Source organism: Carassius gibelio, chromosome A4, assembly GCF_023724105.1.
Source record: "Carassius gibelio isolate Cgi1373 ecotype wild population from Czech Republic chromosome A4, carGib1.2-hapl.c, whole genome shotgun sequence".
NCBI classification, from domain to species: domain Eukaryota; kingdom Metazoa; phylum Chordata; class Actinopteri; order Cypriniformes; family Cyprinidae; genus Carassius; species Carassius gibelio.
This window is the reverse complement of record NC_068374.1, coordinates 12,512,192-12,800,549: the sequence shown is the minus strand read 5'-3', so window position 1 is coordinate 12,800,549 and position 288,358 is coordinate 12,512,192. Positions and strand designations below refer to the sequence as shown.

At 38.4% G+C, this 288,358-nt stretch overlaps 4 protein-coding genes and 4 long non-coding RNA genes across 22 annotated transcripts; 3 read left to right on the top strand and 5 right to left on the bottom strand.

The window, feature by feature from the left end:
* Positions 1–5,050: 5,050 nt before the first annotated feature.
* On the bottom strand, positions 5,051–12,009 carry LOC127969237 (uncharacterized). 3 transcript variants are annotated; one of them, XM_052571080.1, is made up of 5 exons: positions 11,910–12,009; positions 11,216–11,387; positions 6,499–6,740; positions 5,927–6,420; positions 5,051–5,853 (listed from the first exon to the last, which is right to left on the bottom strand). In XM_052571080.1, the coding sequence occupies exons 2-5, from the start codon at positions 11,385–11,387 to the stop codon at positions 5,211–5,213; spliced, it is 1,551 nt and encodes a 516-aa protein (XP_052427040.1). In that variant the 5' UTR covers positions 11,910–12,009; the 3' UTR covers positions 5,051–5,210. The 3 variants fall into 3 exon arrangements, with proteins under 3 accessions (XP_052427040.1, XP_052427031.1, XP_052427049.1); XM_052571071.1 differs by lacking the exon at positions 11,910–12,009 and adding an exon at positions 9,239–9,465 and having other exon boundaries at positions 11,216–11,364; XM_052571089.1 differs by lacking the exons at positions 11,216–11,387; positions 11,910–12,009 and adding an exon at positions 9,118–9,382.
* A 34,409-nt stretch (positions 12,010–46,418) lies between these two features.
* On the top strand, positions 46,419–47,153 carry LOC127970159 (uncharacterized). Its single transcript, XR_008156540.1, has 3 exons — positions 46,419–46,518; positions 46,725–46,784; positions 46,920–47,153. It is a non-coding gene; the product is annotated as an uncharacterized LOC127970159 (long non-coding RNA).
* A 24,223-nt stretch (positions 47,154–71,376) lies between these two features.
* Positions 71,377–166,621, top strand: LOC127969021 (NACHT, LRR and PYD domains-containing protein 3). Of its 11 annotated transcripts, none has more exons than XM_052570595.1 (12): positions 71,377–71,523; positions 105,427–105,572; positions 106,848–106,964; positions 124,826–124,933; positions 132,591–132,698; positions 138,793–138,909; positions 142,132–144,003; positions 150,273–150,446; positions 161,577–161,750; positions 161,986–162,159; positions 165,620–165,666; positions 165,743–166,621. In XM_052570595.1, the coding sequence occupies exons 2-12, from the start codon at positions 105,448–105,450 to the stop codon at positions 166,261–166,263; spliced, it is 3,537 nt and encodes a 1,178-aa protein (XP_052426555.1). In that variant the 5' UTR covers positions 71,377–71,523; positions 105,427–105,447; the 3' UTR covers positions 166,264–166,621. The 11 variants fall into 11 exon arrangements, with proteins under 11 accessions (XP_052426555.1, XP_052426546.1, XP_052426538.1 ...); XM_052570586.1 differs by having other exon boundaries at positions 124,817–124,933; positions 142,135–144,003; XM_052570578.1 differs by having other exon boundaries at positions 124,817–124,933.
* On the bottom strand, positions 93,304–95,934 carry LOC127970141 (uncharacterized). Its single transcript, XR_008156535.1, has 2 exons — positions 95,105–95,934; positions 93,304–94,424 (listed from the first exon to the last, which is right to left on the bottom strand). It is a non-coding gene; the product is annotated as an uncharacterized LOC127970141 (long non-coding RNA).
* On the bottom strand, positions 104,384–116,235 carry LOC127970071 (uncharacterized). Its single transcript, XR_008156509.1, has 2 exons — positions 115,983–116,235; positions 104,384–104,582 (listed from the first exon to the last, which is right to left on the bottom strand). It is a non-coding gene; the product is annotated as an uncharacterized LOC127970071 (long non-coding RNA).
* Positions 166,622–187,582: 20,961 nt separating the features above from the next.
* Positions 187,583–237,894, bottom strand: LOC127969107 (NACHT, LRR and PYD domains-containing protein 3-like). 2 transcript variants are annotated; one of them, XM_052570817.1, is made up of 8 exons: positions 237,694–237,894; positions 233,398–233,543; positions 221,663–223,534; positions 213,416–213,589; positions 213,063–213,236; positions 207,772–207,945; positions 190,073–190,119; positions 187,583–189,987 (listed from the first exon to the last, which is right to left on the bottom strand). In XM_052570817.1, exons 2-8 carry the CDS (start codon positions 233,520–233,522, stop codon positions 189,464–189,466), a joined length of 3,090 nt encoding a protein of 1,029 aa, XP_052426777.1. In that variant the 5' UTR covers positions 233,523–233,543; positions 237,694–237,894; the 3' UTR covers positions 187,583–189,463. The 2 variants fall into 2 exon arrangements, with proteins under 2 accessions (XP_052426777.1, XP_052426767.1); XM_052570807.1 differs by lacking the exon at positions 237,694–237,894 and having other exon boundaries at positions 233,398–233,546.
* On the top strand, positions 196,751–205,691 carry LOC127969143 (uncharacterized). Of its 2 annotated transcripts, XM_052570887.1 has the most exons (7): positions 196,751–196,977; positions 197,116–197,179; positions 200,419–201,094; positions 201,444–202,444; positions 202,669–202,738; positions 204,030–204,204; positions 205,111–205,691. In XM_052570887.1, the coding sequence occupies exons 3-7, from the start codon at positions 200,890–200,892 to the stop codon at positions 205,271–205,273; spliced, it is 1,614 nt and encodes a 537-aa protein (XP_052426847.1). In that variant the 5' UTR covers positions 196,751–196,977; positions 197,116–197,179; positions 200,419–200,889; the 3' UTR covers positions 205,274–205,691. The 2 variants fall into 2 exon arrangements, 1 of the variants encoding a protein (XP_052426847.1); XR_008156224.1 differs by lacking the exons at positions 196,751–196,977; positions 197,116–197,179 and having other exon boundaries at positions 198,335–201,094.
* Positions 237,895–265,107: 27,213 nt separating the features above from the next.
* On the bottom strand, positions 265,108–265,907 carry LOC127970063 (uncharacterized). Its single transcript, XR_008156498.1, has 3 exons — positions 265,853–265,907; positions 265,490–265,564; positions 265,108–265,357 (listed from the first exon to the last, which is right to left on the bottom strand). It is a non-coding gene; the product is annotated as an uncharacterized LOC127970063 (long non-coding RNA).
* Between the last annotated feature and the right edge of the window lie 22,451 nt (positions 265,908–288,358).

Below are 288,358 nucleotides of genomic sequence, written 5' to 3'. Positions count from 1 at the left end.
GTGGTGAAGACTGCTGAGAAGATCATCAGGACCCCACTGCTCTCTCTGCAAGCCATTTACCATCGCAGAGTCCTCATAAGAGCTGCCTCCATTAAAGACCCCACCCCGAACACAGACTGTTCACACAGGAGGTATAGGAGTGTAAATTGCTGGACTTCAAGATTAAGGAACTCCTCAACTACTAGATTCTTAAACGGGTAGCTAGCTAGTGGACTTATCTATCTCAGAGAACAATCGGTTCAAATTGTTTCATCTCATTGAACATTTGTAATGTTATTGCTGTTATTACTACCATTGTATATTTGTTAATATTACTCATGTAGCCTCATCTCAAGTTGCACGTTATTGCACTATTGTTTTTGCACATAATTTAATACTATGCATTCGCATATATAGATATCATTTACATAGTCTATATTCCTATTACTTACTATTTTTTTATCACTGTTTCTTACATTGTATGTATGTATGTGTAGTTTTTAGTATAGTGTATAGTCTTTACATTTACATTTATCCGACGCTTTTATCCAAAGCGACTTACAATTTCTATATATGTCAGAGGTCACACGCCTTTGGAGCAACTAGGGACACATTGGTGTCTCACAGTGGATTTGAACCCGGGTCTCTCACACCAAAGGCATGCATCTTATCCACTGCGGCAACACCACCCCCTTTATTGTCCACAATGAATGCTCCTAGTCTTGGCATTAATAATATCAAAGACTGAATGGCTAGTCGGTAACACTTTATAATAACATTCTGTTATAAGTAATTTATAAATTATTAGTTAATGATGAACTAATCATTTACAAAACATGACTATATATTTATAAATGATTAATAAGTAATAAGTTAACATTTTAGTAATGTTTGATTAATTCAGTTATAAGTCACTTATAAGTTATTGGTTAATGATGAACAAATCTTTTACAAAACATGACTATATGTTCATAAATGGTTAATGAGTGGTATGCTAGCGATTTACAAATGTGTTGTAAGTTATCTTAAAAAAAGTTGAAATCATGAAATAAATCAATTTATTAGTTGATAACATTATCACTTATATGTCAAAATCATTTTGTATAAGTATCTCAATAAACAATTGTTAATCACGAATAAATGATGAACAAACCATTAGTAAATGATCATTATATGATTTATCAAAAGTACAAACATGCAGGTATGCTAAAGCACTATTTTTAGGAAGAGTTAACTCATTTGTTTTGAAGTGGATAATATTTATAAATGCCTTAGTCAGGTGATTCCAGTGGCTTGTGTTAAATCCTTTCTCTCATCAGCACAGATTTGTGCTCTGTGTGGAGTGTGTGGATCTATGATGAAGTGAACCTCTCAACCGCTTTTACCTACACTGAAGCCAACATCAGGTGCACGGAAGTTAAAGACTCCATGTGTGTCAGAGAAGACAGCTGTATATACCCTCACCAGTCAGTACTTAGTACACACTACAAAGTGTTCAACACCTGTTATAAATGATGTGTAAATGCATGAATAAATAATTTACAAAGCTTTTGCATCCCACTGCTCCATCTTTCAAGAATAATCTTTGCGGGAATCCGGCATTTAACTGATTGAGATTCAGGAAGTTGTCCTCAGCAAGCTGTCCTCAGCAAAATGTGCTGCACAAAGTTTTACATGTGGATTATAATTTTCAGGAACCGAGTTAAACATAAATTGTAACCATTAATCTCCAAGTACAGCTTCCCTGGGAAGGCCAAACAAAGATGATTGGACTCCGAGATGAAAATAACAGCATTTCAATGACATGGCAAACACAAACGCAGCTCTTCCTTCTTCTCCGTCGGAGCGCAACAAGACCACGCCCCCCCGTTTGTGAATTCATGGAGGTTAGTCAAAAAAAAGTGTTTTAGTGACGTCATTACTGCAGGAACTAGAGGGCTGTAGTCCAAACGGGACATTTTTTGTAGGCGAATTCTGTTTAATAAAATATCTCGCTTGGCATTGAACTTTGAGCTTTAGAATTGTACAGATATTATTTATACTCTAACAACAACATTACACACTAACTAAAGTTTAAAACATGGTAACACGAAGAAGGGGACCTTTAACTTATTACTTATAAATAATTTATGAAAGTATAGTCATGTTTTGTAAATGATTCGTTCATCATTAACTAATAATTTTTAAATAACTTACAACAGAACGTTATTATAAAGAGTTACCGACTAGTCTTTTTTATTAAATTCGGATAAATCAAATATATTTAAAGGTGCTGGTCATATATAATTAGAATATCATCAAGTTGGTTTATTTCACTAATTACATTCAAAAAGTGAAACTTGTATATTATATTCATTAATTACACACAGAGTGATATATTTCAAATGTTTTTTTATTTCTTTTAATTTTGATGATTATAACTGACAACTAAGGTAAATCCCAAATTCATTATCTCAGAAAATTACAATATAACTTAAGACCAATACAAATAAAGGATTTTTAGAAATCTTGGCCAACTAAAAAGTATGAACATGAAAAGTATGAGCATGTACAGCACTCAATACTTAGTTGGGGCTCCTTTTGGCTGAATTACTGCAGCAATGCACCGCAAACCATCATTGACTGTGGAAACTTTACACTGGACCTCAAGCATCATGGATTGTGTGCCTCTCCTTTTTGAAGCGAGACGCTTCTGACGCTGTCTGTTGTCCAGGAGTGGCTTGACACAAGGAATGCGACAGCTGAAACCCATGTCTTGCATTCGTCTGTTTGTAGTGGTTCTTGAAGCACTGACTCCAGCTGCAGTCCACTCTTTGTGAATCTCCCCCACAATTTTTAAATGGGTTTTGTTTCACAATCCTCTCCAGGGTGCGGTTATCCCTATTGCTTGTACACTTTTTTCTACCACATCTTTTCCTTCCCTTCGCCTCTCTATTAATGTGTTTGGACACAGAGCATTGTGAACAGCTGGCCTCTTTTGCAATGACCTTTTGTGTCTTGGCCTCCTTGTGCTAGGTGTGAATGGTCATCTTTTGGACAACTGTCAATGTGCATGTGTTTTGAGTTAATTATCTGATTAGAGTGTGGCACCAGGTGTCTTCAGTATTGAACCTTTTCACAATATTAAAATTTTCTGAGATACTGAATTTGGAATTTCCCTTAGTTGTCAGTTATAATCATCAAAATTAAAAGAAATAAACATTTGAAATATATCAGTCTGTGTGTAATGAATAAATATTATATGCAAGTTCCACTTTTTGAATGGAATTAGTGAAATAAATAAACTTTTTGATGATATTCTAATTATATGATCAGCACCTGTATTATTGGATCAAAAACCTCTACAAATTCTAGTTCTCAATGGATTTGTGTGTTGTATTGACACCTTTTGATTACCACTTTCGTGTTTACTTTCATAGAACAGTCTTTATTCAAATTAAGTCATTTCACCTTTGTTAAAATAGCACTTTATACAATACAGATTGTGTCATAATGCATGAAGACTACAGTAAACACTCAATCAATTCTTTACTTACCATAGAATAGTTGAAGGGTCTAGACAGATTGCTATTTTAGTTTTTTATGTTGATCCCCTCTTGAAATTAATTGCGTCCTTTTAAGTATACATATTGTTCCTTAAATCCCTACTGTTGTGGTCTTGTGATGTGCTGAGGTGGAGAGAGAAGGCTAATCTCTTAGACTAAGTGTCACTTCCACTTCATGTTGCCCCTGCCCAACCCTAGACTCAGAAAGAAAAAACATTATGACACTTTGAATGGCCTATAGCTCCTCACTACTAAAGCAACTTTTGATAATTTTTTGAATACTAAAATCCACAAACAATTAAAGATCATTTTTATGTCTCTCTTAAATAGTCTTCCTTGCACTTGTAAGGTACTCTGAGTCCATCTTCTAATTTTCAGTTGGGTTGTTGAAAGTAGCATGAATCATAATCACAAGTAATTTCTCCTATTGGCCTACTTATTAACCATTAGCTGCGCAAGAATGTCAACATTAAGGGAAGACTGCACAATGTCAAATGTGCACTGTGGGGTTGTTTTATAACTATGTAACATGATATATAGCATGATATACTAAGTTTCTAATACTTGAAAGAGAAACACACAATGCATGAAATGGTGAACATGTTCATTCAATGTAAACTATTTTAATATAGGGAACAGAAAACTATAATAACTGATAATAAAAGAAATGACAAATTATTTACATGTACAAACTCCCCTAAAACCAAAAAAAAAAAAAAAAACTGTGAATTATAAGTACTTATGTACATTATTTGAACTGACAGTGGATAGTTTTTTTTTTTCAGTAATCTTTTAGAGTGTGGTACTGTTCGAAACATGGAGTAACACACAACGGAGCGTTGCATGGCACACACATGTACTTTGTGAGACGCCTCTCCTTTGTCTTCCGAGAGCTGGACAGGCAGACCCTGCAGTGGCGCCTTGTCCTACTGCCCTGGGCGGTTGTCTGTGGAACTTTAGCAGGGAAATGCCTCGCTGTTAACCGCAGAGAATTGTCCAAAGCAGGACGGCCCCCTTTTGGTAGACACTGAGTTGTACCATACTGCCCTCTCATCAGGTTTCTTCTGAACTCCAGGGAAGTGATGACCTGTCCTGTTGATGGTAAATTACATTGGTGGGGAGTTACAAAGAACATAGAGTCTAAGGGTATTTTCAGACCTGGTTAAGAACATTATGTGAGAACAATCATTGGAAACAAAACTTAACAATACTCAGAGCTGAATTCTTAAATCACACCAAAAATGTATGTAAAAAAACTAATGTTACAGGCTGACTAACTAATCCAACTTGCATCATCAATGTAAGCATTGTCTAGCACGTGAAGACCATTTAGTTATCTATTAAATATTATATTGATTGGTATTTATTACTTTGTGTATATTATTTTTCAAAAAGCATATTATATGTTTGTTTATGGTTAAATAAAATGAAAAAAAAAAAAATGTTTCTTCAAAGATGAGTTTTTTGTGTGTGTGGGATATGATTTGATTGATATGATTTATCAGATTTAATTTACCTGATCAAAAGACACTTCAAATGTAAAATGTTTTATTAAAATGAATACCACATATTGATATTAGTACACACACACACGTTCATTGCATATATGTGTAGAGAGAGAGAGAGGACAATAGGAAAGAGTGGGTCCATGTTATATATACATAATGCATACAAGAAAGATATCATTTATTGAGGAGGTGGAGGTTGGCATTTATTTTGCCTGCGCTGTTCTGCCAACCAGTCATCTAAAGATTTGCCATTTGAGGCATGCAAGCAAAATGTGGCATTACCATATCGACTGTGGCCAAACTCTTTCGTTTTGGGCTGCCCACATTTGCTGCACATGTTAAAAGTAACCCCCCGCACATACTTCCTCTTATAGACTCCACTTTCCTTCTCCAGGGCCCGCCGACGCCTGTTCCTCTGTGTGTAACGGGACACAGGAGCAGCAGACACTGGAGCAGGCGGAACTGGGCCTGCATTGAATCTTGAAGCACCAAAAGATGGAATAACTATTGATACAGTCATGTCTGGGTTAAGGACTAGTGTGCCTAACAATGACCCAGGTGCTGAAATGGGCTGCACAACTCCTGATGCTGTGAGGGCAGGTGCTATAGCAGGGGGCTGTCGACCTGGTCGCAGAAGAGGAGCCCGCCATTCTTGATTTGTCGGAAGGATAAATTGATGTTTTGGGCCTGATGTCGATGACGTTTCATCCATTTTTTTCCTTGACGGAGGAACCTGCATATCAGCTACATCAATTCGGTCAGGTAGATTAAGTACCTGGGTGAGGACACTCATTTCCTTATTCTTCTGCCGCTGCTGAAACCTGAAAATAAATTACTTGTATATAAATTTGGAATTATTCAGTTAATTTGAAGCAAATAATTTGCCTATCTTACCACTGAATGAGTGTCCTCTGATTTAGCTCAAACAGTTGGATCGTTGTTTCATCCATCAACCTGTGACTGTTAAGCACCAGCTCTCGGATGTGGAGGTAATCCGAGAGGATTTTAGACCACCTGGGGGTGCAAACTCCAGCCTTCTTGGTCGGCGACTTGTGTAAAGCACACAGCTTCATACAAATGGCCTCAACCAAGCAGATGGTGCTTTGCAACAGTGCTGGACTCCCAGGATGTCCAATCAGACACCGTTTCACACTCTCCACACCCGGTGTGACTTTGGACGGCTTCGGTGCCTTTAAGTTCCCATGTGTCAGCTGAGGCTGATAGTTTACCTGCTGTTTATCAATATGAGGGAGAGCTGTCCACAGCTGGATGGCTTCTGTCACCTGCAGGTCATTGAGGTAGGGAGCCTCACGAAGACCCACCAGGTAACCAGCCAGTTCCTGGACCTTGTCCCACCAAGTGATGTTATCGGGTCCAATGACTGCTCCCTAGTAAATGCAGATTAATGTTAATACATGTGGAATAAAACAAGATTTAAATATAAATAAGTCCTTTAAGTGTCTTACCTGAGCCTCATCGGAGAGACTGCTTCCAGTGTCAAATGGCTGTGACAGCACTGAAGGGGCAGGTGCAAGATGCTGTCTTTGTTCACCACCTTGTCCTTGACTCCCTTCCTTAAACCCCTCATCTTGCAGGTTCTTGTCATCAACTTCCTCCACCAGCCTGTCTTCCTCCTCTGGTTTCTGAGGTACTGGAGTCAGATTTTTGCCAATCTGGCTGTAAAGGTACTCCATTCCCAGCAATTCACCTACAAGAATAAAGTGGAGAAAGAAAGTAGATTTTTTAAATATTTTGTCTAATACATTAAAGGCTAAATAGATAACTCTGAGTCAACATTAACAAAAACAATATAACGATGGCTGTTGCATTTTACATGAATTTTAAGTATTAATAAGTACTATGATTAAATTTGGGGAGGGCGGATGAGGGTTTCTCGGATGACATCACTATTATCATTACCAAATATTAAAGTATTATTTTTAATAATTATGTTTAGACATAGGACCCAGAAACCATGACTAATCACACAATACACACATCATTGTTGACAGCAATATAGCTTAATTAGCGGATAACCAATGATTTTAACTAATCTGATCAGTAGTGACATGTTTTTTCTGCATTTACCATGGGAAAAGTTACAGGTTCACAGGTACTTAAGAAAACGTGTTATACAGGTGCTGGTCATAGAATTAGAATATCATCAAAAAGTTGATTTCACTAATTTAGTTAAAGGCCAAAATCTCAGAATATTAGAGTATTACTTAAGACCAATACAAAGAAAGGATTTTTATACATCTTGGCCAACTGAAAAGTATAAAAATGGAAAGTATGAACATGAAAACTATGAGCATGTACAGCACTCAATACTTAGTTGGGGCTCCTTTTAAAGTGAAGTGAAGTGACATTCAGCCAAGTATGGTAACCCATACTCAGAATTTGTGCTCTGCATTTAACCCATCCGAAATGCACACACACAGAGCAGTGAACACACACACACACACTGTGAGCACACACCCGGAGCAGTGGGCAGCCATTTATGCTGCAGCGCCCGGGGAGCAGTTGGGGGTTCGATGCCTTGCTCAAGGGCACCTAAGTCGTGGTATTGAAGGTGGAGAGAGAGCTGTTCATGCACTCCCCCCACCCACAATTCCGTCCGGCCCGAGACTAGAACTCACAACCCTTCGATTGGGAGTCCAACCCTCTAACCATTAGGCCACGACTTCCCCTTTTGCCTGAATTACTGCAGCAATGCGGCGTGGCATGGAGTCGATCAGTCTGTGGCACTGCTCAGGTGTTCTGAGAGCCCAGGATGCTCAGATAGTGGCCTTCAGCTCTTCTGCATTGTTGGGTCTGGCATATCACATCTCCCTTTACATAACCCCATAGATTTTCTATGGGGTTAAGTTCAGGCGAGTTTGCTGGCCAATTAAGAACAGGGATACCATGGTCCTTAAACCAGGTACTGGAAGCTTTGACACTGTGTGCAGGTGCCAAGTCCTGTTGGAGAATGAAATCTGTATCTCCATAAAGTTGGTCAGCAGCAGGAAGCATGAAGTGCTCTAAAACTTCCTGGTATACGGCTGCGTTGACCTTGGACCTCCAAAAACACAGTGGACCAACACCAGCAGATGACATGGCACGCCAAACCATCACTGACTGTGGAAACTTTACACTGGACCTCAAGCAACGTGGATTGTGTGCCTCTCCTCTCTTCCTCCAGACTCTGGGACCCTGATTTCCAAAGGAAATGCTAAATTTACTTTCATCAGAAATCATAACTGTGGACTACTCTGCAGCAGTCCAGTCCTTTTTGTCTTTAGCCCAGGCGAGACGCTTCTGACACTGTCGGTTGTTCAAGAGTGGATTGACACAAGGAATGCGAAGCTGAAACCCATGTCTTGCATTCGTCTGTTTGTAGTGGTTCTTGAAGCTCTGACTCCAGCTGCAGTCCCCTCTTTGTGAATCTCCCCCACATTTTTGAATGGCTTTTGTTTCACAATCCTCTCCAGGGCGTGTTTATCCCTATTGCTTGTAAACTTTTTTTCTACCACATCTTTTCCTTCCCTTCTCCTCTCTATTAATGTGTTTGGCCACAGAGCTCTGTGAACAGCCAGTCTCTTTTGCAATGACCTTTTTTATCTTGCCCTCCTTGTACAAGGTGTCAATGGTCGTCTTTTGGACAACGGTCAAGTCAGCAGTCTTCCCCATGATTGTGTAGCCTACAGAACTAGACTGAGAGACCATTTAAAGGCCTTTGCAGATGTTTTGAGTTAATTAGCTGATTAGAGTGTGTCACCAGGTGTCTTCAATATTGAACCTTTTCACAATATTATAATTTTCAGAGATAGTGAATTTGGGATTTTCCTTAGTGGCAGTTATAATCATCAAAATTAAAAGAAATAAACATTTGAAATATATCAGTCTGTGTGTAATGAAAGAATATAATATACAAGTTTCTTTTTTTTGAATGGAATTCGTTAAACTTTTTGATGATATTCTAATTGTATGACCAGCACCTGTAAAAGCTAAGCTATTTTGGCTTGTTTTATATTCCAAAAATACACAATGTATATGAACAAACAATAACCTATATTCCATAATGAAGTAAACCATAGCCTTACCTATTGTAAAGATGACCATAATAGCAGCCGGTGATTGATCAAAAGTAAGCCACAGAAGAAAAATGTGATTGGTCAAAAGTAAGCCACAGGAGAGAAATGTGATTGGCTCATGTGGGCTTACTTTGGCTCAGTCGGTGGGAAGCAGTAGAAGCAGTTGCCCTTCTACATGCCTGTCCAGCTCTCCTCGTATAATGGCCGGTTTCCCGGTATCTCCTCCAGGCTCTTGAAACTATGCTGGAGACACACCTAACTTCCTTTTGATGATATGTATGGATGTGCAATCCGGCTGGACCTTGACTGCCTCGGTACTGCATTATGCTACAGACATTGACAATGACCCTAACAAAACTAAAGACAAATCAGACAGGAAAAATAAGGAGAGGAAAATGATCTGTGGCCACCACCCACAAAATCATTCCCTTTTGGGAGGTTATCTTGCTGTTGCCCCTTCAGTGCACCTTTTGTCGCTTTCATTTGCACCACAGCAGGCGAAACTGATTCTTATGCTTCCTAACTGGACAGATTGATATCTCTTAAGTTTAACTTACTTGGTGTTATACTGTGATTAGGGATATCGATATTCAATCATTTCCATGATCGATCTTTGTTTAAATGAACAATCGATTAACAGTTAACCTTAATGCTGCTAAATACGTACATTGCAGCAGCACACTGGTATGACAGGATGTGCAAAACCCACTCAAAAAAAAAAGTACTTAGTTTGATCTTGCTGGATCGTGTTACAAGAAAATATATGATTTTAGATTTTTACGTCACAGGTAGGCCTATTTGTTTTAAAAAAATCTGGCATATGGTGCATTATATCCTGACGATACGGAGCCAGTGTGGGTATGGATGGATTTATTTGGAGGTTACTACTCGAATCTCACAAATCAAAATGTTTCCATATTTGCAATGTATATGAATGTTAAACTTATTAATAATGTAAACTACTAGGCTTGTACTTTACAATCTTTCGCATACAGATGGAAAATATCATCCTCTTCACATGATCAAAAACATCCGTGGCATAACAGGTGAGTGGATCGGTATACTAAGGTCTATTTAAACCGACCAGTGTAACCTTTTATAAATCCATGGAGAAAATAGATCATAGCAATACAAAGATCAAACTACTTTCCATTAATTACTTAAAATCACTTACAGCAAGTGAAAAGTGTCTCTCTGTATATATGCATCTATCTAAATGTACTATATAGCCTTTCATTGGTTAACTTAATTTTGTATTTCAATATTGTTTCTTAATCACCACATTTAAGCAGCACCATTAAGAGCAGAAAACACATCAAAACTCTACAAAGCACAAGAGTATTGATTAGATGCATATATGTTTTCTCTTTAAAAAAATCTACCGTATTTTCTGGACTATAAGTCGCACTTTTTTCATAGTTTGGCTGGTCCTGCGACTTATAGTCAGGTGCGACTTATTTATCAAAATTAATTTGACATGAACCGAGAGAAACAAATGACGTGTCCTTGAGCAAGGCACCGAACCCCAAACTGCTCCCTGGGCGCCGCAGCATAAATGGCTGCCCTCTGCTCCGGGTGTGTGTTCACGGTGTGTGTGTGTGTTCACTGCTCTGTGTGTGTGCACTTTGGATGGGTAAAATGCAGAGCATACATGTTTTTAGTCAGTCTGGAATCTAAAGTTGTGCTTACAAGATCAGTTTGGTACAAAGCATATCTGAAAAAAGGAAAAAAAACTTGTAGATGAGAATGTAAAGATACGTTACATATAATGATGCTTTTTGTTATTTTATATATTTATTTTCAGGATATATATATATATATATATATATATTTATATATATTGTGGAACATTAAACCCATAATCTGCTTCTGAACTGAAAATGCTTAAATTCATTTGTTTAACTTAATTGTGGAACAGTGTATATATATATATATATATATGTTTAATCTACTTTTGTATTCTTTTTTTCTAATTTTGTGTGTGTCTTAAGAGTCGGATCTTCTCATGTGATCTCAACCAGCTCCATGTCAAATAAAACATCTTTAATCACAGACACTCTCATATGGCATTCTTCAAAAACATTAAGCTTTGAGAATGAAAACTAACCTGTTTGTTCCTCAGTATCTTCATGTTTGACTCTGAATGTTTCTTCAACCTTAATTTCTTCAATCTCTTCTTTAATAAACACCATCTCTACTTGTTCCTCCGTATCTTCTTGTTTCACTTTGAAAGTGTCCTCGATCCGCATGTCTTCGCTCTCCTCTTTAATGAACGCCATCTTTAAAATAGTAAATTTAAGATGAAAATAATTAACAGAAAGCAAAATAAAACCAAACTAAATCCCTAGTTCAGTCAAGTGGACTTAAATCACCTGATTAAACGAAAACAATAAACACCAGTAGTACCAATTAATAAAAGAACACAAGTTATACATAAACGCCATTTACATGTTTGAATTATTAATGTTGGTAAATTTAATGATTTGTAGATTACACAGTTTTGATCGTCGTGTGACGTCAGAGCGCGGTGAATCGAGCGCTTCGAATCACTGAATCATTTGACTCAATACGGATTTTCGAGTCTAAAATCAGTTTCTCTCGCCACTGCTCTACAGTGGCCGAATTCATGTTTATGATACACTGAAGCACGATACAGGGAGCGAAATGTGATGCACCTTTTAAAATTATTATTTGATACATTTTTACAATGTTAAAAATAATTTTACACTGTCTGTAAAAACTACAAAATTATCCGAAAGGGTTGCACTGAACGAAACATTTTAGTATCTTAAAACACAAACCTTTTCTTCAGCCGAATCTCAGACGCTGGAACGCGGCGCAGCCTTGTGACGTCACATCATGAAATCAAAATAAAAGTCCCCTTCACACGCTGCTGTCTGAAATGAGAAAAGTGCAATAATAAATAAGAATTAGTACTGGAAGAGTATTACACACACACACACACACACAAAAAAGCAAAATGGTAATGTTTGGGTGCAGAGAGCATTTAATATCAGATATAGATTAAAATGGAATTACCAACAAACAAAGAGTGCATAAAAAGCAGGTGTAAGTTGTTGTGTTTATATTAAGTGAATATAACAAATTCATACAACAAATACCTGTATAAGGGTATATCCATAAAATAAGTAAATTAACCAATTTTGTTCACATAAAGGATTGTAGAAATTAGTAGACCCTTGATTTAATTAAACAAATGTATTTTCTAGTACTTTGCATGTCCTCCAAAATTTTAAGTAAACTGCCCGAGTCTTTTTGGCACAAAGTGTACAAATTCATGAGAAATTGTGACATCTGCTGAACTCCTGGAGGATGACAACTTACATGATCTTTAATAGGGAGTGTTGCTCAACTTGTCTCTACAGTGTCCCTCACAGGTGCTCAAGTTTGAGTGAAATGCAAGTCCACTGAAGGATTTTTACATTATTGGGAGAAAGAAATATGATATTATTGTCACATTGAAAAAATGCCCAACAATGCAGGAAAGGACAAGAGGTTAGTTTTTATTTCACATCACACAGTGCTGTGTGAATTCATCCAAACACAAATTTACTGGATACATTAGTACAAAGCAGACTACAGAAAACAGTAAAGATTAAGTATTTTGAGTTCAGAAAAGGGATCCACAATCACTTCACCTAACAGATTTTCAGAGCTTCTGACCCCACTTTCACACAATTGTATTTATTTAATTTACCAAATGCAAAAAACTATATGTGGGACAAACTAAGAACAGTATGAATCAGAATTTACCAACAAAAACATAACAGAGAAACAGAAAAATGTGGTTCAACATTTTATTTCTCATGGATTGCATGTCCACAGCAAGGTAGCGTCGTCCTGAGGGCATTAGACAAAATTCCTGCCTAAGAACAGGGTCAGGATAACTCATGACCTGTCTAGCCTTCTGGAGCCCTTTTTTTTTCCAGTGAGAGCTCAGGTCTGTCGGCTGAACACCAGTGATCTTGGATAAGATTTTAACAATACTGCTGAGGCTATTCCACAGACAATCCATTAAACCAGCAGATGAAAGAAAATGTTAAAAGGCTTTCAATGAAAAAGTTACATAAGATCCTTTGAGATACATTGAAAGAATTTAGCTTCCACATCAAGTGAATTCTTTGTTGTCCCCGCTTAATGATAGACTCTGTGTTTTTATCAAACATGGTTCCTAAGTACTTAAACGTCTCTACAATTTCAACATTTGCGCTATGTATAATGCTGGTTTCTGGGTTAAAACAGTTCTTTCTAAAATCAATAATTAACTCCTTATTTTTTGTCACATATAAGTCCAGTAGGGATTCATCACACCAATTCACGAATTGTGATAAGGCACTTCCATGGTCCAATCGGTCCCCCTGAAGAAGTGACAATAGGGCAGTGTCATCAGAAAATTTCATAAGGTAGCTACCCAATTGGGAAGTCATGGAGCTATCAGTGTACATTATAAAAAGCAAGGGAGAAAGGCCACAGCCCTGCGGAGACCCTGTGTTTGAAGTGAGGATAGTGGACATGTGGCCATTCACAAATACCTTCTGTAGTCTGTCTGTTAACAAATTTAAGAGCATTAATAAAATCTGATCAGTTAAAATTAAAATAAGAGGCCAGTCGCTCAATTAGAATATGAGGCTGCATCTTATTAACAGCTGAAGAAAAATTAGATGCACTCCGATTACTTAAAGGGTTAGTTCGCCCCAAAAATGAAAATTATGTCATTAACAACTCACCCTTATGCTGTTCCAAACATGTAAGACCTCTTTTTATCTTCAGAACACAGTTTAAGATATTTTAGATTTAGTCTGAGAGCTCTCAGTCCTTCCATTGAAGCTGTGTGTACGGTATACTGTACATGTCCAGAAAGGTAAGAAAAACATCATCAAAGTAGTCCATGTGACATCAGAGGGTCCATTGGAATTTTTTGAAGCATCGAAAATACATTTTGGTCCAAAAATAGCAAAAACGACGACTTTATTCAGCATTGTCTTCTCTTCCAGGTCTGTTGTGAGAGAGAGTTCAAATCAAAGCAGTCTGGATATCTGGTTCGCGAACGAATCATTCAGTTCACCAAATCAAACTGAATCTTTTTAAACGGTTCACATCTCTAATATGCATTAATCCACAAATGACTTAAGATGTTAACTTTTTTTTAATGTGGCTGACACTCCCTCTGAGTTCAAACAAACCAATATCCCGGAGTAATGCATGCACTCAAACAGTACACTACACTGACTGAACTCTGACTGAAGATGAACACTGAGCCGAGCCAGATAACGAACAAAAGACTGACTCGTTTACGAGTGAAGAACCGGTTGCATCGGTGTTCGGATCACCAGTACTTCTTTCGGACAGTTCGATTCAATAAACCGGTTGAAGAAAACGGTTCACCGGTTCTTTTGCGCTCGATGTAATGGCGTAATTTGTGATGATTGCCCTTGAATCAAGCCTTCGGTTTACCCGCACTCATAACATTAGCACAGAATCAGTTCAGAATCAGTCACCAAAAGAATCAGTTCGGTTCAGGCGCTCTGTGTGTCGGTTTGCATCACGCTGAATCACACATGCGCAGTATCATCAGCTCCTCGGTTTACGAATCGGACGCGTCTGACAGAAACGGTTCTTGACTCGTGAACGAGTCAATGTTTTGTTCGTTATCTGGCTCGGCTCGGTGTTCATCTTCAGTTCTCTCTTCACAGCAGTTCATTCAGTGTACTGTTTGGGTACATTAATTACTCCGGGATATTGGTTTGTTTTAACTCAGAGGGAGTGTCAGCCACATTAAAAAAGTTAACATCTTAAGTCATTTGTGGATTAATGCATATTAGAGATGTGAACCGTTTAAAAAGATTCAGTTTGATTTGGTGAACTGAATGATTCGTTCGCGAACCAGATATCCAGACTGCTTTGATTTGAACTCTCTCTCACAACAGACCTGGAAGAGAAGACAATGCTGAATAAAGTCGTCGTTTTTGCTATTTTTGGACCAAAATGTATTTTCGATGCTTCAAAAAATTCTAACTGACCCTCTGATGTCACATGGACTACTTTGATGATGTTTTTCTTACCTTTCTGCACATGGACAGTATACCATACACACAGCTTCAATGGAGGGACTGAGAGCTCTCGGACTAAATCAAAAATATCTTAAACTGTGTTCAGAAGATAAAAGGAGGTCTTACATAACAGCATAAGGATGAGTTATTAATGACATAATTTTCATTTTTGGGTGAACTAACCCTTTAAGAGTTTCGAGAGTTTGATGTATTGATATGTTTTCAAAGCCTATGAAATGTTTCCTTGTAAAATCTCTAATTTGTAAATACCCGAAAAAAATCTGTAGATAAAAGTTCAAATTTTAATTTAATTTGAGTAAATAAACCAAATTTATTATCAATGTATAAGTCCAATAAGGTTTATCCCTTTTGCTTCCATTGGGAAAAAAACTTGTCATGTTAGCCAGGAGTGAAGGCACGGTTTTTACAAATTGGGCTGTCCAAATAAATATGTGGAAGATCCAAAAATTATTTAATCCGTTTCCATATTTTAAGGGGAATTATTTACTATTATATTCTCATTTTATTTTTTTTGGAATATTTAAGAAAGCTTCTAAAGATGTCTTACTACACGAGGTTCTTTCTAACCAGACCCATTCCGGTATCTTCCCTTTATTCTCTGGAGTTTGTTTCCACCAGGAAAGGGACTGTAAATTAACAGCCCAAAAGTAACATCTGAAATGGGGAAGACTAAATCCTGCTTTTGCTTTTGGCTTAAACAGATGTTTTTTTTTTTTTTTTTGATATTCTGACAGTTTTATTATTCCATATAAATTAAATAATAATAATAGACTCTAATTTTGCAAATAGCTTGATGGTATCAGAACTGGAATGGAAGAAAATAAATATAAAAATCGAGGGGGAGTCACAATTTTAATTGCGTTGACCTTTCCTGCCATAGACATAGGCAAAGTTCTCCAAAATTTAATATTATCTTTTAGCTGATTAATTTTAATATGCCAATTCGCTTTGAGTAATGCAGCTGCTCTTCTTGTGACTGTGATTCCCAAATGTTTTAATGTAATGATTTTAAATGGTATAGAATTTAAAAAGGTTGTGTCGATATTCGAAGTTAAAAGCATTAACTCACTTTTATCCCAATTTATTGTGATACCTGAACTTGTTAAATGATTCTAAAAGGTTCAAAAGAGGTGGAATGGACAATTCTGGCTTTGATATAAACAAAAGAACATCATCTGCAATATCATCTGCATATAAAGATATATATTGGAGTCTATCATTCATTAGAATAGGGCCAATTTCAATATTCCGCCTGACACTTTCTGCCAAGGGTTCCATCGCTAGAGCAAATAATGTAGATATGGGGAAAAAGGGACAGCCTTGACGTGCTCCTCTGTATAGTAAGAATGAGGCTGACAGTGTCAAGTTTGTAAGGACCGAAGCTCCTGGTTTAGCATATAAAATACCAATCCACTGAATGAATCTGGCCCCAAATCCAAATCTATTAAAGTAGTTAACATATAAGGCCATTCAATTTGGTCAAATGCTTGTTGTGCATCAAATGAGATCACACATGCTTTTGTCACCTGTTTTCTATATATTATATTATAAAGGCGTCTCAGATTTGACTGTATGTGCTGATTTGCATAAATCCAGTCTGGTCTTGATTTATGATTGAACATATACATTGTTTCAATCTATTAGCCAATATTTTACTTATAATTTTTGACTCTATTGGAATAAGAGAAACTGAGCGATATGAGGACATCTTCAATTATCTAGTCAGGGTTTCGGTATTAAAATTATATTCGCTTTGTACAGTGTGGGGGGGGGGGTCTCAACTGGGAGAATGAGTGATTGATCATACGGAGAAAACACAGGGGCAAGAATCTTCCAAAATCTTTCCATAATATTCTACACTAAAACCGTCTGGGCCTGCACATTTATTAATTAGGAAGATTATTAACCACTTCACTGATTTTGTTTTAAGTAATCTCCTCCTCTAACATTTCAACAGCTTCTTCACTGAATCGGGGAAGATTAATAGTATTAGATAAGAATTGATTAATTTCATTAATATCTATATTTTCTTTGGATGTGTATACCTATTTAAAAAAGTCTGCAAAGCATTCATTTATCCGCTTGGGATCAGTTAATATTTCTCCTCTCTCTGTCTTTTTTTTATGAATGGCTCTTGATGCTTGGGACTGTTTAAGCTGTTGAGCTAATTGTTTGCACCTCTCTTGAAATAACTGTGCTTACTTTCAAAGCGCATTGTCCATAATCTTATCAGTGGGCCAAATTTCAGAATCAGTGCTAGTTAATGGCGTAGAAAATGGTGTTTTGTTCTCAGGTTTAGGGCTGTGCAAAAAATCGAATGCGATTTTCATGCACATCTCATCAGTAAAGACGCTCCTGTAATTAGAAGTATTATCGCCAGCACGTGCGTTCAGATCATGGTTGCCAGGTTTTCACAACAAATCCTGCTCAGTTGCTTCTCAAAACTAGTCCAAAACTAGCGTTTCGCGTTTCCAGGAGGTTTCCCGATTAACAAAATTGCTTTCCGGGGTTAAAATGTAAGTTTTATGGCATGGTTGCCTTGGTAAAGTTCACATTTTAGGGGCTAAATATCACATTATTTCTATTGGTGTCGCTTCCACCTGCGGACATGAAAAACAACCACAGACTTGGCAACATTGGTTGGCATTTACTACACCGAGCCGTAATTCACTGACAATCTACACAAAATCGATTTTAAAATCGGTGGCGATTCTTTGTCAATTTTGAAAGCGATTTTGTGTTAGTTGTCGGTAGACTACGGCTCTGTGTAGTAACTGCCGCTCCACCTGAACCAGTGTTGCCAAGTCTGCGGTTGTTTTTCATGTCCGCGGTTTGAAGCAACCCCAATACCAATAACGTGATATTTAGCCCCTAAAATGCGAATTTTACTAAGACAACCATGCCAAAAAACAAAACGTATATTTTAACCCCGGGAAGCATTTTTTTTTTTTATCTGGGAACCTCCTGGAATCGTGATTAGTTTTGGACTAGTTTTGAGAAGCAACAGGGCAGGATTTGTTGTGAAAACCTGGCAACCCTGATCTGAACACACGTGCAAGAGATAATACTTCCAATTAAAGGAGTGTTTTTACTGATGAGATGTGCATGAAAATCGCATTGATTTTTTGCACAGCCCTACTCAGGTTGCATTCTGGGAACAGAGCTTTTCTTGACTCCAAATATTCTTGAATAAGAATATCAAGTTATGCTACCTGGGCCACTGAAATTTTCTGAGCACACACCATGTCTACAATATCTTTCAGCTGCAGAGTTAAGTTCCACACATCATCTGTGGGGTCTGTCACTATGTCACCAACTATGAGAGGCAGCAATCGGAGGAAGTTCCAGTTCTGTACAGCCTGTCCTGAGAGTTTAGCTGCTTGAGGGCTGACCTCAGATGGCTTTGTAGAAGCATCAGAGGCATGGTAACTAAACTGTTTGATGCGTCGGTTCAGAGGGGAGTAAGTGAACCATGCTTTTTTCTTTATGAAGTACTGCAGATACAGTGCCACATCCTATGCCAAAACTCCCTCAAAGATATCGTGACCTAGACATGGTGGCAAGCCTGGCATACAAACGTTGAAGTATTTGAGTGAATTGACCACTGACCTGAACTTCACTCCTTTGACGTCTGGTGTATTGTCAATCTGGAGGCAATCAACAGCAGAGTTGTAGTTCTCTTTGGTACGTTCTGGTCCACAGAGATTTGGGTCAGCACCCTGAAATTCAGATTTCGTTATCAGGCAGTACCTGCAGAAGTACTTTGAAGAACTAAAATTTTCAGTGAAGCCACCAATACAGTGAGAACCCAGATTATCAACAGCAATGCAAAACAAAGTTCCTTTGACTCTAGTTTCATCTGATGCAACAATCCCACTGCCCTCCAATTATTTCAAGTCTGCTAGTAATTCAGAGAACGCATAAGCATGACCAAACTCTTTAAAATCTTTCTCCCTGCACAGTAAGACAAGATACATGTGGTCTGTGTCTGAGCGTACATGAAGTGGCAAGTTTGCCACTGATGCATGTACAGCTAATACCTTGTGTTTTGTCCTTGCAGAGCCTAAAGGGTTAACGACTTCAAAGGCATCCTGGTAGAGTACTAGCTTGACGCATGATGGGTTTTGACCAAAAAAATCATTTGATTTAAACCGCTTACTATCACTTATGTCACACAGAACATCAGCAGGAGGCTCAGTAGAGGGCTCTTCTGATTTCTGCCACAGATCAGACTCTAGCAGACATCTCAAAGTCTGTCTTAACACTAGCACTACCGGAATTCTAGAACTGCCAATAGCGGTCATTTTGACTGTTCATACCAGACAGCAGTGAATGTCATTTTTGTCATGTTATATTTACTTCAAAGCTTCTATGGTCATGTTTTATGAAAAATGTGGGGTAATTTAAGCATACATAATATAATATGTTCGTGATATTATTGTGTAAGAGCTACTAGACCTCCCACAAAAGTGCATGCCGCAATTGGCTTTCCGCAATTTGCATCCGGCAAGCTGGAGATCTAAGTTTTTCACCGCAGTTAAAATGTTGTTTTTGAAAGTCAAAATGTCAACAAATATAAAATGAAGCAGAATATTTCGTTAGATAAAAACATATTGTGAATTTTGGAAATGATTACTTCTGTCTTTATTCAATACATTTGGCTTTTGGAGTTTACAATGCTTTAGCATTATCGGAAATGTTTGGACCACACGAATCGGAAACAATTTTATGCAGCCTCTAATGAAATCTAGAATGAATAAATAGTTCTGTTATATTAGGACAGATAATAAACTCTGAATCACTCTCAGAATCAGTGTCAGACGAACTGTCAAGAGACCAAGAGACATCGCTCTCTGCTCCTCCATCAGACTCTGCATCATCAATGTTCTCAAGCAAGGATAAAACCTCAGTGACAGTCATTTTCTTTCTTGTTGCCATTTTGACAGTAAAGCTAAGTTTTAGCTTAGCAAAAGCATACAAAACTGCCAGAGAAAGGTTACTAGGCAACAGCTACGCACATCTTTAACGGTGGGAAAAAGCGCTGAGAAGATACAACGCCTGTAAATATGTGCGGTCAAATTGACCGCTATGGCCATTCAAGGTAGAAATACTCAGAACTCTTTTGTGTTTTGTAATTTTAATAAAATAACAATGTTAAAATAAAATTTACATTAAGAAAAGTCATGGAACTATAGTTATATGGGTTTTATTTCAACAAAGTTATTACATTGCCAATCTTTAAAACGGTCAAAATGACTGCCTTGGTAGTTCTAGTGTTAAAGGCACATAACAGGCAAACCTATCTTTTCTGTTTTCATCTCTCCCTTTTTAAAGGTCTGAGATCTGGAGTACGCTGTCCTCAATGGCCCTGTATGACATGCAGAAAACAGATCATAGAGAAATTTCCGTGTTATCTTCATCTGTAATAGACTGTGCAGCAGGCTCAGAAATCAAGGTTACAAAGTCATCTGATGTGGTGGGAACAGATGATGATTGACATTCAGACTCTCTATATAAATCATCAATGCTGCTGTCTGAAAACTCTGTTTACGTTACATGTGGGCAGTGAAAATTGGCCCGAAGCCCGGGCACTAGGGGCGTAAATAAGTAGGGGCGCGTCTGGCTCGGGTTGAAATGCAGGGCTTTAGCCAACAAGTCTCCTGCAAGAAAAAAAAAAAAGCACTCTGCACACAGCTGAGCAGCATCATTTTCAGGTGACGTCATCCTGTAATGTAATGTCGCCCTTTGTTTCTTTAGGAGGTTTGATCAGAAGTCACGTCTGCAGACCGCTGCAGCCACATCTTGACTTACTTCCCCTTTTTTTGGTGAAATGATTCGCACATACTGCACAATGTTGCTACCAGAAAACACTTTTTCTCTGCAATTCGAACATAAAACGTCTGTACACAGTTTACCAGCAACCAATCAACTGTGATCACACAAACTCAAAATTTAATGCAGACCCACTTAAGGTGGCCTTGATAATATGGCGTAAAACATAACATAAAGTTGTTTTAAAATAATAATTAAAAAAAACAATGAAATCAATTTTATTCATAACCATGAACTTCTTTTGCTGTTGATTTTTTTTATCAGAAAGTTAACAATGATATACTGCAGGCCTAACTTTTAATCTGTATATCAGTATCTGAATTTGAAAATACAAAATACTATCAATTTATCAATTATCTATTACTGCTGATATTTGCTTTTTTCTAATGGTATTTACTGGTTGTATTATTACGGTGGACCCTATTTTTTAACATCATGCTTCTGTAAAAATGAATGTTTTTGTTTGCTTAAAAATCTATAGATTTATACTGTGAATTCCAATGTGTCAGGGATCTGCAAGAAATGGGACCCAAATGCAGAATGAGCAGACAAGGGTATTTTATTAACAAGACGAAGACTGGAACAGCTGGGGAATTTGCAGTGAAACTGTTCAAACAGATGGGCTGGACTAGTCGCCAGGTAGAGACTCACAAGACCAGAGACTTGACACGTGAGAGGTGAGCTGCTTCCAGGCAGTGGGGTACAGTGGTCAGGAAATCTGAGTGGGGCCAAGACAGGACAATACACAAAAACAAGACTCAAAACGACACAGACAATTGAAGACAAAATTAGAACAAAGCAAAAGAAAACCAAAACTATAATCCAAGAGTAAGAACAATACTCAATCCAAAACTGGAATCACTGAAGCAAGAATAAATGAAAGTTTAAATCGAATGAGAAACAAAACTAGATTAGAATACACAAAAAGACTTCCTTTTCTTTTAAACTAGACAAAGCTAAAGACCAAAAAGGATATAAACAACTAGATAAGAGATCAAAATAATTATCAAGCTCAAAGGGATAAATTCTAGGCCAAGAGACGGGTAAACACCAAAAACGAACCAGCAGAGACGCAAGGAAAGAAACCCCAATATATAGGAAAGTACACATGAGGATCAGGTGAAAACAATCAAGCAGACAAGGGCTAAACAAGGGGGCATGACCAGGGGTAACAAGGAGGTGGGACAAGGGGAGCACGTGGCAGACACAAACAAAGACAGAACCGTGTGCACAATGTGCACAACCCCAAAAGATGTAGTTTTACTCAAATAATATCGTAAAATCTAAGGTTTTAAGAACGTTTTCAACATTACAATATTTTATTGTAAAATGTATGCATATTTATTTGTTTTCACAGAAAATATTTATAATTTCAACATTTTATTACAGTAAAAAACAAAGTTTTTTAAATTAAAATACTTAATATTACTTGATACAATTATATTTCAGATGATTGCAAACACCAATGACGGGGTATAACACATTAAAAATGGGGCCAGATAAAAATAAGTTATTACGTCAATGACTGATTTGTTCAATCAGATTGGGCTCAGAGGTTGGAGCCGACATGGGCTCAGGGGGTGCCATCTCAACAACAAGCTCTGGGAACATGACATGACTTTTGACATGACATACGATTGCCCCTCTTGGGCATGACAGGATTAACCGGTGGTTCAGGTGAAGTTACATAGACAGTCACAGATTCCTTCTCTAGGGAAGAGACAACTGGTGAAGTGGGCAGCTTAGGGTGTGGTTCCACCAGGTTACATACGTCGGGGACCACTGGATATTGGACCACCTGACTAGGGTCCGCCTGGATAACAGGACTAGGGACATTCTGAATCTGGTCTTCCAAGACCACTGGAGGTAGGGCATCCGGACTTGAGAAATCCTGGACCTCTGGACCTGGGGTCTCATGGCTTAGGCCCTCCTGGACCAGAGGACTAGCAACCTCCTGGGAGGGAATGTCAAACTGCACAACACCGGCTCTCATTTGATTTGGCTTCTGGGAGCACAGCAGTGGGTTATCAGCTGCCTCTGAATTGACTGCATTTAATGTAACCGCCTTTATTATGGTTGCTGACTTGGCCACCTTTGGGATGAAAGGCTCAGTCTCTACTAGCTTTGAAACAGCAGGATCTGACTTGATTGGCTCTGGAATGCCTGTGGCAGGCTGGATTAGCTCTGGAATAACTGGAGCAGACTTGACTGACTCTGAGACAGATGCAGAATGCTGGGCTGCGCTCTTCCTTCTTGCCCTATGCTTCTTTGGAGTCAGAAGATGATCTAGGACTTGACTCGGCAAGGGTAAGAGAGCGGGTTGGTCCTTGCAATCTGGCTCTGGAATGACTGGAGAAGACTGGACAGACTTGTGGATTGATTCCAGACTGTATACCTCTGGACCCACTGAATACAGGACCAACTGAGTCTGTTCCTCCTGGACCAACGTGTTAGAGCTCTCCTGACACTGGTCCTCCTCAACCACTGGAGGAACCATCAAAATCAGGTCCTTTGGAACCACTGGACTCTGGGGCACCTGACTAGGGCCCTCCCAGGTCAATGGACTGGCAAACTCTGGACTCAGGCCCTCTTGGCGCAGTGTGCTTGGGATCTCTGAAAGAAGAGCATTTGGCTGCACAATGGGTGCCCTCCTCTTTTTACGTCTTTGAGGGCTCAAATGTGCACAACTGGCAGCTTCTGGGGTGACTTCAACACTTCGAATCAACTCTGGACTGACTGGCGTGGGCACGACCGGCTCTGGCGTGGGCACGACCGGCTCTGGCGTGGGCACGACCGGCTCTGGCGCTGCAAGGGCAGATTTAACCGGCTCTGCAACGGATGTGGCGTTCTGGGCAGCTCTCCTCCTCCTCCTCATTCTACGCTTCAACGTAGGAGATGGGATAGGGTCTTGAATTTGACTCGGCGTGGGAGGGAAGGTGGCATGGTCCCTGCAGACTGACTCTGGGGGTGTAAGAATCTGCCAGTCCTTGCGATGGTGCAAATATTTAGAAAAGGTCCAATAATCTATGCCTCTTAGTTGCTCCATCTCCCATTGTGGTAGGGGATCATCCAAGCAGAGATTAAAAGCCTCCTTTAGAGTAGAGTCCGGATACTCCAAGCCCCTTGCCATGGTCCAGAAAAACTGGGCAAATGAAACAACCTCCTGGCCCTGCTGGCGGAGCGATGCCACTGCCTGTTGGAGTGCCAGCCTCCCCTTAGCGGTACTGGGAGGAACAATACGGATGCTCATTGCTGGGTCCCGAGTGTGGCTGGTTCGTTCTGTCAGGGATCTGCAAGAAATGGGACCCAAATGCAGAATGAGCAGACAAGGGTATTTTATTAACAAGACGAAGGCTGGAACAGCTGGGGAATTTGCAGTGAAACTGTTCAAACAGATGGGCTGGGCAGACAACAATACGGGCAGGAGGGATGACCACTGAGACAGTCCAAGATGACCACAGGCCCAAGCACAGAGTAGGCAGCTCCAGAGGAAGGACCAGGTAGACACAGGAAACTCGTAGCTTCAAGTGAAACTGCAACGTCACCAGACTAGTCGCCAGGTAGAGACTCACAAGACCAGAGACTTGACACGTGAGAGGTGAGCTGCTTCCAGGCAGTGGGGTACAGTGGTCAGGAAATCTGAGTGGGGCCAAGACAGGACAATACACAAAAACAAGACTCAAAACGACACAGACAATTGAAGACAAAATTAGAACAAAGCAAAAGAAAACCAAAACTATAATCCAAGAGTAAGAACAATACTCAATCCAAAACTGGAATCACTGAAGCAAGAATAAATGAAAGTTTAAATCGAATGAGAAACAAAACTAGATTAGAATACACAAAAAGACTTCCTTTTCTTTTAAACTAGACAAAGCTAAAGACCAAAAAGGATATAAACAACTAGATAAGAGATCAAAATAATTATCAAGCTCAAAGGGATAAATTCTAGGCCAAGAGACGGGTAAACACCAAAAACGAACCAGCAGAGACGCAAGGAAAGAAACCCCAATATATAGGAAAGTACACATGAGGATCAGGTGAAAACAATCAAGCAGACAAGGGCTAAACAAGGGGGCATGACCAGGGGTAACAAGGAGGTGGGACAAGGGGAGCACGTGGCAGACACAAACAAAGACAGAACCGTGTGCACAATGTGCACAACCCCAAAAGATGTAGTTTTACTCAAATAATATCGTAAAATCTAAGGTTTTAAGAACGTTTTCAACATTACAATATTTTATTGTAAAATGTATGCATATTTATTTGTTTTCACAGAAAATATTTATAATTTCAACATTTTATTACAGTAAAAAACAAAGTTTTTTAAATTAAAATACTTAATATTACTTGATACAATTATATTTCAGATGATTGCAAACACCAATGACGGGGTATAACACATTAAAAATGGGGCCAGATAAAAATAAGTTATTACGTCAATGACTGATTTGTTCAATCAGATTCATTCAGTTAGGAAACACCTCCTTCAGTGTGTTTCTCAAAGACGCAAATGTACAGTGCTGTTACTGCTGTAGCTTAGTCTTCAGCTTTTTTCGTTGGTGAAATAGAGCTAAAAGAGGCAATATGGTGCCTAAAATGCACTTAATATTAACTTCTTGTTAATTAAACTTTTAAAATAATCAAAATCACATTTGTTATTCTAATTTCCGGAGAACAACTGCACTATTCGTATGATGTTATACTGTATTAGATTAACTATATTAAATTAAATAAACCCATGGCGGCTCGTGGGTTTTAAAATAGAGGGGGCACACTAACGTTAATTGTATTGGTCTGGGGATCTCCGCCGATTGTTGTTATTATTATTATTTGCTTAACTACGTTAAAATTGCTTTTTGGTGGCTTTTAGTCAGAAAACGTTTAGAAAATATATTCAGTATTGCTACTCATTATAAATACATAATAATTATCAGCCCAGCCGCTAATTTACGTCTCTATGATGTTCCTTTTCTCAACACTCCTCAGCGCTGAAAGTAAACACTCGATGCTGATTGGTTCCCCTGGCCTCCCCCTCCCCTTCTCTTTCACTTAGCGGTTGTAATTACATCAGCAGATTCAGCACATTTGTGATAGAAAAGCGGAGCTTTAATGTAATGGTAACTGTGAAATTACAAACAAACAAAAGTATATACGTTCTGAGACATGAACTGAAAAGAATAGTGAATTTTATTTTTAATTTAATTTTATGAAATGTTTGTGAATTTTTATTAACATTAAATCGTCCTCATTTTCACCTCAAAATTTTGGGGAAGCGGTGCCTCCCCTGCGATGAACAGCCACTGAAACCAACTAATGCTGCATTCAAGGTCCCCTGGGAAGTTTGTACTTATGAGTTGACAAGTCGTAATTACGACGTCGGGTGCGTTTGTTTGTTTTATTTGGATCCCCATTAGCTTCAGCATAAGCTAAAATCTATTTTTCCTGAGGTCCTATAATTTACCATGTGACAATACAATTTATGACACCATACGTACAAGACATTACACTACATTGAAAATACATATTGTACAGTTAATACCATCGATCACAAAATAACAATTAATAAAAATTGCGCCGCTCCGAAGAGATCTATATAAAAAAGAATGCAACTAAGAACCCTATAAAAGTATCTCCTTAAATTAAATTAATATTAACTGTATATGTTTCTTTGAATGTAATATTTCTTAAGTGATTTTTTGAAACCATACAAAGTGTTTTGTTGTTTAAAACCCTCTCAAGGCAGGCATTGCTGATTTGCAACAGTTAAAAACTAAAAACCTTATTACTCCAGATACATATTTCATGTATCTGGAGTACTAAAAACTTTACTAAAGGTTACTAAAGTTACTAAGTTACTAAAACTTAATATGAGCCTGAGAGGGTTAATAGTATTTGGAAGAGAGTTCCATTCACACATAGCTCTATACCTTACTGAACGTTGAATTGATTTGGTTTTTAATAAAGGTAAAATAAAACTACCTCCTATTGCATGCCTCGTTGGATAATAATGTGTATCTGTACTAAAGGATAGTTTTGCATATAAAGTAAAAGGTGTTTTGTTTGTTATAACATTACATACAAATACCATTAGTGAATACACCAATCTATTTTTACTTTAAACCATAAGAGGCTTTCATGCATTTTGTCAACATTTGATCTAAACCCACATGAGAGCCAGACGTGCAGTTTTATTCTGGATAACTTGTAGATTTTTTATATTAGTTGATGAAGTATTGGAGCAAACCAAAGAGCAGTAATCAAGGTGTGAAAAAAACAATGCATAAAGTACTTGTTTAACAATCTGTGGTGTAAAATATTTTACTTTTAATAACAGCAAAAGTGTTGCCCCTTTTAGTTAACAGTTTCTGAACATGTATGTCCCCACACAACCTACTATCAATCATCACTCCCAATAGTTTAGCCACTTCTTTTTGTTCAACTGAATTTTGCTCTGTGCTAAGTTCAAGCTTCGGTTTCTTCCAACCACAAAACAGGTAGTTTTAGATACATTGAGAATCAATTTGTTATTCCTTCCTGTTATTCCAGTTCTCCACTAACTGTAGTTCTCTCTGTAGTTTTGTATTTAAATCACCAATATCAGTTCCTGCTAAATATACAGTGGAATAATCAGCAAACATTGAAATGCTTGCTTTATCTAAAACAGTTGGAAGATCATTGGTAATGATTGTGTACAGGAGCGGCCCAAGACAACTTCCCTGAGGCACGCCATGTTCCACGACCCTTACATTTGAAAAGGTTTCATTAAAGTAAACTAATTCTAAAAATATGGATGGAAAATCTAAATGTACAAGACTTAAATATGCGTACACTATGGTTGTGTGTAGAACGTTATTAAACAAGCTAGGTAAATGCATAAATTGTATAAAACAAGGGTAAACGTTATAATCGCTAACATAGCAGACTACATCGTTGACAAAAGTACATTGGTACACGATTATATTTTTTGGACACGATTTATTAATGACTCAGCATCATCTATATTAAAGAGAAAATAATTACTTCATCCGATGTTTAATGTGATTGAAATAAGCTTGACTAGTTCCACAACTACTGAAACACGTTGTTTTCTCGCACTGGACTGTGTGTGTCAGTGTGCTCCGTTTGCATTTGTATTGTTTTACTACTTACACAATTAGTTTAATTATATATCATTATATTATTTACAAAACACATATTTTAATTATTTTTTGAGGGGACAAACCTCAAATGGGGGCGGGGGGGGGGTCCTGACCCTCCCAACCCCCCACGATTTCCACCAATGCTCTCAGCGCATCTTCTTGAGGTGAATTCTGTCTTATTCCTCTTAGTGCAAAGCAAACAGTAAATTCTAAAATATTTGAAGAACAGTCTCACTGCATTGTTAACTGTGTGGGTGTTTACACTCTGCATGCTTCACGTGGACTGTTGTAATATAAATAGCGTGTTTAGTGCCAGGGAGTGGTAACATTAGATATCAATTAAATTAAATGAATGCATTTAGCAGATGCTTTTATCCAAATCGACTTACAGTACATTAAGGCTATTAATTTTTATTTATCATTAAATAACTTAGCATTAGATATAATGAAGAGAGATGTGAAAGACGGGACATCCCATTGTTTTCATATGGATGATTTCAATAAGACTTGCTCAGTGTTGGGAAGTAACTAGTTATTACAGGTGTAAAGGTACGTGTATTCGTACTGGACCGTTTTGGTACAGGGCTTTTGGTAAGGTGCACGTGTGTACCGAATGACCGAATGCAATATTTTGTATGCGGAACAATAGGTACATTTTCGTGTTTCCAAACGAACATATTAAGTGGCGGAAGTCTCCACGTTCAGCGCAAATCCCGCCCTGCAGCTGATTCTAAGGCCGGTGACACACTGGCTGCGTGGCGTGACGTTTCTGCTGCGTGTCAGTTGCTTCGTGTTTTCTGTGTCTTTACACACCAGAATCGTGCCTGACGCGGCACTGGCGCGATGCTGCTACTGTAGGTGACATAGAGGGAGACCGCCTACAGACCAGGATCTTGTCTTCATGACAACAATATCTATACTTCATGTTGAGCATAAATATAAAGCCTACTGATAAAGGACACCGTCAACAGTATTGACATGTGCAATATGCCAGTGTGTCACCAGCCTAAGGTTTTCAAAAGGCATCACGTAAGTGTGAACATCACTACAACTAGGAAAAAAACGATTGTAATTAAAACGCAGCTCCAGTCGGCATTTAAACAGACCTTTGCTCTTAATTTCGATCGGTCCAACGCAATAATGAAATCTGAGCAGGTCTAAAAACTGTTGGTGCTGCACTTTACACTTTGGAAAAGTTATATTTTTTAAATATGAGCAGGCCTACAAGCTGGGATTGGTAATGCTGCACTGTAATCATAGTTATTTATTTATATTTTTCATTATATTTATTATATGGTATTGGTTTGAGACTGAGAGTATTTTATTTAGTGGAGAACTTTGTTGCAGTATTTTATTTATTATTCTTTATTTTATTTTATATATATTTTATTAAAAAAGTATTTTAAAAAAGTGTAAACAAATTGTTAAAAAAGTTTATAATAATAAACAACCTGCAGTTTAATGTTTGCATTTCTTTCCCTTACTGTACCGAAAATGAACCTAACCGTGAGTTTAAAACCGAGGTAAGTACCAAACCGTGATTTTTGCGTACCGTTACACCCCTTCTAGTTACATGTAACAGCGTTACGTAATTCAATTACAAAATAAATGTATCTGTAATCAGTTAGACTAAGAAAAAGTTATAGTAATTAAATAAGTTACTTATTAAAATAGTTATGATTACAAAGGGGATTACATTTGAATATTTACACACATCCACATACAGATTTAGTTGATTTCTTAACCAAATTGCACTGACTACTCAGACATATGGCCCTATAATTTCTGCAATGCGGAAAACAGTCTGGTTCGTAAAACCAGGTCACAAAAGCAGAATTCCGCTTGCCAAATCAAATAAATCAAAAGAAGGTCAGTACACTTGAATCAAAACATAATATGGACTAGTGTCTGTGAATATTAAGCGCAAAAACACAATATATAAATCCTGCATGTTCTGTGTGTCTGTGGAAATCAGGCGCGGACCAGACATCGCGAGAATCGGAACAATTCCAAGTGGCCTGGAAGATATAGCCTGCTATTTTAATATTATTATTGTATAATTGCTTGTCGAATTTTATTAAAAAATAAATACAAATAGTATTCAGGAAAAATAGTCACTGTACTTTTACTTTAATAAAAGCATGGCTACTTTTTGAAAGAGAAAAACATGACTCATGTTCAGTATTAGGATTTTTCTATGAAGACATTGTAGTCATGTACTAATTTTGACATGTAGACAATTTAGAAAGTATAGTTTTGTTAAATTTTAGTATTAAAGTCATGAGAGAGATATACAGTAAAGAGATATAAAGAGACTGAAAAGAAAAATGGAAGTGAAGGTGCAGTTCAGCAGATATTTTTTTATTATTTTGCAGGTCCCCAACCTAAAGATGAAGGTCCATACAAAAAATAGAGTTGTCCATGTTTCAGAATGTGTTCTGGGTGTATGAGTTTGAGATTTCCCGGCCTAAACTTTTTTTCTCTAAGGGTTTTCAGCCTCTGCCGCCTCAATATATGAGTACATGAACACATAAACAAAATCTGTAGAACTGGGGCCTGTACCATGAAGCTGGATTAGGTGGCTAGCCAGCTATGTTTCAGCTTAGTTTCCGCCAACCCTGGGTTTTAGGTACTATGAAAGTAGCTCGGCTTTAATCTGTGTTCGTTGCCATGGTATCTTATGCTGCACAGCTAACCTGCTCCGGGGCAGGTTATGTTCTGGATTCAAGATCTCAGACTGAAGGTGAACCAATCAGATGTGAGAGAAGTGACACATGTTTGACACAAAGTCACTCCAGTTTATCTTGCTCCAAATTTAATGATAATAACATCATTTTATGATTTATATAATTATTGTGATTCAAATTATTATTTATCTCTTACACACAAGCAATTTTAGTTTAAAATTTATGTATACAGATCATGTAATATAAATAAGCTGTAGTATCAAAAGACTGAACTATTTTAAAAATTACAAATCTGAACTTACATGTTCAAGTCTCTATCACTATATATTTTCAAATGTATAAACTAAGTTAACAAGTTCCACTTGTGACTACACTGATGGAGCAAGATCATTTATTTTATTAGTCCTCCTTTATTTTTCATATGACATTTAAATTTGTCATATTCTTCAATCTCTTAACCTTTAGCAAAACCTTTAACCTTTAGTTTTGATTCTCGCTGGGTCTCTCGTGAGAAGTAATTAATCAAACTTGCTTTCTGTTGCAAGGCTCGTGATTGGCTGTTCGCCAGTGATGTCACACATTCATGTGCATGCGCTCCACAAACTCAGGATCAAAGCCTGAATTGACAAAGAAAGTTGATGAACAGCATCATGGTACCAACAAAGCCGGATTGGAGAGGTTTGGTTTTGTCAACTCAAAACTAATCCTGTAACTCTGAATTTGTTCAGCTACCATCATGGTACAGGCCCCTGATCTGAGTCACATGAGCTTTTTACATGTTTTCAAAAATACTATGGTCATATCATATACAAAGAGACACCAATGTTTCAAAACTACACCAATGTTTCAGAGTTTAGTACACAGAATAGGACACATGCTTATTAGAGTTGATGTATATGCTTTTTTTTATTATTATTATTATTATTTTTACTATTTATTTTTCCAAACTTTAGGTGCAGTGTTTCCAGTAGTTATGCAGAGATTTGGTTTAAAAAACAGTATCAGTAAACCATTTTGTATGATTTTAAATATGCACTGAATTTCAGATTAATTGTAGCATTTGGACCAATCAGACACACGACTATTTGTTACATTTAACAAATAATATCTAACGCTTCCTCATCTAACCAAAGGGTCTATGGACCCTTCCCCCAAAAGGCACCTATCTCCTCAAAATGGACAGAACAGGCCTCTGGTTACCTAGCAACCATAGGCACACTATCTGATAACACTAGGTTTAAGACGCCCCAGGAATGTGGCTACATTTACATGTTTACATTTACATTTACTGTGTTCCTGTAGCTCAATTGGTAGAGCATTGCGCTATCAAGAGCAAGGTTGGGGGTTCGATTCCCCGCGAACACATGATAGATAAAAATTGATAGCATGAATGCACTATAAGTTGCTTTGGATAAAATAATCTGCTAAATGCATAAATTTAACTTAATTTGAATTTAATTTATATGTAATCATTTAGCAGACACTTTTATCCAAAGCGATTTACAAATGAGAACAATAGAAGCAGTCAGGTCAACAAGAGAAGAATAACAGTATACAAGTGCCATGACAAGTCTCAGTTAGTGTAGTACAGAACGCATAGCCAGGTTTTTTTTTCATTATGAAAAACAAGAATAGAAGGAAAAGTGCTAGTATTAGTTGGTGGAAAAGATGAGTCTTTCTCAGCTGTTCGAATTGAGATTGGGAGGTCATTCCATCAGCTGGGCACAATGCAGGAAAAGGTCCATGAGAGGGATTTCGAACTTCTTTGGGATGGCACCACAAGGCGACGTTCACTTGCATAGCGCAAACTTCTGGAGGGCACATAAGATTGAACTAGTGAGTTTAGGTATGTTGGTGCTGTGCCAGTGGTCGACTTGTAGGCAAGCATCAGTACCTTGAATTTGATGTGAGCGGCTACTGGTAGCCAGTATAACCTGATGAGGAGAGCAGAAACGTGAGCTTTTTTGGCTCATTGAAGACAACCCTCGCTGCTACATTCTGGATCAGTTGTAGAGGCTTGACAGAACATGCAGGAAGGCCCGCCAGGAGAGCATCACAATAGTCCAGTCTGGAGAGAACAAGAGCTTGGACAAGAATTTGGGTGGCTTGATCTGACAGGAAGGGTCTAATCTTCCTAATGTTGTATAAGGCAAATCTGCAGGACCGGGTCATTGTAGCAATGTGGTCTGTGAAGCTTAACTGATGATCCATCACAACTCCTAGGTTTTTGGCTGTCCTGGAAGGAGTTTTGGTTGACGAACCCAGCTGTATAGAGAAGTTGTGATGAAACGATGGGTTAGCTGGAACCACCAGGAGTTCTGTCTTGGTAAGGTTGAGCTGAAGGTGATGGTCCTTCATCCAGCTAGAAATGTCACTAAGACAGGCTGAAATGCGAGCATCTACCGTCAGGTCATCTGGTTGGAATGAGAAGTAGAGTTGGGTGTCATCAGTGTAGCAGTGATAAGAAAAGCCATGCTTCTGAATGACAGATTGGCTGTTTACTAGTACTTATAAAGCACATATTAATGCCTTATTCTGCATGGTCATATTCTACATCCCTACCCCATACCTAAACTTAACAACTACATTACTAACTATTAATAAGCAGTAAATTAGGAGTTAAAAGTCATAGTTAATAGTGACTATGTGTTTGCCATACTGAAATGTTACCCAGCGAATATGCATTGCCAGCTCAGGGTTGACCATGGTAGGGAATTTTACATGTCCCTATACATGCAAGAGAAACCGTCAAGACACAGACACAACCTCAGCAGACAACCATACCTCCAAACAGCTTCAACAATGGTGAGGTTTTTGCAATGCTGATAACAGTTATAAGACTACTACAACCAATATAAAAATATGTAATTAATAATACATATGTGCATTTCAAACTGGCAATTTATTTTCCTTATTAGTTCATATGTTCTTCATTGTGTTTCATATAATATGAAACATTATTTTTCAAAATCTTAGAGCTGAAAGGATTTGGCCTGAAGTGAACAACCTTGGTGCCCATGCTGTTGGTGGTTTAGTTGAAAGTTTTAATGCAGATTATATCTGTCGATTCTGCCTTGGCCACCATGCTGAATTCCAGGAAAAGGAAGTGAGATCAGGTGCTTTTCCTCCAAGAACTAGAGAAGATTATACAAGCCATGTTCAGACTGTGAAGGAACATCCTACACTGACCCATTGCTATGGTGTCAAAAAGGTTTGTCCGTTGACCAACAAACTGAAGCATTTTCACTTTACTACTGGCAATCCCCCAGACATAGCCAATGATTTATTTGAAGGTGTCATTCCTGTGGAGCTAGCACTGTGCCTCTCTGTTCTTGTAAAGAAGAAATATTTCACTTTAAGTGAACTCAATGAGGCAATTGCTTTCTTTCCCTACAAATGGACGGACAAAACAAATAGCCCTCACGCAATACCTGAAAATTTTGCCAAACGTCGAAGTGTAGGGGGCAATATGCATGAGAACTGGGCTCTTATCCGACTTCTGCCATTCTTGATTGGGTCCAAGATACCTTTAGGTGAACCTGCTTGGCAAATTCTCATGACTTTAAAAGACATTGTTGAACTGGTCGTGTCACCTGTCCACACTGCAGAAACTATCGGTTATCTGGACTCAAAAATATCAGAACATCGGCATCAATTTCTTGAACTTTTCCCACATGAAAGACTGCTCCCAAAACACCACTTCTTGGAGGATTATCCTCAGTTGATTGAGTGTTTTGGTCCAGTAGTTGGACTTTGGACCATACGTTTTGATTCTAAGCATAGCTTTTTCAAGCGTGTAGTGAGACATACGTCAAATTTCAAAAATGTATTGCTGTCCCTTGCTACAAGGCATCAACTAATGATTGGTTACCACTTGCATGCCAGTCCTGAGAAGACCTCATTGTATGTGAATAAAGTTTCCAATATGCAATTGGAGCTTCTGCATGTGGATATACAGCAGGCCATAAGAAACATTTCAAATCAAGCAAGTGTCCCTTTAACCACTTCATTGACTTACTGCGGAACAGTATACAAAGTGGGGATGATTCTGCCTTATGGCTGCACTGGAGGTTTACCTGATTTTGCTGGAATTATGCAGATTGTCATTTTGGACAAAAGTATTAGTTTCATTGTCAAGACTTTCAGTGCTTTGTATGATGAACATCTGAGATCTTACTATCTTCAGTCAAGTGGGGATGGGCGTCTTGTTGAGTTTAAGGCACTTTGTGATTGGTATCCTCTGGCCGCTTATTGTTTAGGTCAAAACTGCTTGGTCACACTGAAACATCATATCTGCTGTTCCTATTAAATGGTCAGGCTGAGCAAACATTAAATGCCTGACTGCCTCTTGTACAAATAATGTTAAGCCTAAGATCCATGAATACAAGAATGGCAATGATGGAAAATTACGACTTGGTTTACAATTGAATTGTTTCATGGAATTGTTTAACAAAATGATCTTTCTCATGGAAAATGTTGGCATTTTTTTTATTTTATTTTCATATCTTAAAACTGCTGACTTACATTTTATACAGATTTGTTTTATTTGTGCAAAAAAAAAAGAAAGATTAAGAGCATGTTTGATAACAAAAAGTGCATTATGTTTTCATTATTATCTTAACCTGAAAAAAGCAGTAAATGTTATAATTAAGTACATTTCATTCATACAAATGAGTAAATTCTGCTTGATTTATTTGTGAGACAACTTAAATTAATAAAGCACATTCCACTAATAATATTAAATTCATCATGTGCCATTGACTAAATAATTTAGGAATTTTTACTTAATTTATTTGGGTAAATTTCACTAAAAAACAACAACCTTAAAATCTACTCAAATATAATACGTGTAATATTGTTACCATAATTTTTTTAAGCAGACAGCATGTAATATTTTTTACAGTGCATGCTTAATTGTTTTAGGCCGTGGAATACCCAATGAACTTGCAGCAAGTGGATGTCCATCAAAAATTTCAGATGAGCTGCTGCCCAATGCCTCTGTTGTGGCAAATATGTACGAGCAGGAGTTAGGATAGTCGCTGACTTGGATGTCTACCTTTGGAACGGACCCCTTTTCCTCTGAGGAGGACCGATGTCATGCAGAGCAGGACTTTGTAGAAAATTATCCAGACATCTCTCTACTATTCAATCAAGCAGTGAACAGTGAATATAGCCTTTTCAGGATCAGAATGAGAATGAGCTTTATTGCCAGGTATGTTTACACATACGAGGAATTTGTTTTCGTGACAGAAGCATCCGCAGTACAACAGAATGACAGCGACAGAACATAAAACACATAATAAAAGAATAAAAAATACAAATAAGTAGATAGTGAATGACAATATACAAATTGACAATTGTAGGCAGGTATATTACAAAATGCAGTTATGTATGTACATGTATATTATGTGCAAAATTTAAGTGTATACTAAGTATGTGTGTTAGATAAATAAAGTGTATGTGTATATAAATATAAAGTGTAGTGTGTTCGCAGTTATTATCAGCATGCAGGATGCATTGCTTTACCTCATAAATGTAACCCAAAGATATGTACGAAAAGTTACATCAATTCTCTATTTATAATTCTCTATTATTATTATTTTTTTAAGCAGTGAAGTCTTAATTATGCAGTATTAATTAGGCATGTAGTAGACTTCTTCTGTGAAGTCTATAAAATCAGCCTGGGTATACAAATAATGCTTGCCATTCCTCAATGCAAATTCTGCAGCCAATAAGGCTTTGGCAGCATGATAAAACCATGGGCTCGTTCATTGGACCTGGAAATTTGATTCAGAAAACAGTTTTAAATACTACAGTTGCAGTATTTGAGAACTATTTGATACATTTGTGGAACACTGTTGTCTTTGTGGAAACTGGTAAATCAGTTGTATTCATAAAGTTTAGATTAGCACAAACAAATTATATATTTTTTCTTATTACATAAAATTGTAGGTTCAGTCACTGCTTGATGATTTTACACAATTTAATAATATTTTAAAATATTATTTTGAAGAATAAAATATAAAATTATACAAACCTTTGCAGATTATACACGCAAAAGCATCTCTGACAGCTGTGGTTTCTGCATCTGTAAGGGATACCGTCATCCTCCGATTGGAATTGGCAAATTCTATTAGCTCTTTCATCGTTGTGGACACTGCTTGCAGTCCCAGGGCTGCTGCCACAACCTCTTCAATAGTGTCCACAATCTCTTGGAGGCCAGTATTTTCTCTTCGACTGGAAAACATTTAAATCATACAAGGCAAAAATTTTTACTTTTGTTTTCAACAGATAGTGTATTCACAGTGAAAGTAAGCAGATACAATCATTTTAACTTTACTTTGATGATTATAAACCTATTAAAGTCTCAAGGGCTTCATGCAGTCTAACTGTAATCCTATGTATTAACCTGTGACTTTAAATAACGTGATGCTGTGCATCTGCACTAGGACCTGAATTCTCAACAACCTGTCCTCCAACCAATACGCTTGTATAGGTCGTTTGTCCAAATCCCTGAAATACGACCCATCAGAGCATATCGTTTTCATATTAATGTTTTGTACTCTTTTATTTGCCCTCTGGTTTGCGTTTCGTGTAGCTCAGTTAGTAGATTATTGCGTTATACCTTGATATGTAATCATGCTATCATGGGTTCGATCCCAGGGAACAGACATGCACGAAAATGTATATGCTCAATAAATCATAATTTAGCATGATTTCTGTGAGGGTTAGGTTTAGGGGTGGGGTTAGGTGTGGTCATTCGATCGAATAAGCCACCTACAGTAGTAAAATATGTATGAAATACTGTGAGATTGGTGTAAAATGCCCACACATTGCATTTAAATAAACGTGCGTTTTGATTGGTAATGACGTTATACGTCAATTCATGACGACAGATGCAACACGATACTGTCATTATTTTTACGCCCACTAGAGGGCGCTTAACTTTAAAACGTAAATATAGGTCGTAATAAATGCTTGCACAAACGACCTATATGGTCGTTTTTTGTTGGAGGACAGGATCATTCTCAAATATACTTTTAAGAAAATACTGAATATCTAGCAAATTTAGTTGACAATCCATACAAATGGGATTGAAATTGTAATTAATTTAATTAATAATGAAATGCAGCAGTTTCTGTACCTCAGTCTCCTCCTTTTACTTTCTCGTAGCTACAGGAATTCTTCCTGCGGCACAGCAAATACTTTCCGTGCATTCTGCTTCCAGTATGCTGATCCTGTATAGTAAATAATTTATAAACAAAAGATTTGGAATAATTTCTAACATGATTATGAAGCATTTAAAACAAAGTATGCTGTATGTATATGTTGTTTTCTTGAGGCAGTGAAAATGCTGCTATAATAAGAAATACAAAATGTTAAATCCAGGATTTCCTTTCTTTGGCCATCAGTCAGGATCAGTGAGTCTTCTTTAACTTTACTCAGAATACCCGAAACAGAAGACTCAAACTCAGAAAAAATGCACCGTTAACGTTTTGCTGGTCTCCAACTTGCCATCATGAAGTTCAGCAATGAAAATATTCCTAAATAATTATAAAAAAAACAAAATCATTTTTGCACATTTGACATTAGAATCCTCTTCCTGTACATTATGGCCTGGTTTCACAGACAGGGCTTATATTAAGCCAGGATTAGGCCTTAGTTCAATTAGGGCATTTAAGTAGCTTTTATAAATGTTCCGTATAAAAAAAAAAAAAAAAAAAACATTACGGCTGAGCATCTTGAGACAAAACAATGGCACTGAAACATTTTAAGATATCTTAGTGCAAGTTGCTTTCAAAACATCTAAAACAAACATTTTAGTCTGGGACTAGACTTAAACCTTGTCTATGAAACCAGGGGTATATGTTCACATGCATGCAGCATTTTTATGTTTTTGGCAATTAACTTGTGTGACTGGATGACATAGTAACTAATGCACTGAAAGCATGTAAAGTCTTCAATTGTTTTATATACTATTATACTGTGATGCTTAAATTATGTACTAGGTGTAACATATTCAGTTGTTTCAAGTTTTTACAAAGAGGAATTGTTTAATTTGGTTACCTCTGGAAAGTTTTTGGCATAGTTGCTCTTGGAACTGCAGAAGAACCAGTTGGAGAACCTGCTGCTGCACTGACTGGCCGGTGGAAGGAAAGGCTCATTATGACCCCTTACTGTGAGGTCAACAAGACTAGAGAGGTATATTAGCCTGATGTCACTTTAAGACCTAGCACATGGATTCAATTCAATTATATACATTCGATTTTCTCACGAACATTTTGCCACATAAAGGCAAATTCACCATACACCGACAGACACCGACCACGGTCTACAATCACTAAATTACCTAAACCAATGCCAACAGAGCCAACACACTGATCCGACGAAACCAGACAAAGTGTCTTGGTCGGTGCAGTGTGAATTGGCATTTGTAGTTGAATCTACAGTAACTTTACCTGAAAGATCCTATAGATCTTGTCAAGATGTAAGGTAATTTTCTTTTAAAGTGATTCGCTTGTTCCCTCTAAAGAACACAAAACTTTTCATTGTGATCGACTGTCAGACAGTGATGGTCGCGCACGCTCTTTCATCAGTGTTGCCAGGTATATGGTTTCCCGCTTGAATGTTCCTCCTTCCCTCCCTGGAAGTGGAACGGAATATTTACCACCCAAAAACGCTAATTTTACTCCCCGGAAAGTTATTAAATGTTTTTATTTATTTTTTTTAGGAGGGGAACACCTCAGGAATTCAGTTGGGATAACGATGGCCGTTTTGTGACTAGATTGATCAGCAATTGGGAGGGTGTTGTTATGCAGACTCGGCAACACTGTTTCACAGCTACATCTGGGTCAGGCCAAATTGGATAACTAAATATCAGATTCAGTCTAAACACAGCATTAAATATTCAGTACAATAACATGTTAGCATGTGTCGATGTGAGGTGGTTCATAAGATTTGAGTTGCTTGAGGCAGACGTGGATAAAATATTTTATCCTGGGCATAGCGTGCATGTTACAGAAACATTCTTGCCTTTAATTTCCGGTACTTCCAGTTCGAGAAAGCCATTATTATTGCTGATGCCGTCTTGTGTTTAGTGGTTGTCAGAGCGTGCAGTGAGACCGCGTGAGCAGGGCACCGCCCACCCAGCCAATCATGATTGGATTTACATTGCCCACATTGCCCGTAAATACTTTGGGAGTCCTGCCACAACTGTCCCATGCGAGAGACTTTTTTGTTTAGCAGGCCATATTGTGCAGAAGAGGAGATCTAGTTTGTCACCAGAAAATGTGAACAAGCTGGTCTACCTGAGTTAATGGCGGGAGAAATAGAAATAGAGCTTTGACTGATTGACACAAAGCTACTGACTGTGAACAGTTCATCTCGACCTCTTTTGTAGGCCTACAGTTAAAAATTTATGTTTAACTGAAAAAACAGTTTGTTAACACAAGTACATCTTATTGAACATAATTTATTTTCATCATCAATTATAATAGTAGGACAGCTTTCTCAAGCAGTTTGTGATGCATTTTGGAAACAGGAGATGAGCCCCTGGTCTAATGCGCCACCTGGCTTGAGAAACCCGTTCTAAAAGACTTACTTTTAGTCATTATTTGGGAAGCACACACATTCTGAATGCCTTCGGCAGAATTCAAATGAGCCATTTTAATCTAGATTAATTCCAACATTACAGTGAGATTAATCTAGATGTAAAAAATTTTTAGCTATGCCCACCACTAATATAAATATATTCCAGTTTTTCCAAATTCATTCCTTGATTCAAATTTCATCATAAGCTTAATTGATTTGGTCTAAAGAGATAAGAATGAATGATTATTTAAATTTGAAAACTACAAATAAAATAGCTGCCAAAGTAAATTTTGGTAACTACAGTTTGGCTAAAACTATTGACTAAAAGTAGTTACTAAAAGTTGACAAAAATGCAATGAATTTTCGTTGACTAAAACTAGACTGAAACTATGAAAGTCTCAAATGACTAAAATGCCTGCCAAAATTAACACTGGTTTCTGAGACCCTTGGAAGTGTAGTCCTTTGGAAACACTGCATACCCCATTTTTCCAGGGTTGTGTTTCAGTGTAGATGGACCAAAATGGAGATTTCTGAAAATCTGTCCAGATTTGCTTCCTGATTGGGTCTTCTGGTTCAGCAGCATCCATCAGGGCTTTTAATGCAAATGTGCACACATTTGGAGAAATATTGATATCTGGAGTATTGCTAGAGCCGATACAGGATGGCTGCCTCCGTGACATGCTCTGCAGTTGTTTTTATAAGTTTGCCCTGTCTTTAGTTATGTTCCTGAAATTAGTCTCACCAGGGACGAATTGCTGGACATTCTGCACCCCACATCAGAATAGCAGCTGTGCTGATCACGCACTGCAGGATGCGAAGACGGGGAAAAAGAGCTGGTGCGCTCGTGAAACTCAGAAAATGCGGATAATGTATGTTGTTGCCTAGCGTCCATCTGGCATATCTCCACTTCTCTTCCCAACACAAACGAACAAACTCCTTCTGCTCTCCCAGACAAATAACGATTTCTTACACTCTACTGCTCTGTGTTTCACGGAAACTTGGCTAAATGAGGCCACTCCAGACAGCGTGCTCCATCTCCCGGGCTTTCAGCTTTTTAGAGTGGATCGCGATGCAGAGTCAACGGGGAAATTGCGTGCCAGCGGGACATGCTTCTACATCAACGAAAGGTGAAGTACAGATGTAACAGTGTTAAAGAAAATGTGCTGTTCAGATCTAGAAACAATCTTCATTAACTGCAAGCCATTCTCTTCGCCACTGGAGTTTCACGTGTTCATTCTGATGAGTGTTTACATTCCTCCGCGAGCACACATGAGTTCAGCTTTATAGAAACTCACTGATCAGATCACAGAGACAGAACAACAACACCTAATCATTCTCTGGGACTAAATAAAGCAAATCTCTCCCATTAACTGCCAAAATAAAGACAGCACATATTATGTCCCACCAGAGACAGTAATGTATTGGATCAGTTACACCACAATAAAGGATGCATATCACTCTGTTCCACGAGCAGCTTTGGGGCGCTCTGATCACTCTTTGGTTCATCTTATACCGACCTACAGGCAGAAACTAAAATCAACTAAACCTGTATTAAGGACTGTAAAAAGATGGACTAATGAAGCAGAGCAGGATTTACAATCTTGTTTTGACCTCACTGATTGGAGTGTTTTTGAAGCTGCTGCCACCGATCTGGACGAGCTCACCCAGACTGTAACATCTTATATCAGTTTCTGTGAGGATATGTGTATTCCTACCAGGACTCAACTAACTTACAACAATGACAAATCATGGTTCACTGCAAACACCAGACACCTCCATCTGGCCAAAGGAGATGCTTACAGGAAGGGGGACGATGTTTTGTATAAACAGGCTAAATACTCACTGGGAAATGAGATCAGAGTGGCAAAGATCAATTATTCTGGAAAAATAAGGACTTAACTTCCAGCGACTCATCAGTGTGGAAAGTCTGAAGGAGATTACGAATTACAAGACACCATCCCCCAGCACTGTGGCGAATCATCAACTAGCAGATGGCTAGAGAGTCTAGAGAGTCAGACTCCCAATCGAAAGGTGCTCCGGGTGTGTGTTCACAGTGTGTGTGTGTTCACTGCTCTGTGTGTGTGCACTTCGTATGGGTTAAATACAGGACTAAATGACTACAGGCCAGTGGCTTTACCGTCTGTGGTCATGAAGTCATTTGAAAAACTGGTGCTGGCCCACCTGAAGGTCATTACTTGACCCTTACTGGATCCTCTTGAGTTTGCCTACAGAGCAAAGAGGTCTGTGGACGATGCAGTAAACATTGGACTGCATTATCTTCTGCAACATCTAGACAGACCGGGGACTTATGTCAGGATCCTGTCTGTGGACTTCAGCTTGGCCTTTAACACTATCATTCCAAACCTCCTCCTGCCCAAACTAACTCATCTCTCCATGCCCACCTCCGTCTGTCAGTGGATCAATAGCTTCCTGTCAGACAGGCAACAGCTAGTGAGGCTGGGAAAATACACATCCAGCACCTGTATAACCAGCACTGAAGCTCCTCAGCGTTGTGTTCTATCCCCACTGGTCTTCTCCCTGTACACCATCGACTGGACATCTAAAGACCCCTCTGTCAGGCTCCTGAAGTTTGCAGATGACACCACATCGGCCTCATTCACTTAGTCTACTTAGTCTAAATTTTGCACATACTCGGTGACACCGCCACAAAACAGAGGGATAGTGTTAATTTCAGATATTTAAATAATTTCACACATTTCTAATAATGCAGTGATAATTGTATTTGTTTTGATATGGTTATTTACATCTGTTTACCTGTTATTTGGGTGGGGGAAGGGGATATATTGAGTTGGAATACAAGGGACTCATATTGTGGAAGGCCCTGGTTAAGGAAGGAAGAGGACAGCCATTTTAGGGGGTTTAGGTGATGGCACATGGAGGAATGGGCATGCTTTGAGAGGCTGGCAAACAAAGGTGCTGGGAAACGTCTCGCTCTCACTAGTGCCAGAGCCATGGATTTAAGATATATCTGGCCAGTGACTAGAGGAGTACCTGAATTGAGTGGTTGAGGCCTTAGTCTCAGTGAACAAGGACATTTTCTTGGTAGGGTATCGTTTGTGAATTATTTTTCCTCTTTTCCTGAAGCCTTGCAGGTGGGGTCTAGAAATCCTTGAGAAGAGAATATGGGTGAGACTGAACCAGATTTTTTTGTCCTCTTTTACTCCTTCCTTTTTGTGGGGATTATAATATATTTATATATATTGTACTATTTCTTTGTTGTGGACTGATGGTATTGGGATATCTGTACCTTGATAGGACTCATGGACTGATATCAACACTTGCCTTTTGGATTCAGATTACTTATTTACCCCTCAGTGTGCTGTTCATTGTGCTGTGGGGTTGAACAATGTTTTCTTGAAGTATATATGTTAAGTAATGCATGCATTGATCACTGAGAGTCTAATGTTTTGCACATGCTTTTTTTGAATTGATTGTTGGTAAGCTGTTTAAATCAAGTTTACCCAAAAATAACTCTTTGGTAACAATAAGACTTAAAGTAAGTCGGGTTTAATTTGTTACCAATATACCTGTACATACAAAACTGCCTATAGTAATATACATGGACATACATTGTTAATTTGTATATTGTAACTAGCTTACCTTTAATTATTTTATTATGTGTTTTTTGTTCTGTCGCTGTCATTCTGTTGCACTGCAGAGCTTCTGTTATGAAAAAACATACCTGGCAATTAAGCTCATTCTTATTCTGATCTTTACACATTTACTTTATATTTCTTTATTTGTTTTCAGTATAAGTTTTTTTCAGCAATGTCTGATTGTGTTTAGATCACTATTTTGACTCTGAGAAAGCTCATTCACTGCTCATGTCACTCATATTATGCAATTACCCATAAGTTGTAGGTGTAGTTATGACAGAGTAATCTTAGTCGGGTTTCCATCCAATGTTGTGAATTTAACTTATGCGCAAAATTGGAATATTGCATAAAACATTTATGAAAAAGCACAGTTTCCATCCAATCATGTCAAAGAGAACAAAATCGTCACTTCCTGATAAACTGGCACAAAACATCACTAAGCAGGAGAAGCAACTGAATATAATAATTTGCATATAAAATAAATTACTTGCGCCTCGGAGCAAGCAGACAAAACACAATAAATGCGGTCATTGCTTTCATATGTGGATGCCTCCTGTTTGGGGGAACGCAGTCGTGTACAGGGCTGGGAAGGTTACTTTTAAAATGTATTTCAATACAGATTTCAAAATACAAGCTTTAAAAAGTAATCAGTAATGTAATTTGTTAGATTACTCAGTGTGGGTTCCACATTGGTTTCATTAAACAAAAGAAATTATTCATAATCTAAAATGCTTTTCAGGTGTAACTGTAATCTGATTACCCCTTATTTAAAATGTAATTATAACGAAATACAGTTACTCGTATTTTGTATTTTAAGCAGGTTAAAGCTGTTACATGTATTTCGTTACTCCCCAGCCCTGGTCGTGTAAGACAATTTTGGGAGACTTTTATACAGAAATACTTTGACAACAGGCTTTGCCAAGGCATTTCAGAATGACCATGAAAACATTTCTGATCCTGTGCAATGAGATCTGTCCGCTGGTTAATCAGATTATGCAGTCCCATTGCGCAAAGTAAATTTTTTAATGTGCATAGAGGAATTAATTTGCAAAATGCATTTCCATCTGCCATTATTTGCGTGAAGCCTTTTTCGCAACCACATCAAGCTCAAAATGTTGCATTTCTATCACTTTTCTGATGCAATGCTTCAAAATGCGCATAAAAACAGGGTGATGGAAACATAGCTATTGTCTTAAGGGAAGATAAACTGTTGCTTCTCTGAAAACAATAAGGTGAAGACTGAATTAGGGCTTTAAGAAAGTTGCTATTATCACAACTTGATGGAGTAGCGCACAAAAGGAGATATCAAGAGGTGCATATAGAGAACAGTCTTTCTTATAAAGTGACTAGAACAATGATGGTGTGCATTTTGTATATTTTATGTAATGACGTGCACATTTTTTGTTTAACCAATCACACACACCCATCTCCAGCTATGATAATATAAAATGAAGCAGAAACTCTTATGATAAAACCTAAAATAGTTGTAAAAAGTATTTGATTAGCACAGTATTTATAATAATTATAGAAATAGAATATAATTCTGTAAATAATCCCTTAAAGGAGAAACACATGTAAATCAGAGAAATACATAAGAAAATGAATAGTGATAATACTTATCGCATATCACAAGAAATGTATAAATATAGGAAGAATAAACTGATAATAATAAGTGTCTGCAGTCATAATATATTTATGAGAATTGTTAAGTATACCACACTAGCAGGGCACACCTGCCAAAAAAAAAAATTTACCCCCCCGGAACACAATTTTTAACTTGAAACGTGATTGGGTTAGTTTTAAGTAGCAATTGGGTGGGTTTTCTTAAAAAAACCTGGCAACCCTGCTAGTGCGCCTCTTGAGATCGTGGTTGTGTCCAAATTCAGGGTCTACATCCTTCGGAGGACTCATTTGAAGGATGTTACGTCACAGCGCCGCGACGAAGGCTGTCCAAATTCGTAGGATCCTTCAAATGCGGCCCACAAATGCGTCCTCCTTTTCCCCGAATTCGAAGGATGGGTGTGGTGGATCCTTTCCCGTCCTACCTATCCCATAATTCTTTTTGGCAGAGCGTAATGGCAGACGAAGCGAGCAGTAGCGGAGTGGAAGAGGAGTATGCTTTTCGATGTAAGTTTTTTAAAAACTGGCTTTTCAAAAAAATATATTTTTTCAGTGGTTGTCTAGTTAGGCATTTTGTTTTAGCGTTAAGCTTTTTTTTTTTTTTTTTACATTTGTACGTTTATATGTAAAAAAAAACATTACTTACGAAACTAGCTTCTTCTTTATTGCCTGTGTGAAAATCCCCTTACACACAGCTAAATTGTTAGTGATTGAAGCTGTTTTTAACGCTTCTAGGGACGAAAGAGCAGACAGAGGTTTTTATAAAGCTCCGGGGAGAGAACGATGAGCTCTTCACCGGAGCAAAGAACTCTGCAACTGTGGGATGGAGGTACAGGAATAAATCTATTTAGAAATCCCATTGTAATATCAAGGCAGTTTTGTTTCTTTTTTGATTTGTGCAGTACAAATAACATTTTCTGCAGTCATTAAACAGCTGAAACGTTTTGTCCATTTGTACAGTAAATTTCCACCATTGTCGTTTTGATATCTGTGATTAACACAATTCCAATATTTTCTCTTTTTCTCCTACATTAGGATAGTTTTGGAGAAGATGGGCCTGTCTGGTAAAGTGACACCAGCCCAAGCAAAGAAAAAGTGGGACAATTTAAAAAAGAAATATAAAGTATGTCCCTATATAGAAAATAATATTTTTGTTAGTAACAGCTAAAAAAAATCCTAGGTTTAAGCTTACATGTTTTGTGAACAGTTTAGATTTTTACTTGTCTTTAGGAATGCAAGTATCCAGGGTCAGGAGAGGGAGTAAGTGGGAAGCCCACTGCTGCTACTTGGCCCTGGTTTCTCCAAATGGATGAGGTTTTAGGACAAAGGCCTTCAAGTTGCCCCCTGTCCTTATTGCCTCCATCCCTATGGACACTTCAGGGCCAAGTGCAGCAGTGAGTGACCAAGAGGAGAGAGAGGAAGAAGAGAGGGAAGGAGGTAGGCAGCCAGCAGCGAAGAAGAGGAGAAGGGACCGTGACCAGGAGCTGTTAGACCTCATCAGGGAGGACATGAGGCAGCAGAGAGAGGCTGAAGAGAGGAGGGCACAGGAGAGCAGGGAGAGGATGGACATGCTCTTCTCCATTCTGGAGTGTTGGGTCCCCCAATTTTTTTTTTTTTTCTTGGGGTGGGAGGGATTACATTTTTTCCATTGTTAGCTTCAGTTGTTTGAAATAAATAGTTTGAAATAAATACTTCTCATTCATTGTATTTCTTTTTTTTATTTTCCATACTCTTCAAAGTAAAAGGAACATTTGTAAAGAACATTAAGTGTATAATTATTTAATAACAGTCAGAAAACAAAATTGAGGTAACAAAATTCAAGAACATACAGAAACTATTTACAGAACTATTTACAGGACAACAGATTTTACCAAATCACTGCAGAATTAATCTGAGTGACCAGGTATTGGACCATTTTTATGTTTAATTACAACGGGAGTCCCTGGCAGTGTTGCTTGAGCCGCTGAAAGGATGAGAGACATGGATGGAGTGCAGCAGGGATCCGTGGCTGATCCTCTGGTTGGCGAGTGAAACATCACAGGGTGGTCTGCAGAGAGCTTCAGGATGTCTCCTCCCATTGTCCACTACATCGTCCACCAGCAGGGTTTGCAGAGCGACTCAATCAACGGCTGTCACATCTGTAACATGCATTAATAAATATGTAAACAGGAGAAATTGAATCCAATCCTTTCATGACAAAGTATTTTTTAAATAAGATATTAAAGTTATTGTTTACTTGCTTGTTAAAGGTAGTCATGACCTGGTGGTACAACCTCCAGGGCAGACACCTCAGTACAGAGTTGGTCCCGCCACTGAGCACCACTGACCACCACTCCACATCGTCCTCAAGCTCATCCTCAGGTGCCAACACGTCTCCGGCACTGAGGCAGATGTTGTGGAGGATGGTGCATGCTGTCACAACCTGCAATTAAGGGAAGTTGTGGCCTAATGGTTAGAGAGTCGGACTCCCAATCGAAAGGTTGTGAGTTCGAGTCCCGGGCCGGCAGGAATTGTGGGTGGGGGTAGTGCATGAACATTTCTCTCTCCACCTTCAATACCATGACTTAGGTGTCCTTGAGCAAGGCATCAAACCCCCAACTGCTCCCCGGGTGCCGCAGCATAAATGGCTGCCCACTGCTCCGGGTGTGTGCTCACAGTGTGTGTGTGTGTTCACTGCTCTGTGTGTGTGCACTTTGGAGGGGTTAAATGCAGAGCACAAACTCTGAGTATGGGTCACCATACTTGGCTGAATGTCACGTCACTTTCACAATAGCATATATAAATGTAGTATGTTGTGATATTTAAAAAAAATAATTTAATATAACACTGGCTGGTAACTTACATTAGGAACAAAGGTATAGTGCACCTCCAGCGCTTGCAGGAAGATGGAACGGAACCTTGTCTTCATCATTCCAAAAGCACGCTCTATAATGGAGGGTGCCATGGAATGATGGCTGTTAAAGCGCTGGGCTCCCACACCTTGCCTTCTTCAAGAGGAAGATGACCTTGTGGCGAATGGCCACCACCTCCTCAGTCACTCAGTGGACAATGTAGGGGACGGTGGACCGGGGCATCCCAAACATTCTTGAGACCACCCTGTAGGATGCTCCACAGGCCAACCAGAAGAGAAAAACCAGGGTCTCTAATGTAACACCCCACCCACGTTTTCTCTCCTGGTTCAGGAGGTTCTGCAACACTGCCAGAGACTCCCTGCTCAGCCGAAAGTCTGGTCTGGGATCTTCCTGGCTGAAGAAACGGTCCAAAACTGGGACACCCAGGTTAATGCTGCAGTAACGGAGTCTGGTCTGGTTAAGGAAAAGTAGAGAACAAATACATAATATAATTAGTACATTAGAATAAGTGTTTAACAGATAAAAGCATTATTCTACCTTAAGACAAATTTAAATATCAAAACTCCAATTATTTTTTAATACAATGCACATTATACATATTACAGGAATCATTATATACATATTATATATATATATATATATATATATATATATATATATATATATATATATATATATATAATTTAGATTAGTGAGATTTATCTGCACAGCACCTACCATTTGGCCTCCATTAAATAAGCATCTGTACTTCTCCAAAATAGATTTACATAAACATTACATATACATCTTAAAATATAAACAGAAGCGATAATCAATTCCTGCTACACATGTCCAAACCTTGAGAATTAGTACACCACCAAGGCATACTCTTTTATTAATGCCGAGGATTCTGACATGAAATTGGTTTGCATACTGTTTTGTGCATACTATATCATAGGGAAGCATGTGGTTTTGGACGTACCCTCTGTGTGTGTGTGTTTGTATAGAATATAATTTGCATATGAAGATGCATTTCCAAAGCTATTAAAATTTTTAATCTAGAAAAGAGACTTTTTTTTAATTAACGTACATTTTTTACAAGTTTTCTTAACTTACCATTACATTACAACTAGTTTAGCTGCTGCATGTAATACAAAGGCTGAGGGAGTAACAGTAAATTTGACATTTTTCACTCTTTTAAATATCGTATAATATTAGATAATCTCTTGTTATAAATCATTTTTTTTCTTTTTTTGGAAAGTCATTAAAAACTACCACTATAATATTATTTTCTTTTGCTGCTGGGGCAAATGAGAACACAAAAAATATATTTGTTGCAGTTTCCATTCACCACTATATAATTTCACCCAACAATAACGGCTTCTACTTCTGAGAACGCTGGAAATGTGAAAAGGATCTACACAAAAACAAGAAAACAATCATGTCTCTGGGTTATTCAGTGACTAAATTTGTAGATTATATTGATTGATTAAAGCCTCTCCTTTTCAGTTTCTTTAATTGGCAAAAAAATATAACTTCCAAAACCATCAACCACAAACTGAACTGCTGACTGGACTCTTGATGAAACAGTAACAACCTAAACATTTCCAGAAAGTTTCCAACCTGTTCAAATGAATGTGTGCATTTAAACCTAATTTAAATAAACACAATACACATTGCAGCAAGTTGAAGTTCCTTTTTACATAAATACCTGAAGTATTTCCACAAAAACAGTTCTTCTCTGCATATATACCAGCCACACAAACACAGATGCGGAACACAACACAGTCCACTACAGAGAGAAACCAGGGTAAGAGGTAAAGTCCGTAAAATAGATCAGATTCAAATCATCTGAATTTTCAGGTAACAGAGATTAATCATGAATATATTTCATTATATATCAATATTTTTTTTTTTTTTTACCACATTAAAATTGTGTTTCATAGGGAAATGAGTGTAACCATTTCAACTGCACCATAAATGTCTGGAATTGTGAATGATAGCATGGATAAAGGTTCAATAATGGACACTATCTACGTCAGTGCAGAGGCTGTAAGAGACATGAAACATAAGAAAGAGACAGAAGACTTCAACACAGAAGAACCCCGAACACCTCAACACAAAGGTAACTGAGATTAGAGGAACAGTTCAGCCAAAAAATTACTTTTTCTGATTATTTACTCAATTTTAGGTCATCCAGTATGATGTAGTCTGCGCATGTTCCACTTGTAAATATAATGAAAATGACCTTTTCTCTAGAGAAGACCATTATGTGTGTACTGTCATGTGGATTCATGTAAAGCTGCCTAAATATGTTTTTTTTTGACCATTCGAAATTATCTGTATTGAACCCCGTTCACTTGCATTAGATGGAGAAAAATCCTGGAATGTTTTCCTCCCGAAGTTTAATTTCTCTTCGGCTGAAGAAAATCATAAACTGTGAATCTCGGATGAGTAAATAATCAGGAAACCATTTTTGGCTGAACTGTTCCTCTGCATGTACTCTAAAAACACAAGAACAAAAACTACACTAATAAACATGAAAAGGTTTAAAGTCAGTCCACTGTTGGCATGTTTTCAGATGATGTGAGTCGTATGATATGAGGAAGTGAAGAGACTAACATCATATCTATCCTCTTCAGGAAGTGATGGTGTGATGATCAGAAGCTCCAGAGCAGCTGGTGTGTGTTTGGGGCTGCTGTGTGTTCTTCTGATGACTGCAGTCATAGTGTTGTGTGTCACCTTCATTCAAGAGAGACAACAGCTGCAGACTAAGATCACCAACATCACTCAAGAGAGAGACCAGCTACAAACCAACAATCTGAACCTAACAGAAGAGAGACAACAGCTGCAGACTAAGATCACCAACCTCACAGAAGAGAGAGACCAGCTGAAATCAGAAAGAAATGATCTTCAGAAGAAGTTTGCGGGTTAGTTTCTTCATTCTGACTGGTAACTTGATCTAAAGCAGTAGCTAATGCTTGTAATTGACCTTTGTTTAGCTCTTTATGTTTATAATGATTAATGATAATTTAGGGATGTCAGCTGAGTATAAATAATAATTTAAGACATATCAATGAAGCAGATGAGTAATTATAAAGGAAAAAGTGGCTTTATAAGTCAGAATTAATTTAATTGAGCATAAGCATTTCATTACAGTTTTGATTTATTGCTAACACAATTCATGAAACAAAATTCACCATTTTCTCACAACTATACACACAATCTCAAAACTACACACCAACTTGTACAAACTTCAAACTTCCAGGTTAAAATCAAATATTTAAGTCAAAAACATTATCTTTTGTGATAATCAATCTTTGGCCTCAGATGAGACACAAACCTGTCAAATACACAGAGTACTTCAGTGTCTAGAGAGCACTAATGAGATCAGTTTAAAACACTGTTACAGAAACCTTCCTTTGAGAAACAGGTTTCCTTCTGAAAGTAATTGTCTGTTACAGTATACAACATAAACAGAGCGTACAGATACAGTGAAATTAAGCAATTAACTGTAAAGAGCTCTTGCGGTAGATTAAAAGCACACAAAAAGAAAATAACTGAGAATTTAAATATGAATACACAATACAGTATACTGTCAGTTATTGTACAGTAACTCATAAATAATACTATGAACAACTATAAAAAAAAAAATACAATACTAGTACAACTAATATAAATTACTTTTTAATTAGTTTTATATTTATATTGTTCAAGCCCTAGTAAAAAATGAATTTATTAAAAGTATATTTATTTCATATTAAGAATAGTTAATATGTTAATAGTTAATAAACAACTTTATTTGTAGTGCTAGTTGTGCACGATGCACATCTCTCAATATTAAGCCGAAAGTGTGTTTAAATGTCACTGCTGAAGATTGTATGATCTTTGAATAATATCAGTTTTTGAATGCAAGATATTTCAAGTGTACCTGAAGTATAATTGCTATTGTTCCACTTTAACACAATCAAATAAACTTCAGACTTCTGCACTAAAAGTACAAATGCAGTGTATTTGTATTTAGTACATAAATATGTAAATGTATTTCTAGTATACTTAACATCTAATAATGCATTTTAGTGTATTATATTTCACTAGGGATGTCTTATCTGTGTTTATAGATGGATGGAAGTGCCATCAATCCAGTCTTTACTTCTTTTCCTCTGAGAAGAAGAGCTGGACTGAGAGCAGAAGATACTGTAGAGACAGAGCAGCAGATCTGATCATCATCAACAACACAGAGGAACAAGTGAGAGAGAGAGAGAGAGAGAGAGAGAGTGTGTGTGTGTGTGTGTGTGAGAGAGAGAGAGAGAGAGAGAGAGTGTGTGTGTGTGTGTGTGTGAGAGAGAGAGAGAGAGAGAGAGAGTGTGTGTGTGTGTGAAAGAGAGAGTGCGTGTGTTTGTGTGTGTGTGTGTGTGTGTGTGAGATCGCAAAGAGAATGTGCTGAAATCAGTCTGTGCTCATTTTATAAATCATGTTATTGTTTGACTTCTCAGGATTTTGTGAAGAATATTTCTGGTAGTTCTGATCATTTCTGGATTGGTTTGACTGATATTGAAGTGGAGGGCAGATGGAAATGGGTTGATGGCAGCAACAGCAACATCAACATCACCTCTGGGTGAGAAATCACTGAACTGATTATTATCTAATTAATTATTGTCCCAGTCAGTATCATATCACACAGAAAGCAGCTCTGAAGATCTAATGCTGATCTGTTGATACAGGTTCTGGGCATACACAGAGCCAAACGGAAATGAAAACGAAAACTGTGCTCTAAATTATTCACCAGGATGGGCTGATTATCCATGTGGTGATACGTTTAAATGGATCTGTGAGAATAATATTTTTAAATGACTCTTTATAATAAAAATGTATGTATGTGCATTATAAACTGAATATGTCTGTTAAACATCTTGTGTTCAGTAATTTTACCAGTTTTTATTTGAATGGCACTTTAATTAGGTTATTCTGAAAATAAATTAAAATAAAAAACAATTGTAATATTACAATTTTCATATGAAACTTTAAATCACTTTGTTTTGAATCCTAAGATATGAACTAAAATTTGAATGTGAAAAACAAAAGCAATGTTTCTAAAGGACTCTTCTTTTTTAGTAATAACAGAATGAGAGTAAACCTACTTGACGATGATTTACTTTTTTTTTTTTTTAACTGGTATATTTCCTGAACCACCTGAAGATGAATATAAATGGAAAGTTGCACCAACAGCTTGTGGTGGAAAAATTCATTTAACATTACTTCTGTATGCCTATATATGCATGTGTTTTCTTAGAATTGCTGTGTGGGTTCAGAGGGACGACACCTGGGGGGGAAACAGATGTCTGAGAATGACCTGAGAGGGTCATGGGGCCATATAGCGGGGGGACAATGCCTGAGGATGACCTGAAGGGTGTCACCTAAGTCCTAAATGTGTGAGAAACCGCCCATAGAGAGTGTTCCTTGTTATGTGTGGAAAGTTACAGATGTTCAGACTGTGTAACCTTGAAGCAGCAGAGGTATATAAGGTGGAGGACTGCCCTCTTCCTGGGTGGGTTTCACTCTGCAGGAACTCAGTGTTGCTGTATGACTGTCTGACCTTCTTTGCAAAGAATAAAAGCTTTCTTTTTAATTATACCTGAGAATGAGTCTGTCTCTTATACTGACGAGAGTTGATTTAAATTTTGCCACGACAAGCTTCTAACGTTTGACTGAGAATATGAACAACAGTCTGACTGTTGAAATCAGGATATGATCTAACACAAATATCACCAAATATAAGTAGAGTCATTTGTTATCACTATATGAAACAATTACATGTTATTTATTTTAAACATTTTTAAACTTGTGCTGTGTGTGTGTGCACTTTGGATGGGTTAAATGCAGAGCTGCTTCCGCAGGAGCCTTTTCTGTACCTCCCCCCATATTAAAAAAGTTGCAATTTTTCAGATTTTCATTACATTAAGCCATTTCACTGAAATAAGATGTTTAGTTTTCCCAAATAGGCGAAGTAAATTTCAACAAGGGTTGGTGATCAGCTTCGATGCCCCACATTCTCAGTTGCATTAGCCATTGGATAATTCCGGGGTCAGAACTCCTAATCAATCTTTCAGCTCTGCAAGACAAAAGACTTCTTAGAGGGGTTTCAAGGACAAGATATCTCAGGAGGCTGACAGGTAGGAACACATGTTGAACAATCACAATGAACCGACGCAAGACAGAGCACACTAGGAGATCTAAATAGGGGAACTAATCAAAACACGACAGGTGGCACAGATAGGACAATCACGACAAGACTAGGATAACAAGGGGGGCGGGGCAAGGGAATGAGACAACACAAGCACATGGCCCAAAGACAAAGACAAGTGTTTGTTAGTAGTTAGTGTTCAGAGTCTTTGTTTACCTTGTTTATTGTGTTTTGTAGAATAATTTAGTGTCTACCCTAGCCCTTGTTTTCCCCCTCGTGGGTTTTGTTTTTCCCCTTTTTGCATATAATAAATCCTCTGTGTACCCAATTCCTGCCTGCACTTGAGTTCCTCCCTTACCAAACCCTGAGGGAGGAACTCAAGTGCAGGCAGGAATTGGGTACACAGAGGATTTAAACCCACGAGGGGGAAAACAAGGGCTAGGGTAGACACCAAATTATTCTACAAAACACAATAAACAAGGTAAACAAAGACTCTGAACACTAACTACTAACAAACACTCACTGCAAGACAAAAGACTTCTTAGAGGGGTTTCAAGGACAAGATATCTCAGGAGGCTGACAGGTAGGAACACATAAGTTGAACAATCACAAGAACCGACGCAAGACAGAGCACACTAGGAGATCTAAATAGGGGAACTAATCAAGACACGACAGGTGGCACAGATAGGACAATCACGACAAGACTAGGATAACAAGGGGGGCGGGACAAGGGAATGAGACAACACAAGCACATGGCCCAAAGACAAGGCCATGTGCTTGAACACAAAACACGGGTCTGCCATGATCCTGCCTCAAGACTAGGAAAAATCAAGGACACGAGGGCAGGATCATGACACATTCCACCAGGAGGAACATTTAATTTAAAAGTCCGTAAAAGTGACTGTGCTTCTTTGGGATGGCACAATCAAGCAACGTTCACTTGCAGAATGCAAGCTTCTAGAGGGCACATAAGTCTGAAGTAACAAATTTAGGTAAATGGGTGCAGAGCCAGTGGTAGTTTTGTAGGCAAACATCAATGCCTTGAATTTTATGCGAGCAGCTATTGGAAGCCAGTGCAAATTGATAAACAGAGGTGTGACGTGTATTCTTTTTGGTTCATTTAAAATGAATCTTGCTGCCGCGTTCTGAATTAATTGTAAAGGTTTGATAGAATTGGCTGGAAGACCTGACAAGAGGGCACTGCAATAGTCCAGCCTGGACAGAACAAGAGCTTGAAACAAGGAGTTGTGCAGCATGTTCCGAAAGAAAGGGAATATATATATATCTCATAAAATATAATAAATATATTATATTATATTATTGGTGATGGGAAGTTCGGTTCTTTTCCACGGACCCATTCTTTTCAAGTTAGATTCAATAAACCGGTTGACATAATGACGTCAAGTCTATCAAACATTCAAATATATAAAGTCAGTGATAACTTATTTAGTCAGTTAAAAACCTCATAAATCATGAAAAGTTTACAATTAAGTTTTGCAACAATGCACCCAAATACAGTAACAGCAAAAATGTGCATACGAGGATTTAGGTCTTGAAGATATAAAGTAAATAAATTAGGTGTCATCAGCGCAGAAACCATGATCCAATTACTATACATAATCCATTGCGATTTATTTGTTATTAAAGGGGGGGTGAAATGCTATTTCATGCATACTGAGTTTTTTACACTGTTAAAGAGTTGGATTCCCATGCTAAACATGGACAAAGTTTCAAAAATTAAGTTGTACGTTTGAAGGAGTATTTCTGTTCCAAAAATACTCCTTCCGGTTTGTCACAAGTTTCGGAAAGTTTTTTTCGAGTATGGCTCTGTGTGACGTTAGATGGAGCGGAATTTCCTTATATGGGTCCTAAGGCACTTCTGCTGGAAGAGCGCGCGCTCCTGTATAGCAGAGCACTGAGAGCACAACATACTTCACTGATCAGAGGCTCAGAGCGAGAGCGTCGCGAAATGTCACAAAAGAAGTGTGTTTTTGGTTGCCAGGGCAAGACAAGCCTGCACAGATTACCAAAAGAGAAACAGCATTAAGGGACCAGTGGATGGAGTTTATTTTTACAGAGCATCAACGGAGTTGTGCAAGTGTTTGTGTTTGTTCCCTGCATTTCGAAGATGCTTGTTTTACAAACAAGGCCCAGTTTGACGACGGATTTGCACATCGTTTATTTCTTAAGGATAATGCAGTCCCAACGAAAAAGGGTCACAATCGTGTGTTGGAACCGCATGCGGTGAGTGAAACGGCTTCAAATATCTCTGTGTTGTTAACTTAGCTATCGGCGCGTAAGCACATCAAGTAAACAACATGCGATGTTGTCATCAAACTGCACTTTCCACATGTACAGCTTAAAAAAAAAAAAAAAAAAAAAAAAATGACAAAGTGGAACTTAATCATTTTCCAAAACCGCTAAGCAAATATATATACAGTTTCAGTACATACCACATAGAGCCGCTGTTGTTGCTGCTGCTCTTGTTAAATTTCAGCCTCTGGATCATAAATATACGCTGAATCTGACTGTTAGCAATGGTTTGTTTTGGTTTGTTTTGTCCTCAGGTAATGTCACAGCTTCCAAACACTCTCAACACAAAAGCCTACTGGCTCTCGTGATTCTTTAGCTCCGCCCACATGTCACGCCTACAGACGCTCGTGTTTTTCCGGAAAAAATCGGTACAGACTATCTTTCTCTTATGAATATAATAAAACTAAAGACTTTTTGGAGTTATGAAGGATGCAGTACTAATCTATAGGTACTCAAGATTAACAGGATATTGAGTGAAAACGAGCATTTCACCCCCCCTTTAAATAAACTTATGTTTTGCCAGATTGCCTTTCATCCAAGCCCTCGGTTTACCCGCACTCATAACATTAGCACAGAATCAGTTCAGAATCAATCACCAAATGAATCAGTTCGGTTCAGACTGAGCGGCAACCTCCCGCTCTCTCTCGTGAGGCCAATAAGGAAGTGACTAAAACTGCATTTCATCGACCAGCCGCTTGAGGCTGGCTGCAGAAGAGAGTCAGTCCCATAGACTCCCTATGTTAAAATGTCCAACTTTACAGCAGAAACAACATTTTTACAGCCTGGTTAAAAAATTTTTTTTGGTCTATATAGCTAATTTTGCCTTTCATGACAACTGTGAGGGTGGTTAATTTTTTATAACTCATCCGTTTATGTTATATTAAGCCTTAAAGTTCTGCATGGTTAAGGGCGTGGCCACTTGAGTGACAGGTGGCTTGCTGCTATAGACACTGCATTCGAGCTAGGTGGGTGTGGCTAGGAATTTTGGGTTTTCGTGAGCTGTATTAATCATCAGTATTAAAACAATAAAAGACTTTAAATATTTCAGTTGGTGTGCAATGAATCTAAAATATATGAAAGTGTAATTTTTATCATTACATTATGGAAAATAATGAACTTTATCACAAAATGTCAATTTTTTGAGAAGGACCTGTATATCCTACAAGTTTCTCATAAACAAAGAAACACACAAGACTATTGGACTTTGAATTGTTACATGCCAGAAGAGCCATTGCTATGAACTGGAAGAGCATGGAAGCACCTTCTATAAAACAATGGATAAAAGAACTTCCAGAGTGCATTGGACTTCAAAGGCTGACTTATATCTCCAAGGGTAAAATAAAGGACTTTGTACAATTATCGGAGCCATACATAATTATTATATCATATGTAAAGTAGGGCCATGCCATTATTCTTTTATTGATTTATTTCTTTTTTTACATTTCTTTTTATCTTTTGTTATCATTTTGAATTAAATTTTCTTGTAACTTAAAACTTGACACGGAAATGTTGTTTTACTTTATCTCTCATAGGGGCAGGTCTCTGTTTATGTGAATGTGTTTGTGAGTGATACATGTTTCATTTTTTTGTTTCAGGCATAATCTTCAGCCTTCCAGCATCACAGGCCTCCATCACAGCAGAAACACGTCTTGACGGCATCATCAAAATCTTGTGGAGAAATAATAAAATGGATACATAAGACAGCTGTTTGAGATTTGAATATACTTGGTTTGTTTCTCATATTTCATTTCATTATAGTAGAAAGTATAGCCCTATATTATACATGTAATTTATATGCATCTTACATTTGATTTTCACACCTGAGTTTTGATGAGGTGAAGTCCTCGATGATGTCTTCAAAATCCAGGGCAGTTGTGAATCCATTTTCAATTGCCAACAGGGCAAAGGCATTCAGTTTTTTTTCTGTTACTGTTGCTCTCCGATATGTTTTTACTTGTTTCAACAAAGAAAATGATCTTTCTTCTGAACAGCAATCGGTAATGTCAGATACATGCGAAGGCAAATGTCCACATTAGGGAAAGCATCCCTCAAGCCTAGCTCTAGGAACTTCTTGTACATGGCCATGACTGATTCTTCATCTTTTACCATTGAGATGAACTGGCAAAGCTCTGCTGTAAAGTCCTCCTCAAGATCCTGGGGGTGTATTTTCTTCAGCTTTTCTGTGGCTGCACGGATTTGTTCATTGATTTCGTTTTAGTAAGGAAACCAAATTTCTCCTCCAAGTTGTTTCAATTCTTGTGACAAGCAGTCACAGATGGCATAATGTGTGTCAATCAAGAATGCTTCACGGCCTGAGCGCCGCACCTCTAGACCTGCAGACTCACCAACATAACTTTCTTCACTCGTCTTCTTTGGCTATCTGCTTTGTATCTCTCTGTCACTGTGAGAGTCTTGGCCTCTGCTTCATAGACATCGAAATCATTTCTGCCCTGTCCTATGTATTCTATGAGTGAACTGTACAGAATAGGAACAGTACATACATCAATTTGTACCTGTTGCAATGCTTTGCTGGTTAAATTGATTCTTCTCAGCAGTTCATCCCACAGTACTTTCATAACTGCAGTTTCAAGGGTTTCCATCACTGTTATTAATTGAGCTCTGGGGGTTCTATGGTTCAACTTTGATTTCGTTCAACGCATCCTGTCTAGCTTTGTAGCCAAATCTCAGAGCTTTTGTTGCATCAGCTCTTGCAGACCACCTTGTGCCGGAAAGGCTCTTCAGTATCAGACCTCGCTCACATTTTGTGAGATGGGCTGTTAAAATCTCCCACCGTCGAGTTGAAGCTGATAAGAAGTTGTAGAGATTTTGAATGAAGCCAAAAAATGAATGACCAACTAAATTAAGAGAATGTGCAGAACATGGTATGAAGTCAGCATTAGGATTTTTATTTTTTATTCTTGCTTGGAGTCCAGAATATTTCCCTGCCATGTTACTTGCATTGTCGTAGCTCTGCCCACGACAGTCCATCAAATCAATGTCCAGTTCTTTTAACTCAGATTTGAGTGTTTCCTCCATGTGTTCTGCAGTATGACCATGTAGTGGTATGAACTCCAAAAATCTCTCGACAGGCTCAACACTTTTCTTCAGGACATAGCGGATTATCAAAGCAAGCTGATCAACATGTGTGACTTCAGGTGTTGAGTCCACAATGATGGAGAAATACTTGCCATCTTTAACTTCTTTTACAATGGCAAGCATGAACTTTCTCAGCCATCAGCTGAATAAACTCATCATAAACTGTAGAGGACAGGTAACTGGTATGTCCTCTGCCCTTTCCATATCTGGCTAGATGCTCTGACAGAAGTGGATCTGTGGCGATGTGTGTTAGGGAAAACACAAGGAGAGTGTAGATTCAATTGCAAGTATGATTTATTGCACAAAAAGGGTAATACAAAATAAACAGTCTTGGGAGACCAACAAAACAAAACAAAAGAGGAAACCGGACGGAACGGACGGAAACTCAGAGGAACGAGAAGGTAAGGGGAAGTCTCGGGAGACGAGAACATAGGTACATGAAGGGTTATGACTCCATACAAACAACAGATAAGGACAGCCATTTATAAGGAGACTAACGACAAAGGATTGTCTGCACCTGTGTGATTAATTGGAGTGCAATTACTGTGAAGACAGGACCAGACTAGAGGAATTAAAGTGCCTATGGTGAAGTGCCTAAGGAGAAATGAGCTCACTAGGGAACACCCAGGGAGACTGACAGCGTGACATTACCCCCTCCCCTACGGAGCAGCTGCCAGATGCTCCACCTGAAACACAGGAAAACCCAACAGATAAAGAGGTAGGAGGGAGGCGGAGCAGCGGCAGACTAGGGGGAGGGACGGAGGGTCAGAAAACAGAGACAGGAGAACCAGATAGAATGGGAAGACAAAGACAGGACAACCAGGTAAAATGGAAAGACAAGGACAGAACAAACAGGTAAAATGGAAAGACAAAAGACAGGAGAAGTGTAACACAAAACAAGGAGTCCAGGAGGGTGGTGGACCGGCGGAGGATCAGGGGGAGGGATGGAGGGACGGAGGGCCAGGTCCAAAGAAGGAGAAAATTAGAAAAGCAACAGAAAACAAAAACACAAAAACATTGGTCCATAAAGGACATCAAGTGATGCCCCCCTGTGCGGAGCAGTGGACCATCACCACCATGTGGTCACGGCAAAACCCCCCCCCAGGGCGGAGCGGAAGACCACCACTTCGGCCTCCGGAACAGCATCGGGCACTGCCTCCGCCTCCAGAACAGCAAAGGACACTGCCTTGGCATCAAGCACCACCTCGGCCTCCGGAACAGCATCAGGCACCGCCTCGGGAACGGCCTCGGGCACCGCCTCGGGAATTTCCTCCTCGGGAATTTCCTCCTCGGGAATTTCCTCCTCGGGAATGCTGCTGTTATTCCATCAGTTTGTCATTCTGTGACTGCGCTGATGTTGACGGCACGTGCGCCATAGCATCTTCCGCCGCATTTCCCGCTGCATCTTCGGGCCATGTCTCCGGGCCTGGCTCGGCCTCTGGCACTGCTGACTCGAGCAGGTTCACAGCTGTTGGACGCCTGCCCGACAGAAACTTCTGTAAAGCCCTCCGCTGTCTCTTCTTTTGTTCCTCTTCATTTTTTTTCTTTTTACGTTTTGCCGCACCCGAAAGCATTTTGAATGTTAGCCTACTCAAAACATACCTGCCTGTTAGCTTTGTTGTCCTGCTCTGACCTTTGACCGCCGCTGACGGCTCCTCTGACTTAACTGGGTGGTGCCTCTATATAAATACAATATAGTCATGGGCTGGCGTTAATGTGACGTAATGTAAAAGTCTTTGGTTAATATAAACATGGTCACTTTTTTTAGTTAATTAATAAATATTGAAATAAATTGTAGATAGGACATTTTATTTTATTTTTATTATTATTATTTATTTATTAATGTCCCTCTCTCTGGGCCCCATCCCGTCAATAGGGCCGTAGGCACGTGCCTAGTTTGCCTTTGCATTAATCCGGCTCTGCACATGGACTACTTTGATGACCTTCTACAAAAAAAAAAAAGAAATTAAGATTTTTTTTGTGTCTGTGTCTGCTCCAATTTACGATCACATAATCTTTTTTTTTAGGCTGGCCCGCCATGGCATTACTGCGGTTTCTGAAAGGATGGTCTGATTCAAGTTATTTTTATTAATAAGTGTCTCATTCTTTGTCTTTTTAAGCATTGGTCTCACAAAAACTGTCACTGTATCATGGATGGAGCCTGTTTTAACTTATAGGGGAAAACTGGAATATTGCATAAAGCATTTGCAAATAAAGCACTGTTTCCAGCCGATGGGTTTAAGAGAACAAAAAAAGTCACTTCCTGGGTATCAATAATAAAAAAGTAAGTGCAACTGGGGAATCTACTGTTGTTTTTTTCTCTTAGATAACAAATGACTTGCAACCTTGTGTTTATTTTTTACATGTCCGTTGTTTGGCACATTTTCATACTTGATGTTTTGTTCATTTCTTTCATGGAAACAAATATTGCTTGATGTCTTCTGAAAGACCTTTTCAATTATATATGACACAAGACTGTATTATGTATGATTACAAGACCTCTTTTTGTGGCTGTTTAAGTAAGGGGGCCGCTGTAGACATCCTGTCGGACAACATCCTGTCAGACAAAATCCTTTCAGAGTGACATTGGCTTCCTGTGTTTGTGCTTAGATAAAGATAACAATTATGACCTCCTCATACACGTTGGAAGCTGTGTATGTGTGCAAAGACTATACAATTCCTTCTACATGGCATTACTGTGGTTTCTGAAAGGATGGTCTGATTCGAGTTATTTTTATTAATAGGCTATTAAAAGCCTATTCATGTTCAGTTTGGGTGTAGCAACTCTTTTAACAAGTTTTATGAGACCTGTTATTGTTTCTTATTTGTGGTGTCATCTAACAGGCTGTTATCTGTGTTATTCTGCCCAATTTTTGTATAATGCTCACCATCTCCTTTGTTTACGTTTTGTGGATGCACTTCTGGCTCTGTGTCTCGAAATACAGCTGAGTATATTATGGTATTTAAGTCACATGATGTGATTTGCACGTGTTGATGTGATGTAATCTGTGTGTGACCTGAACACCAGTAAAAACATGTTTAATAGCATTTGGTTGTTTGCCTTGTGAATATATAACACATAGCATACCTGTTTTTTTCTGTCATGATTCTTTTTAATACACAGAATCAGCTCGTTCTCTTGTGAATTTTCTTTCTGCATGGGCCGGCAACATGCTCTCCGTGCGCGCACTGATTTAAAAGTGTTACACTGTGAAACACACATACTCTGCGTGTGCAGTGTGTGACTGATCCACGACTGTAGGCTACCACAAACACATAATCACTATTTGTATTTCAAATCCAGAAGTTATCAGAAACTTTTATTAAAAAAAGTAAAAAAAAAAAAAAAAAAGGTTTGTCAGCATAGATACAGACGGTAGGTTTGGGAACGCCCCCGGGAACACCCCGTCAAGTGATGTGAATTTAGCCCGTGGGGGAAAACATTGCGTTGACGCCAATTGAAATACACGGGACAATCACGCCGAAGAGTTGTTGTGTCGTTTTCTTTACCTCCAATAAACTAACTAATAATTAAATGAAGTTCTACATCCTTCCTAATAAACATACAGAACCGGAAAGGAGGACAAAATGGCTACAAGCAATAAGTTGTGAGGATGATCAAGGGAAGTTGTGGAATCCCAAGATTAAACATGTGTCTCTGGCTCAGCTCGGTGTTCATCTTCAGTTCTCTCTTCACAGCAGTTCAGTCAGTGTACTGTTTGAGTAAATGAATTACTCCGGGATATTGGTTTGTTTGAACTCAGAGGGAGTGTCAGCCACATTAAAAAAAGTTAACAGCTTAATTAATCTGTGGATTAATGTGTATTGGAGACGCGAACGGTTTAAAACATTTCAGTTCGATTTGGTGAACTGGTTCAAAAAGATTCGGTTATATCGAATGATTCGTCCGCGAACCGGATATCACAAACTGCTTTGTTTTGAACTCTCTCTCACAACAGACACGGAAGAGAAGACAATGATGAATAAAGTTGTAGTTTTTGCTATTTTTGGAACAAAATGTATTTTCGATGCTTCAAAAAATTCTAACAGACCCTCTGATGTCACATGGACTACTTTGAAGATGTTTTTCTTACCTTCTGGACATGGACAGTATACCGTACACACAGCTTCAATGGAGGGACTGAGAGCTCTCGGACTAAATCTAAAATATCTTAAACTGTGTTCCCAAGATAAACGGAGGTCTTACATGTTTGAACAACATGAGGGTGAGTTATTGATGACATAATTTAGATTTTTGGGTGAACTAACCCTTTAATAAAAGGTCATATAAATAGACCTATAAAATAAATAAATAAATTAAAACAAATAGAATATTTAACATGAGTAATAGAACAACTAGCTAGCTCTTATGCCTATCCAGGTGAGCATGTTCAGTGAAAATTGTTTAGGTCAAAGTAAAAATGGAATGAGCAGTAGGCTTAAAACTAAAGCACAACAATAATACAGAATAATGGGAATCAAAATCAGTAGTATATGTAGGTGACCTGAACTTGTAGTTGTTGATGAATTATGCTGTCTTTGGGATGGGGTCAGGAACAGCAGTATCCTCTCCTCACTTCAGGGTGCCATCTGGAACCCTGGCATTGAGGGATGACAGATTGAACACAAGAAGCAACCATATTCAGTAAATGGCAAGACATCCGGTTGTTTTTTTCTGTGATATAATTTTACAAAATATGTAGCAAAAACACTTTACAATACATTTCATTAGTTAACTACATTAGCTAACATTAACTAATAATGAACTGCACTTACAGATGTAACAAATGTATTGTTCATTGTTAGTTCATGTTAGTTAATACATTAACTAATGTTTAATAAAGGAACCTTATTGTAAAGTGTTACCGAGCTTTCATATTTCATATTTATAGCAATTAAAATCAGTAATTGTTCAAATTGCTGTGCTTACTGTATCAGTGTGAACTGTGTGCTTGCTTCTGGTTGGTAAGAAGTTCAATGTCTGGTTGCAGACTAGTGGTAGCCAGTATCAAGTTCTGATGCAAGTGTTTATCTGTGAGTCTGTTCCTTGTTGGACTCTTGGTTTGCTTCATGCTGGAAAAGGTTTGCTCACAGATGTAGGTGCTGCCAAAAACTATGGACATCTTCACTGCATGCTGTTTGATGTTTGGGTAGGGTTTCCCTGGGAGTGCAGCATAGAACTCAATGAGACTGTCAGGCTTGAACGCATCTTTAAGGATATCACAATTCTGCAACTCGGCTAGTTCAAACTGAAGAGAGGGAAGGGCATCATTTATGTAGACAGCAAAGGGGTTCTGGAACAAGCGTATTCCTTTACCATTGACATGAAGCTCATGGTACCGTGCACTGAACTCTCCCTGCAGTATTTCCAGTGCATTCTTGCACTTTTCGACTGGAAACGGGACAGATGGCTACTCAGCGCAGTAGCTTTGGGTGGCAGGGAGATGCGTGAAGTCCAGCTTTTGGACCTGTCGCACAAGCAGCACTAGTTTGACCTTGAACGCTTTGATGTGGGAATATGTCACTGATTAGCTTCCCTTTGCCTTGGATCTGCACGTTAAAGTGGTTCAAAATTTCAGTCACATCAGTTAAACACGCGAGATCCCATTTCCATTTTGGCTCGGTCAGCTCTCGTACTGTTTCGCCCATAGACAGCAGGAAGTTGTTGATTTCGGGTACCAGGTCAAAGAAACAACGCAACACTCTGCCTCGGCTTATCTATTGTACTTCTGTCTCAAGCTCGGATAGAAAGGCCTGTAACTGTCTGTGTTTCAGCCCAGGTTTTCAGATGTAATTGACAAAGTGCACAACCATCTTCATGACAGATGACCACTTCAAAACTTTGCAGCATAGTGCTTGCTTGTGAATCAGACAGTGGACTTGTAGTGGGGGGGGTGAGACCTCGTTCCTCGAATTCAATGTTCAAGTGTCCTACTAGCCCCCTCGTTGTGCCAACCATAGTAGGTGTGCCATCCGTAGTGATGATGGCCATTTTGTGTATGGTCAAAGTTTAGATCCAATCTTCCATTGTTTTGTACACTTGGACAAAAATACCTTCTCCTATCGTAGTACATTTGAGACTTTTTAAAGCTGCCAGCTCCTCAGACACTTCAAAGCTTGCGCTAACTCCATGAATAAAAATAAGCAGTTGTGCCTGGTTGACCTTAGTTTGGCCAAGGAATACATTCTGTTGTGCTGCCAGTCCGCCTTTCATCCTCAGAATCCTGTCTTCTCTTGCTTGCCCTCACAGGCTAGTATACTTTTTGTGGTGGGTGTTGTGGTGACGACTCAGATTATATTCTTTGAAAATCGCCACACTTTCTTTACATATAATAAAAACTGCACGGTCCTACACTGAACAAGAAAATAATCGTTAAAATAATTTTCATTTTAACGCTAGCTGTTTTGCTGTCCTGAACATTGACAGTTGTGCACGTGCACCGTCTGTCACTGCTTGATTTTAAGCAGGTCGGGTGACGAAAATTCTGCAAATACTATAGTTTATTTTATAACTAAATATAAATTTTTAACTGAAAATTTCAACAAAATGCCAGATTTAGACATGTTATTATTTTTCAAAAAGCAATACAAAAAAAATAGGCCATGATGACTTTTGGGGATTGCCTCATAGGGCCGGTTCAAATAATGGGGGCCATAAGGGCTGGGGGGCCAGTCAAAGTGGGGTGGTGACCCATGTTCTTAAGAGTGAAGGCTTCAGCATGATGACTCTCTAGATCGAGAGGAGGACTGACACCACTCAGCGCTAAAGTTAGCAAGGCTCACAAATAAAGGAGCCTGCAAGGCAATAGTGCTGTCTAAGCAGAGCTATGAAGAGCAGAGGCTTCAGCAGGATAACTCTCTTAAACGATAGGAAACCTATCAACACCCAACCTAGTTGAGGAGCTCTTAAAAGTGGAGGAAACCAAAACTGCTGCAAATGCATCACATTAAGCTTGTTCAACTCCCCCAAATGCGAACGTGCTTGTGCAAACACTGGCAAAAATCTAGAGTACAGACCTCTGCTCTAGTAGTACCACGAATGCAACAGTGAGCGCATCCTTCTCTTTCGTGACTCATGTCTGTCATACACAAGGTCTCTTGAAGACAAAAAAGAGGATAATGTGTTCTACAGGTGCCCTTTTATATCCACAGTTGCTCATTTGCTTACATCACAGTCTTGTAAGTAGTGATGTATCCGAATTCCTTAGCATATCCAAAACCTCAGAACAACTTGATGATGATGACAGAAACTATGGACTCTCTCTTTTCTAAATACAGTTGCTCCTTTACGCTTAAGGAAGTTTAAGTAAAACAGTTTGACACCATGGTATAATGAGCATACTCGCACCCTAAAGAGAGCAGCCCGAAAAATGGAGCGCAGCTGGAGGAAAACAAAACTAGAGGTATTTCGTATTGTTTGGTGGGAAAGTAACCTATCCTACAGAAAAGCATTAAAAACTGCTAGATCTGATTACTTTTCGTCTCTTTTAAAAGAAAACAAATATAAACCCCAGGTATTTATTCAATAGAGTGGCTAAATTAATGAAACATAAAGCATCACATTTCCCAAACATCACAGCAGTAATGACTTTACTTCTAAAATCGATAATATTAGAGATAAAATTGCAACCATTCAGCCGTCAGCTACAGTATCACATTAGACAGTGCACTATAGACCCCCTGAGGAACAGTTTCACTCATTCTCTACTATAGGAGAGGAACAATTGTATAAACTTGTTAAATCATCTAAACCAACAACATGTATGTTATACCCTATACCATCTAAGCTCCTAAAAGAGGTGCTTCCAGAAGTCATAGGTCCTCTTCTGACTATTATTAATTCCTCACTGTCATTAGGATATGTCCCCAAAACCTTCAAATTGACTGTTATTAAGCCTCTCATAAAAAAAAAACGCAACTTGATCCCAAATAATTAGTTAATTATAGACTGATCTCCCTTTTCTGTCCTAGGTACTATATTCACAATTATATTCCTTCTTGAAAAAATGGTATCTGTGAGGATTTCCAGTCAGGATTTAGGCACAATCCCAATTCTACCCCTTAGCCCTTCCCCTTTAGGGGTGTCTCAATTCTCTTTTGGTTGTAGGGGTAGGGGAAGGGCCAGATAGCCCTTCAAATTAAGATTTTTCGGGAACACACTTAAATTGAAGGGGTATGAATTATCTCTGCAACATGGCTGCTACAGCGAACAAAAACAAAACAAAAACACACATAAATTTAAGTTTTTCTGGCATAAAGATTTCAACAAAAAGTTATAAATTGTTTTATGTTACATTAATTTGTGAGTTCATATTAACGGTCATGTTACTCAAAGAAATGTTTGCAAAAATTGCTAATATATGCTAAAGTTATATCATTATAGACTGCATGATAATGCCACAGGATATGTCTGATCAGAGCTATAACTGCGGTAGACATAGATGGGGGCTAATCCCCCCAATAATAAAAAATCGCTAAGCCATTTTCTCAAATATTGCCTATTCAAGAGAGAAAGAGAGAGAGAGAGAGAGAGAGAGAGAGCAAGAGAGAGAAAGAGAAATGGAAGTTGCTTGTATTCGCATCTGTGCGTTTATTAGAGTGAGTTTACTTAAAAACAGCAATTGTGTCGTCTCGTTGCTGGAAAATATAATGTAGTGAATAAAAGTCGTGGGGCAGCGTTGACATGTTTATTTTTTCCTGGATGTGTAAGCTGCATATTTCCGATATGTGTGTGTGTGTGTGTGTGTCAGTAAGCAGCTCATTAATACAGAATGATAATTAAAGGCTCTAATGCCAGTATATGTTTTTTGGGCCTAAGACTAAACAGAACGTAATGAGCACTACTAGTACACCAGTAGGCGGCACAGTAGCTCACTGTTCTCTGCCATCTTATCAATTATGTCATCTTTATCAAGTTCCATAAGAATCTCCTTCTCTGTTGACATCAAAAGGAATGATTCAAGGTTCTTTTGACTGAGGGAGGTTCTTAGAAGGTTCTTCACTAACTTCAGGGTGAAGAAGGTCCTCTCATAGGCAACCTGAGTAATAGATCGGATAGGAGATAGGAGGAACTTTTAGCCCAAACCAATGATGTGATAAGCATCAGTAAGCAGATTATACTGAGACAAGAGATAGCAGCATATTAGACAGTTTTGCATGTGGAACAACATCTGCTCACAAACTCTACACTTTCATCAGGAACCTCAGAGCCTTCCCCTGCTTCATCATTAATGTTGCAGTTCTCCATTAGTGATTGTTTCAGTCTTTCCCAGTGCCGTGGAAGGCTGATCAGTTCAGCTTGCAATGTCTCAACACTGGCACGTTCATAAAATAGCTGTAGGCACTGAGCTGCTTCACGGCTGTCCCTGGAAGTTCCTAGGATCCATGTGGAAGATATCAATGTGGGGAATTTAAATCCCTTTGAATGAGTGCTGACAGTCACAGTTCACTGTCGATTTTGTGATCGCGCGTGCACTGTGTGAAGGGATCACATCTAGATTTGTCAATGAGCTCAGAATCTGTTGAGGAGCAAATTCAATTCAAGTTGGTTGAAATGCTTGAACTGAAACATTTTGCAATCTACTTTCTTAAACTGTGCTAAATGTTTTGGGCCACACTAGTGTAATGATAAGACCTTTGTAATCATCGGCAAGAAGGAGGCGGGATCCGGCGCACAATCAAAACACTTTAATAATTCAAAAATAAATACAAAACAGCACACCAGCCCCTCACTGTGACTGAGGCGCACAAAATAAAAAGCAAACACATAAAATAATGTCCCAGGCCTGGTCCTCTCTCGTCCTTCACTAAAGTCGCTCCAGTTTTATATCCTTCCATCTCCTACGTGGGACTCGATACTGGCGGTGGGGCGCAGGTGTAGCTCATCTCCAATCACTACACCTGGCCTCACTCCTCGTTCCCACGCCTCTCGGCCCCGCTCCACTCACCACAACTAGTAAGAAGATCCATGTGCATTACAGTGACTGTAAAAATATGTATTTTTGGGATGGAAATGACTTTTATATTTGGGAGATGGTAATTGTGCTACTTTGGGCTGTTTTTAACTGGCATGGGATTGGGATGCACAATAAAAATTATGTAATACTGTAGTTGTGATCATTATTTTACCTTCCATGATCACTCAGACACGATCAGGTGCAGTATTACTGACTCTGTCAAGTCTGCATCAAATCAAGCACTCTGTAATCACAGCTAAACTGTCTGATCAATCGGGTGTTTGCAAAACAGCTGTGGTTTGCAGACAGTTATAAGACTTGATGTTACAAATACATCTTTTAAATATACTGTTTGAACTCATGGTCCTGTTAGCACGGAGAGCTTGTTTCTTGGGTTGCATTGGTTTGTCACTCAATTCATTATCTTGTGCTTCATTATCTCCTTCTGAATTATACTGATAAGGAGTCATCACAGAGTAGATATGTTTAGTCATACTATCTTACAATCAAAATATAGTAAATGTAGGTTAAAATGTAGCTGATGTAACTGGATAAAACTAGAAGTGGCGGGGTCTTAAAATATATGGAAAGAGTCTTAAAAAAGGTCTTAAGGTATTAAATTTAACTCCATGATTCCTGTTTATACTCTGATATATATTTTTCTTTTTAAAAAGGTTTTTATATTACAATCTCTGATACTATATAATTTTCACAATTCTTGTCATCTATGTCTATATCAAACTAATACAAGCCTAAAAAGAGACAAAAAAAGAAAAACTCAAGCTCACTGAAGATAAATAAACGGTCAGTGATGAAATAAGGATAATAAACTAATTGCAAAGCAATAGGACAAAATAGGACAAAAAAAAAAACAACAACAAATATGAAATGCTACATAAATTGTGTAAATTACTTAATCTCCACTAATTCTATCTATCTATCTATCTATCTATCTATCTATATATCTATCTATCTATCTATCTCACATCTCCTAGCAGACAAAATACACTCAGTCAAATACATCTGTACAGCTTTAAGAAAATGAATATTATGATTGTGTTTCTGAGGTTCATAAAGTACCTTATCATTGCTGCTCCGTCACAGAACTCAATTCTCACTTTAACACTGATTCTGAGCAGTGGACTATGAAACAACAAAAACTGTTATTAATTTATACTCCGAACTGGACTTCATCTGAGGATATCAAATGGACTGAGAAGGGCAGCAAAGTGCCTTTAACGTTGCAGGAGAATAATCCAGAAGACGGCGGTAAAGCAACACTCTTGGTCACCGTTAACCCTCAAAGAAGAAGACCACGAAGCCCTTGACCATTTATGTTAATGCATCAATGCGCCTTTGACGCGTCTGTTTTGCTGCAGCTCACATGAGTTGAGGAACTCGACGGGAACATAAGAAAGTTTTGAAGACTTGTATGTAATAAACATCACATTAAGGTACGTTCATTTTTCTGCTTCTGATACAGTTCATAATATTGTAGTTTTCCTCTTTCGTTTGTTAAATGCGATCTTTAACACATTTAGTGATTTGTGTCGCTTGTATAGTTTATCTTTAGGATTATAATGATCTCGAGCTCTAGATTCTGCTTTTAGTTTAGGTTTATTTACGGATTATTTACAGTCGGAAATAAATAGTAATGGAGGAAATACAGATTTAAACATCTGTAGATCAGCTTCACTGAGAGTTTGATCCTGAATTACAAAATGTATTTCTGCTGTAAAAACTCTTTAAAGTGTTTTGTTTGATTGATGACGTTGAAAATAAAATAAAAGTAAAAGACTTACGATAAAATTTTTGCATAAGTGAGCAGAAAGTAACTTTTTCTAATATTAAATGTCGCTCAGTGTCCAGTTATGATTAGGGGTGCACAATTGGCAGATGAATAATGCGCATCTAGTCAGTATAAAGCCCGTTATCTAATCAGCGGTAAAACCATCAGGTGCGTGATAGGGCTTTTGAAATGGCTGAAAAACTAAATTCGAATTGTGTACTTATATATTATAAAACTTTGAATTAAATTCGAATTTAAAATGCATAATTTCAGTTAGGGTGAAGAAAAGCTTTTGGCTTCTCTCCTGAGGCCACAATTAAGGGCTTATCGAGCAAATTACTAATGATGTTTATTCAAACCATTAGAAACATGACTTTGAAGTAAATAATATTTAAAATAATGTATATAAACAAACTATAATTAAGTTGCTTAACTATAAACAAAACAGCATCATGTATGCATGCATAGTTTAATACAAAGGGGGTGAATCACACTGAGTAAATTTTTCATTTAAACACATGAGAGGCAGTGGGATGGGTAACCCACCATACATTCTTGAGATATTTTAAAAAGTTGAACATATTAATTTTACATGGTTTTCTAAACATGCGGCTCTCTTGTGCAAGACACGAGTGCAATGGTGATAGAAGATATCCCTCTAGAAAATGCACAAAATGTGCATTCTGTGTGATCGGCTTGGTTTCAGTTTTGATGTAAACTGATCTTCTCCACATAAGTGCTGGACGGTATACAGGTTCATACCAAAAACCGGTGTATATTTTCTTTACTATATGATTTGTTATATACCACCATACCAATGTATTTAATTACTCAATGTTCGGAACAAATGTTATGCTGCGCCGTGGCTGCCCGACACTGTTTCAGACGGACCCTTTACAATGTTGCACTTCTAAGACTGTGAGGCGTGGTGAGGGTAAACACAGTAGTTCTCTGGTGTTACGTTATAATGCCTGTTTCACACATACTCCGTCTGCAGTGCATATTGCGTTTTTTTTTACGCACCCATGTTAAAGGATTCCAGCGTTCACACTGCACGAGGTTGGGGTCAGTCAGTGCATTCCTGCAGCAGTGCAGGTATTGTTTACGTATCGAGTCTATTTTTGCTGTGCTGCAGGCGCTGAATTAAAGTACTAGTGCATTGTTCGCGGGAAAAATTAACACTGATTGACATGGAAATGCAGTCATTTCACAATAAATGTTTACTAATTAAAGCCGTTTCACACGCAGCACATGGGTTTTTGGTAGTGATCTACGATCATGATTTTTCATGGCCGATTCCGATACCAATTTTTTTTACAAGCAAACTGGCCGATTCCGAATCAGATTTCAGATTTTTTTTTTATTATCTTTAAGCAACAAACAAGAAAGAAGGAAAGTGTGCATAAACAAGATTGTTTTTTTTTTGGTATTTAATAGGACAAACTGGCTTTTGGCTATTGAAAACAATAACTGTAACCATCCGGGGAATTGGGTTGAAACTACATAGAACTGGCCTTAAATTAAAAGATTTACTGTAATCATGTGAAATTAAAGGCAATAACTGTATAGTTCTACAATCCAAACAACAAAATCAACACACATTCAATAAGATGTTTCTTAATCAATATTCAGTATTTGTTTTAGTTTTTAAATTAGCTTTAAACAAAAAAAAAAAAGGTTTTTACCAGTGAGACTAAATAAAAGAATGCTATATAAATACATTATTCCAAATGTTAAAATCAAATGATGTTGGTGCGAATAAAACAAAGATGCAAAAAGTATTTCATTCATCCAATAAAAACCAAAATTAGGGTAATGATTCACATCTATATTTTTTTACTTGAGCCAATGAAAAATAAATAATTTATTGTCCCAAGTAAAAAAATATAGATGTGAATCATTACCCTAAAAAAATTTATTGGATGAATGAAACACTTTTTTTTAGTTTGCTACGGCAGGTGATTTTTAAATCAAATTAAGTCTATGTAACTTCAAGGTAAAAGAAAAATAATCATCCTAATGCAGAACTAACGTTTACTTCTGGCTTTTCAAACGTGTATGCAAGTTCTACTTTACAAAAAAAAAAAAAAAAAACATTTCAGTTTTGTCACAGTTTAGTCCATTTAGTTTGTCATCCAACACATGAGAAGTTGATCTGAACATCTTTTCACGGTCTACTCGTGTTCAGGGCGTGGACTGGTACAGCTTTAGGGTGCTTTCACACTTGGTTCACTTGCCTGGTCCGAACCCAAGTTCAGTTGCTCCCCCCCTCCCCCTGCTGGCCTGTGTTCATATTATAATATTTGAGTCCGGACCGCGGTTCGCTTGCGTCATCAAGCCAGCAGCTGTTTACCCCATTGCTTGGTAATGACAGCAAATGCATGGCAAATGCATAACATTACTCTCTGCACTTTTATGTATTACGTTTTTGAACTGTTTGTTTTGTTTATAAAGCTACGGTAAATAACGGCACTTGCGTCTGTCTTATGAATGTACTGAAAATGCTCTAAAGAACATTGAAGGCGAACATAAATGAGATGTACAGCTCTCTGCTTGCGTCAGTCACGCTCATCAGGAAAGTGAGTGAAACACACACAAACACACATTTTCATCAAATAATTTGTCATTAAAAGCTTACCGCAGACCACCGTTTTTAAGCGAACTCGGGTATGGTTCGCGGGTGTGCATCAGAGTACGGAAGACAGCATTCACATCATCCAAACGAACCAAACTCTGACATCAATCGAACACGGGTGCTCACCAAAAGTGCTTGTGTGAAAGTACCCTTAGTGCATGCAGAAAAGGGGCTCTTATTTGTGCGCCAGTACACCAACAGCTGATCGCTTCCTGCTATCTGTGCCTCAGACATGAAGCTCTGCATTTCCAGTGCTGAACGGCTGCCCGTGTCCTGCACACAGATTTCAAAATACTTCCACACAAATGACATAGCGAACCATTACAATGTAGTCTGTGCACACGAGCGTACTTCCAGAAAAATCGGCCAAAAAAAGACCAAAAACCAGCCGATTGCGTATTTTAATAATAAAACGGTTGGTTCCGACTTATGGCCAGTCAACCGGTGCATCCCTAGTTTTTGGCTAGGTTTAAAACAAGAAAAAGTCCACTTTTAGATAAACAAAGAAAACAATATATATATTCACTTTTATGGAGGCAGAAAAACAAATTTCATTAAAGGCCATCTTTCAGTTTAATTGATTAACTTAATTTATACAGAATCTTGAATGAAAATGTTAATTTAAAAAGACACACATAAGAATACATATGTTTTACAACACCCACGGGCAGAAATTAAGAAAAAAAATGTACCTATTCTAAGCTACGCTCCAAAAAAAACACCTTTTCCCAGAGAACGCGTCATGTGACACAACGACAGGCAAACATAGACACTGCCGCCCTGGTTCTCAGTGTGGGGTCTGAGAGGTGGTAACAGAAAAGAGAGTTTGTCGTTAGCGTTATTATAGTAGGTTTTTGTAACCATGACTATTTACATGAACAGCATATTCCCGTCCTAACCGGAACACTAACTGCTTTCATACACGTACTCCGCAGTACATGCAAGCTCATTTACATAATGTCCGTCGGAAATACTAAGAAGGGAGTAGTATAACAGCCGGCTAAGTTCGAAATTCCAGCATTCATTTAAAATCTGGGATCTAAATTAATTATTTTAAGACACATGTTGCTGGCATAGATGATGACAATCTACATGGATGCTTGAAAAACAACAAAGTCAACAGCAATATTGCTAAATATGATTTATTAAAGATACTGCAATGTGATAAAAATGGAGACAATGTTAGCCACAATTAGCTACAGCCTGATGTCACTCCACCAATTCTCCTCACACGACAACTCTATCTCTCTCCTCTGTCCATTTACCCTTCCCCTTAACTCTTCCTGACCCCCCTCTCGCCTAGGCGGCTCATAATTATATGGCAATGGCCCATCGTAAGAGTTGACACTAACCCCAACTGCAACCTCTTCACTGTCTGACTCCGTTACGAAGAGATGATGTTTACCGTCACTTCTGGTTGCGTCACTTCCGATCAGAGCGTTTTTGACAGCGGAAGTAATTTTACTCACAATTTCTTTTAAAAACTTTTTTAATGCACATTTAAGATTAATTTCTTAACGCAATTCAAGTTCCTACACTATTTATCTACACGTCTGTTCACAGGGATCTTCAACTTGAAAGATGGGCATGAAGACCTGTGGGATTGCTTGTGATAAAGATTTAAATGCAAAAGGCACGAGACTGTTTCTGTCTGTGGTGTTTTAATTTGAAGTATTTTAACAAGAAAAGTAGGCTAATTATTGTGTTTAAATGTTTAGCCGATTGCTTGAGCAGCTTATTATACAAACCTAGAAGAAAAATGCATGAATAATGCGTTGTTTATATTTGAGTTTAAACTAATGTCTATAACTATGAAAGATTGTTCCTGTTCTGTGATAAAAGACTTTTTACAATGCTGAAAAAAAAATATGTATTTTTTTTTTTTACATGATGATAAGTCAAAACAATGAACAAATGTTGTGTTTGTGGACTAAACAGCCGCGGATCAGTAGCGGACTTCAAACGCGTCCTGTGTGAAAGCACAATGAGTCCGTGCTGTGGACTGCATATACTGAAGACGGAGTATGTGTGAAACAGGCGTTACAGGGAAGATGGATGCTGTAGATCTAGAACATGACACAGAAGAACTTGTGCCAAAAAGAGGAGCCTGGTCTGTTGTTTGAAGGGTTTTTGGTTTCCAAAAAAACCAACGTCGACCAATCAACCATTTTATGCAAGTGCTTGGAAGATCAACTAGCAGAAAATGCATTGTACACCTGATTATGCATGAAAAAAAATGTCATAAACCGGGAAACTGGCATAATTTAGAAAAAAAAACGTTATAGAAATTTTTGTTCAAACCGCCCAGCACTAATATACATTTATGTTCTCTTTTTTTTCCACAATATTTTGAAAGCACATCGCTGCAGCACTGCATCTAGTGGCTTCAACTGGATAGGCTAACAAAAAAATTATAATGCAATGACATTTACATTGTCATCGCATCTCGTGCGCCACTGATAAAGGCCAAAATATACTTCGTCCACGCACCGTCTGCATCATGTCATTTTCGTCATCAAGACGGCTCGTGGACAGCCGTGTCCCCTGCCCATGTGCAGCCAATTTTTGAGACCGCGTAGATGGTGCATGTACAACAGTGCACGCACGAGGTGAATGATGAGAGAGAAGTGGTACTGCGTGTCGAGCTCATCCGCCTTTTCAAAGCAACCTCCTAACGTTCACACCTAACATTCAAATGCAGCATTTTTGTATTCGAATGTGGATTTTTATTTTAAATTCAAATATTATTTTTTTTGACAGCCCAAGTGCGTGATTTCACATAGAGCAGCTGTTAATTCACGGAGCAGTTGATAACTGACAAGCTGCGCAAATCCAAGCTGATAATGATCATGGATTTACGCAGCTTGTCAGTTAACGACGGCTCTGTGTAGTAACAGCTGCTCTATGTGAAATCACGCACCTGATGGAACTTACTGCTGATTAGAGAACCGGTGTCCTGACATTTTATCCTACCCGTCAGATATTCCTACCCGGGTTTACTGGGCATGCGCACATCAATATTGCTTCCTTTTTCTCATGATAAACAACGATATTTAATGTATCTGCATTACTGTAAGGGTAGGTTTAGTGTTGGGGTAGGTGTAGACTTTAATAAAAATGCAATCTAATTGGTAGAAAATAATCTTTTTTGTTGGTTTTCTGTAGCTGAATCCCTTCTAGCTACAACTGCGAATATAACACATAATTACTGTATTTGCAGTACTTTAAGGGTAGGATTATGTGGTATGTGTAGATGTTAATGAAACATTAACTTTACAGTAGCATTTTTCGTTGTCGAATTGTACTACCCCCTGTTTTAGTGGGAGGTAGGAAAATCTGACAGTCTAGGACAAATCGACAGAACAACCGCTTTACTGACGAGATGCACATTAATTATCAGACAATATATATATAGTTCACCCCTAGTTATAATACTGTGTGATATCTCAAGAATTAAAATCGCTTAAACTTGTTGTCAGCACCGACACGTGACTTTTATTAATATATACTGAATTGCCACATTATATTTCTCAGCAACGAGAAATCAATATTTTTTAAGCATCTAAACTCAGCGTCGTTGTTTGTAGAGAGAGACCGACGCAGACAATTTACACATCTCTTACTCTCTCTCTCTCTCTCTCAAAATGGGCATATTTGAAAAAATGTCATTGCATCACTGGATATAGCTGTTGGTCATTTAACATTTCTATCATAAAACGTATAGTTAAAAGTTGTTCCTTGCGCAACCATAGACTAGCGCAAGCTTATTCTCACACTTTAATAGTATTTATAGCAATAGGCTGTGACTATGAGAAGATATTACCTCAAAAATGCTCTTGTGCCAACAATTATCCCTCTGTGTGTTAGCACTCGTGCTGTTTTGCCGACAGTATTGACGACAAAATAGACTATGTTTGACAGGTGCAATATTTGAAAATTGATAATTATTTATTTATTTTTTAAATTACATTTATATCTGAATTTATGTCAACCTATAGACTTTCAAATATCAAAATGTCATAAATTAATATGTATTTGTGTACAAAATGACATAAATGTATTTTCCTATTATATTTTGCTCTGCAAACTCTAACCTGTTAACATGTGTGCCGAATTAAAAACGGACACGCCACACAGCTGAGACGCTCGCGCCACGCATCCAGTGTGTCGCCGGCCTTACTAACGAACAACTGCAATAGATCTGCAGTATTACTGCAATACAGCTGAAGTAAGACTACAGTTATACTGCAATAAACCTGCAGTAGTACTGTAATATATAATACAATTGAAGTACAATTCAATAACTGAAATGCAGTAGTAATAAAATGACACTAAAATGCAACCAGAATATTCAAAATAAGTTTTATTTGCACACAACTGCAATATGATGAATCAAGGATACAAAACAACAGTGAATGCCTCAAACAACAGTGCAACAATGATTTTACTTTTCACTAGTGGTGGGCATAGATTATTATTTTTTAATCTAGATTAATCTCACTGTAATCTGGGAATTAGTCTAGATTAAAATGGCTCATTTGAATTCTTCCAAAGGCATTCAGAATATGAATGATACCCAAATAAAATAATGACTAAAAGTAAGTCTTTTAGAATGGGTTTATCAAGCTAGGTGGTGCATTAGACCAGGGGCTCATCTCTTGTTTCCAAAATGCATCACAAAGTGCTTGAGAAAGCTGTAAACTAATTCCACATTGCACACGGTGCAGACAACCTTATGCCTGTTTCACACATACTCCGTCTGCAGTGCGTATGTGTTGCATATTTTTTTTACGCACCCATGTTAATGGATTCCAGTTGCGTTCCAGGAGTGGTGCGTCTGCAGCAGTTCAGCGATTGTTCACGTACCGAGTAGCGGACTGCAAACGTGTCCTGTGTGAAAGCACAATGAGTATGAGTCCATGCTGCCTCAGCACCACATACGTAATGCACACGGACTGCATACGCACTGATGACTGATTATGTATGAAACAGGCGTGAGTCTTGTCGAGGTTTCCATTGTGAAGCTTCTTTAAAAAAAAATCCCTGAAGCAAACCCGGCATCTTAGCTGCATCCATGTTAGCACGTCACGTTTGATGTTGTATTTTCGCAGTAGGCATATAAACAGGTGCGAAGACTCATTCTATCCCCCTACAGATTCGGCTAGGTATACATCCGCGCTAAAAAAAGTGAAAGTCATCATAGCTTGCTTAGTATAGACCCAGCTCCCAACACATCTTTGAGAATAGATTAACGGTGATATTTTTTAATCGCCCAATAAGAGTCTCACGTTAACGGTTTTAATTGAATCATTCATTCAAGAGCAATTCAAAATGGTGGATTGTCCATTAACTAAACAAATAATTATAAATAATACACTGAATCAATTTTTTTTAAAGTGACTGAATGACTGAGTGAATATTTTGTTAATATTTTGAAATAAACAAGAACATGTTATCTTGTAGTTGCCTGAATGTATTTAAGCGAGATCACTATTAATATGATCACTATTTAAAATAAATAAAGTAAACACAACTGATTGTCAGTTTATCCAGAATTATGCGGCTCAAATTCATCTGTGTTTTGTACCTAAGTGTGAGACGCTGCTATTGCTAATATTAGCTGAATCTGGTGCGCTGTCGCAGGACTCGTGGCTGGGAGAGTTACACACGGTGCGTTCCTTCAGATTAATGCCATGTTGAAGCAAATGTTTCATCATATTAGTAGTACTTCCTCCTTTGCACAAAATATCTTTGCAACATGTATTGTATTTGGTAATGATATCATCTTCTTTTTTCACAAAGTTTAACCAAACTTTTGAACGTTTGCTGCTGTCAGTCAGTGTCGATTGTAATGAACTGCGCATGTGCGTAAAGTGACAAGGTCCTTGTCGCAGGTCCTGGATGATAGATACACCTGTTAAATGCACACTGCCATTTGTAGTGCGAGAATGACTGAAAAAGTCAGGAATCGATAAATGGAATTGAAATGCGCACATTTTATTGAATACATGCAGACGGTTGGTCTGGGAATGCCCCTTCACATGATGTGACTTTAGCCCGTGGGGGAAAACATTGCCTTAGCGCCAATTGAAATACAGGGGACAATCATTCCGAAGAGTTGCTGTGTCGTTTTCTGTACAGCCAATAATCTAACAAATTATGATTTGAAGTTCTGCATCCTTCCTAATAAACATACAGAACCGGAAAGGAGGACAAAATGGCTATGAGCAATAAATTGTGAGGATGATCAAGGGAAGTTGTGGAATCCAAGACTAAGTATGTGTATGTGTGCAGTTGGCATTTAATCACAGGCAGGCTACGTTAACATTGTGTTCATTATTAATGTTATCAAAACTGTGTATGGTTTTTTCAGAAAGTGGCATACATATAAAATTAGCATTATCCCTGAAGCAAAATTATGTAACGTTAGCCTAGTGTCGAACATAAACTCATGAAATGCGTCTGCTAAGAGGTGTAGTCTACGTGATACCAATAGAAAAGACCCTGGATTTCCGTATACCCATTTAAAAAAGCATGAGGACACGTAACAACTTGGTTTTGTGTCTGAACTTTGGAACTTGATGTATAAAGCAGAACGTCACGGAATTTGGCTATTTTGGAATTTGAATGACTACAGTTGTTCAACGAGTCTCTGGGAATGAGCGCTCAATATGTGCATTTTTGTCATACAAATACACATGATGTTCGCTGTGTTTTCCCCCACGCCAACTCCACCCTCGCCACGACAGATGATGCCCCCAACTAGATGACTAGATGCCGAGTGTATGTATACCCAGTTCTTTGATAATTGAAACCGGTTCTAAAATGGAACCAGTTCTCGATACCCTACCGACGTTCCCTCCAGAATTTCACATATAAACATACATTTTTCGTGATGATGTCATGTACAGTTTTGGGTGTTTCATTTTTAATTTTATGAAAGCTTGAGTTGTAGTAAATTATTTGTATTGCATACAGATGATGGCGGTGTTGAAGCTCTTTTGTCTGGCGTTAAATGGTTGACCACTGTGTGTTTGTCCTATCGTAAAGTACGATGAATTGTACTACATGATGGTAATAATGTGATTACATATCTATACTGCACTTCAGTAATGCAATTAAAAGAGAAAAACTCCATGTCTTTATTTCTGTTTACTTTCAAATATGACTTAAGCTGGATTAAGTTAATCAAAAATCTCTGATACATGGTACTGTAGATCCTTAATCAGAGTATTGTCTCAGTAGTGTTAAAATCGGATGATTGTTGTCCATGTAAAGGTAGTCAATGTCTTTGAACACTCCAGGTAAAAGAAGTTAAAAGGTTGGTTCCCCCAAATCTGTCATAAATTACTCACCATCATGTCGTTCCAAACCTGCAAGTCTTTCAGTCATCTTCAGAACACAAATTAAGATCTTTATAATGAAATCTCTGTTTGTCACTGATAGTCCATACCACTACCCCTTGCACAATAACATGCATTTCTAGAAAAAAAAGCATAGATACAATCATGTTTAAATACTGTAGAGAGTGCTCCACAATTATTTGCCCTCTTTATCATTTTGGTTTTTCATTCAGAATTATAACTTATAAGTAAAAAAAAATAATAATAATAATAATTGAAAAATATATATCCTCCACAGTCATTGTGCCGCCTTCATTTAATACTTTGTAACCTATAACCCCCTTCACACAAAAGGGCTAATCCCTGGCTAGGTGTGCGTTACATGATTTTAATGCATGAGGTGGAGGAAAAGAACCACCTAACCTAAAACTGGTTGACTCCGTTGAAGTCAGTTAAAATTATATATTACACACCTGTTAAAGCTAGGTTAAAAATGTAAGTTAAAGCTTGTGTGTTTTGCACAAACGCCTTACTACAGTCGCTCCTCCATTTCTCTGGCCGCTCTGTGTCTGCGCTCGCTGCGGCTGCCTCCTCCCCCTCCCTCTCAAACATGACACCGGCTTTGAGTGTGACTGGCTGATGATTGGCTGTTCTGCCTTAAGTCCCGCCTCTCTTTAAGGGGTGTTATCGGCCAGCTCGTGCTGAGGAGGCGGGAACTTATGGTTATGGTTATTTACATCTCCCTTTTCCAGGGACTTTGAAAGAGTGTTCATGCTTTCGATGTTTTTAAAGCTTGATGTGTTTGGGAAGATGTTCTGTTATCATTTTGTTGACATGTTGATTGTTTTTGGTATTAGATTTCTTTTTTTAGACTAATGCTAATAGCTATTATTGGGATATTGTTCAGCAGCTAGCTAAATTAGGTTATGTAACGTTATGTGGCATGCAATATATAACATAACTGTGATGAAGAACGGAATTGACGAGAAGGGGGGACAAACTGCCATTGTAAAGCAGTGTATTTATGGGTTCATTGCCAGTTCAACTGATTTTGATATTTTGAGCATGTTTGTTGATTAGCTGAATACTTTTGTGGATACTTACCTGTTGTGTTTGATTGTAACGTTACCTGTTGAGGAGAAAAAAGTGAGAAATTATGACATTGTTTGCATACATGTTGAAGAATCACTGTAAATCCTGACAAGTTAACTTAACTCAAACCGTTTGAGTAAACCGATTGCCTTGACTGTAAAACTCAAAAAGTAAACTTAACTCAAACCATTTGAGGAAACTGATTGCCTTAAACCGTTTAAGTTGAAAAAACTAACAGTTATGAGTACTCTGAACTTAATTCAGTTGAGTTCACTGAAAGAAGATTTACATTGCAATGAATTGATTAACTAAGTGCTGATTGTGAATTAGTGATGAACAGCTGCTGTTAACAAACAGAATCACTGTAGAAAAGAGAAACACAAGAACTACTACAACTGACTTCAGACACAGACTTAGATGAAATCAACTGAAATAAAATACATGAAATCTCTCAAGATCTGATTAAACAACCTCACAAACAGCATCAGCAGCTCCACTTATTAATAACCAGCCTGACTTTATTTCTGTCAGACGTCTACAGAAGATCTTATTGAGAATGAACTAAGGTTTAGATGTTGATTTATTGTTTCATTTGAAGTAACCATGTTAGAGATCAGTGTTTGTATTAGTTGGGCTCTTGACCCTTGATTTCTGTCTTAGTCTTTTCTCTGGCTGTTATAACCGTGTGTTTCTAAAACACATTTGTTGTAACTCGAAAGCCCAGAAGAAATGCCATCAAGTGTTAACCTGTACCTAGGTGTAGGTTGTTATTAGTGCTGTCAATCGATTAAAAAAAATTAACTAATTAATCGCAATTTTTTTTTAAATTAATCGCGATTAATCGCAATTAAAAGACTGAAACTTTTTGGATATGTAAATGTAAAATGTAAATAATTAATGTAAACTCAAGACAAAGAAACTATTTAAATTCAAAATATGATTGTTTATTGGAATTTTTGTTTAACTTGTAACACAGATTTTCTCATGTAAACAACATACCTGCAATAAACCATCAATATCCTCCAAATTAACTGTTGGCTTGAAAGCCAATATTTATTACAGAAATAAAAACACAGGCATGTAAGTGCCATTTGAATTTCAAAACAATCAATGCCAATAAAGAACAAAAATGATTTCCATGTTGAATTCTAAGTGGACTGCAAAAAAATTCCAAAGTATAGTCATTGCCAGTGCTTTTAGTGGGCCGGTACGCACCGGTACTCAGTACTGCCACTTCCAAATATAGCTCTTGAGCGTACCTCTCACCTCTCTACCGTTACGCTCATTTGGACATCTGTTATAATAGAGGTTTTAATCTTTTACCTGCACCGCCGATTTTCAGAGCGCCCTTCACAATGCAAGCTTCCTAATTCATCCCACCCAGAGCAGAAACTACATTACCCATTCACCCTTAAGTTATACAAGTGAATAGCGCATGTGTCGCTTTTCCCACTGTTAAGTGTCAACAACTCAACGTGGCCGGAGAAGGTGTGTGAAACTCGTTGTGAGTGTACACCACACTCGGTTCGGTTAAAAATCAAATACAGTTAACAACAACAACACATAATATGTTTTCTTGGCTTTCTCTGAATACTGCAAGAACAAGACCAGAATCAGATGATTTGCTGACTGACACCTCACCAAATTTGAATCCTATCACTGCAGGTCAGACTCAAGCTAATGAAGTAATGCAGCTCTTTCAGGAAGGGTGACCAGACGCCCCGAAAAATTCGGGACAGTCCCGAAATCTAAACTGTTGTCCCGACTCCCGAATCTGGCCCTAATTGTCCCGAAAATTATACTAAAGCAAAATCTTGAGTATTTATTGTCTGATAAACATTAAAAACTGTCTGCGGAGGTTGAGTCGTCCTGCAGCCCCCGCTGGCTGTTCATTGGCTGCAGCATCTTTTTTCTAAGTTCTAAAAAAATACCGTAGACGGCAAGGCACAAATTTAGATATTCATTTATCTAATTAATCTATAGCCTATGCACAAAGACAATATGATCTTTTTGTCCCCTTTTTGTTTTAAAGCTTGATGAAGAGAGAGAGCGCAAGTTGCTGCAGCTACGAGGAGGACAGTGATGCACGCGTACAGGAGTGATTGACAGTTCGCGGCACTGTGTACAAAAAATACTCCGCTACACAATTATTTCGTTATTTTAGTTTAAGCTTATTAACGTTAGCGTTACATAAAGGTCTGATTTACGCACTGTTACAACAGTCATTGTTTTTTTGTTTTTTTTTAAACAATGACATTTGAGTTCATGATTTTAATGTTGCTGTTTCTTGTGGCAGACTGAAGAGTAATCCGGCAGAGTTTTATACTGAAACTTTCCGTCTAAAAGTCCTTCCTTGGTCTTATCCATATTTCTTTGCACATTGAACACACATAGGCCACAACCGGAAATAAAAAAACTGCAACCGCGTTAATTGCGTAATTTCTTTTTTACGCGTTAAATATTTCAAATTAATCGAATGCGTTAACGCGCTAATTTTGACAGCACTAGTTGTTATACTTTATATTGGTGATGATAATCATCAATTATTGAACTGTACAAAGGGTAAAGTGTTTCAAGGTTGTCAATCAGAGCCAGTGTTTTTACACACATGCCAGCACAAGCGCCCACACACTAGTGATGGGATTTATGGCTCTTTGAGAGGATCTGGATTTTCGCGATCCGTTCCTTTCAAAGAGCCGTTCAAAAGCCGCTCTTTTAAAATATTTAGTCAGTTTTAAGAAGCCAGTTTGGGCGCATCTCAGTTTATCCTGGAAATAATCACTGGGAGGAATGATGAGTTGAAATTTGTAGTCAAATAATTAAAACTCAGATATCACACACCAATATCTGAGTTTGAATTATTCTGAAATGTTGATTATTACCTCATTTGTCATGTGTGGACTATATTCCATAGGGTTGCACAAATCCCTCTGCTTAGACAGTGACATCACTATTTTGGATTTACCTTTAGTACAAAGTGTGTGTGTGTGTTTATAAAGCTACGTTTACTTATGTTATTCATACAATACCTACTCACAAATAAACATCTAAAACAAAGCCGGTTGCAATGAATTTCTGTGCAAAACAGCTTTTACTACTAACACTTCTGCACAAGAACATATAGATTTTTTTTTTTAACTGCAGTAAGCAGTCATGGCTCCGCTCCTACCCAATGACAGAGGCACGCAGGTTTTTATTCCACTGGAGTACTCACGTGAAGGATGCGTGCACAACTAATAACTAATATCATCCCCCTATAACTGTTCTGTCTCGTGGAGGAGATCATTTGTGTGCATCTGTGTCAAACGCGCATAGGAAAAAAGAAAGACCGAAAGAACAGCTCCCCTCCAGCCGCGACTCAGCTCCCATCGTTCATGTTTATGAGCCGTTCAAAAGAATGGGTTCGTTCCCGAACGTCACAACTCTACCACACACACACACAACAACTAAACAGAGATTCGCAGCAGCAGCAGAGATGGCGAGTCAGGAGCAATCCTATGAAAAGTTGGCATTTTCAAGGTGGACATATGCAATACTTCAAATTCATTGTGTTCAAAGGCAAGAATGTGCATGTAATGTGTACATTATGTCCAGGAGCAAAGAATTGGTTGACGTCTGTTGTAAGCAACTCTAAGGCCGGTGACACACTGGCTGCGTGGCGTGAGCGCCGCGTGTCTGAAGCGTCCCAGAAGCGTCCCAGAAGCGTGGCGGATTCTGTGTCTTCACACACCAGAAGCGTGCCTGACGCGGTGCTGGCGCGCTGCTGCTGTAGAGGAAGACCGTTGACAGATCAGGCTCTTATCTTCATGACAACAATATCAACTTTTTTTACACACCTACACCTACGCCTACTGATAAAGGACCCCGTCAAAAGTATTGACGGCGAAATAGATTGTGTTTGACAGGTGCAATATTTAAAAATCGATCATTATTTATTTATTATTTAAATTACATTTATATCTGAATTTGTCAACCTAAGACTTTCAAATATCAAAATATCATGAATTCATTTGTAGCCTATTTGTGTACAAAATGACATAAAAACACATTTTCCTATTATATTTTGCCTGGAAAAGCTTCCAACATGCGCGCGTGTCGCGGTAAAAATAGGCGTCGGTTCTATTTCTAGCAAGCAAGCGTTTTCCAAGCGGTCTGTATGCTCTAACCGGTTAACATGGGAGCCGAATTAAAAGCCGACACGCCACGCGGCTGAGACGCTTGCGTCACGCATCCAGTGTGTCACCGGCCTAATTTAAGCATCTCAAAACGACACATGCATCTACAAAGCTAGTGGCCAAAAACACTTTTCTTACAAAGATAATACTTGAAGTGCAGGATAAAACTCTTGCTGTCTGTTGACGTGCAATAAATATCGAAAGTTATGTGCGAACACCTGTCTGTTCTACTCATTTCAATCTACTTGTTAAAACTGCTCAAAAATACAAATTCTTTGACATATGCCGTGTTCACACCGAAATTACCCGGAAAATTTTTACCAGGAACTTTTTTTCCCAGGAACTTTTTTCCCCCCAGACCTGTTGCTTTATGTGTTTCCACCGCGGTGTAAAGTACCGGGAAGATTAGGCAAATGACTGGTGACGTAGGTATGCGCGCGTTTCTCAATACAAAGTACGCTGATTTAAAAAAAAAAAAAAAAAAAAGTATGCTGATTTTGGACGTGCATCATCGGTAGTTAGTTCAGACTTTGTGCATTCGACTGGGGAGTGTGATGTCCGCAACGACGCAAGTCCGGTAAATCTATAAACAGCAGCGTACTTGATAACTTCAGTCAGCTCGTCATGGCTACAGCAATTTTCCTTACTGTGTATTTACAATAAAACAAAATAGGATATCAAATACCACTGCCTCCTTTGGTTTTCATTTAAGCATAATAACAGCTGCAGAAATGTACTTAGTTCAGGGATATGTGTATATGCAGCCATTACAATGAAACAAAATATTATATAAATTTGCCTTTTAGCTGAATTATATTTTATGTTTAACCACTGAAGACACATCAGAGCCAGCGGCACATATCAGAAGGTCTAGCCGAGAAGAGGCTGCTCTCTCTGGATACATGATCACTGAGCTCCCGCTGATCGAGTGGAGCTCACCGTCTACGAGATCGGCGAAACACATTTTTAAATAGGCGCTGTCTTTATAAATAAACAACAGATTTGAGTTTTAAACAACTACATTCTCGCCTGAAATACTTTTAAAATTACATTTCATGACACAATAACAGTAATATTTGAAAATGATCTGAATAAATGGTGTTTGAACTCAACAAATGCTGCGTGAACTCAGATGGCTTTGGCTACAGCAATTTTCCCCTCAGTATATTTACAATAACACGAATAGGATATAAAATACCACAGCCTCCTTTCGTTTTCATTTAAACATAATAACAGCTGCAGACATGTACTTACTTCAGGGATATGTGTAACGTTATATACAGCCATTACAATGAAACGAAATAGATTGCCTTTTTTATTTTCATTTTAACATATAGATAAATTGAATACAGACCAAAGAAAACCTGTTTGATTTACCCCGCAGCTGAATTATATTTTATGTTTAACCACTAAAGACACATCAGAGCCAGCGGCACATATCAGAAGGTCTATCCCAGGTGAGGCTGCTTCTCGGCGGATACATGAGGACTGAGCTCCCGCTGATCGAGTGGAGCTCACCGTCTCAGAGATCGGCGAAACACATTTTTAAATAGGCGCTGTCTTTATAAATAAACAACAAATTTGAGTTTTAAACAACTACATTCTCGCCTGAAATACTTTTAAAATTAAATTTCATGACACAATAACAGTAATATTTTGAAAATGTTGATCCAAATAAATGGTGGTTGAACTCAACCAATGCTGCGTGAACTCAACCAATCAGAATGTTTAGCGCCAAAGTCCCGCCCCCGAAAGTTCCGGAACTTTGAAAAAGTACCACCTCACCAGCAGGGACTTTCTGAGGGGCATTTTTTTACCCGGAACTTTATTTAGTTCCTGGTTCCTGCGGTGGAAACACACCAAGTACCAGGCCAAAGTCCCTAGTTCCTGGGTAAAGTTCCTGCGGTGGAAACGCGGCTATAGGAACTTTTTTTTTAACAGTAACGCAAATAGTTACTTTACCTGGTAATGAGTTACTTTTATTATAGAGTAATTCAGTTACTAACTCAGTTACTTTTTGGAACAAGAAGTGAGTAACTATAACTAATCACTTTTATAACAGTGCTGTTTCGTAACGCGCGGTTATATGCACCGCAAATTTCCACGAGCACATCTGGAATGGATAAGGAAAGGCAAGTTTATTTATATAGTACATTTCGTACACAATGGTAATTCAAAGTGCTTTACATAAAAGAAAGTAAAATAATAATGAAGAAAAATAATAACAAGAATAAAACGAGCATTTAAAATGAATTAAAAAAAAAGATTTTACATTAAAAAATAAAATTAAAAAACAGTTAAAATATAGTGCAATCAGTTCGGATATTACACAGTGCTCATTCAATAAATACACAGCTAAACAGATGAGTTTTGAGTCTAGATTTAAATGTGACTAGTGTTTTAGCACATCTGATCTCTTCTGGAAGCTGATTCCAACTGCGGGCGGCATAGTAACTAAAGGAGGACTCCCCTTGTTTTGTGTGAACCCTTGGTATTTCTAACTGACTCGATCCTAGTGATCTGAGTGGTCTGTTAGGCTTATATTCAGTGAGCATATCTGAAATATATTACGGTCCTAGGTCATTGGGAGACTTAAGTACTTTAAAATCAATCCTAAATGTAACTGGAAGCCAGTGTAAGGACCTGAGGACTGGTGTGATATGCTCAGATTTTCTGGTTCTAGTCAGAATCCTGGCAGCAGCGTTCTGGATGAGCTGCAGCTGTCTAATGGTCTTTTTGGGAAGGCCGGTGAGGAGCCCATTACAATAGTCAACCCTGCTGGTGATAAAGGCATGAACAAGTTTCTCCAAGTCTTGGCTGGAAACAAAACATCTAATTCTTGCAATGTTTTTTAAATGATAGTATGCTGATTTAGTTACTGCTTTGACATGACTACTGAAAAAAAGGTATGTCTCCAGAATCACACCAAGATTCCTGACTTTATTTTTAGTTGTTTGACCCCTAGAGTCAAGGTATGCATTCACCTTGAACACTTCATCTTTGTTTCCAAATGCAATGACTTCAGTTTTTTCCTTATTTAACTGAAGATAGTTCTGGCACATCCAACTATTAATTTCATCAATGCATTGGCAGAGGGAGTCAATGGGGCTGTAGTCATTTGGAGATAAGGCTTGGTAAATCAGGGTATCATCAGCATAGCTGTGATAGGCAATTTGGTTCTTTCTCATTATTTGACTTAGTGGAAGCATATACAGGCTAAACAAGAGCGGTGCAAGAATTGACCCTTGTGGGACTCTGCATGTCATGGACGTCCACTTAGACTTATGCTCTTCTAGACTCACATAATAGCCTCTCCCTTCTAAGTATGATCTGAACCATTTGAGTACCATCCCAGAAAGCCCGACCCAGTTTTCCAGTCTCTCTAGTAGTATGTTATGATCGCCGGTGTCAAATGCAGCACTGAGATCTAGCAATACCAGCACCGATATTTTGCCAGTCACAATTTAAGCAAATATCATTGATTATCTTAATGAGCAGTGTTGGGTATAGTTACTTTGGAAAGTAGTTAGTTAGGTTACAACGTTACCATCAATTAAAAGTAATCAGTTATGATACAGCGTTACCTATTCATAAAAGTAACGCGTTAGAGTACTCATGCGTTACCAAAAATTAAAAGCAGTTAGCAGCGGCTCACACATGACAGACACAGCCCCCGGCCCCTTTAAATGCACCTAGAAGTCGTGACTCCCGACAATGAATGACGTCAGTCATCCGACTAAATTAACACTGCAGGATAACAATAACAGGAAAGACTGTCAGCAATCGGCTATTCCACATGGCGTTTTATTTATTTATTATCACAGAACATATTATTAATCAAAATTCGCACCTTACGTTACCCAGTCCGGGTAGCCTAGGCTACTGTATATTATGAGCACCACAAGATAACTCCTGATTTTTCTTTAACTTTAAATAATGCAGTTATCAAAGTACAATTATGCTTACTTGTAAACACAACCTTAAACAGGCTTGCAGATTTAAATCCATTTAGAAATGATGAACAACCAGCCAGCCAATGATCTAACAGAAATTAACAGCTGCCTGTCAAACAAAAAATGATAACAAACCGAATTAAATCCTTCATTGCCACACAGGCAAATGACAAATCGCTTATTAGCCGAACTAATTATTATTAAAGTGTCACTCACAGTCACAAGCCTAAATTCGCTTTAACACAGTCCTCTTACATTTAAGTAGTGATTAAAACGTAGCGTTAAATTTGAGGTAGAATTTTTGGCGGTCGACGGAAGCTTTTCACCAACTCAGTGTGCATTTTACCATTATGTTCTTTTCTTTTTCGTTGACAAATTGAAAATAATGTGCGTACTTCCATAAACCAAACGCTGTCCTCTCTGCCATCTTGCCGGGAGTTCGAAAAAAAAAAAACACACACACACAGGGTCAGGCGCAGGGCACAGACGCTTCACAGCCATTGACTTTACGATCACAGAGCTTCGGCTCCGCTGATACATCCACAGGTGGCACAGTAGACCTAGGCCTACTGTCTGACAAAAAGCAGGCTGCAGTCTGAATTTTCCTTTCCTTAAAATAACGGATTACTTTTTTTTAAAAATAACGAAGTTACTGATTACTTACGCACGAAACTAACGCGTTAAGTTACACACAAATTTTGAATGAATTAATCAAAAATAGGTCATTGCACTTACATCAAATCACAATATGGACTAATATCTGTAAATATTAAGCCGGAACGGTCTATTTAAATATGAATCCTGCATGTTTTGTGTGTCTGTGTTAATGAATGGCGCAGAGGCACGAGTTCCTTTATCACACACTCTGAAGCGCGCGTGATGCTCCGGTGATTTCAGCGTCTGCTGTCTCACTAAATAAGAACGTGAACATATGAACAACATCTCCAGAACTGCTCTGATAGTCACTTCATGAGCATTTGACCGTTTGATCAGAGTAAAACTAGCATCACATCACATGCACAGAACTGTACGTCAACCCGTCAAAATAAAAGTCCGTTTTTTTAAGGTTTAATAACACATTTCTTCCATGTTTTATTTTTAATAGTAAATCCCCTTTGTTTACTAAAAAGTTAAGCTAAGTAAAGTTAATTTTTTATAATTAAAAGATAAATTAAATTAATGTTTTATGTGTTTAATGTGCATTTCAGAAAATGCTTTATTTTAAACCCCAACTGAATGGCCCTTAAATTCACTTAATTCATCAACTTTATTGTCATTGTTCACAGTACAAGTACAGACAGAAACAATGGGTAATAATTAAATGTTTATTTTTTTATGTGTGCATTTTATGCATTTAAAAAGTAAAAATATTTTTTTTCTAAAAAAGGAAACTTAGTTGTTCAATTTAAGAGACCCAGGAGTCTTATTTTCCCTTGCATAATTAATATAGCACTTTAATAAAAAACACATTTTATCTGATTACTCGATTAATCGATAGAATTTTCGGTAGAATACTCGATTACTAAAATATTCGATAGCTACAGCCGTAGGTGGGATGTAATATGGCTGATGGCAACCAGTAGAACAACAGTAATACCTATTATGAATAATGCCTAAAAAAAAAAAATTTTGCAGTGGTTTAATGCAAACTGTAATTTCTGCTTTTTTCAGCAGGGTAATGATACTCATACTGTGCTGCACATTATTGACCATATTGAGCCAAAGCTTGACTTTGCAAATTTAAAATCGTAAATCAAATCGCAATTTGATATGTTCCCCATATTGCACAGCCCTAGGACTCCATTATACTGCAAATCTACAGTTGTACTTTTATACTATGTACAATTATTCTACATTGTACTGCAGTTGTACTGTAATGTACTGCAGTTATTTCTTTAAAGTTATTGTTCCAATAAGTTTGCATTCATTTAATAATTGTAATTAAAATTACAATTTACACTCAGTAAGTTAATACTGTGTACCATTTTACAATGTACTACAATACTGAGGTGCAGATAATTGGCACTATTTGTAATAAATAGGAAGTAAAAAGTTAACAGTTGTTTTATGGTGTCTCCTTTATTTATACACCTTTTACCTGTTTCTTTATTATTCTCAGGTAGGTAAGGAAAGTCGACCCTGGACAAAACTATAAGCATTTAAAAATACTTACAACTTGCTCAGTAGACTTCCCTGTGGTCAGTTCTTGCTTACGGCTCTTAAATTACTACTCTTGCAGACCATAACTTGTCATTAATAAAATACAAGTTTTATTAAAGTTAACAAAAGTTATATCAAAGTACAATAGTAAAGTTACAAAATCAAGATATAATCAGCTGGTATCAGGCGTCGAGGGATACTGTGCTTGTTCAGTATCCGTCGGTCGAGTCTCTCTCTCAGTCTTTTATACCCAGACGTCGAACGCTGGTTCTTCTGATGTCATCACCTGGAGTGCTGCCAACTCCTCTGCCGAGGCTTTCAGTTGTTTACGTCGCATTGCTTTAGCCCTTTTCCTATTCTTTTTCCTCTTAACCGTCGGTGAAATACACCTTAAATACTATATTGTCCATTTATCATAAAAACTATTTCTAATACATAAGTGTTTCTACTCTAAATCAGTAACTACATACATTTCATGCAAGTAAGCAGTTTTCTTAATGTTAGTGTAGTTACGCAATACATTTTCCATATAGTATTAATCACAGGGTTACATCTTTGTACTTAAGCAAAAGCATTATTACTACTTAGGTTACCGTACATCTGTTTATAGCAAATTAAGCATTAATCAAGACAGTATAATTGCAAAATCATCATCTCCATTAACACCCACTGCTTTGCAATTTTGCTGGCTGATTTCATCCTAACATCTTCAAGCTAAAGTACAGTTCAACATGTTTTTTAAACTTGTTATATTTTGCAAGAATCATATACACAGTGCCATCATGCATCAGTAATTTGGTTTGAAACACATCCATATAGTTTTCAACCCAAACTCGAGCATTCTTTCTTTCCCCTTGCACTCTTTTTTTTTTCCTAATTTCCAGATACAGTAGTATCAGGTGACCAAATCTTTGTGCTCTGCTTGACAATGCTAAGATAGTGTCCAAATCTTGCTCTCAACAATCGTCCTTTCGTAATTTCATGTACACAAGCCTCAATCTGACGCCCCCAGGGGTCCTCACTCAGAAACGCACGGCTCTTCCCCTCTCTCTGAAATCCTCTTCAGAAGCCAAGAGAGGGGATCTGGCATTCCAGGCATACCTTCTGGTGTGCGAGCCGCTTGTTTGATTCTTTGCACCTTGGGGCGTGAAGGCGGGCTGAGTCAGAGTTAAATCCTCCTTCTCCAGGAATTCCACGAATTTCTCTGCCTATAATAAAAAGCAGTTCATCAAGTTTGACCACTTTTACAACTTCATCTGTAAATTTATTATGCAAGCAGTGCACAAGAATCTAATCCCCCGATCTCCAATCTGTACCAGTCTTTACGTTTAAAAAGATTGTATTTTTTTTTTTTTTTCCAAATGTCTACATCAATTCCCAGTCATCAATTCATAAGATTCAACATTATATTCTGCATCAACATAGTCATTAATCCACATAATGAATGTATTCTTGTAGAAACATTCCTGGCATAAATCCCCCATTACAAAGTTCACTCTTAAATCAGTCAGAAATTGACGGCATCTCATACAATTATCTTGCCCAATAACAATCCAGTAATAAAATTTTCTTGTCAATAATTCTCCACCTGGGGCTCCCCTTAATTCCTATATGAGCATTAAAAGAATATTTTTTTTTTTTCAAATTGTGGTCCTTTGTATTTGTTCTTACTTTACTCAAAGTTACCTATCATATTAGGTTTCCATAATAAATCATGCATACATTTTCAGAACAAATAACCCACTTAAATGAAGTTCAAAAATAATAAATATAGAAAATAAAAACTTAAAAACATATGTATGTAACCCCCCTTTTTTATTTTAATTTATATTATTATTTTTATAATATCATATATCATATTCACTGTAATAAAAAGACAGTTGTTTACCAGAATTTCCAAAAGGTTGTCACCGTTTCCTGACAAAACAGCAATGCTGGTAGAATCATTCTTAAAGTTATCCATGGTATATCACTCAACTGTTCACCCTTCGTGGCACTCTGTTGAAATGCCATGTATTTCAGAAGGAAAGTCTCAGACCTTATGCACCAAAGGAGTGCTACGTCCGGTCAAGGTCTTTTGATGAATCCCTCTTTCAATGTGCACTTGTTTGTCCTCTTTATCTCTACTCCTACTAAGCCCAAACACCTGCATGATAATATTAACGACTGTAGAATAACAGATTTTTAATAAACTTCTTATCAGTCCTCCAAGGCCCTTTAGTTCTCACAAAATCAAAATCCCCATGAAAGCTCCTACTAGTAAAATAACATACAGTATCAATTATCCATTGTCTGTATCCTGCATGTTATTTAGTATATTGTAGTCTAGCTACTGTCCAATACAATGGGTACGGGGTCATACATTTCCCTTTATCTTCTTCAGCATAATTCTCTCTATTATCCATATATATGGGCTTATACGAATAGACTTCTTAAGCCAACATCCCATTAATTCCTTAATTAATACCCAATCTTCTAAAATAACTATCTAAAGGCATATTTAAATAAGCCTTGTCTTCCTGTAAAGTAATAAACAGTCCAATAAGCTTCTGTCAATGGTCAAAACCTTTTTGACATCTAGAATGCCACTGATATTAACTGACATTTTATAATTAGGTTTTGATATAGTCATAACATTATGGTATTCTGGGATTTCCTTAGAAATAGCCCAAAGTATTCTGCTATCCTTTACCTGAAATCTCATCCAAACTACAGGAAAAGGATAGTAAGTGCTTAGCCAGGTATTTTTATATTTAATATTTTAATTTTTATCTTTTATACTCATTACATCATGATAGTCTCTGTTTTTTTTTTTTTTTTTTTTTTTTTTTTTTGAGCTTTAATGCTTTTCACAGTAATGCTCTCCAAAATATTAGTTCCTGTATCACCAAATAACTAAAAATAAATAATACAAATTAATTGTATTATCATTTGATCCCTTTCAGTTCATTTTCAGTAAGCACATTTTCCCACAAGTTCTCAATCCTTTGGAATATACACTAATTCATTCAGTAGTTTCACCTAACCAATATTAATGTATAATAATATATTAATATTAACCTATGTCAATATATAAACCAATTTATCCATGCAAATGGATCCCATAATTTTTTTGTAGTTTCATACATTGTATATTTATTGTCATTATAATATTTTTCACTGTTTCTTTGGAATGCACGTTTATTATCATAAAATCCATATTTTACACATTGGGTACCTCTATCTATCGGAAATGAGCGGAGTTTCGATAATCTGGGTTTCTTTATTTAGCATAATTATGTCTTCTATGTTGCCCATGTACCACCCTAGTATCTCCCTAGGTCCAATATAGAGTATTTGCTGCAGGCAGTGCCAAATCCAAATTTTCTTTATTTGTGTAATGTTACATGGGCTTGACCTTATTCTACATTTCACTAATGTATCTTACCCCACTGTATATTTTTTAATTATTTCCTCACATTGGCTACATCCTTCCAATGTTTTTAGCTCACATGACCCTGAAAAGAATTTAGTCACTATAGTACAGTGGGAAACTTCTTTAACAGTAATCTCATCAACCACAATCAATTTTGTAGTGAAATCAATTATTGGCCAAATTCCTGTTAAAATCACAACCCCTGTTACTAATAATACCGTCAGACAAGGTCATGGTATACAGGGTTTTCACCAGCGTTTTATTTTCCTGGCCCATTTCTCTCTCTCGTCTCCGTCTTGTAATTTCATCATTCCTGAGAGAAAAATAAAAATAATAATAACACAATAATTCAAACCACCCCCCTTCTGAACCTTTTGTCAATTTACTCACTACTTAATCGTGTGCCAATTCAATGTCAACCGCACATGCTAGAATTTGTGGTTCAGAAGTGGTGGTCATGTTTTAAACAACTTACACCATTAGATTAAAACATGTATTCAGAGAAGGCTGCTGTAACCCCTCCATAATTGGCTTCTTGCCCGGAGATAATACAGCAGCTTGCTGGCTGTTCTGTCTCCAGAATGCAATCGGACACACAGAACTCTGCTTCTTTTCACTATTAGTTTATTTGGACATCTTTCTTCATCTAATTGTCCAAAATGGCAAGGCACATTGCTATTTGAGTCATCGGATTCTCCACATCTCAGAAAATCAATTCTAGGTGCCATTATTCACTCACCTATATTACTTTCTAATGGTGTTTTAGCAATGGTGCCTACGGACCAGATAATTCCAGTTTCCTTATCTGGCCGGCATGCTTTGACCTTCTTGTCAAAGCAAGTTTTCAAGCACTCCAGCTCCGTTCCCAGACCTTTGGGGTCAACTAGGAGCCATTTACTTTGAATGTCATCCATATTTCTCTTAATACGGTATGACCATAGATAATTGACGCCTGAATTTCCCAGCTGTTGTTGGTAAGTCATGTTATCAACGTGCAATCTTGAACCTTCAATTTTGCCTTTACTAGATAAATCACCAAAGGTCTTGTTCCAAGACCAAACTTTATGTCTGCCATGTACCAGCAATTTACTGTGTTTTAATGTCATCGAGACATACATTGCATTTAATCACATATTCCCTGTCCACAAACAATCACAAACGGTTTACTTTTCTCCAAGCCGCTGTGTCATTATTACTTCAACTTTAGGGAAACTAATTCTACATTTTTTGCAGAGAACACACAAAGCTGCTTTAATTTCTCCAGGAGTTTTGTAATCTTGATCTCTCTGTATTTTTGGCATAGTTAGAGGTTTACTAATCTTTTTTGTATTTTTTTTTATTATTATTATTGCTTTTTAATTCCTCCCTGGATTTGGCCTTGCTTATCGCTAGTGCTTCCCACCACAGTTATTCTTCAAAACTACCACAAATAGCACACATACACCTATGCTATATAACATGTCAGTTTAACAGGTTTATGTAATCTACCTATCTGTCTGGCTTTTTCATGCTCAATATCCTTCGCTATATAATTATCAACGCATCTCGTCCTTAGATTAGTTTCAATTCTAATCACACCTCTCTGGTTATTAATCTCAACCAATTTAACAAGCTCATCCTAATCTCATTGATAATTTTCCTGCTTGAATTAAATTTTTTTGTCCTTGGTTTTTAACCAAAACCAAATTCCTCTTACTCCAGAGGCCATTATCTGCTAATTCCACATTGTTTATCAACTATTTAATTATTTTATCATTCTTAGTAATTAAATCTTTAAACGGTTTATTTTTATGTTTATTGTCTAACCTGATCCAGGTCTCCTACTCGGCAAAAGTCTTCTGGCTGGTCTTTTGACGTTTGATCTCTGTAAGATTAATATAAAACATTAAATCTTCCATATATTCATCCCATCTATGATTACAACTGGCCCGTTTCCAGCTTTTTAGAATCCCTATAGATCTCTCAGCTACTGCGTTTGACTCTGGGCGATCTTATAGATTTAATTAAACTTATGTTTTTCAGTTACAAAGTCTTCAAACTGTTTTCCTACAAAACCTGTGCCGTTGTCAACCTTAATTTTTCTCTGGCCGGCCCCAAGCTACCAGTAATTCATTAACATCTTTAATAATTGCATTTGCTTTTGTCTCTTTTAAACGGCTTTCCCAAAATTCGGCTTGTAAAGCCATCTACTACCATCAATAGATATTTATTACCATCTTTAGACCTCGGGATCAAAGGTCCAGCGATGTCCAAAGATCATTCCTGGTTAACTCTGTCTGGTATAATAGCTCCAGAATCACTTCGTATTGTTTATTATAGCCTTTACGCATGCACTGTTCACAATTTAATCTTATGTTTCTATATTTCTGTCTCCAGTTAGAAATATGTATTTTATTATCTGTCAAAACTTTGCAAACTAAATTTACACTTGGGTGCATAATTTGGTCATGTATTTTCTGTATTACGTTTCCTTCTGTTTCTTTAATCACTATTCGTCTCATGCACGCTAATTTATCAACTTCATTATTTCCTTTGTCTGCCTAGGAATATCCTGGCTGATGTATCACTGTAACATCAAAATCACTTATTATTTATTTTTTTTCTCTTGCCAAAATGTTGCGTGTTCAATTTGCTTACCTTTTGACTTGGTGTAACCGTTCTTATTCTGGATTTGCAAATTGTCATTAATTTCTGTTGCAACTGCTATCCGTCAATATTATGGCCTGTAAATATCCAAGTTTTTCAGTGTTTTCAAAGCCTGGAACACTGCCATGAGCTCTGCGTACTGTCCTGTGCCTTGCGCTACTCCCTCTTTTGAAGCTATGACCATGTTGCTCTGTTTCAGAATGAAAGCCCAGTGAGCTTCTTGTCTGCGGCCGTTTTTGAGCCATCTGTGAAAACAACTGTATTTTTATAAAGCTCTAATTTCTTTTTCTGTCAAGTACTGTTTGTCTGATTTTCAGATCTGGATCTAGAAGCATACTTTTCCATCACTGCCATTGGCTATTAAGCGCATGGGCATCCTTTACATTGTTTTTGGAGAGATGAGCTAATACTGCTGTTTTGTGTTAATAAATATTTTCTGGCCCCTTGCCAGGCCTTTCAACTCGGAATATCGTTTTCTAAGTGTTGCCAGCTGCTTCTTCACACCAGTAAATTTAAGTTCTTGGATCTCCCAGCTTCCAGTCATAATTCTAACAGGTATGTTACTTTTCTTATCTCTTATCTTCTTAGTTTCGTCTGTTTCCAAGTCAGCTTCTAAATTTTTCTCATCATTTCTTCCTTCCAGCTGTCCTGAGTTTAATATAGCTGTTTTAATTTCTATCAACGATTCTTAGTTTTTTTTTTTTTTTTTTTTTTTTTTTTTCAGTTGTCCACCTTTGATAGTCTCATAAATAAGTTTAGACATCTGGCTAAAGCGAGGGATTAAGTCTCTAACATAACCCAGTAACCCCATTGTTTGCTGGCTCTGTCTAACTGTTTTTGGGGTCTCAAGTTGATTTACTCTGACTGTCATTGACTAAGTAACCCCTCTGTTATCTGCTGAAATCCAAAATCCCCAAAATTCGACTATATCAGTCATTAATTGTCTCTTTTTTATATTTATTTTCAAACCTGCCTCCGCAAGTCGTTTCAACAATTCTGTTACAAGGTCTCCATTTGACACAATTAATATGTTGTCTATATAAAGTTCAACGTCTAAATCTTTCAGCATTTCACACCTTAGCCTACCAATTGAAAAGTTATAGGTGAGTTTTAATAACCCATCAACAAACGTCGGTAAACATAATGTTTGTTGTTTACAGTAAAAGCAGTCTTTTCCTGACTTTCTTCAGCTAGAGGAATCGAGTATCCACTGGCAAAATAAATTTTCGAATAAAACCGTCCATCTCGTATTTTGTTCAACTTTATCTCACGCGTTAATTACATAACGTTTACCCGGTCTTGTTAAATGATTCAAAGCCTTAAAGTTTGTAAGAAATCTATATGTCCCGTTCGGTTTCACAGCTAACTGGATCGGTGAGTTAGTAATCGCTCCTTTAACTTGTTTTATAACTCCCTGTTCTTCAAGCTCTTTTATGGTAAAAGTTAGTTCTGCCATTCCGTTTTTATTAATTGGGTATTGCCTTTGTGGTTTATGAATTCCACCCTCGATAACATGTGCAAACCTATCATCTACTTTGCCGCAGTTATTTTTGTTCCGTACATATGAAGTAGCTCTGACATTAACTGGTCCTTAGCCCATTGTTAACCTTTAATTTCATTTCTGATTCTTCTTAATTCTTTCTCCTAATTAGCGGGTTTTAATCTTAAAACCTTTTTCAGATCTTTTGCTGCTAATAAATTTTCAGAACTTTCAATAGTAATTCCATATCGTTCGCCTGTTTTTCCCGTTTTAACTTGTCCGTCATTTGTTTGTACCTGTATCGTACTATTTATCTCTAAAGACTCAGTTGAGACAGACATTCATGCATGTGTCAATCAAATACTCTGTTCCATGAATATTAATATATACATTTTCATTTTCTTCTTTAACTTTTGGGTCACACAGTCTCTGTTTCAACTGGCCAGCTTAGCTTCATTCTGTATCAGAGTTGACTCGCTCCTTCTTCTTAGTTTTGCATGTTTCCTCGTCGTTCAATTTAGAGCGTTTTTCCATCTTTTGATTTACCTTAGTCCTCCTAATCTTTTTTCCGTTTTGATTTTTGTTCTTAAGGTCTTCAATTATTTTAGTTCGTTCTGCGGGGGTCATATTACCATTTTTCACTTCTGTGGAAGTTTTCTCCCTCCCTGTGCATACAGGTTTCCTTTTTTTTTTCTGTCTGAGACGTCTGTCTATTTCCAGTGAACTGGTTAACCTTCCTTGTTTCACCATAATATCCTGCTTCATATTTATGTATTTTATTATTATTATTTATTTTTAAATCTTTCTGGCCTTTGGAATTTATTGGTATTAAAATTATTTTTAAACTGTAGCCCTTGAGCTTGTTTATTTTGCGGTGTAAATTTCCTCATGGTTTTAACATGTTTTGTACCAGGATCATACTCAACTAGTTTTTCTTCTATTTTTCTCTAGTCGCATTATTCAGCAGCATAACTAAATTACGCCTACATGCCTCAGCAACAGAACTTTGTCAGCATTAGGGATCTCCTGTTCTATAGAAAGCCACATTTCTAATGAAGTTATATGCTCTTTTCCGGGCATTAATGAGGGTTTTTGTCCGTTCTTTAATTTTATCGTCTATACCTGTCAAATTCCTCAACTTATCCAAACCCTCCGAGGATATGAGTTGACCTGTACAGGTCTGCATTAACCTCGTAGCGGCATCTAGGCTCAGCTGCACATTTTCAGCCGCTTTCATTAGGCTATATCTGTTCTGTATATGCACTCTGGTCTTCGTGCGACTTCTTATTTCCTACCTGTTTTCTAAATGCTTCTGTTAATTGTAATCCCAGCAATTTCGCATGTACACTATTCTGGTTTTCTTCAGTTTCTTGTGGAGTTACAACTTAAATTGTCTGTAAGAAGTTGTAAATCCAGGAGTTGCTGGCCGATCCTGGCTGTTTGTCTTTGCTTTGCGACCTGACCATCACAACCCTACTTAATTCTGTCCTTCAGTACTATTACTTCTGTACATTTTAATATTTCTATTTCTTTTTCCAGAGTTTTAATTTCTGATTTTAGTGAATGAACTAGGCTTTTTCCAGTTCTTTAACTATTTTTCTATTATTTGGTTTGTCACTCTTTGTTATTCCATCTGACTTCTTAATTCTTTTAATCCACAGTCTAGATTCTTTGTAAATATTTTCTGTTTCTTTACTTTCACTATCTTCAAAATATAGTGAAGAATCTGACCTGTCTGAGTCATATACAACTCCGACACCTCGGATTCATCTTCAGACTCTGCCTGACGCTGTTGTTGTTGTTTTTTTCTGTCCCCTGCAGGAACATTCCCGATGGCTGAGAGGATTCTGGCTGGTTGTTGTCCTCCCTTTTCTCAAGAAATTTTTCCAGTTCATCCTGTTTTATGTTAGTCATTAATAAATTTATGGTCAATTGACCTTCCTGTGACATATCTGTAATTCCCAATAGTATGCCTTCTAATACCGAATTAACTGGGTGTTTAAATTGTCCTGTTCCCATTAAAGTCATATGTATTTAATTTTCTTGTCTGTGTAGTGTTTCTTTTATTACTGCTGTTGTTGTTAATATCCTGGCCTCTAACCAGGAGCTTTCTGCACTACAGAATTAATCTCTGTAATCAGTCATTACTGTATGCGCTACATAATTCCACTGTGGACAGCCAGAGGTTATTCTCACTGTCGCTACGTATTGCGGTCCGAGCTGGGCTCTCATACTTTCAATCTCCTGTAATGCCTGTTTACCCAATTTATTGAAAATTGACCCAGCTATTCCAGAGCCAGTTATTATTTATTTCCATTTAGTATTACAACGCCTCCTTCAATTATTTAGATTAAACTGTCTCTAATAAGCAGTCTTATTCTGCCTATTTGTAGCTCGTATTATTCTGGTATAAGGTTGTTTTCGATGAGCAATGGTAATAACACTATCTCGTTCCTCATCTTCAATTATTGGCATTGTCAATCGGATTTCTTCCACTTGTTCGAAATCGTTAATACCAATTTGATATCTTTTAACTCTTACCATGTCTGGCAAATGTCCTTTTTCTCTTTTTAACGCTTTACCGCACATGTAATAAATCTCTATTTTGCCTTCCATCTTTTTTGCTAATAGTTTTGATTACATTTTCTGCCTCTGGAGTTTTGCACTGCAATTGTATTGTACAGCTTTCATTTTTTGCTAGTTCTTGCATACATCGCAATACTGCTAGACCCACTTCACTTTCCGTGAAGTTTCCTAACTGCAGCCCCTCCTTGGTGGGAAGCCAAAGTAGTAATTCTCCTGGGTCCGTCACCTGGACGGATATCTCTGCCTGTAAGGCTAGTTTCTGCCATCCTAATACATGAGAATCGCCTCATGTATATGCTTGAATAAAAATATTGCTGGATTTTTCTTTAGCTTTTGCTGCCATAGCTTAGCCTCTTTAATATGACTCTACTTAGCGGTTTCTTTCGCCTTGTTATAGGCCTGTTACTGTTATCTTCACTCTTTATTTCTTATGTGCACATTTAACCCTTTCTGGGCTGTATTTAACAGTAACCATTTGCCCTTTCTGGGCTGTATTCATAACAGTAAGCTTCTACCCTTTCTGGGCTGTATTCATAACATTAAGCTTCTACCCTTTCTGGGCTGTATTCATAACATTAAGCTTCTACCCTTTCTGGGCTGTATTCATAACATTAAGCTTCTACCCTTTCTGGGCTGTATTCATAACATTAAGCTTCTACCCTTTCTGGGCTGTATTCATAACAGTAAGCTTCTACCCTTTCTGGGTTGTATTTGCAAATACTGGTCCACCCTTTCTGGGTGTTTCTCCTATTTCTGCCCTTTCTGGGCTTTCTCACCGCTTAGTCATCTTTTATTTAGTAATTTATATAGTACCTCTGGCCAGTAATTAGACAATTAAAGCACGTTGGGCGCCATGTTTTATGGTGTCTCCTTTATTTATACACCTTTTACCTGTTTCTTTATTATTCTCAGGTAGGTAAGGAAAGTCGACCCTGGACAAAACTATAAGCATTTAAAAATACTTACAACTTGCTCAGTAGACTTCCCTGTGGTCAGTTCTTGCTTACGGCTCTTAAATTACTACTCTTGCAGACCATAACTTGTCATTAATAAAATACAAGTTTTATTAAAGTTAACAAAAGTTATATCAAAGTACAATAGTAAAGTTACAAAATCAAGATATAATCAGCTGGTATCAGGCGTCGAGGGATACTGTGCTTGTTCAGTATCCGTCGGTCGAGTCTCTCTCTCAGTCTTTTATACCCAGACGTCGAACGCTGGTTCTTCTGATGTCATCACCTGGAGTGCTGCCGACTCCTCTGCCGAGGCTTTCAGTTGTTTACGTCACATTGCTTTAGCCCTTTTCCTCTTCTTTTTCCTCTTAACCGTCGGTGAAATACACCTTAAATACTATATTGTCCATTTATCATAAAAACTATTTCTAATACATAAGTGTTACTACTCTAAATCAGTAACTACATACATTTCATGCAAGTAAGCAGTTTTCTTAATGTTAGTGTAGTTACGCAATACATTTTCCATATAGTATTAATCACAGGGTTACATCTTTGTACTTAAGCAAAAGCATTATTACTACTTAGGTTACCGTACATCTGTTTATAGCAAATTAAGCATTAATCAAGACAGTATAATTGCAAAATCATCATCTCCATTAACACAGTGTAAATAAAATATATGGCTGTCATAAAATCTGTATGATTTGAGAGGTTTTCAGTAGCACTTCAACAATGAAATATCAGCAATGAAAATAGATGTCATCAGATGTCATGATCAGTTAGTTGATTTGTGTCAGAGACGTCACGTTAAAGCAGCAGAAACACAACAAGCTCTGAACAGATTCATGCTTTTCTCCTGCTGCTGAAGTCAAATGTTCACAAAAGAGAACGAGTGAGCTAAGACACTGACGATGCTCATAAGGATCTCTCTTCAGATCTACTTCACCGCAGTCAGTAAAGCATCACTATGGATTCAGAAGAAAATGATCCTTCACAAACTGCTGTAGCTGCTGCATCTGAAGCACCACATTCTCTTCAGTCTCATTGTGTCTAGCGTTAATATTTGTTTTCACTGAATTGTAATCGCAATATTTGTGTCATTTGTTCTCCTTTTTTTCCATATACAGGACTGAAGTCAGTTTCCCATTATGGGGACCACAGAGAGCCATGAGAGATCTTCATCTCCTGATCCCAGCTGTGTGTCTCTGAAGAGTGACAGATCAATGCCTCTTCCTCCTAAATTCAGTGATGATCCATTGACCTCTGACCCCAGGTGAGATATAATCCATTGTTAAGGTCAAAATCCAAAATCTTGCCAAATAGGCGCTTTTGCATTTAGTTTTGAAACCAAATCATCCGCCATTTTATCGGTCTCACCTCAATCTTCTTGTCAATCAGCTCTCCTCACTGGAGAAATAAAATCTGATCTGTGAGCATCATTGAGCAGCCACGTTCAGTTTTTAATTGTAGTGTCTGTTCTTTTACTCAACTATAATGATTTTTATTACTTAACACTGGTTTCAAGACTATATACGGGTAGGACACTTATTTTTCTTAAATGCATTGACACTTACATTTAAGACATTTCAATTGCATTTTCAATAAATACCCTTAAATCTAAATTTAATTTCTAACATAAAACATTTCAGTCAGAACTATTGTGCTCCTTTGCTGAGTGCTACGGGTTTGACATGCATGTGTTCACCAGCACTCCTTCATTAACGTCTGTGAAGTTTAATGGAGATTGTCATGTTATGCAAAATGGAAATTATACACAGGGGTGCACATAAGTGGTCCGCAGGTCCACATGCGCGACCAAAATAAAAAATGCGTAATATAAATATGTACTGACAGCGCATTTGCAACATGGTTGACAGCTGTTAATGCACAATTACCATTTTAGATCACAAACTGTACTATATAAGTTTTATTTTCAACCTGAAAGCATAAATCTAGGCTATGCCCACCATTTCAAAGCACAATACAAAACTGTGACATTCATCCACTGATGCTCTTTAATAAGCAGTGTAAAATCCGAAAGCACGTATACTTGCCGACAAAATTATTTTAGCCTGCTGATTTTAAGTTTGAATATGATGAAAACGCTTTTATTTATCTTTAGACTCTTTTTTTTCCAAAGCGACTTAAAATTGGGGAATACATAAAGCGATTCTTCTTAAAGAGGCAAACAAACAAAGTAGTAGTAAATATTAGCATTTTATTTTTAAGTTTATTTACTATAAAATAAATGCATTTGTGTTTAATACTAGGACTGCTTCTTATTTGTAATGATATTATCACGCACTATTATTTAGTTTTACTATTTAATTTTTAAAAAAAGAAAATAAAGTGTAATAATATTATAACTATTAATTTTTTTAATAGTTGCAATTAATGGGTCACGCTATATGCAGTGTGAGGACCTTAAGTACTTCTCTTAGGAGAACCAGGCTGAAAAAATGATGTGCACCCCAGATTATACACTTAAAATACTTATAATAAATGAAACAGAAGACAGAACTAAAGGAATGATTTCTGTGTTTATCAGGATCTTTAGGAGGAAGAGATCTTCATCTCTTGATCCCAGCTGTTTGTCTCTGAAGAGTGACAGGTCAATGCCTCTTCCTCCTAAATTCAGTGATGATCCAGTGACCTCTGACCCCAGGTGAGATATAATCCATTGTTACAATTACATCTGCAGCTAACCATCATTTTACTGAATCATCAGATGAAAAAAAAAAAAGGAATTCATTTGAATGACTATCAAAAAATATATATTCTTTCTCATCCTGCCCAATATGGAAGCATACAGGTAGCACAATTCATTTTTAAATGTAATATGCAAAATGACAATTTATTTCTGTATTTAAATGTACATTTTCCCATACATATGTTACATTTACTGCAAAATGACAATCAAAATTGAATTATATAATTTTTAGATAATTTTTTCCATTTCCTACACTAGTTTTAATATGGAAATTAAAATCTAGAATAAACTAACGCTTTATAAATTGCAAAAGTCAAAGGACATTGTATTACCAAAAATGTATTGGATATGTTTAACATTATTATCATTTAAATGCCATTTTTCCTAAATGCATTTAGACTTATGGGTAGGGTTATGATGATGGTAAAGAATGTTCCCACCGGTTAAAGTGAGTTAATTTAAATACGTAGGATAGTCTTAGGCTACAGTTGCAAAGGTCTACTCAGAAATTTAAAGAAAGACCTTTACACAAAGGCTCTTAAGAAAGTGACCCATACTCAGAATTTGTGCTCTGCATTTAACCCATCCGAAATGCACACACACAGAGCAGTGAACACACACACACACACACTGTGAACACACACCCGGAGCAGTGGGCAGCCATTTATGCTGCGGCGCCCGGGGAGCAGTTGGGGGTTCAGTGCCTTGCTCAAGGACACCTAAGTCGTGGTATTGAAGGTGGAGAGAGAACTGTACAAGCACTCCCCCCACCCACAATTCCTGCCGGCCCGAGACTCGAACTCACAACCTTTCAATTGGAAGTCCGACTCTCTAACCATTAGGCCACGACTTCCCCCTTCTTATGCATGCTATTGTCATTATATATATATATAAACCCTTATGCGTTGTTGGGGATGTTTTCGTCCACTAGGCAGTAAAGTTGAGTTTGAAATTTTTCAAAAACGTAACAATACACTGTGGGCAAATTCACTACCCTTTCATTATGTTCGTGGATAAAACATCCACTAAATTAAACTGCTTTAAAAATGTGTCAGATAAATATTTTTTCCTATTTGTTTTGCATAAATCTGTTAAATCAACCTCAGTCCTGATCAAAACTGCCAAATGTTTTTAAAAAAATCCAAGATTCTAACTCTTTAATTACCAAGTTCATAAATGTCTTCCATTAACATTGACTTCCATTATAACGACATTTGATTGCAAAGCCATGACACCATATAATCATGCATTCTTGATTGTTTGTGAGTTTTCCCTTTTGAGAAGAGGTAAAATTTGTTTTTTTTTACAGTTGATAACTAGGTTGATAACCCTTTAGATAGGCCTGTGCAAAAAAAAGCTTAGTTTCTGACTTGTATATGAAGCTATATGGAATATAACAGCATATTTTATATATATATATTCAATTCAAGTTTATTTGTATTGCGCTTTTTACAATATGAATCGTTACAAAGCAACTTTACAGAAAATTATGTTTCTACAATATTTAGTAGTAGCTTATGGTGGTGACTACGTCTTGTATTAATTTTTTCAAAAAATCCTGTCAAACGTGCACAAACTGACAGTCAGCTAGACGATGAACATTATTAATATTATTAATTAATAATTGTTATATGATGCAGGCACACTTGAATAGAATAAGAATGCACATTTGATGAGATGCAACTACACTCACTGTATATACACACACACACACACACACACACACACACACACACACATATATATATATCACAAAATATTTCATTATAATGGAAGTCAATGGGGCAAAAACAGCCAAGTTATAAAACACTCGACAGAAACTTAGACATCATCCAGTGATTTGAGCACTAGAAAAATACAATAAGAATAATTTGAGTAAGAAAAATAAGAGTAATAAGAAAAATAAAAAAAGATTTAACTTTGTTTACCAATTACAGAAAATCCTGAGATTGCTAGAAATGCAGTATTTACAATGAATAATGCTGATGTGCTGATGGCCACTTATACAGATGGTAATTACACAAATGTGCCACAAAGTAAATAATCCACTCTCTCTATTCATATAGACGCGTTCACTTTGATAGCCGTGATCATACAGTAATAGCGAGCTGATTTGGGCTGATTTGCACTCAAACAGATGGTAATCATGCAGATACGTTCACATTCAACATAAAACACTCTCACAAATATAAAAACTGTAGAAAAAGAAAAAGGCGATCGCTATAATTACCGCCTCCATCAGGTGCATCAGAGCACGTCACAAAGGAGTGGCAAAATTCAAATAAACTATCTTTCGCCTATTTTTCATTCATTATTTTTTCTGGTGGATTCTCATTGTGTTTGTGACACTGTAAGCTGCAAAACCATGCCGTTTTTTTACTACCAAGAAGCAGTTTCGGATCGTGAGTTATTCCATAACAGACGCAAAGAGTTATTTCGCTGAAGAACTGAAACGTAAACAGAGGAACTATGATACATATTACAACATTATTGCTCCGTTGGACTAAACGTGCTTCATGAGATGTCATTCGGTGGACCCTTACCTTTCTAACTAAACCGGGATTTACAGCTGTGGATGTGTTTATGGCTCATTATTATGATGGATCTGGTATGTACAGCCTATCCATTGCTCATGTTTGTATGTGTACTGCTTACACAAATGTAGCAAATACAGTCTTTATAAGCTTTCCATTGAAAAACAGTGATCTGTCGTCGATGCTTGAGGCTTAGATCTTTTATACATTTTATACATAGTTTGTCAAGATTAAATTTGTCCCGTTTCATTTAATTTATTCATAAACACTGACATGCGCGAGTTGAGAGGCTTTCAGGACGAGGGCGTCGGGGTGCAGGCTAAGAGGTTAAAGAATAATGTTAAAGTTGACAAAACATTGGTAATTCTGACCTTGCACCAATAGTTTTGATTAGAATACATCACATCCGGTTGGGCGTTCGCATATGGTCTAGTCGCATAAATTCAAATATTTGAACGCATCCGAGGCTCAAATCGGATCTGAAATTTCCGCATACATATTTGATCGGTCTGCGCCGCTAGAGGAGGCAGCCTCAAACTGTGCCTCACCGGAAAAGCCGCGGTGAAAGGCTGAGCCGCGGCGGAAAGTGAGAGAGGCTTGCTGTGGTAAGAACTGGGGTGCGGCCCATGCTGGTTAAATGCCTGCTGCTTCTGTGATCCAGCGCTCGAGGAGAGCCCGGTTTTAAGCAGATCGATCGTGGTGTCGAGTGAGGCAAGCTCAGGCTTTGCACGGTCTATTGGCCACGATGTGTGGCTTGGCGAGAAGAGCAGCTGTTGCGATGACGTTTGATGGTGCTCAACAGCCATGTTTGGCGAGGTAAGAATGATCATGGGTATCGGCAAAAGTAGCAGATCTGAAAAATCCCCGGTTAGGATCTCCTCGCTGGAAGAAAATTGTGATAAGATGACAGACAGAGTGAACCGGGATGCTGATAAACTGTCAATGAAGGCAGGCAGGCTAATTCAGCTGTATTTATACCCTAAGGTTGATTTAATTTAAGTGGCTCCACCTTGCTAATTAGGCTAAGTATCAGATGTGCTCCTTCCAAACCTTGTTATGAAACTACATTTATTACCAGCTTTAGACCTCAGGATCAAAGGTCCAGCGATGTCCAAAGACCATTCCTGGTTAACTCTGGTATAATAGCTCCAAAAACACTTCGTATTGTTTTATTTTAGCCTTTACGCATGCACTGTTGACAATTTATCTTAATGTTTCTATATTTCTGTTTCCAGTTAGAAATGTGTATTTTATTATCTGTCAAAACTTTTCCTACTAAATTTACACTTGAGTGCATAATTTGGTCATGTATTTTCTGTATTATATTTCCTTTTGCTTCTTTAATCACTACTATTCGTCTCATGCGCGCTAATTTATCAACTTCATTATTTCCTTTGGCTAATGCACTGTCTGCCTTGGAATGTCCTGGCTGATGTATCACTGTAATGTCAAAATCACCTATTATTTTTTTGTATCTCTTGTAGGGCTGGGACAACGCGTCGAGGTCATCGATGACGTCGACGCAAAAAATACGTTGACGCAAAATATGCGCATCGATTCGTGAACCTGTTTTTATCTCTCTAAAAAACGTTTGCAAAACGTTTACCTTATGTGCGCTGAATATACGCGATGGCCGGATTAACATTCTGTCCAATGTTAATATAACCAATCGAGGGGTTTTTCTGCATTGATCTTTTTTTTTTTTTTTTGGCGGCTGTGCCTGACAGGGCGTGTACGAGAGAGAGCCCCGGCTGTGCGGGCACACTCACAGTTTTCAAACAACACGAGCGCTTCTTGCTATCTCTCCCTTGTGCATATTAGTCAAAATCATTAAACACAATATAAAAAGGGCGAAACACCAAAGTTTCACGCGCGCTCACGCACTCACAGTCTTCAAACTACATGAGCGCTATCGTGCGCGCTCTCTCTCTCTCTCTCTCGTGCATATTTACCAAAATCATTAGACACGATAGAAAAAGGGCGGAACGCCAAAGTTTCACAGCATTCAGAGATTTTTTTTTCTCCATGACAGGCTGCTGGCTCCCACTGTCCCACATTTTTATTTATTTATTTTTTTGGAAAAAAATTCTCTGTATTAGCTTAAAGCCCTCAAGTTTACATTGGTTACTGTATTCTTTCAATTGCTCTTAAACACGTATTTTGGGTGACCTTTTTATTGAATGCTAGACATCAAGTTATTGTTATTTTCATCTGAAAGATGAATTTTTTTTCAGTAAGCTAGGCCCTATGTGTTCAGTAAGCTTGTTTCAGTAAGCTATGTGTTTTCAAGGCTTCAAGGTTTTATTGAATGCTATCTCTATACAAGTGCAAAGTAATGCATTCTTAGTCAGTCTTTTATATTGTAATTTTAAGAGCAATAAACATATTGCAATGTTAAGGAATTCATATTTTTTTCATTCAGATATGTAAATCAACATGTATAAATTGTTAGTAGTCAATTAATGGGGAGATAATCGAAATCGAATCGGTCTGAAAAACTGAATCGACGCATCGAAAAAATCGCTAGATTAATCGTTTAAAAAATAATAGTTTATCCCAGCCCTAATGTCTTGCCATAATCTTGTTCAATTTGCTTACCCTTTGACTTGGTGTAACTGTTCTCCATTCCAGATTTGCAAATTGTCATTAAATCCTGTTGCAACTGCTATCCGTCACTATTATGGCCTGTAAATTTCCAAGTTTTTGGAGGTTTTTTTTTTAAAGCCTGGAACACTGCCATGAGCTCTGCGTACTGTCTTGTGCCTTGCACTACTCCCTCTTTTGAAGCTATGACCTTGTTGCTCTGTTTCAGAATGAAAGCCCAGTGCTTCCTTATCTGCGGCCGTTTTTGAACTGTTAAAACAACTGTATTTTTTATAAAGATCTAATTTCTTTTTCTGGCATTTAAGTTCCTTTTGTCTGATTTTCAGATCTGGATCTAGAAGCATACTTTCCCATCTCTGCCATCGGTTATTAAGCGCATGGTCATCCTTTTACATTGTTTTTGGAGAGATGAGCTAATACTGCTGTTTTGTGTTAATAAATATTTTCTGGCCCCTTGCCAGGCCTTTCAACTTGGACTATCGTTTGTTAAGTGCTGCCAGCTGCTTCTCCACACCAGTAAATTTAAGTTCTGGGATCTCCCAGCTTCCAGTCATAATTCTAATAGGTATGTTACTTTTCTCATTTCTTACTATTAATTGGTAACATGTTTTGTCCGTTTCCAAGTCAGCTTTTTTTCTCATAATATCTTCCTTCCAACTGTCCTGAGTTTAATATAGCTGTTTTAATTTCTATCAATGCTTCTTTAGCTTTTTCGGTCCATTTCAAGCGTCCCCCTCTGATAGTCTCATATATATATATATATATATATATATATATATATATATATATATGTATGTTTAGACATTTGGCTAAAGTGAGGGATTAAGTCTCTAACATAACCCAGTAACCCTATTGTTTGCTGGACCTCTCTAATTGTTTTGGGGGTCTCAAGTTGATTTACTCTGACTTTCATGGACTAAGTAACCCATCTGTTATCTGCTGAAATCCAAAATCCCCAAAATTCGACTATATCAGTCATTAATTGTGTCGTTTTTATATTTATTTTCAAAACCTGCCGCCACAAGCTGTTTCAACAATTCTGTTACAAGATTACGTGTAGGGATGCACCGAAATGAAAATTCTTGGCCGAAACCGAAAAAGAGAAAACCAAGGCCGAAAACCGAAACCGAAACACCGAAAGAAATTATGCCAATTATTAGTACCATTGCATTTATTGCTATGACCGTGTACTAACTTTACTAAAATTAAGACATTGCAATTGCATAAATTAATATTAAAGTTTCAAAGATAATTACAATTACATAACTTATTTAAAAAAAAAACATAAAAATACATAATTACAAATGATGCAAATATTTATTAAGCACATTGCAACAATGCACAGTATAAAATAAAATTCTAACAAAAAATTTATCCCACTCATGTGTATATTTAAAATTAATTTAAAGGCCTACTGGCCTGCAGAAAGGTTTTAAAATGAACAGTTCTCTCATAAAAACAGAGTGCATTTAGGTGAAGTGCATTTGAAATTTTTCTATGTAGGACTAGAAAGTGCATTACTTCTCCAGTTGGCAAGACTCATCACTTCTGGGGATGGGGACTTCAGACAGATAACCATCTAGCTGTTGAGCAGTTGAGCTTGTTGTCATCTGCCTGACATTTGATAAATATTTGAGAGAGTGTATTTAAATAGGGCCAGGGCATAAATAAACATTTTTATCAAATTAAAGCAGAAATCTAGCAGAAAATCTAGCATAAATATGGCTACAATCTGATATTATGTATGTATGTTTGTGTGTGTGTGTGTATAAGAACAAAATAGCCAACGTATTATTATTATTTGAGGCACTTTCTTGCAGAATTCCACTGAACATATCAGAAAACGATGGTGCATGCCACTCATCTGGTGCAGAGACCAGTCTTTTTTTCTGCGCTCTGATCTGTCTCCTGCACTTGGCGCTTCTCCGTCTCCACGCGGGTTCTCCGCATCCAGCGCGGCCTGGATCATTTCTCGTGCACGCTGCCTTATTTCCGCATCCAAGTAATGGTCTTTATAACGCGGATCAAGCACATTCGCGATGAAGTGCAGAGGATCCGAAAAGATCTCAGTGAGACGTGTGCTAACAGACTCTATAAGACTGTACTTTTCTTTGCTTTCACTTCGTGGTCCGTCTTAATCTCTTTGTTAGGAGACGCTTTAGTGCTGCGAATAAAGGAATACGAAGAGAGAGAAAGTTCTCACTGGTGTTAAGTGAATGTCGCGGGGAGCTCGTGGTCTTTGCTATGCAGGTGCACGTGGAGGTCGCGGTTTCTGTTTGCGTCATCACAACATTTCGGCCGTGTTGTTTCGGCGATAAAAGTCTATCGGCCGAAAACCGAAAAGGCCATTTTCGGCCGAAAATTTTCGGTGGCCGAAATTTCGGTGCATCCCTAGTTACGTGTTCTCGTTCTCCATTTGACATGATGTCATCTATATAAAGTTCAACGTCTAAATCTTTCAGAATTTCACACCTTACCGATTGAAAAGTTACAGGCGAGTTTTAATCACCCATCAACAAATGTCTGTAAACATAATGTTTGTTGTTTATAGTAAAAGCAGTCTCTTCATGACTTTCTTCGGCTAGAGGAATCGAGTAGAATCAACTGGGAAAATCAATTTTCGAATAAAACCGTCCATCTCGTATTTTGTTCAACTGTATCGCACGAGTTAGTTACATAAAATTTATCCGGTCTTGTTTAACGATTCAAAGCCACAAAGTTTGTATGAAATCTATACGTCCTGTCCGGTTTCACAGAGAACTAGATCGGCGAGTTGGTAATAGTTCCCTGTTCTTCGAGCTCTTGTATGGTTAAAGTTAGTTCTGCCATTCCGTTTTTATTGATTGGGTATTTTCTTTGCGGTTTATGAATTCCACCCTTGATAACGTGTACAATCCTATCATCTACTTTGCTGCAGTCATTTTTGCTCTGTACATATAAAGTTTTACGTAGCTCTGACATTACCTGGTCCTTAGCCCATTGTGAACGTTTAATTTAATTTTTGATTCTTCTTCATTCTTGCTCATAATTAACCGGCTTTAATCTTAAAACCTTTTTCATATCTTTTACTGCTAATACATTTTAAAAACTTTCAATCATAATTCATATCGTTCGCCTGTTTTTTCCCGTTTTAACTTGTCCGTCATATGTTTGTAACTTGTAACTATTTAACAGTAACCTTTTGCCCTTTCTGGGCTATCTTCATAACATCAATATTGTACACTTTCTGGGCTGTATTCATAACATTAACCTTTTACCCTTTCTGGGCTGTATTTGCAAATACTGGTCCACCCTTTCTGGGTATTTCATTAATAGTCTATTTCCACCCTTTCTTGTCTTTCTCACCACTTAGTCATCTTTTATGTAGTAATTTATATAGTACCTCAGCTATTAACCATAAGCCTAACTACGCTTACTCTATTAGACAAGCGCTCAACTGTCTAATTCTGGCCAGTAATTAGACAATTAAAGCACGTTGGGTGCCATGTTTTATGGTGTCTCCTTTATCTATACACCTTATACCTGTTTATTTATTATTCTCAGGTAGGTAAGGAAAGTCGACTCTGGATAAAACTATAACCATTTCAAAAATACTTACAGCTTGCTCCGCAGACTTCCCTGTGGTCAGTTCTTGCTTACGGCTCTTAAATTACTACTCTTGCAGACTATAATAAAACTTGTATTTTATTATTGACAAGTTAAAGTTAACAAAAGTTATATCAAAGTACAATAGTAAAGTTCAGGGATACTTTGCTTGTTCAGTATCCGTCGGTCGAGTCTCTCTCTCAGTCTTTTATACACAGATGTCGAACGCTGGTTCTTCTGATGTCATCACCTGGAGTGCTGCCGACTCCTCTGCCGAGGCTTTCAGTTGTTTACGTCGCATTGCTTTAGCCCTTTTCCTCTTCTTTTTCCTCTTAACCGTCTGTGAAATACACCTTAACTACTATATTGTCCATTTATCATAAAAACTATTTCTAATACTTAAGTGTTTCTACTCTAAATCAGTCACTACATACATTTCATGCAAGTAAGCAGTTTTCTTAATGTTAGTGAAGTTACACAATACATTTTCCATACAGCATTAATCACAGGGTTACATATTTGTACTTAAGCAAAAGCATTTTTACTACTTAGGTTACAGTACCTCTGTTTATAGCAATTTAAGCATTAATCAAGACCGTACAATTGCAAAATCATCATATCCATTAATAATTGGTTCCTGGGACTTTTGAGAACTGGAGCTTGTAGCCTAGAATTTTTCTTTCTAAATTATGTGAAAATCATCTTGTTTACTCACTTACAATATATTGATTTAATTTTTCTAAGACACTTTTTGTTGGTAAAATTCATATGCAAGTAGGCATCAACTATCATGAATATCATTGTGATTTACACCTGAGAAGACAAAAGCCCGCATAATGAGCTGTATAATGAGCCATTCTGTTAACTGTGTGTCTGAGAGGGAGGAGTTACAAGAAAGAATGTGAGGACAAAATAAATGTATATCATTTTATGTTTGTAGTTTATTTAGACTGTATTTAATTATGCCACAACATAATGTAATATCCGCTTGCAAGTGCGATTAAATGGTTTATTAGGAAAAATCAAAGGTGACTTTCAAAGCATAATTACTGCAAGCAGGGCAAAAAGCAAAGGCAAAAAACAACACATAGCTGCTTGTCATTGGGAAGCACAGGAAGGAGAGGTGGAGACCATAGAGGATGGAGAGGAGATTGTCACAGAGGAGTCTGGAGGTCGGGAGCCAACGCTTGCAGATCTGACAAGTTTGTTCCGAGCCCACATGACGCAAATGGATGCTCAGGAGGCCGGGAGGGCCCAATAGCAAAAGGAACAAGAACGACGATTTAAGGTATTGCAGCATCAGTTTGGCCTGCTTCAGATGGAGGTGCAAGCTCGTACTCATACTCCAGCCACACCTGGTATCTCCGAATGCTCTCTCCTGAGCTTCAGGTATGGATCCGTGAGCGGGGCCCTGATACTGCTGCTGAAGCTGCATCATTAGCGGATGTGTTTGTTGCTGCCCGGGGAAGGAATCAGTCGTGGAGTTGGCAGGGTGGGAGAGATTCTCGCAAGCTCCACATCTTTCATCCGGCTCAGTACAACTCCTCTGGTAAGCCTACTGTGGGAGGAAAATCTGACTCTGTGATATATTTTAAACCGCCTAAGAAAGTGCCTATTTGTTACCTGTGTGGCAAAGAGGGTCATACCAAACCTGTTTGCCCGAAGAACGTGGTCAAGCTCTCTCAAGTGTGTTATGTGCCCAGAAATAATGCAGTTCCTGTAAAGCCTGGACTGTCCTTAAGGATGACCACTGTAGAAGTGAACGGTAAAGAACTCCATGCTCTAGTTGACACTGGCAGTGACCAGACATTGGTACACAGACAGTTTGTTTCAGCTGCCTTGATTAATCCTTCTGACAAGAGACTGATATGCTGTGTCCATGGTGATAAACTGTTACCTACCGCGGGTCTTTACATCAAAGTACAGGGACAGACTTATCTCCTGGACGTTGGGGTGGCAGATAATTTGCCGTATCCTGTGATTCTGGGGCATGATTTACCAGTGCTTCTAGATTTACTGCAGCCGGAACAGCTTTGCAATGTTGTAGTCACCCGGGCAAAAATGAAACAGGCAGAGGATCCGGCGCAGACACTCAGTACTTTACCTTTCTTCGATGCGGATATTGAAGTGGAACCTTCAAAGTTGCGGAAGTCCCGTAGTGGAAGACGGCGGGACAAGCCTGCATATAATGCTTCCAAAATACCGGCTAACCTCTCATGTGATTTGTTTCAAAGTTTCCAGGTGCCCACTAACGTTATCCAGCTCCAGCAGGAAGACATCAGCCTGGCTCTGTACCTCAAGAGAGCAGAACATGAAGCTACAGGCAATTCTGATGACACTGACTCTGCCGAAAGGTATTTATTCCAAAAGGGAATTCTTTATCGCCAGTTTGAGTCGACAAACCAACATGTCGTGCCACAATGTGTCAGAGAGGTAATCCTCCAGTTGAGCCATTCATTTCCCTGGGCTGGCCACCTAGGAAAACACAAGACCTTAGCTCGCATCAAAATACACTTTTACTGGCCGGGACTAAGGAGGGATGTGACTCAATACTGTAAAAGTTGTCCTGAGTGTCAGAAAGTCTCCATGAGAAGCCCTTCCAGAGCTCCATTACAACCCTACCGGTTGTGGGTACACCATTTGAGAGACTTGGAATGGACATTGTGGGCCCTGTAGAAAAGAGTCGAGCTGGAAATAGATTCATGCTTGTCATAACTGATTATGCAATTAGATATCCCGAGGTGTTCCCGATTAAGTCCATTAAAGCCAAGCACGTAGCAACATGCTTGATACAACTTTTTTTCCAGAGTCTGGTTCCCCTTTCAGATTCTTACAGATCAGGACCCAAATAGCAGAATTACTCCGTGGTACTTGGCCATGCAGCCCTTCCGATTCGGTGTCCAGTTTGTTCCAGGGAAAGCCAATGCTACGTCTGATTTCCTCTCTCGCTGTGTCAGCAAAGTCTTTGAAGTGGGGGGGAGTGTGATGGCCGACAACGTGGCCACACAGCAAGGTGGTAACTTAACCACACACACAGACATGCATCTTTTTCTTTCATTTGTTTACATGCTATTTTTGGTTGTCCTTTTAGTATATTTCGTAATTAAAATATTTTAGTTGCAGATCACCCTATATACAGTATTGTTCAAAATAATAGCAGTACAATGTGACTAACCAGAATAATCAAGGATTTCGTATATTTTTTTATTTCTACGTGGCAAACAAGTTACCAGTAGGTTCAGTAGATTCTCAGAAAACAAATGAGACCCAGCATTCATGATATGCACGCTCTTAAGGCTGTGCAATTGGGCAATTAGTTGAATTAGTTGAAAGGGGTGTGTTCAAAAAAATAGCAGTGTGGCATTCAATCACTGAGGTCATCAATTTTGTGAAGAAACAGGTGTGAATCAGGTGGCCCCTATTGAAGGATGAAGCCAACACTTGTTGAACATGCATTTGAAAGCTGAGGAAAATGGGTCGTTCAAGACATTGTTCAGAAGAACAGCGTACTTTGATTAAAAAGTTGATTAGAGAGGGGAAAACCTATAAAGAGGTGCAAAAAATGATAGGCTGTTCAGCTAAAATGATCTCCAATGCCTTAAAATGGAGAGCAAAACCAGAGAGACGTGGAAGAAAACGGAAGACAACCATCAAAATGGATAGAAGAATAACCAGAATGGCAAAGGCTCAGCCAATGATCACCTCCAGGATGATCAAAGACAGTCTGGAGTTACCTGTAAGTACTGTGACAGTTAGAAGACGTCTGTGTGAAGCTAATCTATTTTCAAGAATCCCCCGCAAAGTCCCTCTGTTAAAAAAAAGGCATGTGCAGAAGAGGTTACAATTTGCCAAAGAACACATCAACTGGCCTAAAGAGACATGGAGGAACATTTTGTGGACTGATGAGAGTAAAATTGTTTTTTTTGGGTCCAAGGGCCACATGCAGTTTGTGAGACGACCCCCAAACTCTGAATTCAAGCCACAGTACACAGTGAAGACAGTGAAGCATGGAGGTGCAAGCATCATGATATGGGCATGTTTCTCCTACTATGGTGTTGGGCCTATTTATCGCATACCAGGGATCATGGATCAGTTTGCATATGTTAAAATACTTGAAGAGGTCATGTTGCCCTATGCTGAAGAGGACATGCCCTTGAAATGGTTGTTTCAACAAGACAATGACCCAAAACACACTAGTAAACGGGCAAAGTCTTGGTTCCAAACCAACAAACTTAATGTTATGGAGTGGCCAGCCCAATCTCCAGACCTTAATCCAATTGAGAACTTGTGGGGTGATATCAAAAATGCTGTTTCTGAAGCAAAACCAAGAAATGTGAATGAATTGTGGAATGTTGTTAAAGAATCATGGAGTGGAATAACAGCTGAGAGGTGCCACAAGTTGGTTGACTCCATGCCACACAGATGTCAAGCAGTTTTAAAAAACTGTGGTCATACAACTAAATATTAGTTTAGTGATTCACAGGATTGCTAAATCCCAGAAAAAAAAAATGTTTGTACAAAATAGTTTTGAGTTTGTACAGTCAAAGGTAGACACTGCTATTTTTTTGAACACACCCCTTTCAACTAATTGCCCAATTGCACAGCCTTAAGAGCGTGCATATCATGAATGCTGGGTCTTGTTTGTTTTCTGAGAATCTACTGAACCTACTGGTAACTTGTTTGCCACATAGCAATAAAAAATATACTAAAAACCTTGATTATTCTGGTTAGTCACATTGTACTGCTATTATTTTGAACAATACTGTATATATATATATATATATATATATATATATATATAATTTTTTTTTTTTTTTTTTTTTTTTTTTCATAATAAAGACAGACAATGCTTTGGTTCATTTTCACCACTTTATTTCTAATTTACACTTCTACCATACATGACTAGTTTGGGTGCACACTTTCTAGTTATGAGTGGTATATTGTGTTAACAGTTATTTCTTTTGAGTTTAAGTTACCTATGCGTGGAAGGTGGAGGTTTGACGCTGTCTGGGCAAAGCGCTGCACTTCAGTGGAGGTCCATTCTAATAAAGGACCAGCTGGCGCCAGTGGCCGCCATTTTGTTGCAGTGGTGGAGCCCATGGTGCAGATTAGCTGGAGGGATGTAGGGTTGTTTATTTGTTTGTTTTTGTTTTAATTGTGTATATAATTAATTTGTTTAGGACCCATGTTTTTATTTATTGTGACCGAATTACAGTATTCATTCTAATTGGATTTAATTGGTGTTTGTTCTTGGTGTGTGTAATGGACTAGTCCTTTGTGTATATAAGTTTTCCGATGTGTGGCATTTGGGGAAGCCATGTTTTTCTTTGTCTTGTTTGATTATTGTTCAGTTTTGATTCTCTTTAGTTTTCATTTTGTTTATGGGCCCAGACCTGACTTTATTTTCATTCAGTTTTTCAAGTTATTTAATTTGTAACTTTGTTTGGCATTTAATAAATTATTTTTTGTTTGGAAATCCTGTGTTCTTTGCCCTTGACTGCTTGGTCCGTCACACACTTGAACACCGAATTTGTTTTTACTCTTGTACCGACAAATACATAAACAAAAATATGTGAATTTGGCCATGTTGCTTTATTTAATATTTCTCACTTGCCCACAAGGTAATAGCACAATGGCAATGCTCTGACAAACCTCTGCTAGAGTTTTAATGGATTTTTGCACCCACATTTGAACCTGACTGTGTTAAACACACTGCATCCTCAAGAACATCAAAGAAAATGCTCAGCTTGCATTAATGTGTATTATCAGAGGTGTAGAATAGCAGAATTTACAAGCCTTGTCATAGTCGAATCCTTTGGGTCTCGCTCCCTGTTTGTACCATCAATTAGTGTGGCGATCAGTTTTGGCTTGTTCCTGTACACTTGGTATAAACTGTTGAGATTCAGAAGATTCATGGGACTCACCAGCTGTATGCTGAGAGGGTCCATGACAACGGTATGCTAAGTGTAGAAGTTTGCAGCAGTTCATGCAACAAGTAGATCCAACAGGAGGCATTTTCTCTCTCTTCTGTTTGAATGCAGGCAGTTGTTATCCCATTTCCGGAATGTAAGCTGCTAGCAGTGGGAGGCAAAGTTTTCTTTTTATAGTATAATTCCAGTCCCAAAGAGTTTTTAGTTTTAGCGTTTTTGCCAAAAATCAGTTTTGAGCACTGTGCTGATCTGCTGAAGTTAAAATCTTAGAAAAGAGAAAAGTAAAGAAATAAGAAGCAAAGCGCAGAGTATTAAGCTACAACGTCCAAACGGTGGCAAAGCCGGAATGTCAAACTCTCTTTAGCCTATTTATGAAATTTTATTAACAAAACAAATAAAAATACACAATGCTGTAGGGCAGGCTATGCCAAATATAAAATAACAAATTGCATAAAGTTTAAATAGGTAAACAAATTGGCTAAGTAAACATGTATAATAGCTATATAACCAAATAAATAAAAAACGCGTAAGAAAGCTTGGAGGCACGGCATACACCTTTGTCAAATAAAATAAATAAATGACACAAAGTTTAAATAAAGTTAAAACCAGCAAACCGTGTGGAACATATAATGTTTAAAAACACTTTCAAAATCACCTTAGATAAATGGCAAAAGTCAACAGGCTTTTCAAAATCTAAAATATTGTCAAACAGGTGCTTTAGCATTTCGTTTAGAAACCAAATCATCTGCCATCGTTTTGTCTGTCTCAACTCAATCTTCTTGTCAATCAGCTCTCCTCACTGGAGAAATAAAATCTGATCTGTGAGCATCATTGAGCAGCCACGTTCAGCTTTTAATTGTAGTTTCTGTTATTTTACTCAACTACAGTATTGTTCAAAATAATAGCAGTACAATGTGACTAACCAGAATAATCAAGGTTTTTAGTATATTTTTTATTGCTACGTGGCAAACAAGTTACCAGTAGGTTCAGTAGATTGTCAGAAAACAAATGAGACCCAGCATTCATGATATGCACGCTCTTAAGGCTGTGCAATTGGGCAATTAGTTGAAAGGGGTGTGTTCAAAAAAATAGCAGTGTCTACCTTTGACTGTACAAACTCAAAACTATTTTGTACAAACATTTTTTTTTTCTGGGATTTAGCAATCCTGTGAATCACTAAACTAATATTTAGTTGTATGACCACAGTTTTTTAAAACTGCTTGACATCTGTGTGGCATGGAGTCAACCAACTTGTGGCACCTCTCAGCTGTTATTCCACTCCATGATTCTTTAACAACATTCCACAATTCATTCACATTTCTTGGTTTTGCTTCAGAAACAGCATTTTTGATATCACCCCACAAGTTCTCAATTGGATTAAGGTCTGGAGATTGGGCTGGCCACTCCATAACATTAATTTTGTTGGTTTGGAACCAAGACTTTGCCCGTTTACTAGTGTGTTTTGGGTCATTGTCTTGTTGAAACAACCATTTCAAGGGCATGTCCTCTTCAGCATAGGGCAACATGACCTCTTCAAGTATTTTAACATATGCAAACTGATCCATGATCCCTGGTATGCGATAAATAGGCCCAACACCATAGGAGAAACATGCCCATATCATGATGCTTGCACCTCCATGCTTCACTGTCTTCACTGTGTACTGTGGCTTGAATTCAGAGTTTGGGGGTCGTTTCACAAACTGCCTGTGGCCCTTGGACCCAAAAAGAACAATTTTACTCTCATCAGTCCACAAAATGTTCCTCCATTTCTCTTTAGGCCAGTTGATGTGTTCTTTGGCAAATTGTAACCTCTTCTGCACATGCCTTTTTTTTATCAGAGGGACTTTGCGGGGGATTCTTGAAAATAGATTAGCTTCACACAGACGTCTTCTAACTGTCACAGTACTTACAGGTAACTCCAGACTGTCTTTGATCATCCTGGAGGTGATCATTGGCTGAGCCTTTGCCATTCTGGTTATTCTTCTATCCATTTTGATGGTTGTCTTCCGTTTTCTTCCACGTCTCTCTGGTTTTGCTCTCCATTTTAAGGCATTGGAGATCATTTTAGCTGAACAGCCTATCATTTTTTGCACCTCTTTATAGGTTTTCCCCTCTCTAATCAACTTTTTAATCAAAGTACGCTGTTCTTCTGAACAATGTCTTGAACGACCCATTTTCCTCAGCTTTCAAATGCATGTTCAACAAGTGTTGGCTTCATCCTTAAATAGGGGCCACCTGATTCACACCTGTTTCTTCACAAAATTGATGACCTCAGTGATTGAATGCCACACTGCTATTTTTTTGAACACACCCCTTTCAACTAATTCAACTAATTGCCCAATTGCACAGCCTTAAGAGCGTGCATATCATGAATGCTGGGTCTCATTTGTTTTCTGAGAATCTACTGAACCTACTGGTAACTTGTTTGCCACGTAGCAATAAAAAAATATACGAAAAACCTTGATTATTCTGGTTAGTCACATTGTACTGCTATTATTTTGAACAATACTGTATAATGATTTTTATTACTTAACACCGGTATCAAGACTACATACGGGTAGGAAACTTTTTTTCTTAAATGCATTGAAACTTACACTTAAGACATTTCAATTGCATTTTCAATAAATACCCTACGTTCAGTGTAGACTAGTGATGCCTCTTCCTCCTAAATTCAGTGATGATCCAGTGACCTCTGACCTCAGATGAAATATTATCCAGTGTTAAGGTCAATACATTCTGCACTGATAAACACTGACCAGAAAAATAAAAGACATTACATTACAAAATTAATTTTGCAACCCATATGCTTCCATAGCACAATGCTGTTCTCTAAACAATTTGCAATACAAAGTCTATGAAAACAAATATTGAGATTAAAACTGTATGATATGCTATTCATTATGTGAAACAAAACAAAAAAAGATTTAAAACGTAACCTATAAACTTTACAAAAATTACCATTACTTGTTACACACAGAATTTTAAATCTAAATTTATTTTCTAACAAGAAATATTTCAGTCAGAACTATTGTGCTCCTTTGCTGAGTGCTACGGGTTTGACATGCATGTGTTCACCAGCACTCCTTCATTAACGTCTGTGAAGTTTAATGGATATTATCATGTTATGGAAATTTAAATAAATCATTTTTATCAGGATCTTCAGGAGGAAGAGATCTTCATCTCTTGATCCCAGCTGTGTGTCTCTGAAGAGTGACAGATCAATGCCTCTTCCTCCTAAATTCAGTGATGATCCAGTGACCTCTGACCCCAGGTGAGATATAATCCATTGTTAAGGTCAATTCACGCTGCACTGATAAACACTTACCAATGTGAACAATCACCGGATCAGAGGACATCATTTCTCATACTCCACGAGCACCAAGTGCTGCTTTAACAAGTTCAATCAGAGAAAATACACACTGAGGCCCCGTCCACACGGAGACGCGTTTCTGTGAATACACACAAATTTTTTATCAGATAGGCATTTCATCCACACGGATCCGGTGTTTTCATCACGTGAAACCGCTATTTTTTGAAACCGGGTCCCAGAGTAAATAAATTAGAAAACGCCGTCTTTGCGTTTTCGTCTGGATGGCTAATCCGTATATTTTCTGAAACGATGACGTCATCAGCCCACGTCTCCCCCCTTGTCAGACACCTCTACGTCACGTAACAGCAACAAAAACATGAACAAACACTGAACGATTGTCTTTTTATTAACTAACATTAACACTGATTAATAAATGTATTGTTCCATGTTCGTTTGTGTACCACGCGCAAGGTTTATGAGCATAGTCCAAGTTTTCATCTCTGTTTTTAGTGTATCACTGTGGCAGAATTACAGCGCCACATACTGGTCTGGCATGTATACTACATCATTCTGCGGTTTCGTGTGGACGCGGATATTTCTTGAGACGAGGAAAAAAAGATTGGATTGGGGTAAGCTCTGTCTCCGTGTGGACGGGGCCTAAGTGACAGCTGCAGACGCAGACAGGAGTCACACACTGATCCACAAACCAGACCAGGAGTCTGTTTCCACTGTTAGTGAACCACACACTGACTTACAATTACAGCTGCAGCTAACCATCATTTTACTGATTCATCGGCTGATTATTTATTTAATTCGTTGGATGAAAAAAAGGGAATTCATTTGAATGATTATTTAAAAAAATACATTCTTTCTTATCCTGCCCAATATGGAAGCAAATAGGTAGCAAAATTCATTTTGAAATGTAATATGCAAAATAACAATTTATTTCTGTATTTAAATTTACATATTCCCATACACATTTGCTACAGTTAGTGCAAAATTAAAATTAAATTATATAATTTATATTTGACATGTCCTACATTAGTTTTAATATGTAAATAAAATTTTTAATACTTTATAAATTGCAAAATTCAAAGGAAATTGTATTACCTAAAATTTATTAGATATGTTTATCATGTTGAAGCCAAAACAGTAGCAAAATTATTATTTAAATGCCATTTTTCCTAAATGCATTTATACTTATGGGTAGGGTTGTGACGGTGAGGAAATTTTCCAACCAGTTAATCGCGTGTGACAACACCAGTAATACCAGTATAACCGTTGGGGTGTCCCTCTTTTCCATGCTTTTCAATTTGCAATTTGCAATTTGGCATAAAGCAATTGTTCGTTTTTAGTTTTTTTTCCTCTTTTCCTTTCTTTCCTTTGCTTTTAAATAGCTTAAAAGCACCGTGTGCATTTTATTTTCACTTTTAGCTGCAGTTTGGTATCAATTGCTTGAATCCAACAACAAAATAAAACGTCAAACTCTCTTTAGCCTTTTTATAAAACAGAGCGTTTATTAACAATAAAAAATACACAATGCTATAGGGCAGGCTATGCCAAATATAAAATAACAAATACATTGCATTAGGGCTGTCGCCATAACCGCAATATATTAATACCGCGCTATTGACAAGCAAACTGCAGAGGAAAGATAGCAACCGCAGAAACTGCAGTGTTCAGTTTTTTCTTGTTTTTTTTTTCAATTTGTCACTGTGCATTCAATGTTAAATAAATTAATGATACAATATGGATATGACTGTTTATGACATTTTGGCTTTAAACCCAGCCAGCGAGGCAGCGAATATAAATGAGCCGATTCCTGTGAGGCGGCAATACATATAATTTGAGGTCATTTTTTTAACCTGAAAAACTCTTAACGTGGTTTAATGTACCAATACAGTGATATTAACAGACCAAACTCACTAAACATCATATTAATAAAGTATCTACAAAAAATCAGATGATTCCTGAATATGAATTCCACACGTTTAATAACGCGTTAAGCCTTTTCCTCTCATAGAAAACCATCATAAGGCTTAACGTGTTATTAAACTTGCATTCATATTCTGGGGGTCATCTGTTTGTTTGTTTTTTGGACATCCTATACTTTATTTGTATAATGTATAGTGAGTTTGGTTTTTAAAAATCACTGTCTTAGTACATTAAGCCACATTAAGTGTTTTAACGGTTTTCTATGTGAGGAAAAGGCTTAACGTGTTTTTAAACGAGTTGCATTTATATTTAGGGCTCATCTGATTTTTTTTTATAGATATTGTACTTTATTAGTATGATTTTTTTATGAGTTTGGTCTGTTAATATCACTGTCTTAGTAGATTAAGCCATGTTAAGCATAAATCCAGCGCAGCTGCCCCCTCAAGCATCAGGTCGCGGAGCAACATCAAAAAGAACAGCTGAGACTGGTCCCGGCCGACAGTTAGGAGTAACTGAAGCCTTTCCGAAATCTGTAAAATACAGACGTGAAAGTAACAGGCATACCTTCTGAAGTCACCGGTGATAACACGGGTGAAGTTCCAGGCGATAACTGACCACAAGAACCTGGAATACATCAAAGGTGCTAAAAGACTCAATCCCACCAAGCTCACAGGTCACAGTGAACTGGAATCAGGTGAAGAGAGACCAATCACCCTGGCATCCAGAATAGTAAGGCAAATGCTCTCTCCAGGCAGTATGATCTTCCCCTCAACAGCCATACCCCAGAATGCATACTCACCTCGTCTGTAGTCATCGTCCCGATTACCTTGTATATCATGGAACAAATGCAACGCAAACCGCTCCAAGAACCAGCCAACTGTCCACCTAATAAACACTATGTTCCACAAAGTCTTCGTCACCAGGTAATGCAATGGGTCCACACCTCTTTCAGCTCTGGCCACCCTGGAATATCCCACACATTGCATCTACTACGAAACTTGATCTGGTGGCCCTCAATATTTAAAGATGTCACTGTTTATGTTAAAGCCTGTAAAGTCTGTGCCCAATCAAAGACAGCCCATTCCACAACGTACCTGGCCTCATCTCTCCATTGACTTTGTCACAGACTTACCTTTGTTGAACAGGTTCACTGCTATCCTAGTTATCATAGATCGATAAATCAATTGATCCCCTTAACCTGTTAACCCTCGAGTCGATTAATGCAGATACACGTTATGAGTCATTTTCTCCTGATAACCCTGAAAATAACTTAAATTACACTTTCAGTTTTAATCGTACAGATAAGAGTAATACATCAATTGAATCTGTAAAGGGTCTACTTTTTTTGGATACAGACATAAAAACAAACCTTTGTGCACTTATAAAATAAAGATAACAAACAAGCTGTGCTGTCTGCAGCCTTTGTCTGCGCTAATATTCATTTACAAACATGTCATTAAAATGAAGTGTAACGAAGATACATGAGAGAGATATCTATAGAAAGCTTGACATGTCTACTTTTAAACTAAACAAGTCCTGTCGAAAACAGATATTCTGGGATAAAGTAATCTAGATATTTAGATATTTATAAGAAACTGAAAAAAGCACAAATGTCAGGGCATGACAAAACTTCTCCAGGCCCCAAAAATACCCTTAGACTCCAGAGGGTTAACCTGACCCCCCATTATGGGACTCACAGCTGTAAGTGCTCTACCAAAGTTATAATTGTAACAGTTTCCTACTTCAGTGTGTTACAAACATAATGTTGGTGTCTTTGGAAAGAAGACCCTTTGGGCTTTACTTTTTATCAATAATGCTCAAAAATATTAAAAGTTATAGACACTGAAGTGCCTTGAATTTATTTTTATTTTTTTACCACACTTAAATATTTTTTTATTTGATATAAAAAATCATGTAATTAGTCCTGGAGCAATTTAGAAAAGTAACGGGTTGAAAGTCACATGTCTCATGAGTTTCTATTTCAAATCTGAATAAGATATCATGAAAAATGAGACCCCTGCTAATATTTTTATGAGACTATGTCGACACCCCCCACCCCCCAAATATAAAAAATAATTCCCAACTGTATTGAAGGATTCTACAAACTATTTAGTCATTAACAATACCACTGCATAGTTTTATCAATTATAAAACACTAGACAGAAACTTAGAAATCATATAAGTGATTTATTTGAGCACTAGAAAAATACAATAAGAATAATTTGAGTAAGAAAAATAAGAATAACAAGAAAAATAAAAAAAGATTTAACTTTGTTTGCCAGTTACAGAAAATCCTGAGATTGCTTTAAATGCAGCATTTACAATGAATTATGATGCAAATAAGTACTGATGTGCTGATGACCACTTATACAGATGGTAATAACACAAATGCACCATAAAGTAATCCATTCTCTCTATTCATATGGACGCGTTCACTTTGATAGCCATGATCATACAGTAATAGCGAGCTGATTTGGGCTGATTTGCACTCAAACAGATGGGAATCATGCAGATACATTCACATTCAACATAAAACACACACTCACATATACAGGTCCTTCTCAAAAAATTAGCATGTTGTGATAAAGTTCATTATTTTCCATAATGTAATGATAAAAATTAAACTTTCATATATTTTAGATTCATTGCACACCAACTGAAATATTTCAGGTCTTTTATTGTTTTAATACTGATGATTTTGGCATACAGCTCATGAAAACCCCAAATTCCTATCTCAAAAAATTAACATATCATGAAAAGGTTCTCTAAACGAGCTATTAACAGAAATCATCTGAATCAACTAATTAACTCTAAACACCTGCAAAAGATTCCTGAGGCTTTTAAAAACTCCCAGCCTTGTTCATTACTCAAAACCGCAATCATGGGTAAGACTGCTGTCCAGAAGGCCATCATTGACACCCTCAAGCGAGAGGGTAAGACACAGAAAGAAATTTCTGAACGAATAGGCTGTTCCCAGAGTGCAGTATCAAGGCACCTCAGTGGGAAGTCTGTGGGAAGGAAAAAGTGTGGCAAAAAACGCTGCACAACGAGAAGAGGTGACCGGACCCTGAGGAAGATTGTGGAGAAGGACCGATTCCAGACCTTGGGGGACCTGCGGAAGCAGTGGACTAAGTCTGGAGTAAAAAACTTCCAAAGCCACCGTGCACAGGCGTGTGCAGGAAATGGGCTACAGGTGCCGCATTCCCCAGGTCAAGCCACTTTTGAACCAGAAACAGCGGCAGAAGCGCCTGACCTGGGCTACAGAGAAGCAGCAGTGGACTTTTGGACAAATTTTGCATGTCATTCAGAAATCAAGGTGCCAGAGTCTGGAGGAAGACTGGGGAGAAGGAAATGCCAAAATACCTGAAGTCTAGTGTCAAGTACCCACAGTCAGTGATGGTCTGGGGTGCCATGTCAGCTGCTGGTGTTGGTCCACTGTGTTTTATCAAGGGCAGGGTCAATGCAGCTAGCTATCAGGAGATTTTGGAGCACTTCATGCTTCCATCTTCTGAAAAGCTTTATGGAGATGAAGATTTTGTTTATCAGCACGACCTGCCACCTGCTCACAGTGCCAAAACCACTGGTAAATGGTTTACTGACCATCGTATTACTGTGCTCAATTGGCCTGCCAACTCTCCTGACCTGAACCCCATAGAGAATCTGTGGAATATTGTGAAGAGAAAGTTGAGAGACGCAAGACCCAACACTCTCGATGAGCTTAATGCCGCTATCGAAGCATCCTGGGCCTCCATAACACCTCAGCAGTGTCACAGACTGATTGCCTCCATGCCACGCCGCACTGAATCAGTAATTTCTGCAAAAGGATTCCCGACCAAATATTGAGTGCATAACTGAACATAATTATTTGAAAATTGACATTTTTGGAAATAAAAACACTTTTCTTTTATTGGTCGGATGAAATATGCAAATTTTTTGAGACAGGCATTTTGGGTTTTCATGAGCTGTATGCCAAAATCATCAGTATTAAAACAATAAAAGACCTGAAATATTTCAGTTGGTGTGCAATGAATCTAAAATATATGAAAGTTGCATTTTTATCATTACATTATGGAAAATAATGAACGTTTTTTACTACCAAGACGCAGTTTCCGACCGGGAGTTATTCCATAACAGACACAAACAATTCTGTCGCTGAAGAACTGAAACGTTAACAAAGGAACAAAGGTAAAGTTCCTGTACTCTCACAGCTTGTTGAAGATGTGTGCACTGTCCCACACCCTCTCACTACAACGAACCTGATGAGGGTTCGCCAGACCATGGGAACATAAGGGGTTGATAACTAAGGATGCACTGGAAGGGAGTCAGACCCGTGGATGAGTGAGTCGGGGAATTTTGTGCGTATTCTGCCCATGGAAGGAATTCAGACCATAGATGCTGTTCTAGGCTGCAATAGGATTGTAGATATCTGCCCAACTCTTGATTTAGTTGTTCAACTTGTCCGTTTGTTTGTGGATGGTAACCTGATGCGATGCTGACATTAATATCAAGATGCTTGAAGAATGCTCTCCAAACTTGGGATGTAAACTGGGTTCCTCTGTCACTGACAATATCTGCCGGGATGCAATAATTTCTGAAGACATAATTTCTGAAGTCCTTTTAACCTGTTAGCTTGCACCCCGATGCTGGCATCCTCAACGCCCCTCAACTCGCAGGTGTCAGTGTTTACGAATAGATTAAATAAAACGGGACAAATTTAATCTTGACAAAACCATATATCATTATAAAGATCTAAGCCTCAAGCATCGATGACAGATCCTTGTTTTCAAATGGAAAGCTTATAAAGACTGTATTTGCTACATTTGTGTAAGCAGTACACATAAAAACATGAATAATGGAAAAGCAGTACATACCAGATTCGTCGTAATAACGAGTCATAAACATATCCACAGCTGTAAATCCCGGTTTAGTTAGAAAGGTATGGTACTGACTCTCTGCCTGGTTTATTGATTCTGTCTTAAAGATCTTTCCTTAATTAACAAATGGATTCCATTACCGCCTCAGTTACCTCCTTGTTACAATGATATGCTATTCATTATGTGCAACAACAACAACAAAAAGTTAAATTAAAATACAAACTTTACAAAAAATACCATTACTTGTTACACAAAGAATTTTTTTTATCTAAATGTAATTTCTAACATAAAACATTTCAGTCAGAATGTTACAAAGTAAAAACTTCATAATCATTGGGAAGGAGGCAGGAACCGGCAGACATTCAAATCAAAACTTTAATAATAAAATAAACACAAAACAGCATTACAACCCTTTGTGGACAACTGCCGCACACAAACAAAAACCAAGGCCTGGTCCTTTCTCATCCTTCACTGTCGTCACTCCTCTTTTGTATCCTTCCAATTTCCTCCGTGGGACTCAAAACAGGTGAGTGGAGCAGGTGTCCCTCATTTCACAATCACTTCACTTGCCTCGCTCCATTCCAACAGCTCTCGGCCCGACCCACTCATCACATAGAATTAATGTGCTCCTTTTCTGTTGTGTGCAACGTGTTTGACATGCATGTGTTCACCAGCACTCCTTCATTAATGTCTGTGAAGTTTAATGGAGATTGTCATGTTATGTAAATTGAAATAAAACACTTATAATACTAGTAATGAAACCGCAAACAGGACTAAATTAACTTTCTGTTGTTTACCATGATCTTCAGGAGGAAGAGATCTTCTTCTCCTGATCCCAGCTGTGTGTCTCTGAAGAGTGACAGATCAATGCCTCTTCCTCCTAAATTCAGTGATGATCCAGTGACCTCTGACCCCAGGTGATATATACATTAGATTACATTTACATTTAATCATTTACCAGGCGCTTTTATCCAAAGCGACTTACAAATGAAAACAATAGAAGCAGTCAGGTCAACAAGACAACAACAGTATACAAGTGCCATAACAAGTCTCAGTTAGTCCAGCACAGAACGCATAGCCAGTTATTATTATTTTTTTTATAAATGAAAAAACAAGAAAAGAAGGAAAAGTGCTAGTATTAGTTGGTTAAGTGCTGGCGAAAAAGATGAGTCTTTAGATGTTTCTTGAAAATGAGTAAAGACTCAAATTGAGATTGGGAGGTCATTCCACCAGCTGGGCACAGTCCAGGAAAAGGTCCATGAGAGTGATTTTGAACTTCTTTGGGATGGCACCACAAGGCGTCGTTCACTTGCAGAGCGCAAACTTCTGGAGGGCACATAAGATTTAACTAGTGAGTTAAGGTATGTTGGTGCCGTGCCAGTGGTCGTCTTGTAGGCAAGCATCAGTACCTTGAATTTGATGCGAGCGGCTACTGGTAGCCAGTGTAACCTGATGAGGAGAGAAGTAACGTGAGCTTTTTTTGGCTCATTGAAGACAACCCTCGCTGCTGCATAATCCAGTGTTAAGGTCAATTCATGCTGCACTGATATACACTGACCAGTGTGAACAACCACCGGATCAGAGGACATCATTTCTCACTGTGCGTTCACACCGCCGGCGGCGAGAGCGTTGGAAATCGATCATGCCGCTCTGCTCACGATGCTGCAGAAAGATTTGTGAGCGCTCAGACGCTCTGACGTAGATCGAATGCTTATTTTGTATTTAAAGCGGCCACAAAACAAAAAGCTTGTTGATCTTCTGCAGACTAACCACAAGGAGGGTAACGTTATAAGTTAGCCTCATTAAATATTGTTGTGGACAAAGTATTAAGATCCTTTACCTAATAATGCATAAAGCACTGTAAAAATACTCTGATGTAAGTAAAAGTCTTGCACTGAAAATGCTACTTAAGTAAATAAAATCAAGTATAAACTACTTAATGTAAGTAGAATCAGGGAAGTTTGTTTAAAAGTAAACTGGGACTACAGTACTATTATTTATTATATCATTAGATTATCAGGAAAATGAATCTCAGACACCTTGGTCCACATATCACTTTTCACTAGTTCACGCTTACATATAATTAGCTGAGGTATGGTATGCGTATTTGGCGTGCTGTCAGGGGAAGGGCTCTGAGCTCGGGAATGGCCCAAACCTAGAGTACCCCCCAAAAAGGCAAATGTACAAGAGGACAGCATAGAGTACTGGCGGGGGCTGATTTGGTTTCTGAAAAGTCGTCTCGTTGGCAGGCTGGAAGGGCCTACGTACTCCGGAGGGAGCGACTTGGGCGTTGGGAGAGTAGGCCCTACCGGCTGCAGCTAGTGAACTACGTGGTTGTTGGCACCCGGTTGGTAAAGCTCGAGCCGATGCTCAACTGGAGCTTTTGGCGTTCGAACGGTGAGCCCTACCGGCCGATGAGGAGGAGCAGCGTAGTTGTGGTGCCCAACCGGAGGGACCCGAGTTGCCTCGACCGGAATAGGTCACGGTGTCAGCGTACGGGCCCTACTGACTGATAGCCCCTGCTATTCAGTGGGTGAAGGGCCTAATGCTGACCGAGAGGGCCCATGAAGCCTCATTGAGACTCAGGATGACGGACGTCTGGGTCCTCTCGGTTTGGCAGATAAAAAGCTTTGGGCTGGCCGACAAGGAGAACTCTGGCGACATCCGAAGGGTGATCCTGACTCACGGCATCGGATCACGACTGGCAAGCGTAGGGCCCAACCGGGATAACTCTCGCCAGACGTCTGAAGAGAGCTCACGCATCAGACGGGTAAGCCTCGCCGGACGAGGAGAGTGGAAAGGAAAACCCAACTAGGACGACTCTTGTGGCATCTGATAGGGCATTAAACTCAGAACATCTAACGGGTAAGCCTCGCCAGGTGAGCTTTTTTTTTTTTTTTTTTTGGCAGGATTTGGCGAGAGGGCGAGACTTGTAGCGTCAGACGCTTAAGCCTCGCCTACCGTCAAATGGAAAGGTAAGTTGCGTGGCCGAGAGACTGTTACCGACGTCCGAAGGGAGCACACGCATCGAACAGGTAAGCCTCGCCGACCATAGAGTGGAAACATAAAGGAAGTCTGTCTAGGAGGCTCTCGTCGGCGTCCGAAGGGAGCACGCACATCGAACGGGTAAGCCTCGCTGACCATAGAAAAGGAAAAGGTAAGGTTGTCTAACCGGGAGGCTCTCGCCAGCGTCTGAAGGGAGCACACGCATCGAATGGGTAAGCCTCTCCGGATGTGGGACAGAAAAGGTAACGATAGGTGGCCAGGAGGCTCTTGCCAGCATCCAACGGGGACTTCCTGTTCCAAAAACAACTGGGTGAGCCTCGCAGGCCGTAGGATGGAAAAGGTAATTTTGTGTGGTCGTTAGGCTGTCGTCGGCATCTTATGGGAACCTGTCCTCCATTGTGCTTGGGAACTAATGTGGTCGGAGTTGCGTTCTCTGGAATCCTCTCAAGCGGTGGACTTCTACCTTCCGATTGGTTGCTGCCCAACCGCATCATAGCTCATTACCATAAAGTTGCCTTGATTTCAACTATCCTCGATGCTCTCAACGGGCAAGTCGCGCCGCGCTGCTCCTCGCCACTGCTCAACCCCGGCTCACATTGAAAATTAATGACTTCCGGCAACTTCGGCGCTCTCGACGCCGGCGGTTTTAACGCACAGTCAGACTCTCCACGAGCCGACAAGTGCTGCTTCAACATTTTCAATCAGAGAAAACACACACTGAGTGACTGTCATGATTCTGCCTTCATGTCCTGACTTTTCTCTAGTCTTGAGGCAGGATCATGACAGACCCGTGTTTTGTGTACAAGCACATGGCCTTGTCTTTGGGCCATGTGCTTGTGTTGTCTCGTTCCCTTGCCCCGCCCCCTTGTTATCCTAGTTGTCATGATTTGCCTTACCTGTGCCACCTGTTGTGTCTTGATTAGTTCTCCTATTTAGATCCCCTAGTGTGCTCTGTCTTTGGTGGGTTCATTGTGATTGTTTCCACATTGTGAGATGCGTTTCTACATGTTCCTGTGAAATATTGTTACTCGGTGTTGCTCTTGGAAGAAGACATTGTGAGACCTGTTATTGTTTATTTGTAGTTAGTGTTCTTGTGTTTCGAGTCTTTGTTTATCGTGTCTACCAGTCTTGTTAAGTATTTAGTATCTGCCCTAGTCATTGTTTTCCCCTTTTTGTGTAAATAAATCCTGTGTTTAGTACATCCTGTCTGCACTTGAGTTCCTCCTTACCCTCCACATGACAGTGACAGCTGCAGACGCAGACAGGAGTCACACACTGATCCACAAACTAGACCAAGAGTCTGTTTCCACTGTTAGTGAACCACACACTGACTTATATATAATATATATGTATTCTCATCCTGCTCAATATGGAAGCATATGGGTAGCAAAATTCATTTTGTAATGTAATATGCAAAATGATAATTAATTTCTGTATTTACATTTTCCCATACATATGTGCTACATTTAATGCAAAATGAAAATTAAATTATATAATTTATATTTGCGATTTCCTACACCAGTTTTAAAATGGAAATAAACAATATAAAACAAATTAATGCTTTATCAGTTGCAAAATTCAAAGAAAATTGTATTACCCAAAATTAATTAGATATGTTTCACATTCAAGCCAAAACTTTAGCAAAAATTATTATTTAAACGCCATTTTTCCTTAATGCATTTAGACTTATGGGTAGGGTTGTGAATTTGAGGAAATTTTCTCACCGGTCAATCGATATTTGACAACACTGTTAATACCAGTACCACCGTGGGGGTGTCCCTCTTTTCCTTGCTTTTCAAATAGCGACAATTCGGCATAAAGCAATTGTTCGTTTTTTTGTTTGTTTGAATTCTCCCTCTTTTCCTTTCTTTCCTTCACTTTTACCATAGTTTTAAAGCACCATGCACATCTTACTTTCACTTTTGAATTAGTGGCAGTTCGGCGTCAATTGCTTGAATGCAACAACAAAATACAATGTCAAACTCTCTTTAGCCTTTTTATAAAACAGAAATTTTATTAACTAAACAAATAAACTACACAATGCTATAGGGCAGGCTATGCCTATGCCTAATATAAAATAACAAATAAATTGCATAAAGTTTAAATAGGTTAACAAAGTGGCTAAGTAAACATGTAAAATAGCTATTAAAACAAATCAATAAGAAACGTATAATGTTTGTTAGCAAAACGGGTAAGAAAGCTTGGAGGCAAAATAGAGTCAAATAAAATAAATAAATGACACAAAGTTTAAAATAAGGTAAAAATCAGCAAACCGTGTGGAACCAAAAATGTTTAAAAACCCTTCCAAAATCACCTTAAATAAATGGCAAAAATCAACAGGCTTTTCAATATCCAAATTATTGCCAAACAGGCGCTTTTGCATTTCATTTCGAAACTAAATCATCCGCCATCGTTTTTGCGTTTCCACCGAAATTACACGGAACATTTGTACCAGGAACTTTTTTCCCCAGGAACTTTTTTTCCCCCCGAGACCTGTTGCTTTCTGCGTTTCCACCGCAGTGTAAAGTACTGGGAAGATTAGGCAAATAAACCAGTTGCGTAGGTCTGCACGCATTTCCAAAATACAAAGTACACTGATTTTGGATGTGGGGGAGTGTGATGTCCGCGACGACGCAAATCCGGTAATTCTGCAAATCGCAGCGTACTTGATAACTTCAATCAGCTGACCATGGCTACTGATAGATTCCTCACTGTATATTTACAATAAAACGAAATAGGATATCAAATACCACTGCCTCCTTTCGTTTTCATCTAAACATAATAACAGCTGCAGAAATTTACTTAGTTCAGGGATATGTGTATATACAGCCATTACAATGAAACTAAATATTATATAAATTTGCCTTTTTTTATTTTCATTTTAAACGTATAGATAAATTGAATACGGACCAAAGATAACCTGTTAGATTTACCCAAAACAAATTCTATTTTATTTTTAACCACCAAAGAGACATCAGAGCCAGCGACATATATCAGAAGGTCTAGCCAAGGTGAGACTGCTCTCGGCGGGTGCATGATTACCATCTCCGAGAGCGGCGAAACACATTTTTACACATTTTTAAATAGGCGCTGTCTTTAGAAAAAAAACACATATTTGAGTTTTAAACAACTACATTCTTGCCTGAAATACATTTAAAATTACATTTCATGACACAATACCAGTAATATTTTGAAAATGATCAGGATAAATGGTGGTTGATATGCTGCTTGAACTCAACCAATCAGGACGTTTAGCGTCCAAGTCCCGTCCCTGAAAGTAATAAATAAAATCTGATCTGTGAGAATCGAGGAGCCACGTACAGTTTTTAATTGTAGTGTCTGTTCTTTTACTCAACTATAATGACTTTTATTACTTAACACCGGTATCACCATCTATCCTAGACTAAGACTACATACGGGTAGGACACTTATTTTTCTTAAATGAATTGACACTTTTACTTAAGACATTTCAATAGCATTTTCATTAAATGCCGTGATCAGTGTAGACTAGTGACCGATCAATGCCTCTTCCTCCTAAATTCAGTGATGACCCAGTGACCTCTGACCTCAGATTAGATATTATCCAGCGTTAAGGTTAATTCATACTGCACTGATAAACACTGACCAAAAGAAATTAGACCTTACATTACCAAATTAATTTTGCTACCCATAAGCTTCCATGATATGCTATTCATTATGTGCAACAAAAAGGATTAAAATATAAACTTATAAACTTTATAAAAATTACCATTACATGTTACACACAGAATTTTAAGTCTAAATGTAATTTCTAACAAGAAACATTTCAGTCAGAATTATTGTGCAACTTTTCTGCTGCGAGCTATGTGTTTGACATGCATGTGTTCACCAGCTTTCCATTAATGTCTTTGAAGTTTAATAGAGATTGTCATGTTATGCAAAATGGAAATAATACACTTATAATACTTATAATAAATGAAACAGCAGACGGAACTAAAGCAAGAATGACTTCTATGTGTTTATCAGGATCTTTAAGAGGAAGAGATCTTCATCTCCTGATCCCAGCTGTGCGTCTCTGAAGAGTGACAGATCAATGCCTCTTCCTCCTAAATTCAGTGATGATCCAGTGACCTCTGACCCCAGGTGAGGATAAACGTGTAGTCAAGTCAAGGAACCAAAAGAAAAAAACCTTGGGAGAAACCAGGCTCAGTCGGGGGGCCTGTTCTCCTCTGACCAGACGTAACCAGCAGTTCAGTTCCAGGTTGCAGCAAAGTCAGATTATGCAGTAGAATCTAGTTCTTTGGGGTCTAGTTGTGTGGAAGTGGATCAATGACTTCTGGTTACAATTTTATCTCTAATAGTATCGATCTTAGAAGTAAAGTCATTAATGCTGTGATGTTGGAAAATGTCAATGCTTGCTGATAGTTTATTTTTCATTAATTTAGCCACTATTAAATAAATACCTGGGGTTATGTTTGTTTTCATCTAAAATAGACAAAAAGTAATCAGATCTAGCAGTTTTTACTTTCCCGCCATACAATACGAAATACCTCTAGTTTTGTTTTCCTCCAGTTGCACTCCATTTTCTTGGCTTCTCTCTTTAGGGTGCGAGTGTGCTTATTATACCGAGTGTCAGACTGCTTTCCTCAACACTAGAACCGCCACAGGGTTCATTTTACCTGTGGCTGTTTTTTAAATGTACATAGCAGATTTTAAATAAAACATTCAAGTCTCCCAGTCATTGACTTTTACTAAAATTGTTACTTACAATTCAATGTTGTTCATCAAATTTTTAAGATAAAACCAGTTAAAAAAAACAGGGCATTTATACCTATAAGCGACAGTGGGTCAAATTTACCCGTTATTGAATGCACATATTTTCGTGTTGTCATTGACTTGCCGCTTATGTTTTAACATTGTACATTTTTCATCGCATCATCCTATGCAGTGTGGTGAATTACTATTGTTTTATATTGTCTAATATACATTCTATTTTCCAGTGTCAGTGCAGGCCTTTTTTTTTTTTTTTCCTTAGGCTACTGACCATTATGGATTCGTGTAGCCTGCATTAAAAAGTCATAAAACATAAAACAACAGGATAAAAATATGACTAGACATAATCATTTCATGACTCTAAATATTGTGGAGACAGTGGCATAATATAGCGAAATATTTTCTTTAGCAATATAAATATAGTTGTAATGTACGTGGGTAAAATTTACCCGCTGACGGTTTAAGGTATACAATACAACGTCCTCTGGCAATTCTAATGTTAATCTTCCTTAAGACACCTCCCCCTTTACCTATATGACGCGGCTCATGTTTATAATAATTTTGGGGAGGGTAGACTCATTTAAAATAATATAATCATCAGGTTTTAGCCAGGTTTCTATCAAATAGAGCACATCTAGATTATGATCCGTGGTCATGTCATTTTAAAAAAGTGCTTTCGAGGGACCAATAAGCCAAGCTTTATCATTTGTATATCTGTAGTGACGATTGAACTGATTTACGGGATTCAAAAACACAATCCATACACACAGACAGGACTTGAAAAAATGAACACATCTGCTCCTACATGTCCATATATTATATTATATACATAATAGATATTACTTCACTGGCCAATGGAATGAACCAACCCCGTGATGTCAAATGCTGTAGTATTGCAAGACGGTGCTCCAAAAGCTATAACAAAACATCATTTTTTATTAAAAAAATTGTTACATTAACCGTGTTTGTTATATATCTGTGATTAGTGAAAATCAATCATTTCTATTTATTTAGATGTTAATTTACACATCCTTTATTTTATATAAATATATATATATATATATATATATATATTAGTGCTGTCAAAATTAGCGCGTTAACGCATTCGATTAATTTGAAATATTTAACGCGTTAAAAAAAAATAACGCAATTAACGCGGTTGCAGTTTTTTTTTCCAGTTGTGGCCTATGTGTGTTCAACGTGCAAAGAAATATGGTTAAGACCAAGGAAGGACTTTTAGACGGAAAGTTTCAGTATAAAACTCTGCCGGATTACTCTTCAGTCTGCCACAAGAAACAGCAACATTAAAATCATGAACTCAAATGTCATTGTTTAAAAAAAAAAAAAAAAAACAATGACTGTAACAGTGCGTAAATCAGACCTTTCTGTAACGCTAACGTTAATAAGCTTAAACGAAAATAACGAAATAATTGTGTAGCGGAGTATTTTTTGTAAACAGTGCCGCGAACTGTCAATCACTCCTGTAAGCGTGCATCACTGTCCTCCTCAGCTGCAGCAACTTGCGCTCTCTCTCTTCATCAAGCTTTAAAACAAAAAGGGGACAAAAAGATCATATTGTCTTTGTGCATGGGCTATAGATTAATTAGATAAATGAATATCTAAATTTGTGCCTTGCCGTCTACGGTATTTTTTTAGAACTTAGAAAAAAGATGCTGCAGCCAATGAACAGCCAGCGGGGGCTGCAGGACGACTCAACCTCCGCAGACAGTTTTTAATGTTTATCAGACAATCAATACTCAAGATTTTGCTTTAGTATAACTCACAACGAGTTTCACACACCTTCTCCGGCCACGTTGAGTTGTTGACACTTAACAGTGGGAAAAGCGACACATGCGCTATTCACTTGTATAACTTAAGGGTGAATGGGTAATGTAGTTTCTGCTCTGGGTGGGATGAATTAGGAAGCTTGCATTGTGAAGGGCGCTCTGAAAATCGGCAGTGCAGGTAAAAGATTAAAACCTCTATTAAAACAGATGTCCAAATGAGTGTACCGGTACGCTACAAGCACGTTCTGGGCGCATGGAGAGGTGGCGGTACGCTCAAGAGCTATATTTGGAAGTGGCGGTACTGAGTACCAGTGCGTACCGGCCCACTTAAAGCACTGGCAATGACTATACTTTGGAATTTTTTTGCAGTACACTTAGAATTCAACATGGAAATCATTTTTGTTTTTTATTGGCATTGATTGTTTTGAAATTCAAATGGTACTTACATGCCTGTGTTTTTATTTCTGTAATAAATATGGCTTTCAAGCCAACAGTTAATTTGGAGGATATTGATGGTTTATTGCAGGTATGTTGTTTACATGAGAAAATCTGTGTTACAAGTTAAACAAAAATTCCAATAAACAATCATATTTTGAATTTAAATAGTTTCTTTGTCTTGAGTTTACATTAATTATTTACATTTTACATTTACATATCCAAAAAGTTTCAGTCTTTTAATTGCGATTAATCGCGATTAATTTTAAAAAATTGTGCGATTAATTAGTTAATTTTTTTTAATCGTTTGACAGCACTTATATATATATATATATATATATATTAATCTGTTCTTCTTGTGATATTTCAGCAGATCAGATGAAGAGCGAAGCATGTCTCGAGAAGTCTTCTGTCTAAATACCACGAGCGTTACAGCGTCTCTGAAAAAACATGATCAACCAGTGAATGATGAACTGCAGAGAGCCAAAGACCAGCTCAAAACCAGCATGAAGAACAAGTATGAGAGATTTTTTGAGGGACTGAAACCCCGGGAGAATGAAAGCCTCCTGAACAGCATGTACACACAGCTCTACATCATAGAGGGAGAGAGAGAAGGAGTGAATGAAGAACATGAGGTTTTACAGATGGAGAAAACAGCCAGAACACAACACTCAAAAGACACTCTAATCTGCTACAATGACATCTTTAAAGCCTCACCTGGATTAGGATGTGAAGCGAAAGAGCAGATCAAGACTGTTCTCACTAAAGGCATCGCTGGAATCGGAAAAACGGTCTCTGTGCAGAAGTTCATTCTGGACTGGGCCGAGGGAAAAGCCAATCAGGATGTAGATTTCATGTTTGTGCTTCCATTTCGAGAGCTGAACATGATTCAAGATCATCAGTACAGTCTTCACAGACTTCTGCTGGACTTTCATCCTGAACTTCAAGATCTGGACTCCAAGATTTATGAGGAGTGTAAAGTTGTGTTCATCTTTGATGGTCTGGATGAAAGTAGAATCACACTGATGTTTTCAGATGATCAGAAAGTTTCTGATGTAACAGACACTTCATCAGTGGGTGTGTTGATGTCAAAGCTCATGAAAAGAGAGCTACTTCCCTCTGCTCTCATCTGGATCACCTCCAGACCAGCAGCAGCCAATCAGATCCCCTCCAAATACATCAACCGTCTGACAGAGATTCAGGGATTCAATGAGCTTCAGAAGGAGGAGTATTTCAGGAAGAGAATCAGTGACGAGCATAAAGCCAGCAAAATCATCTCACACATCAGAAAAACAAGAAGCCTCCACATCATGTGCCACATCCCCATCTTCTGCTGGATATCATCCACTGTGTTTCAGAAACTTCTGGAGGAAGATCTGAGTGCAGAAATCCCTCAAACTCTGACTGAAATGTACATCCACTTCCTACTCACTCAGATCATCCTGAGGAAGCAGAAATATAAAGAGAGAGATCCAGAGAAACTCCTGCAGTCCAACAGAGAAGCGATCATGAAACTTGCTGAAGTGGCTTTCAATCAGCTGATGAAGGGCAATGTGATGTTCTATGAGGAGGACCTGATTGAGAGTGGCATAGACCTCACTGACGCCTCAGTGTATTCTGGGATTTGCACTGAAATCTTTAAGGAGGAACCTGTGATATATCAGAGGAAAGTCTACAGCTTCATTCATCTGAGCGTTCAGGAGTTTCTCGCTGCTTTCTATTTGTTTTACATTTATGTAATGAAAAATGTTGACACCCCAAAGTTTTTGGATGTTGTTCATAGTCTCCATAGAGAAGCAATACATAAAGCCATTGAGAATGAGAATGGACGTCTGGATCTGTTCCTGCGATTCCTGCTGGGCGTCTCACTGGAGTCCAATCAGAGACTCTTCCAGGATCTACTGGCACACACAGAGAAGAGCTCAGAGAGCATCAGGAGAACCACACAGTACATTAAAAAGAAGATTAAAGATGGACATGAAGTCTCCACTGAAAGATCCATCAATCTGTTCCTCTGTCTGCTGGAAGTGAAAGATCAGACTCTGTCCAGAGAGATTCAGGAGTTTGTGAAATCAGAAAAACTCTCAGAGAAGAAACTCTCTCCTGCTCACTGCTCAACAATATCCTACATGCTTCAGATGTCAGAAGAGCCATTGGAAGAGCTGGACCTCAAGAAATACAACACATCAGCTGAGGGGAGAAGACGACTGATTCCAGCTGTGATCAACTGCAGAAAAGCTCTGTAAGTGTTTAATCATGAACTACAGTATCATATTTAATCATGAATCTGACACCTTTAAAATAAATATTACTGAATGATAAATCTTCTCTTAAATAACAGGCCAGAATCTTAATGGAGTCATGACACGCCTTTTTAATACAGTAGATAGTCGAGCAAAATGCCTAAAAGTGCCATGTTTAACACAATCCAGTCACATTAGAAACTCGTTTATTAAATCAGCAGCTGCAGCAGCAAAGGGATGATTTACACCATTGGTCGGTAAAGCTGACATTGAGACATTTTCACTTCTGCTTAAAGTGTGCTTACTCTTTACTACAGCACTAGCCAGTATTTTAGATTTCATTATACATTTAAATAGGTCTGCAATATGCCATAAAATAATTAAAACTATAGAAAATGTGCATTAAGGCTGATTTATACTTCTGTGTCAAACCTACGCCGTAGGCGATGTGTAGTACGGTGTAGGCTGACGTGCACTTGTGATGTCCGGTTCGTGAACGAATTCTTCGATTTTAACCAGTTCTTCTTAGTGATCCGGTTTAACCAGTTCACCAAATCGAACTGAATCATTTTAAATGGTTTGCATCTCCAGTAAGGATTAATCTACCAATTACTTAAGCTGTTTACTTTTTTAACAAGTCAAAATAAACCAATATCTTGGAGTAAGTTAATTCATTTACTCAAACAGTAGACTGACTGAACTGCTGTCAAGACTGAACTGAAGATGAATACAGAGCCAGATAACGAACGTACATGCCCACTGCTGGAGCGATTCTCATTCTCGAGTCAAGAACCGGTTGCATTGGTTTTTGGATCACCAGTACACCGAACAGAGAACAGTTTCTGTTTGAAGCGTCCGATTTGAGACCCGATGACCTGATGATACTGTGCATGCATGTAATTTTTCAAGAGGACAAAATGCATATCTAAGTATTTTGTTAAACATCTGAAAATGTGATAAAATAACGGTTTTATTTTGCTTTTTTTTAAAATATGAATGCATCTAATCTGTGAATTTTGTTAAATTTTACATTATGTTAGATTATAGACCAAAGGTGGACAATAATTAAGACTCAGCGATTTGATTACAGCGGTTCTCGTTCCCGAGTCAAGAACCAGTTGCATTGGTTTTCGGATCAGCAGTACACTGAATCGAGAACTGCTTCTGTTGGAACCGAAGAGCTGATAATACTGCGCATGCGTGATTCGGCATGAAGCAGACTGACACAAAGCATGTCTAAACCAAACTGGCTCTTTCGGTGACTGATTCTGAACTGATTCTGTGCTTATGTCATGAGCACGGGTAAACCGAAAGCTCGACTGAAGGGTAATCTGGTGAAACGCAAGTTTATTTAATAACAAATACATCGCAATGGATTATGTATAGTAAGTGGGTGTGTTGTTGCAAAACTTAATTGTAAACTTTTAATGATTATGAGGTTTTTAACTGACTAAAGTTATGATTACTGACTTTATATATTAGTGTTTTGATAGACTTGACGATATTACGTCATCGCCAATGACATCATTACATTGAGCGTAAAAGAACTGGTGAACCGAACTTTCAAATCCCTTACGTGCACCTCTCCAGAAATCTAACAGTGCATTAATTCTACTTGGACAGCAAGTGCTGTGATTGGTCTGCAAGAATCCCTCCTTCCATATGTACTTGAGTTTTGTGTGTGTTTATGTGCACTTTAATATGTTTTAATGTTACACATTCTTATATAAAATAAAAGAAAGCAAAGAACAAGTGTCTTATCAGCACAGGAGAATACATCAAACTATGTCTAAATATGCCATGTATGATACATCGTGATTTCAAAATACAATTTTCTGAATTTGGACAAATATTAAAATTGTATGGATTTAAACTAAATCAGCTCCCTTGTTAAGTAGGGCACTGATCAGGGAGTTGGCCATTTTACACTCAATCGCGAACCCTTCCAGTGCACTGAAACTTTCGATCCCTGGAAAATCCCACAAAAGGCACTGCAAAAACTAGGAAGCATCGGCCCTTACTATGCTCCCTTAAAATAATGTCACATTTCTAAAGCGTGAATTATAAATCACATGTGCCAACTCAATAAATATAATGATATGCAATAGAAGATTTAAAAAGACAAACTGAGTCAGGGATTGAAGTCATATAATTAACATTTATAATTAATATTTGGCTGAAATGTTGTAAGAACTTGTAACAGAACTATGTGTTTAAAGAAAATGAAAAATAAATATAAAAAGAGATCTGTCCTGTCTGCTGTTTATTAATTCCAGTGATGTTGTCCGTTGAAGTTGTATGAATGACATCTTACCAGTGCTTGAATTCGTGTACATGATATACTGATTCATGTACAAAATAGACTGAAGCTCGGAAGCTAGGGAGCTGATTGAGACACACCCATAGTTTAATCACACTGTAAAGTGAACGTCATCAGACCTTTGGTGACCTCTGCTGGTATTTGTTTTAATACATAATGTTCTCATAGAGGGGAAGTCGTGGCCAAATGGTTAGAGAGTCAGACTCACAATCGAAGGGTTCTGAGTTCGAGTCTTTGGCCGGCAGGAATTGTGTAATTGTAGGTGGGGGGATGCATGTGAAGTTCTCTCTCTTAGTTTATCTATAAATAGTTATACTACAGCCTGGTTTTAACTTAGGTCTGTTTGTATTACAAAAAAACCTCATCGTGACCCGTGTCTGAAGCATACAAAAAACCACCAACTTGTTGGCCGGCGACAGCCTCCGACGTCACTACCGGTGCAACTATAAACAAGCACCGGGAGAGCATGATATTCACTTCTTCGTCTGAAGCTTGCGTCCAATGCATGGCAGGGAGCTAGAGGACGCAGTGTCTCGTTCCCTACTCAGGGAACTATGGTTACATTCGTAACCTGAGACAGTTCCCTTTCGAGGGAACTTCAAACTGCGTCCTCTAGGGGGCACTTTGGGGAACAGTATACCCACGCCGCCATGCTGAGGGGAGTGCAGGCCAGAATCATGGCGAGCACTAAGTACCAATTCTACCATTTCCACGGGAGTTGCCCCTGAGACGTTTAGACGGCTTTCTGTGACAGTACCACTTACGACTAAAAGGCCTAAGCTACATACCCAACTTAATTGTCAGGGCCTCGGCCCAGGGTAGAGCTGAAGGCTTGGAATCAGGAAAGATTCCTTTAAAGAGAGAACCTAGCATTTCTACCAAGTCTTGCCTGTCACACAGGGGCTTCCGCTAGCTTACCCATAAGCTTGCTGAAAGAGCTCTCTCAACAGTTCTCTAGTAGCAACACCCTGTTTAGATAGGTATCCGAGGATACATAGGTGGAGTGGTGCCCAAGATGAACGGGGCTTTTACCAACTCAAGAAAGGGCACAAAGCCCTCACCATATAGGATTTTAGAAAAAACGCCAAATACTAGTGTGCGACCACAGTGTGGATTTCAGAAAGTGTGCAAAGACTTCATGTGCACCCTTACCATAGCATGGATTTTCAAATACTGTTCTAAGGAGGGGCTCTCGTGGCACTCTGAAAGAGCAGCTCATAGATGGAATGTTGCATCTCAAAAGATGCAAACTTACCACTTACGTGGATTTTAGAAAGTGCGCAAAGTGTTCACGTGCACATTGACCACCATGTGGTTTTGAGAAAGTACACAAAGCTTAGCATGTGTACCCAAAGGTTCCTAAGCATCGCAGAGGTACTGAATCGCACCGGAGAGGCAAGCTCAATTTTACAAACCTCGGGCGAGGTGAGCATCACCTGAGGCAGCATATACAAGAAGACTTCTGTAACTGCCACCTCCATTTCCTGCTAAATGTGACAGCACCACTAAGTGGCCAGGAGACCCCTCAAGGTGACCAGGTCTGGACCATCAGTAGGGTGGTTGCTATGAACATAGAACCATAAAAAACATTATAGGTCCAGCATAGGAGACTGTTATGCGAGAGGTTTCCACCTAACCTTGATCAGGTGGAGAGCTGGTGGTTACAGGGAATTAGGAAGGGGAGGATAAAAGCAGAAGTTAACCCTCTGAAGTCGATTGCGTATACGCGTTATAGTCCTGCCCATGGCGGAGGCGGCCTGCTTGGTAGGACGGAGAGAGATCCGTGGTGCGGCGCAGCTCAGCTACCTGATCAGAAAAAAGGCCCCTGCCTCTATCCAGGTCTCTTAGCAGATCAGTCTGATATGCTTGAAGCACCAGCAACGTGTGTAATAAAGCCACAGCTTGACCTGCTACTGCGTATGTCTTGCCATTTAAGCAAGATGATTTTCTAAAGGGGCTTAGATGGCAAGGAGGGAGATTAAGAGAGGATGTTTCCCTTGCAGAAATCAAATTTATTTTTTAATCAGTAGTTTAATGCTCAAGCGCTGGTCAACAATATCAGTGACACGGGTTCAAATCCCCAACAAACTTGATTTTTCTTCACATTTACTTGTTTATTTATTGGATTAATGCAGAAATTTGTGTGAGATCAGCAGTCCTGAAATACACTGATAGAAATTTCACCTTAATTGTTCTTTAAAGTAGAGCATGTCCATTTCACACTGAGCAACAGATATTCTCCAGCAGTGTAAAATGAACATTTGATGTATGAAAAACATCGGACAATAATAATGAGCATTTAGTCAGTAAACCTGGTTCTGTAATCAGTGGTAAATCTCTACACATGCGTGGTTTCAAGTAAAGCAGCATTTACTACACAGAGCCGTTGTTCACTGACCAGCTTTACTGACGAGATGTGCATTAAATAACATGCTAATATTTATCGGCATCTCCTATAAATTTGTTTGATTCCAGTCAGATGGTTTGGGGATCAGGGCAGTTCAGTCACCATAAGCTTCATTGTAGGGGTAAACGATGAATTTGCGTGTGTTTTTTTCTCTTTGCATGTGTTTTCTACAGTTGTTGAGCTTTCTTGGCCACCGTACATTTAGCATATAAATCCATGCATTGTACAGGCGACCACTTTTAATGCTCTGATGTAAAATTAAACCCACATATCTTAATTTTATGTCAACAATACAGTAAAATATGGTCTAAAATATGATGTAGTGCTGTCTAGCATAGAGTAAAACAGAAGCATGTGCATGCAGTCTTGAGTTTTCCTCCGCTGCTTGTTTGTTCTGGAAAATACCAAAATACTATGAAAATACATTTAAACATGCCTGAATCAAGATAAATTAAATTTTCATGTTTTCTAAAAAAAGTATCAAAGGTTTGTTCGTTTTTGCTTAAAGAAAATATATCTGCGAGATAATTAAGATCCAGCCCCGGACTACTAGACAACAGAGCTGTCGATACCCAAAACCTGTTAACAGAAAGTCTTGTCTGGTACCTAAAAATACCCAAAATAGTCTTCTATCAGCTAAGAAGTTACCCAAGAAAAACAGAGAAGAGCAGAAGCAGGAGGTGAAGTGATGATTGGAAAACAGGAGCATACAGTAGTTTAATGTAAAGTCTTAGTTGCGTATGTCTCAATGCTTAGGCTGTGTCTGATGAACACAAACTCAATAAATTAATGCTATATTCAATTCAGTTCAATTCAAGTTCATTTGTATAGTGCTTATTACGATACAAAACATTGCAAAGCAACTTTACAGAAAAATAATTTTCTACAATATTTAATATTAGCTTATCAGTGATGACTGCAAGTTTATGTGCATATGGCGGAAATGTATAAAAAAATCTATTAAATATGTAATCAAATAGACAATGAACACTATTTGCAGTTATTATTATATTATGCAATCAATCTTATAGCAACATTTGGTAGTTCTGTATTTTGTTTCAGGGTTGGCATCATCTATTCTCAGGTGTTCTGGATCTAGATTGAAATTTGTGTAAATCCTAGTTACTACTGAATGTCAATCCTGTGGCAACAACAGAGAAACAAATAGATATATAATTAGCATAGCTGCTGTTCCAACCAAGTAAAAAAATTTTTTAACCGAAGATAAAGAATAATAATATGTATTTGATCAAATATAACTGTAGTCCATGATTATGAGATTAATTATTTGAATGCTTGGCCAAAGAGAGTCTTTAATCTAGATTTAAACTGACAAGAGTGTGTCTAAACCCTGAACGTTATCAGGAAGGCTATTCCAGAGTTACATTAAATGATTCACAACAACACTCCATAAACCTTGGATTTCCATAAACATTCCCTCTTATCTCTTATTCATACAGACAAAATAGTTGTTTAAACTGGCAACCCTCCGTACATGTCTTTATTCATTTATTTCTTCCATTTTATTTAATGTCTTCTAGATTTTCTGGCTGTGATCTCTCAGATCAGCATTGTGAAACTGTGTCAACATCTCTAAAATCCTCAAACTGTGTCCTGAGAGAGCTGGATCTGATTAACAATGACCTGCAGGACTCTGGTGTAAAGTTTATTTCTGATGGACTGAAGATGTCAAACTGTCAGCTGGAGATACTGAGGTATTTAGAACATTTAAGAGATCCTTTACAATTAGCTGGTCACAATGTTGACATGTGTCTGTAGATGATCTGACTGTGCGTATGTGTGTTTGTTTTTATTACAAGGTGGGTACCTCAACATGTTAGCACACTCCAAATCCCCGGTCCCCACAATGTTTTGCTTGTAATAGGCTCATGAACAAAAACTGGATATCTGTGTGTGTGTGGCAGCGCTGCTCTACAGCGCCCCTGTAGTCTGGCCACACACACACTGACCGACATGACAAACACACACACACACACACACACACACACACACATACACACACACACACACACACACTTACCTAATGTTCATACATGAATCACCTGACCAAACCAAAGTTAATCACCGTTAATCAATCTTCATCGACGGATTCATCAATTGGTACAGGTAATTAGACAGTTTCTTTCACATTATTTTGATAATTGAATAATCAAGAGAAGAATCCTTCATGAAAAATCAAAAAATTTAGTTTTTTAATGTTTTTAGGATATGTCTATGTGTTTAATCGATGTCTTTTACCAAAAAATATGGCGAAAACACTGATAAACTTAAACTGTTGGCAAATAATTTAACGTGTTTACATTAGGGTAAAGATTATGTTAACGTGCTAATTTTTTGGCACCGCGTGGCGTGCGATTAAGAGGCCAGATTGAGGTTTGTGATTTCCTGGGAGACGCTGAATTGAGTGCCGGTGATGCGACCTGCTCACTGGGAAGAGGAAGAGGAAACCGGGAAAAGAGATGGAGGAGCATGGTATCACGCTGCCCACGAGACTAAACAAAACCGAATTTAAAGGTAGGCTACCGTAGATTTACTATAGTATTTTAGTAAATTCACAGTTACCACAGATGTACCATTATTTTACATTCATTTAACTATTTTTAAAAACATATTTTAAAATGATAATCAATTTACCATGTTTTTTTTTTTTTTTATATTATAGTAATACCGTAGTTTTTTTTTTTTTCATAAGAGTGCATTCCAAGGTCATATAAATCTTAAATTAATAAATAAATAAATAAATTATCAGGGTATAATTTAAAGTTCTGATTCTTAGAATTGTTTGAGAATCATAAACTGTAACTAAATATAAATTAAACCTAAAACATACCTTAAAGGCAATCATACATATTCTTTTTTTAATTATCCGAAGCTCTTAACCATTTTAGCGGTTACACAATTTTATTTGTGAAAGCAGTATTTATAAATGACTTTCATATTATATGTACTTGTATATGATTTTTAAAAATCTATATACAGTAATCATGAAGAATGGCTTGTCATGGCGATTCATTGGTTATCATAAGTTGTAGGTTAAACGATTTTAAAATGCTATTTTGCAAAGCAGAAAACGCGGACGGAATTTCAAAATTCGGTCATGAAAATTAAACTTACATTTTATGCTGCGTTCCAGGCAACCCGTAACTCGTGTTTTTCCAACCTTAAACCCATGAAAGTGCACTGAAACAGCAGTCAAAGCCGTGACTTGTACTAGATCGATGTACTCCGAGTTCTGACGTCACATAGCAAGCGAAACAACAATGGCAGTCCCTACGAATAATATTCCCTATGGATGCAGTGTTTATGCAAGTGGTACACATTGAAAAAAAAAAAAGATTTTAGGACAATAAAATGTTGAAATAAAATTAATAATCTACCTACAATTTCTTGTGCTCAGGAAGTTTGGCGTGACTTGCCTGGAATGTTACAAAGTTGTGATTTGAAGTCATGACTTACAGGCTCAAAACCAGCCTGGAACGCAGCATTAATATGGACAGTCACAGAATTTGTTAAAGTTAGCATTAAATTAATCAAATCAAATCTGCATATGGACCAGTATCTGTAAATGTTAAGCAGCAAATGTTGGTTGAAATATGAATCCTGCATTCTCTGCATGTATCTGTGTGAATGAATGAATGGCAGAGACGTGCGGGTTTGTTTACTATATAGATTGAATCGCATGAGGCTTGGAGTAATTTCAGCATCTGCCGTCGCAATGAGGACATAAATACATAAACAACATTGCAGAACTGTTCTGTGTCTGAATAGGGTTTATGACATTGTCTGTTTGATGAGGAGGGATCTGTCGACACATTACTGTTTTTAAATTTGTGGAGTAAAAAATATTGTATTTTGAAGTGAAATTATATAACTAGACCGCCAGAATTGGCACAGAATTTAGGTTTAAATGTAATACTATAATTCAAAAATTACTTTCAGATGATTCTCTTTTACTTAGATTCAGCTTCGTCTGTTACCAGTTATTTAACTAAATTGCCAAACACAGTGTTAGAAAGACTTTGTATTTATAAAAATAGCATTTTAAATTTAAAAAATAAATGTTATGAATGTAGTAAGAGGTAATTTGTTTGAGCTGCACTTTTAAAGAATAAATAAGATGCTATCTTACCCCCCTGTGATGCTAGATTTCTGTATTTAGTTGTCATAGCACAAATGTCAAATTGTTCTATTTCTTTCCCTCATCAAATTGGCTGATGCATCATCGTCATCATCCTATACATGCTACAATTCTGTTTAAATATGTTACAATTTACAAGTAAGTGCACATTGTTCTTAAGGGTGGCATCATACTGCTATAGAATGTTTAAAGCAGTTGATTATATACATTTATTCTACGGGGGCATTTAATGCTTGAATCTGATTGGCTGACGAACGTTCTGAGGTGTGCAATTATTTTCTGGAAAACGCAATGCAAACGTAGTTCCAGGTAGCTCTCTTGACCGCATTACAGTTCCATATCACTTCGCATAGTAAAACTGTAATAACGGTCACGCAGTTTGCACAAAAAGGTGTTGTCAGCGCTGCCCTGACAATTTGATCAGCCTATATACTGTAACAACTTAAAGGCTACACATGACATTTCTCACTAGCGAGGTAATAACAGCGCTGTTTAGAGAGACTGCAGCAGAAGAGTGTTTAGAGACGCACAGAGGTACGTTAGCCTAATTCACACCAGCTCTCTCTTTCTCTCTCTTTCTCTCTCTGTCTTTGTTGCTCTTGCTCTTTCTAATAATTTAGTAACTGCATTTGAATGCTATCAATGACTCAAGCCTCCGTTACCAGCTTTAAAACAAAGTTTTGGTACTAGCAAAAGAGGCATTGGATGAGATGCGGAAGAAATAGTCCTACTCACAGTAGTGATTAAAGTAAAAAAAAAACTGGACGAATCCCTTTAAATAAATCATCGGATCGATGTTGTGAGGTGTGGTAACCGTAGTATAAGTGGAATAATTGACTCTGGAACGTTGAATTATTAGAAAAATAATGCACACCCGAGTTGTAACAGAGTGGCCATTACACCATGGGTGTGCATTATTTTTTTAATAATTTAACGGTCCGGAGTCAATTATTCCTTAAATACATACTTTTTTTACAACATTTCTATTACATGCATATTTTGTTTTTGAAATTGAATTACTCATGTATACAAGAGAAAATAATGGGTGAGGGCAGTTTAGCTCCTAGCTTTCTTAATACTACGAAAATCAGATCGATAAATCATGATTCGATTTAAAAATTATTCATAATTCTGAATCAAATTTCAATTAATTTTATGATTAGATTTTATTCTTGTTTACTGTTTTGTGCTACTTTTCCTATTTGACTACAGTGGGGCTCTGACGGTGGCAGATTTTTACCACTGCGGTGCTCTGTACAAACTCAATGGAGGCAAAAGAGACACAGGCCTTTGCTGAAACTTTACCAGCTGCTGTATCTGTTGGACAGTGTGACTTCAGGAAAACAAGCAGTTTATATCTTATGATCCTTTGACAGCAACCAAGATTGTATTGCCTTAAAGCTGCAGTCGGTAACTTTCGTTTCGCAGTCATTCTTCCACTCATATCTGGTGGAAGAACATTGTGCGACGGATAAATACAACAAAATAAAATTATACAACTGGCATTAAAAACTATGATCTTCATGTGACCAAGATTTAACACAGAGAATCCAGCCTTTTTTTCTTTTTTTTTTAATAAAAGATCCTTATGGACCAGCGCACTTCTACCTGTTATTTGTTTTGCAAAAATCCACCGATCCCGGCTCTTCTGGTCCAATCAGTGCAGGGCTGTGCCACAGAGTTGTTTTGTGTTGAAAATGTAAAAAAAATTATATAATGAGCGAGTACATCATGAATCCATTTTCCAAACTGTGTTTTTATCTTATCCTGAATCACTGGTATATAATAAGTGTTTATATTCAGACTATTTTAGTCTGTTTGGGGTCGGCAACGATGTAAAGTATCACAGTACCTTTATTTTAATTTTTTTTACAGGTCCAATTAAGAAGATGCCATGGAGGAAACAGGAAATACATGCTGAACCAGAAACTGCATGAGGTGTATAGAGACTGGACCACTAGCTCTTAAAAATAGAAGTGTGCACAGCTTTTGTTTTACATAAAAAATGAGGGCCTGGTTTCCTGGTTAAGCCTTGTCTCTGAAACTGGGGGTATATCTCTCTTCTGCTAATAAAGTGATAATTTTAACACCAACCATGTTCTTATGTTTAGGCCACATGGTTCAAAGGGCCTTTATAAATTTGTGAATTCAGTTATATTTTATTATATGTTGTCTTACATGTTGCAAATGAACCTTACTGATGTAATGATTTGTTAGTAGCTTGTTGGGGTAAGCGATTTCAAGTTTATTGAGCCATTTCAACATTACAGTTGACAGGAATTTGTCTTGGTATGCTCACACATACAACTTAATACAAACACTGACAATACACTGACATAACAACACATTCCAAAACATATACCTCACATATACCCCCAAAACAACCAATACACAGACATGAACAACACATATTGCACATTAAGTGTGTCAGCGGGTTATGAACCAGTCCATAAGTGCTTGGTGCAATAGACACAATGCAAATATATTAATAAAGCATAGAAGCTGAGATGGGGTAAGTAAAAGTGACTGGTGGAGTGGAAAACATCCAACTAGTTCATGAACTTAATTTAATATAAGCATTCAATGTTCTAACTTCAGACCATGTTTAAATAACTTATGGCTTGGGGGTCGGTACTTTCTCTGAAACGTGATGTTCTACTGATGATGCTTCTGTACCTCTTCCCTGAGGGCAGTAAAATGAATGTGCTGGGTAATAGGGGTCAGTGATGATGTTTCTTGCCACCTTAATGATTTTGGAGTCATAGTGCGTGGCAGGGGCGTGTCTAGAGCATTTTCAGTGGGGCCATGGTGGGGGCACGGTACAAAATATGCAAATCACCATGACTGTTTATTGTTTGATAGCGCCCAGCGTATTTTACTTATTACTTATTTTACTTATTTTATTAAAAGTTGACTGAACATTCGATTGAAATCAACCATGACCAACGCGAGCAGACCCTGATAGGGTAAAAACATTGATCTAAGAAAACCATACAAACATATTAAACCATACTTGAAAGGTAACCTACCAGCTCTTTGTTTGGGGTCTTGTGATGTGTCGTTCTTGAACGATTCATTCATTTTTAATGAATCTTTAATGTGACTCGGGAAGAACGAGTCGTCTCTATGACAGCGACATCAATTTGATGTGTTTTTTTTTGTTGTTGTTTTTTACAGTGGATTCTAATCTTTAAAAATTACCATGTTGTATGATTTATGTCTTTTGAGTTCACCCTTCAGATAAGACTATAGAACTGTAGTGTTGCTTGTTTAGGATTCAAAATGTTATTTGCTTTTAATTTATTTATTTATAAAATGAATGAAATTAATTGAAAAAAGATTTGTTCATTTTGCTGAACCCGACTCAAAAGTCTGAGTCGGTATAATGATCCGAACTTCCCATCACTAGTGTCTTGACTTCCCACAATTGATAAAGTAAAAGTCCAAGTCCGCAACGAGCGTTGTTTCTCTGATGACGATGCACTTCTTTGAATCGTGAACTTCAGTAGTCAATAGACTGATTGGCCATAAAATGAACCAATCACAAGAATCTTATAGGGGGGCACCTGGGGTGGCCAATCAAATTTCAGTTATCGGCCACCACGTAGACCCGCCCCTGGTGCAAGGCTATGGTAGGCAGACTACAGCCAATGATCTTGGAGGCTCTTCTCACTGCTTTCTCTAGCTTACCCTGACTGGTTGCATTACCATACCAGGACAGGATAGAGAAGGTCAGCACACCTTCTATGTTGGCTCGGTAGAAATGAGTCATGCCTTTCTGACTAAACCCAAATTTCCTCAACTGATGGAGAAAATAAAGTCTCTGGTGGGCTTTGCTTACAATGAGACCAATATTTAGGAAATAGAAGGAAGAGATCCTCTCAACAACCTGATCATTGATGGAGAGGGAAGGTGCCGAACTGCCTTCTTTCTAAAGTCCACTATCATCTCTTTAGTTTAGATGTATTGAGGATTAATTATTTATCTCACACCACTTCACCAGCTGTTCAACTTCACCCCTATAACCAGATTCATCCCCACCAGAGATAAGACCTATTACAGTGGTATCATCTGTGAATTTTAACAGTTTTACTGATGTTAAATTGGACGTAGAGTTATTGGTTTAAAGAGAAAATAAAAGAGGAGACAGGACACAATCTTGTGGTGTGCCAGTGTTAAGAACCCTGGTTGATGACACTTAATTATTAATTTTAACATATTGTTTCCTGCGAGACAAAAATTAAAGATCCATTGACACAGTACAGTATTAACACCTATGGCTAATAGTAAATTATATAGCCTGACAGGGATAATAGTGTTAAAGTCTGAACTAAAATCAAGGAATAAGATACGGGCATATGTGTTCTTAGACTCAAGATGTTGAAGAATAAAATGTGTGCCTAAAGACACTGCATCATCCACTCCCCTATTCGCCCTGTAAGCAAACTGATGATTATCCAGTGTAATATGCGCTAGGTTCCTACAGACTAAGTGCTCATACACCTTCGTTACAACAGACATGAGTGCAATAGGCCTGTAATCATTAAGCTAGGTGATGTTATTCTTCTTAGACAATGGAATAATCATATCTGATTTAAAACAAGTGGGTACTATTGAAGAGATGACAGACCAGTTGAAAATGTGAGTGAGTATGGGAGTAAGCTGGTCTGCAAAGCTCCTCAGTGTAGCTGGTGCAATACCATCAAGCCCCTCTGCTTTCCTGATGTTTTAAAGGTGTAGCAACCTTCTCACATCATGCTCTGAGATTGAAAAGAGAGGGTGACCAATCAGACCCAGATGGGGGTGCCTGAGAGAGTCTGTCTGAGCTTCACTGGACTCAAATCTGCAGTAGAAATCATAAAGCGTCTCAGGGAGGGAGAGGTCACAATCTAAAACATGATGCTTGATCTTATAAGTAGTGATGGTCTGCAGACACTGACAGACACCCTTAATGTCATGGACTTGGAGCTTATTTTCAAGTTTTACTCTATAAGTGGCTTTAGCTGTTTTAATAATTATTTATTATTACAAGAGATTGATTATTTTCATAGTCAATTAATCTGTTGAATATTTTCTAAATTAATCGGTTAGTTGTTTGGTCTATAATATGTCAGAAAAATGTGGATCAGTGTTTCCCCAAAAGCCCAGGAATGGTCCTTAAATGTTTTGTTTTGTCCACAACTCAAAGATATTCAGTTGACTGTCACAAGAGGAGAGAAGACACTAGAATATATTCACATTAAACAAGCTGGAATCAAATATTTTTTTACTTTTGTCTTTCAAATATTTTATCAATGACACAGACTGCAATGACACAGACAGCTTCATTGCAGAAGGACATCCTTTTGATCACGTGGTTCACGTGAGATGATTGACAGCTTTACAAACTAATGATATTGCACTGATGTCAGCTGACGCGAATCAATAAGAGGAGAGTAATCGCTAGCTCTGTTAGCTGTTTTAGTTCTTCAGATCGCATAAATCAGTGTAAAATGAATAGAGATGTTATTCTGTATGACTAAATATTTTACAAACATGTCATAAAATTATTATCTATTCAAATGTGTGCATTTGCGGACTATAGCACTGGCGGATCGTGGATATTGTATGTATACGAACACAAATAAACCGGAGATGAGATGAATGGATGCTGTATGAGTGATGATTTCTATTCAAAATAACGAACGTTATTTTTATTATTATTATTAATTGCCGGATATCCATTTTTGAATTTTGATGCAGTCTGTTGCATGTCGTTCATTTTGAACGAATCTTTAATATGACTCAGGACTACCGAGTTATCTCAGAGAGTGATTTGTTCATTTTGTGTTGACCCCACATGCTCATTACACAACATATGGGTTCTGAATCGACAGGTGAGGTCCGAGTCTTTTATTCTTCATGTCAGTCCCATAGAGACGGGAAGAGAAAAGATTAGTTCATTTTGCTGAACGAGACTCATAGATCCGAGTCAGTAAAATGATCCGAACTTCCCACTACTGGCAACACTGCAAGCAATTGGTCAACACTGACATGTTGCAGTGCAATATAAAAGACTTCATCTTTAACAACAAACAACCTACGAAACTAATAATGATCAATATGAAACTAAAACGACATAAGCTTAATTTAAAATGCCATAGGAACTGTAGGCTATTTAGAGGTGGATAAACGCACTTTGGAGGTGGGTAAACGCTATTTCCGAATTTTGGGAGTTGCGTAAACGGCGTTTACGTGCGTTTAGCCTTAACTACATCCCTGATCACCACATCTAAATGCAGCATTTTTCTCCCTGCATAAATACCTTACATCCTAGTTAAACCAAGGCTTGTTGTTACTATAACTGATAACAGTTTTGATGGGGATACACAAAGAATCACAAAAATGTATATAAGACATTACAGAGTCATTGAAAATGTCGATATCATCATGCTCAAAAACACTCCAGTCATATAAAAACAGTCTTGTAACATGTCTATGGCCGGGGGAGAGTACCATCTGACCCTCTTTGTCATTGGTTTAAATGTTTTGAGTTTATGGCGGTATTTAGGAACGAGAAGTATAGTGTTGTGATCAAACTCAACAATCGGGGCTCTAACTAGAGCTTGATATGCCTCCGGAATGGAAGAGTAACACTGGTCCAATGTTTTATCCAGCCTTGTGGGAATATGAATCTGAAGCTTGTATCTAGGAAGAGCTTTCTTCATAGATAAGTTGTTAAAATCTCCCAACACCAGGATTGTAGAGTCCGGGTTGGAGTTTTCCTTGACGAAGATGTGATCAGCCAATTTCTGTGTTACTGACATCATCGCAGCACTCGGTGGAATGTAAACTACACACAGAATGATGGAGGAGATTTCTCTTGGTTAGTAAAAGGGGATACATCTAACTGTGAGAAATTCCAAGTCCGTCGAGCAGTTGTGTGTCAGGGTTTTGGTGTTCGCACACCAATTCTGGTTGGTGTAGATGCAAACACTGCCACCTTGTTGCTTAAGGGATTTACCGGTGTGATCCACTCGATGAAGGGTGAACCCTTCCAGTTGTGGAGTCAGGGATATGCTCATGTAACCAAGTTTCTGTGAGGCAGATGGCAGAGCAATCCCTAAAATCTCGCTGGGAAAAATTGAAGGCAGTAAGTTCGTCCTTCTTGTTTGATAACGAGCGAATGTTGGAGAGAGTGAGGCTCGGGAGGGCTAGCTGGTGCCCCCAGTGTCTTAACTGAACCAATGCTCCTCCTCTCTTCCCTATCTTCCTCGGCTGATGTTTTCCTCAGCCACCCCACACATACGTACGCAACCCAGGCAATGATTAGTTCTCTGAAACAAAGCAAAACCATTGTTACACCGTGTCTATGCCGGACGCATGGCAGTGGCATGGCCCAGAAAAATACTATAGAACTCATTATAATCGTTATGCTGTCTACACTATATATATATAGATATCTAAGGTCTACAGTGGATGCGGTGCGACATGACATGGCAAATCCCTAACAGAAACCTGCTGCTGCATTCTATTTATGACGTATTGACACAAATTTAAAATCATTTTCTACGTTTTTTTTTATTGTGTCCAGTGTACTAGTCAGACTTTAGCTTGTGTTTCGCGGGCCTTCCGCTCCTTGAGTTCTCTCAAGCGCTGGAAAGCTGATATCTACATGGGTCCTACTTTTTGCCTTAACCCTTTCTTTTGTTCCGCAGACATTTTCCTCTTTTGTTTTTTATCTTCCATCTCTATCTTTCTGTCTCTCAGCTAGCTAAAGTCTTTCATGTTCACTGAATGCTCTCTCCTCCACTTCATGAGTAGACATGCCCCTTACTGCTGATTGGCTGCAAGTTTGTTTTGCTACTCAGCCTGAATCAGTTTTCTAAAGCGTTTTGAAAAATTGCTTACCCCACCTTTTAAACATGAACTGTATCGCTGACATTAGGTTGCTAATTTTCAGAGACAAATTATTGGTGAGACTTTGTTTCCCTCCCTCAGTTATTTCATTTAACTAAATGTTTACACAGGCATTCAAAAGTCAAACAAAAGCTGTTTGATGTACTTATTGGTGCTAAGTTTTAAGAAACTCTTTAGAATGTGTCATGAAGGATATATTAATTTTACTTTGTCTTTTTGCACACATAAGGGTTATCTTTGAAGACCGGCATGAAAGAGTTTATGCAAGAGATAATTGACTTGCTGACCTACTAATGACCTACTAATGTGTTGAGTTTTAAAAACTATTACAAACTGCTTTTAAAAACACACATTTGAAATGTGTTGAGGTCTGTCTACTTCTTTGTGATAACTTTATACAATTGAAAAGTGAGTGACTTCAGTCCCCACAATGACCAAAAACTGGTGTTTAGTGTGAGTTCAGTACCCACAATGACCAAAAACTGGTGTTTGGTGTGTTTAGATTCAATTCTCAAATAACCAAAAACGGGTTGTGTGTTTGCCGGACCCCAGGTATACACAATACCTGATATGCCCACAAGTGACCACTGTGACAAGTTTATAATTATTGTAGTGAAATATTTGTAATCTGAAGTGACTTTTTTAAGGTCTGTAGGATCATAGGAAAGGGTGATCCACACTATGTAGCAGTTCTGATAGGTGGCCCCCACAATACATAAAAACAAGTATGTGTGTGTGTGTGTGTGGATGCTTTGACTGTTGATATGTGTGATCTTTTTTCTTACAGTCTTGCTGTCTGTAATCTCACTGCTCAGTGTTGTGAGAGTTTGTCATCAGCTCTACAATCCTCAAACTCTGTCCTAAGAGAGCTGGATCTGAGTAACAATGACCTGCAGGATTCAGGAGTGAAGTTTCTTTCTGATGGACTAAAGAATCTAAATTGTCAACTGGAGATTCTAAGGTATTTGGAATATATAAGAGATCATTTACAGTCAACAGATCACAATGTTGATGTGTGTCTGTAGATGATCTGACTGTGTGTCTGTAGATTACCTGTCTTTGTATATGTAGATGATCTGTGTGCCTCTAGATTATGTCTCTGTAGTTGATCTGACTGTCCGTAGATGATCTGTGTTACTGTAGATGATCATTTGACTGTGTTTGTCTTTAGATGATCTGACTGTGTGTGTCTGTAGGTTGTCTGGCTGTATTGTCACAGAGGAAGGCTGTGGTTATTTGTCTTCAGCTCTGAGTTCAAACCCCTCACACCTGAAAGAGCTGGATCTGAGCTACAATCACCCAGGACAATCAGGAGTCCAGCTGCTCAGACAAAAACTGGAGGATCCAAACTATAAACTGCAGATACTAAAGTATGTCAAACACTAATACTGATATACTGAATGTGTGTGTGAATAATGCAGATCTAAATTAATTGATGTTTTATTAATAAATTTTGAGAGGAGCATTCAGATAATCAGCAAGTTTTGCACAGGTGGAGCTCATTCTGATAATTAAATTAGTATGGTAATTCATATATATATATATATATATATATATATATATATTAGGGGTGTCCCAGATTTAGGATTTTCATAGTCAAATCAGAATTTTCTAATCTTGCTGATATTTGACGGATAGTCGAATCATATGTTTGGGGGCGAGGCAAAAAACATCATGTCAAGTCAGACATTGGACTAACATAATTACTGATGTTAACACACAGGGATAATATGTAATGAACACCTTGCAGATATAAAATGGGTAAATAATGCGAACTGAATGTAATTGTAAAATGTTGGTTTGTTAAAAGAGATGAAAGGAGGAAGTAAAACAACAACAACATTATAACATTGTTACATCCTTAACAACCATTAGAAAATGTACAGTGAGTTAATTTCAAAACGTGAGGATACAGTCTACACATCAAAGATTTTAAGACCTTTACTCAAAGGCTCTTATGTATGCTATTGTTCCTAAACATAATCGGCATATATATATATATATATATATATATATATATATATATATATATATATATATATATATATGCTGTGTATATATATACAGATTAAAGCTAAATGTGACCAATCACGGAAAGTAGGGACACAAGTCGGTTCTGGGGCATCTTGAGTTATTCAAAGAAAGTGTTTTCTGAAAGTGTAGTCTCCAAGCTTTCCAACGATGTGTAACACATGGAAATCTGATAATATTTGGAGAAGTTGTGGCCATTTGAAGGTAGGCACTCAAAAAACCTCAAAAAGCAGAAAATAGACTTTAAAGATTGTGCAGTTCTCACTGCTGCGAGTGACAATGGGGCTCATTAACATCTCATTTAGATAAGCCATACCCCCTGCATAGCAACGACAAACACAACGGGAAAAATCGGACTGCATACTATTAATAATAAAGGAGAATGTGCATGTAAATGTCAGTAATTAATCTTTTTTGACTTTTATAAAAATGATTTAGAGGCTGAAATATGTGAGTTTTATCTTTAATCTTTAAAATGTGGCCATCATTTTTAATGTTATTATTTTAATGTTTATGTAAACAAAAAGTACATATTGATGCTAATTTTATTTGTTATTTGCTGGTTTTCTACATAAAACTTGTTGAATTGATTTCATTGTGTAGCATTAGGACTTTTTTAACTAGGGGTGCTCCGATTACGATCGGCCGATCGTTAATGTGCATCTCGTCAGTAAAGCCGGTTTTCTAATCAGCGGTTAATTCCATCAGGTGTGTGATTGCACATAGAGCAGCTGTTACTACACGGAGCCGTTATTAATAGAGAAGATGCGCCAAAAAACGCTGAAAATGAAGTGGATTTGCGCATCTTCTCTATTAACAACGGCTCTGTGTAGTAACAGCTGCTCTATGTGAAATCACGCACCTGATGGAATTAACCGCTGATTAGAAAACCGGCTTTACTGACGAGATGCGCATAACGATCGGCCGATCGTGATCGGAGCACCCCTATTTTTAACAGGATTCTGTGATAACCGATGAGCTAGCTAATAACAATAGGTAGATATGGGAAGGTCTAAACATGGACTAAACATGAGATAACGTGTAAGTTATCTTAGAATGAACACAAAACGACAAACTTTGATGTTTATGAAAACTCACCCAATAAGAAACAAAAGTATTCTTGCAGATCCGAAGTTAGCACTGTGCATCTGTTTGCCTCTAAATGTTACGGATTTTCCCCATTTCTCTGTCTTTATCCCTATCAAATGTTACTATCGATATAGCCTCTAAAATCTTACGGTCCAACTCGTCTGACGCCAGTCCAATACATTCTTCCTCGTCGTCATCTTCGCTCAGTTGTAGATTAGGGATATTATACAGTCTTATTATGCCGCTTTCATCATCACTCAGATCGTCTTCAGAATCAGTGAGCGCTTGTTTATGGGGGTCCAAAAACCAGTCAGTATCTGGTGTGAACATCATTTGCCTCATGCAGTGCAACACATTTCCTTCTCTTAGAGTAGATCAGGTTGTTGATTGTGGCCTGTGAAATGTTGGTCCACTCCTTTTTAATGGCTGTGCGAAGTTGCTGGATATTGGCATGAACTGGAACATGCTGTCGTATACACTGATCCAGGGCATCCCAAACATACTCAATGGTTCACATGTCTGGTGAATGCTGGCAATGTAAGAACTGGGATGTTTTCAGCTTCCAGGAATTGTGTACAGACCCTTGCAACATGGGGCTGTGCATTATCATGCTGCTGATGGTCGTGGATGAATGGCACAACAATGGGCCTCAGGATCTCGTCACAGTATCTATGTGCATTCAAAATGCCAATAATAAAATACACCTGTGTTTGTTGTCCATAACATACGACTGCACATACCATATCCACACCACCACCATGGGCCACTTAATCCACAACGTTGACATCAGCAAACCTCACACGACACCATATATGCTGTCTGCCATCTGCCCTGTACAGTGAAAACCAGGATTCATCCGTGAAGAGAACACCTCTCCAAAGTGCCAGATGCCATCGGATTTGAGCATTTACCCACTCAAGACGGTTACGACAATGAACTGCAGTCAAGCCGAGACCCTGATGAGGACTACGAGCATGCAAATGAGCTTCCCTGAGACAGTTTCTGACAGTTTGTGCAGAAATTATTTTGTTATCCAAAACGATTGTTGCAGCAGCTGTCTGGGTGACTGACCTCAGATGATCTTGGAGGTGAAGATGCTGGATGTGGAGGTCCTGGGCTGGTGTGGTTACATGTGGTCTGCGTTTATGAGACAGGCTGGATGTACTGACAAATTCTCTGAAACAACTTTGAAGACGGCTTATGGTAGAGAAATTATTATTCAATTCATGGGCAACAGCTCTGGTGGACATTCCTGCAGTCAGCATGCCAACTGCATGCTTCCTCAAAACTTGCAACATCTGTGGCAATGTGCTGTGTGATAAAACTGCACATTTTAGAGTAGCATTTTTATTGTGGCCAGCCTAAGGCACACTTGTGCAATAATCATGCTGTTTAATCAGCATCTTGATATACCACACTTGTAAGGTGGATGGATTATCTCGGCAAAGGAAAAGAGCTTACTAACACAAATTTATGAATGATATTTCAGAGAAATAGGCCTTTCTGTGTATATAGAAAAAGTCTTAGATCTTTAAGTTCAGCTCATGAAAAATGGCGGAAAAACTGTTCATGTCCCAACGTGGGATATGGGGAGTTCTATGGCTGTATTCTGAGCTCTGAGCCTCCCCTCTGACAGCACACCAAATATACATACTATTTATTGATTATATGTGAGTGTGAACTTATGAACGTGTGTTTGTGTGTTTATAGTTTGGATTATGGAGATGAGATCAGGATGAGAGCAGGACCACGAAAATGTAGGTCTACAAACAAACACACACACATAGATGTAGTGATTTTTGTTGTTATTAATGTCTCTGTTCTTGTGTTCAGATGGCTGTTTTCTCACACTGGATCCAAACACAGCATACACTAAACTCAGTCTGTCTGAGGGGAACAGAAAGGTGACACATGTGGGAGAGAAACAGCCGTATCCTGATCATCCAGACAGATTTGATGTGTGTTCTCAGGTGTTGTGTAGAGAGAGTGTGTGTGGACGCTGTTACTGGGAGATTGAGTGGAGTGAAGGTGTGTGTATATCGGTGTCATATAAGAGCATCAACAGGAAGGGATCAAGTAATGAGTCTGTTTTTGGATCTAATAATCAGTCTTGGAGTTTGTTCTGCTCTCCTGACATGTACTCATTCATACATAATAACAAACACACTGATCTCCCTGTTAAGACCATCATCAGGAAAATAGGAGTGTTTGTGGATCACAGTGCAGGAACTCTGTCCTTCTACAGCGTCTCTGACACATTGAGCCTCATCCACACAGTCCAGACCACATTCACTCAGCCGCTCTATCCTGGGTTTTGGGTTTATTATTCTGGATCATCAGCGAAACTGTGTTGATGAATCAGAAAAGACTGAAGAGAGATTCTACCCATAATGCTTTGAGCTGCATGATAAATTGGTAACAGTGAAATGTTGTAGTCTCTTCAGGAAATTAATACTGCAGCTGAACTTCTGTCACTGAAATAACAGAATACATGTGTCATAGATCATCATATACAGTAGACCGTAAGATCAGTGTGTGTGTGTGTGTGTTTACTTACATTTGTTTTTTTATTGTAGTCACATCAATTATTTGTATTATTACTATCAAATTATGTTTCATGAATTATGTTTGTGAAAATTATGTCATTAATTTTTCTCTTTTGTTTTTGTGCTAAAATAATAAAACATAATGAGAAATAAACCTGAGATCAGATTTGAATTGATGTTTGTATCATGAATATAATCGATTCCTCACAAGACTGACATGAGCTTCAGAAGAGTTTCTGCAGGGTAAAAATAATTTTTGTTAAAGCAACATCAAATATGAACTGGAACCTATGTCATTTTTTAGAGGCTTGCAGTGTTTTGCAGTGTATTGCACATCTTATAACACACATTAAAAAGAATGAGCCAGTTAGGTGCCCCTTTCAAGACTGTGTTTCCCAAACCATAATTAACAACACTTTCCGTGCTCATAAAACTAAGGATCATCGGCAAAGCACTTTTAAAGATTTTACAACAGACTTGTATCAAACTTGCATTCCTATTGATTCAAACCCTGAAAGTGCAGACTTTGAAACCCACTCATTCTGTCCGGGTGCTCAACAATAGATTGTGACATAGATGTCTAAGACTTACAGAATTAAACACAAAGTATAGCATCATTTTTGCTCACATGCAAACAACTCTACATGTCTCAAAGGCCACCACACAGGGAATTGTAGATTAGCTTTGCAGTGTTTATTCAGTTGTCAAGAGTTAACTCCAAGAATAACTGAAAGTCCATTGGTTAATCACAATTTTGTATTAAACAAATACAAAATTGTTTTGTATTTGTATGAGTGTCGTCAAGACAGCTTTTTGACGGTTGAATGTTGGTGTCACAGCACATCAATGGGGGTTGCCAGTCCTCCTCCTGGGAACATGACTATTGCGATGTTGTGATCACGGCTCCTTTTTGTCAAACAAGGACCCTCTGGAGTCGATCCCCACGTATACGCGAGATGAGGCATTTTCTCCTAATATCCCTGAAAATAACTTAAATTACACTTTCATTTTTAATCGTACAGATACATCAATCGAATCTGTAAAGGGTTTACATATTTTTTTATACAGACATAATAACAACAACAAAACTTTGTGCATTTATAAAATAAAGATAACAAACAAGATGTGCTGTCTGCAGCTTTGTTCTGCGGTGATCTTCATTTAGAAACTCATTAAAATGAACTAAATGAATATTATGAATGTAATGAATGTAACTTAATGAATACTCAAAAAATGAGAGATATATTTATAGAATGCTTGACATGTCTACGTTTTAACTAAACAATTGTTACCGAAAACAAATATTCTGTGAAAAATAATCCATATGAAAACAATGCAATGTCTGTCTTTCACGTCTCCCTTTATTATATCTAATACGACCACGCCCACACGCTATTGAGATTACAATGTTTCACGTGAGGCTTGCAGCTTATACACGCCCATACAGAAAAAAACAGGGAGACTGTTCTTCAAATTTTTTTTTTATTTTACTGTTTGCTTCACACTGAGAGGAATGAGACATAATTCACCCCAAGAAGATTTGATGAGGAATACAGCAGGATTTGAGTTTTGGATTTCCTCAGAAAAATCATAAACATGAGTAAGTCTCTTTATATTTATTTATATACATGTATAAGGTTTCACATAATGTGTAAACATTTTACTAATTAGACTTTTTCCAAACTATAATTCCAGACTAAGGAGATGTTATAATCTATCGCGTCAGTTGCTGTACTACCACTGTACGGCTGAGGCACATCGTCTCAGCTCCTCAGTGAAAACTGAATGTGTGACTGCACTGCACTGTGCAGACCTGCACTGTAGGGCGGGGTGCACAATGCAAATCTTGCACGCAAACATTCATCGGGTTGTTTTGTTAACACTCGAAGGCGATTTGTCTCTCTAGCGAGATCCCAATTCATCAATCACTGATAAATAAATAAATAAATAAATATTTAATACAAATATAATTAAAAAGAAAGTAAACTTATCTGCTGATGCCGATATTTGACAAATGTCAAATATCAACAAATGTCATCCGATATATCGGTACTGGCGATTTATCGGTTGACCACTAGTAGGAGCAGGACTGAAGATAGTGTTGTAATATAGGAGAGTTTGAAGGAGTTGTTTGAATCCAATACTCCTAATGAAAACATACAATTGTAACTAGTGTAATTAAGTATGTATTTTGATATATTATGTATTTTGAGTTTTTAAGTTTTAAGTTTTTTGTTGCTGTTGTTATAATAATAAAATAAACTACAACCCAGCTAGAAATTTTAATGTTCTGGGAATGTTTTCATCGGCAAGTTTTATTTTAGTTCCCAGAATGTTCTTTTAAAAGGTAGGATAACATTCTCCGAAAACATTCAAAAAATGTGTATTGATAACATTATCCTCTAACATTCTTATAAAGCTTCCCATCATACTAGATGGGGCTCAGAAGTCAAATGTTGGTTGAAAGTGAAAACCCAACCTTTGTTTGATGTTAAACTCCAGCGTAAATAACTTCAAAAACAGTATTACCAATTTCACTTATTATAAACAAGATTGACTATTTCTGTCATAAATATAAAAAAGTTCTTATACAGATTTACAGAGGTGTTGATGGTTTATTGAAAATAATAGTTTAGTTTGACGTCACCATTATACAACTGCTGTAACTATATTTGTTACGGCGAAAAAGGTGAGTATTTAAAAACATCATCAGGTGATGTGGGTTACTTGCTGATGTTAAAATTGTCATCATGTAACAATCTGTTAAACTGGTTTTATCTGGAGTATAGTCTATGCTATTAATTTACTGCAAGTGACTATAACAAATGTGTTGCAACACATAGGTCCTGCAGATTTATATAATATATATTTTTGTCTATTCTTTTTAAATTACTTTTTTCATGAACCTCTTTGTAACCCAGAATGCTTAGCTACACAAAGACCTCAAGAATTAGTGTATGAATCTCAAAAATGGTGACATGCTTCATGTTGCAATGCATTCTGGGTGCCATGGATGAGTTTTGTATGATGTACCCAGAATACATCGCTGCATGAAGCATGTCACCATTGTTGAGAGTCATACACTGAGTCTTGATGTTTGTGTGACAAAGACAAAACATTTTTTCTTGAATTCTTGAAATAATCTGCTTTAAATTTAGCTGGGTCTCAGGCTGTTGACCCATTGAGTCACTTTAATAAATAATACCTACTAACACCATACATTAGACTGGGTGAAACCATGTAACTAGACCACATATGTGGTGATGTCTTATCCATCAGCAAGCAATCAGCGTCATCCACATGTCCTCTTGCTGTTAAAGCAGCTAAAGATCAACACTGCCAAGTCAAGTGTCAAATTACACAACTAAAGCTAACACTTACCACCATTATGGTGAAAAATCAAATCTATTACTTTGAAACAGACATCAACATCTAAACCCTTGCTTAAATCTTACTTAGAATGTTAGGGGATAATGTTCTAATAATTCTAATAAACATTCATTGTCAATTCAACAATTCATTGTTCTAATAAAGTAATAAACATTTTTAGAGTGTTTTTAGAGAACGTTATCCTATCTTTTGAGAGAATGTTCTGGGAACAAAAATAAAACTATTCGCTAAAAACATTGTTAGAAAAATGGTAATGTTCTTAGAACAAAAAAATTCTAGCTATACATTCTCGTTTGATAATCTAGAATTGGTCATTATAAAGTATAGACTCTTCTATCACTGGGCTGAACGAATAGCTTGTCACAATTTTGTTTTTCTTTCAGAATTTGCAATAAGACATTTGCTCAGTCAGTCCATTCTAATGCTGATTTCACAGCACTACAATTGGAAAAGTAACCATCATTATAGGATCAGTATAAAAGCAGTAACAATTTACCAAGATAGTGGAAATGGTGGTTTATGAGATGCTACTAGCAAACAAAATAACTGGTCCCTACCAGACTTTTATTCTGTTCAAGTTTCTGTTGATTGTATTTGTATTGATCAGCTGTATTTGGCTGCAAGATTGGGAGGAAGCAGAGCTTAAGACCAGAGCAGGAAAACTCGGGTGCTATTTAACAGAAAAAAATTCAAGACATGACCAAAAAAGTTATGTCAAATAAGTAAATTCTTATTAGTTAGTAGTTCATAGTTCAGTTATGTTGTTAGGTTATAAATCCCAATTAATTACACTAAGTATTTCTTCTCATATAAATTCAAGGACACAAAAAACTAAAACAAATTTCATGAAAATTGAGTATACGTAAGTATAAGAATAAGTAAACTGAATTCTTCACTGAATGTCTGTTTTCGTGCTCCTTTCTTAAAGCGGAACAGGCTTAGGACATGTATTTTAACTGAAAGCTTTTTTTTAAAAAAACAATTGTTTATAATTTAAAAAATAAAAATGGATCTATCATTTAAAAATGCAGTCATATAGGTGGTCTAACCAGCTACCATGTTCCAAAACACAGCTTGAGCTGGTCATGCTGGTTTTTCCAGTAGGGCTTTCTTCACAGAGAGTTCCCTTTATTTGATGACAGTTAACAGATGTTAATTATTTTCGGAAACTAACATGACGGATTCAGAAAAAAATAAGGAAAAATAAGCACATCGCTTCACATTGGTTCAAAAATGATTAATCGTGTTCCTACTTCGAAATTATTAATCATGTTCCTACTTCAAGTTTGATAATAAAGGAAAACCTAGCATTGTTTGATTTTATGTAATTTTTATGTTCTTTGTGACTAGTTTTATAGATTACTTTTGTTTTACTTTACACTTTTGATACACCTTGAGTCAGTACGTCACAAAATGAATTATAACCAATGTTTGGTTGACAATTGGCTATGTTTTTCACCCTTCATTTCTGCATTTCGTGGGCCCATCAGAGGGATATTTCCCAGGTTTACTTGCATAAGGTAAGAGCGAATGAATGTAAATTGTTACCTGCGACAGGTGTTACATACTCTTCATTTTTACTTAGTTTTTTTAAATCTAGGTCAGAGAATGGTTGGTGGGAGGTGGTTTTCACTTTCAAGACATTGTTTATTGTAAAATGACTGTAATACTGGCTGAACAAGTGTCGAAAGTGAAAGAACTCTGGTCAGGTCTGGTGTTTCATGAGACGTAGCTACCAATCTCTACTCATCTCAAGTATTGAACTGAATTAGAAGAACCGAAGCAGATTCTTCAGTGTGGAGATGCCAGATGTGTGAAGGCAATTTATACATTAAGCGTTTCTTTAATATATATATATATATAGGTATATATATATATATATATATATATATATATATATATATATATATATATATATATATATATATATACTTGTTTATAATTTATTAATAAGTTTTTCATTCAACACACATCTACCAGGTGACTGTTGTTTTGAATGTTTTCTAGCAGGAAAACTACATTACCATGAAATTTTTTTATAACCTATCCATGTTTTGTGCAAATATGTCCCTTACACTCTTTTAGGTCGGCCGTTTTGCTGTTGTGGGAGGAGCATCAAATAAGGCATGTGGGTTTTTAGGCTGCTTTAACCAATGAGACACCTCTCAGATGCACTTGGCAGCAAGAGACTGAAAGATGAGCCTGAACAAAAAAACTCCATTTAGACACACCAGAGTCCACATAAATTCAGTTTGATCAAATTTAAGTCCATAAAAAGTCTTGGGTATCTTAAATTGGATGAAGAAAGCCTTAATTATCTTTTCAAGAAGTCTTAACTTTTTGTGCAAAAAAATAAAGTGCAAAATGGCTTAATATGATTATTAAAGTGATAGTTCACCCATAAATTAAAAATGGTAATTTACACACACACCTGCATTTTGTTCCAAATCTGTATGAGTTTCTTTCTTCTGTTGGACACAAAAGAAGATATGTTAAAGAATGTTAATAACCCAGCAGCTGACGGTATCCATTGACTTCCATAGTAGGAAAAAAAAATACTATGGAAGTCAATGCTACCGTCAGCTCTCTTCAGAAGAAAAAAACTCATACAGATTTGGAACATTTGTATATTGAGTATATACTCCATAAGTTTGTATGATATATTGATATATAACTTATAAACAATATAAAATGAGCCATTTAAATTATGTTTTATTAACAAGATTCGGGAGGAGCGCGTCAGATACTTAGCCTAATCAACACAGGTGGACCACAATCAAGTAATCAATCCCACAGACTTACCTCTATCCATTGATGGTTTATCAGCATCCCTCCTCCACCCCATCTCTTCACTTTGAGTTCACTTTATAAATAGACGGGGAGGGGTACTCTAGGTTCAGGCCATTCCCGAGCTCGGTGCCCTTCCCCGGACAGCACGCCAAATATGCATACCATACCTCAGCTAAATATATGTAAGCATGAAGTTGTGAAATCATTATACAGTAGTTTGATATTACAAGCACAAAAATAGAGGACACAGAGTGAGCTGCTGTGTGGAAAGTGCATAATCTAATTTGTCCCAAACGTTAAAAACACTTTATATTAAATGTTTTAAAATAATATATTAGTATTGTGTGTATTGAAAAATACAGACAAATGTATTGTTGTGTTCCCAGATGCATTGTGAACTAACAGCACATGCTGAGAAGCAATTCTCTCATGAGCTGATTGTGTGAGCAAAGTCTGCACTTCACATTGAATCACTCCTTGAATATCTTCTTGTTTGTTTTAATACTTTAGATGCCTTACAACGATAACAACGTGAAAGCTGAGAAAGAGGAGTCCTCAGAGATCATCTTTGCTGAGTAAGGACATCCATTTTGAATTTAGAAAAGTATCTTCAAGTCCTGAACAGGAAAACTATGATAATGTGTCAGTCTGTTGTACTTTGGTGTTTCTGTCTTTGTTGGCGAGTTTACATTTGCATTTACTTCAATTTGACAGATGAAGTTTGTGTGTTATATATCGTCAGTTATATCGAATCTTCTCCTGGCATTTGCTTAAATTCAGAATTATGATTTACATGTAATTCAGTCACCATCAAGAGGGAACATTTAATTTAAAAGTCTGTAAAAGTGACTTTGTGCTTCTCTGGGATGGGAGGTGTGACGTGACGTATTCTTGGCGGCTCATTAAAAATCTATCTTGCTGCCACGTTCTGTATTAATTGTAAAGGTATGATAGAATTTACTGGAAGACCTGCCAAAAGAGCATTGCAATAGTTTATCTCCGTTTCTCTGTCTCACTCGTCTTTTTCTAAACTTTCTCCGTCTCACGGAGAACACGTTAACGTCTGTATCACTCCCTTTCTCCATCTCATTCATTTGTATCACATCCTTTCTCACTCGCCTGTTTCTCTCCCTATTTCTGAAGGAGGGACTTTATAGAACAAGGAAGTAATCAGCCCATTTTTATGACAGTGAAATACTGTGTTTTTTTACATGCAAAACATGAACACGTTATATTTCACATTGTAAACACAATCAAAGCTTCAAAAAGCATGAAAATTGGGACCTTTAAATTATATCATAACCTATTTTGGCTGAAGCTCAGTCTGTTGGTCTGGGAACGCCCTCGGAAATGCCCTGTCACATGATGTGAATTTAGCCTGTGGGGGAAAACATTGCCTTGGCGCCAATTGAAACACAAGGGACAATCATTCCGAAGAGTTGCTGTGTCGTTTTCTGTACAGCCCATAAACTAACAAATTATGAATTGAAGTTCTATATCCTTCCTTAGAAACACACAGAACCAGAAAGGAGGGACAAAATGGCTACCAACAATAAGTTGTGAGGATGATCAAGGGAAGTTGTTGAAACCCAAGACTAACCATGTTTATGTTTGCAGTCTGCATTTCATCAAAGGCAAGCTAACGTTAACATTTTATTATATATATATATATATATATATATATATATATATATATATATATATATATATATATCCCTATCCCCTGAGATAACAACTATATTTAAGTTGTTTTATATACAGCAGTCAACAGACGACCTTATAAAAAATAATAAATCCTTTTATTAGTTTGTGGATTTGTTTGAGCTATAAAGAGCTACTGAACATAAATAAAATGTGCAAAAGGATTTTGAAAAAATACCCTCAGAAAGAGCTACTGAACATAAATAAAATGTGCAAAAGGACTTTGATAAAAATACCATTAGAAAGAGTTACTGAACATAGATAAAATGTGCAAAAGGATAATGGGGTGCTGGTACGCTTAAGAGCTATATTTGGAAATGGCGGTACTGAGTACCAGTGCGTACCGGCCCACTTAAAGCACTGATAACATATGAACATAGACCAGTGAGGAACCATATATGTAAAAAAAAATTAATTCACAAAAGCTCAAAAGTATTTTAATAATCTCCAATGACATTCCAGCATTGAAATTTAGAATTTCAATTTAAATGAATGCCCTATAAAGGGTCAGATGTAAAATGTTTTTACAGCATTATCTTAAAATAGTGAAACACAACTTGCCTTTGTGATCACGTCTTCCCTCAGATTCCATGTTTTCTTGTGTGGCTGGATGAACAATAATGACTTTATTTGCATTCGCCAAATCTAATTTGCCGAAAAAAAATAGCTCGAGTGATACTTTTCACATAGCAAATGTCTTCTGGCCCAGATCCGGGCCACACAATTACTTTTCCCTCGGCCCAAGTACCACAAAGAATGACGGCCCAGAATTGGCCCAGAACTGGATCAAAGACTCAGGCCACACATGGGCCATAACCGGCCCGAATCTCTGCCAGTTATTCAGCCTTAGCTGGTCCTGATCTGGGCCAAAACAGGTTTTATTTTTGTTGCCAATTCTCAGCCTTAATTAACCAGAATGCCCAAATCTCAGCCACACCTGAGCCTCATATAGCCCAGACCCAACCAAGACGGCAAGCAGTGTCGGCCCAGACCCGGCCCGAATGGATTTCACACGGGCCAGATGTATATTGCTGTCTGGGAATGTTAATATTTCATATTATTACCTTGTATAATACTATGATCGCAATTATTCATTTTGTGATATGTTTTAATGTAGACACAAACTATGCCAATAAAGTACATTAAACTGAATAGAAAATCTGACTTAAAACCAACACATCATGTAACTGTGCAATAAAAAAACAAACTGGTTTTTCTATTTATTTTTATAAAAAACAAATCAACCAATAAAGAGTGAGTGTATAAAGTATACAGTCTATAAGAGAAACGTAACAAATAGACACATGTAACTGAATCATAATAATTTATTACAGATGTGACAAAGAGCAGTACCACAGTAGTAAAAATTATGATCCATTGTAGTTGCAGTCCACTCTGCCAGAATATAATAATGCGAGGAGCTCTCATTCAAAACACGCATCACCGGAAACACAGCATGTCGCAATCTCTGATGAAACCGACGAGAGCCAATGAGAATTTGATATCGCTGACATAAAACTTGTTGTAAAAAACGGCACATTCTTAAATAGTTACTATAGCTACAGAAGGATATAGAATACATATCGCCAATGAATGCAGTTTGAATAGATCTGTTACTCACACCAAGCATCACACAGATAGTGTTAAGTAACACAGAGACAGGATGTAATTGCAAGGCGTGTTTATTGACCAAGCTCAGAAAGTCACAGTACTAAACAGGGTAACACAGGGGCGGACACAAGGCTGATGGCACGGTGACACAGGGACCTTGGTGGGCAACGATGATGGTGCTTGCTTCGGTGATGATCCCTCGAATCCCGGTGAGTGTGCAATCCTCGTGAAGGTGAATGAATAATCCAGAGAAGGGTGAAGATCCAAGGCGACGACGACACAGGAAGACTCAGGCAGTGATCCAGAATGTCTCTAGCAGGAACCCAACTTCTCTCCTCCAGACCATAACCCTCCCAGTCCACCAGGTACTGAAATCTGCATCCCCTCCTTCTCGAGTGCAGAATACGGTTAACCAAATAAGTGGGTTCCCCATCTACGAGACGCGGCAGGGGAGGAACCGGGACAGGCAGATTAATGGGTGCCCAAAACACGGGCTTGATTTTAGATACATGGAAGGCGGGGTGAATTCTCCTGTACGTGGGAGGAAGTTTGAGGCGGACTGCCACCGGACTAATGATCTTGGTGACAGGAAACGGGCCAATAAATTTGGGAGCAAGCTTATTAGAGACGGAGCGGAGAGGAATGTTCTTAGTAGAAAGCCACACTTTTTGACCAACGACGTATACGGGAGGCTTAGACCGGTGGCGATCGGCCTTGGCGCGCGCCCCCACTTGGAGAAGAGTCTCACGGGCTCTAGTCCAAGTGTGGTGACACCTCTGGACGAAAGCGTGAGTGGAGGGGACCGTGACTTCGGATTCCGAACTGGGAAAAACTGGTGGCTGGTAACCTGAACTACACTCAAACGGAGTAAGGCCCGTAGCTGACACTGGTAACGAGTCGTGTGCGTACTCCACCATAGAGAGTTGTTGACTCCAAGAGGAAGGATTCTTGGAAACCAAACATTGCAATACTCTCTCCAGATCTTGGTTGGCCCTCTCTGATTGACCATTGCCTGGGGGATGAAACCCCGAAGAGAGACTAACCGTCGCCCCTAATAATCTACAAAACTCTTGCCAAAATTTGGACACAAATTGGGGACCCCTGTTGGAGACCACGTCCATCGGGAGGCCATGTAAACGAAAGACGTGATCTATGACAGTAACCGCTGTCTCCTTGGCTGACGGTAATTTTGGCAAGGCGATAAAATGAGCCGCCTTCGAGAACCGGTCCATGACCGTCAAAACGACAGTCTTGCCCTGGGAGGGCGGTAACAAAATCTAGAGCGATGTGGGACCAGGGTCTTGAAGGGACTGACATCGGTTGTAGTAACCCATCAGGGGGTCGGTTGGATGTCTTAACAGTGGCACAAACAGAGCAAGCCAAAACAAAACTACGGATATCACGAGCCATTAACGGCCACCAGAATCGTTATTTAACCAAAAAACTGGTACGATTAACTCCTGGATGACAGGCTATACTGGAGCAATGACCCCACTGAATGACTTCAGACCGATACTCCTCAGGCACAAATAACCGGTTCGGTGGGCAATCGGGCGGAGGCGTTACCCCTTCTAAGGCCTTCATGACCTTCGATTCGACCTCCCATCTGAGAGTGGAGACCACTAATGTCTCGGGTAAAATACACTCGGGAGTGGACGGGCGTTCGGAATGGTCAAAAATGCGAGATAAAGAATCGGGTTTGATGTTCTTGGAACCCGGGCGGTACGAAAGAGAAAAATCAAAACGGCCGAAAAAAAGTGCCCACCGAGCCTGCCTAGAGTTGAGTCTTTTAGCAGTTCTAATATATTCTAAGTTCTTATGATCGGTCCAAACGATAAAAGGTACCCCTGACCCTTCTAGCCAGTGCCGCCATTCCTCCAGTGCTAACTTGACTGCCAACAACTCTCTGTTACCAATGTCATAATTGCGTTCGGCAGGAGATAAACGATGAGAAAAGAACGCGCAAGGGTGAATCTTATCGTCTGTGGAAGAACGTTGGGAAAGAACTGCTCCTACCCCCACCTCTGACGCATCGACCTCCACCACGAACTGACGTGATGGATCAGGGGCAACGAAGATGGGAGCCGAAACGAAGCGACTCTTAAGTTTGGCTAATACAGCCTCTGCTGTATCAGACCACATGAACGTCGTTCTGGGGGAGGTCAAGGTGGTCAGAGGAGCGACTAGTTGGCTAAAGTTAAAAATAAAACGTAGATAAAAATTGGCGAATCCCAGAAACCTCTGTAGGGCCTTACGGGAATCTGGACTTGGCCAATCTATCACAGCCTTAACCTTGTCAGGATCCATACGCACTCCCTCAGACGAGACGATGTACCCTAAAAAGGGGACGGACTGTGCATGAAAAACGCATTTCTCCGCCTTGACAAAAAGCCCATTCTCTAGCAACCTCTGAAGCACTCGTCTGACGTGCTGAACGTGTTCCTGGAGAGAAGAGGAAAAGATCAATATGTCATCCAGGTAAACATATATGAATTGATCAACCATATCTCTCAGCACATCATTGACGAGTGCTTGGAAGACCGCGGGCGAGTTGGAAAGCCCGAAGGGCATAACCAAGTATTCAAAGTGCCCTCTGGGGGTATTAAATGCGGTCTTCCATTCATCTCCCTTCCTTATGCGAACCAAATGATAAGCGGTACGTAAATCCAATTTTGTGAATATGGATGCTCCCTGCAACCGTTCGAAAGCTGAAGACATCAACGGTAACGGGTAAGTATTCTTTACCGTGATGTTGTTCAACCCTCGATAATCAATGCACGGTCGCAGAGACCCATCCTTCTTCCCCACAAAAAAGAACCCCGCCCCCGCTGGAGATGAGGAAGGTCTAATGAATTTGGATGCTAGAGAACCAGAAATATATTTCTCCATAGCCTCCCTCTCTGGAACAGAAAGTGAATATAACTTGCCCTTAGGCGGAGACTCACCTGGAACTAAATCTATGGCACAGTCATAGGGACGATGAGGAGGAAGAGAAGCAGCACGAGACTTACTGAACACTTCTCTCAGGTCCTGGTACTCCCTGGGCACGTTAGACAAATTCACCATCTCCTTCTGGAACACAGACACAGGTACAGACGAACACGCAGACACTAGACAAGACTTATGACAATCATTACTCCACATGGAGATGGAACTGTGCCCCCAATCAACTCTGGGATTGTGACGTGTGAACCAAGGATGTCCTAGAACAATGGGTGCCAGGGGTGAATGCCTGAGTAGGAATGTTATTGCCTCAGTGTGGTTACCAGACGTGATGGGTTCTGTGGTATGAGTAATGTTAGGAAGTTGTTGTCCATTGAGAGCACTGACAGAAATCTGGTGTGTGAGGGGGGTGATAGGAACGTGGAGGTGGTAAGCCAGTTCAACATCAATAAAATTACCTTCCGCCCCTGAATCCAATAAAGCCCGGGTGTCATGAGTGTTGGTTGCCCACCTTAGTCTTACTGGAAGGAGAGTAGCTGATGATGGTGAGGATGAGGTCTTCCCTGGTGGAGATCCCACCCGATAGTAGCCTCATTGTTACTACCGGGCTTGGTCTTTTAATGGGCATGAGTGAACGAAGTGGCCCGCCCCCCGCGCAGTACAGGCAAAGTCTTTGGGATCTCCGCCGTTCCCTCTCCTCCCGGGAAAGCCGAGCTCTCCCCACCTGCATGGGCTCCGGATCGTGAGAGGAACTGACCGTATCCAGGACCTCAGGACGTCTGGTCTCCATGCCGCGAACTGGAAGGTCTTGTTGGAAACGGCCCATCTTGCTAAGGCGAGCATCCACTCGAAGTGCTAATTCGATAAGTCCATTGAGACTAGTGGGAAGGTCCAGCATGTATATCTCCCTCTGGATACGGTCAGCCAACCCATGCAGGAATCTGTCCCACTGCGCCTCCTCGTTCCATCAGCACTCTGCAGCCAGGGTGCGGAACTGGATGGAATATTCTGACACCGAACCGTGACCTTGGCGGAGATCGGCGAGTAGTCTGGCCGCCTCCCTACCCGCCGCCGCCCGATCGAAAACCTTCCTCATCTCCTCAGAGAGTGCCTGGAACGAGGCGCAGCATGGGTCTTGGTTTTCCCACACCGCCGTTCCCCAGAGAGCCGCCCTCCCGGATTAATAGCGTTAGTACGAACGCCACCTTGGATCGCTCTTGGTTGAACATCTGAGGCTGTAGGGCAAAGTGCATCGAACATCGAGTAAGAAATGCTCTACAAAATTCTGGTTCACCTGAATAACCCTCTGGTGTAGGCAGTCTCGGTTCTCGCCGCGGCTGCGGCTCTGGAGGGGAGGGTGGACTCGGCGGTGTGGGTGGCGCAGTGGAGACTCGTAGCTGTTGGATCTGCTGGGTGAGCTCGGACACCTGCGTCACAAGCGCTTGGACCGCCCTCCCTGTGATCAACATGTTCTCTTCCTGAGTGTCCATCCTCGCGATACTTCGGGCTGCAAACTCGTTCTATGTGGAAGCGCCTGCTACATCCATGATGTTGGTCAGATCGTTCTGTTACGTAACACAGAGACAGGATGTAATTGCAAGGCGTGTTTATTGACCAAGCTCAAAAAGTCAGAAAGTCACAGTACTAAACAGGGTAACACAGGGGCGGACACAAGGCTGATGGCACGGTGACACAGGGACCTCGGTGGGCAACGATGATGGTGCTTGCTTCGGTGATGATCCCTCGAATCCCGGTGAGTGTGCAATCCTCGTAAAGGGGAATGAATAATGCAGAGAAGGGTGAAGATCCAAGGCGACGACGACACAGGAAGACTCAAGCAGGAACTAGGACACAGGAAACAGGTACGGGAGCACACCGGGGAGAAACAACGATCTGACAACATGAAACACCAGTTACTGAACTTATATAGGCCACAAACAATTGAAACCAGCTGGCGCTGCTGATCATCGCTGATCAGTGACCACGCCCATAGACACACACATAACAACACGATAGACGATAGACGAGAGAGAGAGAGTGAATTCATGAACCGTGACAGATAGAGGATTTAAATAAAATACTTCCATGATCATTTTATTTAACATTGTACATTTCTAGGCAACTCCTTTCACTCACTTATTTAGCAGTTCTCAGTTTCATAAATTAAGTAAAAATGACAAAAAAAAGCACATCTATGGAAGGTAGGTATTAGAAATACTAAATGCCATGAGTGATGGAATGTCTGATAGTAAGTTGCATTTTGGGTTAGCTTAGCATCTGACTGCTCATCTGGCAGTGATCCAGATATGATATTAACTATCATATTTCATGTTTTAGTTTAACATTACTCTAACCGGTCAACTTTGTATTAATTATTCCATGGTGCATATAAAATGAATAGCTTCCCTCATGTATTGACTGTGACGAATGGCCCTTGTACCTGTATAAAATCACCTTTCCCAAGATTGATAGCACTATAGCTGGGCCCCTTATGCTGTGTTCACACCAACTGCGAATAGAGCGTCTGGCGTGAATTATTTAAATGTTAAGTCAATGCAAAGGCACGTTTACTCGCGTGTGGAGGGCTCGCGGTGCGAATGAGGTGTTTAGCGCGGTGAGGAAGACGCAAATTCGCCTCGTTCGTGCGAATGACGCAAATTGAGCGTCTGCCGCCCGAGTTGAAAAATTTGCTAGGCTACCCAGGCATTGTTAGCTTGCCCGTCTAATGTTACTAACCCTTTTACTTTCCCACAGCAGCCGAAGCAAACACGAAGCTGCTTCTATTTGCAACACTGTCCCGCACATCCCAGTATTTCCATCCTGTTACTCCTTACCCCCCTTTTACTTTTCAGCTCATGTAGCTCATGTAGCAGACATTAGCATAAGGCTGCCTCCGCTAAATGATCCAGACCCCAATGCCCGCCATTCCCCCTCTCTTTTCCCCTCATTCTTTCACTTTAGGAGCTGTCCGAAGTGTGAGCAAGCCTCCACAAGCGTTGAGCACATCTCCGCAAGTGGCTCAAGCAGCTATTCTTCCTCCTCCTCTCATGCTCCCCTTTTACTTCTCTATGTTCCGTCACACCCTAACCATCCTTCCGAACACCAACCCCATAGCCAGCAAGATCAGGGCACAGATTTTGTCAGAAGGCAGAGGGCTCCAATTACTAGCTGTCAGACTGATTCCATATCAAAGAAGCTCACCGAATCCTCTTTAACAGCAGTTGATCCCTGTTGAGCCTATTCTGTATTTCCTCACTGCCACAGCAGTGTCTGCTCCCACAGGAGACTTTTCTGTCTTTCATTCTTCTGCAGCAGTAGCCGCTCCCACAGGAGGCTCTATCTATATTTCTCCACTGCCGCAGCAGTTCTTGCTTCCGTAGGAGCCTCTATAAAAAAAAAAATGCTCAACACTATTCTCCAGACAGTTTCTCCAGCCATACATGAGTGCATGGAGATGCATCAAGGCATTTCTCCTCACTTATAACTAGGGGTGCTCCGATCACGATCGGCCGATCGTTATGCGCATCTCGTCAGTAAAGCCAGTTTTCTAATCAGCGGTTAATTCCATCAGGTGCGTGATTTCACATAGAGCAGCTTTTACTACACAGAGCCGTTGTTAATAGATTTGCGCATCTTGCTCTATGTGAAATCACGCACCTGATGGAATTAACCGCTGATTAGAAAACAGGCTTTACTGACGAGATGCGCATTAACGATCGGCCGATCGTGATCGGAGCACCCCTACTTATAACATTCCATTCCCGGATTTTTCCCTACTCTCTATCACCCCTTTCATTTCATTTCTCAATGGCACCAAGGGTCTCAAAGTCAGTTTTATCAAAGACTACCTGAGCGGAGTCCACTTTTTTCACAAACTGACGTTCGGTGCTCCCTCACCCAAAATAAACAATTCGCATACCTCTCTCTTGATTAAAGGGCCCACCCATCCCAATGATAGACAACCCATAACACTAGACATCCTCACAAGTGTATCTACACCCTCTGCACAAATTATCAACCCCTCAGCATAACCCACAAGCTCCATGCAATGTTCAGCTTAGCTTTTTTGTTTTTCTTAGGTGCTTGGAGCTCACAATCTCTTCAATTTCAATCCAAAATCAACCCTACAGTATCAGACCTAACCGTACTCAACGATGAAACAATCACTTTTTCAATCAAACAAGCAAGAAAGACCAAGTCCAGAAAGTTAATTTTATTTACATTTTCAATCTCCCTGCTCCAATCCATCCTAGAATACCTACTCTCCAGGAATTCTCAGGCAAAACCCCCGCATGAACCACTAATCATTGACGACTCTCTAAAGAAAAAAAAGTCACTCGATTCTGGTTTCAGAAACACCTCATATGTGTCTTGCAATTATCAGGTGTCTCTGCAAACAATTTCTCCACCCTTTCTTTTCGTATCGGGGCAGCAATCCAAACTCTTGGAAGTTGGTCTTCAGAAGTGTACCAAAGCTATATCAAACTAACCAGTTCCACATAAAGAAAGCCCACCAAACCCTCATCAGCCACCAAAAAAGATAAAAATAAATAAATAAATAAATAAATATATATATGTATATATATATATATATATATATATATATATATATATATATATATATATATATATATATATATACAGTACAGACCAAAAGTTTGGACACATCTTCTCATTCAAAGAGTTTTCTTTATTTTCATGACTATGAAAATTGTAGTGTTACCCGTTCGATGCGTGTGCTCCCTTCGGACGTCTGGCGAGAGTCTCCAGGCCAGACAAACTTTACCTTTCCATTGTACGGTTGGCGAGACTTACCCGTCACATGCATGCGTTCCCTTCGGACGTCTGGTGAGAGTCTCCCGGCCACGCAACTTACCTGTCCATTTAACGTTTGGCGAGGCTTAACCGTTATACGCCACGAGTCTCAACCTCCCGCCAAATGCTCCCCAAAACCCTATCAACTACCCTCACACATTTTAACCCCGCTTGGCGAGGCTTACCCATCAGATGCGTGTGCTCCCTTCAGACGTTGACTTGAGTTCTCCCAGTTGGGTTTTAATTTTCTCTCTCCCCATCGGGTGAGACTTACCCATCTTATGCATGTGCTCCCTTCAGACGTCTGCCGAGAGTTCTCCCGGTTGGGTTTCTATAATTACCAGCCGCAAGTGCGTCTCATCCATCCGATGCCGTGAGTAGTAATCTCCCGTTGGATATCGCAAGAGTCTTCCTTGTCAGTCAGCCCAAAGCTTTTTATTTGCCGAACCGAGAGGACCCAGACATCTGTTGTTCTGAGTCTTAATCTCCAGTCCGAGGCTTCATGGGCCCTCTTGGTCAGCCATATGCCCTTTATCCGCTGAATAGCAGGGGCTTATCAGCCAGTAGGGCCGGTACGCTGACACTGTGACCTATTCCAGTTGAGGCAACTCGGGCCTCCCGGTCGGGCTATACAATCACACTGTTCCTCCTCATCGGCCGGTAGGGCTCACCGTTCCAATGCTGTGAGACCCTGTTGAGCATCGAGTCCTACCGAACGGGCGCCCCTAATGATGTAGTTCAGTGCCTGCAGCTGGTAGGGCCTACCCTTCTATCGCCTAAGTTGCTCCCACCGGAGTACGTGTCTTCATAGAAAAAAAAATCAGCCCCAGCCAGTACTCAATGCTTTTTTGGGGGGTATTCTTAATCTGATGGCTGTCAGTTTATTCAATTGCTTTTTGGGAGTACTTTAGGTTCGGGCAATTCCCAAGCTCTGAGCCCTTCCCCAAACAGCACGCCAAATACGCATACCATACTTCAGCTAATTATATGTAAGCACGAAATGGCAAGTCACCAGGTCCTGAAGGGTTCACCACTGAGTTTCTATAAAGTCTTCATTAGCCACATCATTAGCCTCTGCACAACAGAATATGTTTAATGAGGCTTTTCCAATGGCTACTTACCTCCCACCTTATCATCAGCATCAATTACTTTGATTGCCAAGGAAGACAAAGACCCCCTTTTGTTTAGCAGCTATAGACCAATTTCACTTTTGAATGTGGATTACAAAATTTTAACTAAGATTTTTTCCTTGCGGTTACAACAAGTGTTACCCTAAATAATTTCAGCTGACCAAACAGGTTTTATGATTGGAAGACATTCTTTCTGTAATACAAGGAAACTTATCAATATTCTCAATATGCCCAAATCAGATGTGCCAAAGTGGTATTGGCTCTTGATGCAGAAAAGTGTTTGATAGAGTGGAATCAAGATATCTAATTTGTGTAATGAAAAGTTTTGGTTTTAATGATGGGTTCATTTCCTGGGTCAAACTATTGTATGTCTCTCCGCAGGCATCTGTGCTAACGAATGGTATTTTCATCTCCATTTTCGCTTCAGAGGGGCACTAGGCAGGGCTTCCCTTTGTCGCCTTTACTTTTTGCCATTGCCATTGAGCCCATAGCTATCTAGCTATCTACATAGTATAAATTATTGTTATATGCTGATAATATTTTACTTTTTATATCTGATCCAGTGGTTTCTGTCCCTATTATTTTGAGAATTATAAATAATGTTGGTAAAATTTCAGGGTATAAAATTAACTTTCATTAGAGTGAGTTCGTCCCTTTAAATTATTTTGCAAATAACATTATACATTCACTTTTCCCTTTTAGATGGGCAGCCAATTGATTTAAGGATTTGGGTATTTTTGTGACCAAATCTTTAACTGGAATGTATGTCTCTAATTTTGTCTCATTCCTTGAATATTTTTCCTTTTTCTCTGGCTGGGCGTATAAGCCTAATCAAGATGACTGTTCCGGATGGCTCCTAGACGCCTTCCTGGGAAGATGTTCCGGGCACGTCCCACCGGGAGGAGGCCCCAGGGAAGACGGAGGACACACTGGAGGGACTGTCTCTCTTGGCTGGCCGGGGAACACCTCAGTATCCCCCGGAAGAGCTGGAGGAAGTGTCTAGGGAGAGGGAAGTCTTGGTGACACTGCTCCGGGTGTGTGTTCACAGTGTGTGTGTGTGTGTGTGTGTGTTCACTGCTCTGTGTGTGTGCACTTCGAATGGGTTAAATGCAGAGCACGAATTCTGAGTATGGGTCACCATACTTGGCTGTCACTTTTTTTTTTTCACTTTAGACTGCTGCCCCCACGACCGACCCCTGATAAGCGGAAGAAGATGGATGGATGGATGGATGGATATTGGGTTTGCAATATCCAAAAAAAAAATCTATATTGGAGAAACAATATAAATCCTGAATACACTATTTGGGCTTCTTCTCAGCACGCCTCTCCCTCTGAACTCTGTTATATCTTCTCAAGTACCTTTACCTGCCTAATTTTAGTTCAAATTTAATAGTATCCCACACAGTTAAGATATGGACTCAATTAGGAAGCACAGTGAATGCATAGGTCTTCTAGCCTTTCTCTGGTTTTTAAAAAACACTTTTTGCACCATCCATTATGGATGAGGCATTCCGAATATGATTCAATAAAGGCATAAAGACCATTGATGATTTCTATAAAAGCGGTATTTTTTCATTCTTTACTAATCTTTCTAAGAGATTCGATGTACCTGATTCCCACTTATTTAATTTCTTTCAAGTCAGGCACTTGACAGGCACAACTATTACCTCATTTTTCAAATCCTCCACAGAATCTCCATTTGATGACTTAAAAGTTTGAACCACACTCAAAACATTGTATTTCTGTAATTTACAATCTGATCCACAATATTAATTCAGCTTTTGCAAATCAGGCCAGAGGTGCTTGGGAAGAGAGTTTGGGATCTATCCTTTTGAAATGGAAGCACGGCTCACCCCCTTCTTTTGATACATGACTAAAAGAATTGTTTACTTGCATTAAATGTGAAAAAAATGTGACTTTCACAAATTGGTCCTTAAAAGACCTTTGACAAGGTGTGCCGACAATTTTTATATTATCTGTTAAAAAGCTGAGCATTAATATATAGACATCATTTTTATTAATATTAATATAATATGAAATTACAATTGAACAAAAATAAATTATTGAGCAAGAACATAAAACTATTACTTTGTTTTAGCCTGATTCACAACAGTAATAATTATTAATTATTTGAGCTGTTAGATTTAACCCATCCAATGTACACACACACAGCAGTGAGCAGTATGCTGTGGGGCCCGAGGAGCAGTTGGGGGTTTGGTGCTTTGCTCAAGGGCACCTCAGTCGTGGTATTGCTGGCCCAAGACTTGAACCTACAACCTTAGGGTTAAGAGTCAAAATCTCTAACCACTAGGCCACGACTTATAAGAAATAAAGAAATAAGTTGTGAATTTAATAATCCTAATAAAAATAAGATAAATATATTATATTAATTATAATTATTTCAATTACAAAATATAAAAATCAGTCCAACTGTTATTGCAATATTTATTCAATAAAAAGTCAGTATTTATTCATATTAACCAAAATTTTTATTTTATTTTAATATGATAATAACATAAGTTATAATTTAAATGATACTATTGTAGTATAAAATTATATATTTATTATTATTACTAGTAGTAGTAGTAGTAGTAGTAGTAGAATTAAAATATTAATTGTGATGTGATTATAAAATAAAACAACAATCATAATCATGTTAATGTCAGAAACTCTCCTGAAGCTCAATTCAGTCTTGTGAGGAATCGATTCATGATACAAACATACAAACAATTCAAATCTGATCTCAGGTTTATTTCTCATCATGTTTTATTATTTATGCACAAAAACAAAAGAAAAATAAATGACGTACTTGAAAACATGATTCATGAGAACTTTTCAGTTAAAAGAAAATTTTGATAGTAATTATACAAATGATTGATGTGCCAGAAAATGTAGATAAACAAACACACACTCACACAATGACACACACACATGATGTACAAACCCGATTCCAAAAAAGTTGGGACACTACAAATTGTGAATAAAAACAGAATGCAAATGTGGAAGTTTCATATTTCAATATTTTACTCAGAATACAACATAGATGACATATCAAATGTTTAAACTGAGAAAATGTATAATTTTAAGGGAAAAATAAGTTGATTTTAAATTTCATGGCATCAATACATCTCAAAAAAAGTTGGGAAAAGGGCATGTTTACCACTGTGTGACATCCTCTCTTCTTTTTATAACAGTCTGCAAACGTCTGGGGACTGAGGAGACAAGTTGCTCAAGTTTAGGAATAGGAATGTTGTCCCATTCTTGTCTAATACAGGCTTCTAGTTGCTCAACTGTCTTAGGTCTTCTTTGTCACATCTTCCTCTTTATGATGTGCCAAATGTTTTCTATGGGTGAAAGATCTGGACTGCAGGCTGGCCATTTCATTACCCGGATCCTTCTTCTACACAGCCATGATGTTGTAATTGATGCAGTATGTGGTCTGGCATTGTCATGTTGGAAAATGCAAGGTCTTTCCTGAAAAAGATGATGTCTGGATGGGAGTAGATGTTGTTCTAGAACTTGGATATACCTTTCAGCATTGATGGTGCCTTTCCAGATGTGTAAGCTGCCCATGTCACACACACTCATGCAACCCTATGCCATCAGAGATACAGGCTTCTGAACTGAGCACTGATAACAACTTGGGTTGTCCTTGTCCTCTATAGTCTGGATGACATGGCATCCCAATTTTTCCAAAAAGAACTTAAAATTTTGATTGACAGTCCATTTTAAATGAGCCTTGGCCCAGAGAAAATGCCTGATTGTACACCGAAAATGTTTTCTGGAAGTATTTGTGAGCGCATGTTGTGATTTCCATTACAGTAGCATTCCTGTATGTGATGCAGTGCCGTCTAAGGGCCCGAAGATCATGGGCATCCAGTATGGCTTTCTGGCTTGACCCTTGCACACAGAGATAGTTCCAGATTCTCTGAATCCTTGGATGATATTATGCAGTGTAGATGATGATGACTTCAAACTCTTTGCATTTTTTTCTCTGAGAAACTCCTTTCTGATATTTCTCCACTATCTGCAGCATTGGGGGAATTGGTGATCCTCTGCCCATCCTGACTTCTGAGAGACACTGCTGCTCTGAGAGGCTCTTTTTATACCCAATCATGTTCCCAGTTGACCTAATAAGTTGCAAATTGGTCCTCCAGCTGTTCCTTATATGTACATTTAACTTTCCCAGCCTCTTATTGCTACCTGTCCCAACTTTTTTGAAATGTGTAGCTCTCTTGAAATCCAAAATGAGCCAATATTTGGCACGACATTTCAAATGTCTCACTTTCAGCATTTGATATGTTAGATTTATTCTATTGTGAATAAAGTTATTCACAATATTATATAAGAATATAAGTTTATGAGATTTGTAAATTATTCCATTACTTTTTTACTTACAAGTGTCCCAACTTTTTTGGAATCGGGTTTGTACACAGTCTCACACTCACACTGTCTCTCACATACAAACACACACACTGATCTCACTGTCTATATAAGGATTTATGACATATTTATTCTGACTTATTTCTGTGACAGAAGATACTCTATAACATCTCACTGTCACTGATTTATTATGCAGCTAAAAAAAGCATTATGGGTAGAATCTCTCGTCAGTCTCTTCTGATTCATCAACACAATTTTGCTGATGATCCATAATAATAAACCCAAAACCCAGGATAGAGTGGCTGAGTGAATGTGGTCTGGACTGTGTGGATGAGGTTCATATCGTTTCTGGAGACGCTGTAGAAGGACAGAGTTCCTGCACTGTGATCCACAAACACTCCTATTCTCCTGATGATGGACTCTACAGGGAGATCAATCTTTATGTTGTTGTGTATGAATAAGTAACTGGAGGGAAAGCAGATCAAACCCCAGGACTGATCATTACGTCCAAACACAGACTCATTACTTGATCCCTTCCTGTTGATGCTCTCATATGACACTGATATACACACACCTCCACTCCACTCAATCTCCCAGTAAGAGCATCCACACACACTCTCTCTACACAACACCTGAGAACACACATCAAATCTGTCTGGATGATCAGGATACGGCTGTTTCTCTCCCACATGTGTCACCTTTCTGTTCTTCTCAGACAGAATGAGTTCAGGGTGTGCTGTGTTTGGATCCAGTGTAAGAAAACAGGCATCTGAACACAGGAACATAAGACATTGATAAAAATAACAATCACTAAAGATATGTGTGTGTGTGTGTGTGTGTGCTTGTAGACCTACATTTTCGTGGTCCTGCTCTCATCCTCATCTCTTCTCCATGATCCACACTATAAACACACAGACACACGTTCATAAGTTCACACTCACACAGGGCCGTATTAAGACAGTGTGGTGCCCCTGGGCACTATACATCAAAAGCCCCCCCCCCCCCCCCCCCCCCCATAATTAAGGTGATTTCTCAACTGTAATTTATTAACTTGTCCAACTACCGTATTTCAAGTCGTACCTAAGTATAAGTAGGGATGGGTATCGTTAAGGTTTTAACGGTATTTCTACTCTTACCGATACTGCTTAATGGTCAGGTACTTTAACGGTATTCTTATCGGTACTTTGTGTTGTGTGTGTGTTTTTTTTTTAAGAACAAGTTGAGAACAGAATTAACATTTCTTTATTGTTTTTATGTAAAATTAATAATGGGCTTGTCTTGGACCAGAGGTGTTAGGAGGAGTTGGTTGGTTCATAGTAGCTGCAGCTTAAAAAAAAAAATAAAAAAAATAATTATATATATATATATATATATATATATATATATATATATATATATATATATATATATATATATATAATAAAAAGTTTGCAAAATGTGGCAATTGGCTATTTTATAAACTAACTTGAGGTGCTGTGCATTTAATGTTTACATTTACATACAGATTTTTCCTTATTTGGAATTTTAAAAACAAGTAGAAAATATGTTGATTTCATTCGCATTTTTCCCAGAAGAAATCAACAGAATTCCTACGTAAGGTTAGCAAACCAGGGAGATTTTACATTTATTTTAAATGACGTGAACAATGTTGATTGAACATGATTTTAGCATACATACCTGACGTAGATGGGGCAACAACCAGAGACGAGCTAGCTAGGAAGTCGATACACATAATGCACTTTTGAAAGATGCTTTGACAGATTACATTTACATTTAATCATTTAGCAGACGCTTTTATCCAAAGCGACTTACAAATGAGAACAATAGAAGCACTCAGGTCAACAAGAGAACAACAACAGTATACAAGTGCCATGACAAGTCTCAGTTAGTCTAGTATAGAACGCATAGCCAGGTATTTTTTTTTTTTTTTGAAAAAGACAAGAAAAGGAAAAGTACTGGTGTTAGTAGGTTAAGTGCAGGCGAAAAATTTGAGTCTTTAGATGTTTCTTGAAAATGAGTAAAGACTCAGCTGTACGAATTGAGATTGGGAGGTCATTCCACCAGCTGGGCACAGTCCAGGAAAAGGTATTGTTTCAGATTGCTTGTTTCCGCCCTTACATGCAAATATTGTTTTGCGCTTATGACAACGAGGGTTGTCAGCATTAACTCTAGTGAAGTATAACCACACTTTGGAACGTTTTTTTCTCTCCGCCATCGTCACTTGTTGTATTAAGCGGGAGTTTTCATACTGTTATGCGTGTACCGCGCTCGTTCTTGTGTGTGTGTGTGACTGACAGACAGCCTCCGTGGCGCGCATGCGTGTTCTTGCAGATCTCACAGACAAACGTCTTAATAATATCGCAAATTAGAAATGTTTGGTGAGATAAAATGTGCATGATAACATTAAGCAAATCTCTTCGTCATCGTCACTCTTTATTATTAAGCAAGAGTTTACGTACAGTTAATGCATGTGCGTGCGCTCGTTGTGTGTGTGTGACTGACAGACAGCCTCCGCGGCGCGCATGAGTTCACGCAGATCTCACGGTCAAATGTCTTAATATGATCGCACATTAGAAATGTTTGGTGAGATTAAATGTGCACGACAACATTATTAAGCAAAAATACATAGTACATTATTTTTTTTCCTCCAGTACTGAAAGCAGAACCGATAACATCAGATCTTACTGATACTTACTGATTTTATAATTTAGCCCCGGGGCCGGTTTAATACCGGGTTTCGGTACCCACCCATAAGTCGCATCAGTCCAAAAATACGTCATGACAAGGAAAAAAACATATATAAGTTGCACTGGACTATAAGTCGCATTTATTTGGAACCAAGCACTAAGAGAAAACATTACCATCTACAGCCGTGAGAGGGCGCTCTATGTTTTCAGTGGTAGACTACAAGAGAACTGAGAAGCATAGAGCGCCCTCTCGCGGCTGGAGACGGTAATGTTTTAACTTTAACTTCAATGGTATTAAACAGGGATAGTGCAGTCAATTGCTCTTGTGTCATTGTGGTCCTGAGCTCATTCTTCACTCGTTTTAAAGAAACTTTTGATTCCTGGAACATTTTGAATTGTAGCTAAACATCTGGCATCCTTGTCTTTCTTTAACTTTCTTTTTGCAAAACCACTCCATTGCCGTCTGTCCATTTTGATTCATTTTCTTTAGCCGTTAAAAAAATGACACATTTGCCCGTACTTGTTGTGGACCAACTCAACTCTGACAGGTTGGGGATGGAAGGGGGGGACTGATAGTGGTCATGTAATCTTTATTATATTATAATTGTTCTTATTATTGTTGTTGTTAAGTTAGTGTTCATAAACGAGTTATGTACGGAATTTCAAGTTAATAATAAAACAATTTACGAAAAATATTTTTAAAGCTTGTGTCATGTGGTGCCCCCCCTAGTTGTTGTGAATGGTTGGTGCCCAAGTGCCCTTATGGATAATCCGGCTCTGCACTCACATATAATCAGTAAATAGTATGTATATTTGGTGTACTGTCCGAGCGGAGGCTCCGAGCTTAAAGGGTTAGTTTGCCCAATTTGCAAAATTATGTAATTAACTCACCCTCATGTCATTCCAAACCCGTAAGACCTCTGTTTATCTTTGGAACACAGTTTAAGATATTTTAGATTTAGTCCGAGAGCTCTCAGTCCCTCCATTGAAGCTGTGTGCACGGTATACTGTCCATGTCCAGAAAGGTAAGAAAAACATCATCAAAGCAGTCCATATGACACCAGAGGGTCAGTTAGAATTTTTTGAACCATCGAAAATACATTTTGGTCCAAAAATAGCAAAAACTATGACTTTATTCAGCACTGTCTTCTCTTCCGTGTCTGTTGTAAGACAAGTTCAAAACAAAGCAGTTTGTCATATCCAGTTCGCGAACGAATCATTCGATGTAACTGGATCTTTTTGAAACAGTTCTGCAAATGACTTAAGCTGTTGACTTTTTTTAATGTGGCTGACACTCCTTCTGAGTTAAAACAAACCAATATCCCATAGTAATAAATTTACTCAAACAGTACATTGACTGAACTGCTGTGAAGAGAGAACGAGTCATCGCCAATGACGCCATTATGTCGAGCACAAAAGAACCGGTGAACTGTTTTCTTCAACCCGTTTATTGAATCGAACTGTTAGAAAGAACTACTGGTCATCCAAAAACAGATGCAAACGGTTCTTGACTCGTGAACGAGTCATTATCTGGCTCGGCTCTGTGTTCATCTTCATCTCTATCTTCACAGCAGTTCAGTCACTGACAGTGTACTGTTTGAGTAAATGAATTACTCCGGGATATTTGTTTGTTTGAACTCAGAGGGAGTGTCAGCCACATTAAAAAAGTTAACAGCGTAAGTCATTTGTGGATTAATGCATATTGGAGATGTGAACTGTTTAAAATGATTCAGTTCGATTTGGTGAACCATTTCAAAAATATCCGGTTACATCGAATGATTCGTTCGCGAACCGGATATTTGTTTCTGGACATGGACAGTATACCGTACACACAGCTTCAATGGAGGGACTGAGAGCTCTCGGACTAAATCTAAAATATCTTAAACTGTTTTCTGAAGATAAATGGAGGTCTTACTGGTTTGGAACGACCTGAGGGTGAGTTATTAATGACATAACTTTCATTTTTGGGTGAACTATCCCTTTTAAATACAGTCATAGAACTATCCCATGCTGGGACATGAACAGTTAGAGCTCATCAAGGTTTGACTGGATCTTATACAGCTTTTGAAAGTATCTGATGAGCATTGACAGAGGATCTTTTGCTGAGATAGGCCCTTTTGAGCAGCTGTGGTTGCTGCCCCGATGGCTGGAAAGAATGGCTGGAAAGACTATTTGCTGGTTTAACTTATTGAACGAGAATCAATGCAAGATGATTTTGGAATCGAAGACGAGTGAAGTGGTGGTTAGAGTCATCCTTAAACAGAGGGTCAAAAAGGGATTTAGCCTGAAAGTTCCTGAACTGGAGAAAAGATAATGTGATACAGTTGAACTGGAGACGTTAAAAATGTAGATAATAGAGGCCTCATTTTGTTTGATCCATCTTATTTTGAGCTAGTCTCACTATCAAGGACAGATCAGTCAGATATTTTAGGTTGGGCACATCAAAAGTTGTACATACACTTTGCAGAATCTGCAAAATATTTATTTTAAGGTTAATGATATGTAAATTATCTTACCATGTTTTTTTGTATTTATTAATGACATTTCACATAAAAGATGTTTACATATAGTAACATATATTTCCAGTATTTCTCACAGGATGGGCTTCAGGTACTTTTTCACCTAGATATCACACTATAGAGACTGTGTCTATTCCCCGAACTAGAAAATACAAAAAACGTCCAAACCAAGTTAAGACTAACAATGTAATTGAGGTTCAACAAATAAAAAACAGAAGCAACATGGATAAACAAATGATAAAGCTTGGCTTATTGAATATCAGATCCCTTTCTACGAAAACACTTTTTGTAAATAATATGATCACTGATCATAATATAGATGTGCTCTGTTTGACAGAAACCTGGCTAAAACCTGATGATTACATTATTTTAAATGTGTCCACCCCCCCCCCCCCCCCCCCCGAGATTACTGTTATAAACATGAGCCGCGTCTAAAAGGTAAAGGGGGAGGTGTTGCTTCAATTTATAACAACGTTTTCAGGATTTCTCAGATGGCAGGCTTCAAGTATAACTCGTTTGAAGTAATGGTGCTTCATATGACATTATCCAGAGAAACAAGTGTTAATGATAAATCCCCTGTTATGTTTGTACTGGGTACTGTATAGAGGCCACCAGGGCACCATACAGACTTTATAAAAAAGTTTTATATCCGAGTTAGTGCGGGCTGCAGATAAAGCTTAGATTGTTGGTGATTTTTAATATCCATGTTGATAATGAAACAGATGCATTTGGATCAGCATTCATTAACATTTTTAACTGTATTGGGCTTAGACAACACAATGTATCCGATGTTGATTGTGTTGAAATTATGCAGCCAAGCGATGATACCACAGATCACCATCTAGTCTCGTGTAAAATTAATATAGCTAAAACTGTAAATTATACTCCATTTTACAAGTATGGTAGAACAATCACTTCTGCCACAAAAGATTTCTTTGTAAGCAATCTTCCTAATTTATCTTAATTCCTTAGCACATCCAATAACTAAGAACAACTTGATGATGTAACAGAAACTAGGCACTCTCTCTTTTCTAGCATTTAAGATACGGTTGCTCCTTTAAGGAAGATTAAGGTCTTATACCATGGTATAATGAGCACACTCGCACCCTAGAGAGAAGACTGGAAAATGGAGCGCATCTGGAGGAAAACAAAAATAGAGGTATTTCGTACTGCTTGGCAGGAAAGTACGCTATCCTACACAAAAGCATTAAAAACTGCTAGATCTAATTGTTTCCCAACAGCACAGCAGTAATTACTTTATGAACTACTTTACTTCCAAGATTGATACTATTAGCGATAAAATTGTAACCATGCAGCCGTCAGCTACAGTATCGCATCAGACAGTGCACTTTAGATAACCTGAGGAACAGTTCCACTCATTCTCTACTATAGGAGAGGAAGAATTGTATAAACTTGTTAAATAATCTAAACCAACAACATGTTTGTTTATACCCTATTCCATATAAGCTCATAAAAGAAGTCATAGATCCTCTTCTGTCTATTATTAATTTGTCACTGTCATTAGGATATGTCCCCAAAACCTTCAAACTGGGTGTTATTAAGCCACAATTTAAAAAACCACAACTAGACCCTAAAGATCTAGTTAATTACAAACCGATCTTGAATCATCCTTTTCTGTCCAAGATGATACTAGAAATGGAACTATACTCACAATTATATTCCTTCTTAGAGGAAAATGTTATATGTGAGGATTTCCAGTCAGGATTTAGACCATATAGTACTGAGACTGCTCTCCTTAGAGTTACAAATGACCTGCTCTTATCATCTGATCGTGGTTGTATCTCTCTATTAGTTCTATTCGATCTTAGTGCTGCATTCGACACTATTGACCACAACATTCTCTTGAATAGACTAGAAAACTTTGCTGGCAATAAAGGAGGTGCATTGGCATGGTTCAAATAATACTTATCTGACCGCCATCAATTAGTTGCAGTGAATGAAGAGGTATCATATCGATCACAAGTGCAGTATGGATTACCTCAAGGCTCAGTACTAGGGCTGTTACTTTTCACGCGTTACATTTTACCCTTGGGAGATAACACCAATAACACCAAGCACAATGTTAGCTTTCACTGTTATGCTGATGATATTCAGCTCTATATTTATTTATGGCGTGGAAAAACACACCAATTTGAAAAATTAATGGAATAAATAATCGATATAAAAACCTGGATGAGGAATAGTTTCTTATTGCTAAATTCTGAAAAAAAAATCAGGGGTGTTAATTATAGGACCTATAAACTCTGCATTTAATAAACTAGAATGCTGTCTAAGACTTGATGGTTGCTCTGACATTCAGTTTAGGAACCTACACTGTAAAAAATTCCTGTAAATTTACATGGAAATTTAACAGCAAATTGCTGTTTCCATGTAATAACAGCATTTTGCTTTTTTTTACAATGCATTATGGGAAGACTTGTTCACTTCGGGTTGCGTGGTCGATCAACAACAATTTGACACTGTTATTTAACAGTATTATACCCTATTTTCATCCAATGAGCACAAGGCGCCAGTTTGGAATATCAGATTGAGGTAGGTTTGCAACTTATTATTTTATTATCTTTAAATGACCTATTACTTTAAAATATAACATCTTAAACTTCTAATAAAGCTTCTGTGATTTAAATCAGATGCCTCAATTAAATTATGTGTTTTAACTTAACGTTATAGGCAAATAATTGGTCGACGGATCCCAGACTGCCATCATACAGCCATCTTTATTACACAAACACAGGTAAGAATCCCTAATTTTCATCCAACCTGCATATTTTACCAAACTTTATCCAAGTAATAGATGAATGGGAATGAACGAAATCAATCTTTTTTTTCTTTTGTGTTATGTGCACATTTCAGTCCATGAGATAGAGACAGACAATAATTTATCTGCCAGTATAACTTAATTTGCCGCTCCGCGCTTAATTTAATCGCCCTTTTAAGTAGCATAGCCTACTTATAAAATAACAATATAAAGATCCAGTGCATCCGGTTAGTGAACGGTTAAGATTTGCAGGCACACTCATAACATTTGTGTAGGATAAGTTAGTCAAGCATACACGTGAATAATGAAGTTTGAGTGTTTATGAAATGGGCACATGTACAATTTATTTATTTATTGTCAGTAAATGGTAGCGAGGAACATTTTAAATTCTTGTAATTACTAGGTCAACAAACCGCTGCTGGCTTGATCGCAAAAAAATAATAGCAGCAACAGCGTCTAGCACTGCATCTGTTTCAGACATTTTAACGAAAATCTATTGCTTCGGTATTAACTAGATAATTCAGTATTTTTTTTTTTCTTGTGTCGTAATGTTAACGTGCGCATTCAGTCCATGAGAGACATCTAGAGACATAGACAAATTATCTGCCGCTCCGCGCTTATTTTAATCGCCCTGTTATCAACTTAGGCTACTTATAATTAAAATAGCAATATCCAGTTAATCCGGTTAGTGAACAGGTAAGATTTGCATGCACATTCAAATAGCGTGTGTAGACTACTGCCAAGCATGCAAGTGACTTATGAAGTTTGAGTTTTACGAGTAAAACTCGAATTTAATTTCGAATTACGAGTGTTTATGAAACGGGCTTTTTTGTAAGTAAATGGTAAGTGAGGTATGAACAACATTTTAAATTCTTGTCTAATTAGCTACTGTAAAGGTGCCTTTTCAAACCGCTGCTGGCTTTAATGCAGCTACTAATAGCAGCATAACAGCGTCTTGCACTGCATCTGTTTCAGCCATTTTATAACGTATTTTAACGAGAAACGATGGCTTCGGTAGTTATTATCTAGATCTGTTCTTTACAACATGTTTCATTGTCAGCTCTGCGGGAAAACATGTGATACCCCTGTGATCTATGTGAAACATATGAAAATACACAGCAATGTCTCAAATATTGTTTTTCGTTGCTGCATACCTAACTGTAATAGGAAGTTTAAAAAAAATGCTGGTTTGAAATCTCACGTGTACAGACACCATGCAGGATATAGGGCAGAAACCACAATGTGCACTACACATTCCTTGGAATGTCATGTTGATTTGTGTAGGGCCAAAAGTTCTTCTTTACCCGAGTTTATTTCTCATGTCAAAATGCACATTAAAGAGGGACGAAAAGTCACATGCCCTTTCAAGCAGTGTGGTAAAACATTTACTGTTAAATCAACATTTACCTCTCATTTGTCCAGAAAACATAACAAAAATATAGAAGGCCTAATTGACTCTATTACAGCAAACCCTGAAGCCAGCTGCTCTCAGATTCAAGACATTGATGTTCAGACTGATGCTGATGAAAATGATGAGGAACCAGATGTTAGTCCTGAAAATGTTGACAACACTTTGTTTTTAAGGAATCTTGCTCTGTTCTATTTGAAATTGCAAGCCAAGCTATTGCTTCCAGCCTCAGTCATTCAGACAATCATTGAAGACATGCAGTCAATACATGAAATCAATCAGTCCCATTTGCTTTTCAGACTTCAGGAAAAGTTAATCTCACTTAATGTTCCAGAAGCAATGATAAAAATGGTACTTGACGATCTTAAAGCTGAAGATCTTTTTACATCCTGTAATAGCCACAAATTAAGATCAGATCAGCGAAGAAAAACATTTTTCAAGAAAAGCTTTCATTATGTTGAGCCTGTGCCTATTCGCCTAGGACAGAATGAAGCAGGTAAAGAGTGTTTTGTGCAGTATGTACCAGTAAAAAAAACAATTGAATCTCTCCTTCACTGCAAGTCTGTAAGAGAACAGTACAATGATGTGCACAGTCGTGTCCGGTTGAAGGACATTTTAAAGGATGTTTGGGATGGTGAAAACATAACTGCAAACTTGCATCATGCAGATGAATCTGCATTAGGCTTGGTCTTATATCAAGATGCTTTTGAGGTTGCGAACCCTCTTGGGTCTGGGAAAAAAAAGCATAAAATTCTAGCTATGTACCTCACATTAGCAGATCTATTTCCTCATAATAGATCAAGTACTGACCAAATGCAACTGGTGTTTCTCTGCAGGGAACAAGACTTTAAGTACTTTGGTCAAGAATTGGTCATGAGGTGCTTAATCAATGACCTTAAAGACCTTGAGACTACAGGCGTAGATTTTCCAGATGGACTGAACGTTAAAGGAATCTTGCAGGCAATAGCTGGTGACAATTTAGGCTCACATAGCATTGGTGGGTTTCTGGAGAATTTCAGCGGAAGTAGATACTTTTGCAGATATTGCGAAATTGAAAAATATACTTTTCAGGAAAATCCACTTTCCAGAGCCACATTTCGTACAGCAGAGTCTTACAAACATCACGTTGAGAACCTTGATAAGGGTTTGGACCATAGTGGAGGCATCAAGTTTGACTCTTTGTTCAATGAGCTCTCCTTCTATCATGTCTCTCAGCCAGGGTTGCCCCCATGCCTTGGACATGATTTATTTGAAGGTGTTGTGTCGTATGACCTTGCTTTATGCATACAACATCTTGTAAAGGTTGACAGACAGTTTACGTATCTGGAATTGAATCGAAGGATTAGTCAGTTCAAGTTTCTAGGTAATGACAACTGTGACAGACCGTGTGAGATTAACCCAGGAAGTGAGAAGCTAAGTGGGCATGCTGTACAGAACTGGTGTTTTTTGAGGATGCTGCCAATGTTAATTGGTGACCAAATTGAATCACCTGGTGAGAATGAAGTTTGGCAACTAATTTTACTGTTAAGGGAAATTGTTGCACTTGTTTGTGCACCAGTCATTTACAGTGGTCAGATAGGGTATTTGAGAGTTTTGATTGATGAGTACCTATATTTTAGGAAACACATGTTCCCTACTTACTCTCTCAGACCTAAACATCATTACCTTAGCCACTACCCAGAGCTCATTATTCATTTTGGACCACTCATCCGTTTGTGGACATTAAGATTCGAAAGTAAGCACATGTATTTCAAACAGTGTGTAAGAAAACTACATAACTTTAAAAATCTGTGCTTTACTCTCTCAGAAAGACATCAGCTTCTGCAGGCGTTTCTTCATGCTGGTGAGCTCTTCCCTCCTTCTATTGTAGCAGAAAAGGCAACAGAGTTTGTGGTGAGTGACTACAATGATGTCATAAGAGAGTCTGTATCTGGATATGATTTTCAGCCTGAAAATTCTTTGGTTTCTCATGAGGCAACTGTGAAAGGCACAACATACAAAAAAAACATGTATGTTGTCATTCATGAAACTGATGAGGGGCTTATTGTGGGGAGGATTGTGATGACAGTCATACACAATACTTCAGTGTACTTCATCACAGAACTTTTCCAAACTTACAGTATCCCTGACATGGGTGTTCATTGCTTGACACCAATGAATGGATCCTACACTTGTGTTAATCAGAATGACCTTCTGGATTATTATCCATTGTCAAAATACACAGTGTTTGATATGTCTGTAATAGTTCTTCATCATTCTTTTGTCTCAATTTAAAGCAATGTCCGCCTTGGTCGGAGAACTGAGGGAAATCATCCTCAGGGCTTTGCCGTCAAATGATGAGAACACCACACAGCTATTGATTGACAAACTTGTAGGCTCGGGATTGGAATCCAAAGATGATCTTCAGTTTGTTCAACAAGAAGACATCAGTGACATACTACCAACTATAAAACTCAGAAAACTTCTCAATGCTTTTAAAATGGGTAATTATAATCTCACATCTTCATCCATATTTCTATTCTTTTTAAAATGGCTGAACATGTAAAAGTGGGTTGTTGAGAGATGTTAACAGGGACATAATTTTCTATTCATCAGATATGAACGTTGTTATTTAGTTTTACTTAAACAATTTGTTTGCTTGCTTGCGCACTCACCCCAGTAGTGACATGAACAATGTGAATAGTTTTAGATGCAAACAATGTCTACATTTGTAGAAAACCGGCCATTGTTACCGTGTGTGGAATTGAATCAATTTTATTCTGTATATATCAAGTTGTGTCTGTACAGATCGTGTGGATTTTAACTACCTGTTCAATATTTTGTTTTACTCAGAGTCAGAAACTGTCACTTTGGATCTCACCACTATGCAGCACACTCCTTCCTTATCAGCTGGGAGCTCCTCACCACAGCCATGCTCTTCTAATATGTCGGTAACTACTGATGGAGGATCAAGCAGTCTTGAAAACAGTCAACCATCTACATCCCATTTTAGGAAATCGTGGTCAAATACCTTTCAGGTACCATGGCAGCTCATGCCTGCAGAAATTCAGTCTGCTCTCTCTTCTGGGAAGAGACCTTCACCACCAGCAAGACGACAAATGGTCAGGGTGCTTGCCGATGAAATGAGAAAATTTGAGCCAACACCAACACGTGCACAGTGTCTTACTATTTGTAAAGCGATTGTCCATCAATATCCCCAGAGCTTTGCGGATCAACTTCATGATGGCCGAGTTGTAGGGGAAGGTTACAGCTCACTTTTGGCCCAGATCAAGAATAGAATTGATAACCTCAGCTGGGCCACTAGCTTCCGACAGCACCGGTCAGCTGCCAGTGGTCTTAAAAGAGGACCCACTGACACATATGGTTGCACCCGGTTTCAGCCTGATCTTCCTTTAGATGAGACTGATGTCTCCATTGAGACTAAACGTCAGAAGCTGGAGGATCTATTCTGTCAAGAAGGTGCAAAGGGAGCTGAGAAAGCTGAGGTTGAAAAACTGATGGAGACAACTTTCTGCCTGCAACGGAGCCAAATAAATAGTGTGCCAGCACCTTCTGTTGCAGAGTTGATGGAAAAGTGGCCATACCTCTTTTTTCAGAAAGGCCTGTTCGCCCATTTTGAGCTGCTCACTGACATTAATGTCCTGCGTGCACTTGAACTTTCTATGGAGGAGTGTGGAAAGAGCATCTTAGAGTTTTTTAAAAGCAAGCCTACCAACTCAGAAGTCAAGTCAATCCTTTCCAAAGATGAACCCATTGATTCAACATACCAAATTGTTCAACTCCTAATGGCTCACTTCATGGAAAAGCAAGATGGACTCATTCTTCAAGAAAATGTAAGTTTATCTTTAGTTCTTAAAACGAACACCTGTATAGGAATGGTTCAACCAAACATGATAGTCCTCTCATCATTTACTCCCATCAAAATATAATATTTTTTTGAATATGTTCCTGTTCTGAGTACAAAAAGCCTTTTACCTCTGTAGAATATTATCAACGTTATCAGCAAGTATCACGTTAAGATTAGTCAGTTGTCTTAAATTTTTATCTTTGACAATAGATGTCTGCCACTCCTGCTGACCTCGAAAAGATGGGGAACCTGCCTGTGAGTCCTCGTTTGATCCTGCTTGGTAAGTATATCATATTAGACATGTCTGCAATTTATTTTACAAAAACAAGGCTCACACAAGTTTTACTATTATGAAAGGATTCACATTTAAGTGCTTCATTCTAGAGTTTACTGTCTTTGAATCATGTTTTATTACACTGTGCTGGTTTGAATTTTTATTAATCAAAGACAAGTTTGAGTCTTTACAAAAAAATCACTACACTTTATTGTATTGTACACTTTTTTTCCCTCTCGGAGGCTGGCTTAGCATTAAAGGAGAACTCCGGCGCAAAATTAACCTCGGGTGAAATAACACATTGATACCGAGTCGACCGTTCTCTTAGATTTGTTTTCATTAAAATCGAATGTAAAGAGTTTTTTCTCTTCTACAACAGTTTAGCTTATAACGCAGTTTATGGAGGCATATCCTAAGTAAAAAGAAATCGCTAGTTAATACCACTAACCAGGCTCAAAATAGCCATACACTAACACGGTAGCATAATGAGGGTCCCTACATACAAACCGAAGTTTTCAGAACTTGGTAACACTTTAGAATAAGGTTCCATTAGTTAATGTTAGTTAACTGCTTTAGTTAACATGATCTAAGCAAGAACAATACTTCTACAGCATTTATAAGTCTTAGTTCATGTTAATTTCAACATTTACTAAGGCATTATTTAAATCAAAAGTTGTGCTTGTTAACATTAGTTAATGCACTGTGAATTACCACGAACTAACAATGAATAACTGTATTTTCATTAACTAACATTAACGAAGATGAATAAATACAGTAATAAATGTATTATTCATTGTTTGTTCATGTTAATTAATACATTAACTAACATTAACTAATGGAACCTTATTCTAAAGTGTTACCGAGAACTTTTATGTTATTATTATGCTACCGTGTTAGAGTGGGGCTATTTTGAGCATTTTTAGTGATATTAACTAGTTATTTATTTTTACTTAGGATATGCCCTCATATATAGCGTTATAAGCTAATCAGTTTTTAGAGATAAAACTCTTTACATTCGATTTTAATGAAAACAAATCCCAGAGAACATTCGACTTGGTACCAATGTGTTACTACACCGAAGTTCTCCTTTAAGTTAAAAACAGACTAAAACAACCTTTCTTTTTCCTTTTTTTATTTTTATAAAGATATTGTAGGTTTTGTTAAATTGTAAGACATGACATTGTGTGCATTTTTTCAGGTTATAAAATAATGTACTAATTTCTAACTACCTTTTCTACACCAAACTCTCCAGAGATCATAGAATAACCATTAATTTATCCATTCCTTTATGATCCAGGTGATAATCCGGGCCAATGGATGAAACAATGGATGATCAGCCTCGAAGGCCTAATAATCTGCGAGGGTGTGCAGCCAACCTTTATCTCTGGACTTGCTGCATTGTTCTCTTCGTATTACATTTTTAATTTGCAGTACCAAGAGGAAGCAGCATCCACACTAGAATTCCTTCAAAGGTAACAAGTTTGGACTTATTTTATTTATTTCTAATTAACATGTTAGTATTAGTATGGTGACAATAGAATCCTCAAGCCATCCTTACTTTCTTCTTTGAGCCGAACACAGTCGGAGTTATGAAGAGAAAATAATATTCTGGCTTCCCAGCTTTGCAATGGCATTGAATAGATCCCGAGTTTTTGAAGCTCCAAAAACCGCATCCATCCATCATAAAATCCATACGACTCCAGGGGGTTAATGAAGTGAAGCGATGGTTTTTTGTAAGAAAAATATCCATGTTTATAACTTTTATCAGCTATAATCACTGGCTTCCAGAAACAGCCGAAACGAAGTTCCAGATAGAGTCCAGTTCCGGCAGAAGAATGACCTTTGACCCGACATATGAAATCTTATATCAAAGTCCTATTCTTTCAAAACGTCTTAAGCCCTATTCGGACGGGACTAGCTTCACAGGGGGACGTTAGAGAAATTTATGCTTGACAGATGTACTTTGAGATTTGAATCCTGTCCGAATCTGCCATGTCTGTCTTTTTCTCACACGACCTCTGTGAAAATTCCAGAGCAAATGACCTACTGTTTTTCGTCAAACTCGAGGGTCCTCAGATTAATCTAATCCTGTCCAGATTAATCTAATCTTTCTTAAAAAAAGGCATGGCTTTCCTTATTAGACATTTGTTAACCCCACTGGATACATATCGATTACTTTTTATGCTTTATTGATGCGTTTATTGGAGCTTCAAAAACTTTACAAAGCTGGGAAGGATGTTATGCATTATGGCTGGAAGAAGAAAGCCATATACACTTATGGTTTGAGGGTGAGTAAATTATGGGATAAATTATTGTTTGGGATTAACTATTCCTTTTAAATAATTGTTCACTGAAGATATTATCCTCTTATTTTTCAGACGTTTTGTTGGAATTAATCCAGAAAAGGGGACCAAAGCTGCAAGGGGAAAGGTGATGTCCAAAAAATCTGGGAAAACCGTGCAGAAGAAGACCATAACCGTCAGTAACAAAGTTTCAAATCTTTTAAAAAGACTTATGGACTTTGAGTGGCACTTCATTTAAAATGTAGCTGACACTCCCCACTCATGCAGTTTGTTTTCAGAAACATTGTCATCTGGTGTTATATTTTGTTTATACAGAGTTATTTAGATATTAAAAAAGGCTGGTGTTTTTTAAAGCCTGATTTAAGAGTTTTTATTTATTTTTATTATTATTTATTTTAAATAATTACTTTGTCTTAGTGCAACTGTTTTTGGGCTAATGTTTGCCAAAGCCTCATTTGACACTAGATTTGTATTTTATATAGAGGTAAGTCAATTCTATATATTTTGTATTTGTTTGCTTTTTCTTAAGCCATTTTTGCATTTTGATGGGTGCTTAATTGTATGCACTGAATAGTACTTGACTAGTATTTTTTTATTTGCCTATTTTAGTTTAAAATAATTGAGCAGAATTTATCTGGTGTTGTATCAGAATAATAAAAAAATACTAACTTGTCTTTATTCCTTTTTTGTAATCCATGACAAAAATAATGTGCAGGGTTATAATAGCATTTAGAATTGAAATTATTGTGGTTTCATTGTAAAAACTACGACTGTAAAAAAACAGTTAACTACTGGCAGCTGTGGTTGCCATTATCATACTGTAAAAATACGGTGTGTTACTGTTTTTGAAATTAACAGCTAAATACTGTTTTGACAACTACAGCATATAGCTGTTAAATACCAGGCTGTAAAATTACAGTTTTATACTGTAGTTGTCAAAACGGTATTTAGCTGTTAATTTCAAAAACAGTAACACACCGTATTTTAACAGTATGATAATGGCAACCACAGCTGCCAGTATTTTACTGTTTTTTTACAGGATTATTTTTTACAGTGTAGGTGTGCTACTTGATAGCAGTATTTCCTTTAAAAGCAACATTTCTAGCATTTGTAAAACTGAATTTTTTCTTCTCAAAAATATATCTAAATTATGATCTATGCTGTCAATGTCAAATGCAGAAACGTTAATTCATTACTATATTTACGATAATAATACGATAATTGTTCACTGAGTCCCTTGTTTGTCCTGAACAGTTAAACTTCAGGTTCCACAAATTCTTTGGTTTTTCAGCTTTTTTGTGTATTTGAACCCTTTCCAACAATTGTATGATCCATCTTTTCACACTGAGGAGAACTGAGGGACTTGTACGCAACTAATTAAAGAAGATTCAAATGTTCACTGATGGAAAAAACTGCATTAAGAGCCAGGGGTGTACATTTCTGAACAGAAGGAAGATGTGTAAATTTTTTCTTATTTTGCATTCTTATCTTGGTCCCACTTTATATTAGGTGGCCTTAACTACTATGTACTTAAATAAAAAAATAAGGACAATGTACTTATTGTGTTCATATTGTATTGTAAAACACTTTTGCTGCTACTGAGGTGGGATAGGGGTAAGGTTAGGGAGAGGGTTGGAGGTATGGGTAAGTTTAAGGGTGGGTTAAGGTGTAAAGTATGGGTCAACAGTGTAATTATAAATGTAATTACAGAAATTAAATACAGAGATAATTGCGTGTAGTTTTTTTTTAATTTAAGTACGATGTAAAAACATGTATGTATAGAATAAGTACATTGTACTAAATTATTAATTAAAATGTAAGTACATAGTAGTTAAGGCCACTTAATATAAAGTGGGTCCAACAAAATATATTACATTTTACCAGATCTTCAAAATCAAAAGGTTTTCACAATAATGGCTCTTAATGCATCGCTTTTAGAGTGAACTGAGAATTAGACTGAAGAAACAGAATTTGGGGGGAGAGAAACCTAGATAGCGATTGTTTGCGGAGGCAGTATCATGCATGGATTGGCAGAGAGAGGTGGAAGAAGGGAATATATGAGGAGCAATGGCTTCTGCTGATGGTGGAGGCAGCATCACAGCAGCTTCTGTTAAAGGAGCTGCAGGCCATGGAAAGGTGTAAAGAGAGCTGGAGGTGGAGGGTTAAACAGGGGAGGGAGGAAAAAGAGGTTTTGCAGTGGTGGGATCTGGAGTCTGGCCCAGGCTCGCTGATGGCCTACTGCTGCATCTAGAACTTTGAGAAGGGCCGGATCTTGAGATGGAAGAAGATGGGAAGGGATGGAAATATTTGGATCTGCAGGCTCTAATGACCATTTTGGAGGGGTTAGCCCTCCATTCATTTTGGGGCTAAGACAAAAGAGGAAGCTGGAGGGAGGAATAGATGTCTTTCTAGCAGAGGCAAGCAAAGTTATTAGCTGATACCTGTGTGCTGAATCTTGGCTCTTATTGAATCTACCGGAATCAGAAGGGAAATCAAAAGTTGTATTACGCACATTGTAGGGGCCGGGCAAAAGCTGTCATAGGACGTATGTCAGCTGGTGTATACATCTATGAATTTCCATGCTAATTTAATTATCAGAATGTGCTCTATCTTTGCTAAACTGGTGGATTATCTGAACAAGCTCTTCCCAAACTTTGTTAATAAAACATAATTTAATGTATATCTGCATTATTCACACACACACATTCAGTATATCAGTATTAGTGTTTGACATACTTGAGTATCTGCAGTTTATAGTTTGGATCCTCCAGTTTGTGTCTGAGCAGCTGGACTCCTGATTGTCCTGGGTGATTGTAGCTCAGATCCAGCTCTTTCAGGTGTGAGGGGTTTGAACTCAAAGCTGAAGACAAATAACCACAGCCTTCCTCTGTCACGATACAGCCCGACAACCTACAGACACACACAGACAGTTCATCTACAGACACAAAGTCACATTCAGATGATTATCTACAGTAACACAGTCAGATTATCTACAGCACCCTACACACAAATCATCCATAGACACTCAGTCAGATCATCTACAGACACCAGGGACGTCTTTATCTGATGGTGGGCTTGGTGCGAGGTAGGGCGATGGTCCCCCTAATAGGGCTGCACGATTCTGGACAAATTGAGAATGACAATTTTTTTGGTCTCATATAGAGATCACGATTCTCCTATGATTCTGAACTAAATAAAATAATGTGTGACAAAATATTATTGCTGCAGTCTATTTAAAAGTGTCTAAATAATCTGAATGAATAATTAGACAATTTAATATTGTTGGCGGCGGTGGTAAAAAGTCATTTTTCCCTGCATTAGGCCCAAAACCCTGTTCTTTCTTTGGTGGTCTCTATCGCCGAGCCGTGGCAAATATACACTACCAGTCCAAAAGTCATTGAACCGTAAGATTTTTTTAAAATAATTATCTTCTGCTAACCAAGCCTACATTTATTTTATGCAAAATACAGTAGTAGTAGTATGTTGTGATACATTTTTACAGTTTAAGAAAAATGCTTTCTATTGGAATATATTTTAAAATGTCATTTATTTCTGTGGTCAAAGTTGTATTTTCAGCATCATTCCTCCAGGCCTCAGTGTCACATGATCCTTCAGAAAACATTCTGACATGCTGATTTTCTGCTCAAGAAATGTTTTTTTTTTCTAATTATTATTAACTACTATTATCATTATCACAAGTATATAAATTAATACTTTTATTTGCAAGGATTCTTTAAATTGATCAAGTGTGACAAAGACATTTATAACATAAGATTTCACATAAATGTTGTTCTTCTGAACTTTCTATCCTGAAAACAATCTACTCAGCTGTTTTCAACATAATAATAATAATAATAATAATAATAATAATGGTTTTTGAACAGGAAATCAGAATATTAAAATAATTTCTGAAGGATCATGTGACACTGAAGACTGAAGTAGTGATGCTGAAAATTTAACTTTGGACCACAGGAATAAATAACACTTTAAAATACATTCAAGTAGAAAGCAGTTATTTTAAACTGTAAAAATATTTCAAAATTCTACTGTTTTTGCTTTACTTTGGATCTAATAATCCAGGTTTGCAGGTTTGGTGAGCAGAAGAGACTCCTTTAAGGGGGGGGGGGGGGGTGAAATGCTATTTCATGCATACTGAGTTTTTTACACTGTTAAAGAGTTGGATTCCCATGCTAAACATGGACAAAGTTTCAAAAATTCAGTTGTTTGTTTGAAGGAGTATTTTTGTTCTAAAAATACTCCTTCCGGTTTGTCACAAGTTTCAGAAAGTTTTTTTCGAGTATGGCTCTGTGTGACGTTAGATGGAGCGGAATTTCCTTATATGGGTCCTGAGGGCGCGTCTGCCGGAAGAGCGCACGCTCCCGTAGATCAGAGCAGAGATATTCACTGATCAGAGCGAGAGACCGAAATGTCACAAAAAGTGTGTTTTTGGTTGCCAGGGCAAGACAACCCTGCACAGATTACCAAAAAAAAAAAAAACAGCATTAAGGGACCAGTGGATGGAGTTTATTTTTACAGAGCATCAACGGAGTTGTGCAAGTGTTTTTGTTTGTTCCCTGCATTTCGAAGATGCTTGTTTTACAAACAAGGCCCAGTTTGACGCCGGATTTGCACATCGTTTATTTCTTAAGGATAATGCAGTCCCAACGAAAAAGGGTCACGATCGTGTGTTGGAACCGCAGGCGGTGTGTAAAACTGCTTCAAATATCTCTGTGTTGTTAACTTAGCAATTGGCGCGTAAGCACATCAAGTAAACAACATGCGATGTTGGCATAAAACTGCACCTCCCACATGTACACCTTAAAAAAAAAAAAAAAAAAAAAAAAAAAAGACGACATAAAGTGGAACTTAGTAATTTTCCAAAACCGCTATGCAAATATATACAGTTTCAATACCACATAGAGACGTCCTGCTGTAGTCGTTGCTGCTGCTGCTCTTGTTCAGTTTCAGCCTCGGGATCTGATTCTGGATCATAAATAAACGGCTGAATCTGACTGTTAGCCATGGATTGTTTTGGATGATGGTTTTTTCCCCACGGTAATGTCACAAAAAGCTTACTCGCGCTCGTGATTATTTAGCTCCGCCCACACGTCACGCCTCTAGCCGCTCGTGTTTTTCCGGGAAAAAACGGTACAGACTATCTTTCTCTTAGAAATATAATAAAACTAAAGACTTTTTGGAGTTATGAAGGATGCATTACTACTCTATAGGTACTCAAGATTAACAGGAGATTGAGTGAAAACGAGCATTTCACCCCCCCCCCCTTTAAAAAACATTACACATCTTCAGTACAAAAACTTTTGTCTTGTAGTGTATATATAATATATTTAAACCCCCAATTTTTTATATTAGAATGATGGAAGAGTTGTTTTTTAAAGGTGCCATATGCAAAAATTGAGGTAAAAATATCCATAACATGACCTACACGCATCAAAAGAATGAGAAGAAATAAGGGCGATGATGTCATTAAAAAAATGTCAAGTTATGGTGCTGCAGAGATATCAACCTTAATTAGCATTAGCATTTACTAGCCCCGGCCCGACAGGTGTCGTAATACCAGCTTCAGCCATGGGAGGTGGTATGCAGGCAACATAACCACCAGCCAACCTGCATTACACGAATAACTCAGGCTTGTGGGCGTGCCTGAACCTGATGTCAATCATGTGGAAAGTACAGCCCACTACTTCATTTCAGTCCAGGGAAGAGAGAGAAATAATGTCTCAAGCCCTTGGCAAGAGACCACCACCTGCTACAGGGAAACAACCGCGCTCGGAATCACAAATCAAATCCGATAAGAAAAGGAGCCGAACCAGAGTAAACATCGGCACTGCTTTTAATCGCTGGAGACAACTGATGGACCTGAAAGAAATGAGGTTCGACTCCGAACTTGCAACATTTCTTTTGGATTGGTAAGTAAGATGCTGTTAGTATTTTGCTAGAAGTTTGTTTTATATGTTTGTGTATTTGTTTTCGGGAAGTTATAACATAGAAATGTATCGAAGGCTGTTCGATAAACGTGCTAATGTTAGCGATGGCTAACCGTAGCTGCCTTTGATAATTAGCTAGCTATAACTTAACATTACCCATTTTATTATATCATAATTAACCTGCTCTGTCTAGTCTGTTGGTCTCAGTGTCCTCTTTGCTTCGTGGTTTTTCTGTGCGTGAAAAAATTTATATGTGGGGTGAAAGCGTGTGAAAAGAGTCAATTGCGTGTGTCTCACGGTGAATGCTTGAGAGTTGGCACATTAGTTTCCATGCAGAATAAAGGACAGGTTGATTATTGCTGTTTAGCGTTTGTATTAATCTATGATGTGTCCCTGTTTGCGTACAGGGACATAAAAAATAAATTAAAAGTGATACGTAGACCAAGGTGTCTGAGATTATTCATTTTAAGTAAAGGATCCTAATATTTCGTCCACAACAATATTTAATGAGGTTATAACTCCCTGTGGTTAGTCTGCACGAGATCAACAAGCTTGTTTGCTTTGCGGCCGCTTTAAATACAAAATAAGCATTCGATCTACGTTAGAGCATCTGAGCGCTCACAAATCTTTCTGCAGCGTCGTGAGCAGAGCGGCAAGAGCGATTTTTGACGCTCTAGACGCCGGCGGTGTGAATGCACAGTTAGGCTTCGGCTATGACTGTAGTGTTGTTGTGAAAGTAGGGGCGGAGCATAGAGACTATGCCGTTTCTCCTTTGTTACTCTAGAGTAGACCAATTCACTTTATTGAGGCATACTGCCCCCATCTGTTATGGAATGTGGAGTATGACTTGATTTTTTTTTTGCCAAACATTACAGATGGCACCTTTAAATCACTGATTCATAAACCTACTTTACTTGTTTCATTACTGGATGAATCAGCGTTTGTTTTTGAACGATTCTCTTGAATGGAGAATTCATTCATTGACAAATAATTTGAAGTTTGTTGTCATCACCTAAGCCCCTTTCACACTGCCATTCCGGCAAATACAGCGGTAAAGTGTTCCTGTAATTGTTCCCTGGTCGCTAGATTTGGCACTTTCACACAGCCAGTGATGACCCGGTATATGTGCGTGCTTTCACACACAACCCCTGAAGATCCCGTAACGACACGTGACATCAGCGCGTGACGTGTAATGTACGAGTCGACAACGCTTGGCACGTTATGCTTTAACTGAAGCAAGCAAACGATCTCTGCGTCAGCGCGGAAAGTGAGGAACTAACTGATCTCTGCTTCATTACAGTTTGCACATGTGTTTTCGTCGCGAATGTTGATCTTCCTTCAAAACAGCCGGTAAAAGAGTCGCGCGATAACGCGCGTCATCACTTCGATACCGAATTAGATCTGGCTTTTGTTCACACAGCGCTCGTTCCGGATCGATTACCGCAATGTTACTATGTCCCCGACCCGGGTTCGATTCGGTAATCAATTCCGGGACGTGGTTGCTTTCACACAGAAGGCGACCAGGCAATGTTACGGGAATATTGCGGGTCCGACGTGCAGTGTGAAAGGGGCTCTAGAGGCAAAAAAATGCAATCGACACAAACGTTTTTTGAAGCGCAGTACTTTCAAAAGAGGATTTGCTCTATTTTGAGCGCTGCCATATAGACATCAATGTTTATATCTGAACTATAAACTTTATCCCAGTATTTCTGTGATGATATAAATGACTGTAAGACAGAAATAATGCTGTGTAGCTGAAAAGAAAGTTTGTGAAGATGTTTAACTGCTCTCTCTGTCAGTGGCAGTGTGAACACAGATTTGAATGATCCGGTAAGACTTTGAGATCATGATCTTTTAACGATTAATCGTGCAGCTCTACCCCCTAAGTCCATTTGCCACAGGGCCAAGGCCGACAACATCAGTTGCACCCCGCTAAGGACGGCCCTGACAGACACACATAATCAGATCATCGACAGACACAAAGACAGACCATACACAGACACAAACAGTCAGATCATCTTCAAACACACGTCAACATTGTGAGCAGCTGATTGTAAAGGATCTCTTATATGTTCTAAATACCTCAGTATCTCCAGCTGACAGTTTGGCATCTTCAGTCCATCAGAAATAAACTTTACACCAGAGTCCTGCAGGTCATTGTTACTTAGATCCAGCTCTCTCAGGACACCGTTTGAGGATTGTAGAGCTAATGACAAACTCTCACAACACTGAGCAGTGAGATTACAGACAGCAAGACTGTAAGAGAAAAGAACACAAATATAAAAAGTCAAATTATCTACACACACACACACAGTCAGACTGTCTACAGAAGCACAGTCAGAGAGCATTTATAGACACACAGTCAGATCATCTACAGTCACACGTCAACATTATGAACAGTTGACAGTAAAAGATCTCTTATATGTTCTTAGTACCTCAGTATCTCCAGCTGACAGTTTTGACTCTTCAGTCCATCAGAAATAAACTTTACACCAGAGTCCTGCAGGTCATTGTTACTCAGATCCAGCTCTCTCAGGACACCGTTTGAGGATTTTAGAGATGATGACACAGTTTCACAATGCTGATCTGAGAGATCACAGCCAGAAAATCTAGAAGACATTAAATAAAATGTAAGAAATAACAAAAAACAAAGACATGTACGGAGGGTTGCCAGTTTAAACAACTGTTTTGTCTGTATAAATAAGAGATAAGAGGGAATGTTAAGAGGGAATGTTTATGGAAATTCAAAGTTTATGGAGTGTTGTTGCGAGTCATTTAATATAACATTACTTGTTGTGTTTGTGTTCCTGCTTTTTTAACCATCATCACTATGTCTCCTGCTTCTGCTCTTCTTTGTTTTGTTTTTTCTATGGTAACTTATTGGCTGATAGAAGACAATTAAACAGTTGTTTTGGGTATTTTTAGGTACCAGGTAAGACTTGCTGTTAACAGGTTTTGGGTATTAACAGCTCTTCTGACTAGCAGTTCTGTTACCAGAAAAAAGCAGATATTTTCTGACAGAATCTGGAGTCCATGGCTAAATCTTAATTATCTGGAGTCTACTCTGAAGCAGAACAGCAGCAGTGAGTAATGCCGTTACAAGGAAAGAGATGCAATGACTTCAGCCAATCAAAACAGTGGGCACTTATCATAAACTGATTGTTTCTGACAGACACTCACAATGAGGCTGGAAATATAAAATGTTTTTAACATCACTGACTGTTTGTCCAAAAATATCCCAACATTCACATTTACACATTTACTTGAGAAGCAATGGCTTCTCAATTTTCTGGAAAACAAATTAGGATTGCGTTCTGTTGGGTGTTTTGGTTTTTCTCTTTGGGAGGTGCGGTGATTGGAGAGTGACTGGGGCGCACCTGATTGTCGTCATGGCTGTTATTTAAACCTGGTGCAAGAGTTTGTTGGGGCAGGTGCTCTTCTGTTGCTTGAGCAGTTTGCCAGAGCTGTTCTCCAATTCTGTGGCCTTTTATTGGGTCTCATTCATGAAACACGAGCAGAACGAATTTTTGTGTAAATCGCGTGTAAAGTGGTTTTGGCGTAAATTTTCGGATTCATTAAAACGTTCGTATTTTCCAAATGTTAGTTGGTACGAAAGAAATCTACACCTGCTCCCAGCCACGCATAAATAGTGCATTTAACTTCTGACATACCTGTCAAGTTTTGAATTTGAAAATAAGGGAAATTTTCTGGCGCCCACCGCAAGCAGTCCCACCACCCCAACAAAGCTCCAGTATCCCTTACATTTTAAGGCAGGTGTTATAGCCCAAATGAAAACACAAAAGGGTATATATGAAGAGCATTTATTTAAAGGCTTATTTGCATATTTTCTGTTAATTTAACATTGCTTGTCTTTACATTTACATTTTATTTTCATTCCACACATTCTTTTCATTTCATATTGCTTTTCTTTTACAGTTTTTCTTTTTATTTCACATAACTTTTCTTTTACTCTTTTAGTGAGTTGTTGTACAAATTTGTTACAGACTTTGCATTCTTTAAAAAAGTAAATTCGCTGTCCCATTTATCCTGGTATTTACACATGGGTTTTGGTTCTTTGGCAGGTGTGCCTTCACTCTCTATCGTAGCATCCATCATCCGTCTCGGTTTTTTCTTTTGTTGTTGTTGTTTTTCCCGCGTTATAACTCATGTCACCTGACCTCACACACCCCTCGCGACAGGCTACTTACAGGTGGCAGTTATCGCGAGACTAGTGACAGAGCTCAGATTGGGAATGTTTTTATTATTATTATTTTATTAATAACGCAGGTTAAAATAATAATAAAAAAAAATATACGGGAGATTTACGGGAAAATACTAATACGGGAGGACGGCGGGAAAGAAGGGTAAAATACGTGACTTTCCCGGCCAAAACGGGATACTTGACAGGTATGCTTCTGAATGTTTTGCTCATTAATACGGCTGCATTTTAATTCACCTTAATCGGGTACATATTTACACAGCATTTTGAAAAAAAAAAAAAAAATAGTAATTACATACGGTTTTTCTTTTAACTTTTATTAAGAGAGCCAGTAATAGGATCTGTAATATGCTGCCAAACTTCCTTTTTTAGGACCTGATACGCCACTAGTACACTTGAAAATAAAATGTGGCATTTTGAATGAACTTCTGATAATAAAACTTCAATTTCTGCAGATGAGAAATGTTTCTTTTTCAGTCGCTTTTGAGAAGACATGTTGAAATCCTTCGTTTGGTGTCATAATATGATGCTCACATATAGTTGTCAGTCGGATTTAATAGGCGGGATTTATGGTAATTGAGAGTGAGCGTGCACGCGCGTCCCATTTACGACTGATTGGAATTCATTAACACACACACACATTTCACTATCACATCTGACGTTTACGAAGTTTTTGTGAATCAGGAGAAGAGTTTTCGGTAAGTTCTCTTTACGCACAAATCACTCAGATATTTACTCGTATATTTACGAATGTTTCATGAATGAGACCCATTGTGTTTTACATCCACTCACTAGCGGTAACCACACTTCACTTTGTGGATTCATTCACCTGCATTTCACACTGATTGATATTACTGATGTCTACTGACTTTTGTGGTTGTTTTTGGTTATATTCTGTTCCAATAAATGTTATGTTCTAAGTAATTCTGACATGTTGTCTCATTTAATGTTACATCTTTGAGCCAGGTGTAACACAAAGTAAACATTTAGTTTGTTTTTGACAAGACAAAATATCTGCCAATGGGCAAGAAAAATCTTGTTTTCCCTTTTGATTTTTTTTTAACCTCTGGCAGATTTTATTTTTAATTTAAGCAAAAGCTAGCAACCTTTTATTTATTTTTTAGAGACTGATATTTAAACTCTTAAAACATTTTCCCTCTCAAGTAAATTAATCTTAATTCAGGAATGTTTAGATATATTTTATATTAACAAGCAGCAGAGTAAAACTCAAGACTGTATGCATGTGCTTACAGGTGTTAGCTTTCACTGTTATGCTGATGATACCCAGAGAAACATACAAATTAGAAAAATTTACGGAATGCATAGTCGATATAAAAAACTGGATGAGGAGTAATTTCTTACTGCTAAACTCTGAAAAAAAAACTATTATAGGACCTAAAAACTCTGCGTGTAATAAACTAGAACGCTGTCTAAGACTTGATGGCTGCTCTGTCATTCTTATTCATCAGTTAGGAAACCTAGATGGGCTACTTTATAGCAATCTTTCCTTTTGAAAGCCACATTTCTAGCATTTGTAAAACTGCAGAAACGTTCATGACCTCAAGGTTAGATTATTATAATGCTTTATTGGGTAGTTGTTCTTCACGTTTAATACACAAACTCCAGCTGATCCAAAATGCAGTTTTTACTAGAACCAGGAAGTATGACCATATTAGCCCGGTTTATTAGCCCGGTTCTGTCAACACTGCACTGGCTCCCTATCAAACATCGTATAGATTTTAAAATATTGCTTATTACTTATAAAGCCCTGAATGGTTTAGCTCCCTAGCATTTAAACTATAAACTATAGTCCTCCACATCTACTGCATACACAATTCCTCGAATATCAAAATCAACTGCGGGCGGCAGATCCTTTTCCTACTTATCTAACTTTGCTGCAGCCTGGAATTGAACTGCTGGATTCATCTCGCCATAGGAGAACTGGCCTCTTGACTAAGCATGGTTTCTCCCAAGGTTTTTTCTCTATTCTGTCAACGATGTAGTTTTGGTTCCTTGCTGCTGTCACCCCTGGCTTGCTTAATTTCTGGGACACTTAATTTCCAGCGATTTTGTCGACTTGATTGCACAGATACTACTTAAAATGAACTGAACAGGATGATGTTATCACTGAATTCAATTATGAACTGCCTTTTTGCATTATTGACACACTATTCTCTTATTTAATGCTGTTCAGTTACTTTGATACAATCGGTATTGTTAAAAGCACTATTTAAATAAAAGTGACTTAAGCACCCCTTATTCTGACCCTTATTTTCCTATGAACAATCACAATTATCCCTTATTATCCTTTTTGACATCACTAATTATATTATTATTTGCAGTTTAAATTCTGTAAATTTTGAACTACTGTTCCCTTTTAGTTGGTCACGTTCAACAATATGTCAGAAAGAGACTGACGAATAGGGTCTCGCCCTAACATCTTATTCAGGGCACCGAAGGAAGACCAGATGTTGATTGCCGCATCACAAGGCAGGTTTGAGTCCTTGGGAGATGAGGATTCGGCTGCGTTGCCTATCTCAGGAGTGCCAGCGTTGTCCGAGTCTGATCACGAGCTGACGGCCATGTTTTCATGGGCAGCTGAGAGCATCTGGCTTCACCCTGTCCCGAGTGCTCGAAGCTGGAGGGTTGGTTCCTGGGGGCTGCCCCCACTGGTTCCTTTCTTCCCAGAGGTGCACCAGGAAGTGACCAATTCATGGAAGGCTTCTTTAACTGCCCGAAACTGTTCTCTTGCTTCCTCCACCTTCAATGCCCTCGATGGTGGAGCAACCAAGGGTTATGCTGGGATTCCCCCAGTGGAGCTTTCTGTTGCAATGTAATTGTGTCCTCTGAGCACCTCCGCATGGTGTGGTGGTCCCAAGCATACCTCCAAGGCCTGTAAGTTCTCATCCATGCTTGTGGCCAAGGCTTACAGAGCTGTGGGTCAGGCCGCTTCTGCCCTGCATGCCATGGCCACCCTTTATGTCTACCAGGCCAAGGTGCTCAAAGAACTGCACAGGGGCAGTGCTGACCCAGGGGATTTGCAGGAGGTGTGCACTGCTACTGACCTCACTCTCTGGGCGACGTAGGTTACTGTGCGCTCATTGGGTCAGGTGATGTCCACTTTGGTGGTCCAGGAGTGCCACCTATGGCTAAACCTGGCAGACATGATGGAGTGGGACTCAGCTCCTCAACTCCCCAGTCTCCCAGGATGGCCTCTTTGGCGACATGGTGGAGAATTTTACCCAGCAGTTCTCTGCTGCCCAGGAGCAGTCTGAGGCCATCAAACACATCCTGCCAGGTGGTCTCTAACTCCGATTCCCAAGAGGCTGTGGACAACAGTTGGTGACATGCTTCCTCACCGCTCTCATTACCCTATTCCCCTCATTTCCATGCAGAGCTGGCTTGAGAACGCATTGTCCACTTTGCCACTCAGAATCAGAGGAGTGCTCGCACTGCACCCCAGCAAAGGGATGCTATGCCTCCCATGCTGGGGCTATCTGCTCAACCTCGCCACCCCACTGTGGGTACGCCTTTAGATCCCTTGACCCTGCTGTATCAGTTTCTGGGAGCCTGGCTAGAGCTCTACAGCCTGTCCTGCTGCCACATCCGAATGATCAGGCCTGGCTATGCAATTCAGTTCGCTCGGCGCCCCCCCAGGTTTCGGGGTGTTCGCATGACGATGTTGGGCAAGAATACTCCTGTCATGCGTGCGGAGGTTGTGACCCTGCTGGCAAAGGGTGCGATAGAGCCGGTCCCTCCAGCCGACATGAAGTCAGGCTTTTACAGCCCCTAATTTGGAGAGTCAAAGAAAACAGGTGGCTTATGACCAACCCTGGACTTTTGTTCCTTGAACCAAGATAATCACAGACTTCTGTTCAAGTGCATTTACAAATGCATTCGTCCATTGGCTTGGTTTGCAGCAATTGACCTGAAGGAAGCATTCTTTCATGTCTTCATTCTTCCTCGACACAAACCGTTTCTTCTGTTTTCTTTGGATGAACAGGCATATCAGTACATGGTTCTCCAATTCGGGCTGGTCCTGTCTCCCCACATCTTTACGGAAGTTGCGGAGGGAGCCCTGGCTCCTCTCAGGGAACGTGGTGTCCATATCCTAAACTACCTCGATGACTAGCTGATTCTAGCTCACTCTTGAGCGTGGTTGTGTGAGCACAGGGTTCTAGTGATCAGACACCTCGCCCGTTTGGGTCTTTTGGTGAACCTGTGCAGAGGATCTCTTTTCTTGGTGTGGAAATAGATTCTGTCGCCTTGTTTGCGCAGCTTACGAACAAGTGTGCACAGCCAGTGCTAAATTGTTTCAGTCAATTTAAGGGCAAGGGAGCTGTTCCACTGAAACTGATTCAGAGGCTCCTGGGGTATATGGCATCTGCAGTGGCAGTCATACCGCTCGGTTGCTTCATATGAGACTGCTTCAGCACTGGCTTCATGACTGAGTCCCGAGATGGGCATGACAACAGGGCACGCTCTGAGTGACAATCCCTCCAGCCTGCCTCCGAAACCTCACCCCATAGTTGGACCTCTCATTTCTATGGGCTGGCATTCCCCTAAAACCAGTGTCCAGACATGTTGTTCCCCGAACATGTACTCCTCATAACAGCCGCTCCTTGGTCAATCTCTCTGAGGAAGGACCTTCTATCTCAGAGACGGGGCACCCACTGGCACCTGCGTCCTGATCTTTGGAACTTACATGTGTGGGTTCTGGATGGGTCATGAAATGTTTAGGTATCTTGCCACCTCAGGTGGTAGCTACCATCAATTTGGATAGAGCCTTGTCCACTAGACACACCTATGGTTTATAGTGGAACCTCTTCATCATTTGGTGTTCTTCACGTCGTGAAGACCCCTGGAGATGCCTGATCGGAGCAGTGCTTTCCTTTCTTTAGGAAGGGTGGGAACAAAGGCTGTCCCCTTCCATCCTGAAGGTCTATGTGGCCACCATTTTTGCTCACCATGACCCTGTTGATGGTAAGTCCCTTGGGAAGCATGATCTTTTCATCAGGTTCCTGAGAGGGGCCAGGAGGCTCAATCTGCCTTGCCCTCATCAAGTTCCCTCTTGGGACCTCCCAGTGGTTCTATCTGCACTGCAGAGGGTTCCCTTCAAACACTTGCTCTCAGTAGAGCTAAAGTTTTTATCATTGAAAACTGTGCACCTGATGGCTTTGGCTTCGGTTAGGAGGGTCAGAGACCAGTTCTTTGTTTGTTACGGAGGCCAGCAGAAGGGAGAAGCTGTATCCAAGCAGAGGTTATCCCACTGTATAGTGGATGCTATTGTCCTGGTTTATCAGGCTCAAGACCTGCCATGCCCCCTAGGGGTGAGAGCTCACTCAACTAGAAATGTTGCCTCCTCCTGGGTGCTGATGCCACGCTAACAGACATCTGTATAGATGTGGGCTGGGCGACATCTAACACATTTGGGAGCACCTTGCCAGATCCGCCGTTGAAACAGAGTTTCATGTGTATCACCATCACATGGTTGATACCTACCTTTGTAAGTCCTCCTACGAGCAGGCAGCCTGCTAGCATACGTCCAGCTTGAATATAATACATAGTGCATTTTGTGTCAGTTATAGGCCCTCACTCGTGCTGGCCTCATGACAGAGCGCTATCACTCACATTGGTCAATGGAAGACAACTGTGTGGCATTTTGTAAGTGACTCCATTCATCAGTCTCTTTCTGACGTGAAGTCGAATGTGACCAACTGAAAGGAAATGTCTAGGTTACATATGTAACCTTCTTTCCCTAAAGGAGGGAATGGAGACATTACATCCCCTTGCCACATCGCGTTTCCACTGAACGACCAGGTCACTGGGCTCGGCTCCTCAGCGAAGACTTAAATGCGAGTTGCTTGCGCTGCTCATTATATACCTACACAGCGGGGCGGAGCTCGCAATGCAAATCCCGCAGATCAAGGTACACTGTGTACCATAGGCTCATTTTGTCTATACATTAAGGTGACTGGGCTCTCGGGTGAGACCCCATTTGTCTCTTTCTGACATAATGTCGCTGTTCCCTCCTTTAGGGAACAAGGGTTACATATGAAACTTTGATGTTTTAACTAGCCTACTTGGTCTGTAATAATTGTCTTTTTTTATATATATATATATATATATATATATATATATATATATATATATATATATATATATATAATGAGCATTGTGATAAGATGATCTTGAGACTTACTACTGAGCAATTTTAACTTTCACAACATGCAAACATCAATAAAACTATTAAAGTTATCATAAATAATCAACGTGTAGTAAGAAACACAAAAAGAAAGGTGGATGAAGACATTTAGATTGTAGATACTGCACTTTGCTTTTGCAAATATGACTCCTTTCTGGCCTGTTATTTAGGAGAAAATCTCTCTTTCAGTAATATTTATTTTAAAGGTGTCAGATTCATGATTAAATATGATACTGTAGTTCATGATTAAACACTTACAGAGCTTTTCTGCAGTTGATCACAGCTGGAATCAGTCGTCTTCTCCCCTCAGCTGATGTGTTGTATTTCTTGAGGTCCAGCTCTTCCAATGGCTCTTTTGACATCTGAAGCATGTAGGATATTGTTGAGCAGTGAGCAGGAGAGAGTTTCTTCTCTGAGAGTTTTTCTGATTTCACAAACTCCTGAATCTCTCTGGACAGAGTCTGATCTTTCACTTCCAGCAGACAGAGGAACAGATTGATGGATCTTTCAGTGGAGACTTCATGTCCATCTTTGATCATCTCTTTAATGTACTGTGTGGTTCTCCTGATGCTCTCTGAGCTCTTCTCTGTGTGTGCCAGTAGATCCTGTAAGAGTCTCTGATTGGACTCCAGTGAGACGCCCAGCAGGAGCTGCAGAAACAGATCCAGACGTCCATTCTCATTCTCAATGGCTTTATCTATTGCTTCTCTATGGAGACTATGAACAACATCCAAAAACTTTGGGGTGTCAACATTTTTCATTACATAAATGTAAAACAAATAGAAAGCAGCGAGAAACTCCTGAACGCTCAGATGAATGAAGCTGTAGACTTTCCTCTGATATATCACAGATTCCTCCTTAAAGATTTCAGTGCAAATCCCAGAATACACTGAGGCATCAGTGAGGTCTATGCCACTCTCTCTCAGGTCCTCCTCATAGAACATCACATTGCCCTTCATCAGCTGATTGAAAGCCACTTCAGCAAGTTTCATGATCGCTTCTCTGTTGGACTGCAGGAATTTCTCTGGATCTCTCTCTTTATATTTCTGCTTCCTCATGTCGATCTGAGTGAGTAGGAAGTGGATGTACATTTCAGTCAGAGTTTGAGGGATTTCTGCATTCAGATCTTCTTCCAGGAGCTTCTGAAGCACAGTGGATGATATCCAGCAGAAGATGGGGATGTGGCACATGATGTGGAGGCTTCTTGTTTTTCTGATGTGTGAGATGATTTTGCTGGCTTTATGCTCGTCACTGATTCTCTTCCTGAAATACTCCTCCTTCTGAAGCTCATTGAATCCCTGTATTTCTGTCAGACGGTTGATGTATTTGGAGGGGATCTGATTGGCTGCTGCTGGTCTGGAGGTGATCCAGATGAGAGCAGAGGGAAGTAGCTCTCTTTTCATGAGCTTTGACATCAACACACCCACTGATGAAGTGTCTGTTACATCAGAAACTTTCTGATCATCTGAAAACATCAGTGTGATTCTACTTTCATCCAGACCATCAAAGATGAACACAACTTTACACTTCTCATAAATCTTGGAGTCCAGATCTTGAAGTTCAGGATGAAAGTCCAGCAGAAGTCTGTGAAGACTGTACTGATGATCTTGAATCATGTTCAGCTCTCGAAATGGAAGCACAAACATGAAATCTACATCCTGATTGGCTTTTCCCTCAGCCCAGTCCAGAATGAACTTCTGCACAGAGACTGTTTTTCCGATTCCAGCGATGCCTTTAGTGAGAACAGTCTTGATCTGCTCTTTCGCTTCACATCCTAATCCAGGTGAGGCTTTAAAGATGTCATTGTAGCAGATTAGAGTGTCTTTTGAGTGTTGTGTTCTGAGAGTTTTCTCCATCTGTAAAACCTCATGTTCTTCATTCACTCCTTCTCTCTCTCCCTCTATGATGTAGAGCTGTGTGTACATGCTGTTCAGGAGGCTTTCATTCTCCCGGGGTTTCAGTCCCTCAAATAATCTCTCATACTTGTTCTTCATGCTGGTTTTGAGCTGGTCTTTGGCTCTCTGCAGTTCATCATTCACTGGTTGATCATGTTTTTTCAGAGACGCTGTAACGCTCGTGGTATTTAGACAGAAGACTTCTTGAGACATGCTTCGCTCTTCATCTGATCTGCTGAAATATCACAAGTAGAACAGATCAAAAATATATATATAAAAAATAAAGGATGTGTAAATTAACATCTAAATAAATAGAAATGTCAGTCTTGATGTTCACTAATTACAAATATATAACAAACACAGTTAATGTAACCATTTTAAAGAAAAAGGATGTTTTGTTATAGCTTGTGGAGCAAGGATCCCACCATCTTGCAATACTACAGCGTTTGACATCACAGGGTTGGTTCACTCCATTGGCCATTGAAGTAATATGTATTATATATAATATAATATGTGGACATGTAAGAGCAGATGTGCTCATTGTGTCAAGTCCTGTCCTGAGTGTTTTTAAATCCCATTAATCAGTTCAATCATCACTACTCTTTATTCTCCCTTGTAGTAATAATTTTTTAGCAATAAATTATAATTTTTTTGTTTCTGTTTCATTTAAAGGGTTAGTTCACCCAAATAGCGAAATTATGTAATTAATAACTCACCCTCATGTTGTTTCAAAATCGTAAAACCTCCGTTTATCTTTGGATCACAGTTTAAGATATTTTAGATTTAGATCTCAGTCCCTCCATTGAAGCTGTGTGTACGGTCTACTGTCCATGTCCAGAAAGGAAACATCATCAAAGTAGTCCATGTGACATCAGAGGGCCCGTTGGAATTTTTGAAGCATCGAAAATACATTTTGGTCCAAAAATAGCAAAAACTACTACTTTATTCAGCATTGTCTTCTCTTCCATGTCTGTTGTATGAGAGAGTTCAAAACAAATCAGTATGTGATATCCGGTTCGCAAACGAATCATTCGATGTAACCGGATCTTTTTGAACCAGTTCATCAAATCTAACTCAACCGTTTTAAACGGTTCGCGTCTCCAATATGCATTAATCCACAAATGACTTAGGCTGTTAACTTTTTTAATGTGGCTGACACTCCCTCTGAGTTAAAACAAACCAAACAAATTCATTTTTTAATTCATTTACTCAAACAGTACACTGACTGAACTGCTGTGAAGAGAGAACTGAAGATGAATGAACACCGAGCCGAGCCAGATTACGAACAAAACATTGACTCGTTCACTAGTCAAGGATCGGTTTTCGGATCACCAGTACTTCTTTCGGACAGTTCGATTCAATAAACCTGTTGAAGAAAACGGTTCACCGGTTCTTTTGCGCTCGACGTAATGGCGTCATTGGTGATGATTTCCCTTGATTCAAGCCGTCTGTTTGAGTAAATGAATTACTCCGGGATATTGGTTTGTTTGAACTCAGAGGGAGTGTCAGCCACATTAAACAAGTTAACAGCTTAAGTCATTTGTGGACTAATGCATATTGGAGACGCGAACCGTTTAAAACGATTGAGTTCGATTTGGTGAACTGGTTCAAAAAGATCCGGTTACATCGAATGATTTGTTCACAAACTGGATATCACAAACTGCTTTGTTTTGAACTCTCTCACAACAGACACGGAAGAGAAGACAATGCTGAATAAAGTCGTAGTTTTTGCTATTTTTGGACCAAAATGTATTTTCAATGCTTAAAAATATTCTAACTGACCCTCTGATGTCACATGGACTACTTTGATGATGTTTTTCTTACCTTTCTGGACATGGACAGTATACCGTACACACAGATCATTGGAGGGACTGAGAGCTCTCGGACTAAATCTAAAAAATCTTAAACTGTGTTCAGAAGATAAACGGAGGTCTCAAGGGTTTAGAACGACATGAGGGTTAGTTATTAATAACATCATTTCGATTTTTCAATGAACTATTCCTTTAAGAAATCTTGTTTGGTATTATGTAATAACTTTGCTCCTTGTCATGCCTCACATGAACCCTTAGCTGCTCTAAAATCCCTGTAAACCACTGCTGTAAACATTGCATTATTATACTCCATTTATCTGTTTTAACTGAAGTTTACATGTGTAATAATACCAGCTGTATATGAGGCCTTAGTTACAACAAATGTGTTTGTGATCTCATCCACAATAAACAAAGCTTGACTGTATTACATCTGCAAATTAACCAGAAACAGAACTTACAGTCCCCAACAAAAAAGTAACATGCAGCACCAGTTTACTTGTAGCAGTACACCAGCAGTTCTAACACCCTACATTTTAAAAGCAACAACACAGCAGGAAGCAGCAACAGTATTCATATTCTTGGAAGCAGCCACATCATTCCCATTCTTGGAAGCAGCGGCAGAGCGGAGATCATTGTTTCTGGCAGACAGCAGGAGCATAAATAGACCAGTGGATTTGAAATTTGGGTAACACTTTAGAATAAGGTTCCATTAGTTAATGTTAGTTAACTACTTTCGTTAACATGAACTAAGCAAGAACAATCCTTCTACAGCATTTATAAGTCTTAGTTCATGATAATTTCAACATTTACTAATGCATTATTTAAATCAAAAGTTGTGCTTGTTAACATTAGTTAATGCACTGTGAATTACCATGAACTAACAATGAATAACTGTATTTTCATTAACTAACATTAACGAAGATGAATAAATACAGTAATAAATTTATTATTCATTGTTTGTTCATGTTAATTAATACATTAACTAACATTAACTAATGGAACCTTATTCTAAAGTGTTACCGAAATTTGTGCTGAAGCGGAAGGTCTGCATATTTTGAGAAATATTCAGAATTGTCCTCTTTATCATATGTCTTCATATGCAATTGGGTGAGCTCTTGTCAAAGCCAAAAGCTCAAAGAAATAGTGAAGAAAGTTTTCTCATTATAAATTCACCTTTTTGTCCAGCAGAACATAGACAGTTTCACAGACAAGGCTGAACCCATAATAAATCAGTGCTTTTGTTTTGTTACAAGATGTACACCTGTTTTTTTATTTATTTTTTTATCTGGCACATTTAGAAAAAAATACTTGAATGTCCTAATTGGTCTATGGCCTAGCCATAGCTTAGTCAAGGTCTGTGAATCTAGGCCAGAGAATGTCTCTGCTTTGTGAGAAGGTTATGTTTAAGATAAGGGGTTGGAGGTTTTGGGCAAAAGGTTGTAACAACTATCAGAGTACAGAGTTCAGCATACCATTATCGCTGAAGTACAGGGTAATTAAAAGTCTCTTTGCTCTTTTGGAGCTGTTCAGATACAGGTTGCTATTGAAAACTCAAATTATATCTTTAGGTCTTTCATCAGTCATCATTTTCTAGCATGTATAGTGAATGGATTTCATGCTAGTTTCTAATTAAGTATTTTAATAAGTATTTGTATGTCTGGAATTAACTTTTAGACTGGAAAATCGATCTATATAACCAGCAGTATGACAGAGATAGAGTTTCTATCATTCTACAAGTCACTCTGCATGTCCACTGTCAATTAACCTTAAATGTATGGTTAAAAATATATTTTTTTAATTATTATTAAACAAATTCTTATTATCTACAGTGCGTGCATAATTATTAAGTTAATATTCTAGTCAGTCTAAGCACATTTTACCAATTCCCTTAATAATCAACTTGCCTAATAATTATAAACACACTTTCTCTAGTTAGTTTGATTGTATTTGAAATTAACAAAGTTTTCTGCCAATTTAAATTTCTATTATCACAATTGATGGAACAATATTTAATGTAAACTTTTTTTTTTTTGGTCTCCTTTTTTTTTTTGATTAGAGAGAGCCAAGGTATTTGACCGATGTGGAGCGTTACTGAGTGAATGATCTTGCTTTAGGCTGGGACTTCCCACCATTAAGTAGTAAAAACAGAAAGGGGCTTGCAGAAACAATTCTTCATCGTGCGGTATTCAGCAGTGTGGTTTATTTGTTTGTGGAATTAAATGTTAATTATGATTAAGAAGACATTATTTTATGTAGATTAATTTGCACAGGTGAATTGTTCACCACAAGACTAGTAATGGGAAATAACAAATAGCTAAAATAACCTAGGATGACAAACCACAAACATAAACTTTGCCTTGGATCTTTTTGGGTGAGGCAGGCCATCCTTCCAGAACATCTGTATGTGGAGATGACTGACTCCGTTAAAATGCCCACTGCATTTACATGTAGTGAGAATATTAAACTGCCTTCTCACTACAAATGTATGGACTTAAAAGCAGCAATGTCTACAGCTGGGAGTGGTTTTGGATTAGTTTAATTACATGGTGTGCTCCAGGGCTTTTAAATGTAGAGGCCAGTCCTATTAGACTTCAGGATCTTTTTGATAGGATCATTTAGAGAGAGAAAATGTGTTATTCAAATGAAATTACATGGCACATTTTTGTAATTTCATGTTCATTACTTAATTTGTAATAAGTTAAATAATGTGTAACAATGATGTAAAAAAGAAAAACAGAAAACCAGAAAGTGAACAGTACTTTTAATATTTGTAAAGGTTTGTTCAAGTTTAATCATTAAATGCAATTACTAGCCAGTGAATCAGATTTAAAAAAAAATATTGTTTATCAATAAACTAACTGGATTCACAGATCTTAAGAGTGGACCATGTTATTATATACAGAGTTATTATAAGACAAGTAAGTTTCAGTGATTATTATATTAATTGGTTAATCACAATGACTGTGTCAAGGTACATTTTAACAGCATTTATCAATGGAACTTCAGGACGAGGCAAGGTTGCAATTTCCTCATTGGTTAGCTCTCTTGGTAGTTGAACCTCTGGGTAGTTGAACCTCTTCCTCACAGGAGTGTGGTCCCTCCCAGTCCACACCATTGTTGTCATCGATCTGGAGTAAAATGCATATAATCTATTATATTCTCCAGTTTGATTTGTAAATAAGCTTCTGTATTTATCTTAGTGTCAAAATGACATGAGCAACACAGGGTTTGTGCATGGTTTATGAATGAAAACATACAATTTTTTTTAAGACCAATATACAGAATAAATTAACGGGAACAAAATGTCTATAGGTTCTCTAAATGTAAAAGTCTAACACTTGTTTTTCAAATAATACTGTCATGTATTATTGTAATGCTATTTTTTTGTAACAGTTTCTTAGAATTTTGTTGTCTTTTTAAATTTTATTTTAAATGAAATAGTTCTATATTTTTAGTTAATTATAATACTCCTGCTTTATCACATCTCCATTAATCAATAAATTTATTTTAAATGAAATAGTTCTATATTTTTAGTTAATTATAATACTCCTGCTTTATCACATCTCCATTAATCAATTTATTTGACAAAAATATGTAGCATAACTACAGTATAGAAATAACTCATACTGATCACTGCAAAAATACACTGTTCTTCTTGTCTTGTTTTCCAGTATAAATATTTAAACATGTTTAAATAAGGATAAATTTCCCGGAGTAGAAAAATGACTGAAGATAAATCTTGGTTCCTGATAAATGTATCAAAAAGAGTGTTTGCGTTTAAAACAAGAAAAAACATTATCAGCCAACTGGCCTCAAAAATAATTCCTCCTTTCCAGATCTACTGCGGGACATTTTTTAGATCCGGGGAAAAATAAATAAATGATGGCTTGACCTGTATAAGTAAATGAACAAAATAAACAATATATGTAAAAATAATATGTAAATAATATGTAAAAACGAGTATCCACATTAACACATTCTTAATACATTCAGGTGCATCTCAAATTAGAATGTCGTGGAAAAAGTTCATTTATTTCAGTAATTGAACTCATTGTGAAATTTGTGTTTTAAATAAATTCAATGAACAGACTGAAGTAGTTTAAGTTTTTGGTTCTTTCAATTGTGATGATTATGTTATTCAACAGTATGTAATTCATTGATCTCAACATGAAGATGAGTAAATCATGACAGAATTTTCATTTTAGGCTAAATTATTTTTTTTTTCACTTTGAAGCTTAAAAACAGGCCAATTAAGTTTGTGGTTGCCATCTACCATATTTTCGGACTATAAGTCGCAATTTTTTCATAGTTTGGCTGGTCCTGCGACTTATAGTCAGGTGCGACTTATTTATCAAAATTTATTTGACATGAACCAAGAGAATACATTACCGTCTACAGCCGCGAGAGGGCGCTCTATGCTGCTCAGTGCTCCTGTAGTCTAGATGGTAATGTTTTCTCTTGGTTCTTGGTTCTAAATAAATGCGACTTATAGTCCAGTGCGACTTGTATATGTTGTTTTCCTCATCATGACGTATTTTTGGACTGATGCGACTTAAACTCAGGTGCGACTTATAGTCCGAAAAATACGGTATATGCCATATGGCCTTAAGTGCTGAAACGGAGTACTGCCGATGCCTTAATGTGCGTAGTGACAAGGCTCGTAGATGTGTGAATCCACCCTCCGTAGGGACTGGTGCACTCTTTCAACTGATATAAAAAGAGAAATTACAAAAAAACATCCTTTTCAACTGAAACCATTATTAAGCTTACCTTTATTTACCTCTAAATTATCTGACACTTGAGGACAGAAATTACTTTTAATTAAAAAAAAAAAAAAAAAACTTTAAATTTAATGGTGTCTACTGTAGAAGTATGGTCAATTCTCTGCAATAAGCATTATTTAACATTAAGAGAAAAAAGTCTTACTTTGTACTTTAACACCTCTTGAGCTCAAAAGGCCAAGCATCATACGGTAGCCAGAGTTCAGGTAGAGGTTCTGGATTTCCACTACAATCCTGTCTAGATCATCATCTGATATATTTGCTCATTGGTCAGACACTCTGCAATAATGGGGAAACAATGGTATGGTTATTAAAAAAGTAGCACACAATTCATTACAAGCCACAAAGATATTAAAGAGTTCCACATTTATTTAGAATGACTAAATACAAGCAAGCAATTCTTAGAGTTGATTTCACTAAGTGTTAATAGTGTGAAGCAATCAGTGAATGGGAATCTTATGTGTCAGATTCCAGTGCATCTACAACAGTAAATTTGGAGAGGTACAAATGTAAACCTATCAGGATACAATTATGTTACAACTATTTTCAAGCTGTACAAAACAGAAAATTTATGTGTCTTACCATATTATTTGAATATATTTTCTTAATTATGAACACATTGCTTTGTAGTGCAAATGGTTTCACCGTTTACTGCACATTGTTATTCGTCTTGCATATTGACAGAAAATGTCTTATTTCTGCATTGAAAAATAAGTTGAATAGGGAACGATTTCAAATTCAGAATAACTAGTTTCATAGAACCCACACATGGATAATAATAAAGTACACAAAAAAGGCTCATGTGACTTACCTTGAAGGTCTCTGATGGAATATTTTGAGTTGGTGACCCAGGCAATGGATTTCTCCTGATTCTTTGTACTTGCAGTTGCCTCAGTATCTCATTGAGGTTTGCAACTGCCACGCTGTTGACCTTGGTGTCTGTAAGGGCCGATATTTCCCAGACTGTCTCAAGGAGATTTTCCACTGTTGACAACATGTTCACTAACACTTCCCAAGGACACATCTTGGGATAGAGCAAACAAACCTGAAATTATGCCTCTAAAAAGCCAGTGCTGCTGGTAGGCTTGTGGCTAGAAGGGATACAGCTCCGACCAGAAACTAACAAGTTAAATTTTCTACCTATTAGACTGTGTTTCCTTAATGTTTACACCAACTCCTATTATTTACAATAATTAAAAAAATCATAGTTATTATTGTACAGTGAGACAAAAATTACACTATATCGACATGCGCATGCCCAGTAGCCACAGCTATGTCCCTTCTGGTATTGTCGCCGAACTCATAAAGCTCCGCTCATGCTAGTTGATTGGCACTCCTCATTTGCATTTGATTTATAATTTGCGATGTATGTTTGAGCGTTTGATTTTATCATTTGCAATGTTGGTTTTAGCATCTGATTTATCATTTGAGCATTGAATTATAGATTTAAAGTAAAATAACTGAACATAAACACATAGGAGCATGAGAAAATCATTTTAGAAGAAAATGTTGGATGTCACTTAAAGCCTTTTGCATCTGAATTCTTGTAAAATGTAACATGTAAAATGGCAATGTATTTCTGTATTTAAATTTAAATTGTCCCATACATATGTGCAACATTTAGTGCAAAATGAAAATGAAGATTAAACTCTGGATCGCATTTTCATCATGATACCACTTGATAATTGTAGGAAAATGGAGTGTGAATTTCAGAATGCATTCTGAGCCAAATGTGCAGTAAAAATTGTGATTTAAATATCTTATTTTTTTGGTCAGTGTTTATCAGTGCAGAATGAATTGACCTTAACACTGGGTAATATCCCACCTGAGGTCAGAGGTCACTGGATCACTGAATTTAGGAGGAAGAGGCATTGATCTGTCACTAGTCTACACTGATCGTAGGATATTTAATGAAAATACAGTTGAAATGTCCTAAGTTTCAATGTATTTGAGAAAAATAAATGTCCTACCCGTAAGTCAAATGCCTTAAGGAAAAATGGCATTTAAATTATAATTTTGCTACAGTTTTTGCTTGAACATGTTAAACATATCTAATCAATTTTGGGTAATACAATTTCCTTTGAATTTTGCAACTTATAAAGCATTAATATTTTGTTTTTGTTTTTATTTACATATTAAAACTAGTGTAGGTAACGGCAAATATAAATTATATAATTTAAATACAGAAATACATCTTCATTTTGCATATTACATTTCAAAAATTAATTTTGTTGCCACATGCTTTATTGGGCAGGATGAGAAAGAATATCTTTTTAAATCATTAAAATTAATTACCTTTTATTAATTTTTTCGTCTGATTAAAGAAATAATTGGCGGATGAATCAGTTAAATGTAATTGTTAGTCAGTGTGTGGTTCACTAACAATGGAAACAGACTCCTGGTCTGGTTTGTGGATCAGTGTGTGACTCCTGTCTGCGTCTGCAGCTGTCACTCAACCTCAACCTTTTTTGAGCGTGTCAGGTGACTGGGAAGGGTGGTATGAGGGTAGGCTGAGTGGGGGCAAACAGTTTACTGTTTACTACAGTTTACTGTAACACTTTAGTAAATTTTTGCTATTTAGATTTTTTAAGTTATTTAAAAAATAAAAAAGCTCCAGTACACTTCTGTATAAGACTGGGCGATATGAGCAAAAATGTATATATATATATATATATTTTTTTTTTTTTTGCTGATTTGCGATATATGGTAGCATATATATCTCAGTATTTTGTATTTTGGATTAAACAAACAAAGTGATTGTAAGCATGTAATGTAAGCATTATACGCGCAATTTAAAAAAGAATTCACATTACATTCTAACAGTTGCAATCATTTTGCAATCACAGTGCAATCTAAAAATCCTTCTGAAGTAGAAGTTACTAAACTAAAAATTAAAATAAGCAGACTAATTGAGTAAAAAGGCTATTTTGATTACCCATTACACTTTACAGTTCGTGCTATCATACAAATACACTTGTAGGTTTAAAATTCTAAAAAAATTCAGCAAAATGTATATTTTTGTCAGAGTTTTTCCTATTTCATGTGTGCGGCGGCGCTCGTTCTAAATAAAGTCTGTGGAGTTTAGCACAGAATCGAAAAGCAAAAGCTCATACAACAGCCTTTCTGTCAGAGTATCTGACGGGGCGGGCACAAGCCGCTTTGAACTGAAAATATCAACCATAGGCTACTAGGAGAGAAATAAAACAGAAATTATTTATATGCAAAACAAAAATAACAAAAAACTCAAGTCCGATTGGTTTAACCTTTTATGTTGCTTATGTAGTTTAGTACCAGCGTTCTTTGAGGTCAAAATGCGTAGCTGCTACACAAAAGTGCGTACAGGTTGGCAGGTCTCTGTGTGTTTTCTCTGATTGAACATGTTGAGGCAGCACTTGTCGGCTCGTGGAGAATCTGAGAAATGATGTCCTCTGATCCGGTGATTGTTTACACTGGTCAGTGTTGATCATTGCAGCGTGAATTGACCTTAACACTGGAGTATATCTCACCTGGGGTCAGAGGTCACTGGATCATCACTGAATTTAGGAGGAAGAGGCATTGATCTGTCACTCTTCAGAGACACACAGCTGGGATCAGGAGATGAAGATCTCTCATGGCTCTCTGTGCTCCCCATAATGGGAAACTGACTTCAGTCCTGCATATGGAAACATAAGAGAACAAATGACACAAATATTGCGATTACAATGCAGTGAAAACAAATCTTAACACTAGACACAATTAGATTGAAGAGAATGTGGAGCTTCTTTTATATTATTATAATAATAGCTTATTTATATTATTTTCATTTTGATGTTTAATTGTTGAAGTGCTACTGAAAACACTTCAAATCTTAAAGATTAAGTTCAACAAAAAATGAAAAACATGTCATTAATAACTCACCCTCATGTCATGTCTCTCTCTCTCTCGTGCGCGCGTTCTCCGCGAATCACATTTGTCATGGGCCGAGGAACAGCTGGCCCGTACAGTTAATGAATAACGCATCAACTACGACAGCCTACATTGCACATCCTGCCATGTGACCATCGTGGATTCGTACATCGCGATATCGATGCTTAAACGACACATCGTGCAGCCCTAGTCTACTGGCCATGTCCAGAAAGGTAATAAAAACATCAGGGTCAGTTAGAATTTGTTGAAGCATCGAAAATAAATTTTTGTCCAAAAATAGCAAAAACTATGACATAATTCAATATTGTCTTCTCTTCCAGGTCTGTTGTGAGCGCGTTCAAAACACTGCAGTTTAGTGATATCTGGTTTGTGAACGAATCACTCGATGTAAGCGGATCTTCTTGAACCAGTTTACCAAATCGAACTGAATTGTTTGAAATGGTTCACGTCTCCAATAAGCATTAATCCACAAATGATTTAAGCTGTGCATTTGAAAGAGCAAGAGATTCACACCTTTATCTCGACCCCCACAAACCATATATAACTACCCTAAAAAGAAACCAGCCCCCTCCAACTGAACTGAATTCGGTCTGTTTTTTGGCTCTGAGTAACGGTGTGTTTGCATGTTACTGGGCTGAAACATGCCTGCACTCATCAGCACTACTTTTTGTATTCATTTTTTTTTTCGCAGCCCATATTATTATTTTCACAAGACCATAATGATAATAACAAATTATCAATTGATAATTAATTATAATTTTACTAATCCCTCATCAGCTGCTCCCACCTCACAGCGAGCGGGACTCCGCTCACTGACGCAGCTTCACCATCTGCGGCAGAAAAACATTAATTCTAACCAAAGGAAGACTTTTTTTTATTGAGCTAATGCTGTTAAATAGAGAGAGAGAGAGAGAGAGAGAGAGAGAGAGAAACTAGTCTAGGGCTATTCTTAAACTTGGAGCTCATTATATTGAAGTACAAATCCAAACACCAGAAACGTTACGCATTTTATGAATAATGAAATGTTATGAAAAGTATGCATTTTATTTATTCACATGCTGTATGGTTGAAATAATATTTTAGTTTAACTTTAGGTTCCGTTGTTTAAAAAAAATGCTTTATTGGTTAATGTTTCATAAACCTTCAGTTGTTATGCTCTAAAATCCATGCCATTATTAATTTCACAGTATTTTTACCACCTAAATGACTAATCTTTAAAGTCACAATTCTATAATGGTCAAAATTACTCAGGCCAATGGTATTTTTTTAATGACATTATTTTATTATTATTATTAAAAAAAATTTAATTGTAGCCTACATAAATAGGTGAAGCAAAACAAATATTTGGATCATCCCTTATTTTTTCCCTTATTTTCTTAATAAAACATATTTCCTACAAGAATAAACATGATATCATATTATTAATTAATAAAACATTTTTTTAAACTTGAATTTAAAATATTAAACTAACATTAAAATCTCAAGGAGTTTATAAGTTATAAGGGGAAAATTTCACATTGCATGTTTAATTGCCTATTTTCATTTGCTGCATGTTTTCTTTCTTTCTTTTTTTTAAACAGACGAAAAAATAAATTAAGTTTGTGAGAGGAAAAAATATAATTGCAGTATATAATAATATTGGCTTAGCTGTAAACAAACAACAAAATAATAATAATTTAAAGCTAAGCATAAGTTAAGGTTGGGCTTTCTCATTCTCTTACTCGGGAGAAATCCGTTTCCATATATGTGATGTGGCCCATTTTAAGCTAAATAGGCTTTGTTGTACACACGTGTTTCAGTATCGATGGAAAAAAAATCATAATTATGTCAAATCACAATATGTCAAAGTGGACTGCTGCTCGTGTCGAATGTCACGGTGAACTGCTCCCGTTTCTAATTAATATGAACGCGAGGCACCAGCACAATCAAACAGCAGAAACAGAAAATACTCAATTTTTGGTCACACATAAGGCATAAAAGTGTTAGTAGTTTGAAAAAATCAAGAATAATAACAGAGTTAAAACTAATTATTGCTTAATGCTGGAACGTTCCCATTTCGCTCTGCATATGGAACCAAGAATGAACCGAAATGAAAATGAAATGAAAACATTTAGCTTTTAAATTTTTGATGAGTAGACTGTAGCCTAAGACTATCCTATGTTTTGTTTAAAGACATAAAGCTTTATTTCCAAGATAGTAAGTTGAGCTTTTCATTTCATTATAGAGCAATATTAACGATTTAAAGATTAAAGATAATTGTATTATTAATTGTAATATTTTCAAAAACATTTCTGATACTTATACGTTCATGTTTAATAATTCCTTAATAATTATGTACATAAAGAAATAGGCTATATTTTGTGTTGGATATCAGTTACCTGTGTCATCATTGCACAGCAAGCAACCACCTTAACATTTACATAAACATAACATAAAAACGATTGCTGCACATACTAGGCGCTTCAGATCAAAGCCTCAGCGGTCTAAACAGCACTCCACAATGTGAAAAAATGACTGAGATGGCCAATCAAATCAACGTAGGTGGGGTTTAAGGCCTTTGCACACAGAAAGGAAGGTCACATTGCACTTTTAGTTCCATTGACTTCCATTCATAAGCATGCGAAACACATGGTTCACAAACTGGATAGATCTGAGGTTAAGGGCTCGTATTGCGATTCTTTTTCACTTAAAGTTTGGTCCATTCATTAAACAAATCTATTGTATAACTTGGCTACTTTTATTTTGTGTTTGGTGTGTCTGGATCCATTTTGAAGCTTGGAATGCAGCATGGAACTGCACAGAATCCCATTCATTACATTCAAATTGATATTATATGCAGTGATTACATTTTTTTCTCAAACATGGCCACTTAGAGAGAGAGAGAGAGAGAGAGAGAGATGTGTAAATTGTCTGCGTCTTTCTCTCTACAAACAATTAAGTTTTTAGCTTTTCTGAATTTAGTAATTTAAAAAAACTGCAATTTTACCCTGATATTGCCGAAAAATATATTGTGGCAATTCAGTATCTATTAATAAAAGTCACGTGGCAGCACTGACAACAAGTTTAAATTGAACTGATTAATGATTTAATGCATTGGCTTTGTCACACACACATGCAGTTATGTACTGTCAAACAGTGTTATTCAAAATATTTGTAGATTTTTCTTTCTGAAAAAATATTCAGAAACTATTTGCATGAAAATGAAATAGGCCTACTGTTTTTTTTATCGTGTCATTTAAAAATGTAAATATAGAATACACTATAAAGTGTTTGTGTGTGTGTGTGTGTGTGTGTGTGTAGGGGGGGGTGGGGGGTCACAGTGGTTAACCAGACAAATTAAAAATTATACAGAATGCTGATTTCTGACCTAGACAGATAAAGCAATTTCTATGATAATTCTTGAGATATCACACAGTATCTTAACTGGACAAAGACCCAGAGAGAGAGAGAGAGAGAGAGACAGAAACTGAGCGATATTTAATATTAGAAAAAGTTAAAATTCTGCTCTCTTATGCAAACATGTTATTGTGAGTCTTTTATGTTTTTCTCTCCTAAAAGTTTAAAATATATCTCAACGTCATTGAAATATCACAAACCAGACACTTTAAAGAGTTTTAACAGCACAGATACATTTGTTATTCAGGATCAAACTCTCAGTGAATCTGATCTACAGATGTTTAAATCTGTATTTCCTCCATTACTATTTATTTCCGACTGTAAATAATCCGTAAATAAACCTCAACTAAAAGCAGAATCTAGAGCTCGAGATCATTATAATCCTAAAGATAAACTACAAGCGACACAAATCACTAAATGTGTTAAAGATAGGATTTAACAAATGAAAGATAAAAACGACAATATTATGAACTGTATCAGAAGCAGAGAAATGAACGTACCTTAATGTGATTTTTATTACATACAAGTCTTCAAAACTTTCTTATGTTCCCGTCGAGTTCCTCAACTCATGTGAGCTGCAGCAAAACAGACGCGTCAAAGGCGCATTGATGGTCAAAGTCATAGACATAATATACGTATATTATGTCTATAGTCAAAGACGCATTGCTTCTTCTTCTTCCTTGAGGGTTAACGGTAACCTGCATCCAAAACGCGTTATTACCGCCGTCTTCTGGATTATTCTCCTGCAACGTTAAAGGCGCATTGCTGCCCTTCTCAGTCCATTTGATATCCTCAAATGAAGTTCAGTTCGGAGTATAAATTAATAACAGTTTTTGTTGTTTCATAGTCCACTGCTCAGAATCAGTGTTAAAGTGAGAATTGAGTTCTGTGACGGAGCAGCAATGATAAGGTACTTTATGATCCTCAGAAACACAATCATAATATTCATTTTCTTAAAGCTGTACAGATGTATTTGACTGAGTGTATTAATGCTGTCTGCTGATAGATAGATAGATAGATAGATAGATAGATAGATAGATAGATAGATAGATAGATAGATAGAATTAGTGGAGATTAAGTAAGACCACAATTTATGTAGCATTTCATATTTGTTGTTGTTTTTTTTTGTCCTATTGCTTTGCAATTCGTTTTTTTTATCCTTATTTCATCACTGACTGTTTATTTATCTTCAGTGAGCTTGTTTTTTCTTTCTTTTTTTTTTGGTCTCTTTTTAGGCTTGTATTAGTTTGATATAGACATAGATGACAAGAATTAAGAAAATTACATAGTATCAAAGATCGTAATATAAAAACCTGGTCCCACTTTATATTAGGTGGCCTTAACTACTATGTACTTACATAAAAACATAAGGACAATGTACTTATTGTGTTCATATTGTATTGTAAAACACTTTTGCTGCTACTGAGGTGGGATAGGGGTAAGGTTAGGGAGAGGGTTGGAGGGATGGGTAAGTTTAAGGGTGGGTTAAGGTGTAAAGTATGGGTCAACAGTGTAATTATAAATGTAATTACAGAAATTAAATACAGATGTAATTACATATCGTTTTTTAAAATATAAGTACAATGTAAAAACATGTATGTACACAATAACTACATTGTACTAAATTATTAATTAAAATGTAAGTACATAGTAGTTAAGGCCACTTAATATAAAGTGGGTCCAAAAACCTTTTTAAAAAGAAAAATATATATCAGGGTATAAACAGGAATCATGGAGTTAAATTTAATACCTTAAGACCTTTTTAAAGACTCTTTCCATATATTTTAAGACCCTGACACTTCTAGTTTTATCCGGTTACATCAGCTACATTTTAACCTACATTTACTATATTTTGATTGTAAGATAGTATGACTAAACATATCTACTCTGTGATAACTCCTTATCAGTATAATTCAGAAGGAGAGAATGAAGCACAAGATAATGAATTGACTGACAAACCAATGCAACCCAAGAAACAAGCTCTCTGTGCTAACTCTAGAGTGCTTGATTTGATGCAGACTTGACAGAGTCAGTAATACTGCACCTGATCGTGTCTGAGTGATCATGGAAGGTAAAATAATGATCACAACTATTACATCATTTTTATGTAATATTTTTATGTAATACATTGCATCCCAATCCCATGCCAGTTAAAAACCAAAAAACCCAAATATAAAAGCCATTTCCATCCCTAAAATACATATTTTACAGTCACTGTAATGCACATTGATCATAAACACAGCTCAAATGATTCCTACTAGCATGGCTCAAAACATTTAGCACAGTTTAAGAAAGTAGATTGCAAAATGTTTCAGTTCAAGCATTTCAACCAAATTGAATTGAATTTGCTCCTCAACAGATTCTGAGCTCATTGACAAATTTAGATGTGATCCCTTCACACAGTGCACGCGCGATCACGAAATCGACAGTGAAAGTGAACTTTGACTGTCAGCACTTATTCAAAGGGATTTAAATTCCCCACATTGATATCTTCCACATGGATCCTAGGAACTTCCAGGGACAGCCGTGAAGGAGCTCAGCAAGTGCCTACAGCAATTTTATGAACGTGCCAGTGTTGAGACATTGCAAGCTGAACTGATCAGCCTTCCACGGCACTGGGAAAGACTGAAACAATCACTAATGGAGAACTGCAACATTAATGATGAAGCAGGGGAAGGCTCTGAGGTTCCTGATGAAAGTGTAGTGTTTGTGAGCAGATGTTGTTTCACATGCAAAACTGTCTAATATGCTGCTATCTCTTGTCCCAGTATAATCTGCTTACTGATGCTTATCACATCATTGGTTTGGGCTAAAAGTTCCTCCTATCTCCTATCCGATCTATTACTCAGGTTGCCTATGAGAGGACCTTCTCCACCCTGAAGTTAGTGAAGAACCCTCTAAGAACCTCCCTCAGTCAAGAGAACCTTGAAGCATTCCTTTTGATGTCAACAGAGAAGGAGATTCTTATGAAACTTGATAAAGATGACATAATTGATAAGATGGCAGAGAACAGTGAGCTACTGCGCTGCCTACTGGTGTACTAGTAGTGCTCATTACGTTCTGTTTAGTCTTAGGCCCAAAAAACATATACTGGCATTAGAGCCTTTAATTATCGTTCTGTATTAATGAGCTGCTTAATGACACACACACACACACACACACACACACACATATCGGAAATATGCAGCTCACACATCCAGGAAAAAATAAACTTGTAAACACTGCCCCACGACTTTAATTCACTACATTATATTTTCCAGCGACGAGAGGATACAATTGCTGTTTTTAAGTAAACTCACTCTAAAAATAAACGCACAGATGTGAATACAAGCAACTTAACTTTCTCTCTCTCTCTCTCTCTCTCTCTCTCTCGAATAGGCAATATTTGAGAAAATGGTTCAGTGATTTCTAATTATTGGGGGGATTAGTCCCCATCAATGTCTACAGCACACTCAAAAAAATGGATTTGTGGCACTGTTCGTTAAAACAACACAAATATATTTAGTTTTCCGCCAAAACACAATTGTATTGTGTTTAATCAACTTAAACTGTTTAATTTTAAATTTTACTTAATTATCAATCGCTAAACTAACGTAAAGGGTTTAATTTCGTAATAAAAAAAAACCCGGAAGTGACGATTTCCAACGCATTTGATGACGGTGCAGAGGGGAGCAAGATGTACCAGTCAGGTAAGACAATCTAAAGTTTTTCTTGTGTTAAGTCGAAGTCTTTAATTTCTCTTAGAGTTTCTGTTTTGGGGTGCTTTTGTTTTGCAGTCTAGTATTGTGTAATCGGTTTATTGCACCATTAATAGATGATTTTGAGCGGTTGGGAGATGTGAAAGCACACGACTCTCTGTAATGGATTTACTTTAGCATATATATATATATATATATATATATATATATTATATATATATATATATATATATATATATATATATATATATATATATATACACTAGGGCTGAAACAATTACTCAACATTATCGACGATAAAAATAAAATTGTCGGCAAATGTTTTTGAGTAACGTTAGTGGTTTGATCTCGTATCTGCCTAATTTGAAAGCCTGCAATAATGCAGTTTGACCAGTGTGGCGCTGTAGCGCAAGATTGTAATACACTCTCCTGATTCAATTCAAAAGAAGAAGATAGCACTTCAGTTTGACTTCCTCATATAACTAATCAAATGGCGAATAGGAGTTTCTCTCTTATCTCATAAGATAATCAATAAATGTCTAACCATGAGATGTCGACTGAGTTTGGAGACCCTTGACTCAGCACAGTGGAAGTATTTGAAGCTTTGTTTATGAACATGGCGGTGTGGTCATACAATGACTTTAAACCGGACACTACTCTGAGCTGTTCACATTATACATATGCTCCAGATATGTAATCAGGTCCTCCCTTTTGGAATGGTAAACATGACACTATTCATCACTCACACAAATAAATCATTTAATATTTTGATCATTGAATTGGTTTTTGCGGTTCAAAATTTTTTTTTTTTGTAACACATTGCACTTACAGGTTTGTGCCGAATTTGAGACATACAGAATGACAATAGGCCCATCAGAATCAACAATCTTTGCCAAACTTGATCCGGACTGCATAACTTACAAAGATGTTTGCATACTGAAGAAGAGTCCTTGGACAAATAATGAAACCCTCTTGGTGCCCACTACACAGGTAAGAACAACTGCACTCAACACAACCTTGTATTAAAACATTATTCTCTTACTGGCCACTGGAAATTGACAAAAAAAAAAAAGACAGATATTATAAGATAAGGTTTATTTATACAATAAATACAAAATATGTGGTATTACTATAAACTGATAGATTTATTTTGATGTCCAGGCCTGCTCTAGGAAAGCCAGTGTTCTGTGGGGTTCAGCTCTAACACACCTGCCTGGAACTTCAGGTAAGACTTTTTTGTTTTAAAATGCCCAAGAACCTTGATTAGCTGGTTCAGGTGTGTTTAAATGGCTAGATCACCCAAAAATAAACATGTCATTATTCACCCTCATGTCGTTTCAAACCCGTAAGACCATCCTTCATCTTCAGAGCACAAATTATGATATTTTTTAGGGATGCCCCGATCATGATTTTTCATGGCCGATACCGATTTTTTTACAAGCAAACTGGACGATTTTTTTTTAATCTTTAAGCAACAAACAAGAAGGAAGGACAGTCCACAGTCTAAAGTCCAATATTGAGGAAAAGCTCAATAAAGCCCCTTTCACACTGCGATTCCGGGAAATACAGGTCCCATAACGACACGTGAAATCAGGGCGTGACGTGTAATGTACGAGTCGAAAACATTAGGCAGCTAATACTTTCACTGAATCTGGCGAACGATCTCGGTGTCACCGTGGAAAGTGAGGAACTAACTGATCTCTGCTTCATACAGTTTGCACTTTTTTTTCAGTGAACGTTGATCTTCCTTCAAAATAGTCGCTAAAAGAGTCGCACGATAACGTGCGTCATCACTTAGACACGGCATTAGATCTGGCTTTTGTTCACACAGCGCTTGTCCCGGGATTGAACCCGGCAATGTTACTAGGTCCCCGACCCGGGTTCAATGCTGGAATCAATCCCGGGACGTGTTTGCTTTCACACAGAAGTAATGTAGTCGGAGCACGCGGGCGCACTTCCAGAAAAATCGACCGAAAAAAATTCCAAAGACCGGCCGATTACCAATCGCATATTTTAAGCAAAAACCATCCGGTTTCCGATTTATGGCCAGTCAATTGGTGCATCCCTAATATTTTTATGAAAATGCGAGAGATTTCTGAACCTCCATAAAAGGCTGCAATGCAACTGAAATGTTCCCAGAGTCATAGTAAGGACATCAGTAAAACAGTCCATGTGGCATCAATGCTTCAGCCACACTTTTACAAAGGTACAAGAATACATTTTGTGCAAAGAAAACAAAAATAGCGACTTTATTCAACAATTCTTCTCCAAATCACATATGCCGCCATTATGGACAGTAACAAGAGGCATGAAAATTGCTTTCCTCTGCGTGTAATCAAGGCTCAGTGCATGCGTGTTGTAGGTCAGCAGCACAATACGCATGATTTATTTACGTGGTGTTGATAATGGTGGAAGATGTGATTTGGAGAAGAATTGTTGAATTTTGTTTGCACAAAAAAGTATTTTTGTTTACTTTGTAAAATTATGGTTGAACCACTGGTGTCACACGGACTGTTTTACTGATGTCCTTACTATGTTTCTGGGTCTGGGAACATTCCAGTTCTGTTGCTTACCGTACAGGGTCCAGATGTGTGTACCATTTTCCACTGTAATGTTTGTTAGAATCTTGCTTACTTGACTGCTTGCCTGTATTTCCCATAAGAAGATGAATGACTGACTTTTTTTCCCATGTAATTTTAGGAAAACAAAAACAAAGTCTAAATTTTGTTGTTTTCATCTTCAGACTAATGAAATTGAAGTATCCAATGAAGACCCTAGCAGTATGGAGTATATGGTGATTTTTTTTTTCAAGGTTAATAAATGATTTGTTAAAGTTAATACACAAGAATTTTAGTTCTCCATCCTTTTAAATACTTCTAGGATACAGACGTTGCCAGCAATCAGGAGGTGATCCAGAAGACTCGTGGGAATTCTATTTGAAGCTGCATCATTGAAGACAGTCCAGCAGAAGTTGGAGTTTTAAAGGATACAGTTCTTCAGGATCTAGCAGTTTACAGTCTGCAAAACCATGTTGCTGGGACTGATATATGGACTGAACTTGAGCAACCCTCCTGAATTCAGGTACACATTTGGAATACTGAAGAAGTTATTTCTGGAGCAGGAACAGTTCCTGTTCCTGGAATAAGGTTTGATTGGTTGCCCATGAATGCCAATTAGAATTTTATTTGCTATTTTGTGTAATTTTGTAATGTGGTTTAAACTGTATTTTACTGTGTGTAATTATTTATTGCTTGTTTAACAAATACACTTTGATCATTTGTGACATCTTGTCTTTTGTCTCATTACAAGACAAATCACACAAAAAAAATGCTTTGTTGAAGGGAGTAACTTTAAATAGAAAATATTGTGCTAAAGTAACTAGAACTAATTGTGTGGAACCACTGTCCATAATTGAAATGAGTAATTTGAAACAAACTCCTTATGTTGATAGAGTGAAACAAATTTGGCTAGATTGTAATAAACCAAAACAGGTTGAACTGGTTTAAGTTGAAGCAAAGTGAATAAATTGAGTTGGTTGGACATTACTATTTCACATAGATTCTACCTCATTCAATTGTGTTGTCACAACACAAGGAGTTTGCATAGATTCAAAAAATTCCATTAATGTTAACAAAACACAGTTTGGTTGTGTGGAACCACTGTCCATAATTGACTTAAGTAAGTTTAAAGAGTAATTTTTTTGAGTGCAGTTATCGCCCTGATCAGACATATGCTGTGGCATTATCATGCAGTGTGTAATGATATGAAGTTAGCAAATATAAGCAATTTTTTGCAAACATTTCTTTGAGTAACATGACCGTTAATATGAACTCACAATTTAATGTAACATAAAACAATTGATTACTTTTTGTTGAAATCTTTATTTATGCCAGAAAAGCTTACATTTATGTTTCTTTTTGTTCGCTGTAGCAGCCACGTTGCAGAGATAATTCATACCCCTTAGTTTGAAGTGTGGTCCCGAAAAATCTTTGTTTGAAGGGCTATCTGGCCCTTCCCCTACCCCTCCAACCAAAAGAGAATCGAGACAGAAATATGTTTTTATTACCTTTCTGGACATGGACAGTATACCATGCACACAGTTTCAATGGAGGGACTGAAAGCTCTCAGACTAAATCTAAAATATCTTAAACTGTGTTCTGAAGATAAATGGAGGTCTCACAGGTTTGGAACGACATGAGGGTGAGTTATTTTGATTTTTGGGTGAACTAACCCTTTAAGTCTACACCATTATTATTAATATTATTATTAATATCAACAGGCCTACCTATAATTTATCATTTTTCACTCACTTTTGCCAGTGTCAATCACCTCAACTAGGAAGATGTTTCTTACTTAGACAGCTTTGATGTTATTTCTGCATGTCTCAGAATGCTGACTGTTTCTATAGCAACCGGGCGCTTCTAATGGCAGATGCAGTGATGCGTGACTTTACCAATTAGCGATTGGCTCCATTCAGAAGGTGGGGCTTCCTGCGATTCCAAAACTGACATGTCTTGGGAATTGTATAGTCTTTGCACACATTCACAGCATCCAAAGTATATGAGGAAGTCATGATTTTTATCTTCATCCAAGCACAAACACAGGAAGCCAATGTCACTCTGAGGGGGATGTTGTCCGACAGGATGTCTACAGCGGCCCCCTTACTTAAACAGCCACAAAAAGAGGTGTTGTAATCATACATAATACAGTCTTGTGTCATATATAATTGAAAAGGTCTTTCAGAAGACATCAAGCAATATTTGTTTCCATGAAAGAAATGAACATAACATCAAGTATGAAAATGTGCCAAACAATGGAAATGTAAAAAATATACACAAGGTTGTTTTTTTGTTCATATCTTATCACACTCTGAGGTGCAAGTCATTTGTTTATCTAAGAGAAAAAAACAACAGTAGATTCCCCAGTTGCACTAACTTACTTTTTTATTATTGATACCCAGGAAGTGACTATTTTGTTCTCTTAAACCCATCGGCTGGAAACAGTGCTTTATTTGCAAAAGCTTTATGCAATATTCCAGTTTTCCCTATAAGTTACAACCGGCTCCATCCATGATAGAGTGACAGTTTTTGTGAAACCAATGCTTAAAAAGAAAAAACAGACAAAGAATGAGACACTTATACACTTCATGCTTTGGGTGTGAGAAATGCACATTGTAAATAAAATGTATTATTATTATTATTATTATTATTATTATTATTATTATTAACTCTCTTTTCAGCTTCTTTTTAAACACATAAAAAGATTCTGGGTAACACTTTAGAATAAGGTTCCATTAGTTAATGTTAGTTAACTACTTTCGTTAACATGAACTAAGCAAGAACAATCCTTCTACAGCATTTATAAGTCTTAGTTCATGTTAATGTCAACATTTACTAATGCATTATTTAAATCAAAAGTTGTGCTTGTTAACATTAGTTAATGCACTGTGAATTACCATGAACTAACAATGAATAACTGTATTTTCATTAACTAACATTAACAGATGAATAAATACAGTAATAAATGTATTATTCATTGTTTGTTCATGTTAATTAATACATTAACTAACATTAACTAATGGAACCATATTCTAAAGTGTTACCAGATTCTGTGACCGTAAATTGGAGCAGACACAGACACAAAAAAAATCTTAATTTGTGTTCTGAAGAGGAACGAAGGTCTTACAAGTTTGAAACAATGTGAGGGTGAGTAATTAACAGTGTTGGTCATCTTACTTGAAAAAAGTAATTAGTTACAGTTACAAATTACTTCTCCCAAAATGTAATTGAGTTAGTAACTCACATTACCACATTGTAAAAGTAATTTACTCAGCAAAGTAACTGAGACGTTATTTTTTATGTTCTATAACGCTATTACATCCTATAACATCTTTAATATATAAGATTTTTATATTAACTGATTGAAGAATAAAAACACTAAGTATTTTAGAAAATGTTGTATTTATTTGAACTCAATAGATTGCAGCCTGCCATATGATATGCATAGAAATAAAAACATATACAAAATAAATATTGAAAATAAAATTCAAGTACAAAATTAAGACAAACAAATTTAAACTTGGGTAAAAATAAACAAAGGGAAAACCTGGCCATTAGTGCAAATCTCTGTAAATGTATATTAGGTATAAAGTTACTGCACAATAAACAGAACACTATCGAACTCTTATGGTGCGTTCACACCAGATGCAAATAGAGCGTCTGGCGCGAGTGATTTCAATGTTAAGTCATTGCAAAGACGCGAATAGACAACCTCTGAAAATCAGAAAACACATTTTTTAAACTGCATATTTGAGTTTAAAACAACTACATTCTTGAATAAAATACTTTTAAAACTACATTTCATGAAACGATAAAAGTAATATTTAGAAAATTATCTGAATAAAAATGGTGGTGGAAAATGCTGCGTGAACTCAACTGGCAGAAGCCCCCCCCATGACACAAATTTGTGTCTGTTGTGAAGTTTATTTTATGCACAAATTAAGCGTATGAACTAAAAATTTTCAAGCGTCCAACTACGCGCGAATTCCACGAGTTATTCACGCAGGTTGTGTCTGGTTTGAACACAGCATTAAAAATATTCATCACAGTAACATGTTACCATGTGTTGATGTGAGGTGGTTCATAAGATTTGAGTTGCCTGAGGCAGCCGTGGATAAAGTCTTTTTTCCTGGGCATACCCTGCATGTTACAGAAACATTCTCGCCTTTAATTTCCGTTACTTCCAGTTCGAGAACGCCATTATCGGTGATGCCGTCTTGTGTTTAGTGGTTGTCAGAGCATGCAGTGAGACAGCGTGAGCAGGGCTGCACCCACCCATCCAATCATTATCGGATTTTCAACGGTGTCAGGCAGCTGATGTGTAACCACTAGCTAAAGCATGACACCTTGCACTTTATTCAACCAAATTGTAGTAACGCGACACTTCTCAGTAACGGAATTGCAACTATGGGAAAAGTAATTAATTAGATTACTCCGTTACTGAAAATTAAACTCCGTTAGTAACGCTGTTATACTTAAACGCTATTATTCCCAACACTGGTAATTAATGACAGAATTTTCATATTTGGATGAACTAAACCTTTAATCAGTAATGACTCGGGCATACCATACGTTATTTTAATGAAGGCTTACATGCAGCAATTTTATAGTAATTTACTCATTTAGCTAATGATTTTATCCAAACTCACTTTTCCAAAGGGACACTAGCTATTTTCATTACCATTCAAATAGTGCAAATTTAAATTGCGAACTGAAAATATGCTTAATGGAAACACGTCAATTTAGCAAAAATACCCATACATCGCAAAAAAAGTTTTACACTCACATGAGGTGATTTTTCAGGCAATTTGAGAAAGGAATATGTCATAAAACTGCCATGGCAATTCTTTTTCCGCATTAACAGGTCACATGCCATATGTAAAAAGTAATGATCATTTCATATGTGACTGCTCTCAAGTATAACTGGCTTTCCCTGCCATTAATACTTAGGCTTTTAACACTGCACAAATCTGTGGCACATTACAAATAATTTTCTCCTATTAAATTTGGATAAGATAGAGATATTACACGCACGTGAATTGCGCAGAGATCAAAACAAAACAATGGTCACTAATTAGAAGTACAAAACAAGGATTTGTAAAGAAGAATGTCATGATATAAGCCAAGAAGGGACTGGTTTTCCTTTCCTAAAGTAAGGAAATTTTTCTTCCTTTGCTCCTTTTAACAAACGTTGGTTTTAATGAGACCTCATACATCATCCACCTGGAGCTGCTTCTGTGTACTTTTGGCGCAAGCTACATAAAAGTGTTTACACTTATTAGGTTTTGAATATGGATATTTTTCTTACAAAAATGGCTCGATTCACTACTTAAATCCTTTGTTCACCCGCCAGAGCTGTGTAAGACACTTTTTTCTTATGGATGGGCACTTTTTATTTAACTTCTTTTGAACTGGTGAATTTAACAACTGCTGAGTGTCATGAAACAGCGTGAAAGATATAAATCTATTTTTTATATAACTCCGACTAGATTCATCTGAAAGAAGAAAGTCACCTCAATAAATTAGAATGTCGTGCAAAAGTACACTTATTTCAGTAATTCAACTCAAATTATGAAAATCGTGAACTACATAAATTAAATGCACACAGACTGAAGTAGTTTACGACTTTGGCTCTTTTAATTGTGATGATTTTGGCTCACATTTAACAAAAAACAATTCACTGTCTCAACCAATTAGAATACTTCAGAAGAACAATAAAAAAAAAAACATATTTAGTGATTAGTCAGATCAGGAGTCTTCCCCATGATTGTGTAGCCTAGTAAACCAAACTGAAAGACCATTTTGAAGGCTCAGGAAAACTTTGCAGGTGTTTTGAGTTGATTATCTGATTGGCATATCAATATATATAATTTGACCAGGTGCTCAGTGCTCATGTATCCACTGAGAGAAGTCTCACCTCGGCTAGTCATTCTGACATTTCCCGCTGGCTCTGATGTCTCTGTAGTAGTTAAACATGAGATATAAATCATTTTGGGTGAATCTAACTGTAACAAGGAGTCAGAGGCGTTCAGATCCATGTGCAGAAACTTTATTAAGAGAATGGTCATACAGGCAGAAATCAGGCACGGGTTCAGGTATGTTAGGGATCCTCTTAAACTCTGCAGACCCGGTACCGGGTCCGAAAATAGCATGCCAGATGTTTGTGTCTCATTTGCATATCCTTCCTTATATGGCATTTGCCCAGAAATGGGTTCATTTGAAAGCTTAGAGTGTTTTCTTTACAAAGAATACCATTAATTGGGGTTTTATGATACATAAAGTAGTCAAATTAAGCTAAGAAATATATTTCCCCCCCCCATAAATTTCCATCTAACGATTGCGAATACGTTTTCGTAAGAATGTGTATTTAAAATATTTTTCACAAAACAGTCAAGTCATATATCACAAGAAAGCTCTCATTCTCAGGAATCTGATGATGTAGATCATTTTATTGTGTGACAATCACAGATCGAATGATCTTCAACAGGATCGCGATGTAAAATTTCTCACCTTATTATTTATACATTTTGCACCGCTTCAGTCAGCCGCAAACAGCCACGCATACCTATATACTCGATATAATCTTTTAGATTAGAATCTCTTCTTTCAAACAAGACCATTTTTACGTTTCTGCGTGCTTCCATTGCTGAGATATAAAGCGTTTTGTACAAGTGCGCAAAAGCGCTCCAAGGGCTGTATTATTGAAAAGATCTTCAAGTCATATAGACGGGTCTAAATGCCTTTCTTCTGCTATAGACGTCTGTTTTCTTTTGTGAAGCGCTATTTGTCCTGATAGGTGCAATTCACAAGTCGTTCCCTCCAATCGAAGCTGTGATTCAGCACCGCGGGGGTGCTGGAACTGGACAGCGACTGCCCACTCCTTTTCCGCTTGTGTGACGCAATGATGTCTGGGAAACTGAGTTTTTTGCTGCTTCTAAACAAAGGCCACGCGAAGCAAAACTACTAATGGCCGAAGCTCCGGATTTATAATGCATAATATTCATAAAACAAGTCCTGGGTGGCCACCTTCGCCGTGGAGAGGTCAGGACGCGCATCTGGTAAGCCTATACGCGTGCTACTCGCTTTCATACATTTGATTCTTTATTCTGAGGCTTGGAAGCTTCGCTAGCAATAAGCTAATATGTTTATTTTCATAACTGTGCAGTGTTCGACCGCATCTCAGTGAATGTACAGTAATCCGTACAGTACTGGGGGAATAAACATAAATTAGTTTGTTGACGCTCCGAAGTTCGCGCAAAAGCTTCGGGGAGCTTGTTTACGCTGTATAGAAACCGAAACCAAAATACACGCTGATAAAAAATCAAAATATGAAATATGAAAGAGACAGGCGAGGTCTCTCAATCTCTACACGATGCAGAATAGACATAAATGAAACGATATGAAGTGGATTCTATTTTAGATTGTGATAGACCAGATATTTTTTATAATTTTATGCATGTTGCTATTGTGTAATATGACTTATTGTCTTTCAAAGACTGTTCAGAAAACCCACACACAAAAAAAGCACAATGTATTGAGATGGTTCATCATATGTGAAACAACATAAATAATACTATTTGTCACAAACAGCAGCTTTTTATGTAACTTCTGAGTGTTTTCTGTCAAATAATATACAGAGATCACATTATTCCATACTGCAAGTGTGCAAAAGATGACTTCATACTTATTTAGACAAAAATTTTATACAAAAATGGTATTATTCCTTCCTTCAGTTGGAATAGAATAACTTTTGCATAGATTAGGATAGAAAGAAATTTCTGTTTTCCTCTAATAGCTGACAGTTGGAAGAATCACAAGACATTTGTCTGAAGTTGCCAGCCCCTTCAATGCCTGAGTTATACCATTTCAAACTTCAGTTTACACAAATAAAATAAAAAAGCGCCTTGTTTTTTTCCCTATTTATTATAACACAGACAGCATATATTGTCATTTTTATCAATTTCAACAGTGTTTTATGTAATTTCAAAGGGTTTCCTTTGAAATTATACCAAACTTTCTGAGCTTACACTGTAGCATTAGTATAGGCAGGCATTCAAAATTAGGTAGGAAAATGAAAAACGGAAATCCCCAAAATAGCATTTGTGCTTAGGGATATCCAGAATCATAAATGGTAATGGGCAGAGATCAGGGCAGGTTTAGTCAGTTTAAACAATCCAAGATCATACACAGGAAGAACAAACTCTAGGAAAAACACTCAAGACAGAAATGTCAGACAGGCTAATCAAGACTTTGCAGTGAGTGCGAGTGATTGTGCTGCTTTTATGTGTGTGTAAATGAGGTGCAGGTGTGGCAAGGAAATTGGCTGATGAATGAGGTGCAGGTGTGGCAAGGTGATTGTGATGCAGTGACTCATGGTGAATGTAGTTTGGGTGTGGTGCAACAGTATGAGAGGTGCTAGTGTCCAAGTGACATCTGGTGGTTGATGGGTGGAATGGTCCTGAGTGGAGTGCCCTCTACTGAAGTTCATTGGCACTCCATCTAATGATCTTGAAACTAACTGGCAATCTTTGTATCAGTATATATCTGTTATTTCTTCCAGGTCATATCGTTTAGGCTGAGCACAAAGTTATGTTTAATAAATTATTTATTTGTTAATCGTAACACATCGCTGACATTGTTGCATACATTAAACCACATTTTTCCTTTTCCTTTAATTTCCTATGAGATAAGTCTTGTATACTTTATACTTATTTTTTGTCATATTTAGTTTTATTGTAGGCTATTCAGTGAATATAATAATTTTACCTAAAACTCACATTAATATGTTTTATATTTTTAAATTAAAACAAAATGGGTTGTGTTTTATAGTTTGAAGATAACGACAAGGCAGTGGTGCTTGATATATTTTCGTTTTATTGTAATGCGTTTATTAATTGCATTATACATTTTGTGAAGCCTACTAACAAACATCACAGAAGAACATTGCACAACTCCGAGCATCACACAGCTGTGTTTCACTACTGAATGAATTGCATCAATGTTTCAATACCATTTCATAAAGACAGTCGCTTTCTTCATTCTTTTAATGAATCAGCAGTTTGAACAAATCATTTAAACTAATAAACTCATTTACTCACTCATTAAGACACACATTTAAAGGGATAGTTCACCTAAAAAATTTAATGGTCATTTACTCAGCCTTATGTCATTCCAAATCTGTATGAGTTGCTTTCTTATGTTGAACATACAAGAAGATATTTTGAAGATTGTTAAAAAACAAAATATACTTTTCTATCACTTATTTTATCCCAATGAATTATCCAGTACTACAGTATTCAATAAGTAAAGTCAACTAACAAATGTATTATGAAAATACATACAAAGAAAATGTTATTGAATTAAGGAAACCAGGAAGACAAGCAGATGTGAGCTCATAAAAACAACAATGTGTGCAACGTTTAGTACATTTAAAAGTGTACTGATAACAGAAGCAGAACACATGACATAGATGTAGTTTAGACTTTAGTCCTCAGCTGAGTGAGTGAGATGAAGACTGAGCTGGGGTTCAAAGGTTGGGTTTGCTCTCATAAATTGTGCTTGTTATTTTTTTCTTTTCACTAATTTGCAGAGTGTGATCTTTAATGTTGCTAATTTCTGGTGCTTCTGAATTAGCAGGAGCATTTGAACACCACTTCAGATTGTCTCTGTTTCTGTTGTTTCTTTGTTTGTGTTTTGTTTTTGTATTTGGAAAAGCACTCTTTTCATGGTAAGTATTAGTTTTAAGTCCCGGGGCAGTTCAAACGGGTCTTGGTCCCTGGTCAGATCCATCTGATTTCAGTTTTCTCGATCACTCAGTTAATCGGAGTACTTCTCATCTTCTTACAACAGTTGATTTATTGATGGGTAATGCATTAAAACCTTGGTGAATAATTCATTGATGTATAGAAGTAAATAGAAAAGGTCAAATCTTTTTAAAATTCTAGTTTAATACACATCAATCAGTGACTTATAAAAATATAATTGGGTGTTCTTATAAAGTGAAAAGTAATAACATACATTTAAATTGGCATGATACATTTTTATTTAACAAATCAGAACATACATTGAATTTTTTTACACTTTATTTTTAATCAGTTTTTTCAGCATTGTTGTCATGCTATTTCAGTCTCAGCTCTATTTTATTATCACTCTTTAGATAACAATTTCTAACAATAATTCTTTATTTAATACTTCTCTTTTCTTTTTTATCCACCCATGTAATACATTTTTACTGTATAAACTTAATCCCTTGCTCTCACTCCCACTCCACTGGGCTCAGATAATTTTCTCCGTCTCTATAACACAGACATCCAAAATGCAAAAACCTATTATAGATCTTGATTCAAACTTTATTGATACTATTTTCCTAAACTCATTCACACTTTCTACACTCTTTATTGAGCCAGAGTGCTTATTAATGCATACTTCTTCCCTTTATCTAAGGGATAATCGTTCATTAATTGTCCTATTATTATTAAGGCTCATCATACATTCATCACTCTTGAGTGGATACTAGTTTCATCCAATTCTACCAGGTCACACTGAAGTGACAGTCCAGGAACGTGCGCAACCTTTACCCACCCAATGCGGAATTTATTTATTCATGCATTCATCATCATTCACACATTCATTCATCCGAACACAGTTTCATCCACGAAACAAAACATAACACTCTTCTCTAGAGTGCCCTGCGGGACCTTTGAGAAAGTGACCTTTCACTTTGTTGTTTCTCCAAGCAGTAGCCGTGTGACTTTCTTTGGGATTCCTTAACTAATCTGTTTCACGTTTGTTGCTGTCCTTCCTAGCCCCAGTCTTCAATAAACACTGACAATGTTTTTCAGCCTACACTATCTTTGTTTCAATTTAGGTCACCTTTCAAGGCTTTCCTATTAACCCTCTGAAGTCGATTAATGCGTATTCATGTTATGAGGCATTTTCTGTTGATAACCCCAAAAATAACTTAAATTACACTTTCAGTTTTGATCGTTCAGAGAAATACATCAATTGAATCTGTAAATGGTCTACTTTTTTGTATAAAGACATAATAACAACAAAACTTTGTGCACTTATAAAATAAAGATGACAAACAAGTTGTGCTGTCTGCAGCTTTTGTCTGTGCTGATCTTCATTTAGACACACGTCTTTATAATGAACTGTAACTCAGTGAATACTCAACGAAGAGACATGAGAGATATATCTATAGAAAGCTGGACATGTCTACTTTTAAACTAAACAGTGATGCCGAAAACAAATATTCGATGATAAAGTAATCCATATGAAAACAATGCGATGTCTGTTTTTCATGTCTCCCTTCATTATCTTCTAATGCGACCACGCCCCCGCGCTGAACGTGCTATTCAGATGTTTCACTGAAGCGCGTGGCTTGAATACTCCACACAACTGAAGACAATGCAGAGGGACTGTTATTCAAGTTTTTATTTTACTGTTTGCTTCGCGATGAGAGGAATAAGACATAATTCACCCCTAAAAAGATGTGATGTGGTTTAGGATTTGAGATTTGGATTTCCTCGAAAAAAGAATAAAGCACTTTATTCAGCAGAGATCATAAACATGAGTAAGTCTCTTTTTATTTATTTATATACTTGTACTAGTTTCTGTCACGCCCCCGGGCTGATCTGTCTGTTTTTCCCCATAGTGTGTGTTGTTTACACTTACCATGTGCTTCTGTGTCACCGTGGTGCCCGTCTCCGCCCTCTTGTTTCATTATTATCTTGTTATTGGTCACCATCACCTGCTCTGCATTATGATAATCACTCCTTCTCTATTTAGTCTCCTCATGTGTGCTATCTGTTGTCAGATCGTCGAGTTGTTCTCGTCCATGTCTCAACTTTATCCACATCTCTTGTTTAGCCTACACAGAGATCGTGCCCGTTTTGTTTTCATCCTCTAGTTTGTTTGTTTTTTCCCACTTCCTCCTGCTTTCAGGCAGCGCTATTCTCCAGCCTTCCGTGTTAGAGCTCACCGATCGCTGTCACTCCTCTTCTTCGCCGCGCCACAGTGCGCCACCAGTTCCCCGCCTCAACAGCGCCCCCGCCTCCCTGTCAGTTTGTCCGGGCATTGCATCAGAGGATTTCCAAGTGGAATTCGTCCAGGAGGCTCTTTTGGATCTGCTCCAGACTGCCCTGTTCCTGGATAGTTTTTTGTTAATTCTCATTTTTATTTTTTTCTCTGTCCTTTGGAATTAAGCCATCTAATAAACTGACCTTTTTGAGTCCCAGTCTCGCCCCTTGACAGAACGATCTGACCACCATGGACTCAGCAGGTGCAGATCCCCTCAGATCAGCCGTCACCCAGCAGGGCATTCTCCTGGGCCAACATGCCTCCCAGCTAACATCCACATCGCGGGAGGTTGAGTTCCTTAATGCCAAGTTGTCGGAGCTGACTGCCCAGCTCCAGGAACTTCAGAGACAGACATCTGCAAGATCGGAGGACCCCACTAGCCTTTCTAGCCTTTCACCTCCCTATGATGGGAACCCTAACTCCTGCAGAGCCTTCCTGTCTCAGTGCTCCCTAGTCTTCGCCCTCCAGCCCCGCCGGTATGCCCAGGAAGAGACTAAGGTGGCTTATGTTCTAACCCTCCTCACAGGCAGAGCCCGTGACTGGGGAACTTCAGTGTGGGAGGCCCGGGCTCCCTTTTGTGCCTCGTTTGGGGCTTTTCGACAGGAGATGGTCAAATTATTCGACCGTTCTGCTCGGGGTGATGAAGCAGCGGCCCAGCTGGCACGGCTACAGCAAGGAGGCCGCTCAGTGACCGAGTATGCCATTGAATTCAAGACCTTAGCAGCGGCCTGTGACTGGAATGAGGGGGCTTGCAGAGCTGTGTTTCGTGCTGGACTAGACGAGGAGATCCAAGACAAGATCGCCACCCAAGAGCTTCCACGCAGTTTCGATGATCTGGTCGACCTGGCCCTCCGTGTTGAGAACCGCCTTCGCCTTCGTCACCAACAACTGACTGCTCGCACTTCTTGGAGGGTGGGTGAAATGACCAGCGAATCCACCCCGGTCCTGCCTCTGCCATCTCCTGCTGACCCTGAACCCATGCAGGTGGGACGACTGCGTCTTACTTCCCAGCAGAAGCAAGAGAGACTCACCCGGGGCTTATGTCTCTACTGTGGGAGGGCCGGACACTTCGTTGGAAAATGCCCGCTAAAAGCCAAGGCCCATCAGTAGCCAGGGGGATTCTGGTGGGCACATCTCCGCTTAATTTCCCCCACTCCTCCCGCACACTACTTCCCGTGGGTGTCCAGTTCGGAGGTTCTCGTCACTCCTGTTCGGCCCTGGTGGATTCTGGGGCTGGTGGTAGTTTCCTGGACACGGCACTGGCCAAGCAGTGGGGAATTCCCGCCATTCCCCTCTCTACTCCTATCTCTGTTCGGTCTCTGGATGATTCCCCTATCACTACCATCACTCACCTCACCCCTCCTGTAAGTCTTATCGTTTCTGGCAATCACCATGAGATAACCGAGCTGTACCTTCTTGATTCCCCGAGTGCCCCCGTGGTTCTGGGACACCCGTGGTTGGTGCAGCACGGTCCTCATGTGGATTGGGCCAGAAACTCAGTCTTGTCTTGAGTCTTGTTTGGGTTCTGCCTCTTTTCCTGGTTTTGTGTTTCCTGTTGTGCAGGTGGATGATGCTGATCTGTCCGGGGTGCCGGAGGAGTACTGCGATCTGCGGCAGGTCTTCAGCAAGTCCCGGGCTGTGTCCCTGCCTCCTCACCGGCCTTATGATTGTGCCATCAACCTCCTCCCAGGCACTTCTCCGCCCAGGGGTCGGTTATATTCCCTGTCTGGTCCAGAAAGAGAGGCTATGGACAAATATATTTGTGAGTCCCTTGATGCCGGTCTCATCCGTCCCTCCTCGTCTCCTGCTGGCGCAGGGTTTTTCTTTGTTAAGAAGAAGGACGGCTCCTTGCGCCCTTGTATTGATTACAGAGGTTTGAATGACATTACCATTAAGAATAGGTACCCCCTGCCCTTAATGTCATCTGCCTTTGAACTTTTGCAGGGAGCCAAGGTCTTCAGTAAGTTGGACCTCCGTAATGCTTATCACCTGGTTCGGATTCGAGAGGGGGATGAGTGGAAGACAGCATTCATCACTCCTTCGGGACATTATGAGTACCGGGTGCTACCCTTTGGCCTGACAAATGCCCCAGCTGTCTTCCAGGCCCTGGTTAATGACGTGTTGCGAGACATGGTTAACAAGTTTGTCTTTGTGTACCTAGATGACATTCTTATTTTCTCTCCTTCACCTCAGGTACACACCCAACACGTGCGCCAGGTGCTACAACGGCTGCTGGAGAACCAGCTATATGTTAAAGCGGAGAAGTGCGTTTTCCACTCCAAGTCAGTTCCCTTCCTGGGCTATATCATTTCGGCGGAGGGAATCAAAGCTGATCCCGCTAAGGTAAGGGCCGTAGCCGAGTGGCCACCTCCAGACTCACGAAAGGCACTGCAGCGGTTTCTGGGATTTGCCAACTTCTACAGGCGCTTCATCAGAAACTTTAGTCAGGTTGCTGCACCCTTGACAGCTCTTACTTCCACTAAGGTACCGTTTAGGTGGAATTTGAAGGCTCAGGAGGCCTTTAATGACCTAAAGTCCCGATTCATTTCTGCTCCTGTTCTTTCATTTCCAGACCCTGAACGTCAGTTTATTGTGGAGGTGGATGCTTCTGAGATTGGAGTAGGTGCGGTCCTTTCTCAGAGATCCCCCAGAGATGGGAAGGTACATCCCTGTGCCTACTACTCTCACCGCCTGAGCCCAGCAGAACGGAATTATGACGTAGGGAACCGGGAACTGTTGGCGGTCAGGCTAGCCTTGGGTGAGTGGCGTCACTGGTTGGAGGGGTCAGCACAGCCCTTCTTGGTTTGGACGGACCATAAGAACTTGGAATATGTCCGTTCGGCCAAGAGGGTGAGTTCACGCCAGGCCCGATGGGCACTCTTCTTTGGCCGGTTCAACTTCTCTCTCTCGTATCGCCCAGGCTCCAAAATTATAAAACCTGATGCCCTCTCCCGTCTTTACAGAGATACAAAAAGAACCAGTGTATCTACTGAAACAATTATCCCTAAAGAGATTGTGGTAGGGTCCCTCTCCTGGGACGTGGAGAGGAGAGTGCTGGAAGCCATACGAGAGAGAGAGGTGCCGAGGGAGTGCCCAGAGGGTAGACTTTTCGTGCCGGATGGGCTGCGCCCTGAAGTCCTCCAGTGGGGGCATTCATCCAAGTTAGTCTGTCATCCTGGGGTTCGGAGATCTCTGGCTGCCATCCGCCAGCGATTTTGGTGGCCATCCATGGCCCAGGACGTCAGGCAGTTTGTGTTTGCCTGCCCAATTTGCGCCCAGAACAAGAGTTCTAATCAGCCTCCTGTTGGTCTGCTACAGCCCTTACCCATCCCCTCCCGCCCCTGGTCACACATAGCCCTTGACTTTGTCACTGGTCTTCCACCATCGAGGGGTAACACCGTAGTATTGACGGTGGTTGATCGCTTCTCTAAAGCGGCCCATTTCATCCCCCTTCCCAAACTGCCTTCAGCTAAGGAGACCGCTCAAGTGGTGGTTGACCACATCTTCCGGATTCATGGCCTTCCGGTGGACGTGGTTTCTGATAGGGGGCCACAGTTTGTCTCCCGATTCTGGAAGGAGTTCTGTCGACAGATCGGGGCCTCTACGAGTCTGTCGTCAGGTTTTCACCCTCAGACCAATGGGCAGTCCGAGCGGGCAAACCAGGTTCTGGAACAAGCTCTCCGCTGCCTGACGTCCCATAATCCGAGTTCTTGGAGCCAACAGTTATCCTGGATTGAATATGCCCATAACTCCTTGCCAGTGGCGGCCACAGGTATGTCTCCATTCCAGTGCTCCATTGGTTTTCAACCTCCTATGTTCCCCTCACAGGAACCCGATGCTGCTGTTCCGTCTGCCTTAGCCTTCGTCCGCAGGTGTCGCCGCACCTGGAGGAGGGCTGAGGAAACCTTGGCTCGGGTTTCCAGACGAACCAAAGCAGCGGCTGACCGTCACCGTATTCCTGCTCCCCGCTACGTATGTGGTCAGAGAGTATGGCTGTCTACCAAGGACCTTCCTCTCCGGGTGGCTTCTCGCAAGTTAGCCCCCAGGTTCATGGGGCCATATCAGATCACCAAGGTATTGAGTCCGGTGGCGGTAAAGCTCAAGTTACCTCCCATACTTGGTCGGGTACACCCAGTCTTTCATGTTTCTCGGGTCAAGCCTGTGTTTCATTCTCGCCTTAACCCATCTGCTACTAACCCTCCCCCTCCCCGTCTAGTGGATGGTTCCCCAGCCTTCACTGTCAGGAGGTTGCTGGATGTCAGACGTCGTGGTCGGGGATTTCAGTATCTGGTGGACTGGGAGGGATATGGTCCGGATGAGAGGAGTTGGGTCCCGGCTCGGGATATTCTGGATCGGTCGCTGATCGAGGACTTCAACCGGCAGCGTGGTGGTACCTTCCCTGGAGCGCCAGGGGGCGCTCCTGGGGAGGGGGGTAATGTCACGCCCCCGGGCTGATCTGTCTGTTTTTCCCCATAGTGTGTGTTGTTTACACTTACCATGTGCTTCTGTGTCACCGTGGTGCCCGTCTCCGCCCTCTTGTTTCATTATTATCTTGTTATTGGTCACCATCACCTGCTCTGCATTATGATAATCACTCCTTCTCTATTTAGTCTCCTCATGTGTGCTGTCTGTTGTCAGATCGTCGAGTTGTTCTCGTCCATGTCTCAACTTTATCCACATCTCTTGTTTAGCCTACACAGAGATCGTGCCCGTTTTGTTTTCATCCTCTAGTTTGTTTGTTTTTTCCCACTTCCTCCTGGCTCTTTTGGCTCTTTTTAAATATTTAGTCAGTTTTAAGAAGCCAGCTTGGGAGCATCTCAGTTTATCCTGGAAATAATCACTGGGAAGTATTATGAGGTGAGATTTGTAGTCAAATAATTAAAGCTCAGATATCACACACCAATATCTGAGTTTGAATTATTCTGAAATATTATTACCTCATTTCTCATGTGTCGACTATATTCCATAGGGTTGCACAAATCCCTCTGCTTAGACAGTGACATCATTATTTTGATTTACCTTTAGTACAAAGTGTGTGTGTGTGTGTGTGTGTAAAACTACGTTGACTTATGTTATTCATACAATACCTACTCAAAAATAAACATAAAAAACAAAGCCGGCTGCAATGAATTTCTGTGCAAAACAGCTTTTACTACAAACACTTCCACACAAGAACATTGTTATCACACAAGAACATTTTGATAGAAAACTATTTTTTTTTTTAAGTAGATAAAATTAGAATAAATAAAATGGAAATGTCTACATACTATTACTACTGTAAACTTTGCAAATAGGACATCAGCCCCTTCAAGTCAATGAACAATAACAAAGTGGGCTGCAATGAATGTCTGTGGAAAACAGCTTTTAGTGAAACATTTCTATACAAGTACAGTATCACAAAAGAACATTTTTAATGATTTTAAAATAAGTTTTAAATGAACACAAAATGCAATGTAAATGCATGCACAACTAATAACTAATATCATCACGCTATAAAGGGTTGGCCTGCGCTGGGTGCGCCCCTCCCCCTATAACTGTTCTGTCTCCTGGCGGAGCTCATTTGTATGAACACGCATAGGAAAAAAGAACGATAGAAAGAACGGCTCCTCTCCAGTCGCGACTCGGCTCCCATCGTTCATGTTTATGAGCCGTTCAAAAGAATCGGTTCGTTCGCGAACGTCACAACTCTAGTTGATGGAATTTCAATGGGTGATATGACCAAAATCTTAATTTTACTTTACAGTAACAATATATGGCATGGTTTCACAATTATCAATATCAGTTTTGATACCACAGCAAAAACTGAATTTCAAACACTTTTGATGCTTTTTTTTTACGCAAGTAGTATAGTAACTTTTATATTTGTTTAGTGTTTATTTGTTTCTATATACATAATTAGAAAATATAAAATTTTAAAATTAGAAATGACTCTGACGCTCCTCGCACTCGCTCCGAGCGGGGCTCGAACCCGGGTGAGAGGGGTTACATTAACACCAGACGCACTGTGGGCGTGTTTCCGTTTATTTAAGTATGTGCGGCAGTCATGGCGAATCAAGGTGAGAGCAAGCTCCTACGTGTTAACATACAATATTATTTTGTGGAATATGCCTACAGCAAAGTGTTTTAAGTGATTCTATCAAGTCTGGTACGAGGTTGAATACAACGATTTAATAAGAAAGATGTGCATCAAAATCTTGTTTAATTTGTGATAATCTTAGCACTTGATTATTATTATAAAATAAACCTGTTATTGTGACTGATTCTGGAGTAATTTGTTCCTCTTTTGTAAGTCGTTTTGGATAAAAGTTCCTTATGCATAAACTGTATAATAATATATTATAATGATAAAAATAATAGTTATTTTTATTATTATTATTTTAATGTATAGGCTTAATCAATGAGTGCACTTAAGACAGTAAAAATGTTTGTCATAAAATAATTCATGAATGCCTTATTTTTAAATAACCTTTTACAGTTATGGAAATGTTTATGTACTAGTCTTTCTTAACATTAAGACTTATTTTGTTGAAATCCAAACAGAGTTAGATGCATGCTTCACTGTTAATGTTATTATTAAATAATTAGGCCTATTATTACATTCAGTTAGAACTTATTTGTTTTGTATTGTTTTTTACCTATTTTTCTTCTTTTTAGCGTTTATTTTAGGCTATACAACATAGGCAGTCGTGTCTTATCATATTGGTGATTAATGTAAAATAAACACTAAAAAGCTGATCATGGTCTCATTTTATACTATGTAAAATAATGTTTAATAAACAGAAATTAATCTGCCAGTGGGGGCGGAGCCACAAAGCAGTGAGTTTACAAATCCGAGGGATGGGATTGCGAAAGTGAGCGCACGGATAATGAATTCGGATAATGATAACGGATTGCAAGACCGTTGCCACGGATTGTATGTTATTCTCCTACAGGTAAAACATTGCTGAAAACATGCAGCCTGTTTTTACTGTGGAGTCGCAGCTCGTTAGCATGATAACATAGATTACATTTATAAACAACATTTACATTTTTTATGTTTTCTTTTTATTGCATATAATTTATTGGTGTCAATAATATAATTGTTTTCGAAATTGATTCTGAATAATTCAGATTGCTTTTATTTATTTCAAAATGTTTTGTGTTATGTTGTCCATTGTTGATAGTTTTCATACTTAAGCTGTGCAAGGAACATTTTTAAGGGCTCAACACAACAGCTTTTATGATGCAGAAACCACTTTAATTTTTGATTCTGAATATACTATTCAGGTTTTTTGTTATTAATTTCAGAAATCCTTGTGATATACAATATTTAGTTTGTGCTGGTCTGACTTCAAAATAGTGTTTAAAAATTACTTCCTGTTTATGTCAGTTTTGTGTTTGTATAGACTGTAACGGTGGCACGCCCTAGTGACCTTTTGGAAACAGTATCTATTTCATAGTTCGGGCGCCAGACAGGATTTTGGCCTGTCATCAAATAAATTCCAAAATGCCGTGATAACCCAGGGAGATTTTAAAAACCACAGTTACACAAAAACTAGATGAATTGCTTATACGTTACTTAATAGAAGACAAAACAACAACTTGAAGTTCGAAAGAATTCATTGATATATATTTTTCCCTTCTTCATACACAATTCTGGACACAAATCAAAAACCCCATATAATCAGGAGGAAAGGAACAAAAACAAAACGAACAATAATAAAAATAATAATAATAAAAACAATTGTAAACGACAAGGTTTTCATACAGGCATAATTAAATGAACTTAGACAAAGTAAACAAGGTCAGCAGATCAGAGGATTTCTCCTCCAAACAAAGACACTCATCAGCGGTCCAGAGAGAGAACAGGATTAGTATATATTTTTTCTCTTGAGCAACCAAAGTCATAGATATACTGAAAGGGAAATTAAATGAAAGTCAGTAATATAAATCGGTCACTCAAAGCGACTGGCGAATGTGTGGATGAAGTGCGTTAGTGTGTGAGTGTGTGTGTGCAATATCGCTGACCATTTCTGGCAGGGAAAAGATCCTTGGGAGGCAGCGTTTTCTCCGGATTCGCAAAACCCAACGGAATGACGATCTTGTGAGTTCCTTCAGCAGTTCGTTACACTCTCTCTCTGCGGCCTGGTGAATCTTTATTTCCGCACTCACCCTGACATAATACAGTGTGCGTCTCACTCCCGCCGATCCACTCCTCAGTTATGACTCGCGTCCATTGTTTGATTTGCTCACCTGCCACTTGGCGTTCGCGTTTACTATTTCCCCCTTTTTCCCCAAGCGATTTTTCCTTTTTATCATTTTGTCTTAATTGTTCCACATCCCGATATGGGCACGGAAGGGGCGGATTGTCTTTACATCGCCACAAGACCATAACGCATAAAAGGGCATTAATGGGAACATTAAAGAACGTATTTAAAAAAGTTACTAAAAAGTTACTTTTAACAGTAATGCATTACTTTTTGGTGAAAGTAATAGATGTCACAAGGTGACGATCTTTAGGGGCGGAACCAAAATTCGGGAAGTTTGGTTCCGCCCGGAAGTGTTTCCGCCCGGACCGGAAAAACAGAACACCGGAACTTCCGGTAGCGCCGTAAGAGGGAAAATCAGGGAATTCGATGCACCTGTGCCTAGTTAGGGACAGCGGTTGGTGATTGGAGGATACGCTGGACAAGGCAGTACTTAAGGCCAAGTTATTTCACAGTCTGGGAGCTCTTTCTGGTGTGTGTGAAGCACTGTGTCGTGCCCGTCTTGGTGCGCTGCTGGTGGCTGTCTAACTCTCTCTCTCCCTCAGGCTGGAATTGTATGATTGTGAAGACATCGCGAACCTTAAAGGTTGAGAAGTGAACAGATTATACGGCGAATTGAGACGACGTGAAAAAGGGGATTGGGAGCGGCATTGATGTGAGTACTAAGAGCAAGCCGAAAGTGCCCTGTATATTGACCTGGCGTTGTGTAGATCTCCCCAGGAGGAGGAGGGCGGCCCTACCCCTAATATAGCGTGGTGGGAGAGCCGAAGGAATACTTATTGAAGTAGTCACAACGACGACATCACTAGCTAGGCCGCATATTCCATCGCCAGATCCGAACCAAGCGAAGTGAAGGAAGACGGGTGTCCTTTTCGTACACTGAGTGTGGTGGGTGAGTCTTCGTGCTGTGAAAACCTAAAATTTTGACGTGGTGCTGTATATTGCTGTGGGTTGCTGTGTATTGCCGTGTGTCCTGTCAGATAAACCCCCGCCTTCACGCACTCCGTCGCGGGAGGACAAGGAGACTGCTGGTCCTAGCCTAGTTCAGTACAGTATATGTTGTGAGCGTGCTTCAGATCTCCGGAGATAGCACGGTACGCTGTGTTCAGCCCAGAGGTGAGAGCTATTCAATGCAAACTAACTGTGCTTTGTGTCCAATCTGATACCTGTGGAGGGAAAAGGAAAAAGAGAGTGAGTAACACAAGGAGAAACAGAGGAAACCTGTACTTACAGTACGCTGTGTCCAGCCCAGAGGTGAGAGCCATTCAAAGCAAACTAACTGTGCTATTGTGCCCAAGTTGATACCTGTGGAGAGAAAAGGAGAGAGAGTGGATAACGCGAGGAGAAATAGAGCGAAACCTGTACTTACAGTACGCTGTGTCCAGCCCAGAGGTGAGAGCCATTCAAAGCAAACTAACTGTGCTATTGTGCCCAAGTTGATACCTGTGGAGAGAAAAGGAGAGAGAGTGGATAACGCGAGGAGAAATAGAGCGAAACCTGTACTTACAGTACGCTGTGTCCAGCCCAGAGGTGAGAGCCATTCAAAGCAAACTAACTGTGCTATTGTGCCCAAGTTGATACCTGTGGAGAGAAAAGGAGAGAGAGTGGGTAACACGAGGAGAGACCGAGGAAACCTGTACTTACGCCGCTGCCTGTGGAGAAAGAGAAGGCGAGCGAGCACCCAAGGAACGAACTGTGTGAACCAGTACTTACTGTGAGCTGCAATCAGCGAAGAGGTGAGAGCAAAACCAAGCCGAATTAACTGTGCCTTTGCGTCCCAGCCGTTGCCTGTGGAGGAAGAGAAAGAGTGAGCACCCCGAGGACGAACTGTGTGAACCAGTACTTACCGTGAGTTGAATTCAGCGAAGAGGAGGAAGAAGGAGGGCGCTATGGATACCTAAGACTCTGGCCGGGCCCCGAGTCCCACGCCCCGGATCCCCGTGGCCCCCTTGCTCCCTGACCTCTTCCCGGCCATAGCCCATCTGGAGGGCCGAGTCAGAGTTTAGTTTTAATTGCCCTTTCCCTATTCCCCAAGCTATTTTTAAATATTTAAATAAAGATTGTTTTATCATTTACTTGTTCTCGTGTTGTTTGGCCATTGGGTTGGCTTTGGGGACCTCCTCGAGGTGGAAGTTGAGAAGGGGTGTGGCTTAGTCAAAGCATAGCCGCCCCTGGGTGTTACATAAACAAAGTAATTGAGTTACTTTTTGAATGAAGTAACTAGTAACTGTAACTAGTAACTATTTCTTAGTAGCTAGCACAAAACTGCTGACCAGCTCAAATTCATTAGGTGCTTTGTTTGGGCATTGACTGAAATAGTCCAAGGGTGTGAACAGCTTCAAGTAAAGCATTGTTTGTTGTCATCTTGAAATCACAGAAATTATGACACGGCATTTAACAGTGGATTGCCTTGACCACACTTTAAACCAGCCAGTCATTAGTGAGTGACATGAGTCTTAAAAAAGTGCATGAGATTTCTCAAAATCCTTGCACAACAGCATTGGGGAACTTGACGCATTAATCTGTTTCCTCTCTTCAATGGCCATGCAACACTTCCCCTCCTCGAGAATGAAAGCATTGTTTGGTGTTGTGGTTTTGACAGATTGAGTGTGTGGAAAATTTGTCATCTCTATCAGACATCTGGCCACTTGAACAAGTGGCTTCTTTCCTGACCTAAGTTGCTTGAGCTTTCCCATAAGGTTCTCAAAAAGTAACGCACTACAAGCATCAAGAAAGCCCAAATTCTCAGTATCATGCAATGTATGTTGTTAACCATGAAGCAGCTGCCATACAGTTCTGTAGTTTTTATCACATCTATGACAGCCATATTATCCTGAGAACTGTTTATCTTTTTGATCATTGCTTTCACAGATGTGACAAATAAAATACATCTATTTTTAATTTGTTTTACATCTAAAACATTTTCGAGGAGATCCTGAATGTCTTTTATCACTTCCTCAACAAAATCCAAGTCTGTTGGACCGAGGGTGAGTGTCACCAGAAAAAATGCAGTTGAAAGGCTCAGAGGACAGGCTAGGGGTAAAGAGCTTTGGTCAGGTGGTTTTAGGCCAGTGGGGGATTTGGGAGGGGTACAATTACACTCGGGCTCGGTTTAAGGCAACTGTGTGTACACCCTAAATTTAAAGTTGCAAAAGCAAATCGCATAAAGAGCTCCTAATGTTTCACTCAAAATATGAACAATATTAGTGGAACTCAAGATAAGGTTTGGGGATCTTAAAAGTAGGAATTCTTTATAAATGCATGCAACTCAAGCACTTTGTAGGATCAATATGAGATGGTACATCAGCAAAATATAAATCGAGTCATTAATTATGACTAGATGAAACAATTACATATCTTATATATAAATTAATAAAACATTAATAACATTAAATGGCTTTATTTAAACATTTTTATGACTGTTGATTGACACTAACTATGCTAGTGATACCAAAAATCGCTTTCACAAAACAAGTCAAGATTTTACCCCCAAATGACTGACAGCCCCGTGGGTCAAATCCCATAATGTTATTTATAATCAGACTGAAGGAAGAGCATCAAATGCAGTCGCTGTTAAAACTATCAACTGTTCAGCCGACTGAACTTCTGATGTAACCACCTGAAGCTCATCAAACATCGAAGATTTTCAACCCCCTGATGGTTTTACACATTAACATTCAATCGATTCTGTTAATGATTTCGTTTTTGTTCATTTATTAATGGTCATTGTGCTTTTGAGGAAATGTATTAGCAGTTTCAATACCTGAGGGAAGTGAAGGAGTGATTGTATGATAATATATTTATAGAAACCTCATTTTCCACACCAAGCATTGCTGAAGATCAAGTTCCTTTCTGCATAAATACTGACCACACAAACACAGATGAGGAGCACAAGTCCACTCCAGGAGAGAAACTAGTGTTCTTGACACACTGGAACTAGGGAAAATTACAGAGAAAGGTACAACCTGAAAAATGCATCAAGAATATGAAAACGGGGCTGATTATGTGTACATTATAAATGCACAATCTGGAACTAAGGTCACAGACTGTAACACAAGAAGATCCCAGTCTACTGAACACACAGGTACTGAGATTAATCATGAAATACATTTCATCAAAAACATATTAGCACAAAGTTGATCACTAATGTCTCAAAAGGACAAACATTTGCTCAGTTTTCATGATTTCAGTTGCTGTATGCTTTGTAAAGTGGATAAATAAAGAGAATAAAGTCATGTTTGTTTATGGTCAGGAAGTGGTGTGACGATCAGAAGCTCCAGAGCAGCTGGTGTGTGTTTGGGGCTGCTGTGTGTTCTTCTGCTGACTGCAGTCATAGTGCTGTGTGTCCTCATCTATACAAAGAGCACAAACTACACAGAGGAGAAACAACAGCTGCTGACTAAGATCACCAACCTCACAGAAGAGAGAGACCAGTTAAAATCAGAAAGAAATGAACTCCAGAAGCGTTTTGCAGGTAAGTTACTTCAGTCTGATAGGTAACTTGCTTGATAGCAGACTCCGTTTTTAAAGTGGAGTGAACTGGATCTGTCCTTTGACCTTGCAGGTTTTTAGAGCCATGTTTATAATGATTCATAATAATTTAGGGATGTCAACGGAGTATAAATATTAATAGGTTATTTAGATATTGTTTATGTTCATATCATTGAGAATAAGCATTTCATTACAGTTTTTCTCAATTGCTGACATGCAATTCATGAAACAAAGAAGCAAACAAACTACTATAAACACAGATTCAAAACTACACACCAAGTCATTCAAAAAAAAAAAAAAAAAAGTTCTCTTTTGTCAGAATCAAAGTTTGGCCTTAGATGAGACACAAACCTGTCAAGTACACAGAGTACTTCACTGCCAAGAGAACACTAGTGAGATAAGTTCAAAACCTCCTTTTGGGAAACAGGAATCCTTTTGCAGGTCAATCTGTTACAGAATATAACACATATAGACTGTAGTTAGTGAAATTAAGCTGTACTCTTTAAGAAAAGTTCATTTTCTATTAAATGTGTTTATTACAGTTTTTCTCAGTCACTTTGGTACATTTTCGAATCATTCTTGACATTTGCAAAACAGTAAGTGGGTTATTCCTGGGATTCATTTGTTACGAGGAGATTCAGAGATGTTCTGATCCAAATGCAGAACTTTATTATAAGAACGGTCGGAAAAGTAGTAATCAAGAATGGCGTCAGGTATGTCAGGGATAACCAGAATCAATAACCATAACAAGTAGAGATCAGGGGAGGCATCAGAGATGGTATAAACAAGCCAAAGTCAGCCACGGGAAGAACAAACACAGGAAAAACACTCAGTAATGCTAGACTGGGCTAAACAAGACTTACCAGAGAGTTGGCGTGAGTGTGCGGTTTATATGTGTGTGGGTGTATTAGCTGCAGGTGTGTGAATGCAATCAGTCCCAGGTATGAGGCAGGATGGGAATTGGAGTTCTAAATGGAAATACAAAAATGCAGAGTCCTAAGTGGAGTTTATGGGCACTCCAGCTAATAATCGTTACATCGGTAATATTTCAGTCCCCTAGATTTTTGAAAGTGGCGGGTCACCAAAATGAAATATTAAAAGCTTTTCACAATACTTTGGTAAGTCCTTTATAATGAATAAAAATAATTATTGCATTTAAATAATTTTTATCATTAAAAAAATATATTATTTCTGTCTTACAGCAAGCATTTTTGTCATGTCCCTGAGGTTCTTCGCTGATTTGTACTTGGAAAATAAATAACAAAATGTGCACAGTGTCTAATTATCAGCAATATTTCAAGTTTTTATTTTGTGTTCTTTGCTTTTAAAAAGGAAAAAAATTACAAAAATGCAAGATATTTGATAAAAAACAACTTATACAGGCGGATCTCACAGGTAGATGTGAAGATTTGCAAAATAGACTTCGTCAGAAAGAATAATCTAAGAATATATCAAGTTCCAGAGGGCTTCGAAGGAGAAAACACAGCGGAATTTATTAAAGGTCTGCCCACCACAGCTCTACAGCTGCCTCAGGACATAGATATAAAGATTGAAAAGGCACACAGGGCCCTTACAGCCAAACCAAAAGACTCCGTCGCACCCCTGAGATCGATTATAGTGAGATTCCTGGACTATGCGGTTAAGGATGCAATCTTACGAAAAGCCTGGTCACAGAAACAGGTCCTTTACAACGCGAAACGAATCTTCTTTGACAACGACTACTCACCTGAGTTGCAGAGGAAGAGAACGCAGGTACGAGACATAATGAAACAGCTCAAAATGAAGGATATGCGAGCTCAATGTATCTGTCCAGCTCAGATAAGGATCTATTTCTGGGATATTTCTGCTTCAGAATGTGAGTAAACTGTGGCTAAATTATAAAATAAACTGGCTCACTATAGAATACATATGATTAAGAATTTCTTTTTCTTCCCTCTCTTTTCTTTACTTTCGGGATAATAATTGTTTTTTATTCTAAATTGACGGATGCTTGCTGACGTTTGGCTGAGTGAAAATCACTCTTGGAGGCAGCCGTGTTTCAAAACTGGCTGCACGCACTTTTGATGTCCCAGGGAGTCAACTCGCAGCCCTTCTTACCTACGAGACAAGAACTTGGCCAAATTGATGTTTGGAAGTCTTGTTCGTGTACATAGTACCTGTTTTTGTGTTTGTTTACTTTACTTATCTACGCCTTGACAGCTAAAGTGTTTTTTTATATTACTGGAACATATACTGGTGACTAGAACATACAATATTTATACCAATGTCTATACATAATTCAATTTGTGTCAGTTATAAAAAAAAAAAAATATATATATATATATGTATATATATATATATATATATATATATATGTATATATATATATATATATATATATATATATATATATATATATATATATATAATTTATATATTATTGTTATAATATGAAAGGACTGAGCAGCCCAATTAAAATAAAGAAAATATTTAATCAGCTCAGAAAAATGCAATGCTCTATTGCACTCCTTCAAGAGACCCACCAGGAGGGAATGGGTGGACCAAGTTTACAGTTCCTCATATAACAAGGGAAAGAGAAGAGGTGTTGCAATCAAGAAGTCAGTTTTTTTAATATGGAGCAAGTATATAACGATAAAGAAGGTAGATACTTCATGGTAGTTGGAACAATTTCAGGCAATAAAATCACTATTCTTAATCTTTATGCACCTAACGAGGATTATCCACAATTTTTCAAGAATGTTTCTCTCTTTTGGCACAGAAAGGTGAGGGAATGTATTTAATTGGTGGGGATTTCAATTGTGTATTAGATAGTAATGTTGATGGGTTACCAGCAGAAAGGGGACCACAGTCAAAAAAAGAAAAAGTTATTTTAGGAATAATGAGAGAATTAGGTTTAATAGATATTTGGCATTGTTTGCACCCCAAAGAAGGATTTACCTTTATGTCGCATGTATATGGTAGTTATTCAAGAATAGACTTCTTCTGCACATCAAGTGCAGATTTACATAATATCAGATAATGTTACATAGATCCTATAACTATATCTGATCATACAAGATAAACAATTTAGAAACTGGAGATTAAATGTCTCAGTAATAAATGATTGTAAGGTGAAAGAAGAAATAAGACAACAACTGATTGAATACTTTGATTTTAATGATAATGAAGCAGAGACGAAGTAAATTCATACAAATGTGGTTTTATTAACAAAGTTCGGGAGGAGCGCGATCAGATAATCATCCAATTTGGCACAGGTGCAGCTTGTTGAGCTAATCATTTTCAAATTTATCCACTCTGGCACCTGGTTTAAAAAAATTGCGGTTTCACCTGATGAAAACGCCGGATCCGTGTGGACGAAACGCTGATAAAAAATTTGTGCGTATACACAGAAACGCGTCTCTGTGTGGACGGGGCCTACAGCAGCCGAAGCAAGCACAAAGTTACTTTTACTTGCAACACGGGCCTGCACTTCCCAGTATTTCCATCCGGTTACTTCTAACCCCCTTTTCTTTTCAGCGTCCTCCAGCTCACGTAGCAGCCATTAGCATAAGGCTGCCTCTGGTAGCAGTGCAGGCTACACAGGTTCTTCAAGACATCACACACCCCAGCCCCTTCCCACGACCCACAGCTACAGCAGCTGAAGCAAACGTGAGGCCGCCTCCATTCGTAAACGCGCCCTCAACTTTTCCACTCCCTCATGCTTATACTAACCATTTTTCTGTTCAGTGGTCTCCATCTCCTTTGCCAGAAGGAGCCTTTTTTGTTTTTTCCTCACTGTCCGCTCCCGCAAGAGCCTCTACCTATATTTCACCACTGCCGCAGCAGTGTCTGCTCCCGCAGGAGTCCTTTCCATCCTTCCCTACTGCCGAAGCAGTTCTCGCTCCCGCAGGAGCCTCAGAAAGAAAATAATAATAATAATAATAATAATCGTATGTCCATTCTCTTATTCAACCTCATCAGGCTCGCTTTTATGTCCAACTCCGGAACGCTATATCTAAATTTGCCCGGACCCTCCCTTCATCAATGATTTTTGTTAAAAAAAAAAATAATTTGTAATCCGGGTATTCTACCAAAAATTCCATCGATTAATCGAGTAATAGGATAAAAATGTGTTTTTGCTTAATTATAAGTAATTATAATTATAAGTAAATCTGAAGGATAGGACAAAATGTCAGGACACCGGACTTTTATTTCGATGGGTTGATGTACCTTTCCAGTTCTGTGTACGCTAGTTTTACTTAAATCAAATGGTCAAATGCTCATGAACTGACTGTCAGAGCAGTTCTGGAGATGTTGTTCATGTGTTCAAGTCCTTATTTAGTGAGACAGCAGACGCAGAAATTACCATGAGCGTCACACGCACTTCACTGTGTGTGATAAAGGAAGTCGCTTTTCTGCTTCCATTCACACACAGAACATGCAGGATTTACATTTAACCCCTTTCTAGGCACCTCCTTTTTTGTCATGGAGACAGAAATGACATACCCAAAATAAAAAGGTTTCTGCTCATGATTCTTTCTGACTAGATACATAATCAACCTTTGTTCACAAAGCTGACACTTTAAAGTTTACTGTTCAGGAATCAGAATCACTCAGACTGTTATGATAATAGAGATATATAAGCTCAAACATAAACAAAAATAAAAATATTAAAAACATATGTTTTAAATGTATAAAAAAATGTGTTGATGTAAGATATGAGTTTAGAAATAGAGTGTAGCTAAAGCCACAAGTCTTTCAAAACTTCATTAGAAATTTCATAATCTAATCTGTAAAACTGCGAATTTTATGAAATATTTTCTAAGGCCATGTCATGTGTGTTTTTTAGAGAAGGCTAATCAGATTGATTTATGGCCCTTGTTATCTCTGTGAGATCTCACATGTAAACTCTCCTGTGTATTTTGTGTGTGTTTGGCTGTGAAAACTGCCCGATTAATCCCTATCTGTTATTCCATTGTTCTCACCAAACGAGTCTTTCACACCTCCGCCAGGTATGACACATTATCCGCATTATTCTTTTATCATTATTCTTTTGTTTTTATTCCACCTTTATTAGCCTTGATTGTGGTTTTTCAGGCTTTACAAAGACACAAAGCAGCAATCTCACTTCAGTCTCTCTTTGCATTTAGCCCTTATTTATCAAAAGTCTTACTATAAAAATACAACAAAACATTTTCCTACGACCTTACGTGAATTATTGTGACAAAAATGCATTATGAAGAAGAAAAGCACCTGCTATTAGTTCCATCGGAGCTAACGTTAGCATCAAGCTACATCAGACAATTTATAAAATTATTAGTACACTTTTACTCAAAACTCACTTTAAACGCCGATCGAGTGTTTATAATAACTTCCTTTAGCGATCAGGGGTGGAATTTGGTCGTTTACTGTTGTAAAAATATGTTATTTGTAGCCTTTTTCATCGCTGCACAAGTTAGCATTTCCGATGTACATTTTCGATTTTTTTTATAAAAACGCCCCAGATCTCAAGAAATTCTCATACCAAGCTTTACTATCGTAATCGCGGGTTTATTATTCGGATATTTCATGTGTACAGAGGTGTTTCAGTGTTGTTTTGGCCAGATAACTACCAGGAAGTGTGCAGGAAGCATGTGACACGATGGGGCGGTGTCCAGATATGAAACTCTAAGATTGATGTTTGAAAGACCCAATCAGAGTCTGAGTCACACACCGCACGAGCTGTGACTACTGCACGCACACAGAGATCGCTGGGAGAGGCTGTTTATCATCTGATCGCGTAAATCCGTGGAAAATGAATAGAAATGACGAATCTGTCTGAAGAAATATGAAGTAAAAATCAGTAAATATATCCATATATCTCCGCAGATATGCATCTTTGGTCTATAAATCCTTATTGACGCTGTTCAGTGAGTCTATGTGAACACAAATAAACCGCTACAGACGTGACTGAATATGAGTGAGTGGTGAATTTCTATTCAAAATATGGCATAATACGGATTTATTATTTTGCACTTCTGACATAAATCACTAAATATCTGTCACTGCAACAATGTTTTATCAAAATATTGGTCAAATATCGAAGCTAGAGTCTTTAAACTTTCAATTGATGCACAGTTTGTCCAGATGAAGTAAGACAGTGATGTTTAATGTGCTGTGAAAGTGAAACAATAATAAACTGGGGCCGTCAGCGATGTTTGCACGTAAAGGGGTTAAATAGACTGTTCCGGCTTAATATTTACATATATTAGTCCATATCGTGAATTTTGATGTAAGTGCAATTACCTATTTCGATTAATTCATTAAAAAAAATAAAAATAATGATAATTATAATAATTGGCAAGTTCTGTGCCATTCCGCGTTCAACTGTAAATTCCGTTTTTATGACTGGATTCCGCGATTCCCTCCACGTTTTCTGCATCACGGAAATTGTAGGGCCCTAGTCATGGTATGCCAGCTCTAACTTGCAATGGACCCATGGCACGCAGTTCTCTTTACGCCCTCAAATCAAAACACTGCTGACTCCTTGCAGTATGCGATTTCGTCTCCTTCCGCCAACAAAAAAATGCTTTGTCACATTAAAAATAAATAGATAAATCATTGCGAAAGAACCTGACATGAGATTTAGAATAAATTAAAAGAGGCTTCAAGGCAGAAGAATTTGCCTACATCATTTTTTGTAATGGAGTTACTCGAGGAATGGTTTCAGCCCTAAACTTAAGCAGCTCAATAGGGGCCTCTCACATAATCCTATAGAGGCCCTCAGTTGTTGTTCATCAGCCAAAAAAAAAAAAAATGACTTCTTAAATCATGTTGTGTACTTGTTTAATCGAAGCCTCTCAGTCATCGTTTCTTCGGCCAAAGTAAGGGCCCTCCAGCCATCGTTACAATCTCCTTGCCTATTTCAGCATCGGACAGGGCTCTCCCTTCTGGTGCAGCAGGGCAGTGGCTCCCTTTGGTCGCAGTGTGAGCCTTTCGTCTGTCATTGAGTTGCGCTGTGTGCTCAGCGGCAGACTGGGTTCTCCCTCCCGGTGTAGCAGAGCCACAGGCCCCCTTCGGTCGTTGTGACAGCCCTCCATCCGATGCATCAAATTACGCCTCATATACAGTCGCAAGGGGGACTCTCCCTTCCGGTGCAGCAGAGCCGCAGCTCCCTTCGGACGCAGCGAGAGTCCCTCCATCAGTCGCGTTTTCTTGCCTAGTCTGCATCGGACGGGGCTCCCCTCTCGGTGCAGCAGACCCATCGGCTCCCTTCGGTTGCAGGGTCATTCTTCAGTCTGTCGTTCTGAGTATGATGCATGCTCAGCTGTGGACGGGGGATCTCCCTTCCGGTGCAGCAGATCCGTTGGCTCCCTTTGGTCGCAGTGGGAGCCCTCCATCCGATGCATCAATCCACACCTCTTATTCAGTCGAAACGGGGACTCTCCCCTCCAGTGTAGCAGAGCCGCAACTCCCTTCGGACGCAGTGAGAGTCCCTCCATCTGTCGCATTTCTTCTGCTTGTTCAGTATCGGACAGGGCTCTCCCGTCAGCAGGAACGTGGCCCCCTACTGGTGCAGCAGACCCACGGCTCCCTTCGGTTGCAGGGTGAACCCCCCGTCTGAGTAATGTTGCATGCTCAATGGCGGACAGGGAGCCGCCTCCCGGGGGAACAGAGCCGCTGGCTCCCTTCGGTCGCAGCAGGAGCCCTCCATCCAATGCATCAAACCGTGCCTTGAATATTCTTGCCTATTCTGCATCTGACGGGGCTCTCCCTTCCGGTGCAGCAGACCCACGGCTCCCTTCGGTCGCAGGGTGAACCCCCCCATCTGAGTTATGTTGCATGCTCAATGGTGGCTAGGGATCTCCTTCCCGATGGGGTACAGCCGCTGGCTACCGTCGGTTGCATTAGGAGCCCTTCATCCGACGCGCCAGACCGCGGCTCGAATCTCATTGCCTATTCTGCATCTGACGGGGCTCTCCCTTCCGGTGCAGCAGACCCACGGCTCCCTTCGGTCGCAGGGTGAAACCCCCGTCCGAGTTATGTTGCATACTCGATGGCGGCCAGGGATCTCCCTCCCGATGGGATACAGCTGCTGGCTCCCTTCAGTTGCGGTGAGAGCCCTCCATCAGATGCAACAAACCGCGCCTCGTACTCAGCCGCAAGAGGGACTCTCCTTCGGTGCAGCAGAGCCGCATCTCCCTTCGGAGGCAGCAAGAGAGAGCAGAAGCAGTTAATCCATTTTGTTGGAAAGAGAGCGGAGATTTGCAAGATGGATGCTAAGCAACTGCGTTCGAAATCCGCGTTTTCTGAGTCTCACAAGCACACCAGCTCTTTTTCCCTGTCTGCGCGTCCTCTTGAAGCGTGTGATCAGCGCAGCCACTCCGCCGACAAAAATGTCCAGCAAAACATCAGAATAGTCGAAAATCGGGGGTATATATATCAGGAGATGTGTGTTGCTGAATGTCCAGCAATTTGTCCCTGGTGAAACTGATTGCAGGAATATAACTAAAGACAGGACAAACTAACAAAAACACAAAAACAACTGCACAGCACGTCACGGAGGCAGCCATCCTGTATCGGCGCCAGCGAGTTATTCGTAACTACTCACAGCTATTTGAAACCATAAGAAAAGACTTGGCGAGATGGGAGGTATTGCCTCTCTCCATGTTTGGAAGGATTGAAACAGTAAAAATTAACATATTGCAGAGGCTTCTCTTCCTATTTCAGTCTCTCCCTGTTTTGGTTCCAGTCTCAGCATTTAATAAAATAGAAAAATGGATTTCAAAGTTTATTTGGCAAAACAAAAGACCAAGAATTAGACTTAAAATACTTACGTCAAATAAGGGGGGGGGTGGGGGGTTGAACATTCCTAATCTTATATTATATAAGATATTATTATTGGGCTGCTCAGCTTAGGGCTTAGGCTGCTTGGCTTGGCATTGATAAGGAGGCAGAATGGGTTAATATTGAACAGAATTCGCTTCCTGGAGTCTCTTTGACAGTTCTGCTATTCATAGACTTGCAAGCACAGAAAATAATGAAGAAAACAAATATATGGATACAGCACACTGTCAAAATTTGGTCCACAATACATAAAAAGTTTAGAGGAGTAATCACCATATCACGTGCAATACCTATTAAAGGTAACCCAGATTTCCTCCCTTCTATATGGGATAGTGCCTTTAGTACATGGGAAAAGAATGGTTTAAAGATAATTAATCAAATTTTTAATGGAGAAACCATAAGATCTTTTTCTGAATAACGTGACAAGTTTACATTGAGATCAAATTATCTCTTTAGGTATTTACAATTACGACACTATATTACAATCCATAAACACTGGGACATCATTAAAAGATCTCCCAACAGATATTGAAAAATATTTTATCAATATTATTGAACATAATCTACCCACTAAAAATCATATAGCACATAATTATGGGAAGTTAATGCAGGACCGATCTGATGACACGTTTCATATCAAAAGAAACTGGGTACTAGAGTAAATACTGTAATAGAGGATGAGATGTGGTCAAATATATGTGCTAGCTGTTATAAGGATATCAGCAGTCAAATGTGGAAGGAATTTGATTGGAAAATGAATATGAGATTCTTTAGAGTTCCACTGGTGGTTGCCAAATTTGACAGTACCTCGCCATTATCACAATGCTGGAGAGGTTGCGGGATGGTGGGGGACTATGTGCATATATTCTGGGAATGTCCCAAAATACAAGAGTATTGACAAGGTGTTAAAAGGGAAATCAATAAAGTTTTAGCAAGATAATTTTTTTTGCTTGATGGTTTCCCCTCAGATCAGTTCAGTAAATACCACTTATTTGTAATGCATATCTTGTTAATGGCAGCTAGGAAGATAATCACTGTAAACTGGATGAAGGTGCGTGAGCCCACTGTGACAGAATGGACACGTAGACTGAAACAGATATACATGTTTGAGAAGATGACAGCAGACTTGCAGTTGAAATCGGACATTTTTCGCCAGAAGTGGACACCAATGGAAAAACTGCAGGAAATAAATAGACTTAATATATGTTAATGCTTGAACAATGCAGCGAATGTACTGGTATGTGGTGTATTCTTTGAAGTGCTGTCAAGGATTTGTGTATTTATTTTAACTTTAATTGTTGTTATTTTTATTTTATTTTATTGCTGTTATTTTTTTATTTTTTTAAAAAAGAAAAGAGTTAAATAAAAACACAGTTCAAAAAAATTATTATTATACAATTAGTGATCTAAGTGAGAGAGCACAGCGTCAGAGGAGTAATTAGTGGAGAGCAGCATACACAAGAATCAAGGAAAGAAGAGAAGCATTAAGAAACAAGCACTCTACCACATAGTCCTGAACATATGACAGAGCTGCCACGACAGCCATTGTCAAGGTGAAGTGCAACAGGCAGAAGAATCATAAGTTGAGAGTAGAAAATTAATTTAGAGCATCTGTAATTGTCTAATGCACGGTTCCCCCAAACTGGGGCTTTTAAATAAATTGAATAAATTGCAGGGGGTTCGAGTTGATGAATAGATAATAAAAACAACTTATAAAGTTACGTCCCTCAGTCTGAATAAAGTGCCTCAGCCACACACACACACACACACACACACGTTTACTTGGTAGCTCAGCACTGTGGGGTCTTTATGAATAAATATCGATTAGACCTTTTATTTCTTTACATTTGTTCAGGTATTTTATGCAAACGTTTATAAAGTAACTATTTTAAAATGTTGGAATGTTGAATGCATGCATGAGTCCTGTTTATGTTGAGTTTTTGTGTTAACATGGCATTTCTTTTGTAACGACCCACTGATTATTAATTATGTTATTATAAACTTTTATCTGCTGCAGTTTTGTTTTATGTTTATTTATCATGAACTTTTATCTGCTGCAGTTTTGTTTTATGTTTATTTATCATGAACCTTTATCTGCTGCAGTTTTGTTTTATGACAAGTTATTATAAACTTTTATCTGCTGCAGTTCCCTTTCAAGGGAACATCAAACTGCGTCCTCTAGAGGGCACTTTGGGGAACACCTCGTCGTGACCCGTGTCTGAAACATACATTGAAAAAACAACTTGTTGGCCGGCGACAGCCTCCAAAGTCACTACCGGCGCGACTATAAATAAGCACCGGGAGAGCACGTCATTATCTTCTTCTTCATCATTGACTGTTTTGTTTGAAGCGTGCATCTGGAAGAACCGGTAAGGGGCGATCTTTCTGTTAATCATGGAGACAACTTTCAAGCATTTAGACGATGTGTGCATCCGTGTCGGCGTTATTTGACACCCGATGACACACGCGATCTTTGCGTCATTTGTTTGGTTGAAGACCACGCACGCAATGTCTTTGAGGAGGCAATCTGCATGCATTGTGAGCGTTTTTTCAATGGAAAAATCTCAGCTCTTGTTCGTCTCTCTTCTGAATGAAAAGGGGGAAAAAAGCGCAGCCATCTGCTTCCTGCGGTTCAGGACCTGTCCGCACTGAGGCGTGGAAGAGAATGAGCTTGTGAGAATACAGAAGGATCTGTCTGAATGGTTTAAAGAGGGACTTTCCATTTCGCTTTCGTAAAAAAAAAAAAAAAAGGGCGGCAGACGAGAGAGAGCCTCGGGAGGATGATGTTTTATCTTTAACAATTTCTGATACTCAGGTTAGTGCACTGCTGGGTTTTTACCCAGGAAAAGCAGGAGATATTTGAGGATGGTGAAGAAGCTGAGGCTGAGCTTTCTCAATTCTCCTGCCCTGCGTATGTAGAGCTGTTGGAGGTTATTGAGCAAAAATTGACCATAGCCCTCCAGCTCAGGTGAGCCTTGCATTTGTGCATGATCTACATACAAAGATTAAATAGAAATGAAAGATGCCGTTTTCTTCTCGCATCCATCGGTTTCAGCATGAAAGTAAAAAGAAAATGCTTTCTGCTCGATGCACAGGTTTCGCCTTCTGAACTTTTCGGTATTTCCGTTGAGACGGCGATTTGAGAAGTTCAGGGAGACGAAGGCGCTTTGCTGATTTCAGATCCTTCGTTCCACGAAGGTCCAGGTCTGAGCCCAAACAACATAGAGGTCCTGGCCTGTCTCGATTTGAGGATCAAAGACAGCCACACAAGGCTAGTGTTGCAACTCGCGCTCCTCTCCCACCTGTGGGCAGGGGTTAGAGGAATCGTGGGTCACGGGGAGGTAAGCAGAACCTAATGGGTATGATCTAGACGAGGCAGCGTTCTCGTCTGAATCGGAGTGATACTGAGGTATCTACTCGTTCCCTTTGGGGATTTTTAACCATCTGGAGTCTAAGAGGTTATCAGGAGAAAATAGCCTCATAACACGTATATGCGGTAATCGACTTCAGAGGGTTAACTTCTGCTTTTATCCTCCCCTTCCTAATTCCCCTGTAACCACCAGCTCTCCACCTGATCAAGGTTAGGTGGAAACCTCTCGCGTTAACAGTCTCCTATGCTGGACCTATAATGTTTTTATGGGTCAATGTTCATGACCACCTGACTGATGGTCCAGACTAAAAGGAGGCACCCCTTGAGTAACCCTCTCTGTATATACTTATGTGTATTAAATTGCTGGTGGTTACGTGTCTACTAATAAACTCTGTGAGTTTCCTTTGCAGTGCTCAGTTACAATGTTTACTAAACATTCGCCAGCAGCAGCCATCCGGCTTCAAGTTCCGGTATTAGGCGGCGGAGATCACAGGTTTCTGAGGGAGCCTCCTTGATCATCAGGCCTGGCAAAGCACTGCTGGGAATTTCATGGATGTCCAGCCAGGTCACCCCAAGGGGTCTCCTGGCCGCTTAGGGGTGCTGTCGCATCTAGCGGGAAGTGGAGGTGGCAGTTAAAGAAGTCTTCTTGTATATGCTGCCTCAGGTGATACTTCCCTCGTCCGATGTTTGTAGAATTGAGCTTGCCTCTCCTGTGCGATTCAGTACCTCTGCGATGCTTAGGAACCTTTAAGTACACATGCTAAGCTTTGTGTACTTTCTCAAAACCACATGGTGGTCAGTGTGCACGTGAACACTTTGCGCACTTTCTAAAAATCCACAAGTGGTACGTTTGCACATGAGACTCTGCAAACTTTCTGAAATCTTGCACGATAAGGGTTACACACTCTGCTTCATTCCCTTTCTTGAGATGATTAGACCTTGGTTCCTTGGGCTCCATTCAGCCAGTGTGTATTTGTTTATACACCTCAAGCATCGCTTCCCTCAACATGAGGGGCTATTTGGGTGATTCTCGTGGTAATTTAGCAGCGCTCCAGAGCACTCCAGTATTGTTTCCATAGATCGAGTTGATGACTCTCAGTCATACTGTTTTGAGATGCAACATTCCATCTATGAACTGCTCTATCGAAGTGCCACGAGTGCCCCTCCTTAGAAGAGTATTTGAAAATCCATGCTATTGTAACTGTGCACATGAAATCTGAAACCCACACTGTGGTAAGTCCCCTGGGCCGAGGCCCTAACAATTAAGTTGGGTATGTAGCTTAAGGGGTACTGTCTCAGAAAGCCGTCTAAACGTCCCAGGGGCAACTCCCATGGAAATGGTAGAGTTGGTACTTAGTGTTCGCCATGATTCTGGCCTGCACTCCCCTCAGCATGGCGGCGTGGGTATACTGTTCCCCAAAGTGCCCTGTCGCAGGTTACGTATGTAACCATAGTTCCCTAAGTAGGGAACGAGACACTGAGTCCTCTAGCTCACTGCCATGCTTCGGATGCAAGCTTCAGACGAAGAATATAATGATGTGCTCTCCCGGTGCTTATTTATAGTCACACCGGTAGTGACGTCGGAGACTGTCCCCGGCAAAAAAGTTGGTGTTTTTTCAATATATGCTTCAGACACGGGTCACGACGAGGTGTTCCCCGAAGCGCCCCCTAGAGGACGCAGTGTCTCGTTCCCCGCTCAAGGAACTATGGTTACATACGTAACCTGAGACAGTTTTGTTTTATGTTAAGATATTATGAACTTTTATCTGCTGCAGTTTTGTTCCAGCACTGAGGAATGTTTTAGACACCAGTGAATTTACCTATTGTGCCCATTTGAAAAAAGGTTGTTTCGTAATCTTTTTTTGTTTATTCTTACCAAAAATATTTGAAAGTTACTAATGACCATACTGTCTGCAGTAGTTTTCTTTGTTTAACCCCTTTACTTGCAAACTTTGCCGACGGCCCCAGTTTATATATAATACCACCACGTCGTGTCACATGCTTCCTGTGCACTTCCTGGTTCATATCTTATCACAAAAACACTGAAACACCTCTGTACACACGAAATATCCGAATAATAAACCCGCGATTATGATAGTAAAGCTTGGTATGAGATTTTCTTGAGATCTGGGGCGTTTTTTTATTAAAAAAAAATTGAAAATGTACATCTGAAATGCTAACTTGTGCAGCGATGTAAAAGGCTATAAATAGCATATTTTTACAACAGTAAACGACCAAATTCCACCCCTGATCGCTAAAGGAAGTTATTATAAACACTTGATCAGGGTTTAAAGTGAGTTTTGAGTAAAAGTGTACTAATAATTTCTAGGGCCGGGACTTTAACGCGTTAATTGAGATTAATTAATTACACAAAAAATAACGCGTTAACTAAGATTAATTAATTACAGAAAAAAAATTCCCGCATTTTTAATAACTTATTTTTGCACCGCGGAACGTTTCTCACTGGATGAGTTTCGGCGGACCGATTATACTGAAGCACCAACTAGCATTCGCATATCACCGCAGCACATCTACGAGCCTCAAGTATCACCTCAACGCAAAACATATAGCAGCAAGCGTGGACTTTACACTTTATGTTGAACTATGTATTATTGTGTTGATGCAACAGTTTATGTTGAACTCTTTATTGTTTTGGCCAAGGTTGTTGAGAGTTGGACTTAGTATGTTATGGCCTCTGAAGCAACAGAGAGATGTTTTCTAATAGTCAGTGTTTCCAATGTTCTGAATGTAATTGACAGTATTGTGTTTTACTTAAAAAAACACTTTACAAAAGGTTTCAAGACCTATAAGCTTCCTGAATTTCTGAAATGTACTATTTCTAAATTGTTTCAAAATATGCTATTGCTACACTTCATGGCAAAAATTGCACTGGTCTGCTAGACTTGGTTGAACAAAAATAAACAATATTTTGTTGCTTAAGCTTATGTATTCAGTCATTATTCAATGTTATACTATAAATCCATGTGAAAATAAATTACTTCTCACTGTTCTCGGGTCAAATATTTATATGCGATTAAAATACGATTAATTTCGATTAATTAATTACAAAGCCTCTAATTAATTAGATTAATTTTTTTAATCGAGTCCCGGCCCTAATAATTTCATAAATTGTATGATGTAGCTTGATGCTAACGTTAGCTATAATGCTACTAATAGCGGTGCATTTCTTCTTCAAAATGTTTTGTTGTATTTTTTATAGTAAGGCTTTTGATAAATAAGGGCTAAATGCAAAGAGAGACTGAAGTGAGATCGCTTCTTTGTTGCTTTGTAAAGCCTGAAAAACCACAATCAAGGCTAATAAAGGTGGAATAAAAACAAAAGAATAATGATAAAAGAATAATGCGGATAATGTGTCATACCTGGCGGAGGTGTGAAAGACTCGTTTGGTGAGAACAATATAAAAATGAATCGGGCAGTTTTCACAGCCAACACACACACAAAATACACAGGAGAGTTTACATGTGAGATCTTACAGAGATGACAAGGGCCATAAATCAATCTGATTAGCCTTCTCTAAAAACACACATGACATGGCCTTAGAAAATATTTCATAAAATTCACAGTTTTACAGATTCGATTATGAAATTTTTTATGAAGTTTTGGAAGACTTGTGGCCTTAGCTACACTGTGTTTTCAAACTCATATCCTACATCAACAATTTTTTTAATGCATTGAAAAAATATTTTTTTAATATTTTTATTTTTGTTTTTATGTTTGAGCTTATATATCTCTATTATCATAACAGTCTGAGTGATTCTGATTCCTGAACAGTAAACTTTAAAGTGTCAGCTTTGTGAACAAAGGTTGATTATGTATCTAGTCAGAAGGAATCATGAGCAGAAACCTTTTTATTTTGGGTATGTAATTTCGGTCTCCATGCCAAACAAGGGGGGTTACTAGTAAGGGGTTAAATTCTCACTGCAGTTCAGATAATAAAGTAAAAACGAAAAAACGAAATATGACTGTCTTTATTACATGGTTGCCTATGTGGGATATTGATTGAAAGAGACTGGATAGAATTCCCAGTTACACTTTTACTAGTGTCTGACCCAAAAATTAAGGATAAAAAAACCTTTACAATATCATTGTGAAAAGGAAAAACTAATATAGCCACTAGGGGTGCTCCGATCACGATCGGCCGATCGTTAATGCGCATTTCGTCAGTAAAGCCGGTTTTCTAATCAGCGGTTAATTCCATCAGGTGCGTGATTTCACATAGAGCAGCTGTTACTACACAGAGCCGTTGTTAACTGAGAAGATGGGCCAATAAACGCTGAAAATTAACGTGATTTGCGCATCTTCTCTATTAACAATGGCTCTGTGTAGTAACAGCTGCTCTATGTGAAATCACGCACCTGATGGAATTAACAGCTGATTAGAAAACCGGCTTTACTGAGGAGATACGCATAACGATCGGCCGATCGTGATCGGAGCACCTCTAATAGCCACAAAGATAAAAAAAAAAAATAAGTCCATTACTCTGTCTATACAGTATAAACTTTCCAACTGAAGATTCATGAGATGAACCTTTGAGCTATTTCAGAGAAATGGTTTATCATTGGTTGATACACATTCTCTTCATAAGTCAAGGTTCACTTGCACAATTCATTAAAAAAAAAAAAAAAAAAAAAACGAATAATATTGTGTAAAAAAAGGGCTTGGCAGTTAATGACAACAATATGATGAACTAAAGACTAGATATTTTGAGGGGTAAGACTATTGCACAGAAAACTATATACTCAATTTTGAGCAAGATGACATTAGCAACTAATAATGTAGGAAACTGCAGATAAATGTGCAGAATCAATTGCATGAATATAAAAAGGCAACCACAACTTGTTCAAAAGAATGAGAAACTGGTTTTATGATGTGTATAAATGACTAGGGGTCTCATTAAATTTTATGTAGGCACAAAGGCTAGATTTTGCGTATGTCCAAAAGTTTTCAGATTTACAAAACTATGCGCACACCAGAACCTGCACAAAAAGGTTCCCCAGTCAGGGGAAGATTGTGCGTACGTGAATTTCCACCTCATCTCCTCCCCAAAATCACCATATATGGAGCTTACAACGCATTGTTTTACTATGCATAACCTCATCTGCATATCATTTACATGTGAATTCCCATGTACGTGACACCATGTTTAACACAGAGACAGTAGAAAAAAATAGTATCCCTGCTCTGTTTTAGAATAAATGAAAATGTATTTATTACATTTACATTTATTAATTTAGCAGACGCTTTTATCCACAGCGACTTACAAATGATGACAGTGGAAGCAATCAAAAACAACTTGAAGCTTCTAGAGGCACATAAGACATAAGTCTGAAGTAATACATTTGAGTAAATGGGTAAAGAGCCAGTGGTAATTTCATAGGCAAACATCAATGCCTTGAATTTTATGCGAGCAGCTATTGGTAGCCAGTGTAAACTGATAAACAGAGGTGTGACGTGCATTCTTTTTGGCTCATTAAAAATTAATCTTGCTGCCGCGTAATAAATACATGAAAATATTCATAAAAACAAAATGGTTTCAAATAGATATTTTAGATAATCTCATTATTTTACACTAGCCAAATAGAATTTAGATTATTTAATTAAATGTATGCAGTTTTTCTGTTAATATAAACATATTTTAGCTATTTTAGTGGAAACAGATAAACGCATATTTATTGCAGTGTATTGACTGATTCGGCACGTCACTGACAAAGTATTGTAGAAAGGAAACATGCAAATCTTACCGTTTTCTCCGAGTTATGTCCTTATAGTGGAATTTTTCATGATGTAGGAGAGACTTTACACAGCATTACCACCTCCGTGCAGCTGTGGTTGAACAGTAATCCAGCAGTGTCCGCCATAATATCGCAGTAAGTGTGCATCATCAATCATTGTTCTAGCTAAAATATTTCTCATAACGTGGCCTATAGTTTAGTTTAAAGCATGCGCGTAATTTTCACGGGGGTTACAGGGAGTCGTGACCCCCCCAAAAATCAGATCCAGCTAATATAACCCCCCCAATATCGTCACATCATTCAGATTAAAATAAATATGAAATATTCGTAATTAATACTTTTGTTTGTTTTCTTTATTAATTTCATTTCCCAGCAGGAAAGATAGTATCATATTTTAAATAATCTGTAAATACCCGCCCACCACACCGACTACTTGGTTTTAACCAACCCGCTTTCTCTACCAAGGTTGTTCAAAGTGTTGCCAAGTCCGCTTATTAAACGCGGCTTTGGGCTTGTTTTTCTGTAAAGTCACTTACAAATACTGTTAGTCGCGGGTAAATTGACAATCTGTACCCACATTTTAAAATCCATCCCGTCGAATTGTAAAACCGTGCACAGTTTATTTATTTTTATCTTCCCAGAACCTGGGGGGTTCCATAGAAAAAGTAGCTTGTTTTGGGCTTGTTTTCACAGGCCTGGTTGCTTATTTGTCTTGCGAGACTGGTTGTTCACTATTTTGCGCAGTCCCTGGGATGAATGGTTTGAATTTCACAGAAAGTTTCACGGAAAGATGAAAAGGACACTGAAAGGCAGCCAGACCACAATTTTTCATTGTTGGTTGACACCAGCCAAAAAAATGAAAAATCCTGACCGAACGGAGGTACCTCTATTGCTAAGTTAGCTGTTAAATTAGCTCAGCGTTTCTCAAAGTGTGGGCTGCGGGCGCAGGTGGGGGCTGGTGGTGAATAGAGACATGACAAGTGGGGAGCGACAAACAGGTTTTGTGCCCATCTTTTTAATTCCTTTATTTATTGACCATACACTCAACACAAAACAAAACAAAACAAAGACACATTTAAATGTAAGCCTTACTTAACGTTTTCACACGTAAGTTTAAAAGTTTTTCAAGGCGACCGTTATTAATCGTAGTATCACTTTATGGTTCTCATGGAGATGCGTCATTCATTGCTTGTCACACCGCAGCCACAATAGCGCTGAATGACTGATGATCTGCTTTTATTTCATTTTTTATTCAAAATTTCACCAATTTGTTAGCTATACAGTGTTTCAGGTCACACGCCTCTGGAGCAACTAGGGTATAAGTGTCTTGCTCAGGGACACATTGGTGTCTCACAGTGGATTCGAACCAGGGTCTCTCACACCAAAAGCATGTGTCTTATCCACTACACCATCAACCAATCGTTTATTTATGACCGTTTATGTAGGCTAAGCTCATTTAGGAAGTTTTTATTTTATATTAGTTTCTTATGTATATAGTTTTATCTTATTTAAACTTTGTAATATAATATAATTGCACTTTTGTTTTCTCTATTTAAAAGTTTTGAATGCTGTTATTTGATGTCAAGTTTTTCAAATGTGATATTAATAAAATACATTTTAACAGTTAAACTTAAAGCCTAGTTTATTAACATTTTGTTGGGGTGACTGGGGACAGGTGGGGCTCGGAACCAATCATAATGTAATTTGCTAGTAAATGGGCAAAAGGTGTTTAAAATGCTTTCCAACTTTTTAGTGAGGGTTAGGATATACCGCCTCTCTCAAACCATTTGAACATTAACTGAGATTTTTATATCAGGAAGAGGGAAATGGCCAAGGATGCGATAATAGAGAGACAGGTGACCAGAGAGAGAGAGAAGGAGGTGACAGAAGAGGTACAGATTTTGTAGAAGGAGAGAGAGGAGGTGACAGAGGGTCAGGTGACCAAAGTGAGGGAGAGAGAGCACAGAGACAGGCAGCGCAGGAGGCACAGATGACCAGGTAAGAGACCTTAAACAAAATTGTGCATGAAAACACACACTGTCAGAACACTGACGTTCAGTGAACTGCGTGTGAATGGTGTCAAGTACCTTATAAAACTAAACTCTGTAGTATTCCATAGGAGTTTTAGGAAAGAAACCACTCAATTATCCACTATAGCACTTG

Coding starts and splice junctions, on each gene's coding strand:
- LOC127969107 (XM_052570817.1), bottom strand. CDS start 233,522: ATGGGGAGCACAGAGAGCCATGAGAGATCTTCATCTCCTGATCCCAGC. Junction 223,535..233,397: donor CCAGTGACCTCTGACCCCAG/GTGAGATATACT, acceptor GTGATATTTCAG/CAGATCAGATGAAGAGCGAA. Junction 213,237..213,415: donor TGTCAGCTGGAGATACTGAG/GTACTAAGAACA, acceptor TTTCTCTTACAG/TCTTGCTGTCTGTAATCTCA.
- LOC127969237 (XM_052571071.1), bottom strand. CDS start 9,431: ATGCAGTACCGAGGCAGTCAAGGTCCAGCCGGATTGCACATCCATACA. Junction 6,421..6,498: donor GTCTCTCCGATGAGGCTCAG/GTAAGACACTTA, acceptor TGCATTTACTAG/GGAGCAGTCATTGGACCCGA. Junction 5,854..5,926: donor CAGAGGACACTCATTCAGTG/GTAAGATAGGCA, acceptor ATTTATTTTCAG/GTTTCAGCAGCGGCAGAAGA.
- LOC127969143 (XM_052570887.1), top strand. CDS start 200,890: ATGTCCGCCTTGGTCGGAGAACTGAGGGAAATCATCCTCAGGGCTTTG. Junction 201,095..201,443: donor TCTCAATGCTTTTAAAATGG/GTAATTATAATC, acceptor TGTTTTACTCAG/AGTCAGAAACTGTCACTTTG. Junction 202,739..204,029: donor TCCTCGTTTGATCCTGCTTG/GTAAGTATATCA, acceptor TTTATGATCCAG/GTGATAATCCGGGCCAATGG.
- LOC127969021 (XM_052570578.1), top strand. CDS start 105,448: ATGGGGACCACAGAGAGCCATGAGAGATCTTCATCTCCTGATCCCAGC. Junction 132,699..138,792: donor CCAGTGACCTCTGACCCCAG/GTGATATATACA, acceptor TGTGTTTATCAG/GATCTTTAAGAGGAAGAGAT. Junction 150,447..161,576: donor TGTCAGCTGGAGATACTGAG/GTATTTAGAACA, acceptor TTTTTCTTACAG/TCTTGCTGTCTGTAATCTCA.